This window comes from Triturus cristatus, chromosome 12, assembly GCF_964204655.1.
Source record: "Triturus cristatus chromosome 12, aTriCri1.1, whole genome shotgun sequence".
Classification (NCBI taxonomy): Eukaryota; Metazoa; Chordata; class Amphibia; order Caudata; family Salamandridae; genus Triturus; species Triturus cristatus.
Genome location: NC_140595.1, coordinates 717,137,839 through 717,426,196, shown reverse-complemented (window position 1 = coordinate 717,426,196; position 288,358 = coordinate 717,137,839). Strand labels below are relative to the sequence as shown.

Here is a 288,358-nt window from a genome sequence, read left to right as displayed (position 1 = left end):
TTGAGAGATGAGCTCAAGCGTTAGGTTGCCTGTGGTGAAATCTTTCTATTATTTCAGTTATTATTAATTATTTTATAAAAAATATTTGAGTGCATAGTCATTTTGGTTTATTTAAGAATTATTTTTCAATGTAGGAGCTATTATAGTTATATTATTGTTATATTAATTGATATTTATTACTTTGGCATATTTAATTTATTAACTTGAGTTATTATCTTAAATATTTTATAGTTTATCTAATTTATTTTAAGTTCCTGTATGTATTATAATAGTTTTTAAATTTCAAACATTATAAAGATTTTGTTATGTAATTGTGATTGTTATTATGTTTATTGTGTATCGACTAATTTCATTTAGTAAGTTTTATCATTTTTATAGTTGGATTTTATGTTTTTAAGAAGCCATATGTTTCAAAATCAAATTGTTTCATAATGTGTTCAAGTTTTAAACAGATTTATTTAATTAGAGTCCCCCAAAGTTTATATTTTTTATCAATGGGATGATTTTAAGGGGGGATAATAACTATTGACCCTTAAAAGTACAACATTTTCTCCACTCTGTCTAAATTGGGAGTAGGATTAGTTCAACTAATAGTCCTTGTCAAAGGCCAATATTTTTACCCATGTTGGTCAATTTGGTGTAGTAGTAGTAAACATGAAACACCTAGGTTCCTACACTTTCGCCAAGGTGTATACGCTTTAAGTGGGAATAGCAAATTAACTGTTTCAAAGTCCAAAACTTTCCTAATGTGCTAAGCTTTGGAGGGGGAATGCTAAATTACCCCCTTCCCTCTACCTCCAATCTCCAAAGTCTTACACATTCCCAATGAGACTAAGTTAAGAGTGAAAAAATAAATCTAAACCCCCACATTCCTGGACTTTCCCAATGATACTGCGGTTGGAGTGGGGATGGTAAATACGGCCCCTCCTCTGTCTAACACTTTCCCTGGTTTAATTTTGGAGTGGGAATAGTAAATCTAACACAGTTGCCCAATTCAACACTTTCTCCAATGTGGTTAAGTTCAAAGTTGAAATAGTAAATCTGACATGCCTAGAGTCTAACAGTTTCCCTAGTGTGGCTAAATTTGGAGTGGGAATAATAAATGTAACCCACTCACATTCCATCAGTTTCCCACATGTGACTATATTTTGGTATGGGAATAGTAAATCTAACTTTGCAAAGTCCAACACTTTCAACAATATGTCAGAGTTTACAGAGGGAATACAAAATGAAAACCCCACCAAAGTGTAACATTATCTGACATGTGGCTAGGTTTGAAGTGGCAATAGTAAATATGATGCCCCCATTGTCCAACACTTTCCCCAATGTGGCAAATTTGGAGGGCCAATAGTACTTGCAATTCAACCAAAGACTAACATGTTTCCCATTATGGTCGTGTTTGGGGATGGAATAGTAACTTGACACACCAGAGACCGAACCTTTCCCCAATGTGGATAAATTTCAAGTAGGAGTAGTAACTGTAACCCCATCTCCCATAGTCCAACACTTTACCCAAGGAAGTTAGCTTTGGACTGGGAATAATAAATAAAACCCTTTCAAAGTTTAATATTTACCTCAGTGCATTTAAATCTTGATTAAAAATAGTGAACATTTATTTCCTGTAAGTTAAAAAAGAATTCTATGACATCTTTAACAATGTTATTGTTGTTTGACATTTATGTTATCAATAATATGACACCTATGATTTTAACAATTTATATTTAAACATTATGTCTTTTATAATAACAACTTGTTGGACTTTGCACAAATAATAAAAACATGTAGGCCCAGATTAATGAACCACAAAAAGTCGCGAAATCAACCTATGCTTAACAGTCAGTCTTAAATTAGAGGCAATGTGCACAGTATGTATGCATCAATTAAACAGTAATAAAGTGAAAACACAACATAAGAAATTCCCATATTAATTTAGAAAAACAGAGTAAGTTTTAAGAGTTTTTTGACACCAAAATGGAGTTATGAATGTTTAGAGTTTAAAGTGAAATATATCATCTAAAACATCAAAGCACTAACCACCAACATCTAGTCGCACAAGTCCAGGGCAAAGTCAAAAGTTGTGGCCGACCATGATAGAGCAAGGTTCAGATAGATGAAGTGGATTGGGACTGTTCTCCACTTACCTTGGATTCAGAGGAATTTTTGAAGAAACATTTCTGAGAAGGTAAAGTTTAGCAGGGCAAGGCAAAATAATTTTGGCAGTGTTTATGGAGAAGGCTGCATCATCGAGAGTCATGATTCGATGCTGCTGTTAGGATTTCTTCGTTCGGACTTAGTCCCCTTTATGGAAGCTAAAAATCGACAAGGGCTTCACAAGCCCAGATTTGCTACTGGACAGAAGCGGCTAAACAGGATTTGCTGCTGCAGAGGAGAACATAGGAGAAGCTACTGCGAAATCAGGTGGACTGGCGATGCTCCTAAGGCAGATCAGCGCTCAAGTAGGTCACAATCTCCATTTGGTTCTCAAAGTACTTTTTGGCAGGAAATTTTCTAATTATCAAGTTTTGGATATGGGCTATCCAGATACCTTTAGCACAACTTTAACTGGTCCAGGACTGGAGGCGCACCATTTTGAGGGCCAGGACTTACTCAAGCTGGGTCCAGGTGCAGGAGAAAGATGATCAGAACCTTTTCTTTCCCTGAGGCTCTGATCAGGAATCCCTCTTGAAGTCTTGGGTTTAAGAAGAGAAGTAAGTCTCAAGCAGTAGGGTAGTCCTCTCAGGGCACCAGGAAGGCTTCAGGCAACAGGGAATTCCTCTTGGTGCAGCAGAGCAGTCTACTAAAGTAAGCAGCAGGCCACTGTCAGCAGGGTAGTCATCTGACAGTCCTCCCCATGTCCAGAAGTGTACTGAAGTGTGGGTCTGAGGGTGTTAATTTTGTATTTGGTGCCAACTTTGAAGTGGAAGAACGTGTCTAGAATTTCCGGCCTCCATGCCCTGGCCCTAAGGTTTCTGGAGTCACAAATGGCTAGTGTAAAATTCTTTGTGTGTGAGTTACCTAGTCATGTGACCCAGGAACAGGCAGCAGGCACAAAATGATTATAGCAAGAAAATACCAACTTTCTAAAAGTGGCATTTTAAGAATTGTGACTTAAAAATCTGACTTCAGTATTAAAGAGGATTTTAAATGACAGTTCCTTAGACACCAAAGACGATATTTCTATCTGCTCCCAAACAAATGCCATTACTTAATAAATGTAATATGGTAACTCAATGTTATCCTATGGGAAAGGCAGGCATCACAGGAGAGAAAATGTAATTTTTTAGATTTTCATACCATGTAAATCTTAAAAGTAAATGTCCAACTTTTTAAATACAATGTACTTTGCCCTGAGGGCTGTTTGGCGGTCAAACGATGGAAGTTCGAGCAGACGCAGAGCCCCATATGAGAGAAAATTGCCGCTAGCGCTACGCAGGGCATTCCTAGGAAGGAATTAGAAGCCGTAATAACGGAACAGACGACTATGAGGGCCTCTGTCCATACATAACCCTTGGAAATTTCATCACGATCAGCATCCAGTATCAGATCGTGACCTCTGAAGAATTACACTTCCTTGAGAGAACTCCAACGTCTCTTTATCATGAAAATAATTCTACAGTACCTTGGAACACCAAACAACTGCAGTTAAGGCCATTTCTAGTGCCCGTCATGAGGAGATCCCTAGAATAACTCAGGGTTGGAAACGCGTTGACTCTGAGCTGAAGCCAAGATATTTATGGGGCACTCCAGGGAGTTGTAAAAGAGATGTACCCCCCTATGGGGTAATGACCCCTTGTACACAGAGTAGCCTTCAGCTCAGTAAACAGGCAGAACGTTTGAATTAAGATACGTCTGCCTGTTTCTTCATGTGTTACACAAGGACTGGTGTCCTCCAAAGACTTTTAGGAGGCAATCAACATTTCACATGGTGTTTATGTTTTGTATATGTGTTTATTGAGTATTTTGTGTTTGGATTTATATGTATCTTTGGTGTTAAATGTGTAAAATTTGTGTCTCTTTTAAGGACATGATGAAATGTTCCTATGCATAAGAATTTGAAACTGAAAAATAATGTAAAATAAACTACGCATGCTTAGGATTTAATGGCTAGGTATTGCTAAATAATTGGTTAACAACCTTTCTGGCCAATTTCTTGTTTTCTAAATTACAGTGGTCCAGGCCAGTGAGTGATAGGACCCAAACCTTTTTTGTTTCACCTGAGGGCTGTTTATGGCATACCTTACGGGTGACTTGTATGTAATAAAAATTGAGTTTTAGACCTGGCAAGGGATTTATTTTGCCAAGTCGAATTGGCAGTTTAAACCTGCACACAGGCTGAAATGGCAGACCTGAGACATGTTTACAGGGCTACTTAAGAGAGTGGCACAAAAAGTGCTGCAAGTAAACTAGTAGCATTTAATTTACCTGCCCTCCGTATATGGTATACCACTTTACTATCAACTTATAAGTAAGTTAAATATGCAAATCAGGTGTAGGACAATTCTCCAATGTTTAAAGAAGAGAGCATAAGCATTTTAGCACTGAATAGCAGTAGTAAAGTGCACAGTCCTAAAGGGTAACAGTAACAGGTTCATAAAACAGGGAGGGTGAAGGAAAAACGTTTTGGGGTGACCCTGCAGAGAGGGTCAAGTCCAACAGCTTTTTTAGGGCCTCGTCCTATTTTTGTAATGTGCTGTTGGGAGGCTTTTTTTGTTTAAAAGAATGTATACTTTGGATATATATGTTATATTTTTATGGATATGTTTCTGTGTTTTTTTTTAAATATGATTCTATATTGTCATGTGAAACCTTCTCCCAGATGGTGGTCATGAGTTTTTCAATTTGTTTATAATTAAAATATATATATCTTTTTTTTACCAACTATTTGCTTAAGGTTTACTCTAGTGCATAATGAATTTTTAAATACGTTTTACGGTTTGCAGGGTTTTAATGGATTTGATATGGTGAAATTGGATGGATTACATTTTGGTTAAATGTATTTTTGAATTGTTTTGGGCTCAATTGATTTCAATATTTTGGTGGATAATCAATTTGAATTTGGATATAGAGGACTTCTGCAGCAAACCTGTGGCGGGATCTATTATTTTTTTTACCATTTAGTTGTTGGATAAAATAAATATATTGTAGTATATTTCATGTATGTGTTTGTTTAATTATCTGTTTTTAAATGGTTTTCTGCATTTCGATTGATTTGAATGGTGTATAGTAGCCTGTGTTTGTTGTTTTATGTGTTGTACAACATTTTTACAAATAATATGTTCATTTCGTTTTTTTTTTATTATTCTGAATATCGTAATGTTCCTCAGATATATAAATATGCTAATATTTTTTATCATTTTTGTAGGGACTAGTTACTAATTTAATGTCATTTTTTATTCAGAGAACCTGACATTCAATTTACAATCAAATTCATATTCTATGCAATACAAAATTAATGTTTCACTTATACATGATAGACTTGAATCGGATTGACAAACATTTACAACATTCCTAATAGTCGCATATTTCATTATATTCTCATTAATTCATTTACTTAGATATCAGCTTTTTTAACCTTGTATATCTATGTATTCAAAATTTATCGAGCAATTGAAACTATGATTGTGTGATACTCCCAAACAAATTTGAATTGTGAATTGTTTTTCTCCTTCCTTTTGTTTTCTAAATGGTTCTTTCCATTTCATATATTTTCAAGAGGTTAGTTTGTATTGTCCTACATTTGGTGTACTGCTTTCTGTCCATAGCTTAGCAATACTGTAAGAAAGCGGATTATTATTTGGGATGGATTACTGCCTGCCTACCTACATCTTTAATAATCCCGGTTTGCTTAAATGCAAACTGGCCCAAAATGCAATGTCTCAGGGAAATTCCAAGATGGCAAAAGCCTTCAACCACACTAAACTTGGCCTCTAACAGCTGGAGGGGGGCTGTAGAGGGGCATACTACAGATATTAATAGTGCCCAACCATATCTTAACACCAAAATCCAATTTGAAGCAGGTCCAGAACCCACAACAAAAATGAGACTGAATTCTGGTGAGAAAATTCAGGATCCTTCATCAATCAGAAAGGGGATACACATGAATTGTGTTCTTTTGGTCCTGTTTGGTGCCTTTCAAGGGAACAGAAGATGTACATGTGCCTCAGACAGGTCTCTCATACAGGATTCAACACTGTTGTGTCAACAAGAGAAGCAGCAGCCCCCACCCTGAATGTCTAGCTGAACTTAGAGGAGTCATCCCTGACTGTTCATGCTAACATCTATATAAAAGTGGTCTATTTTGTAGCTCCTGGAAGGATATTCACACCTCATTAAGGCTAGGCAACTGTTGAAGAGCTGCTGCAGATTAGCCTCCAGGAGCTTCAGCCTGGGTAAAGGTAACATCGGAGAAATTACTTTTCTAAATATTTATTAAAAGTCTAAATTCACCAATGAATTGGAGCTTTAATAATTATGAAAACTTGTGTTTGAATGACTTTTGTAGCATTTCCATGCAAAAGTTACAGATTAAAGTTTATAATTTGTACTTTGACATTTTCAAGGATTCAGCTAGAGCCCTGCTAGTGAAAATAGGATTTGGGGGCTAGCCACCGAAGAAACATGTTAAATTTAATTTGCACAGTCTCTACTTTGTAAATGTCAGGGCCCTACCTTGTAGGCAACAACGTGTACTTAGGAGTGACTTAATAATATAAAAAATCTTGGATTCCTGTCCGACAATAAGGCTTATTTTGACAGGTTTGACAGCAGGTTTTAAATTTGCCACAGTCCAGTTAAACATGGTAGGTCTGAAGTAAACTTTTACAGGCACACCATATGTGCTACTGTCCACAGATCACATTTAACTTCCGGGCAAGAGAAGTGTGTAAATTCGGGAAGAACCCAATTTAACCATGTTTGAAATGGGAAACACAGGTACTGTACTCCTGGTTAGAAAGGTTAAGTGCTCAAGGTTCTAAAGCCAGCAGAAATAGTGTCCAGAAACCAGCAAATGCTATCCATACAGAAAAGGCAGATTTCTTGCAAATACATCTACGTGAAACAATAACGGCAATAAAGAAAATGTATTGCAAATCCCCGGAGCTTTGCTCATTGAGTCGCATCATGATAATTTCAGACAGAAATTCAACCTCCTTGTCCGTAATTTGTGTCAGCTTATTAATGATCCCTTACCAGAATAACCGGAGCCATAGACACCTATAAAGATGTGTACATCATCGGCATCCCTTCTGGGACATTTTGAGTTATGTTGCTTTTATTTATACAATTTTAATGGTGTGTAGTAAAGTCTAAGGATTCTTTTTTAGTGATAAAACCTGAGGATGGCAGATCCAAATACTTGATGACCCTTCTGAATTGATCTCAGTAGCATTTTGCATGCAATCTCTAACCCTAAATTGAAGCTCCAAATATCTGATAAAGATTCTGAACCATTTCGACACATTTACATAAATACTGCACACAATGATCTGCTATTGATCCTTTTAATGTCTTCCTTATGAAGAACTTCCAATACCTGGTTAGCTCAGAGATCTATGTCATCCGATCCTTTTTGATACAGTATGATCTGGCTTGCAAGTACTTAAAAAAACTTCTCTTTGTTAGTAGGAACTCATCCTGAATTTCACTAAAAGGTTTCAATTTTCCTTGACATTATAATGCCTCAACCGTAGCTAGACCAAGTTTGACAATGTTGATCCCAAGAAAATCAGGAAGCGAGGCTTCTCACCATACCAGTATATATTGGATAACGATTGCAATCTTGAACACTTTTTCCAGCTATGCCAAGCCCATATGGCCAATCGAACTACTTTATATTTAGCCCTTTTGTAGGCGTTTAGATCAAAATTCCTAAACAAATACTGCGTTTTACATTTGATCCTAAACATTTAGGAGCTTATTTACAAGCCACTTGAGCCGCGCCTATGTCACTTTTTCCCATGTTAAAAGGATGTACCTGCGGCGCACAGGGCTGGTAAATAAGCCCCATAGAACCTCATTTATGAGGCCTTACTGGCACTTTTGCACCACCAGAACAACACTTTTTTGACGTTCCGTGGAAGCAATGTGCCACAAAATATTCATAAGGCCACGTAAAACAACTTCACATGGCTTCTCATGGCCTTATAAGAGTGCCTCTTTCACGCAGAATACTGAGTGAAAGGGGTGGTCCATGGGAGTTGCTGTGGGTGTTCCCACGCAAAACCCACGGAACCTGACACATTCCCAGATTTAGAAGAAATCGAAACCTGGGAATACGCCGGAACCTAACGCCACTCTAGGGGTGGCGTTAGAGGGGCGACGAGGAGAAATGTTTTTATTTCTCCTTGTGCTTTCTGCAACGCACATAGAAAAAGTAAATCACCTCTTTTGATTGATTTTGTGCAGGATGTTTGCAGAGGAAGGTGACTTTCCTGCACAAAATCAATCAGCCCCACAACGAGGCACCCTTGCACCATGGTTCAAGGGTGCCTGCATTGGCTTACGGCAGCCCATTGTACGCCAGCACAGGGGAAAAGGACAGGAATGCCCCGTATCACATAGATACAACACATTCCTGTCCTTTTGCTTTGACGTAGGGCAGCGGAGCAAGATTCCTTGCGGCGCTGCCCTACGTCAAAACCTCATAAATGAGGCCCATATTATATATAATAGACATTCTCCTCCCATAGAAGCTTAATACTACATTCGACAGTCTGGTAGTGCCATTCCACTTCGACATAAAGACATTCTTAAGTTTTTCATGCTATTCAGCTCTTTTTATACTAGCAAATGAAACAATTAGTTGCTGATTCTAGTTGTGTTAAATAAATATTAGGGACATATAGAGTTATGGATCGGAAAATATATAAAAGCTTAGGCAATATTTTCGTTCTTCAGTTTGATTAGATTGCAGTGCACAATGTGACCAATTGAAGGTAGGTGTAACTTTTCGTTTACATTTTTAGTATCGGTAATTCTTTCTAATAGTTCTTTTTTAAGACCATGCTAATGTTCCTGCAAATACATGCATCTTAATAAATGCAATCTTTAACAGTTTTGCCTTCAAATGTTATATTTATTTTAAGATATTTTACTATTTGAGTTTTAGACCTATTCCAAGGATATCCAGACAACTTTCCAAAGGTTTTAATTTCATGTTCGACTTTGCATTGGTTTTGCATTTATTTTTGCTTCATCATTAGTATATGCTGATTGTTTGATATGATAACCCTTAAATATCATAGTGCTTATGGCTGTGTTGCCAATTATCCGTCTTAAATATAGTTCAAGATACATATTGAGTAGTAGGGGAAATATAGAGCATCGATCATGAACACCCCATAGAATGTTAAATTCTTCCGAGGAGCGAGCATCGATAATAACTCTGACCCTAGGATTAGCATAAAGTACCTGTATCCAGCAAATGTTCCATCATCTCATACCTCTTTTACTATACCGATCCCCTAAAACAAGCCTTTCTAAACCCTTCCCTCTGACTCTTCCCCTCCACATCTCTTTTACTCATCCCAAGCCTCCTCCTATTGCTATGACCGCCAAAACAAAAAAGCAAACAAAACAAAAAAAGTCTAAATCTTTCCCTCTTCTATCCCTCCGCTATCCTTCTCAATCCAAATAACTGACTAACATCCACCACTCGAATTACTTTCATATTTCACTATACTAATTCACCACTAATATTTATGGGTTCCCGGAGTAGCGTGCTACTCGCCCAAAATGTGTTTTCACGCCTCGTCAGGGGTAGTAAGCGATATGTGTAATTACAATACAATACAATGACAGTTGTCAACATACCTACCCAAAATTACTGCCAAGACAGCCCAGCAACCCCTTCTGTGCATTCAATAAAATTATGTCTATAACATTGTTTAAAACTCTGGTGGCATCAAATGGTGTAATAGCCATATCAACGTCACCAATTGTGATTGGTGGGATGGACATTGGTGTAACTTTGACTTCTGCAACTTTCATCTGTTCCTTTAGTGATGAGCTGAGGCATATCTGTACCATTGTGAATAAATACTACACTGTTGCTGCTCTCTCACACTGGTTGAGTAAGAGCAGCTTGCACTTCTGCTGCCTTCACTAATCCTTTTTGGTGTGTGAAGGAAGCTTGTGCTATTGCTTCCCATACCTAACTTGATTGGGTGCTGAGAAGAAGACCAGGAAGAATGGAAAAAAGACTACTGAACAATTCAGACACTGGATGTTTTCCTAGTCTATCTAATCTGGGGATCAAATTCTGCAATCCCTGTGTGATAGACTCTGGGGATGAACAAACTTCCAGAGAAGCCGGTGTGTGAGCTGCATTTCTTTTATTGTAGTAAAAGTCAGAAAAATCAGTAGGAAAATGCACTTTCTTCAGAAATCTGCATGCATCTTTCAGTCTGAAGATACTCCTTCCATAGCTTTGTAGGTTAATGCACTAAGGGACCTCTGTATCAAGGCTTTGCATCGCGTTTGCACCACGCTGCATGGTACATGCTCGATAGATACCCAAAATGCGATTTATGGAGCCACACGAGGCCACTTTGCATGGCCCTGGCTTGCTTGATGAATTAGGAGTAACGCAGCAAAATCGCTGTGCTGCGTTACCCAGTAATGCATACCATGGGTGTTGCATGGGTGTTCCCCCGCAAATCCAATTGTCTTTTACACATTCCCAGATTTCCCAGTACTGGTAGACCTGGGAATGCGCCAAAATGATATGCCTCCCAGGGGAGGTGTAACGAGGAGAAATATATTTTTTTCCTCGTTCCTTCCTGTTTCTATGTGTGCTGATATCTGTACCACACATAAATTGAGGAATATGCCATAGGGGATTGTCTTTGTGCAGGAAGGTGCCCCTTCTTGCACAAAAACAATCTTGCATGCAATGGAGGCACACTTGCACCATGGTGCCAGGGTACCTGAGTTGGCTCTAGGCAGCCCATTGTGCGCCAGCTCTGTGGAAATGACATCAATGAGCTTTATGGGATCAATACAGTGCATTCTTGCCCTTTCCCTGTAACACAGTGCATTGCAGCAAGGCGACTTACTACGCTGCGTTATTTTCTCATAAATCAGCCCACTAATGCAGAGATATGGATTACATAATGGAAGGGCTACTGGAATTATGTGATTCTGCAGCTTTGGCATTCTTTGCATTATTATAGATTCGGCACATTTGCCACATAATCCATTATCTGCTGCATAACCAGCAGATCTTAACAAACAAAAATTGTTTCTAGCTCAAACAGAACAAAATTACTAAAAATGTGGCAACATCGGTTTGTGTGCAGTGGAAGCCCCCTGACAAAGGTTAACTGGTCATCCTTCAGTTGCATATGTCAGCATTTGGTTGTTAAACTGGTAGGAATGAGGTGAAATCTTTACCCAGAAATGTATTACCATGTGTAAAAATTTCAAAATAATGAAGTGATACTATCAAAAAATGTACCACATTATGCCCCATAATTTGCTTTTTATTGCTTCATAATTTCAGTGGCATCCGGCATGGCTCGCGGGGGGGCAGGCTGGGGGGTCGCGATTGTGGAAGGGAGCATCATTTAAAATAAATAAATAACATACCTTGCTGCCAGGTACCATGTCTCTGCTCCTGCCGAGTGACACGGTGCTCAGCCAGGAGCTAGAGTGGTGGGCATGTTCTCCATGCAGGCTGTAATGCAGCATGCAAGGAGAACGGGGAAAGTGCGCATGACTGGTTTGGACCGCCCGAGAGGGCCAACCAAATAGTCTGTGCGCGCTAAGGAGCGGCCAAACCACTACTCCCCTGCCCTGCTCCAAAGTAGAGCAGCCTCGTCTGCCCGCAAAATAGCACAAACTTATAATGATAATAACTGAAAGTGATAATTTTATGTTTTTGCTTCTCGCACTGCTTGAAAGCAGTGGGGCGACGCTCCTCCGCCATAGCGGAAGAGCCAGCACTGCATAGTTTACTCAACGCTGCTGCATAGTTTGATGCTCCCCTGCCACATAATTCCAGTGCCCCTGCATATCGGTTACAGGCTCCAATAATAGTGAGACAGATCAGAAGGGCTATGCACAAACAGCAGAGATATTTGTGTAACCAAAAATCACTATGTCACATATTCCTATCCTGCTAAGATATCTCTCTCACAGCAAAGCCCCGACTGCAGAACAAACTGTGACAGGTGAACCAAAATTACTACCTTCACACACATTGTGGATACCTTTCAACGTCAACAATCTATTCTTTAGCAGTCACCTAAAACACTCCCTTTGAATGTCAACAGAAATCACATAGCTAAGGGTGCAGTTGGACAAATATTGTATCTCCAGTTACCTGTAGATGAGAGGTCTACAAGATATTTCCAGGATGTTGTGGTGTTTTTAGCCATGGCTTTGACCCCGCCCCTTTACACTCGAGATCGCAGTTGAAATATTAACTTTTAAACACTGCAACCATTGATTGGCAGCCCTCGGGCACGTATTTCTACTGTCATATAGAAGGTGGCAATGTCCCTTGCAGGAGTTTGTGAATCCCAACAATCAAGCAAGTTGCAGGTTTTCAGCAACTTTCACGACATCTTGTCCTAGGTCACCCACTGCTCGCCAGTTGTAGGCAGATCAACTGGCACACAAAGTGCACATGTATATTCGAAACATGAATTTATAGATGTACTGAGATCTTGTATCCGCGTCTTAGAAAAGCTTTACGGGAAGAAAAAAAAATAACATTATTCGTAAATCATATCAAATACTGATCAACTGTACTGGGCTTGTTTTGAACACTGGGATTTGTTTGTCTGTTTTCATTGACCTGTGACATAAAAAACATAGACCCTCACAAGATATAATGTGCACCCATTTCTCTCCCTTATAAATGTCATAGAACCCGTAAATGAACAGCTGACCTCGTGGCGCAACGGTAGCGCGTCTGACTCCAGATCAGAAGGTTGCGTGTTCAAATCACGTCGGGGTCAATTATTTTTTTTTTGTGCTGTATAGCTTAGTATAATTTATGACTTTTCCTAAAATAGATATTCTTCAAATTGTGAAGTTTACTATTTCGAAACGTTTTCACAGTACGCATTTAACCCTCAAAATGTTATGTAGTACCAACATTTACCAGATGGGGGACCTTAGCTTGCTAAGCAAGGAAGGTACTGACTGAACTCATGGGCTGTTACTACAATGCAGTCCTATGAGCGCTGTTAAACGAATCAGTGATATGAAACCCGGAAATGTTACATCAGCGACTGGCATCATTTCAAGAGCTGAGAATCACTGGGCGATGCATTATGATACATTTTTAAAAAGTGCACCTACAAGCAGTCGACCTGCATGGGAGTCAGAGTTTTAGTGGCTGTGGGGGTGGAAATGTCAGTGTGCAGCAGAGAGGTTGTTTACAATTCTGGCTATAGCGTACTGTACCGAACAGAAGGCTGGCTTTATTTAGCGTAGGTGCCATCCACTAGAACAATCTTTGTTGACACACCCTCCCCCCACAAAGATATCCTTTACTAATTCCCTCACTAACAACCCCCAATGATGTTCCTCATCTCTCCTTAGCTCCTCTCTCATTCATTTATTTTATAGCGCCCCTCATACCAATGCAGACTGTCAGAGCGCTTTACATCTTAAGCATAATATTCATTTGATGTTTATTTAGGTTAATAAAACCATAAAAGGTTTTCAGAAAAATAAAACAATACAAAAATTTCCACAGTACATCATTTTGAACATAAAATCCAATACTACTAATTCCACTGGATTCTACATGGATTTGACCGACCAGTTTTGTGATGTTCTAGAGCAGAGGTCTTCAAACTTTTGTAGGTTGAGCCCCCCCAGATGAATTTTTTTAGATGTAGGGCCCCCCCACCACCTGACAGAAATTTCTGGAAGTGACCGCAACGCACATATTCCGGGCATATCCAGCAAATAATGTTCAATACAATAAGAGTGTCTAGTAAACTGCAGGTTTGTGAGTGGGTGTAGTGAAATGACAGGCTTATTGCACAGTTCAAAATACAATTTTCCAAGATAAAATGTGCGCAAATTGTTTTTACTAGGATGCTTTCTTTTACACATGACATAGATTGATAAGAACACCACCAACATAAATGTGAGAGGTGTGCCTGTTTTTTAGAGACGGTTAATCTGTGGATGGATTTTTGCTGCTGCCATCCTCAGGTTGTGCTCCACGTTCAGTCTTGAACGGCACTTAGTCTTTAATACCGCAAGTGCTGAGAACCCAATCTCACAAATGGGATGAGCTGAAAGGCAAGAGTCTTGATAGCAGTTTCTCCCAAAGCTGAATATTCTGCAGACATTTTCAGCCAAGACAGGGACTCTCTAGAAATCAGTAACAAACGTTTTAGAACTAATAATAAATTAATGATGTTGTCTATTTTACTTCAGAGTAATGTTGTCTGACAAACTTTGTGATGGCATGGACATGTTAGGGATTTTAGGTGCCCTGGGCCAAAACTAATTTGGGGGCCCCTGTTCAGTACTGCTTTGAGTTTAAATGATTTACTTTCAGCTCTGCCATACCCTATTTAGCCAGGCTACTAACGGTGCACAGGCACTGTAGTCAAAATTCTAAAAGCGTTTACAACTAATATTCAGAGATAGTGATGTGTTTTCACCGTTGTATCAAAGCAGCGCCCACTAATTTTTACAGTGAATAATAATATCTGTGATATCCTCCAATTTCTCATATGTGAGGACCCGCTTGGATCTAACTTTTTTATTGTTAACTTTTTTATGGTTGTTGAATGAAACAAACACATTTCTCTGCAAATAGTAGTAGACTCCCTCACATCAATCACATTAAACAGAAATTAAACAAAACAGTATTTGCAAGAATCTGTTTAGGAATTATTCCAGGCCTACAGGGTAAAACCAGAACTGTCTCTATCAAGGGGCCCCTGGAAGTCTAGATTGCAGTGCATTTAGATGTCTCCTTTTCTAATTTAGGACGAAAACATTGATGGGGTGTGCATTTTAGTGCAGAGTGGGACGAATGAATGTATGGTATGGGGTGGGCTTATTTGAGTGAGATTGCAGATTGAGCAGTGAGGGGCACAGGTGTTTGAAGTATCACATGAATGCAGGTTGAGTAGTGTGCTCGTGTGACTGCAGGGTGAACAGCACAGGTGCATTGTGAGTGCAGAGTAGTCACTGTGAGTGGAGGGTAAGTGGGTGAATGGTGTGAGTGCATCATATCAGTGTGAGTGCAGGGTGAGGGTGAAAGTGAAGGGCGAGAATGAGGAGCGAGTTGTCTGAATGCAAGGTGCAATCCCAGACACTTGAAGTAACTCAGCATGTTATTGACGGGAGAGTAGTGTTTCAAATGTGTTAAACTATTGCTATCATGGCAGTAACCAGGGATCAGGGTGGAGGAAAGAAATAATGTGCTGATCCCTCAACAAACTTCCAGTCTTATGATTGGGGTTGCCAGCTCATTATTTTGATGTCACAGACGGTTTTAAAAACAAGCAGTCACCTAAAGCTGTATTTTCAGCACTTGTCTGTGCATACTTGAACAGCAAATATAAATAGAAAGAACTTTTAATTGTTTTCTAGAACTGCTTGAATGATCCATGACTGATAATAAAAGCGAACAAAGACAGAAAAGTCGCATTACAAATAAATACATATTTCTTTATTTATAACCATATTTATTGTCAAGACAAGCAATTTGCAGGCTGTTTAAGCACATGGCTGGCTGACATTTTGCACGCCTGCCTGTGTAATTTTAAAAGAAACTTTCAGGGACGTTTTAAGGATTTTGGGGGCCCTGTGCCAAATGTATTTTGGGGGCCCCTGTTCGGACCAGCTTTGATTTTATGATCTAGTCTCAGCTTTTTCATGCCTTCTATGGTCAAATACTAAATGTGTGTACATTTGATATTCAGGTATAGTGATGTGTGTTTTCAGTATGTAACAACTGCAGTTAACTAATATTACTGCAAATAATCTGTCACACCCTCCCATTTCTAACCCTGGGCGTGACACTACGCTTCGCCCACGTAGTGTACGTAGTGCTGCCTGCTTTGCAGTTTTCGAAGTAGGCGAAGCAGGCTAGTGCTACGCACACCCAGGGCGAAACGTAGCTGGCTGCTGCCGCCACCCGCCTCCCGTCCGCCCTCCTTTTAAATCAAACCCCGCATGTAAATTAAATAAAAAGTAAAGAAACTTACCTGAAGCGCGGCATCTCCAGGGCTCCCTCTTCCTCATTTCCAACTTCTTCTGACAAATGCGCGGACCGCCGCGCATGCACATTTCTTACGAGAAATGCGCATGCGCGGGCGTCCGCGCATGCGCATTTGTCAGAAGAAGTTGGAAATGGAAGAGGGAGCCCCGGAGACGCCGCGCTTCAGGTAAGTTTCTTTACTTCTTATTTATTTTACATGCGGGGTTTGATTTAAAAGGAGGGTGGGCGAGAGGCGGGTGGCGCGTAGTGGGGCTACGCGTAGTGCGCGAGTGTGCGTAGATTTGGGCACACTACGCGCTGCTTCACGTAGCCCCACTGCGCCCACTACGCCCACCCTTACCCATTTCTCATATGCGAGGTCCTGTATTGATCTAAAATAAACGTTTTATATGGATGTTGCATGACGCATAAACACATTTTGTCTGCAAAATGTCTATAATAGACTTACACATTAAAAATGAATGATAGAAAAATGCTATTTACAACATTGTGTTAAAAAAAAATTCAAGGTCATGAGGGCAAGACTTTAGAACAGAGCTGGCTCTTTCAGCCCCCTACCCCCAACCCCTATGAAAGGCTGGGGCCCTGGGCCAGAGCCCACTTTGCCCATGCCTTAAAACGTCTCTAGAAACCTTGTCTCCTTTCTTGGAAGAGCTAACTCTCCCAGGTGGGGGTTAATTCATAGAGGTGAAATGGTTCAGCTGCAATGGAAGGCAAGGGGTCTCCTCTGCTATGATATCGAACTGGAATGAGCAGGACTGTCTGTCTGTTCATTTGCTTTCGGTTTTAGCAGAGGAGACTTCCTGCCTCCCACTGCAGCTGAAGCATTTCAGCTCTATGAATTAACCCCCTCCTGGGAGAGTTAGAAAGACAAAAGCATGGGTACGTCCCCTCCCTCCCCCTCCAACCATACCGGAGTTCTTAGAGTGGAGTGCTCGCCCCCCCTGAGATGGCGTCGTGCCCCCCCCCCAGGGGGGCGCGCCCCACAGATTGAAGAACTTCAGATATTTATGATATTTAGATATATATGAAGATATTTCAGATTTGTACAGATTTGTAAAAAAAAATGTAAACACAGGCTTGAGGAATAAACAATATACAGAGACAATGAGTCATACAAGTATGTAAATCAATCTATAGGAACTGTTACTTAGGACAATGTGGATGGACCACAAGATGTAGGAGTTCCATGCCATTAATACCAGTGGGGATCATATGTTAAGAGTGCTTGGTCTGGAAATATGAAGGGGCAGGTTTGTTTTTACAATGTGGATTAACCAAAGTTGTTGCGCTGCATTGCATGAAAATGAGCGCGCACACCAGCACCATGCATACCTACTAAGAAAGGGTGCTGTTGCTCTCTCTAGTGCTAGCGTACTCAGGCTGCCTCGTTTGCGTGTAGCCACGCTTAGATTTTATACTGTAAGGGTACCCTTCCAGTACAAAGTTCTATGTGTTGCCAACCAACGTTTAATACTTTACCACTTTAATTGTGGGCTGTACAGTGCAGAACACATGCAAAGTTTTGGAGAAAATAAATATTTTCTTTAATTTTACACCTGCCTTGAGGAGGTGAAATGTTTTATGCCAATCCCTTTTTACCAAATTTGGTAGACGGGGATTAGTGCTTAACTCCAGATATGAGTGCATGGGAACGTCCATGCACCATCCATGGTATGCCTCCTTGATGTAAGTTGGTGAATAGTGCTACTTTGAATTCATGTTTACTGTGCAACACAAGTCAGGATTTGTGCTGGGAAGTGAGCCCAAACCCACACTTTGTGGCCAGCTTGCATCAATTTTGTAATACAAATCAGGCGCAAAGTGTTAGGAAATCCGCCTCATAAATATAACACAGTGATGAGGGTATTATACACATAAAATGGTATTGCTACCAAAAGGAACCTTTCAAACTTATACCTTTCAATTTGAAGGCAGCACTTTGATGCCAGTTTATAGTTCATTGTGCTATATTTAAAGGATTGTTTTGTTTGAACTCCAATTAACAAAAGAATCTCTGGGACAAAAGCAATAACCCACTGAGCTATCCGTATAAAAGACAAATCTATGATCTGTATGTCACACATTGTGCTTTGCAGCATGAGAATGAACCCTGCTACTATATAATGGGTCAAAACTGTGACTAGACACATCACAGATCTCTTGCTGAAGTGCGTTAACCGCCAGAGGTATCATGCCATTGTTTTTATCCCCTGAAAATGTTGTGCCCACAAAGATCTGTGCAGGCTGCTTTTGACTCTGTTCAGCCTGTCATGCAGAAGGCACCCCCTTGACCTTGGCACCCGGTGCAATGGCACCGGTCGCACTGCCCTAAAGCAGGCAATGTTGAAATGCTTCTAAAGCCTCACCCAGTCTCTGGTCTTTCAGCAACATGACAAATGCTGCTTTTAGTATTTAGTACAAATAGGGGGGCATGATTAAGTGTGCACTCTTACAAAATGGGAGATACAGGCTTGAGTTAAAAGACGGAATCAGTCAGTGATCCATTTTATGCCAGCATTTCCATGTGTTGATCTTTGGTCCTACTGACTGGTGCAACACATAAACGTTTTCCCTGGTCAGCTGTTGCAAATGTCATGTATGTGCTTGTTAAGTGGTGCAAATATTGGTGCAAGATTGCAACATCACCAGAGCAATCAATGCTATACAGAAATGTCACTGCAAAATTGCAAAGGCCTTGGTGCAATCTAATCCTCAGATGACCTGCTACTGTTTTTATTTCAATTATGATTCCACATTTTAATACAGAAAATATCATACACTCACATATTACTTAAACATGCACATCAGTGGGTGACCTAAAAGCAGTGTCTTAGCATTATTGCTGATGTAAGGGGATATCAGGGGAAAGGTTAAAAACATTTCATAATAAGCTTCACCTCACAATGCAATACTGCAGTGGAAACCAACAAAGCGTTTAAGAAAGTTCAATAGGCAGAACAGGGAGTGACCACAAAGTTAGAAAATGGAAAGGACAGTCCCCTAAACCAAGGTGGGAATTCTTCTTCTGAGGAAGAAATACAGAGAGAGAGCAAAAGGAGCTGCTATGACGCAATTAGTGTATGATGTGTCTTTCATCCTCTTAATACACTCCTGACCAAGATGGGCAGGCACAGTGACAGCCTGGCTGATGAGGGTTATGAACCCGAAACCGCTCCCAGGATGCTTGTCTCCGGTCCAGGGAAGACATGGCTTGGCAGTTCGGGCCGGACTGTTCCCATGAGGCACAGGGTCAGACTGATTTGCATATGGCCATGTCTGACCTGGGGTGGCGGAGTGAGCTAAAAAATGATGATGGATTAAGCCCAGATCAGTTGACTGGGGGTAAGTGCTTGCAATGTTCAACACTCCATCCATCATCCCTTTTGGTTTTACAGTGAGACATGTCACAGATGATTTAAGTTGCTGCCAATGATATGTCAACCTTGCACGGATCTCCCCATTCATTTACAAACCCAGAGACATCAAAAGCATCTTTGACATGTAAAAATGTACATAGATGTGTAATATCTCACGCATTGTGTACGTTGCACTAGCAACTTGGAAGTCATCAGAAATAGGCAATAGTAAAAGTTTCAAATATTGTCGCGGTTCATGATAGTGAGGTTTAGAAGAAGAGAGTACAGTTTGTAAAGTCTCCAATGTATCTCTTGTCTCCATCGAATCAGTGCCTAGTTCTATCATAGCCAACTCCAATGAGACCTTCAGAATCAGGGGATCAGGAGTAGCTTTTGAAAATATTCAGTCCCCTGTAGACAAATATATATTCAAATGAGTGTTCATTTTATTTCCAGATATACATGCAAGGACGGACATTTTGTGTATCAATCTATTTGTATTAAGAATTGTGAATTTATATTTATAATTCCTTAAATCACACTGAAGCCTTAGTATTACTGCAAACATACACCTTTTTACATGCACTGCAACTTTGTTATCCTGTGTTGTAGAAGGCACATTTAATCTAACTGTTCTAGTAAGCGTAGTCTCGTTCTGAAATGGAACAATGAGGTGAGAACTGCAGATTTATTGATGTCAGACTTTTTCAGCTTACCTTAGTGTATCTCCTTCAAGGTCTTCTCACCTTCGTCTCAGAAGAAGAGCCTGGCACTTGCTTGTTAGCATTGATCTGTAGTTTCAGTTGTACACATGCTCTTTCCTCTGCTCAACGCATTGGGAAAAAGTGTATAAATGAATCACTGAAAGGTATAGAATTTAGCATTACATGCTATATTTGATCAGGGAGCGAAGCTCAGCTCTGTTGAAATGGTAATTTTCCCTTTTACAATAAACATGTGTTATGCATCTATGAACTCTCCTGGGTGTCTGTTTCTTTCGCACAATGTATGCATATTGTTCTACATTTTCTCAAAAACCCCTACGTTTTTGACTGTGCCGAGTCTCCCATGCAGTCCCCCGCAGCCCCAGGGACCGCCACCTCCTTGTGGCTATTTAGATAATTATGCATGGGGAGGCTTCTGCCCCCCACACAGGCTCGGCGACCGCCACCTCCCTGTGTCTAAGTTGAAATTAATGTGTGGGTGGGCGCAGCAGCCAGGGTACCTGACTCTGGACCACAGGGTTCACATTTCGATCCCCGGCTCCGGTGGCAGGTTAGCCCAACACCATGTGACTCTGGGCAATAGCTTGCTTAATCTTCCCGACAGCCCCCAGCGCCGGGACACCTCTAGGTAGCTGTGCGCTTAACAAATACTGGTATTTCATTTAATTTAATTTCACACAGCCCTGGGAACCACCACCTCCCCGGGGCTACTTTCAAAATTGGAGGGGGGCAAGCGGCCCCCCTCCTGGAGTCATAACTGGCACTGGGGACCGCCACCTCCCAGAGCCGGCTTCAGCAATGCCCTGGGGTGCCCACACCCAGGACATTGCAGTTTGCTATGGGTCGGAGGGAGCACTGCTCCCGCCATTCCATAGCAACAGTGTGCTTGCTTTGAATAAGGAAGAGCACTTTGCTCTCGCTTGTACAAAGCCAGTACACTTTGCTTTTTCCCCCCAGGGAGCTGCATGTCATGTTTCCTGGGGGTAAAAAGCCATGCTGGCTGAGAAAGGGGGTGTAGGCTGTGACCACCTCTCAGCAATCCTACTGTGTCGGCCTTACTGGAGGTAACATGCAGGTAACCTTGGGCGGACAACTACGCTACGCTCTCGAAGTTTGCGTAGTTTGTGCTACTTCGCGCTACACAAATTGCATGTGGCACAGTGCAAAATCACGTACCGTAGTGTAGTTGGCATTTTTTGCTCGCTCGCGGTCCTCAACGTCAAGTTGGCGACTGCGAGCGAGCAAAATGACATCCTGGCGAGACTTTTTCCTCGTTCGCGATCAGCAACATCAAGTTGCAGTTCGCGAGCGTGGAAAATAAACCTCCCGGCGAGATTCTCAACGCGGGAAGGTCAGGTTTCTCATTGTGAGTGGTCACGTATGCTCGCGACCGCTCGCGATGAGAAACTACTAGTCCGCGTTGAGAAAGCTGCCGCTCGAGTAAAAATCTACTTGAGTGGCAGAAAACGACAGCTCGCACTGTGCAAGATGCCGTTTTCAATGATTGCACAAGCATCTGGCACTGTGCAATCATCACGAACAGCGCACTACGCAGTTGGCGTAGTGCTACGCGTATCTCACGTCATGCGAAGTGCACTTTGCGTAGCTACGCGTAGCGCTACTATGCGAACTACACCCAGGGTAGGCTAGTTGGCCCCTAAGGAACCGCAACAGCAAAGAGGACTTAATCCCCCACCCAAAAGTGTGCCAGGAGGTGTGTTTGCAGACTGGTGGAGAAAGTGGGCATGGCTTGGTATTAGAACTCAGCAAACCTGCTGTGTGGGACTCACTGGAGGTTACATGAAGGTTAAATGGCCCACAAGGACGTCCTGGGGTAAATTATCTCTCTTGTTACCTCCAGTAAGTCCCACTCAGAGGGATTGCTAGGAGGTCTTCGGAGGCCACGCCACACCCTTTCTCCACCACTCTGAAAATACACCTCCAGGCACACTACTGGTTGGAGAATGAAGTCCACTTTACTCCCGAGGGACCTTGGGGGCCAAGAGGCCCTCCTGGTACCGCCTGTAAGTCCTACAATGCAGAATTACTGAGAGCTGGTTGGAGGCCTAGCTCCTTTTCTCCATCACTCTGCAAAAGTGACTGCTAGTTAAAAAACCTTACTCACTGAAAAAACTAAAGGTTTCAGGGACGTTATAGTTAGGAATTAGCATTTAAAAAAACCTTAGAAATTCACGGAAAAAAACACAGGTTAAAGGAATGTTATAGTTAGGCTGACATTTCACCTGTACAAAACCTGTGAAATTCAGCCGTCATAGTTAGTTGAGCTAACTATAACTCGCACCCCCGCAATGCACTGATGACGACGTCACATATTACATCACTCATGATATGGTTAGTGACATCACTCATGACATCTCAAATGTCATCACTGATGACATCATCCAGTGAGTTTGCGTGTTTCTAAAATGTTTCAGAATTATATATATACATATATACGGAGCTTCCAGTTGATTTAATGTGAGCAAATGCATTTCGGAGTGTCAGCCTTCTTCAGTGCTCGTTAGCCCTGACCCAAATATTGCACATGTTTAAATACCAGCAAGACAATCTCATTGGTTCAGCGCAGCTTCATGGCCAGCAACGAAGGACTACCAACATTGTAGATCTTAATATCAATGTCATGGCTGCCATATCTGCGTGTAATATATACACCAAGGTGTATTGAAGAATAAATGGGTGCATGAGTGTCTATATGGACGATTAAGTGGGTGTGTTACTGACTGTGTAAGTGAGTGATTATATGTGTCTCAGTGAATGTATGAGTGCGTGACTAATCTGTATGAATGCCTGTATCAGTCTGTTGGTGTGGCTGCTTGGGTTGGTGAGTAGCTACATGAGTGTCTATATGGGTTATTGATTGGTTGTCTGAGTATCTATATGGGTGCCTGAGTGTCTGTGTGGGTGAGTGGTGTGTGTGTGACTGCATGGATGTATGAGTGGGTGATTCACTGGGTGTATGGGTTCAAGAGTATGTCTGTGAGGGGCTCTATGGGTGGGTAAGTGTGTGTATGGCTATGTTGGTGAATGGATGGTTGTCTCAGTGGTACATGTGTGAGTAACTACATATGTGAAAGGCAGTATATGTGAGTGTTGGAGAATATAAATGACTACATGTGAGACTGAGTGATTATGAGAGTAGCTGTGTGGATGACTGTGTGCTTGTGTCAGTGATTCTATAAGAGAATAAGTATGTGTTAGTATCTGTGTGAATACGTGAGGTGATGTGTGTATAACTGTATAGGTGAGTAAATTAGAGTGTGATTGATTCTTTGCATGATCAACCAGCTGTGTAAGTAACTCTATGGGTGAGTAGCGATGTGTGAGTATCTGTATAAGTGTATGAGTGCATATGATAGTGGCGGTATTGATGAGTGACTGTATGTATGAGTGACTGTATGGGTGAGTGAGTGGATGTGTGTGTAGATTTAGGAATCAGTGAGTGGGTATGTAGTAACTGGTATTGGTGTGTCTATGGTTTCGAGGATGACAGTCTGTACTTAGAGTGGGTGTATCAAAGTTTTTATTAGGCTGTGAGGAGGTGCATCAGAGGATCACGCAGGTAATGTCATCAGTGATCTCATCAGTGATGTCATTTGAGATATCATCAGTGATGTCATCAGTTATGTCACTGATTGTTGGAAGCCGGAGTCCCAGTCCAGCACTACTGTCACCAAGTGCACGACCTGGGGCTTCCCACTCAACGTTAAGCCAAGTAAGGACACCGTTTGAGATAGCCCTACTCACCCCCTTAGTAGCTTGGCACAAGCAGCCAAGCCTATCTCCAAGGCACGAGTGTTCAGTATGTGCAACCACGCCCACAGCAGCCCTCTGGTGACACCACAAATGGACTCCACATGAGTTTGATAAATACGAGAATAAACTTTATACAAAAGATATACGCTCAGACCACACAATACATAAGCCAACATAGAATAAAGGGTAATATTCGTTCCGGCTGGCTGGTAGGTTCAAATGCCAACCACCGTTTTCAACATGCTATGCTGGTCACAATGCTAGAATCACACACGTTGCAATAGATAAACAATAGTGCACTGCGTAACTATATAATCCTGTGCTGGGCAAAGGAGATATAATACAATGGGTAACGATACACCCCGGTACCTGCAATTGTAGAAATAATGTAATGCGTACCGCTCCCTTTATGTACTGCGCAATGAAGGAATAATGCAATGCGTCACATCCCAATCAAGTACGTTGCAATGAAGAAACAATGCAACACGGGCCGCTACAATCATGTACTTTGCAAATAAGGAATAATGCAATGCGTAACGACAATCTTATACTTTGCAATGAAGAAATAATGCAATGCGGGCCGCTACAACCATGTACTTGGCGAGGGAGAATTAATGCAATGCGTAGCGCTACAATCGCGTACTTTGTTAGGCAATAATAATGTCAGGCGTCCTAAGACAGTCCTGCAATTCGTTAGCAGCAATATTGGCAATGTGTTTTGCGATAATCAGCCTCTTCGATAAGAGTTGCCGCCCACACGGTTCAACGATGACACAGAGAACAGCTTATTACTCTGGCCCCTGTATTGCCACTCCTTTCGTCAGTACGGGCCTCACTCTGAACCGAAGCAAAAGGCTCACGTCGTCTGAAGGACTGAGAGGCCGAGAGAGTGTCCCTCCGAGCCCGCACCCTTCCCAGGTAGTAATCCACGTTACCTGGGGGCACGACCCCACTCTCCTCTCCTCCTTCCTTGAACTAGGCCTGCCATGCAGAACTCCCTCAACGGGCCTTAGCGGCTCGGCCTGGCAGCTCAGCTCTTCCAGGGCTGCCGGGCCGCTACTGTTAGGAAGGTCTCAGGCGGCCGCAGGGCACCCCAACATTACTCCTGGCCTACTCACAGCCTTATCATGTGAGTGAAGCTTGCAACGCCGCTGCCTGTGCTTTAACCATCAGTACTATAAAGCTATATCTACACTGCTGCCTGTGCTGTGCCTGTTCTTTAGGCTCTGAAGCTCGAACCTCCTCTACCTGTTCAGGAACAGTGTTCAGCATTCAACCCTCAAATAAATGTTTAGATTGTAAACAGTCTTACCCAATATCTCTGGATAATTATAATAAAAGCAGCAGTAGGGTTTGCAGACAGTTCATCTCTGTGAATTTTAAGAGGGGGGGGAGGGGGTCTTCTTTAGTCTGTTCGGAATGTGTTTAAAAAGCTGAGGCACTGCTGAGAATCGAACTCAGGATCTCCTGTTTACTAGACAGGCGCTTTAACCAACTAAGCCACAGCGCCGCTCTATTTCCAGCTGCACCATGTCTCCTCTGTTTGGGCTATCCTGGTGTCACTGGAACGGGTACACATATCTTTGTATACAACTCTGATTTTTCCCACCGACTTTCCACAAGAACAAAACCTGATATAAGAATAGGAAAACTGCAAATAGGGTGATGAAAAACGTGTATCAATGAAGTGCTTTACATTCTGGAAACTAAACGAGAGTACACTGATTTAAAGGTCACCAATATATACAACATAATTTAATGATGCCTACATAACCCACGTGCTCTTTCCTTCACATCTGGTGACCTCTGGACACCCCACCGAGAAGCAGAGGAATCGTCACTCCTGGAGAGACAGGGTCATCTATAGCCGCGCGTCCCGGTTCAAAAGGGGCCTTTGAGTGAGTTATGGAAACATGGAGGAGGCTGGTGTGACAGAGAGAGGAGGGGACCCTGTCACGCCTTAGTGTCCCAACATGGCGTTAGCTGCATTGGTGCTGCTGGTACAAACATCAGACTCCAGAGCCCAGTTATTAACGACATCATACAAACAACCTTATGAGGTGTTATTTGAAACTCCTTCTAATATATGCATCTTTTTTTGTTTTCAACAAATATAAAAGGTCAAAAATGAATTGGCCAGTACGGGGATCGAACCCACGACCTTGGCGTTATTAGCACCACGCTCTAACCAACTGAGCTAACCGGCCACGATGATCTGTACTTCTTGATGTAGCTCCACCATCCAGTGTGGCATGGCAGTTTCAATGCCTACGATCTACAGTGCGTTTTCAACCAATATATCATATTTTGCATTATTATCCACATTCTGCCCAAGAAAGAAAACACATAGTGGAGATTCCACTTTTCAAGCTCAGCCTTTCACTGAATTCACAGCCCCTCTTACCACCCGCTGTGACATGCATGAGGTTATAATGTGACTCCAAGTCATGAGGGCTGCAGTGCTCCACTCCTGGAATCTCGGTTGCATTTTGGGAGTTGAAGTCCTGGTTCCCTCACTGCAGTTCTTCCAATTGAAATAGCACACCTGAAGCAAAAGTATATAAAGGAAAAACTTTGAACATGAGCGATGTTTCCGTCGTGACGTGGAGTTATGCGGTAGTTTTACAGGTGCGGCACAGAAAGAACCATCACTGAGTGAGTACATTGTGCGGTGCAGGTACATATGACATCATCTGCCGGTGCTGCATGAACATTTCTGGACCTCTGATGACGAGTTCCATCCCTGGGTAGTGGGTGAGGCCAGTGCTTTCAATGATGTCTGTGCTGCTTTACTTGTCTCCAGTGCTTTAAATGGACAAAAATAAGTGCAGGTACTCATCAAAAGGGGGTGGAGCTTCGGGTGGGCATAAGGGCGGTGCTATAGGCGGAACAAGGGGCGGAGCTACATTTTTTACCTTTTCAAGGTTTTTATGCAAGAAATCTGCATGCCTTGTTAGAATATCGGATGTATCTATACATTAGATTTTACACTAATAACCATTTATATAGCACTTCCTAATGAGTGTTTATTACAACCCAAAGTAACCCTTTTTTTAGCAACCTTAAAAAATTTAAGAAACAGTACGGTTCTATATATATGCCTTGTTGTTGCATGCAGGTCCTTGCTGCAGGGGCATAATTCACTAAGATATATGCCAACGATGTTAACTTGTGACCTACAGGGAAGACAATGATCTATGCAACAAATACAGTATCCAACTGAGCTATCTACATAAAAAACAAATCTCTGATCTACATGCTGCATGCTATGCGCTAGTGGGTGTTTCTGTATAAAATGGAAACCAGAGTTGCTTTCCAAGGGACATACTTTGTGTAACTTCAGTAAGCAGCATATTCTCTCTCTTGCTGCCACTGGAAAAGAAATGTTGACACAGAGACACCGGTGAAGTTGCTGCTGGTGGCTCAACCTTTCAACATTCCATTTTATGTGATTGAAAAGGAGTGGTGGTCAGAATAAACAGGTTGCACATGTGATTTTAGATGAATAAAGGTATCTAACTGGGTTCTCTGAATCCACTGTGTAATTAAAATATACACCCATATATGTAACACAGCACAGATGTTGAAAAACGTCTCTGTTGGGAAATTTGAATTGCTTTAAAATCTTTTGTTGACATTACTTTACAGTATTTATTGCAATCCCACGTATGTTAATTTAGATAATATATTATATACCTCATATACTTAATTTAGTAAATGACAAATGTATTCTTGCATTTCTAACTGTCAATGAAATAAATATTTAAAAAAGCAACAGACATTCACATCATGTTATAAATGGCAAGAGGGTCTGTCCGTATTGAAATATGGCTGCTGACATGCAGTCTCAGTCAGGAGATGAGACTTATTACAAATAAAATAAGTTTCCTGTGCTTGCACTCAAATAGCTTGTACCAATGACCACCTGGGGGTGCAAAAAAGATGAAGCTTTCAGTTTTCCAGCTTTTGCCGTCCGATCACAGTGTGCAATACATTGCAACCATAAGTGTTAGTTACATGCACTTACCTAGTCATGCATTACATGTATTGGCTTTTGATTCAAATACAGCCGTATACTTCCTTGTGACATGTAAGCCCAGATGGTTTAGCGCTGGCTGCAAACATCTCTTTTCAAAGAGCATATCGCATTTTTCACAGGATGAGTGAGTTTGATACCGAGATCCCATTATATTTACACATGCAAATAGGCAATTTAGTAGTGAAACGATGGTTGGAGATTGTGAAAGTAAGCGCAAACTTTTTGTTCTGTCCAGGCATATTGAAAATACCCACCACAGGCAACAGTAACTGGAAAAAATGCTTGTATGTGTTATGTAAATGCACTATATCAAGTATTTGACTTTTACATAGTGCTCAACATCTTGTCTTGTCATAGATGTACTAGCGAATTTGTGTTATAAGGTCTAATGGCAGCAGTTTACATAGAGCGATATCTGCTACAGAAGCGTCATTGCAGTCCTGTGTAACCCTGAACAATGCCTCTCACACCCTCGCCCATTAAGTTTAATAGCCGCGTCTCTGCCCCTGCTGTGTAAAAACAAAGGATAAACGAACCTCCCTGCAGCCACACCTCTGCTCTGATGGCTTCCAGAGCAGTACATGCAGATCCCTGCGCTGTGTACTGGTGGCAAGAGCAGCTGTTCTCTTGTACGATCCCAGCCCAGACTTCCACTGTGATTAAGAGTGGAAGGTGCTGGCGAGGTACGAGGTGATTGATGAACGGAGTGCCACCTGCATCAAAGCCAGGCCCTGGTGAGTACCGGTACTCTCTTTACACAAGAAAAAGTGCCGGTACTCGATGTGAGAAAATGAAAAAGTGCCGGTACTCAGTACCGGTGAGTACCGGCCCATTTAAAGCACTGCTTGTCTCTGGGCATTGGGGGACGCGTCTGGTTATTGGTGTGGGCTTCTGGCTCCGGTTGTGACCCATGGGTCTGGTTATGGTCAGGGTGAACCTATTAAGGTCGGGTGAAGGGCACCTAGGCTGTGTTTCCAATGTCTGCTCAGAGTGTGTATTTGTCTGTATCAATGCTTGTATTCTCGCTTCAGACCTATTTGCTCGTGAGAAGTGCCGGTACTCTTCCATTAAATGTATTGCAGCACAGCTGAAAAGTGCAGGCACTCTCCCTCTCCAATGAAAGAAGTGCAGTTACTCAGTACGGAGAGTAAAGCACTGATCCGTGTGCCTTATACTGAGGACAGAAACAGAGCTCTTAGGTTTCCCACTGCTGTGTGTCTGTACCGCATAAAGTGCAGGCTTTTTGTTTACAATTTGATATCTGCCGTCCTGTCGACCCCAAATATAAAACAATGACTATAAGTTACACAAATGCAATAAAGAAAACCGTGAATGGATAATATTCTAAACTGCATATTTGCATTTTACTTAATGACTTGTGATTTTCATAGTTTTCCAGAAATGTTCATAATCCCGCAAAAGCCAATTACCCAAATTTTGCAAACCCTTAGTCCTATCTTTGTTTCCATTCTTTCCATCCAACTGTGCTTCACCCTTATCCCTTGCATTATCTCTGTTAGAGAAAGCCTGCCTTTGTTGCAAATCCCCCAAGGGTCTGTGTCCCCCTCGATCACACCTGATCAGATCCATGGACTATGAGCTTGATCAGATGCTGATGACCCCAAATAATGACTAGACTAGAACGGATTGCCCCAAAGTCATCAATTAGACTGAAAGGCGATGAACTCACAATGCCCCAATGGATGAAGTCCAACTTGCTAAAAACCAATGCAGGTGAAACCAAACTTCTCCCAATGGGGAAAAATCCCATTTGAAGGAGTAACATTCTTTGACCCATGGAACAGCGGTCCCTCCACGACCCTACCCAAAGAAGAAATATTGGGTGTCACCATCGATAGTGACTCCCCCATGTCCACACAAGTTAAATCAGTTGCCTCCACCTGCTTAGAAAGCTTCTGCCTTTCAGACCCAAAGAAGAGCATTCCACAGTGGTATCCACCTTAATCTTGTCATGACTACATTACAACAGGAGCGCATATGTGAAGATTTCAAGTTTTCCATAGAAGAAACGGAAAATCGTTATGAATTTCACAATTCTGATTGTGTGCATGGTACTAGAGGTGGCCGAGTCTGCTGAAAGATTGACCCAGGCTTGAGCCCGAAGCCTGGCTCGGGCCCAGCTCGAGGTCTTGTTGGAACCTCGAGCCTATAATGAGCCGAGCTTTCATGTGGCTTCTGCCTGCCTCGCTTGATCTACCCTCCTGCACCAAGAGGGAAAAACAATGCATTGACATTTGAGGTAAAAAAAGAAAGAGACAAACAGATGCCCACTTAGTGGTTCATTTTTGCAAGTTAAAAACAAAACACCTGGATTAATATTAAGTTCCCTTGCGTAATCTTTTAGGTAAATATTTTATTTTACAGATCTTCTTTTTTCTTCACTGTCACATACGAAAGCACCTTCAAACACGTGAGTTGAGAATACCAACTGTACAAAAACCTATCGGGTTTAATTTAATGGACTATAACGTTGTTCATCTAAAGTGGGAATCTAGGACACATACAGGGTTCACATGACAGCTGTGTTGCGTTATAGGTCGCTAATGACACTGGTGCCAGGGTGGTGTGGGTGATGGGACCAGGAATTGTTCTAAGTTCATGTTTGAAAACTATCACTTTGAGAAGTACTTCTCAGCAGAGTGCTACAATGTGATGTATTAATGTCAAAGCATATTTATGTTAAATGAAGTAATTTTGTTTTACACCCAAGCAACGCCATCCAACAGGCCCTTCTTACCTGGACCCCACTCACGACAGAAGACACCCTAAAGACCATGAAAGGTATTCACTCCGGAGCACCTTCTGACTCCTGCCTGCTGCAAATCTTCCACAGGGCCGCCACTACCGTCGCACCTGAGCTACGTCGAACTATCAACTGCTCCCTCGAGACTGCCACATTCCCCGACAATGGGAAGCACACCAAAGTCAACCCCTCCTGAAGAAGCCCTCCGCCGACCAGACCCACTTCAAGAACTTCAGGGCCATCTCACTGTTCCCTTTTGCAGCCAAAGTCATTGAAAGGGCTGTCAACACCCAGCTAGCACACTTCATCGTAACCAACAACATCCTAGACACCTTTCAATCGGAATTCCGCTGCAACCACAGCACCAAGAACGTCCTCCTTGCCGCCACAGATGACATTTGTGCCCTCCTGGGCCAAGGCCACACAGCCGCCCTCAGGGACCTATCAGCAGCCTTCGACACCGTACTCCCAGAACACACTAGCCACCAGACTCCATGACGCTGGCATCCAAGGAAAGACCCTAGACTGGCTACAATCATTCCTCACAGGCAGAACACAGAATGTAAGACTCCTGCCCTTCCTCTCAGGACCGACAGAGATCAGATGTTGAGTACTCCAAGGATCCACCCTCAGCCCCACCCTCTTCAACATCTACATGGTCCCCATTTCAACCATCGTCAGAAACCATTGGCTCAACATCGTCTCCTACGCCAATGATACCCAGCTCATCCTCTCCCTTCCCAAGGAACCCAACATCATCAGGCACAGTTTCCAAGAAAGGATGAAAGCCGTCACAACCTGGATGAGGAACAGCTGCCTGAAACTCAGCTTGGAGAAAACCGAAGTCCTCATCCTTGGCTCAACTCTCTCAACATGGGACAACACCTGATGGAGCCCCACCCTCAGAAATCTACCATCCCCAACGGACCACACATGTAACCTCGGCATCATACTAGACTCATCACTCACCATTAATCACCAGATCAAGGCCTTTTCCTCTGCATGCTCCAACACCCTCCGCATACTACGGCTAGACAGACTATATTCCGGATATGAACAAAGATGATGCCAGCATGAATATAAGGCAATAATCCTCAAGAATTAAAGAACCTAACAGACGCTGTGGGAATACCGGCACATATGATTGTGTAATATTAGATTACTTTGGTGATCTTCATATGATAATCCCAACCCTGATGAAGTCCATTTTTTGGGACAAAACTCCTTGGCTGGGCTGATGCTTTTGATTGAAAATGAATATAAAGATTAATGGAAGAATTTGATTGAAAATAAATATTTATGGAAGAAAAGAGAATCCAAGACTCCTTGCACTATAATTTGGTGTGAACTGAGTGGATTGGAAGAGACTGTTTGCTCCTTTTCATTATTCTATTATTTGAAGAGAAGTTGTTTTCTCACACAGTGTAACTTCTATAGCAGTGGGGTAACGGAAAGTTGAGCATTTCAAACCTAACATGGATGAGAAATACTATACTGGTGCAGGCATTTAAGCCTACACTGCTGTCCTCCTTATTCATGTCCACATGGTCCCCCTCGCAACCATCGCTCAATATCGTCTCCTATGCCAATGACACCCAGCTCACCCTCTCCCTCACCAAGGAACCCGACATCATCAGGCACAATTTCCAAGAAAGGATGAAAGCAGTCACAACCAGGATAAATCAGGATAAATCAACTGAAGTGCAACCCTGAGAAGTCAGACATAATGTTCTTCGGCTCTCGGTCCTGTGATCTCTGGCATCATTGGTGGCCGCAAGACATGTCCCCTCCCACCACAGCCATCCATGCCGTAAAGAATTTGAGCGTCAAATTCGATGACTCGCTCTCAATGAAGGCCCAAATTCAAGCATTAGCTGGGACCTGTTTTGGGATGCTGAGGGTGATGAGGAACTTTCTGCCTCTTTGCCCGGTCTCCCACCGGAAGACGATAGTCCAAGCCCTGGTGGTGTCGAGATTGGATTATGCAAATGCTCTCTATCTAGGCCTTCCCGAATCTCTACTTGGTCGCCTCCAGGTGATCCAAAATGTGGCGGCCCGAGCTATTTTCCTGGCCGGGCCGAGAACCCATTCCACACCTCTTCTAGCCTCCTTGCACTGGCTACCTATTAGGAAACGGATCACCTTTAAATCATTGGTGCTGGTTTTTAAGGCTTTTCATAAAATTGGCGCCCCTTACCTTGGGGATAGACTGCAACACTATATTCCGTGTCGAACTCTGTCACTGATCATCACCCCACATATCCAGCTCTTTTGAGGAGGTGGCAGATTCTTCCAAGTGTTGGCTTCTCGCCACTGGAATGACCTGCCTCTTGCGTTGAGGAAATCCCAGGATCTCCTCACTTTCAGACAGAAATTAACAACTTGGTTATTCCAACAGCAGCCTTAAACTGGAGCACCTTGGGTTCTGTGTTGCGGGTCTTTGGTCATGAGCGCCGGGACACTCCCGGGAGTAGCCGTGCGCTTAATAAATACCTGTTAACATAACATAACAACCAGGATGAGGAACAGCTGCCTGAAACTCAACTTGTAGAAAACAGTAGTCCTCACCCTCGGCTCAACCCCCACCTGATGGCCCTCCACCCTCGGAAAACCACCCACCCCAATGGACCATGCATGTAACCACAGCATCATACTAGACTCATCACTCACCATTAATCGCCAGATCAACGCCATCTCCTCTGCATGCTTCAACACCCTCCGCATACTACACAAGACATTCAAGTGGATCCTCCCTGACCCCAGGAACCTGTCACTCACACACTCGTCACCAGCAGACTAGACTACGGCAACGCCCTCTATGCCAGAATCAACAAAAACTCCTCCGCAAACTTCAAACCATTCAGAACGCTGCAGCCAGAATGATCCTCGATAAAACACGGCAGAACCACATCACCCAAAACCTCTGTGACCCCCACTGGCTCCCCGGCGAGAGAAGAATAACGTTCAAGGTACTCATGCACACCTACAAGGCCCTCCACAACACCATACCCCAATACCTCAACGACTGCATCTCCTTCCATGCCTCCAAGATAAGCCTCTGCTCATCTGACCTTTCTATAGACACCGTCCCATGCTTCTACAGGACCAGAGCAGGTGGAAGGTCCTTCTCCTACCTCACAACCAAGACTTGGCATGATCTCCCCTTCACCTCCGGAGAAGCCCAACACTGCACCAATTCAGGTGGGACCTCAAGACCTGGCTCTTCGAATTACCCCAACGGAGCTGCTCACACCCACCCCCCAGTGCCGTGAGAGCCTAACGGGAGAGTAATGCACTTTACAAAACCCTTATTGAATGATTGAATATTAAAAAGACTATCTCATATTTATCGTAATCTTAGTTGAATTATTTACATGGCAAACATTTTCAGTGCTTACTTCGCGTGTGGGCTCTAAGAGACACGCCAGACCCTTGGCTTGGGTCTGGCTCGGCTTGCCTATTCTTTGCTTCCTGTCATGGTGCTTCAAGTTATTGGACGGCTAACATTAGATATCACTGTGCTTTGTATAAAAGAACTATAGGATTTCTTGTAAACTCTTGCATTATTTAAGGGTTGACTTAGAACAGGCGTTCAGGTGAAGACAGAGCTCCTGGCGCGCATTATAATGTCTTTCTGTAAATAGGACCCGCTTTTATATATCTGTTTGCATCACATTTGTGCTGTTTACTTTTACCCTATAGAATGGTACTCTGTTGGCAAAAAGGCACCGCAGCAAGTTGTTCATCTAAAAATGATTTGATTTGGTTAGGAAAAAATAAAAGCAATTGAAAGTTTACACAAAGAAAAAAAAAACAACTGAAGAGCTCAAATCCTTAAACGCCATTTAATTAAAATAACATGAAGTAAAAGAACATTAGCAGAGCATGGTTTCGATCCATCGACCTCTGGGTTATGGGCCCAGCACGCTTCCGCTGCGCCACTCTGCTACGTTTTTATTTGCCCCAGGTCTCCTTTTTGACTCTGTACGGCGGAAGAGGCGGGGCTTCTTGTAGAAATGAGCCAATGAGGAGCGTGAGTTTCACTGATGCTCGGAACAGATGAGGGCGGATTGTGCGTCTGGATCTCCTAGCCTGATTTACCTGCTGCTTCATCCTCTCAGGAAATATGGGGGATTCTGTGAGGGTGAAGATGGGAAGCCGACTCACACTCGCCCCCGTGTCTACACTTTAAGAAGCGGTCTGCGGGCTCACACCATCGCTCGCCGTGCGTCTGACACATTCAGGATACAGAGCTCCGTGATATTTCCTTCCTCTCTTTTCTGAACCCTTTTATCCTTTGTCAATCAGTGCTTTGGTTTGTACATAGGACTGTTTACGTCTCTGTACGAGGAAATCCAGATGGTTTGTCCAACAGAAAAACAAGGCAAGGAGTTAGGGTGACCAATCGCCCGCGTTGTGCTGGTTCTGCCGTCACCTCTCATCTCTCGCCCGCATTGAGACGCCGTGACATTGTGCCTCCTGCTTGTTCTAATCCTTTTAGAGAAGCAGCAACCCCCTCCTTCAGCCTTTCTGAGCTGTGAATGGGGTCGGTCAGTGCTGCAGGCCCCAGTGCTTAATTTGTAAATACATAAGTGCCGGGGCTCTCGCCAGGAGGCCACTTCAGCTCGCACCACACAATGCCCCTGCCATGCTGCCAGTGATAGTAGCAACACAACTACTAACCATCACACCCCTACAAGTGTGACAATTCCGATTATATCAGGCCCTGAAAGCTATAAGGATGGATTGGGAGGCAGGTAATAGTCATTTTTATTGAATAAATAATTATCTGTTGACAATTAATAACAATAAAAATAGGAAATACAGGATTCTATGAAATCATATGACCAATACTTTAGAAACAAGAATGCTGGACCAGCAAAGGCAACTTTTTTCTTTTTTGGGAAAGTGTGATTTTTCTGCCAGCAGAATCCTCGGAGAGCGCTGCCCTGGAATGTGAGGCTTCTAGGCGGGGAGGGAGGCTTTCAAAATCTGGATTGTGTTTTCAGCCTGCTCGATGCTGTCCTTTATGCTTCCTCAGTTGTCTCTTTATTTTTCTCATTACTGGTCTCAGATTTGTGACCACGAGCAGCATTGTACACATTGATGGAATTGATAGGGATGTAAGTTGTCTGTTGCACAGTGGCATGGTGGCCCTTCTCACCAGCACCCTGGGGAGACAGTCAATTGGTGGGAATAGAGTTTTTGTATTTGGGGAAATAAGCTTTTTTAAGAAGCATGCCAATCCACACGTGTACAGTCTGCACAGTATAAGTCATCTTCACATCCAGGCACACACGATTAATTCTGTGTGCATGTGTGCAAGCAAGTGTCAGAGCATGTATATGTGCTTGTGTCATAGTGTGTGTGTCTTTGGGTCCGAGCCTGTGTGTGCTTATGTCAGAGTGTTTGTGTCCTTGTGTCAGAGTGTGTGTGTGTGTGTGTGCTTATGTCAGAGCGTGTGTGTCCTTGTGTCAGAGTGTGTTTGTGCTTATGTCAGAGTGTGTATGTTTTTGTGTCAGAGCGTGTGTGTGCTTATGTCAGAGTGTGTATGTCCTTGTGTCATAGTTTGTGTGTCTTTGGGTCAGTGTGTGTGTGTGCTTATGTCAGAGCGTGTATGTTTTTGTGTCAGAGTGTGTGTGTCCTTGTGTCAGAGCATCTGTGTGCTCATGTCAGAATGTGTGTGTGTCTTTGGGTCAGAGCCTGTGTGTGCTTATGTCAGAGCATGTGTGTCCTCGTGTCAGTGTGTGTGTGTCCTTCTGTCAGAGCATGTCTGTGCTTATGTCAGAGTGTGTGTGTCTTTGGGTCAGAGCATGTGTGTGCTTATGTCAGAGCCAGTGTGTCCTTGTGTCATAGTGTGTGTATGTGTGTGTCCTTGTGTCAGAGCATGTGTGTGCTTATGTCAGAGCAAGTGTGTCCTTGTGTCAGAGTGTGTGCGTCCTTGTGTCAGAGTCTGTGTATCAAAGCATGTGTGTCACAGGCCGTGTGTGTGCTTATATCAGAACGTGTGTGAGCTTGTGTCAGTGTTTGTGTGTATGTCGGAGCAAATATGTCAGAGCGTGTGAGTGTGTGTGTTTCCTCTCTGTAGCTGCTGGCAACAGTGCATACAAACTGTTATTGCTTCACTCACCCACTAGCTGGAAGGAGAGAACAATGTTCCACTAAGTCTAAACCTCACCAGCCACTACTGCAAGAGGGCAGACCAACTCACCAATGCACGACCTCATTAGGGCCTCCAGGAAATTTGAAAGGAGCCCCGCTGATGAGTGGGCACTGGGCACCTGTTTTTTAAGTTGAATAAATACTTGACATGTGGGACTAGACCATCACGAAGCGCCTGACATGTGGGTCTGCTATGGGGCACTCAGGAGGATGCAGCACATTAGTTACTAATCTCTCTCACAGATGTGACCTCACTGGAGTAAATCTATGTCTAACCTCCTGCTGCCTGTCTGCTGTGGAACTACCTATATAAAACAGAAGAGCAATCCACTCCAAGCAAGACTCTAGAAAACTACCCTCACCGCTCCCCAGAGGCCAAGGACGCTGCTGAGGACCACAGACGGTCTACGGAGGAGAAGCAACACCAGGTGCTCAAACAAGAGCCGCTGCGATGACCAGAGTGCATGTGAGGCGGTCGTGAGCTGTGAGGACCAGCAGGTCTACTCATCTGCTCCCTGTAGCTTAGAGCTGGACCTTTCCCCAGAGGAACCACAGCCTCATTCCAGATCCCGACCACACACGGCTTCTCACATTAAATTGAGGCCCAAGGTCTGTACATGTCCTGTGGCCTTTAAAGGTTTCTAGTCAGTCAGAGGGGCTTCCTGGTCACCGAAAGCTCTAATACTCTCTGGTTCTGATGAGTTGCTACCAGTCCATGAGGACATTCTTGCCATCTGATATAGATGACCAAGATTGTAAGGATCCAGTGGTTAAAGGGGTCTTAGACTACGCTCCTGCAAAGAATCGCTAACCCGGGGGTGGGGCATCGAAAGAATTAATTACAACCAAGATCACACGGGTCAGGGATGCTGGTGCTTGAGTGTGCCCTGGTAGCCACGGTTACTGCCAAGAGCCAAAGAAAGCTCCGGGGCACTGAGAAGAGTCACAGAAACATTCATCAGCAGAGATTGCAAAAAAAAAAACACAGTCCCCATACTTTTAAGGGATTTCCCAGCCAACAAACCTAACTGGACTGTTAACTTGTGCTTGGTGGTAGGAGCTAAACCCATTGAGTTGTCTGACCTAAAGAACCACTCAGACTGTAGTACCAGTGTTTGCTCGCACCTTGCCTTATCTTCTGCTACTCATCAGCAGTAGTGGTGGAAATGCTCTAAGAGATTGCAGACACTACTGGCCCCTCTCACCTTTCTAGGAGAGCTGGTGTCAGAGAAGATTCTGAAGACACTTTTAAACAAGCCCCCATTACTTTTTAAGGATTCCACGAATCCTAAGTTTTCAAAGCGATATCTTTCACATTATCAGTACTTAATTATAGATCGCAAGTCTTTATCCTCTGCCCATAACTGTTCTGCAAAAAGCAGGAAAACTATACGTTAGACTAATGACCCTCTCAGCGCCCTTCAGAGTTCTCTGAGTGTTTATCTATTGCTCCTTGGCATGGTGCTTACCACTGTATCCCACACTGCTACCTTCCTGGAAGGCACTGTTTTCAAAGTCAGGGAAAATGCAAAACAGACACAGAAACATCAGAAAGATGCAGATTATTTCTCTGGGTGCAGCTTGTTTGAAACATTCTTGCAGTGTCCTCTTTTCTGCGGTGCCGCTGGAGTTTCCTGTTGTCTCTTGTGTGAGTGTGGTTGCCCGCGATCCACGCAGGGTAACCCCATAAGAGGGCGGCCGCCTTAGTGCCATATGAGGGCACACGGTGACAGCCTGGCGCTCAGGGACCCCTCTGGGTCTGCGCGCCCTGCATCATTTCCGGCGCACTGGTGGGCAGGGAGCTAGGTATAAGTACCTCTCCCACCCACTTGGTGACCTCTTTGGCTGCAATCCCTGTTCTTCACGCCATTTGAGGTCCCTTTTGCGCCGAGGTTCCACAGGGGGTGGCCCTCTCGTCTGGTATCGGCGGCGTGCTGGTTACATCCCCGTTCACGTGGTCGGCATCTTCTGTGTGCGGTGAGTCGTGCCCCCTATCTTCCCAGGGGTGCGGTCCGGATGGGCACCACATTCTAAAGTGGATGGGCCTTATTTGCTTGTGGGGATATCGAGCTGTAGCTCAGAGGTTGTGTTGTTGCAGTAAGCTGCCGTGCATGCCCTGCCCCTTCTGGTGATTTTGTCGGGGGGCGACAATCAAACACAGGCTGAGTAATCCCGATGCGGGTGTGTTTTTGCCCCTTTTGCGCAGAGCCTTCACGCCGTGTCGTTGTCCACGTGGTCTGCCGGTACCACATGTCAGGGTTTTGCGGTGAGTGCTGGGTGGGATAATGGCCCACCCCTTGACTCGACGGTGCTGGGGGTGCAGGGTTAAAGGGGCTCAACTAAGCTCTGCGTTTTCTCCCACCGGAGCCTCCACCGAACTCGAGATAGCTCCGTGGGTAGAGCTGAGAACGGGAGTGGTGTGCTTCGCAGCTTAGTGTTTGAGGTGGGTGCTAGGCCCCCTCGGGACCCATGGCTCCTACCTCCTTGCGGTGTCCCCTTGGAGGAAGGGCTGCCTCTGTTTCAAGGTTAGCGTTGCCGCGGCATGGAGAGGATGCGGCATTGAGGCCTTGCCTGTCCAGTGCGGTGTTCTGTTGTGGCTCCACAGCTTCAAGTGCCCTAGCATGGTTCAGCTGCTGTGCAGATGAGTGCTTGCAGATCACCACAGTCAAGTTAGCGGGGACTTTGCTGAGCAGAGACGAGTTTGCGTTGCATCTGTGTTTCCCTCCATGGCACTGGCTTCTTGGAGCTAGCCTCCAAGTAGGTCAAGATGGGCACGTACGATTGGTCAGCAGTCGGGCGTCATCTGTTTTGCTTGCTAAAATGGTTCTGCCTATGGTTAGGAAAGGGCTTCCGGTGGAGGTGCGGTGAATCCGGAACTGACTTTTGTTTGGCTTGTTGTTGCTGGCAGTGTTGTGCTTGTAGAATAGTCTGGTTGTCTTTGCTCCCCTTTACCCATTGAGCACCAAGTTCTGATGGAAAGCATGCCGGAACCCGCTGTGGAAAGGATGTTAGGGTCCTCTGGGTCATCTAGCGTGGTGGACCAATTTAATAGGTAAGGCCTGGCACATCCTGGCTCAGCGCGGATCCATGGCAGCCATCATTAGGACACCAGGGAGATAAGCCGGCAGGGCCCACTGCTGTACCCAGCATTTGAATTTAGGCAGGTTTAGGGAAGACATAAACATAAAATGAGACCTGCAGAATGACTCACTACCTCTAGGCTTGCTAGAGGGGTAAGGTTATGGGTGGATCATATATAGGGAGGCAATGACCGAAGAGATTGAACCATGCGGCACGCTATGCTAAACACAGACTTCAGCTGAAATGTTGTTAGCCAATGATAAAGACAGAGCAAGGGTTCAGGTCAGAACCATTAGGCCACAGAGTGGCATGACAAAATAACCTTTAAACCAGCAGTTGGCACATTTTATTCGGTGCAGGCTGATCATGCCATCTGACAAAGTGGTATCTGGTGTGTTATCCGTACGAGTTAGCCATAGCATTGCTCACCGGATAGGCTAATTGACAGGGATAATAGCAGAGGAGGCTGGACCATGCGTCAGGGAATACCAAGCTCAGACGCAGCTTATATGTTTTTTTCCAATGCCAAGAGCGTCTAGGTCGGGCCAGAACCAGTAGCACAGCGGGTGGCTTTAATAAGTACTTTTAAGTGTGCAATTGGCACATTGGATAATGGTGCAAGATAATTACACCTCAAGGTACACTTGCGCCAGCATGTGGGGACTCTTTCTGCATTAAGATGAGCAGGCTTGTTAACCAATACTATGTTTCGATCTGAAGGGAGGACTGGCCAACGTGACATGCCTCACCTCCGACATGCCCTTGACTAGTATCCTAACCTTGAAACTGGGTCATGTCCAGCTTTTTTAATCTGGGTGGGGCAAAAGGGGCACAACATCTGAGGGTTATCATCGACAGTTTAGATGGGTTGGGGAGCGATGAATGCTTGGTCTGCTCGCACAGGCAGGTGAGTTCTGCATGGGCTTAGCTTTGCATGCTACCCAGCAGTGTTTTACTGACTAGGGGGATACATTTGAAAGTGTGGCAAACATGGGCCGAGAGATGGGTCCTTCAATACCATCCATAATTTAACCTGGTTAGTATTCAGGCCATGGAGTTGCTGCATGAACCCCAAGTGCTGGAGTTGGTTTGTTGGGTGGCATGCTTTTCCAGATGTTTGGGCAAGCTCGCATATGTGGTTGTTTCTGCAGAGTTTGGAGCCGGGTAGCATGTCTCATCTTGTCTCTACTGGTTTCTTATGTCTGTCCGGCCATTAGGACCGAGTAGAGCCTTTATCGCTCTGTATATCCTGGCTTATAGAAAGGCCAGGCCAGAACCGAGGGGTCATAGAGCAAGTGTTCCTTTTCTGAGCCTAGTATATGCAGGCGGGAGTAACATTAGTAGCCGCCAGTTCTATTGGGCATCATCTCCTTCAAGAGAGTAGGCATTTCTTTAAGTGTGAAGTAGGCCCCACACGGGACTCAAGGGAGCAATCACCTTGGCTACCTTGACAGTGCAAACAATTATGGCTTGAGAGGGTTTGAGCTCTGCAAGTGTGGGCAGTCCTTGTTTTAGAAAGATGGAAGCTTTGGGACGATTGCACCCCCAGTAGGGGACGGCTTTTACACATGGTCACAGGTGCAGCTCCCTGCAGGTTCGCCTAGCCTTAGAGCCCCGAGGGCGATAATAGGACTCCAGGAAGTCAAGTATCAACAGAGTTTTAATGCATGGGCAAAGTGGGCTCTGGCCCAGGGCCCCAGCTTTTCAGGGGGCCCCCTGACAGAGTCAGCTCTTCTCCCGAGTTTTGCCCTAATGACCTTGATTATGCCTGAAATTGATTGTTTTAAATACTGTTTTCCTTCAATTTATGTTTTATGTGCCTGATGTGTGAGAGTCTAGTACAACCATTTTGCTGGGAAATGTTGTGTTTATGTTTCATGCAATATACAGAAAAAAAGTTTCTTTTAGATCAAAACAAGGCCTAACATATAAGAAATGGTAGGGCGTCACAGAGATTATTTGCAGTAATATTGGTGAGGTGCTTCTGTGTTACAATATTGAAAACACACATAACTATCCCTGAATATTAGATGTAAATACATTTAGGGCCTTATTTATGAGAAGTGATGCATCGCTGTGTGAAAACAGGGATGCGTCACTTCTTAGTGCACCCTCCTTGCGACATGACGGATGCGTCATATTTACAGTATGACGCATCATGTCGCAAGGAGTTACAGATGCATCAGTATTTCTGGCGTATCTGTAGGCGCAAAAGTGATGCATTGCTGAGGTGTGTCTGAAAATAGACGCAACTCCAGCAATGTGTCCTTTCACATGGGGCAAGCCCCACGTGAAAGTGAATGCATCAGTCTTACACCTGCCGTGAGGCAGGTGTAAGATATTGACGCAATGGCGTCCTAGAAGTGGTGCACTGAGTTCTCATAGATTTCAATGCACCAGTTCTATGAGGCTTTTTGCGGGGGAACACCCACCCTGCATACATTATACCTGGAACAGGTATAATGTGGTGCAGGGGTTTACAAAGTGACGCATCTGCCTAGATGCGTCACTTTGTAAATAGGGCGCAACATGGCAATTTTTTTTCGCTGCCGGTGCGTCACAAAAAGTGACGCACCGGCGGCATAAAAGTGAAACAAGGCCTCATAAATAAGGCCCTTAGAATTTGGACGAGTATTCCTTTGCACTGTCAGGGACCGAATGAAATTAAATGAAATAATGTATTTAATAAAGCGCGCAGCCACTCAGACTAGAGTGTCCTGGCACATGACAGCGGGAGGAAAACGTGCGTAAAAGACCCATCAGTTATTAAAAAGTCAGGTTTTTAAGTTCTTCCTGAAAGAGAGTAGGTCTGTGGTTAGTCTCAGAGACTCAGGGAGTCTATTCCACAATGTTGCGCCTAGAAAGCAAAGGGATCTGCCTCCAGTGCGGGCACGGCATATTTTAGGCACGATGACCAGGTAGGCATTGGAAGATCTTAGGGGTCCAGATGTTGTGCAGTGATTAACGCGCTTATTTAGGTAGCCAGCTCCTAAGCTGTGCAAAGCTTTAAAGAAGATGGTCATCGCTTTGAAGTTTGTCCGTTCTTTTATGCGGAGCCAGTGTAGAGACTTAAGAATAGGGTTCATACTAGATCTGGGTTTAGGTCTCAGGATGGCTCTGGCCGCCACATTTTGTATTACTTGTAGGCGCTGGATAAGGGCTTTGGGAAGACCGAGGTACAAGCTGTTGACATCGTCAAGCTTTGATGTCACCAGAGCCTGCACCACGATCTTTCTACTCTCATGCGGTAACAGTGGCAGGAATTTTTTTAGCATCCGCAGTATGCCAAAGCAAGCGCCAGTTAGATTTTGGATTGGAGAGCGCATGGAGACTGTCTGGTCTATGACAATTCCTACGTTTTTACTTTCTCCTTTTCCACGGGCAGGAGCAGCAGATCTTTTGGCCACCAAGCGCTCCAGTCAGGCGTTTCTGGATTCCCAAAGTAAATAACTTTAGTTTTGTCAGGATTGCACTTCAGGTGATTGATCTTAAGCCAGTTAAAAACCTTTGTGAGGCAAGACCTAATCATTGCACCATCAAAGTCGGTTCCTTTTTTACATGTAAAAATCAGCGGAGTGTCATCAGCATAGGAAACACTTTTGACGCTCTCTTCCTCTACCAGAAAGGCACGGGGATAGATATATAATAAAAAGGGTAGGACTGAGAATGGAGCCCTGAGGGACACCTACATTGATGGCCGGAACAGGGGATGAGAAAGAGGGGAGCCAGATGTTCTGAGATCTATTTGCCAAGAAGGATGACATCCATTGTAAAGGCGGTCCCCCCCCAGACCGATGTTAGCAAGTCTCTCCGGGAGCATATCGAAGGCCGCCGATGTATCGAGCAGTATCAGAACAGCCTTGCCTCCCTGGTCCAACTTACCCTTGAGAAATTCAGTCACTTCCAGCAGAGCAGACTCCGTACTGTAGTTAGCCCTAAAACCGGATTGGGACTCATGAAGGAGCTTCCCATCATCAATGTGTTTTTGGAGTGTCTTGTTTACATGCTTCTCTAATACTTTGAGAGGGCCAGAAGAAGGGAGATTGGCCTGTAGTTAGCAGGGTCCCTCAGTTTGGCGTTAGCTTTTTTTATCAGTGGATGAATCTTAGCATTCTTCCACAATTTCGGCATGTTGCCTGAGGAGAGGGAAGCATTAAAGAGCTGGTCTACCGTGGGGTTTATGGTGGGAGCTAATAGGTTCAGGATATTCGCTGAACATGGGTCGGTAGGAGAGCCAGACTTAATGCTTTGGAGAGGGGTCATTGACTCTTCAAGCTGAAACTCAGGGAAAGCTAGTAAAGATGGAGGATCCAAGACGTGAAATTTGCTATTAGAACTAAGGTAGACGGTCAGTCCTTCCTCTGAGATGTTAGTGAAGGCTTGTTGGATCACGAAGATTTTTTTGTGGAAGAATTGATCTATTTGCTTAGACCATTCTTCCGTACATGGCCCTTCCTTTGTGCCTGCTTTCGGGATGGTAAAGGATTTAACTATGCTAAAGATTTCCTTACTCTTATTTTGGGCATTTTCTATTTTGGTTTGAAAGAAGTTTTTCTTGGCTGCCTTCACAAGAATGTAATGAGCTTTTAAGGTGTCTTTATACACCTTCCTGTCCTCCGGTAGATAGAATTTACGCCTCTTGAGTTCCATTTTTCTACAATTTCTTTTGCTAGATCTGAGGGAATCGTTAAACCATGGAGCTGGTGAGGCCGACCTCTTTGAGGAGCGGGAAACAACCGGTACCACTGTACCAATGTTGGTACGGAGCCATGAATCTATTGAGAGGGTGTCCGAGTCGGAGCAGCCAGACAGCTCCGGTGAGGAACAACCGAGGGCATCTGCTAACATCGGGTGGATATTTTATGGAACGTCCTTTAATTAGGGACCCTCTGCACTGTGTTAGCCCGAGGGGCTGTGGCAGAGCTGGGAATGACACATTTTAATAGGAGGTGGTCAGACCAGGCATTGGGAAGAGATAGGCTTTCTTATATGTCAAAGTTGTGAAAGCTATGGTCTAGAGTATGGCCCTACTCATGGGTGGCCGAAGAAATAGATGGAAACATGTTGCAGGCCTGCAGCGTCCCCAACAAGGAAATTGTTTGAGGGTCTTTTCCATTGTCCATATACAAATTGAAATCTCCCAGAATAAGGCAGTTGTTGCATTTTAAGGCCAGGGAGGTGGTGGCTGTATTAAGCGTAGTAATAACATTCCCAATTGCACCGAGAGGTCTGTAAATCAGAAAAAACAGCTATTCTATGATGGGGGGATAAGGTACAGCAGAAGCCTAAGGACTCTGCACCCTCTATGTTTTCCATTGGTATGGTAGAGCAGTCTAGTTGTTAATTGTAAATTATGGTGACACCGCCCCCCCATCCCACTTTGCCGGTCTCTCCTAAAGATTTTATAACCCGTAAGGATGGCCGAGGTGATAGTAGGGTTGGAGGCTTCAGACAGCCAGGTCTCAGTGAGAAGTAAAAGATCAGGCTGTTCGTCTAAAAGTAGGTCATAAATGTGTGGTTCATGCTTTTGCATAGAGCGACAATTTAAAAGGGTGGCCTTTAAGTCGTCTGTTTTCTTATTGTTTTTACACTTATTGTTGCGTGGGAGGATCTTGGGTGCGAGTTTCCTAGGCTGGAGGAGAGACCAGTTGCACTTATTGCATCGAAAGTCTACCTCCAAGCTCGGGTCAGAGGCTGTACACTGACATAATGGTAGCCGCCTAAGGCTAAGCAGTTTTTCCCTATTGTAATATAGTGGAAGAAACTCACCGGAGGGGAACTGGGCAGCATGGCCATAGCCAAACGCCTCCGGGATGCTGACGGGCGTAGAGGGCCTTGCCTTTGGCACACCAGCGGTGCGCAGAAGGCGCGCGTCCCTTTGCATCGGGAATATATAGGCTAATGCCTTTGATGAAACTGGACAGCTAACGCAGCTGAGGAAGCGGAAACTACGTGGGCGGAAGTGAGGGGCCCGATAGTAGCCCCAGCCCTCCGCACAATCTGCGTATCAGCCACGGTGGGCCAGGACTGGAGGAAAAGCGAGATGCAAATCGGAGCAGCTAAGGAGGTGCAGGCAAGCAGAATCAAGTAAAGTGCAGGTAGAAGGTAGAAGAAATTGTTAAAAAGCACAGAGTAATTCAGCCACAATATACAATTTAAAAAGTATTAATATAGCAGGGCAGGAAACACTAAATCCTACCGCTGTCAGCTGCACGCGTCTGTTTGCATCAGGAATATATAGGCTAATGCCTATGATGCAAACTGGATCGCTAATGCAGCCGAGGATGCGGAAACTGCGTGGGAAACAGGGGCTCAAATTGGAGCATAAATTCAAAGCTGTTCTCAACAGGGGCCCCCAAAATATGTTTGGCCCAGGGCCCCCAAAATCCTTAAGATGTCCCTGAATACGCATCTTGTTTGGCACATACATACAGTTTTCTTAGGCAAAGTCACAGGTTTATGCTGCAATGACGTAGAGTCAGAGATCTGAAGGACCAGTTTCAGCACCAGGTGTACCAAAATTTGTTTAAGACAATAAGGCCGGTACTGCAAGGGAAGATATTAGTCCCCCCTCCCACCTCAAGTTCACCCCAACTCCGAATAAAGGAATACAGTTTTACTTTCAACATGCCTGGGCAAACAAATATAACGCATTGAGTCACAGCTTCAGCCAGCTGATTCATTGAGAGTTTCAGGGGCGGAGGGGTGGTCCCCCCAGGTAACAGGCTCCCACTTCAGGAGTGGGGAGAAGCAGATGTTGTGGCAAGTTAACATACCTCCAAGGTGTATCTTTTGATTTTCTGCATGTGCATCTCTGGGCTTATGGCTGGGTAGAGACATTCTCTATGGTGAGTTGTCCATGTAAGTTGGTGCTTATGATGGTTCTCATCACCAATGTGGTGTTATTATATCTTCCCAAGGTGAAATGACGTAAGAGGTACTTCAGCACTTACAACGTAGCACATTAGGCGGCGGTGTATACGTCAAGGGGCAATGGGGAGATTGCCATCTCTAACGTTAGCAGCTGCTCACATGGTTTAGCAGTAAGCAGGCTTGGAAGCCTGGGGGGAAACACCACAGATAAACTAAACAGGCCTAATTCCTGTAGGAAAGGAGTGATTCTCGGTGAGTACGTGAGGACTCCCTTGCATAAAGGCACAAATTTCTAAGCCCATCGATTAGTTGAACCTGTACACATCATAAATGGATAGTCACCAAGGTTGAACAGACTATTGGTTATGCCTTGCCAGGACACTGAAACACTCCTAATGAACGGGGGCCTCCATAAAGATAAAATGCTGAACATACAGACCGGGGTACATTCGGCTTAAACATCCCCTTCACTAAGCTGCAGGGCAGCTTGTTTTGCCAGTTGTCCTTGAGTCAGGCAAGCACAGTAAGGGAGCTGTATTAAGTGACAAGGTTACTTGCAGGGAGGCAGAGGGGACCCAGCGAACCCACATAAGGTTGGCTGCGCCAAAACATTATAATAGGAATCTAGGAAACTAGGGCTTTTGCAGTTTTAGGCACCAATGGTCACGGTTGGTCAGCAGGTAGGGGTACCTGGGATCGGGCTACTGTAAGTAACCCTGGTGGGCTGTGTAAGGGTCACTCAGAAAAGGGCGTAGTGACTGCAATGCTGGGCACAGTACAAATATTCCCTCTAACCAGATTTGACACCAGGCAAGTGTTCGCCATGGTTTAGCAATCAAATTGGGCTGTGCAAATGTCTGGCCCAACTCAGCAAAGCAGTTGCACACTCAACCCAGGGCCATGTTACAGGTTGCTTCAGTTACAAACACCCCCTGCCCGGATACCCAGTCCAGCTAGGCCGGTTTAGGAAGGTGACATCTAATAGGGTGCGGCTGTTCCACATTTGGGAAACAAGGTATTAAAGCACTAATAGGCAACAATGTATTAAGAAAGGTTGGCTTATCCATTATTCAAGCGAAGGCAGGTAGCTCTACTTAGGTACTTACATATATGGGTGTGTTGCGGCTCCAAGGAGGCCTGGCCCTTCACTCTTCAGGAGAGGGTTATTTACTGATTCATGCTGGCAGCTCGCCCCTTACCAAATTTCAGGTTGAGCAGCGAATGTAGGCATGCTTTACAATGTCATGCAATGCGGGTCCTGGCAAGCCCCTTTGCAGTCACTCTTTCAGGATAGGGGCAGCAACTGCAGCTTTCAGGGCAGGCATGTAAGCGGAGCACCTCATGTAGGTGCGACGATGGGAATCCCACTGTTTCAACTGTACTTCCGTCCGTAAGCCACCCAGGGGAGTGGCTGGAGGACATGTTAAATGAATTATGTACAGTGTGAATTTTGAGTATACTGAAAGCAACCCTGTGATGCATCAGATGTTTGGTGGGGTGCAGTGTTATTGTGTGAAATTATGTGCACTCTTGAGTAGTGGTATCGAATGGTGTGCAGTGCTTCAATAAATGTGTCTGGCAACCTAGCATTTCCGTATTTTGACAGGATCAGAGGTCTGGGTGAATGCCTCTTGTGCATCTTGAGAGTGGCACGGGAATGGAGGCATGGGTATTTCCACCACTGACTTAATTTGGTTGGGGGTCCCAGGCATGTGCAGGAACAGCTTGCTGTAGAAGCTGTGGCACATGCTGGGGGGGATGTCTCCCCTCCCAACATTTTGTTCCTACATCTGGGAGGTGATGATGTGACTTTCCTGGGTAGGGGGGCACTGCTGTAAGGAATGATTCCCTCCATGTGTAAGTTGAGTGGTGTATGGGTTGGTTTGCAAGGATTCCATAAATGTGTTTGGCAACCTTACATTTCTTTATTTTGCCAGGATCGAAGAGCTGGGTGATTGGCCATTCGGGCGTCTTGTGAGTGGCATGGTGGGTGGAAAGCAGCAAATGGAGGCATGAGTTTTCCTCCACCGAGATAATTGGGTTGGGGTACCCAGGCTTGTGCTGGAACAGCTTGCTGAAGAAGCTGCAGCACAGACTGGGGGGGGGGGCCTCCCCTCCCAACTCCTGGTTATACACCTGGGGGGCAATGATATGACTCTTGGGTAGGAGGGTACTGCTGCAAGAAATTAAGTCCTCCATGTGAAAGTTAAGCAACCAGTTGGGGGCATGGGAGTTATGGTGGTCAGAGATAACCCCACGTTTAATGTGACGGGGCCCGGTCAGGGGATGCTGTGGATACCTTGCGCAGGAGAGTTAACAGTGCTATTCGCAAAGTCACTGAACAGTGGGGGTTTGGCTTTATCAGGTATGGTTTGCTGCATGCCAAGTCCACAGGGTGTTTGAAGAAGATGGGGTTCACCTGTCTAGAGTGAGCATGGACTTGTTTTTGCTGGACCGGGAGAGACCCTGGAATCAGCAGGATGTAAGTAAGAATGCCGTCCTTGGTGGGGGGCCCTGGTTGTGATGGTGGCCACACCCAGAGGTGTGGTAGAGCCACAGGGCGATCCATAGGCTGAAAGGTACATGAGGTACTCTCTTCAGGAGCACAGCAAGGGTGCAAATGCCAAATATCACCAGGAAGTCCTTGCGGTGGACCCTGGAGGAGCGACAGCGCCCTGCTAGTCTTACGGGCAGTTGAAAACCTGAGCAACCGGGGGCTGCCTGGAATGCTCCGCCCCTCATTGGGTGGGAGTAGAAGAGTGGACCGGTGGTCCACAGGCGGGAAGGGGTAAACCCTCCCCCAAAATTGATAAGCACTGATTGGTTAGTGCCACGGTGCAATTTGGCTCTTCAGGTGGGTAGGCGGCAGAGGGGCTGCCTGCCCTTGGATTGCCCGTAAGTTGACCCACCATGTTGGCACATTTTGGTATGCAAATAAACCTGCCGCAATTTTCTCCACAAAAAAGGTGTCTTGTCTGTTTATTTCATCAGGAGACTGCTGTGTGTGGATGGGGAGCGTGTTGCCGATATTGGCACTATGTGGCTGCCTGCGGTCCACGCATGGGACCCCCATAACAGTTCGGCTGGCTTAGTGCCACATGAGGGCACACAGTGACAGCCTACTGCTCAGGGACCCCCTCTGGGTCCACGCGGGCCGCATCATATCTGACGCACTGGTGGGTGGGGAGCTAGGTATAAGTACCTCTCCCGCCCACCTGGCGACCTCTTTTGCTGCAATCCTTCACGCCTTTCCCCTCCCTAAAGCTTACCCAACGTATATACAGGGGGTGGGGTGGAAGAGGCTGTTAACTTGTTATTTTGTGTTGCAGACGGAGTTACAGGGTGAACCAGAGGCTGAAATGTACATGGGGTACCCTCTCCAGGAGCACAACAAAGGTGCAAATGCCAAACATCCCCAGGAAGTCCTCACGGTGGAGCCTGGACGAGCGATGGCACCCCGCTAGTCCTACGGGTGGTTGTAAACCTGAGCAACCGGGTGCTGCCTGGAATGCTCCACTAGCTCATGGGGCGTGAGTAGATGGGTGGACTGGCGGTCCACAGATGGAAAGGGGTAAACCCTCCCCCAAAATTGATAAGCACCGATTGGTTAGTGCCACGGTGCAATTTGGCTCTTCAGGTGGGCAGGTGGCAGAGGGGCTGCCTGCCCTTGGATCGCCTGTAAGTTAACCCCCCATGTTGGCATATTTTGGTATGCAAATAAACCTGCAGCAATTTTCTCCACGAAAAAGTTGTCTTGGCTGTTTATTTCATCAGGAGATTGCTGTGTGTGGATGGGGAGTGTTTTACCGATATTGGCACTATGTCTGTTACACTTTCATCTTCTCTGAGATGCTGTTGCAGTTTCCTGTTGTGTGAGTATTTGTTACACTTCCCTCCTGTCTGAGATGTTTCTCGTTGTGTGAGACTTTGCTGCCGTTTCCTCTTGTCTGAGATGTTTCTTGTTTTGGAAAACTTTGTTATAGTTTCCTCTTGTTTGAGATGGTGTTGCAGGTTCCTGTTGTGTGAGATGTTGTTTCTTGTCATGTGAGCCTTTGTTACAGTTTCCTTTAGCTGAAACGCTGTTGCAGTTTCCCACTCTCTGACTCTTTGTTGCATTTTCCTCTTGTCTGAGATGTGGTTGCAGTCCCCCCTACCCTGACAAGTTGTTGAGTTTCTCTTAAGTGTGACACTGTTGCAGGGCTCCTTGTCCACGACTGGTCCTTGAACGACCAATAGACTTTGGCAGAAAACTAAGCCCGAATTCAAGCCCTGTACTGCTGAAAAAAAAGTGAATGCAGTGACGTCACCAGTGTGTCATTACTTCTAGTGCAAGGAAGGAAATGGTCCCGAGGGCTGTTTGAACTGTGAAATGCAGCAATATGCAGGCTACAGTGGGTCACTCAGGCCTCTGCCCCCAGTGCCACTGCACCTGCTGCACCAGTGGGAGCCACGCCCCTGAGCGAATCAAAGGTGCGCCGAGAAGCTCGAGAGGGAGCTAATGAATGCGAGGCAACGGAGGGAGGGGGGGAGCGATGGCGGGGAATGGAAGAAAAATGTGACTTCTGGGCTTGTCTCACAGTATTCAGAACTCCACGTATATATGTACTCAGATCATTGATATGGGAAAGAAACTGGAGGCGTACCTAAAGGCGAGACAGAAAGCACCGGTCTCTGGGTTAAGCTATCAGTCTCTGAGGCGCAATCGGTTAGCGCGTTCGGCTGTTAACCGAAAGGTTGGTGGTTCGAGCCCACCCAGGGACGAAGTTTTCTTTACTAACCTCACCTGGTAAATTCATGTTCAAATAGTGTTGCTAAACTACATCCATTACGCCTTCCCACAATTCAACATGAGATCAAAAGAGCTAATAAAATTATCGCTACACTTATAATGACGTGACAGCGCTCTAAAACATCAGACACGCATCATCTTTTCCAGCCTTTACAAAACAATATACAATTAATTTGTGTGTATGATAACCATATATAGCACGGCCGATCGAAGGCCCTGTACGAGTAAATTAATTCGCCCCTCTCTGTGCAAAATCTTCATTCCTCTCACTGTGTGCAAAACCTTTAATGCGGCCGCGCTGGCTGCGCCGTCTCTTGGGGGCGGTAGTGTCCTGTGTCCGACCGTGGGCTGTTCTCTATTTTCGGTCACAAGTAGGAGGGAGGGTGTCGAGTAACCGGCCACACCACGTACTTTATCTTTGGATTCGCTGTCTCAGGTGTTTGGAGTTCACTCTCTGCCCCTTGTGGGCCTTTGCTCTGGCTTGGAATATAGTTAGAGACGTCCCCGTCCTTGCATGTAATAGGGTGCTCTGGACTGAGTGCCTCTCTACATTGTCGTGACTCGTGACACTGCTTGATTGAAACCCCCTCTCCAACCCCTCCCCCCCCCCCCCCCCCCACACACACACAGCGCCCGCAGCATCTTTCCTACTTCAGGTAACATAGCTGGGCAGGCCCAGTGGACATGTGTCATGGTCTTTCCAAAGTCTACAGCCCACTGCTCCCGCCATTTTTGGCGAAGGGGGCATCGGGTCGAATGGTGGTTGAACACCTGCCCAGAGTCGCATGGACTCAAGTTTTGACTGATATGCATACCCCTGAACACTGTAGGGCTGGGGGGTGTTAGGGCCCTATAGATGTTGATGACTTTCCAAGCACGGGCCCTCTTCGCCAGGGTCGCTTTGTCATCTTGCATCCTGGGCATTTAGCCATGATTCTGAGTTGTGTTTTTTCAATGGGCTGGATATTATCAGTCTGATCTCCAAGTGCAGTTTTGCCTGTGAAGTTATGGTAAACGCACTGTACTATGTTTCTCTTGTATTCCATGTGCGCATATGTATGTGTATTATTATTTTATTTTAATTTATTAACGTTTTATAACATGGTATAAAAACATCTCCAGTATCATCATTACTGTATCATAGAAAAAACCAAAACTTAAGAGTTAATAGGAGCAAAACAGAAAAAAAGAAAAAAGAAAACATAAAAGAACCACTTCAATGACTGTAAAATCTTACATTAAACACGACCGAGAGTTGTACATTCATTGGCTTCCATACATTACCATTGACGTAGACAGCGTCTAGTATGAGGACCGTACTCATAAGCCCATACCCTCATCTCCAATTATATCTTTGCTGAAAGCCCAGTTCAAACCCCCACCTGGGATCAGCAAGGTGTAAATATATTGTTAGACGGACCGGGAGGGTCGGCCGAGGACAAGGGGAGAGGTCTCCGGGGAGAGCCGTCTCCAGCGATCGTACAGATGAATAACTTCCCCCCCACAGATATACACCACACAAGGATAGGATTTAACGTTCTTTATAGGTGATTTCTTAAGGTACGATGAAATGGTACAAGGAGGTCTGGACTCAGGGGTCCCCTCGATTCTAGTCTCTTGGTTTGGGAAAAGGGGGTAGCGGGACAGTCTGGTTACCAATCTGGTAGCTGAGATGGTATGGTGGATAGCTCACAATCCTCGAGCTCGGTGTTCTAGCTTGGACGGGCCGCTGCAGCGCCAGCAGGTCCCGGTGAGGGTGGTCGTTACACGGTCCGCGGCAGCGCCAGCAGGTCCCGATGAAGGTGGTCGTTACACGGTCCGCGGCAGCGCCAGCAGGTCCCGATGAAGGTGGTCGTTACAACGGTCCGCGGCAGCGCCAGCAGGTCCCGACGAGGATGGATGATGCAGAAGGCCGCGGCAGCGCCAGCAGGCAGGACGATATTTCACAAGGCAGGGCTACGGCAGCGCCAGTAGTCCGTCAAGGCTGAGTTCTTCTCGGTGTCTCTCGACTCCAGGATACAACTGCCTTCCTGCTCTGGAGCTGCCCTAGTTATAGGTCTGGCGCCCTTTGATGTCCGGACCCTCGCACTTGGAGGTCGGGGGGTCCGGGATGAGGGAGTCCAGACACCCAGCAGGGGGTGGAGCCAGCGCCCGGGGGAGCTGGAGGGCGATCGGCACCTGGCGGGGGAGAGCCATCGACAGTTCTTTCTCCCCTTGACCTGCCAAGTGGTCCGTTCACCTCCTGGGTGGATGGTGGTGCCGGGATGTCGGGGCCGGGCCAGGCCCAGGGTTAGGGTCGAGCTGAGGCCACGCATCCTCGTGGCGCAGTGTCCAAGATGGCGGCTGATCCGGCCGGGGGAGCCGGTAGTGGTTCGGCCCCATGATACATGGCTGTCCGGGGGCAGGAGTTCCGTTGGGAGACGGGGTGCGGGTTGCCCTTGTGGGTAACACCTGGGAGTCCGGGGCTTGGGCCTTGTCATGCGGGGAGGGAGCAAGCCCTTCATGTGGCCTGTCCAACATATATCAAAAAAAGGAGACGAAAAGGAGACACAGCAATGAACAATCTACATTTCTGAGATACTCATGCACATTACCAGTGGCCCGCTAACCAGCCTAATCACTGTATCCTCCATCAGTTTTCCCCAACCCATGGTTCTCAAATTTGTGACAGTTGGTGACCTCTGACACCTTCCCTGCTAAGTAGTTTTGATATAATCCCCCAAATTATTAGGACGATTCTGGGGAGGGAGTAATTCACTGTACAGCTCCGTTTGTGTGTTGCAATAGAGTATATCCCTTGACCATTCTGCTAGAGGAGGAGGCGGACCTTGCGCCCAGTGCACAGCTATTCTGCGCTTTGCGATCAATAACCCCATTTCTATCAATCAATGAATATCTTTCTTTATCTGTTTCAAGTAATCTAGTAGGGCAAGTAGAGGATCCGGTGAGATTGGTGTTTCTACGATATCGCTCAATTCCTGGAACATCAGGCTCCAGTGATTTGCTACATCTGGGCACAGCCAGGCTACGTGTAAAAAATCCCCTGGACTGGCTCTGCATCTATCAAATCAAATCAAAAATTAGCTTTATTCGGTTTTTATTTTAAAAAACGGAAAGACCATAAAGTATATCACATTATCATACAATATATACAAATTTAATTGAAAAGTTGACACAGCGTTTAAAAAAAACTAAAAATAATTAAAACCTAAGGCCTAGCAGCATACTTTTGAGTAGGTCAAAATTCATAGATGTTTGCTACATTTGATCGTACACTTCAAAAATAGGGCAATATATCTTGCGAAGCAATCATTATCTAAAAGCTGCAAAGCAAGGTAGGCTGACCCTCGTGCCCCATAGTTTCAGAATGGGTTTGATCCACCTCCTCTTCTGTTTTAGATAGAATTTACAGAACAGGACTACGTGGATTGATGTTTGCGGGAAAACTTCGTCGCAGGGGCAGTTTGATAAGGTTTTGGACCAGTCATTTATGGTCGGAAAACTTACCAAGCAGTGGAATACATCAAGTCTGAGATGTGTAAGAACAAATCTATCGTACCCGCTTAATGTATAGGCTAAATATGGTTGCATGCCAATGGTAGACCGCATCATTTGGTTAGTTTGAACCGATGGCCGCGATGCTTTAATGGCAAATCTATCACACTCTGCTGTTTCCCGCAAACCATATCTGTGCAGGCGGGCAGGTGTATAATAGACTCTTTGTAAAAATTTAAAGTAGATTAGCCGATGACATCTGTTCAAGGAGATCCGCTGCGTCACCTCACAGCAGTAGCTCCAGGTGTCATCATCTATAGTCATATGTAAGTCAGTTTGCCACTCTAACCGCGATTTAGTGTAAAAGGTTTTGCGGTAGCCTTGAACTGCACTGTATATGCTTGACACCAGCCTACAAGGAGATTTCAATCTTAGCATTGATGAGAAGGGAGCGACTTCTGCTGGCTCTGCCATCTTCTCCCAGGAGCTCTCGCAGGGCGTGTTGCACTCAATAGAAGTGGAATCGCACAAGCGGTGTGACCTCCTGATTTTCGGCCCCAGCCTTAGTCCATCTCCGCACACTTCCGTCAAGGAAGAGGTCACCAACTTTAGTTATGTTAATAGTCTTCAATGCCTTAACCACCCTCCGGTCTCCGCTGATGGGCGACCAGCCGCACCACTCTATTGTGGTTATCGGAGAATATAATATAGCGCTCGCCTGTCTCTTCACCAGGTGGTGCCACGCATGCACCATGGCATTAATCGAATCGAAGATACCAGTTCTGCTGTCGGGAGCATGAAATAAACAGGAGGGGAGAGTGGCCGGGGCAACAGTCATCCTCTCTAGGTGTAAGTGAGGGGATCCAACTGTTGATGTATCCAATGGTAAGCGTGCAAACTTTGTGCTACTCTATAATAAAGTTCCAAACCTGGGGCCCCTAGGCCTCCCAGCGTGTAGGGAAGGGTAAGTAATTTCCACTGGACACGCGGCTGCTTCCCCGTCCAAGCCAATTTCGTCAGTAGTGATGTAATAGTTTTAAAGAAATGTGCCGAAAGGACCATAGGTATGTTTAAGAACAGAAACAGAAACCTGGGGAGTACCACCTTTTTCATCAGTGAAATGCGCCCAAGCAAAGACAGAGGCAGGCAAGGCCAGCGTTCCACATCCTCCTCAAGTTTGGTGACTGCCCTGACATAGTTCTCCCTGAATACTATCTCCGGGTCTGTATGGATCTGAATACCCAGATAGTGTACCGGGTCATTTGACCAAGTGAGAGGGAAATCCATATCAAAGGGAGAAGTTAGCTCAGTCAATGGGAATATTATGGACTTATTCCAATTAATTTTGAATCCAGAAAGTTCCCCAAAGCGGACAACCTCTCTAAACACAGGAGATAAATTAGTCTCAGGATTTCTAATATATAGGAGAGTGTCATCTGCGTATGATGATATTATTACATTATAATTAGGGAATCAAATTCCTCGCTGCCCATGGTATTCTGTGAGTGCGTAGGTAAGGGGTTCTGCAACAATTGCATATAGGAGTGGGGATAGCGGGCAACCTTGTCTAGTGCCTCTAGATATTGTGACGGGAGCAGTGACCAGTGCCTCAATCCTTATTCTTGCAGAAGGAGAGGTATACAGGACAGCCACAAATTAAATAAATATTTTGCCAACCCCATTCTTCTAAACATCGTGCTCATGAATGCCCATTCTACGGAGTCAAAAGCTTTTTCCGCGCCTAGGAAAACTGTGGCAGCCTTGATTTCAGGATTAATGTGTTGTACTACTCTGAAGAAAGTACGCAGACTATATATTAAATTGCGCCTTGGGACAAAACTCGCCTGCTCCGTAATGGCTAGTTTCGGTACCAGCGGAGCGAGTCGGTTGGTGAGTATCTTGGTGCATATTTTGGTATCAACATTCAACAGGGACAATGGGCGGAAAGAGGAGCACTCATCAGGAGGCTTACCAGGTTTCAATATTGTGACCATCAAAGCTTCTCTCATTGATGGGGGCATCTCAGCAGATTCTCTGATTTCTTCAAATAATGTCACCAAGTGGGGAACTAGGAGATCTCTATGGGGCATATCAGCAACACCCGGGGATAATTATCGCTCAGCGCTCCAAGCGTGAGGATAATTATCGCCGGGTAACGTGGATTTTTATCACTGAGATAGCGTGCTATTAGCAACGCTCATCTCCTCAGCGATAAAAATCCTCACGCTAATTGCCCAACGTGAGATTATCGCTGGAAACCCAGCGATAATCTCACGCAATGTGTCGTTAGCTTGCTGATAGGGACTCACAAACTTAGCCATGATATCCACCCTCCATAGGATATCATGGCTAAGTCAGTCCTGAAGCAGGAATAAGGAAAGTAGCGATAACAGGGGTTATCGCTACTTTTCTTGCCGCTATGCTTCATAGCGTGGGGCTTGATGATAGGAGAAATGTCGCTTAGCGACATTTCTCCTGTCATGCTAGGTCAGGAACGCCCACTTTGCATCTTATTAGAGATGCAAAGCTGGGCGTAAAGAATCCCCATGCTAAAGCAAGGTTTCACGCGTTAGGGTGGCCTTGCTAATTAGGCGAAAAAATTATCGCCGCTTTTTGGACGAAAACGGCGCAAAAGCGGCGATAATTTTTTATCGCCTGCTTGTAAATATGCCCCTAAATTCCTTGAAAAAGGCCACTTGTAAGGCCATCCGGCCCAGGGACACTTCACGAGCGCATACCTATTAAGGCCTCGTGAATCTCCCAGGCCTCCAGGGGTCTCATCAGATATTCACGGTGCTCATTGGTTAGCCAAGGCAGCTTAATGTGTTCAAGGTAGTCTAGAATGTTGCTCTCATCTGCAGTCGTGCAAGAGCGATAAAGTTCATAATAATACTAGCCAAATTGAATTGCAATACTTTCAGGATCAGTCAGTGACACACCCGCATCCGTACGGATTGCCGAAGCCCTTCTCCAATATCACAGCAGCGCTGCCAATGTTTCCCCTGGGCGCTCTCCCTTTCTATATACTCTAGCCACTGCACATTTATCCATATGTTTGATTTTACATTCAGCCACTTCATGATACTCCTCCAATGTCTTTTTTAGTTCTTCTGCGCTATTAGCTTACTCTCGGCGTCACAAACCCAGCTCTAGGTCAGTCTGGTGTTTTTCTAAGCTATCCAGGCAGCCTCTGAAAGAGCAGAGCACTCCCAGTGCTTGGAAATTGCAATGACCCTAATATAGACTTTAAATGTTTCCCAGACAGTGGAGAACCTGGGTACAGAACCAATATTCTTTGTAAAAAATTCTTCTATAGCTTCGGATATGGCAGCTTTAAAGGCACTATCCAGCAGTGAGTAGGGGGGGGGGAATCTCCATGTGAATGGGGCTGGTCTCTTCAGCAGACTTAGCAACTCAAGTAACATAGGTGAATGATCTGATATGGTACGTCGGTGTATCGTGCATTCCCTAACCATTGGGTATAGTGCTCTCGCTAGGAGCCAATAATCTATCCATGTGTGTAGTTCATGTGGGGCTGAATAATGAGTGTAACCTGGGGAACGGGTGCTCCAAACGTCTACCAAATCCAAGCGCACCAGAGCATCCACAATGAGTTTCGCAGAAGCCAAAGTGCATTGAGACGGACCCATTGAACGGTCTAGTGCCGAGTCAAGGACACAGTTGAAATCGCCTCCCACAATGAGCTGCAATGTGGTATTTATGTATGGACATGTTAATAGGGTTTGGTAAAACTGTGGGCTGTCGTAGTATGGCCCATAGACGTTAATCACTGGCAAATCTAGACCTTTTCCGCTGCACCTAGGAATAGTGTATCGTCCCTCAGCGTCTGCCACAACCGGATCTAATATAATTCCTGATTTCGGGTTGACCCATGTGAGCACCCCCTAGCATGTGTCGAGCAGCCAGCCGTATGAAAGGGTCCTTGCAGTACTCTCTGCATGAGGATCTCACCATCTGCAGGTGGGTGGATTTCCTGTGGAAGAGCAAAATCTATGACATGCTGTTTGAGGTATGCAATAACGTTTCACACTTTGCGGTAATTATTAAGACCTCTGACATTCCATGTAAGGTATCTCACCTTCTTACATTCTCCTTGCGCCATCTTTAAAGAATCCGGGTGACTAAGTTGAGCATGTCTATCTGGCAACAGCCTATCGTGCTTATTACAGATTTTATGGTCCATACACTCACTGTGGTTCAAAAAATAAACAAATGTTAACTTCCTCCCCCACACACGCCGCGTCATCCCCAACTTGACGTGGACGAAATATCCCCCCCTCCCAACACCCAAACAAAAATGGCATAGTGCCATAAAGTGGAGCACACGCTGGGGCGGATGTTATCTCTCCACCAACCCCCACTCCACCGAAGCAGAGTGAAAATTACAGCCATCAAGAACCACATGAATCATCGTGCCCCCTTCAACATTGCAGCATACCTTAGTCACAAGGCGGGGTTCAGACTCCTTTCTCCCTAAAAAAAATCACATATCAGCCACTAGGTTACGAGCACACAATTTTCTCAACAAAATATAACCAGCTCCCCCATGAACTTTTGTATACATTGAGAAGCAAGTTCAAAGCATCAAGGTGTTGTGACCTTTCAGGGGCCGCTGATTGGCGCGCTCACAATCATGCCATTAATTAGCATTTGTCAATAATATATTGCATCATGAATCGCTCTCCAATACCTGTGTGACCTTGTAGTCATTCTGCTTGCTAGGATGTGGCTATCTAGATGGCCCACACACAACTGCAGGGCAAAGACCTTAACGCCTTCTCAAGCCTTCATGGTAAATGCACATCTCCACACACAGTATAACATTTGGCGAATAACGCAGTTGACAATTTGAAAGACCTCCCCCTCCCTCATTTATATGGGCACTAATGGCATGTTGTCTGACCAAGCCACTAATCCTATTCATCCAGGTTGCCCCCTACAGCTCCCATCAATTGCTCAGCGTCACTCTGACACGGCTGTATTTTTTAGTAGTCCTTTAGGGCTTCCTGTAGGGATTTAGGGTCTAAGAAAATCTTTGATAATCCATTTATCGTGACCCTGAGTCTGGCAGGATAGAGCATGGCATACTCAAGATTGTGAGCTCATAATGTGCATTTCAAAGGTGGAAATTGCCTCCGTGCCTCCTGAACCTTGATGCTAAAGTCAGAGAAAAGCGAGATGGATGAGCCCTCATACTGCATGTCCCCTATTTCCTTTGCTCTTTAAAGGGCGGCATCCCTGTCCCTGTAATTCAGGCGTTTGGCGATGATCGGGTGCAGCGGCGCATCTGGGGGAGGCCTAGGACCGAGAGAGCGGTGGGCGCACTTAATCACAAACATGGAGGAGAAAATTTCCCAGACCAGTAGAGTCACTAAGAGGTTTTCCGTGAATAACTCCATGTTCCCTGTAGCGGTAGATTCTGGAAGGCCAGTGATTCGAATATTGCTTCTTCTAGACCTGGCTTCCAAGTCTTCCGTCTTGTCCTGCAGCTGTTCAAGGGCCTTATTGAGTTGTTTATGAGCTACGTCAGTTTCCATATGAGCTTCCTCAACCTCTGACACACGCCGCTCAACCATATCAAGCCTTTGAGCATGCTTATCTAAGCGCTTGGACATACGGTCCATACAAATGGCTAAGAAGTCAATTTTGCCATCAATTGTGCTTAGGCTTAATTGCATGTTGGCTAGGATTTGACGCAAGTCAGCAGGCGCTTCCACAGACATGTCACACTATTCAGGGGAGGGCTGAGAGTCACCCACTTCACGGGCCCTTATTTTCCACTGGTCAAATTGAAGCTTGGATTGGACCTTGTCTACTTTTCCCATCGTGGAAGGGACCATGTCGCCCGTTGCCCCACAAGCCGTCTCCGTAGGAGGCACTCACACTATAATTAGCTGGCACTGACTGAGTCCAGGGTAAGCCAGACAGATTTAGACTACACCTTTCCCACACTTTATTAGAATGTGCAGCACTTTAAGCGATGGGGGAAGGGCAAAACAGTGTTTCCTTGCCACATGTCCAGTACCCCAAGTAACTCCAGCTCAATCAGTGCTATCCACAGAGGTAGCAGCCAACTAGCACCGCCTGGCTCGGGAGACCACTGAGGGGCGAAAGTCCAAGTACACAGCAAAAGGGCACTTATGTTGGGTATTCAGTAATTGTAGAAGGGGTGCCTTATCTAACTGTGGTTGGTGTTCAAGAGGAGGAGTCTCATGCATCAGAAAGGTACATGCAGGCTTAACTCAGTTTGGTGCTTCAGGAGAGAACGGTGCCCTCATGGTGCAGCCCGTCTCGTGCTGTCAGTCTCCAGGGCTCACTCCCTCAGGCACCCAGCAGCATTCCCCACTTACCGATCATAGTAGCCTTGCCTCTGTGCAGGACCCAGGCAGGAGCAAGTGACTCTCCTCCCCCGCCACTCGTAAAAAACCATTGAAATTCCCCCGTTATAGTTAGTTCAGATAACTATAACTCGCGCGCCCGCAATCCACTGCTCATGACGTCACATATTACATCACTCATGACATGGTCAGTGGCATCACTCATGACATCACTGATGACATCATCCTTGTGATAGAGTGGCGGTCGCGCAAGTTATAGTTATCTGAACTAACTATAACGGGGGAATTTCAATGGTTTTTTACGAGTGAAATGTCCAGCTAACTATAACATGTGTGAAACCTATGGTTTTTTAAGTGAATTTGCAAGATTTTTTAAATGCTAATTCCTAACTATAACGTGTGTGAAACCTATGGTTTATTAAGTGAATTTGTAAGGTTTTTTAAATGCTAAGTTATGTATGTATTATTATATTTTTTATATATTTATTTTACAATAAGTTACCTCTGGATATAGTTATAGATTGACTGTATCCTGTAATATGGAATGGCTCGTTTAAAATGTTTTTTTGGTTTTTTTAAGGTTTTTCACCGTGCGCGCAATGTTTACTGACAAAGGCTAGGGGGTCAGGAACTCTCTACCCTGCCCCCTTTTCACGTTCTCCACCTTTCTTTTTCACTGTCAAACACAAAACACACAAAATGGCGGCCGACACTTCCTGATTTCGACCAATTCGAATGTTGACTGACATGTAACCACCAATCAGAATTACGCTTGCGCACGTTATGGTGCGCGCACCGTGCGTGCTTATAGATATTTATGTACTTTTAACTGCAATTTTCTCAGGATGTACTGAACAGATTGACACCATATATGCAAAAGGCACATGCCTGACCTGAGGACTACCTCTTTGCCAAATTTCAAGTAATTCTGTTCAGCCGTTCGGGCTGTACCTTCGACTAAAGGTCCTATGGGAAAATGCATAGGGAAAACGCATTTTGGGACCCCCTTTTTTCTCAGCCCCCGCTTGACGAATCACCCCGAGACTTTCAGGGTAGGAGCTGAGCGGAGCGCACCATTAGTTTTGAAAATTTCGCGAGGATTCGTCAACCGGCGCCAAAGTTATTCAAAATAGAATTTTCAAATTTCCTATGGAAACTCGGTCCTAACTATAACTATCTACTGGCGACCGCCAGTAGATAATATATATGTTCACAGAAAAAAACATAGGTTTCAGGGATGTTATAGTTAGTTGTACATTTCACTCATACAAAACCATAGAAATTCGGCCGTTATAGTTAGTTGAGCTAACTATAACTCACGCCCCCGCAATGCACTGCTGATGACATCACATATTACATCATTCATGACATGGTCAGTGACATCACGGATGACATCACTGATGACATCTCAAATGACATAATTGATGACATTATCCAGTGAATGTGTGTTTCTGTAAAGTTCAAATATGTTTTATAAATATATTGGCCAAGGTATATTGAAGAATGAGTGGGTGTATAAGTGTGTGGATGGAGGATTTAGTAGGTGTGTGATTGACTGCATAAGTGAGTGATTAAATGTGTCTTACTGAATTCATGGGTTAGTGACTAAACTGTGTGAATGTCTGTATCAGTCTGTCTATTGCTGTGTAAACTGCTGCATTGGTTGATGAGTAGCTACATGAGTGTCTATATGGGTTATTAATTGGTGGTCTGATTATTTGTATGGGTGCCAGAGTGCGTGTGTGGGTGGGTGGGAGGTGTGTCACTTTGTGCATAGATGTGTGAGTTCTTTATTCACTGGGTGTATGGGTTCAAGACTGCATGTGGAAACAGCTGTATGGGTGAGTGAGTGTGTGTATGGGTGCATTGGTGAGTGAATGGATATCTCAGTGCTACATGTCCAAGTAACTACATATGTAAAACGCAGTGCATGAGAGAGTTGGAGTATATAAATGACTATACGTGAGAGTCAGTGATTGTGAGAGTGCTGTATGGATGAGTGTGTACTTGTATCAGTGATTGTATAACAGGGTAAGTATAGGTTAGTATCACTATGAATAAGTGAGGTTGTGTGTGTAAACTGTATAGCTGAGTAAATTGAAGTGTGGTTGATTCTTTGCATGACTGACTAGATGTGTGAGTAACTCTGGATGAGTGACGGTGTGTAAGTGTTTGTATACGTGTATGTGTAGTGCTCAAGTCACGCAGGTAGTTGTCGTTCAGAGAAGTTTTATTCAGGATAGTTACAAGATGATAAAGAGCCCCCACCAGGAGCAGCCATCAAGCTGCTCAGCCCACTCAACTGTGTCTTCTCAGACTGAAACATAACATTCTATACAGCATCATCAAAGTAACATTCCATTGGTGGTAAATAGCATTGCATTTACTAAAGCCAGGATATTACATATCCCCCTTTCTTATACGGAAAAGCAAAATGAAAAGAAAACAAAAGAGGAGAAGTGGAGATCAAGAGAGAATTGAACATACCAAAGTAAAGAAAAGAATGAAGAGAAGAAACAAGAAGATAAGAAAAGAAAACTGATAGAAGTTCAAGAGAACAAGAAAGATGGAAAAACAACTGGAAAAACAACTGATAGGCACAACCCATCCTCCCTTCTGCAAAGAAAAAGGAAGGACAAGGAAACAAGTGACTATAACAAAGAGCAAGTTAGTCAATGTCAAGACAGTATATGGGTCAGGACCCATAGAATCTTCGAACAGCATATGGAGATTATAGAACGTTAACCAGATAATATGGGTGTGAACCCATGACTAAACCCTAGGAAACAAATGGTTAACAAATGCAAACATATTCTAATTTATGCATAAATGTGCTAAACAGACTAAAACCCATAGCAAATGTACAATGTAGAACAACTGAACTAATCGTACAATCCTATGAAGGAAAATAAAATGGAGAAAACAGACTGTAATGTGAATATAACAAATCAAACAATGGACTCCAAAAGTGAGAACTTCGGGTCCTTGAATGCACAATGTAAATCCAAGAAAATCACTGTACAACTGAAACCCATTGCAGTCCCAGAGTAGGAAGCAAAAAGCATGCAAAAAGGGACTCTTGACGGCGAACCTTTGCATAGATCCTCTGTGAGAGGGAAAACAGAATAATGAAATGGACTCTTGGCGGCGTTTACCAACTTGGCGCATACCTAGGGTCCATGGACAATAGCGTTGAAGGCAGAACTGAGATCCATGCCATTACAGTATGTTTGTCTATACTAGTGTTGTATTGATGAGTCACTGCATGTATGAGTGACTGTATGGGTGAATGAGTGGATGTGTGTGTAGACCTAGGAATCAGTGCGTGCATACGTAGTAACTGGTATTTGTGTCTCTATTGTTTCGAAAATAGTAGTCTGTATTTTAGAGTGGGTGTCTCAAAGGTTTTATTAAGGTATGAGGAGGATCATCGGATTTTCACATGGATGATGTCATCAGTGATGGCATCAGAGACGTCACTGACCATGTCATGAATGATGTAATATGTGACATCATCAGTAGTGCATTGCGGGGGCATGAGTTATAGTTAGCTCAACTAACTATAACGGCCGAATTCCTATGGTTTTGTACGAGTGAAATGTACAACTAACTATAACATCCCTGAAACCTATGGTTTTTTCAGTGAATTTCAAAGGTTTTTTAAATGCTAATTTGTAACTATCACGTCCCTAAAACCTATGGTTTCTTCAGTGAATTTCAAAGGTTTTTTTAAATGCTAATTTCGAATTATAAAGTTCATTAAACCTATGGTTTTTTCAGGGATTTTAAAGTATCATTCCATTCTCAACCTTGTGAAAACAGCGATATCACCAGTTTTCCAGCAATAGCTTCCGCAAAAAAAAAATCACCACAAATGATTGCAACAACTAACACTAATAATAATAACAAAACAGGTGATAAGCTGCGTAAGCAGTAGGAATGTAACATCTGCCTTTTACTGGTGTAAAGTAGGAAGACTACCAACAGTGTGAAAAGGAGCCCAACCCAGAATCACATCTGAAGACCAACTCATGTCATAGAGCTACTGATCATGCACCTCCCACACCCAATAAGGCCACAAAACCCACTGCCACCACCCTCAGGACCTCCCACCCAGACTCCCCCCTACTACCACCGAAGTAGCGTACAACAGGACTGCAGACCTTCCAAAAACGGCATGGCCCCTCAGGCACATAATAGCTGAAATTTGCGGGATGTGGCAACCAAACATGTTTGAAGGATGCAAGTCACCCACCAATAATAATGCACACAATACCAAGTGTAGCGGTGATGTGCTGGACAGACCTCACTATGCAGAGCACAATCCTCTCCATGTGTACATATACTACTGATGCTTGTAGTGTTGTGGACAGTGGACGCAACCATGTTACCTCAGGCAGTGGTGAAGATCTCGGTAATGTACCTGTGTCGTCTTACCCTGTAAGCAAAAGTGCAGTGAGCTGGTCCAACGTACACCACTCCAGTGTAAAAGTGTGAATAAATAGGCCGGGACTCTGGGCGTGGTTCACTTGTATGAAGGTCAACGCGTCTGCCAGAGCGGCCGCCCTCACCCTGCCACGTGGCTTCCGCCAAGACTGCGGGCCTCCTCGACACAGGCCCCCTGCGAACACAGCGGCACAGCACCACAGAGTTACATCTGTACACACTACTGCCTTCGATCTACACTGCAGACAGCAGGGCTCACAATCCAGATGGAGTCGCGATTACACATGACGCAGTCCAGTAGGCAAGACACATTGCTCCCAGTGTGACACGTATGGACCACGCATCATCGCAGTCTGCGCTCATGCTAAGCGTCAGAGGTACCACTAACTCAGTACACCACAAGTCACTGCCACGTGGCCTTACTGAGGCAAAATTCATTAGACAAAAGACAATGCTCCCAGTGTGGCCCGCCCGGACCACGCATCAACGCAGGGTGCGCACACGCTGAGTGCTTAAGGTATCACTAACTCACTGCGCCACAAGTCATCGCCATGTTGCCTTATTAAGGCAGAACTCAGTAGGCAAAAGACATTGCTACCAGTGCAGCCCCCCCGGACCACGCATCATCGCAGGGTGTGCACACGCTGAGTTCTTCAGGTGCCACTAACTCACTGCACGACAAGTCATCACCACGTAGCCTTATTAAGGCAGAAATCATTAGACAAAAGACATTGCTACCAGTGCGGCCCACCCGGACAACGCATCATCGCAGGTTCCGCACATGCTGATTGTTTCAGGTGCCACTAAGTGTGCAGCTCAACTCAACGCCACGTGGCTGTGGGCCCTTGCTGACCACTGCCTCCGATCGACACTGCAGTCAGCAGGTCTCACAATTAAAATTGAGTCTTGATTCATTAATTACAGAGTTCAGTAGGCAACTAACTACAACGTCTTCGAAACTTAAATAATATCCTTTCAGTATCCTTGCTTCAAGAACTTTTTTGATATCAATTATAGCTTTAGTAAAATGACCAAATTCATCTTGCAAGTCCAAAGGAACACTGAATGGCAGTCTACACTGCGGACAGCAGAGCTCACAGTTCGAATTCAGTTTTGATTTATTTATTGCAGAGTGAACTGTACTCTATGTCATTGGATTTTCTCAAGAGGAAGTCCCAAAAAGCATTCCTCGATGTCTGTGCTGACTACTGCCTTCGATCTACACTGCGGACAGTAGGGCTCACAATTCAGATGGAGTCGCGATTGCAGACGACGCAGTCCAGTAGGCAAGAGACATTGCTCCCAGTGTGGCCCACCCACACCATGCATCATCGCTGGCTGCGCACACGCTGCACACCACACCTACCACTAACTCTGTACAGCTCAAGTCAACGCCACGTGGCTGTGGGCCCTTCATGACCACTGCCTCCGGTCTACACTGTGGTCAGCAGGGCTCACAATTCAAGATTAGTACCGTTGCAAATTGTGTAAGAGACTATAATCGGTTAAGAAATCCAAATGCTCCCAATCTGTGCAGCTAAAGTCAATGCCACGTGGCTGTGGACCTTTGCTGACCGCTGCCTCCGGCCTACACTGTGGTCAGTAGGGCTCACAATTCAAATTCAGTCTGGATTCATTAATTTCAGAGTCCAGTAGGCAACTAACTATAACGTCCCCGAAACCTACACATTTCGACAATGTATTCCATACATATTTCATGTTTTGTTACCTACAATGCTGCCAGCAGAGCTCACAATTTACATTGAGGCATGATTTATTAATTGCAGACAGAATTGTACTCTATGTCCTCGGATGTTCTCAGGAGGAAGTGACAAAAAGCATTCCTCGATGTCTGTGCTGACTACTGCCTTCCATCTACATTGCAGATTGCAGGGCTCACAATTCAGATCGAGTTGAGATTGCAGATGACGCAGTCCAGTAGGCAACAGACATTGCTACCAGTGTGGCCATCCCGGACCACGCATCATCGCTAGCTGTGCACACGCGGAATGCTTCTGATGCCCCTACCTCAGTACACCACAACTCATGATCCCTTTATGACAGAATCTTTTGTGTATGATTTCAGATCTGATGCCCCCTACCTCAGTGTACCACAAGTCATGAACACTTTACGATAGAATCTTTTGTGTATTATTTCACCTCCCCTAACTTAGTGCAGCACAAATCATTGACCCTGCATGATTGATTCTCTGTGTGTGATCCGATGATTAGTATTGTAATTGTTGCCAGCACCAACCATTCCCAGAGGGCTGGCTTAAACTCAACCCACACACATCTAGCACAGACGTCACTGGACATGTGACCCTGGTAATAAAAAAGGAGTCGAGCGCAGGTGCCCGTACCCAATTCCACTATCCATCTGTGTCCGTGTGTTCATTATGTATGCAACATGCTGCTCCTGGGCCCTACCACATTACATTGTGCTCTGGACAGTGTATGCAACCAACTTACCTTTGACAGTGGGACAAAACTTTGATTATGTAACTTTGTCTCGGTCATTGTACAAGTATGTACGTAGAGACTGGATGATTAGAGTACTGCAAGGAGAGTGTATAGGGAATTTATAAGTGCGTGAGGATTGGCGGAGTGATTGTATATGTTGGCACAGCCTAACTCTGACAACGAGCTTGTCTCTAATTTGCTGCCCTCCATGTCCCAAAAACTGAAATTTGGACTTTGCATGGCCCTGTATTGCTACAGATGCAATACTCCACTGAATGTGCAATAAACATTCCCATCCACACAGATGTGTCATGTCCACCATTATTCCTGTGTGGAACTATGGATGAATGTAGGGTCAGTGATTCCCCATACCTTCCATGTTGGCCATGTTGTGGGACTTGGCTCACAGAGTGACACATTGATGCTTGTGACCCGGGTGACGGCAGCACTACAACAAGAACACCCGCATGCCAGTGTTGCAAGATGTTTTAAGCATTCTCTAGCCCAAAGTCTGGCAACAGTGCCGCATCAGTTGATTCTTCATACAGCTCACAATGGAGCCACGCCCATAGCTCCGGAGACATTCTTTACAACCTCAAGCAGGACTGGCATACGCCAGGCCAGCCCACTCTGCTTAAGCTTACAGGGAAGGACAACAATGCTACATGGCCCAGATTTTCATTGTAGTGATCTGCTGGTCTAGTTGTCAGTATGCCACAGCCACTCCCTCACGGTTGGTATACACCCACACCATACTCATCCAGCACAGGCGTCACAGGACACATGACCCTACCAATAAAAAAAGATTGGGCGCACGTGCTCTACGCCATTTTAGAGTTGCTCCCACCACATGCACTGTGATGGCCCGTCCCAGTGGTGCGGACACCTCATGGAGGCCTGAGCCATCGAACAGGGGGGTCTACCACCATGTGCGTGGCCTCACTGGTCACTGAGTTAGTGGCACCGCAAGGACTGAGCGGGTGTGCAACCTGCGATGATGATAGGTGCACTAATATGTCCTCTGCCATGAAAAAATCAAAATGCAGCACCAAATGTAAGACTTGTAGGCTTGATGAGGAGGGTGCCCTGTCCGCGAAAAGTTGAGCAGTGAGGCCTGGGTGCACAGCGGTGGGCAAATAAGTCTGGGCGTTGGGAGTGGATAGGGTGCAGCAGCCTTGATGCACAAAGGCAGCACAGCAATTTAGGCGTACGCAGTCGTATATACTCTGCCATTATTAATTCTGTACTATGTTTCAGATGTGGGAGCTTGAGGGCTCCACTAGGTCCCGGCACGTGGTTGGAGACACAGCGGTGGAGTAAAGGTGAGCTGTAAGGGTTTTGTCCACAGTATGGGCACTCACTGTCCTTCATCTCATCCTTTCTCTCCTTCACACTCTTTCTCTCTCTCTTCCTCTCACACTGTTTCTCTCTTTCTCTCTCTCTTCCTCTCTCACACTCTTGCTCTCTCTCTCTTCCTCTCTCTCACTGTTTCTCCCACACTCTTCGTTTCTCTCACTCTTTCTCTTTTTATCTCTGTCTTCCTCTCACTCACTCTCTTTCTTTTTCTCTCTCTCTTCCTCTCACTCTCAGCGTTTCTATCTTTCTCTCTGTCTTCCTCTCACTCTCTTTCTTTTTCTCTCTCTCTTCCTCTCACTCTCAGCGTTTCTATCTTTCTCTCTGTATTCCTCTCACTCTTTCTTTCTTTTTCTCTCTGTCTTCCTCTCACTCTTTCGTTCTCTCTCTATATCTCTTTCTCTCTCCTTTGATGGACACATGACGCACAATCTTATCTTGCTTTTTGTCTAGAAGGCCTGCGATGATGCGTGGCCATCCTGCAATGAACACTCAACCTAAATTGATTTTGTCTTCGCCGTGTGTACACAATGGGTGAGGAGGTTGCTTCGGCATGTGGTGGACCCTCTTCGACACATGCCGGTGGCGGAAGGTGAGCAGAGAGGTTTGTTTGCGCAGCGGTAGGCAGTCACCTCCGGGCAGTGGGAGTGGATGGGGTGCAGCAGCCTGTTTGCGCAGCGGCAGGCAGTCACCTCTGGGCAGAGGGAGTGCATGGGGTGCAGCAGCCTGCATGCACAGCAGCTGTCATACACATCTTGGCAGTGGGAGTGGATGGGGTGCAGCAGCCTGGGTGCGCATCGGCGGGTAAACACCTGTCGACAGTGGGAGTGGATGGGGTGCAGGAGCCAGGGTGTACAGCAGTGGGTAGACACCTCTGGGGAGGGGAACTGGATGGGGTACACTAGCCTGGATACACAAAGGTGGCACAGCAATTTAGGCATGCTCAGTTGTATGTACTCTGCCATTACTGATTCCATACTATGTTTCAGATGACTAAGCTTGAGGACTGCCCTATATCCCGGCACGTGGTTGGAGACACACCGGTGGCAGAAAGGTGAGCTGTGAGGATTTTCTCCATAGTGTCAACACTCCCTCTCCATCTCTTCCTTTCTGTCACTCACACTCTTTCTCTGCTCTCACTCTCTATCTCTTCCTTTCTCTCTCTCACACTCTTTCTCTCTTTCTCTGTCTCTTCCCCTCTCTCTCATTCTTTATTTCTCTCTCTTCCTCTCTCTCACTCTTTCTCTCTCTCTCTTCTTCTTCTTCTCACACTGTATCTATCTCTTCCTCTATTACACTGTTTCTCTCTTCCTTGTATGTCACTCTTTCTCTCTTTCTGTGTCTTCCTCTCTCTCATTCTTTCTCTCTTCATCACTCTCATTCTTTCTCTCTCTCTTCGTCTCTCTCACTCTTTCTCTCTTTCTTCCTCTCACTCTTTCTTACTTTTTCTCTCTCTCTTCCTCTCACTCCCACTGTTTCTCTCTCTCTCTCTGTCTTCCTCTCACTCTTTCTTACTTTTTCTCTCTGTCTTCTTCTCACTCTTTCTTTCTCTCTCTCTCTCTCTCTCTCTCTCTTGCTATCACCTTCGATGGACGCATGAAGCACAATCTTATCTTGCTTTTTATCTAACAGGCTGTGATTCACGAATCCATGTTCCCTCCCCCCAAAACCACCACAGCTGAACGCGTGTAGAACTTGCGATGATGCGTGGCCATCATGACAACGCCAGAGAAAGTTGCTTCGGCATGTGGTGGACCCTATTACACACATGCCAGTGGCGGAAGGTGAGCAGAGAGGCTTCTTTCCACTGCAGCGGGCAGTCACCTCTGGGCGGTGGGAGTGGATAGTGTGCAGCAGCCTGGGTGCACTACAGAGCACAGACACCTCCGAGCAGTGGGAGTGGATGGGTTGTAGCAGCCTGAGTGCACATTGGCGAAATAGAGAATCAGACATGTGCAGTTGTATGTACTCTGCAATTACTACCTCTAAACTATCTTTCAGATGACTAAACTTGAGGCTGCACTATGTCCTGGCACGTGGTTGGAGACGCAACAGTGGCACAAAGGTGAGCTGCGAAGATTTTCTCCAGTGTCAACACTCCCTCTCCATCTTTTCCTTTCTCTCACACTTTCTCTCTTTCTCTGTCTCTTCCTCCCTCTCATTCTTTCTCTCTTTCTCTTCCACTCTCTTCCTCTCTCTCACTCTTTCTCTCTCTCTCTCTTCTTCTCTCTCACACACTATTTCTCTCCCTCTCTCTTTTCCTTGTATCTTACTCTTTCTCTCTCTCACTCTTTCTCTCTTTCTCTGTCGTCCTCTCTCTCTCACTCTTTCATGGATGAAATATTGCGAATGAGATGTAGAGTAGGCGTTCCCATGCAAAAAGCAGCGAACACATCACTTCGCAAGTTTCTCAACCACCAGCAAGATCATTGAAGAGAGTACAAAACAGCTGATATGGTGCGTTAGTAGAAGGAAGTTTACACTTGCTCTGAGCTGGTGTAAAGTCGGACTATAACTTGCCAATCAACAACAGAAGAGGAAGGGTAATAACACGACTAGTCCCCTCAAGGGAAAAGTTACAAAACAACAAAGTCAGTGTAGTGTCTACAAGGCACTTACCATCCAAAAGGCACGGATCTCCAGAGTCGGAACCTACCCAATACGTTATAGGGAGGAACACAGACCTAGGGAGGTAATACAAGTTATGTCTGAAAGCCCTCACTCACCAACCTGGTTGGTGACATGCTTCATCATCGGGCTCCACTGGGTATGGCCGAGTGCCATCCCAGTGTGCTGCAACGCCAGGTTACTGCGGAGCGGGATTTTGTGAGGTGACAGTGAATTTAAAATTCCCAATTAAGTCAAAAAAATATAATTTAATAGTTTTGCTAATTGGAAGAAATTAAAAAGGAGTGAGGGTCAAAAAAATAACAGACCGGATTCACTCCATGGCGGTCAACATGTTTCTGCCTTCATGTGTGTTTAACAGGCTTTCATTAGGACCAGAGTGGGAGTGTGGGAGCCCCGGTGGTATGAACGCGCTAAGGTTCACCCTACCGTGGGCTGTTGTGTGAAAAAATATAAATAAACAATTCAAAATCCGCCAAGTGGTATCGAGGTGGAGAGAAACGAGTTTACTCTATAATGAAGAAAGACATACAAACACAAGACAAAACATAAAAGAATTGTAAATGTGCGTGGTCAGTTCATTATAAGGCGCCGCAGCTACAGGCTCAAACATAGTGCATGGATGGGACTGTGCCAGTAATAAGTACCTCAGGTGCAAAAAGTTGTGCTGTCCGTCCTCCTAGGATTATCCAGGTACTAGTGTCAGGGAAGTACACCGGACTTCACCTGAATAACGTGACTAGTACTGTATATCGAAACATACGTGGAGCCTAAATGCTACGTGAGAATCTAAAACAAAAGAGGGCCGGGAACTCATTGAACGTGGCCCGTGCATCATTCTTAGGAAGCAAAAATACAGGAGGGTGGAAAAAGGTTCTTACTGTGAGGCAAGACCGTTCGTCGCCTCAGGGATCCCGGGTTGGGGGTGCGAACAATATGGCACACCCTAGAGAGGGAAGGAAAAGAAATGGCCACGAGCGGCTGGGTAACAAGCACTGTGGCCGTAAAGAACGGAAAACAAAACAATAAAGAGACGAGGTGCGGGAAGTTCACTTACGCCCTCACTGCTCGGCACCCGTTAGGAACCTGCAAAGCCTCAAGCCACCGGGTCCAGGAAGTGAAGAGACCTGGAGCGAGGCACATATAAACAAAAGGAATGGGTAGGAGAGCAGAAGTAAGCCCGTCAGTGATAGGGCAAAACATCCAAAGCTGTGCGGTGGTTGGCTGGGCCCCAGCCAATGGGATGTGTGGAGAAAAAGTTCGCCAGGGAGTCTCGACCGCTGATTCCCTTGACACAGTCATCAAGAAAAACTTTATGCAGTGTTGAGAGAACGAACATTTTACCTGCAGGCGTCATTATGAATGTGTGCCTGCGTGGATAGAAATTAAATGCAGAGTAAACAAGCGCAGACGGGGAAGGAATGGAGCATGAGCTAAGTGCTCCAATGTTACAAAGATGTCAGTGCCAATGTGGGAGACAGAATGTACAGGAAACGCTGCATGTAATGCAGGGAACCCAAAATAGTAAGGTTTAGCTGCTCGTGTGAAGGGGTCCAACACGGTTAAGCACATAGAAGAACTATGTACTTGAGAGATATGTTGTGGGACCACCAAAAAGTGACCGACTAAGGTCAAGCCAAATTCGTAAAAAGGTCATACGGACTATCAATACACTGTAAGTGATGTAATCATGAGTCCACGCTTAGAGTATGTTGACCCACGGTATATTATCATTAAGACCCACGAGGTTGGTGCCCAGACGATACACCCATCTTTGTTCCTTCTCAAAAAGGATTTTCTGAGTGTTTCTGCGTGTTGTGATCTCTTCAATTATCGTCCAGTGTAGGTCATTAGTGGTATGGTTGGCAGACAGAAAATGTTCACTTAGTTTAGTAGTGACTCGTTTACATCTAATGTTGCTCCGATGTTCGCAAATACGGAGTTTCACTTTTCTAGTGGTCATCCCTACATAGCGTAGACCACAGGGACAAGTGATTAGGTAGATGACATTAGGCGTGTTGCAATTGGTATGTCTTTTTTGGGTCCAGACCTTGCCTGGTTCCAGATTCAGACAGGTAGTATGAGAAGTCAGGTGACATATACTGCAGTCCGAGCACGGGAAATGGCCAGTAATCTTAGGAAGACCCCAAGCTTCTGTAATGGATCTTTGAGCAGTGTTAGTTTGAGTGATAGGGCGTGTCTGTACCAGGCTGTTCCGCAGGCTCTGTGCTCGTTTGAAAGAGAATAAAGGTTTTTCCCATCTCCGGTTGTTGCTGTTGATAATTCGCCGGTGTTTCATGACGACTTTCTTCATGGCATTGGACAAGGTACTGTAAGTAGTGACGCATGTGAGTGGTATGGACATGGCGTCTTTGACAGAGTCCTCTAGAAGAACTTCTCTAGGTTGATTTCTGGCCCGTTTATAACTTTTGGAGAGAAGAGGGAGAGGATACCCTCTGGCTGTCATTTTAGAAGTTAGGTCACTGGATTGAGCCTTAAAATCTACCAAAGAGGTGCAGTTCCGCCGGAGGCGGAGGAATTGCCCGTAGGGCAGATTCTCCCTCAATGCACGAGGATGGAAGCTCGTAAACTCGAGAAGGTTATTTCTGGACGTAGGTTTATAGTGTGTCTTCGTGTGAAGAGATCCAAGTTTCTTAGTGATCAGAACATCAAGAAATACGACTTCATGTAGGTCGATGCAGTTCCACTACCCATTCAACCCACAAATGGGCTGGAACCCCGCGTACACGGCCCCGATGTATCCACAAAACCATTTTACACAGCCTCCTTTTTTAGAGAGAGGCCAAAGAGGCAAGGGGCGGCGGAGAGGGCCCAACCAAAGGGTCCATTGGATACAAGACGACCCGGTGGGCAATCACACCAGGAGCAAACAACCACAGGATCTAACGATCGCAGGCCCGAGCACCTCCACAGCTTAATAGTAAACCTATCTGATAAGACACTAACTACCCATGAGACGGCAATACTGGAAAAGGGATTGGGTTTTGTTCCATCAGCCCGTCCCGACAAATTCCGCCTCCATTGTGAACTCTCGGCTTTCTTTAGAAAATTGAAATTGAAAGCCTTTTTTGAGGAACACACCTCAGAGTCAGTAGATTCTGATGTAGGTGACACACCACTGCGACCTAAATCAACGTTTACACCTCCCCCACACACTATACCAGTGGAAATTGTAACCTTTGAACGTGCTGTTTTTACTGAGATTGAGAATATGGATATCCCCCCCATTTTCAAGAATCTCAGAGCCGATGAATTCAGGGCCATCAACTCTTTACGCCAGGATCCGAATCTCACCATCAAACCGGCTGACAAGGGTGGAGCAGTGGTCCTGATGAATACTGCTGATTACGATCATGAGTGCCGTAGACTCCTCAGTGATCGCAAGAATTACACACCTCTTCCTAGCGACCCCTCTAATTATCTTAAAAACCAGATCGAGAGGATAGTCGAAGAAGCACTCACAGAAGACATCATCACCAGACCAGAAGCACTATTCCTTACCGAGAGCCAGGGTACTATTCCATATTTCTATACACTCCCCAAAATCCACAAGGGCAGACTCCCTCCCCCTGGACGCCCTATTGTGTCAGGGATTGGCTCTCTCCTGGAACCATTATCACGGTTCTGCGACCATTTCCTCAAGCCTCTGGTCCAACAATCATCCACGTATCTCAAAGATACCAAGGACCTGCTCAAACTATTGAACAATTTTCAATGTTCTGAGGACACGATCTTGGTCACATTGGACATTGAGAGGTTGTACACCAGTATCCCCCAGGATGAGACCATCCGGGTTCTGGGGGAATCTCTCAATTCCCATCCTTGGGAGCACAGGACATCTAAGAACTTCATTATCCAATGTGCAACTCTGGCCTTGAAAAGGAACTTTTTTGAATATCAGGGACACCTGTATCTGCAATCCACGGGTACTTCCATGGGGAGTACCTTTGCTCCTAGTGTAGCGGGATTGTATGTGTACGATTTCGAACGGAAATTCATTCTCCCTGATTCCAATCCTCATCTATCCTCCATAGGCCTATGGAGACGCTATATAGATGACGTGCTTCTCATCTGGCACGGCGATATCAACGCCCTCAAAACCTTCTTCCAGTGGGTTAACACCTTGGATCCCAACTTAAGATTCACGTACCCCTATGACCTACATGAAGTCGTATTTCTTGATGTTCTGATCACTAAGAAACTTGGATCTCTTCACACGAAGACACACTATAAACCTACGTCTAGAAATAACCTTCTCGAGTTTACGAGCTTCCATCCTCGTGCATTGAGGGAGAATCTGCCCTACGGGCAATTCCTCCGCCTCCGGCGGAACTGCACCTCTTTGGTAGATTTTAAGGCTCAATCCAGTGACCTAACTTCTAAAATGACAGCCAGAGGGTATCCTCTCCCTCTTCTCTCCAAAAGTTATAAACGGGCCAGAAATCAACCTAGAGAAGTTCTTCTAGAGGACTCTGTCAAAGACGCCATGTCCATACCACTCACATGCGTCACTACTTACAGTACCTTGTCCAATGCCATGAAGAAAGTCGTCATGAAACACTGGCGAATTATCAACAGCAACAACCGGAGATGGGAAAAACCTTTATTCTCTTTCAAACGAGCACAGAGCCTGCGGAACAGCCTGGTACAGACACGCCCTATCACTCAAACTAACACTGCTCAAAGATCCATTACAGAAGCTTGGGGTCTTCCTAAGATTACTGGCCATTTCCCGTGCTCGGACTGCAGTATGTCACCTGACTTCTCATACTACCTGTCTGAATCTGGAACCAGGCAAGGTCTGGACCCAAAAAAGACATACCAATTGCAACACGCCTAATGTCATCTACCTAATCACTTGTCCCTGTGTTCTACGCTATGTAGGGATGACCACTAGAAAAGTGAAACTCCGTATTTGCGAACATCGGAGCAACACTAGATGTAAACGAGTCACTACTAAACTAAGTGAACATTTTCTGTCTGCCAACCATACCACTAATGACCTACACTGGACGATAATTGAAGAGATCACAACACGCAGAAACACTCAGAAAATCCTTTTTGAGAAGGAACAAAGATGGGTGTATCGTCTGGGCACCAACCTCGTGGGTCTTAATGATAATATACCCTGGGTCAACATACTCTAAGCGTGGACTCATGATTACATCACTTACAGTGTATTGATAGTCCGCTTAGACCTTTTTACGAACTTGGCTTGACCTTAGTCGGTCACTTTTTGGTGGTCCCACAACATATCTATCAAGTACATTGTTCTTCTATGTGCTTAACCGTGTTGGACCCCTTCACACGAGCAGCTAAACCTTACTATTTTGGGTTCCCTGCATTACATGCAGCGTTTCCTGTACATTCTGTCTCCCACATTGGCACTGACATCTTTGTAACATTGGAGCACTTAGCTCATGCTCCATTCCTTCCCCGTCTGCGCTTGTTTACTCTGCATTTAATTTCTATCCACGCAGGCACACATTCATAATGACGCCTGCAGGTAAAATGTTCGTTCTCTCAACACCGCATAAAGTTTTTCTTGATGACTGTGTCAAGGGAATCAGCGGTCGAGCCTCCCTGGCGAACTTTTTCTCCACACATCCCATTGGCTGGGGCCCAGCCAACCACCGCACAGCTTTGGATGTTTTGCCCTATCACTGTCGGGCTTACTTCTGCTCTCCTACCCATTCCTTTTGTTTATATGTGCCTCGCTCCAGGTCTCTTCACTTCCTGGACCCGGTGGCTTGAGGCTTTGCAGGTTCCTAACGGGTGGCGAGCAGCGAGGGCGTAAGTGAACTTCCCGCACCCCGTCTCTTTATTGTTTTGTTTTCTGTTCTTTACGGCCACAGTGCTTGTTACCCAGCCGCTCGTGGCCATTTCTTTTCCTTCCCTCTCTAGGGTGTGCCATATTGTTCGCACCCCCACCCCGGGATCCCTGAGGCGACGAACGGTCTTGCCTCACAGTAAGAACCTTTTTCCACCCACCTGTATTTTTGCTTCCTAAGAATGATGCACGGGCCACGTTCAATGAGTTCCCGGCCCTCTTTTGTTTTAGATTCTCACGTAGCATTTAGGCTCCACGTATGTTTCGATATACAGTACTAGTCACGTTATTCAGGTGAAGTCCGGTGTACTTCCCTGACACTAGTACCTGGATAATCCTAGGAACACGGACAGCCCAACTTTTTGCACCTGAGGTACTTATTACTGGCACAGTCCCATCCATGCACTATGTTTGAGCCTGTAGCTGCGGCGCCTTATAATGAACTGACCACGCACATTTACAATTCTTTTATGTTTTGTCTTGTGTTTGTATGTCTTTCTTCATTATAGAGTAAACTCGTTTCTCTCCACCTCGATACCACTTGGCGGATTTTGAATTGTTTATTTATATTTTTTCACACAACAGCCCACGGTAGGGTGAACCTTAGCGCGTTCATACCACCGGGGCTCCCACACTCCCACTCTGGTCCTGATGAAAGCCTGTTAAACACACATGAAGGCAGAAACATGTTGACCGCCATGGAGTGAATCCGGTCTGTTATTTTTTTGACCCTCACTCCTTTTTAATTTCTTCCAATTAGCAAAACTATTAAATTATATTTTTTTGACTTAATTGGGAATTTTAAATTCACTGTCACCTCACAAAATCCCGCTCCGCAGTAACCTGGCGTTGCAGCACACTGGGATGGCACTCGGCCATACCCAGTGGAGCCCGATGATGAAGCATGTCACCAACCAGGTTGGTGAGTAAGGGCTTTCATACATAACTTGTATTACCTCCCTAGGTCTGTGTTCCTCCCTATAACGTATTGGGTAGGTTCCGACTCTGGAGATCCGTGCCTTTTGGACTATAACTTGCAACATGAAAGGGAGCCCAGCCCAGAGCCACACCTGAACGACAACAGATGCAATGGAGCCAACGATCATGCAGCTCGTACACCCAACACTGCTCCGACACCCCCCGCCACCAGCCCCTTGTCTGCCATCCCCCCTCACCCCCCCACAAACAAATGTGACAACAACCTTAGGAAACCTGGAACGTAATAAATTGGCTGATGTCGCAGAATTATAATTAAGAAGATGCATGTGAGGTTGGAAAAATAAGAATCACAGTCATGTATGAATTTACAAATAAAACATTTTATTCATACAAAACAACAACAAATAAAACTAGGTACAGCCATGGCGTGTAATCTCTGGACCATTTGTGGATCACAGCCTGCAAGACAAAAAGCAAAATAAGATTGTGCGTCATGCGTCCATCAAAGGAGATCGCGCGCGGTGTCGACTTACCGGGATCCCTGCGTTCGCTGGCGAGGTTTCCGATTCATTCCCGTGCGCCACGAGATGTTGGTAGCCAGTCGCACTATCCCGCAAGAGTTTGCGATCGCAAACACGTCATTCGCAGCGCCATCGTACACCGGGAGATGTCTGCGATCGCGAACACGTCATTCACCACCGCAAGAGTGAGCATACAATCGCGAACATGTCATTTGGATGCGCCATCCAACATCCAGCAGAAGTGTGGTGAAGCTTGCGATCCCGAACACGCAAAATTTTCAATCTGGAGAAGAATACTATCTTGAGCAGCATAAAACCTTCTGTAAATGATGATTTGGATGAAAAAAACTCCTCAGATTGACATTTGGCTGTCCTTTTTAAAACAAAAACATTTTGGGGGGAGAGGGAGGAAGGGCCACAGAGTCTCCAACTTCCTGTTCCTGTCCAACAGGCTCCTCCCAGTGCTTTGTCCATCTCCTGTTCATTCTGCCTTTGGATTTTGAGCTGGAAGGATCACTCTTTGTGTCTGCTGCATCAGTATCATTGGATTTGAGGACTTTTGAATTTAATGTTTTACAAGTAAGTTGGTGTGGTTGTTGTTTTGTTACAATTTTGGTACTTATCATTATTTTATTTGTTTAATTGTTGTGGGTAGCCAGTAGGCCTAGATCTAGTCATGGGTGGGTGAACGATGAAGCAACTGTTCCTTTGGTGTGTGTTGAATTTATTTCAAACATCATTTAGGGCATGGATGGCATTGGATTGATGTGCAAAATGTGTATTTTGGGGGGTATTTCTGTTCTTCTTTGGTGTGTGTTAAATACATGCCTTTGTTGTGTGTGGTGTGTTGTTGTGTACCTTGCAGACCTTGTTTAGCCCTGTGGATTTTCGTTTTTGCATTTTATTGCATTAAAAGGCAAAGCAGTGTGTTTTGGCAGCATGTATCCTTTGCCTGGCTATTATAGGCCTTTTGTCAGTACATTGTTTTCCAGGCCTCCTGCTTGTTGCTTGTGATTTTGTGAGTGTCCATGTGACTGGTGGCCATTTCTGGTGGGAGTTATTAGTGTGCTGCTTTTGCCATATAGGCCTGAATGTTATTCCTTTGTGGCCTAGGCTTCTTGTTGTTGGGGGTATTTCTGTCCTTTTTGGGTGTGTGTTAAATTAATGCCTGTGTGGTGTGTACCTTGCAGACCTTGTTTACCCCTGTGGATTTTCGTTTTTGCATTTTATTGCATTAGGCAAAGCTGTGTGGTTTAGCAGCATGTATCCTTTGCCTGGCTATTATAGGCCTTTTGTCAGTACATTGTTTTCCAGGCCTCCTGCTTGTGGCTGGTGGCCATTTCTGGTGGGAGTTATTATTAGTTTGCTGATTTTGCCATATAGGCCTGAATGTTATTCCTTTGTGGCCTAGGCTTCTTGTTGTTGTGGGCCTGGCCATGAGGCTGGTGGCCATTTTGAAGCCAGGCCGTGTGCTTTTTGCTATAGGCCTGCATTGTCTGTCTTCAGTTTCTTATAGTGTGTGGGCCTGGCCATGTGGCTGGTAGCCATTTTGAAGGCCGGTAGTGTGCTTTGCCATAGGCCTGCAAGCTTGTGGCCTAGTCTGCCAACAGGCCTTTCATCCAGTAGGCTCCGAGGTAGTCACGGGTGCATGATACAGCTGTTTCTGTGTGTTCTGTTGAATTTAAACACCATTTAGGGCATGGATGGCATTGATTTGAATTGCAAAATGTGTATTTTGGGGGTATTTCTGTTCTTTTTGGGTGTGTGTTAAATAAATGCCTGTGTGATGTGTACCTTGCAGACCTTGTTTAGCCCTGTGGATTTTCGTTTTTGCATTTTATTGCATTAAAGGCAAAGCAATGTGGTTTAGCATGCATTGTTTGCCTGGCTCTTCTAGGCCTTTTGTCAGTACATTGTTTTCCAGGCCTCCTGCTTGGTGATTGTGATTTTTTGTGAGTGGCCATTTCTGGTGGGAGTTATATAAGTGTGCTGCTTTTGCCATATAAGCCTGCATGGCTTTCCTCTTGGCTTACTGTTTCCATCCAGCTCCTTTGCCAGCAGTAGCTCCCTGAATGATGTGATGGGATGACGAGCAAATAATTTAATGTCAAACTGGGTCAACTTCTATTACATTTTTATTTTTGTTGTTCTTCTTCTTCCTTGCTATCCTTCCTGAGAGTATACACAGTATACCATGAAAGCCCTTGTTGACAAAGTCTCACAAATGGCTACACTAAGTTATATCTTTTATTTGTTTGTTTGTACTAGTAGTAATGGAACCACAAGAACAAATGCAACATTTCACTGATGTTCTTCTCATGGCTTCTTTGCTTTTAGGTGCACAAAAAAACAGAGGAGGAGGTGTCATCATCATCACCCGTTGTACTGCCAGACAGAAGTCCTGCTGCACACCACGTCACATCCACGTGTGACCACAGACATCTCTGCAATTTGTGCACCTGCGTCCTGCCGACATCTGAAGAAGATGGCCCCAAAGAAAGGTAGCAGGTCCTCCAGTACCAAGAAAGTTTTCGGTGAGAAGAAGGAACTTAAAAAGGAAGTGGCACTTACCAAGACTGGAGTGCCTCCCCAGATGTTTTTTGGGAAACAAGAAAATATGCCTGCAGCAGCGTTGTCCGGGGACCAAGCTGGGAGCAGCACCTCCGCATCAGCGGGCCAGACCCACCAACCTAGGCCCAAGCCCATGAGTGTCGCAGAGGTAGCCAGTCTACTAACGAGCAGCGATGTTGAAATGTCATTAACGCAAAGTAGTACACAATCAACGCAGGCGGAAACTCAGCAGATAAATGGGCAGCAGCAGGCGCCACAGCAGACTCAGCAGCAGCCGCAAGAACAGCAGCAGCCACGAGAACAGCAGGAGCCACAGCCCACAATAGTAGTTGTTCCTCCTGAAGTCGGGACATTTCAGGAGATTGAGCTTCCTGCAGACAAAGAGGGGAAAGCCACTGTTTCAGAAGATCCATTGTCTTCCAGACCCCTATCAGGAAAAGGAGGGTTAGTCCATCATCTTCTTCAAGCCCCACTTCTGATGATCTTGATGCCACTTGGAAGCCACCAGCTCAGTCTGAGAGTGATGCACGCCACAAGACAAGGCTAGTGAAAAGGAAGGTTCCAGAAAGCCTTACAGTTATGGAGGTAGATGTACAAGAGGGGGATGATGATGACAAACCAGTTATCACGAGCATCACTCCCGGCCCCGAGGAGATGGAGACCAACATTATTACCCTATCCAAAATCGCTGCGAGGGATGTAGCACGGATACCTCCAACACAGATAACAACAACACGACCTCCAGCTTCCATATTTGCAAAGGCCCGGCAAGGACCTACATCCAGCTCAACCACCACCTCAGTAGGTAGTGGTAGTGTAACTGCACAGAGTAAAATTCCAGGCACACCCTCCAGTTCATCTGGTATTGAAAGTAGCACATCCAGCAGCACCAGAAAGTTCTCCTCCCCAGTATGGGACTTCTATTCTAGCCCTGTCCCCAGCAGTGTAGTGGTACCGCCCATATCCTCAGCAACATCTCAGTGGCACCGCAGTAAGAGTCATACTCAGAGTCCGACTGAGACACCAAGGCGACCGAGTACTGCAATAAAAAAAAGTGCGTCGTTGAGCCTAACTGGGTTCAAGAAAACAGCTGCCCCACAAAGTAAAAAAATCCAGACTACCATTCTCAGCATGTTTAGGTCAGAGGGGCAGTACAAACGCAACCACCCAACGGCACTGTTGTACAATGTGAAGCTGGCTAAAATGTTAGCGCTGGACCTTCTCCCTTTTTCATTTGTGGTAGGGGTGGGTTTCCTTGAATTTGTGTCAGCCATCTGCCCTAAATGGAAGGTTCCCAGCCGGTCCTATTTCGCAAGAGTTGCTGTTCCAGCACTACATCATGATGTGCTGGAATAGGTTGGACAAGCTTTGCAGCAGAGTGCTGTTCACAATACCCACCTGACAACAGACATGTGGACCAGTTGCCAAGCCACTGATTACATGTGCATCACTGCACACTGGGTCACTTTTGTTGGGGTTTGAGATAAGCTATTTGAAGTAGGTGCTGTTGATACAGCTGAGATCTTTAATGCTACTCGGAAACATGCAACTTTAGCCATGTTCGCCATGGAGAAATCTCATACTGCTTTAAACATTTTGGAAGAGTTTCACAGCAAGGTCTTTGAATGGCTGCGCCCAAGAGGGCTTAAGATTGGTTTTGTTTCCACAGATAATGGCAGTAATGTACTTAAGGTCATGCAGCTTGGTTCCTATTTCAGAGTGCTGTGTTTGGCGCACTGCATTAACATTATAGTTCAAGACTTTCTGAAAAAAGAAGCCATAGTCAGCAACTTACTGACCACCTGCCGAATAATATGCACTCATTTCAGCCATTCTTTTAAAGCTCGGAAGCAGCGGAGTATCATTCAACATAACTATAGAATGCCAGTCAAAGCACTCATCCAGGAGGTGGCAACACATTGGAACTCAACTTATTACATGCTTGACTGTCTGTTTGAGCAGTACAGACCAATCAATGAATATGTCATGTGAAGAGGGGATGCTACTGTGAAAGGCATGAGCCTTCAGATCGACCAATGGTGCCTAGTTAAATGCCTGACTGAGATGCTTCTTCCTTTCGAGGTCTTCACATGTGAAGTCAGCAAGGAGGACTGTACTATGGGCTAAGCTATCCCATTGTTGCAAATGCTAGAGCAACAGCTGAAGGAGGTGTCTGAAGTGTACAAAGGTGTAAATGAAAAAGAAGAAGCATATGAGTTGGTGGAGAGCTTATCCCGTTGATTAGCTAGGGTGCAAAATAAGATTTTGACACAAAAACATTACATTTGTGCCACAATTCTGGATCCACGGTCCAAATTGGCAATGAAAAGTAAGACATTAATTCCTTTTTCTGAAGTGGATGTTGCCCAGTACAAAACTTGGACAGCTGAGGCAGCCAGTTAGTTGGAAAATGAACGGCTGGTAATTAAAAGCCTGCTCCATACACCCACAACCACAACAAGTACTGCAGCAGTTCATCCGGCGTCAAGTTCAACTTCCGAGCCTGAGGGCAGTGCGTTTGGCTCAGAACACTCACCAACACTATCGACAACAGCAAGAACCGAATCATCAGACCCAGTAAAATCGTTAAAGGATTGGTATTTACAGCAAGGACTTGCTAGGTCCAGTGCTGATGGTAAGACAAAAGAGGCCGAACAAAGTGTAGCACCCCTGAACATTGAGCTGATGGTCCAGGCCTATCTGGATGACCTGACAGAGGTGTACATTGATCATAACCCATTGCGGTATTGGTACGGGAGAAGTGGCCAATGGCCACTGCTCAGCTAGCTGGAGATAAACTATCTGGCTTGCCCTGTCACAAGTGTGTCTTCTGAACATGTTTTGAGTTCTGCTGGTTCCATTGTAACAGTGAGAAGGACCAGTCTCTTGCCCAAAAATGTGGAGAGGTTAACCATGATCAAAATGAATCAGCACTTTATACCACCGAATTACACAATACATGAATCAACGCAGGAAGATGAGGACATCGGCTCAGGTGACGGGTGTAGCGTCTTAGATGATGATCACCTACTTCTGGTTGAACCGCCAGAGTTTTTCAGACGAGCTATACTTCCCTGAAAACTAGACTTCCACTTCTTAATGTCTTTCTCCCTTATTGACTTTTATTTGTGTGTCTGTCTTTTTGGTTGGAAACTTCGAATCACAACAAATCTATCACCACCGTATTCTGGTCTTTTATTGCCATATAGGAGTTTCAGCTTTCTGCATTTCAGTCCACTCCTCCGAGTCCTGCTCCTCCATCCTCCTGAATCACCCTAAATCAATTGCCCTCAAGCCCGATGATTAGCATAACAGAAGAAAATCTTGCCTCATTGAGTCCCTCCAAAAGAAGTGGAACATGATGATGACTACTATAGCTATCCTTCTTTCCGAGCAGAGAGAGACTGACCATTAACTGAAGATGAGAATGAACAGGTCATAAACCTAATGATGACATGCATTGGACGCTGACTGAGTGATTTGTGTAGTTGCTGTTTATAGTGCATGAAGTTATTCATTGTGTACAATTATCTAATCTACACACTAAAAGTAACTCAAGGCAATGTTTGTTTCCCTTCTCGTTTTTTAATAACAAATTTTTACTTCTACTGCAGGCCGATCCATTGCATTTTGAATATGGAAAGGGGACTCAATCTGTACAATGCACACTGAGTTGGACAACACCATGATGATGACCACAGTGACATAATATCTTCGCAGTCACTCAGTAGGAACCAAGATGATTGATGGAATAACTCAGGGTGTTTCATGAGTGGAATAAAAGGTAAACAAGTCAACAACAACCACTGCAGACCTACATGTCTGTGTAGTGGTGGAGTCGAGTGTGGTGGTATGACTGAGAGTGGTGCATTGATTTAGTCACTTAATTTGTAAAATGCTATGTTGCTGTATATTATGTGCTTTCTCTGCCTCTGTCCCCCCAAAAAAGTATGCTAAATGGAGGAGGGGTCATGGCGGGTGCCATGGGCCTGCTCTGTCCTGTTGTTGTTGGAGGTTAATGCTGGAAGCAGACTAGAGAAGACATGATGTATCCATGCCACCACTGAAAGTGTTCTTGTTGCACTCCACCATAATTTATGCATGTTTTGTTTTCTACTTGATCTTCAATATGCCTTTTCTTTTTCCATCTACATTTACAGGCCGGCCCTTACCCTGTGCTATACTGGTAAAAACAACTCACAATTACCTGACCAATAAATCTACATCTGCCAGGCAGGCAGTGGCGTCACCCAAGATTGATGGCCGGAGCGTCCATGCAAGGGAGGACCAAGAGGAATGCCGAGATGCAACTCCCCATTTTGACCAGGATAACATACAGTAACCGTATCAACTTTCATCATCTTTTAAATAATTTGCTTCATTTGTTGTCTTCAATCATTAGTACTGTGTGTTGTTGTTATTAGTATGTTTGCTCTCTGCTTATAATTCAAATCATTCCTACAGCTATTCTTGAATTTCCTTTGCTATCTTTAATAGTAAGCCCGGGCAGGTACAACAAAACAGAAACTGTATGTAATTCAGGTCGCTGAGGGCAGACAGGCAAGGCAAATTGCATAATATACTGCTGCCCTGTACTGTCTCATTGTAGTTAGTAACTACTTCATTAACCATCAAGTTATCATTATCAACATGCATGCATTTCCTTTTTCTCCCTTAACAGATTTATGGATATGGTTGTCTGCCAAGATTGTTTTTTCTTTTGTTGTTGTCCATCCGTACTGTTTTTCTTTGTCAAACCTTTCCCTAAACCCACCTTTCCAACCATTCATCAAACCGTAACCCTCTTCCCCCGACCCCCGGGCTGTGAAACTTATTGAGGTGTAACTAAATTAAATGGACACCAATCATTTATCACACGCTTGCTGGGGCGGATGTGGCAAAAGTAACACTAATTCAATTTCAAAGCAGGGCGAGGATCTTCTTCAGCTTGCCCAACCATGAGCAGTATATATTCACAAGGTAATTTTTTTACCAAAGGAACCTAATCCATCAGCATTAATTGCCGGCATCGATTGGATTTGTTGTCATACTCCTACACAGCAACAGCACTAACGGTTACGCTTGTATTGAGTGTACTGTAGGTAGGCCTAGTCGCAGAGACGTTTTAATGCATGGGCAAAGTGGGCTCTGGCCCAGGGCCCCAGCTTTTCAGGGGGCCCCCTGACAGAGTCAGCTCTTCTCCCGAGTTTTGCCCTAATGACCTTGATTATTTCTGAAATTGATTGTTTTAAATACTGTTTTCCTTCAATTTATGTTTTATGTGCCTGATGTGTGAGAGTCTAGTACGACCATTTTGCTGGGAAATGTTGTGTTTATGTTTCCTGCAATATACAGAAAAAAAGTTTCTTTTAGATCAAAACAAGGCCTAACATATAAGAAATGGTAGGGCGTCACAGAGATTATTTGCAGTAATATTGGTGAGGTGCTTCTGTGTTACAATATTGAAAACACACATAACGATCCCTGAATATTAGATGTAAATACATTTAGGGCCTTATTTATGAGAAGTGATGCATCGCTGTGTGAAAACAGGGATGCGTCACTTCTTAGTGCACCCTCCTTGCGACATGACGGATGCGTCATATTTACAGTATGACGCATCATGTCGCAAGGAGTTACAGATGCATCAGTATTTCTGGCGTATCTGTAGGCGCAAAAGTGATGCATTGCTGAGGTGTGTCTGAAAATAGACGCAACTCCAGCAATGTGTCCTTTCACATGGGGCAAGCCCCACGTGAAAGTGAATGCATCAATCTTACACCTGCCGTGAGGCAGGTGTAAGATATTGACGCAATGGCGTCCTAGAAGTGGTGCACTGAGTTCTCATAGATTTCAATGCACCAGTTCTATGAGGCTTTTTGCGGGGGAACACCCACCCTGCATACATTATACCTGGCACAGGTATAATGTGGTGCAGGGGTTTACAAAGTGACGCATCTGCCTAGATGCGTCACTTTGTAAATAGGGCGCAACATGGCAATTTTTTTTCGCTGCCGGTGCGTCACAAAAAGTGACGCACCGGCGGCATAAAAGTGAAACAAGGCCTCATAAATAAGGCCCTTAGAATTTGGACGAGTGTTCCTTTGCACTGTCAGGGACCTAATGAAATTAAATGAAATAATGTATTTAATAAAGCGCGCAGCCACTCAGACTAGAGTGTCCTGGCACATGACAGCGGGAGGAAAACGTGCGTAAAAGACCCATCAGTTATTAAAAAGTCAGGTTTTTAAGTTCTTCCTGAAAGAGAGTAGGTCTGTGGTTAGTCTCAGAGACTCAGGGAGTCTATTCCACAATGTTGCGCCTAGAAAGCAAAGGGATCTGCCTCCAGTGCGGGCACGGCATATTTTAGGCACGATGACCAGGTAGGCATTGGAAGATCTTAGGGGTCCAGATGTTGTGCAGTGATTAACGCGCTTATTTAGGTAGCCAGCTCCTAAGCTGTGGAAAGCTTTAAAGAAGATGGTCATCGCTTTGAAGTTTGTCCGTTCTTTTATGCGGAGCCAGTGTAGAGACTTAAGAATAGGGTTCATACTAGATCTGGGTTTAGGTCTCAGGATGGCTCTGGCCGCCACATTTTGTATTACTTGTAGGCGCTGGATAAGGGCTTTGGGAAGACCGAGGTACAAGCTGTTGACATCGTCAAGCTTTGATGTCACCAGAGCCTGCACCACGATCTTTCTACTCTCATGCGGTAACAGTGGCAGGAATTTTTTGAGCATCCGCAGTATGCCAAAGCAAGCGCCAGTTAGATTTTGGATTGGAGAGCGCATGGAGACTGTCTGGTCTATCACAATTCCTACGTTTTTACTTTCTCCTTTTCCACAGGGACATCTTAAGGATTTTGGGGGCCCTGGGCCAAACATATTTTGGGGGCCCCTGTTGAGAACAGCTTTGAATTTATGCTCCAATTTGAGCCCCTGTTTCCCACGCAGTTTCCGCGTCCTCGGCTGCATTAGCGATCCAGTTTGCATCATAGGCATTAGCCTATATATTCCTGATGCAAACAGACCCGTGCAGCTGACAGCGGTAGGATTTAGGGCCATATGTAGAAAGCAAAATTGCGATCGCAAACGCCGAAATTCGCCGAATTTCGGCGTTTGCGATCGCAATTTTGCTAAGTGGGATGTAGGAAGGAAAATCTGCATGCAAAATAAGGAATCGCAAAATTTGCGATTCCTTATTTTGCAAATGCATTTAAGGAATCCCAAATAGCGATTCCTTAAATGCAATGTAGAAAGCACCCAAGTTGTGCTATTTTGGCTTAAGGAATCGCAAATTACCACCAACTTCAGGTTGATGGTAATTTGCGATTTCTTTCAATAATGCAGTTTTTTGCATTATTCAAAGTGCCATGTGGCACACATACATGCCCTTAGGGCATGTATGTGCGCCACATGTGCACCCATGCTCATTACAGGGGTGCAAAAGGGTGTCATGTTGACACCCTTGCACCCTTGAAATTGCATTCTCAATTTGCGATTCTCTAATTGAGAATCGCAAATTGAAAATGTCTTCCTATTCATTCCTATGGGCCTTTTAGCCCATAGGAATGAATGGCAAGGTATTCCTTATTTGCGATTCTCAATTAGAGAATCGCAAATAAGGAATAGGTGGGATTCGCAAACAAAATTGCTAATCCTACCTACATTGCATTTTGCTATTCTCTAATTGCGATTCCCTAAAAATTGCAATTAGAGAATCGCAAAACACAGCCTACCTACATATGGCCCTTAGTGTTTCCTGCCCTGTTATATTAATACTTTTTAAATTGTATATTGTGGCTGAATTACTCTGTGCTTTTTAACAATTTCTTCTACCTTCTACCTGCACTTTACTTGATTCTGCTTACCTGCACCTCCTTAGCTGCTCCGATTTGCATCTCGCTTTTCCTCCAGTCCTGGTCCACCGTGGCTGATACGCAGATTGTGCGGAGGGCTGGGGCTACTATCGGGCCCCTCACTTCCGCCCACGTAGTTTCCGCTTCCTCAGCTGCGTTAGCTGTCCAGTTTCATCAAAGGCATTAGCCTATATATTCCCGATGCAAAGGGACGCGCGCCTTCTGCGCACCGCTGGTGTGCCAAAGGCAAGGCCCTCTACGCCCGTCAGCATCCCGGAGGCGTTTGGCTATGGCCATGCTGCCCAGTTCCCCTCCGGTGAGTTTCTTCCACTATATTACAATAGGGAAAAACTGCTTAGCCTTAGGCGGCTACCATTATGTCAGTGTACAGCCTCTGACCCGAGCTTGGAGGTAGACTTTCGATGCAATAAGTGCAACTGGTCTCTCCTCCAGCCTAGGAAACTCGCACCCAAGATCCTCCCACGCAACAATAAGTGTAAAAACAATAAGAAAACAGACGACTTAAAGGCCACCCTTTTAAATTGTCGCTCTATGCAAAAGCATGAACCACACATTTATGACCTACTTTTAGACGAACAGCCTGATCTTTTACTTCTCACTGAGACCTGGCTGTCTGAAGCCTCCAACCCTACTATCACCTCGGCCATCCTTACGGGTTATAAAATCTTTAAGAGAGACCGACAAAGTGGGATGGGGGGCGGTGTCACCATAATTTACAATTAACAACTAGACTGCTCTACCATACCAATGGAAAACATAGAGGGTGCAGAGTCCTTAGGCTTCTGCTGTACCTTATCCCCCCATCATAGAATAGCTGTTTTTTCTGCTTTACAGACCTCTCGGTGCAATTGGAAATGTTATTACTACGCTTAATACAGCCACCACCTCCCTGGCCTTAAAATGCAACAACTGCCTTATTCTGGGAGATTTCAATTTGTATATGGACAATGGAAAAGACCCTCAAACAATTTCCTTGTTGGGGACGCTGCAGGCCTGCAACATGTTTCCATCTATTTCTTCGGCCACCCATGAGTAGGGCCATACTCTAGACCATAGCTTTCACAACTTTGACATATAAGAAAGCCTATCTCTTCCCATTACCTGGTCTGACCACCTCCTATTAAAATGTGTCATTCCCAACTCTGCCACAGCCCCTCGGGCTAACACAGTGCAGAGGGTCCCTAATTAAAGGACGTTCCATAAAATATCCACCCGATGTTAGCAGATGCCCTCGGTTGTTCCTCACCGGAGCTGTCTGGCTGCTCCGACTCGGACACCCTCTCAATAGATTCATGGCTCCGTACCAACATTGGTACAGTGCTACCAGTTGTTTCCCGCTCCTCAAAGAGGTCGGCCTCACCAGCTCCATGGTTTAACGATTCCCTCAGATCTAGCAAAATAAATTGTAGAAAAATGGAACTCAAGAGGCGTAAATTCTATCTACCAGAGGACAGGAAGGTGTATAAAGACACCTTAAAAGCTCATTACATTCTTGTGAAGGCAGCCAAGAAAAACTTCTTTCAAACCAAAATAGAAAATGCCCAAAATAAGAGTAAGGAAATCTTTAGCATAGTTAAATCCTTTACCATCCCGAAAGCAGGCACAAAGGAAGGGCCATGTACGGAAGAATGGTCTAAGCAAATAGCTCAATTCTTCCACAAAAAAATCTTCGTGATCCAACAAGCCTTCATTAACATCTCAGAGGAAGGACTGACCGTCTACCTTAGTTCTAATAGCAAATTTCACCTCTTGGATCCTCCATCTTTACTAGCTTTCCCTGAGTTTCAGCTTGAAGAGTCAATGACCCCTCTCCAAAGCATTAAGTCTGGCTCTCCTACCGACCCATGTTCAGCGAATATCCCGAACCTATTAGCTCCCACCATAAACCCCACGGTAGACCAGCTCTTTAATGCTTCCCTCTCCTCAGGCAACATGCCGAAATTGTGGAAGAATGCTAAGATTCTTCCACTGATAAAAAAAGCTAACGCCAAACTGAGGGACCCCGCTAACTACAGGCCAATCTCCCTTCTTCTGGCCCTCCCAAAGTATTAGAGAAGCATGTAAACAAGACACTCCAAAAACACATTGATGATGGGAAGCTCCTTCATGAGTCCCAATCCGGTTTTAGGGCTAACTACAGTACGGAGTCTGCTCTGCTGGAAGTGACTGAATTTCTCAAGGGTAAGCTGGACCAGGGAGGCAAGGCTGTTCTGATACTGCTCGATACATCGGCGGCCTTCGATATGCTCCCAGAGAGACTTGCTAACATCGGTCTGGGGGGGGACCGCCTTTACAATGGATGTCATCCTTCTTGGCAAATAGATCTCAGAACATCTGGCTCCCCCCTTTCTCATCCCCTGTTCCGGCCATCAATGTAGGTGTCCCTCAGGGCTCCATTCTCAGTCCTACCCTTTTTATTATATATCTATCCCCGTGCCTTTCTGGTAGAGGAAGAGAGCGTCAAAAGTGTTTCCTATGCTGATGACACTCCGCTGATTTTTACATGTGAAAAAGGAACCAACTTTGATGGTGCAATGATTAGGTCTTGCTTCACAAAGGTTTTTAACTGGCTTAAGATCAATCACCTGAAGTGCAATCCTGACAAAACTGAAGTTATTTACTTTGGGAATCCAGAAACGCCTGACTGGAGCGCTTGGTGGCCAAAAGATCTGCTGCTCCTGCCTGTGGAAAAGCAGAGACGTTTTAATGCATGGGCAAAGTGGGCTCTGGCCCAGGGCCCCAGCTTTTCAGGGGGCCCCCTGACAGAGTCAGCTCTTCTCCCGAGTTTTGCCCTAATGACCTTGATTATGCCTGAAATTGATTGTTTTAAATACTGTTTTCCTTCAATTTATGTTTTATGTGCCTGATGTGTGAGAGTCTAGTACAACCATTTTGCTGGGAAATGTTGTGTTTATGTTTCATGCAATATACAGAAAAAAAGTTTCTTTTAGATCAAAACAAGGCCTAACATATAAGAAATGGTAGGGCGTCACAGAGATTATTTGCAGTAATATTGGTGAGGTGCTTCTGTGTTACAATATTGAAAACACACATAACTATCCCTGAATATTAGATGTAAATACATTTAGGGCCTTATTTATGAGAAGTGATGCATCGCTGTGTGAAAACAGGGATGCGTCACTTCTTAGTGCACCCTCCTTGCGACATGACGGATGCGTCATATTTACAGTATGACGCATCATGTCGCAAGGAGTTACAGATGCATCAGTATTTCTGGCGTATCTGTAGGCGCAAAAGTGATGCATTGCTGAGGTGTGTCTGAAAATAGACGCAACTCCAGCAATGTGTCCTTTCACATGGGGCAAGCCCCACGTGAAAGTGAATGCATCAATCTTACACCTGCCGTGAGGCAGGTGTAAGATATTGACGCAATGGCGTCCTAGAAGTGGTGCACTGAGTTCTCATAGATTTCAATGCACCAGTTCTATGAGGCTTTTTGCGGGGGAACACCCACCCTGCATACATTATACCTGGCACAGGTATAATGTGGTGCAGGGGTTTACAAAGTGACGCATCTGCCTAGATGCGTCACTTTGTAAATAGGGCGCAACATGGCAATTTTTTTTCGCTGCCGGTGCCTCACAAAAAGTGACGCACCGGCGGCATAAAAGTGAAACAAGGCCTCATAAATAAGGCCCTTAGAATTTGGACGAGTGTTCCTTTGCACTGTCAGGGACCTAATGAAATTAAATGAAATAATGTATTTAATAAAGCGCGCAGCCACTCAGACTAGAGTGTCCTGGCACATGACAGCGGGAGGAAAACGTGCGTAAAAGACCCATCAGTTATTAAAAAGTCAGGTTTTTAAGTTCTTCCTGAAAGAGAGTAGGTCTGTGGTTAGTCTCAGAGACTCAGGGAGTCTATTCCACAATGTTGCGCCTAGAAAGCAAAGGGATCTGCCTCCAGTGCGGGCACGGCATATTTTAGGCACGATGACCAGGTAGGCATTGGAAGATCTTAGGGGTCCAGATGTTGTGCAGTGATTAACGCGCTTATTTAGGTAGCCAGCTCCTAAGCTGTGGAAAGCTTTAAAGAAGATGGTCATCGCTTTGAAGTTTGTCCGTTCTTTTATGCGGAGCCAGTGTAGAGACTTAAGAATAGGGTTCATACTAGATCTGGGTTTAGGTCTCAGGATGGCTCTGGCCGCCACATTTTGTATTACTTGTAGGCGCTGGATAAGGGCTTTGGGAAGACCGAGGTACAAGCTGTTGACATCGTCAAGCTTTGATGTCACCAGAGCCTGCACCACGATCTTTCTACTCTCATGCGGTAACAGTGGCAGGAATTTTTTTAGCATCCGCAGTATGCCAAAGCAAGCGCCAGTTAGATTTTGGATTGGAGAGCGCATGGAGACTGTCTGGTCTATGACAATTCCTACGTTTTTACTTTCTCCTTTTCCACAGGGACATCTTAAGGATTTTGGGGGCCCTGGGCCAAACATATTTTGGGGGCCCCTGTTGAGAACAGCTTTGAATTTATGCTCCAATTTGAGCCCCTGTTTCCCACGCAGTTTCCGCGTCCTCGGCTGCATTAGCGATCCAGTTTGCATCATAGGCATTAGCCTATATATTCCTGATGCAAACAGACCCGTGCAGCTGACAGCGGTAGGATTTAGTGTTTCCTGCCCTGTTATATTAATACTTTTTAAATTGTATATTGTGGCTGAATTACTCTGTGCTTTTTAACAATTTCTTCTACCTTCTACCTGCACTTTACTTGATTCTGCTTACCTGCACCTCCTTAGCTGCTCCGATTTGCATCTCGCTTTTCCTCCAGTCCTGGTCCACCGTGGCTGATACGCAGATTGTGCGGAGGGCTGGGGCTACTATCGGGCCCCTCACTTCCGCCCACGTAGTTTCCGCTTCCTCAGCTGCGTTAGCTGTCCAGTTTCATCAAAGGCATTAGCCTATATATTCCCGATGCAAAGGGACGCGCGCCTTCTGCGCACCGCTGGTGTGCCAAAGGCAAGGCCCTCTACGCCCGTCAGCATCCCGGAGGCGTTTGGCTATGGCCATGCTGCCCAGTTCCCCTCCGGTGAGTTTCTTCCACTATATTACAATAGGGAAAAACTGCTTAGCCTTAGGCGGCTACCATTATGTCAGTGTACAGCCTCTGACCCGAGCTTGGAGGTAGACTTTCGATGCAATAAGTGCAACTGGTCTCTCCTCCAGCCTAGGAAACTCGCACCCAAGATCCTCCCACGCAACAATAAGTGTAAAAACAATAAGAAAACAGACGACTTAAAGGCCACCCTTTTAAATTGTCGCTCTATGCAAAAGCATGAACCACACATTTATGACCTACTTTTAGACGAACAGCCTGATCTTTTACTTCTCACTGAGACCTGGCTGTCTGAAGCCTCCAACCCTACTATCACCTCGGCCATCCTTACGGGTTATAAAATCTTTAAGAGAGACCGACAAAGTGGGATGGGGGGCGGTGTCACCATAATTTACAATTAACAACTAGACTGCTCTACCATACCAATGGAAAACATAGAGGGTGCAGAGTCCTTAGGCTTCTGCTGTACCTTATCCCCCCATCATAGAATAGCTGTTTTTTCTGCTTTACAGACCTCTCGGTGCAATTGGAAATGTTATTACTACGCTTAATACAGCCACCACCTCCCTGGCCTTAAAATGCAACAACTGCCTTATTCTGGGAGATTTCAATTTGTATATGGACAATGGAAAAGACCCTCAAACAATTTCCTTGTTGGGGACGCTGCAGGCCTGCAACATGTTTCCATCTATTTCTTCGGCCACCCATGAGTAGGGCCATACTCTAGACCATAGCTTTCACAACTTTGACATATAAGAAAGCCTATCTCTTCCCATTACCTGGTCTGACCACCTCCTATTAAAATGTGTCATTCCCAACTCTGCCACAGCCCCTCGGGCTAACACAGTGCAGAGGGTCCCTAATTAAAGGACGTTCCATAAAATATCCACCCGATGTTAGCAGATGCCCTCGGTTGTTCCTCACCGGAGCTGTCTGGCTGCTCCGACTCGGACACCCTCTCAATAGATTCATGGCTCCGTACCAACATTGGTACAGTGCTACCAGTTGTTTCCCGCTCCTCAAAGAGGTCGGCCTCACCAGCTCCATGGTTTAACGATTCCCTCAGATCTAGCAAAATAAATTGTAGAAAAATGGAACTCAAGAGGCGTAAATTCTATCTACCAGAGGACAGGAAGGTGTATAAAGACACCTTAAAAGCTCATTACATTCTTGTGAAGGCAGCCAAGAAAAACTTCTTTCAAACCAAAATAGAAAATGCCCAAAATAAGAGTAAGGAAATCTTTAGCATAGTTAAATCCTTTACCATCCCGAAAGCAGGCACAAAGGAAGGGCCATGTACGGAAGAATGGTCTAAGCAAATAGCTCAATTCTTCCACAAAAAAATCTTCGTGATCCAACAAGCCTTCACTAACATCTCAGAGGAAGGACTGACCGTCTACCTTAGTTCTAATAGCAAATTTCACCTCTTGGATCCTCCATCTTTACTAGCTTTCCCTGAGTTTCAGCTTGAAGAGTCAATGACCCCTCTCCAAAGCATTAAGTCTGGCTCTCCTACCGACCCATGTTCAGCGAATATCCCGAACCTATTAGCTCCCACCATAAACCCCACGGTAGACCAGCTCTTTAATGCTTCCCTCTCCTCAGGCAACATGCCGAAATTGTGGAAGAATGCTAAGATTCTTCCACTGATAAAAAAAGCTAACGCCAAACTGAGGGACCCTGCTAACTACAGGCCAATCTCCCTTCTTCTGGCCCTCCCAAAGTATTAGAGAAGCATGTAAACAAGACACTCCAAAAACACATTGATGATGGGAAGCTCCTTCATGAGTCCCAATCCGGTTTTAGGGCTAACTACAGTACGGAGTCTGCTCTGCTGGAAGTGACTGAATTTCTCAAGGGTAAGCTGGACCAGGGAGGCAAGGCTGTTCTGATACTGCTCGATACATCGGCGGCCTTCGATATGCTCCCAGAGAGACTTGCTAACATCGGTCTGGGGGGGGACCGCCTTTACAATGGATGTCATCCTTCTTGGCAAATAGATCTCAGAACATCTGGCTCCCCCCTTTCTCATCCCCTGTTCCGGCCATCAATGTAGATGTCCCTCAGGGCTCCATTCTCAGTCCTACCCTTTTTATTATATATCTATCCCCGTGCCTTTCTGGTAGAGGAAGAGAGCGTCAAAAGTGTTTCCTATGCTGATGACACTCCGCTGATTTTTACATGTGAAAAAGGAACCGACTTTGATGGTGCAATGATTAGGTCTTGCTTCACAAAGGTTTTTAACTGGCTTAAGATCAATCACCTGAAGTGCAATCCTGACAAAACTGAAGTTATTTACTTTGGGAATCCAGAAACGCCTGACTGGAGCGCTTGGTGGCCAAAAGATCTGCTGCTCCTGCCCGTGGAAAAGCAGAGACGTTGTAATGCATGGGCAAAGTGGGCTCTGGCCCAGGGCCCCAGCTTTTCAGGGGGCCCCCTGACAGAGTCAGCTCTTCTCCCGAGTTTTGCCCTAATGACCTTGATTATTTCTGAAATTGATTGTTTTAAATACTGTTTTCCTTCAATTTATGTTTTATGTGCCTGATGTGTGAGAGTCTAGTACAACCATTTTGCTGGGAAATGTTGTGTTTATGTTTCATGCAATATACAGAAAAAAAGTTTCTTTTAGATCAAAACAAGGCCTAACATATAAGAAATGGTAGGGCGTCACAGAGATTATTTGCAGTAATATTGGTGAGGTGCTTCTGTGTTACAATATTGAAAACACACATAACTATCCCTGAATATTAGATGTAAATACATTTAGGGCCTTATTTATGAGAAGTGATGCATCGCTGTGTGAAAACAGGGATGCGTCACTTCTTAGTGCACCCTCCTTGCGACATGACGGATGCGTCATATTTACAGTATGACGCATCATGTCGCAAGGAGTTACAGATACATCAGTATTTCTGGCGTATCTGTAGGCGCAAAAGTGATGCATTGCTGAGGTGTGTCTGAAAATAGACGCAACTCCAGCAATGTGTCCTTTCACATGGGGCAAGCCCCACGTGAAAGTGAATGCATCAATCTTACACCTGCTGTGAGGCAGGTGTAAGATATTGACGCAATGGCGTCCTAGAAGTGGTGCACTGAGTTCTCATAGATTTCAATGCACCAGTTCTATGAGGCTTTTTGCGGGGGAACACCCACCCTGCATACATTATACCTGGCACAGGTATAATGTGGTGCAGGGGTTTACAAAGTGACGCATCTGCCTAGATGCGTCACTTTGTAAATAGGGTGCAACATGGCAATTTTTTTTCGCTGCCGGTGCATCACAAAAAGTGACGCACCGGCGGCATAAAAGTGAAACAAGGCCTCATAAATAAGGCCCTTAGAATTTGGACGAGTGTTCCTTTGCACTGTCAGGGACCTAATGAAATTAAATGAAATAATGTATTTAATAAAGCGCGCAGCCACTCAGACTAGAGTGTCCTGGCACATGACAGCGGGAGGAAAACGTGCGTAAAAGACCCATCAGTTATTAAAAAGTCAGGTTTTTAAGTTCTTCCTGAAAGAGAGTAGGTCTGTGGTTAGTCTCAGAGACTCAGGGAGTCTATTCCACAATGTTGCGCCTAGAAAGCAAAGGGATCTGCCTCCAGTGCGGGCACGGCATATTTTAGGCACGATGACCAGGTAGGCATTGGAAGATCTTAGGGGTCCAGATGTTGTGCAGTGATTAACGCGCTTATTTAGGTAGCCAGCTCCTAAGCTGTGGAAAGCTTTAAAGAAGATGGTCATCGCTTTGAAGTTTGTCCGTTCTTTTATGCGGAGCCAGTGTAGAGACTTAAGAATAGGGTTCATACTAGATCTGGGTTTAGGTCTCAGGATGGCTCTGGCCGCCACATTTTGTATTACTTGTAGGCGCTGGATAAGGGCTTTGGGAAGACCGAGGTACAAGCTGTTGACATCGTCAAGCTTTGATGTCACCAGAGCCTGCACCACGATCTTTCTACTCTCATGCGGTAACAGTGGCAGGAATTTTTTTAGCATCCGCAGTATGCCAAAGCAAGCGCCAGTTAGATTTTGGATTGGAGAGCGCATGGAGACTGTCTGGTCTATGACAATTCCTACGTTTTTACTTTCTCCTTTTCCACGGGCAGGAGCAGCAGATCTTTTGGCCACCAAGCGCATCAGTCAGGCGTTTCTGGATTCCCAAAGTAAATAACTTCAGTTTTGTCAGGATTGCACTTCAGGTGATTGATCTTAAGCCAGTTAAAAACCTTTGTGAGGCAAGACCTAATCATTGCACCATCAAAGTCGGTTCCTTTTTCACATGTAAAAATCAACGGAGTGTCATCAGCATAGGAAACACTTTTGACGCTCTCTTCCTCTACCAGAAAGGCACGGGGATAGATATATAATAAAAAGGGTAGGACTGAGAATGGAGCCCTGAGGGACACCTACATTGATGGCCAGAACAGGGGATGAGAAAGGGGGGAGCCAGATGTCCTGAGATCTATTTGCCAAGAAGGATGACATCCATTGTAAAGGCGGTCCCCCCCCAGACCGATGTTAGCAAGTCTCTCCGGGAGCATATCGAAGGCCGCCGATGTATCGAGCAGTATCAGAACAGCCTTGCCTCCCTGGTCCAGCTTACCCTTGAGAAATTCAGTCACTTCCAGCAGAGCAGACTCCGTACTGTAGTTAGCCCTAAAACCGGATTGGGACTCATGAAGGAGCTTCACATCATCAATGTGTTTTTGGAGTGTCTTGTTTACATGCTTCTCTAATACTTTGGGAGGGCCAGAAGAAGGGAGATTGGCCTGTAGTTAGCAGGGTCCCTCAGTTTGGCGTTAGCTTTTTTTATCAGTGGAAGAATCTTAGCATTCTTCCACAATTTCGGCATGTTGCCTGAGGAGAGGGAAGCATTAAAGAGCTGGTCTACCGTGGGGTTTATGGTGGGAGCTAATAGGTTCAGGATATTCGCTGAACATGGGTCGGTAGGAGAGCCAGACTTAATGCTTTGGAGAGGGGTCATTGACTCTTCAAGCTGAAACTCAGGGAAAGCTAGTAAAGATGGAGGATCCAAGAGGTGAAATTTGCTATTAGAACTAAGGTAGACGGTCAGTCCTTCCTCTGAGATGTTAGTGAAGGCTTGTTGGATCACGCAGATTTTTTTGTGGACGAATTGAGCTATTTGCTTAGACCATTCTTCCGTACATGGCCCTTCCTTTGTGCCTGCTTTCGGGATGGTAAAGGATTTAACTATGCTAAAGATTTCCTTACTCTTATTTTGGGCATTTTCTATTTTGGTTTGAAAGAAGTGTTTCTTGGCTGCCTTCACAAGAATGTAATGAGCTTTTAGGGTGTCTTTATACACCTTCCTGTCCTCTGGTAGATAGAATTTACGCCTCTTGAGTTCCATTTTTCTACAATTTTTTTTGCTAGATCTGAGGGAATCGTTAAACCATGGAGCTGGTGAGGCCGACCTCTTTGAGGAGCGGGAAACAACCGGTACCACTGTACCAATGTTGGTACGGAGCCATGAATCTATTGAGAGGGTGTCCGAGTCGGAGCAGCCAGACAGCTCCGGTGAGGAACAACCGAGGGCATCTGCTAACATCGGGTGGATATTTTATGGAACGTCCTTTAATTAGGGACCCTCTGCACTGTGTTAGCCCGAGGGGCTGTGGCAGAGTTGGGAATGACACATTTTAATAGGAGGTGGTCAGACCAGGTAATGGGAAGAGATAGGCTTTCTTATATGTCAAAGTTGTGAAAGCTATGGTCTAGAGTATGGCCCTACTCATGGGTGGCCGAAGAAATAGATGGAAACATGTTGCAGGCCTGCAGCGTCCCCAACAAGGAAATTGTTTGAGGGTCTTTTCCATTGTCCATATACAAATTGAAATCTCCCAGAATAAGGCAGTTGTTGCATTTTAAGGCCAGGGAGGTGGTGGCTGTATTAAGCGTAGTAATAACATTTCCAATTGCACCGAGAGGTCTGTAAAGCAGAAAAAACAGCTATTCTATGATGGGGGGATAAGGTACAGCAGAAGCCTAAGGACTCTGCACCCTCTATGTTTTCCATTGGTATGGTAGAGCAGTCTAGTTGTTAATTGTAAATTATGGTGACACCGCCCCCCATCCCACTTTGTCGGTCTCTCCTAAAGATTTTATAACCCGTAAGGATGGCCGAGGTGATAGTAGGGTTGGAGGCTTCAGACAGCCAGGTCTCAGTGAGAAGTAAAAGATCAGGCTGTTCGTCTAAAAGTAGGTCATAAATGTGTGGTTCATGCTTTTGCATAGAGCGACAATTTAAAAGGGTGGCCTTTAAGTCGTCTGTTTTCTTATTGTTTTTACACTTATTGTTGCGTGGGAGGATCTTGGGTGCGAGTTTCCTAGGCTGGAGGAGAGACCAGTTGCACTTATTGCATCGAAAGTCTACCTCCAAGCTCGGGTCAGAGGCTGTACACTGACATAATGGTAGCCGCCTAAGGCTAAGCAGTTTTTCCCTATTGTAATATAGTGGAAGAAACTCACCGGAGGGGAACTGGGCAGCATGGCCATAGCCAAACGCCTCCGGGATGCTGACGGGCGTAGAGGGCCTTGCCTTTGGCACACCAGCGGTGCGCAGAAGGCGCGCGTCCCTTTGCATCGGGAATATATAGGCTAATGCCTTTGATGAAACTGGACAGCTAACGCAGCTGAGGAAGCGGAAACTACGTGGGCGGAAGTGAGGGGCCCGATAGTAGCCCCAGCCCTCCGCACAATCTGCGTATCAGCCACGGTGGACCAGGACTGGAGGAAAAGCGAGATGCAAATCGGAGCAGCTAAGGAGGTGCAGGTAAGCAGAATCAAGTAAAGTGCAGGTAGAAGGTAGAAGAAATTGTTAAAAAGCACAGAGTAAATCAGCCACAATATACAATTTAAAAAGTATTAATATAGCAGGGCAGGAAACACTAAATCCTACCGCTGTCAGCTGCACGCGTCTGTTTGCATCAGGAATATATAGGCTAATGCCTATGATGCAAACTGGATCGCTAATGCAGCCGAGGACGCGGAAACTGCGTTGGAAACAGGGGCTCAAATTGGAGCATAAATTCAAAGCTGTTCTCAACAGGGGCCCCCAAAATATGTTTGGCCCAGGGCCCCCAAAATCCTTAAGATGTCCCTGCCTAGTCGAGTGACTCAACACAACTAGAGTTTGTAACTCTATGTACTAGGCTATCCCCACCACCATTATTTTTTATTGGATTTTTGCACATTATTGTTTGGCAGTAAGTTTTGTACTATACTTCGTTCTACTGCTCCTCCAACAGTCTCTCTCAGGTGACTGACTGTCTCATTTTCTTTTTTTGCAAATGCTACTGCCAGTGTCTACTACTACTACCACCACAACCAATGGCATGTTGGGAAATAAATTCATCATCACCATGCAGCCATCACTGTGCTTAAGTTAAACATCAAGCACAGGTAAGAGAGGAAGTTTGGGGGAGGCATAATTAATAATGGGAATTATTTCATTAATTCAATTTCACACACCCCTTTGAGTTCAGTTGCAGAATGCATAGACTAGGAGGAGAGACGAAAAAGACCAATTGTCCAACGAAAGTTAACCCCAACACCCGATTCCCACCCACCAAAAGAAGAAATAAAAAAGGGGCAATTAACTGGGTCTTATCAGCGGGCGCGCCTCTCTAGGAGGACATGGACTTGCTCCTCTTGCCGAGCGACGCAGCACTTCAACGCACGGCAATTGCATCCACAGGGGGCAGCATTGATGTAAGATGAGTAGTGGCAGGCGGCTGCCAGACGGTGGCACCGTAACGCTGGAGGGGGGTGGCTGGAGCCCGGGGCATTGGAGTAAGCTGCAGCTGCTGCTGCCTCCTTCTCCTCCTCCTCCGCCAAAACCACCAGCCACTGGTATTCCCTTAGTATGGCCTCAAGCTTCCGGCGCCGGGCCTTGGCTGCCAACTCCTTCCTGTCAGGTTTCCCTTTGGAAGGAGTAGCTATATCAAGAAAAAATACTATTGTGAAATAAACTCTTAGCAAAGCACTGCAGTAAGACAAATTAATTCTACACATAGTGGCACAGTAACACTAGCAAGCACAGTACATAACATTTGTGGTATGTATCTATCCTCCCACTTCCTCAGCCTCTAACATTTGTGGGAGTTTCAGGCATTCAACCAACCATGCATCTGATTCCTATCAGCCACCTATGTATGCATGCATCCCACGTATCCTTCTCTGCCAGTCATAAATATTAACTCTCGCCCGTCCTTCTTCCTTCCACCCTTCTTTCCCTTTTTTGTTCAACCCGTCCATCAAGGTCATCTGATCTGACTTTTAGTCTTCTCCATAAAACATTCACAGCTGAGTTGAAGTCAAATAGAAGAGGTCATTGGTTACTCAACACTCCTGCCGCTAATGCTTTTACTAATGCTAAGCAAAGGGTGTCTTCAATAACCCTGGGCGTAGTTCGTGAAGTAGCGCTACGCGTAGCTATGCAGAGTGCACTTCGCACTACGCGAGCTACGCGTAGCACTTTGCGAACTGCGTAGTACCCTGTTCTCACTGTGCAAGATGTTGTTTTCAATGATTGCACAGTGCAGACAAGCATCCGGCACTGTGCAATCATGGAAAACGGCATCTTGCACAGTGCGAGCTGTAGTTTTCTGCCGCTCAAGTAGATTTTTACTCGAGCGGCAACTTTCTCAACGCAGACTGGTAGTTTCTCATCGTGAGCGGTCGTGAGCACACGCGACCACTCGCAATGAGAAACCTGACCTCCCCGCTTTGAGAATCTTACCGGGAGGTTTATTTCCCACGCTCGCAATCGCTAACTTGATGGTGCTGATCGTGAACGAGGAAAAAGTCTTGCCAGGATGTCATTTTGCTTGCTCGCGGTCGCCAACTTGACGCTGAGGACCGCGAGCAAGAAAAAATGACCGCTGCACTACGTTACGCGTGTTTGCACTGTGCTACGTGCAATTCACGTAGTGCAAAGTAGCGCAAACTACGCAAGCGTAGTGCTTTGCCCAGGCTTAGTCTTCAACCGTTCACAACAACATCTTACTTAATATGTCTCAACAGAACAGTATACAGTACACCCTTGCAGTGAGTGTAATGCATTGTCAATATGTAAGGATTAGGAATATATCTTACCACTGCCTGCCACTGCTGCTGGCTCCCCCCTGCAGCTCCTCCTGCAACGGACGCCTCTTCTCCTCCCTCAGAAGCCGTGCTGCCTTCACCGCTGGCCCCGGCACTGGTGGACGGTAGTACACCTAGAGGAAACATAACACATTTTTTAGATGCCATATACACCTCCCCCTATTTTTCACTAGCAAGATTGAAAAAAAAGTTAATACATAAATATACAACAGACATCTATAGTACTAATCAGGTAGTAGAGTAGACACTAGTAGTGTTATATGGTCCCTAGGTTCATTCTAGTCTTTGCTTAGCTAGCCCGAGCCATGCAACCCTTTTACCTTTGTGTCTTTTATTTTTGCGCACGTTACCTCGCAGCTTGGTGCGTAAGATGCCTTTGAGCCCACATGAGCTCATTCTGCTACTGTATGAGTGCTGTGTACATGGTCGAAAAACAAGCCACTTTGGTATAGAGTTGTGGTGTTAGTCCATATTGTTTATCCATAAAAATGCAACACTTTTTGGCACGACTGAGAAATGCTTGCAATATAGTACTAACGCGCACCATTTTTCTCATAACAGACGGAAGATTCCCTTGTACGAACCATAGCTTTGCAGGGCTTCTGATGTAACCAGTACTAGGTTCTACTAAGGTGAGGGGTCCCTAGAATTCGCTGAGAGATCTTCATTTATACTTTTATATAAACTAATATTCCTAGCAAGGGGAGGGTGGTGCTTCCACCACTGTTCAGTTATCATGATTTCGCCTTTTGTCTTCTACTTGTAGTTGTTGTAACTAAGTGTAACAAACTGTAACAATGTTTATTGTTTTAATCTTATGCATTTTGCTGTTGGTGCTGCATTATAGAACAACGTACAGAGCTTGTCAGTTGAAAATTAACCTTTTGAACTTACATAGACTCGGTGGTATTTGGTGTGGTCTTACACGAGTGAGTGAGCGAAAGTGTATGCAATGTGCATGTGCATTGCTTCCGTGACTGAGAGGTCGGGAGTGTTCTAATCTGGGTTGTCTACTCATTGGGTATGGGGGTTCTGAGAGCAAATAGTAATGAGACACTGTCTATAACTAGTTGGTCAGGGGATTTGTGTGGGTTCTCTGATTGAGGTGTGAGGAAGGTCTAACCTCCCATCACCAATGTCGTATTTTCTTGTGCAAAGTTCTGTATGTGCAGAATCCCTACAACAGTAGTAGTATGTCCTATCCTATCAAAAATAGTGAAATCTGGTTGGGCATTTTGTTGGTGGGAATTGTCAAAGCCTCAAGGTTAAGAAAGCCTCAAGATTCAGAAGACTTGAAGTAGTAGAAGAGGACAACCCAAAGGACTGGACTCAATGGCTAGAGCTATTGGTGAACCTGAGTTTTATTTAAAACCTTTCAGATAAAGAGTGGCCAACTGGGCAAGCTTAGCTACAGACAGAATAGTAGTAGTACAGAGATTCATAGCAGAGGCAGTTAGAGGCAGGGATAAGAAGAATTTTGAAACAGATAGTCTAGATCGAAGAAGAATTGGTAAAAAAATAGAATTAGGAAATGGAAACAATAGTTCAGAAAAAATAAGGTGCAGTAAAAGTTAGGGAATAATAATTATTAATTACAACAGGAAGACTTACTGGGGCCAGCAGCAGAACCCTCGATAGAGGAGCGGTCCTGGTCCTGTTCCTCCTGTGCCTGGTGTTCTTGGCCAGCTGCTCCCGCCGACTCCAACCCAGTCTTGTGGCTCCTGGATGCTGATCATGAAAGATATCAGAAAGAAAGAGACAAACCTTGATGATTGGTGTGAAAGAAATAAAATATTTATTAAAACGGTCAAAAAAACATTTATGGAAACAACAATTGCAATAAAATTGAGCTATCTAATCTGGTCTACTAGTAGTATAGGGGGATTTGCGGACCGACTAGTTATTATTTATCAACACTAATCCAACACTAATCCAGTGTTCCATTTTAATTCCAGAATACCAACTAAGCCTAAGTACCACCTGACCTAGCCCACCTCTTCCAGGCGGCACAATTTTCCACTAAGTCTGCATTTCCAGTTATTTTAGTCCTCAAAAATGCATAAATGGAGGACAAATTGTTGGTAGGTTGCTGCTGATGTTCCGCTAGTGCTAAGTCTGAAGAATCAGAACCTTTTGGACCTGGCGGCGCAGGGTACGCCTTAATCTCCTGGGTTCTCCTGCTTAGCTACACAGAGACACGGGGACACTCTGTCGGCGTAAAAGATCAGATTTATTAGCTGCAGCTCGTACAGTTGTCCCAGAAGTACACGAGGTAGGTTCTCAGGAGACTGCCACTTCACTCCGTGGCGTACAACCTTTTATAGCATATATGAAAAATATACATTAACCAAATACACACCCAGAATACATAAGAAAGAGCCAATAAGGAAAGTTGGAAAACAGGACAGAACCAATAGGAAAGGTTTAAAAACAAAGTATCAGATGACTCGAAGAAGCCTTTCCTTCAACTGTGTTTGTCATCCCTCCTTCAAACTAATTCATTAAAAGATCTACAACTAACTTGCAGGTGGCGAGATACGTTTGTGTGTATTGGAGGACAGTTGTGAAACGAGAGAATGCTAGCAGAGGACAGCGAAGGCCAGACGATAAGATAAAGTCAAAGGAGAATAGTGTGAACCAACAGATAGTTAAGACGTGGATTCGAAAAACCAGACAGGGATTAGTGTACTCGGCCAAACCTAACACCAGCTTTGCAAATAGAGGCAGAAGGTTAATTTTGACACAAAGCTGCAGAAAAAGCAGAAAAAGACTTCGATCGTCGTGCTGCCTAAGTGAGGGCAACACAAGATGGCGGCGGAGCACAAAATGGCGGGTCGATACGATCACAATCGAAAATCGAAGTTCCTCAGACCCTCCTTTTGCCAGAGCTCAGGCAAGATACACAGACTTACATTAATCTGAGTCAATGTCGATGGCCATGAGGTCATCGAGCTGTTGCTGTAGCATCATTCTTATATTCTCTGCTCATTGTGACTTGGGTTTAGGAATGCACATAGCAGCACAGAGGTCGCAGATGGCGGGACCACAGTGCATACAAAGGCAACAAGAGAATATGATGGCTAAAACTACTCCAAGAAACGTCAATATTTGCCTCCACCCTATGCACAAGGTACTAATGCACCCCAGTTGTTACAGCCTGTTCAACTGCCAGTGGTACTTCCGCCTGTTCCAGCTCTTCCGCATTTGCCACCTCCAGCATTACCGCCTCTGCCAGTTTTGCCTTTAACTTCAACTTCTTTGCCCTCATCTCCCGATCTTCGATCTCCTTTGCCTTCTGCTCCCCCTGCAATTATCGGTTCTCCTTCCACTAATTCGCCTAATACCTTGTCCCCTATTCTTATGTCTAATTCTCCGTCTGTGCGTAAGCGTCTTACGGATACCGTCACTGGTATTCTATCTCCTTTCTTTGAAGCTTTAAATGTGTCTCCGGCTTTTGCTCGAAGACAATCTCGCAGTCAGTTCCCAGATTTTGAAGAACGAGAAAGGTTGGACTCTCTTGCACGTAAATGGATCAAGAAGGGTCCTCAGTATAGTGTACCTGACATTATGCCTACTTTCTCACAGTGGAATGCGCCTACGCAAAGATATGTTTTTACAGCAATGTGTGATACTCTCATTAAAGAATGGGAAGATGTGAATTCGAGTCCGATCCCACAAGATCTGTTAGATGTTCAGGCTGATTTTGATAAAGGACTTGTTGTGGGTTCTAAGGTTGAGAAAGCTGTAAGGACACTTATTTCTTATAGATCCTTATTGTCCTCTCAGGCTTTCCTTGATTCCGATCCGTCGATTAGAATGACATTGAAAAAATATCCCATGAGAGAGGTTCCTCCAGTATGGAAGGAAGAGGTTGCAGCAGTAGGTAATAATCCAGTTATTCCTGCTCACTTCCAACGTATATGGGTACATGTTCCATGGAAACGATCTGAAGTTTTGGCTCGGGAGATGAGGGCAAAGAAGTTGAAGTTAAAGGCAAAACTGGCAGAGGCGGTAATGCTGGAGGTGGCAAATGCGGAAGAGCTGGAACAGGCGGAAGTACCACTGGCAGTTGAACAGGCTGTAACAACTGGGGTGCATTAGTACCTTGTGCATAGGGCGGAGGCAACCTCAATAAATGGGACATTAGGGGATCTTCTTCTAAATCTTTCTTGTTATCGGAAGGGGAAACGGGCAATACCGGATAACATTTATTTATCGCCATACGATGCTGTCTTTCTGAAATTTCCATCGCATTATCAATTTCATTATCTTTGAATTGTTGGGCAGCCTGTATAATTGTCATACCCTGTGCTTTCCTATCTCGTTTTGCTTGCTTAATTTCTCTCTGTTTGGCTTCCTTACGCCAAAGGCGGAAAGAGTCAAACATTGCCGGCCGGGCTTTTCTTTTGAATAGAACTGCTTCCAAATTATCTAGCACATCAGAATCGAAACTACCATTTTCTGGCCATTTTAAAACACCATCTTTCTTCGTGTATAGGGTCCATGCCTCGTTAAAGGCAATGGGGCCAACACCATGTTTTGAATAGAGCTCATATGTGGGAGTTCCAACCGAAGGAATCGGACAAGAGTCCTCAAGTCGGGAATCCCTATTACAACCTAAGCAAAAAAGTTTTCCAAACTTAGTCAGACCAGGCATCTCGTGATTTCACCTGACTGTTCACAAACTTCAAGGGGGTAAAACTCAGTTTACGCAGCACAAATGCACTTACCCTCGGCTTCGGCTATTGCAATAGTCGAATCTAAGGACCAGAAGTACTAAGAAACAAAGGACAAAAATTGTGGGCGCGTCCCACGAAATACTTAACTAAGGACGTCTTCTTACACCAACAGAGGCCCGTCTATCGTCTCGCCTTACCATACATCATCAAAGGAAGGGCCAAGGCAGGGCGGCAGTCAGGGCAGCAGTCGTTAGTAGCCGTCAGGAAGGAGTAACCGTGCTGCAAAAGACCTTCGGACCACTTTCGACATACAGGGGTCGCTTGATGTGGCTCGCGATTCCTCCAGAATTTTCTTGCGGGGTTCCTCACGACCTTCGGGCAGAACCGGTACCACTGAAGCCGCCCCACGTTGGGCGCCAGTTGAAGAACCAGAACCTTTTGGACCTGGCGGCGCAGGGTACGCCTTAATCTCCTGGGTTCTCCTGCTTAGCTACACAGAGACACGGGGACACTCTGTCGGCGTAAAAGATCAGATTTATTAGCTGCAGCTCGTACAGTTGTCCCAGAAGTATACGAGGTAGGTTCTCAGGAGACTGCCACTTCACTCCGTGGCGTACAACCTTTTATAGCATATATGAAAAATATACATTAACCAAATACACACCCAGAATACATAAGAAAGAGCCAATAAGGAAAGTTGGAAAACAGGACAGAACCAATAGGAAAGGTTTAAAAACAAAGTATCAGATGACTCGAAGAAGCCTTTCCTTCAACTGTGCTTGTCACCCCTCCTTCAAACGAATTCATTAACAGATCTACAACTAACTTGCAGGTGGCGAGTTACGTTTGTGTGTATTGGAGGACAGTTGTGAAACGAGAGAATGCTAGCAGAGGACAGCGAAGGCCAGACGATAAGATAAAGTCAAAGGAGAATAGTGTTAACCAACAGATAGTTAAGACGGGGATTCGAAAAACCAGACAGGGATTAGTGTACTCGGCCAAACCTAACACCAGCTTTGCAAATAGAGGCAGAAGGTTAATTTTGACACAAAGCTGCAGAAAAAGCAGAAAAAGACTTCGATCGTCGTGCTGCCTGAGTGAGGGCAACACAAGATGGCGGCGGAGCACAAAATAGCGGGTCGATACGATCACAATCGAAAATCGAAGTTCCTCAAGTCTCTATTACCACTCACTAAACAAACTACAAAAGGTTCTACTAAGGACTGGGGTAAGCAGCACATGACGTAACAGAGGGTGTGTCACGAAGACCAGTAAAAAATTACTAACTCATACTAATAAGTAACTAAACCTAAGTATCAATCCACTACTATCTCTTAGCAATAGGAGGACAAAGGAAGGACTCGTCTCTCTAGCATTACCTAACTTAAGTTCTCTAAAAGAAACTCTTACATAATCACACTAAGCGATCGCAAAGTTGCAAACAAGTAAGATTAGTAGCGCCGAGCACCTGTGTCATAACAATCACAGAAGATTTTTAAACATAATTTACCTGCAATGTAAGCAGCTTCATTGTTGCTGGTCGGTAAAAAAATATATTCACAATTTATAACACAGAGCAGAAGAACAGACACAAAGAAGTAATATTAAATAGCTACTCACCAAGCCCCGGGACCTCCACTCCTAGCAGGTCTAGCAGGTCCTGCTCCCGGTCCAGGATATCGGACCATTGGTGCATCAACTGGTTTTGGGTGCGCCGGACACCAGAGCAGCAAAACACTGCCAGGCGCACCTTTCCCCAATGCTGCCGATGCTCCCGGAGCCTGCACCTGGACCCAGGACTGCCACCTGCTGCCAGGGTTAAGGGGAGGTGGCGCTGCACAAAAAAAACCAGTACGGCCACCTCGGCCTCACCGAATATGGCCCGTCGCTGCACCCCGGGTTGGTTCCGCCTTCTGCAAGGAAGGCGGTCGCTGCTGTGGCTACGGCTACGAGCCCTGCAGCCCTTTGCCATGGTTCTGGGTAGTAGGACGGGGTGGAAAAGAAAAGGTAGGAATAAAAATAGTAAGTAAAAAAAATGAATAAAGCAGATAATAGAAAAAGAGTGAAAAAGTATTGAAAAATACACAAAAAGTTGGAAAAAACTCAAAATATAGAATCAGGAAAATAGAGAGATAGATAATAAATAAAAAAAGTTCAAAAAAAAGTTTCCACTAACAAAGGATTGAAAAGATACAGGGAGGATTGAAAAGCAGGCCCAGAACCATAGCAATAGAGTGAAAAACAAGATGGCTGCGCCCATTGCGACCGTGTGGGCAAGTTCGCGCGATATTTCCCCCGCGAGCATGCACAAAGCGTCGCTAACACATAATACGCATTCCTGAACAGGAAATACTTATCGCGAACGGGCGGGAGCATGCGGTGTGAGACCCGGAACAGGAAATAGGGCACTGTGAGCATGCATTACGCGACCCGGAACAGGAAATAATCATCGCGAGCAGGCGGGACAAGTGAAAAACAAGTTGACCGCGCCCATTAGCGAACTCATGGGCAAGTTGGCGATCATGAGCACGCAAACCACATCGCAAACGGGCGGGCAAAGTAATCTCCACGTCTTCACGAAACTTCTGCATGCTCGCGGAGATTTAGAGCAATTTTGCGATAATTTGCGTAGGACAACTACGTAAATTCCACCCACCCCTACTCACACACCTAGTCAGTCATGCAAAGAATCAATCACACTCCCATTTCCTCACCTATACAGTTATACACACACTACCTCACTTATTCAAACATATACTAACACATACTGTCTCTCTTATACAATCACTGATACAAGTACACAGTCACCCATACAGCCACTCTCATAATTACTGACTCTCACATATAGTCATTTATATACTCCAAGTCTCACACACACTGCCTTTTACATATGCAGTTACTTGGACATGTACCAGTGAGACATTCAATCTCTCACCAACATACCCATACACACACTCACCCGCCCATACAGCTGTTTCCACATGCACTCTTGAGCCCATACATCCAGTGAATAAACCACACATCTATGCACAGTCACAGTCACACACCTTCCACCCACCCAAACACACACTCATTCTCCCATACAAATACTCAGGCAACTAATCAATAACCCATATAGACACTCATGTAGCTACTGACCAACACATGCAGCATCTTACACAACAACAGATATACTGATACACGCATTCAGACAGTTTAGTCACTAACCCATACATTCAGTAAGACACATTTAATCACTCACTTATACAGTCAGTCACGCACCTACTAAATCCTCCATCCAGACACTTATACACCCACTCATTCTTCAATACAGCTTGGCATATATATAAAACATATTTAAACTTTGAAGATACACATAGTCACTGGATGATGTCATCAGTGATGCCATCAGTTATGTAATTTGAGATGTTATCATTGATGTCATCAGTGATGTCACTGACCATGTCATGAATGATATAATATGTGACGTCATCATCAGTGCATTGCGGGGGCACGAGTTATAGTTAGCTGAACTAACTATAACGGGGAATTTCACTCGCTTTGTACGAGTGAAATGTCCAACTAACTATAACATACCTGAAACCTATGTTTTTTTCAGTGAATAATATATATATATATATATATATATATATATATATATATATATATATATATATATATAGCTACTGGCGGTCGCCAGTAGATCGATATAGTTAGGACCTAGTTTCCAAATGATCCTCGCTTTTTTCCCCAATAACTTTGGCGCCGGTTGACGAATCTTCACGAAATTTTCAAAACTTATGGCCTGCTCCGGTCAGCTCCTATCCTGAATGTTTCGAGGTGATTTGCCAAGCGGGGCCAAGAAAAACGGGGATCCGCAAACATGTTTTCTCCATGTTATTTCCCATAGGAAACTTTAGACACGACTACAGCCCGAACTGCTGAACGGAATTACACCAAATTTGGCAAAAAGGTAGCCCTTGGTTCAGAAAGAGACCTTTTTTTTACATGCTGTAAATCCATTCAGTAGTTGCTGAAAAAATAAAAAAATAAAAGTTTCGATATCTATGGCCGCTGTGGATCCGCAGACTCTCCCGACCAGGAGCTTTAATCTAATTGGCTGTCAACACTCCAAACCAGGAAGTGTTGGCAGCCATCAGAATCGAGTCACAAGTAAAAAGAAAAACAAACGCGTGAAACAAGAAAAGGGGGAAGGGTAGAAACACCCTGAACCCCTACGCTTGCTTAGGGGGTCCCACAAGGACCCCAGGGTCAAAAAAAGCATTTTTTTTTTTAAATCGTCAAAAGTCGAAGACGATCCACGGATCCGGCCGTGAAAATTAAAAAAAACGAAGCGCGGGCTCCCATGCTTCGTTATTATTTACACCCCCGGGTGGGCCAAGTCCCGGGGGCATGTTATATTATGATTGCAGGGGCCTAGGGGGCCCCCGCAGCCCCGGGGACCGCCACCCCCCGGGCCTTGTTCTTAAAATGTGTGGGGGGCCTTGGCCCCCCTAAGCCCCTTGGACAACCCCCCCGGGGCATTTCTTAATTATTTGCGGGGGAGGCACATGGCCCCCCCGCTGCCCCGGGGACCGCCACCTCCCCGGGGCACAAACTATGTAAATTTGGGGGTCCTATATGCGTCACAGGGCTGCCTTGCAGAGAGGTGGTTCAGGCCACGCCCCTTTTTACACCTCTCTGCAATACAGCTCTGTGGCGCTTACTGGATGTTTCTGGTGGGCTAGTTGGACCCCAGGGACCCTCAGGATTCAAGGGAACTTAATCCCCCAACTTAAAACGCGCCACGGGGCGCGTTTGCACAGTGGTGAAGAGAGGTGGCGGGGTCTAAGGCAACATGTGTCCAAACACGCCCTGTGGTGACTTTTAAGTTGGGGAATTAATTCCTTTTCAATTCTGAGGGCCCTTGGGGGCCAACTAGCCCACCAGGTGCTTCCAGTAAGCACCACTGTGCTGCTTTGCAGAGAGGTGATCCAGGCCATGCCCCTTTTTACACCTCTCTGCAATGCAGCTCTGTGGCGCTTACTGGAGATACCTAGTGGGCTAGTTGGACCCCAGGGACCCTCAGGATTCAAGGGGACATAATCTCCCAAGTTAAAATGCACCACGGGGTGCATTTGCACAGTGGTGAAGGGAGCAGGTGGGGCCTGAGGTGACATGTGTGCAAACACGCCCTGTGGCGCCTTTTAAGTTGGGGAATTAATTCCTCTTCAATCCTGAGGGCCCCTGGGGGCCAACTAGCCACAAGGTGCTTCCAGTAAGCGCCACTGCGCTGCGTTGCAGAGAGGTGGTCCAGGCCATGCCCCTTTTCACACCTCTCTGCAACGCAGGTCTGTGGCGCTTACTGGAGGTACCTGGTGGGCTAGTTGGACCCCAGGGACCCTCAGGATTTAAGGGGACCTAATCCCCCAAATTAAAACGCGCCACAGGACGCGTTTGCATAGTGGTGAAGGGAGGGGACGGGGCCTGAGGTGACATGTGTGCAAACACGCCCTGTGGCGCGCGTTTTAAGTGGGGGAATTAATTCCTCTTCAATCCTGAGTAGCCCACCAGGTACCTCCAGTAAGCACCACTGCGCTGCATTGCGGAGAGGTGGTCCAGGCCACACACCTTTTTACACCTCTCTGCAACGCAGCTCTGTGGCGCTTACTGGAGGTACCTGGTGGGCTAGTTGGAGCCCAGGGACCCTCGGGATTCAAGGGGACTTAATCCCCCAACATAAAACGTGCCAGGGGCACGCTTGCACAGTGGTGAAGGGAGGGGGCGGGGCATGAAGTGACATGTGTCCAAACACGCACTGTGGTGCGTTTTAAGGTTGGGAATTAATTCCTCTTTAATCCTGAGGGTCCCTGGGGGCCAACTAGCACACTATGTACCTCCAGTAAGCATCACTGCGCTTCATTGCAGACAGTTGGTCCAGGCCATGCCCCTTTTTACACCTCTGCAGTGCAGCTCTGTGGTGCTTACTGGAGGTACCTGGTGGGCTAGTTGAACCCCAGGGAGCCTCAGGATTCAAGGGGACTTAATCTTCCAAATTACAACACACCAGGGGACGCTTTTGCAGAGTGGTGGAGAAAGGGGGCATGGCCTTTGTCTACCTCTCACCAATCCCACCCACTGTGTGGGGCTTGCTGGAGGTAAAAGGTAGGCTAGTTGACCCCTAAAGGACCCCCAACAGTGAAGGAAACTTCAATCCCCATCCAAGAGCACGCCAGGGAGCGCATTTGTAGAATGGTGGGCAAAGTGGGCGTGGCCTGGTATGAGTACTTACCAGTGCTGCTGTGTGGGAGTGACTGGAGGTAATAGTTCAAAAAGTTGGCCCCCAAGGATGTCCTTGGGGCCCATCTACCCCTCTTGGTACTTCCAGTAAGTCCCACACAGTGGGATTGCTAAGACCTCTTCGGAGGCCATGGCCCCCTTTCTCTACCACTCTGCAAATGTGCCTCGTGGCAGACTACGGGATGGGGGATGAAGTCTAATTTAGTACTGGGGGAGTTTGGGGGCCAAGAATCCCACCTGGTACCTCTTGTAAGTGCTACGCAGCGGAATTCCTGAGCGTTGGTTGGACGCCCAGCACCATTTCTCGACCACTCTGCAAACGCGACTACTAGTTAAAGTAGCATATTTCTGCACCTCTGACTTAGAGGTAGTTTTAATCCCCCTGCCCTATTATGGACTAGAGCCTTACTGAGGAGGTCATGCTAATCACAGGGGTACTCTAACGCATAGTGTTTCCTAGTGTATGTTGGTGTTTTCACTGTATTCTAAGTGTCTTTTAGCATAGCACTGACTCTAGGCCTGGTTAGTCAGAGTCAGTTACCACCAGTACCCATGTGAAAAAGTTGTGTGCACAGGATGATTTTGAAACAAGACCTGTTTCTGCTCCTCTGTTGGTTCTTTCTGCACATGCCTTGCTTCTTCCTGCACTTTTCTTCCTCATTGTGGACTTCTGTTGCTTCTTTCTGCATTTCTTTTGCTTCTTTCTGTGCGTTTTTTCTTCTTTCTTCACATGTCCTACCTCTGTAGGCATAGTTAGCAACTAACATTTAAAAAAACCTTTGAAATTCACTTAAAAAACAAAAGGTTTCAGGCACGTTATAGTTAGAAATTAGCATTTAAAAAACCTTTGAAATTCACTGAAAAACCCATAGGTTTCAGGCACGTTATAGTTAGAAATTAGCATTTTAAAAAAACCTTAGAAATTCACTGAAAAAACCATAGGTTGTCAGGAAAGTTATAGTTAGTTGGACATTTCACTCGTACAAAACCGAAGAAATTCCCCCGTTAAAGTTAGTTCAGCTAACTATAACTCGTGACCCGGCAATGCACTGCTTATGACGTCACATATTACATCACTCATGACATGGTAAGTGGTATCACTGATGACATCACTGATGACATCTCAAATGACATCACTGATGACATCATCTAGTGACTGTGTGTTTCTGTAAAGTTTAAATATGTTTAATATATAGGGAAAGGCGTATTGAAGAATGAGTGTCTGAATGGATGATTTAGTAGGTGCGTGACTGACTCTATAAGTGAGTGATTAAATATATCTTACTGAATGCATGGGTTAGTGACTAAACTGAGTGAATGTCTGTATCCATCTGTCTGTTGGTGTGTAAGCGGCTGCATGTGTTTGTGAATAGCTACATGAGTGTCTATCTGGGTTATTGATGGGTTCTCTGAGTATCTGTATGGGTGCCTGAGTGTTTGTGTGGGTGGGGTGGGTTTGACTCTGTGTATAGATGTGTGAGTGGGTGATTCACTGGGTGCATGGTTTCTGTTAGACCTGGCACCTTGGCGTGAGTCTCCCTTCCACTTTTTGTCGCTGTGCCTCATGTGTTTTGCTGGTGTTAGCTGCTCAGAGCACTGTGCCACTGCCAACCCGTGCCACAGTGCAAGTGCTCCCTATTTAAAATGTATATGTTGGTTGGATTCCATGATTGGCTTATTTGGTTTACTGTCAGACCCCAGTAAAGTGCACCAGCAGTGCCCAGGGCTTGTAAATACAAATGCTGCTGGTGGGCTTGCAGCACTGGTTGTGCCACCCACAGAAGCGGGCTGGTAAAATGTATCTAAGGTCTGCCATTGCAGAACCTGCATGCAGTCTGGTACTGTCATGCTGACTGGGCAAGTGCACCCACTTGCCAGTCGCTAAACCTTCCTTTAACTTCATATTAGTCACCCCTATGGTAGGCCCAAGGGCAGGGTGCATTATAAGCATAAGGTAGGACAAGCCCTGATGTGTGTGGCATGTCCCAATAGGGAATTACAGCCATTTTCGTTTTTCACTATTGTAAGGCTACCTGTTCTCCATAGGCCAGAATGGGCTGTTAGAATTGTTACATTCTATGATCCTAACAGACCCAGGGAACATGGTAGAAATTTGAGTTTAGTATGCCTGAACTCAGAATAATAAAATACATCTTTTAGTAAAGTTTATTTAAATATTGTGTGTTTGCGAATACCACTTTTAGAAAGTTTGTATTTGCTTGCCTAACAATTTCAGCCCACCTTTGCTATGATGTGTTTCTGCCTGTCTGGTTTGTGTGAGTGACAGGGCTGGGGAAACCCAGAGGAGCAAGGCTAGGTAGCCTGGTGGTGAATAGAGAGATTGACATCCAGATCGGTAGGAGGAGTGCACCTGGACTCTGAATAGGGCTGTGCTCTGCCACCACAATGCTGGCTCCACCTCCTGTGGAGCGGCTGATGTCTCTGCCCTGCACACTGAATAGAAAGTCAGTCATGTCAACAAAGTGCTCAGGAACTGGTTTGGACTGGGCAAAGGCCCCTCTACCCCAGAGGAACAAAGGAATTAGGGGTATAAGTATTGGAACCCTGCTCCCAAGAAATTAGATCCTGCTTGACAAGAAGAACCTCTGCCTGAGGAGAAGGAACTGGGAAAGCTGTAAGGAGGAGTACTGTCCCAGACCAGGGGGATTGGCCTGCAGTGGTTGCCTTGCTGCTGAAGGAGAGGAGAAAGACTACAAAAGACTTTATTTCAACTTGTGCTTAAAAAGATCTCCAAGGGCTTGGAATAGAGCTTGCCTTCTGCTGAAAACTCAGGAACAACAGACTTCACCCCCCAGCTCCTCAGAGTTCTTTGGAAGTGCCTGCTGCAGTTGTTGGGCCTTCTGAGGGACTGCGTGTCGCAAGGAGCTGGAAGCGCGACTCAAGGAGGAGAAGCGTGCCGCCGTCGGAGCTGTTGTCGTCGCATCTCGTAAAGTGCGTCGCCGCTGCAGCATCGCATCGAGCGGAAGCGTCTCGCATCATCCAAGAAGTGTCTCACAACGCCGAAGAAGCGTGTCACCATCGCAGCCATCGTAGCTGTCACAATGCACCGCATCAAGAAAAGCGCCTCGCATCCACGGAGAAGCGTGCCGCCGTCGGAGCTGCTGTCGTCGCATCGCGTAAAGGGTGTCGCCACTGCAGCATCGCATTGTGCGGAAGCGTCTCGCAAACGTCGGAGAAGAGTGTCACTGCCAAGGCCGCTGTTGTCGCATCGCGTAAAGGGTGACGCCGCTGCAGCTGACACATCGAGTCGAGTCTTCTCGCAACATCGGAGTAGCGTAACGCATCTGGAAGATCTTCACGTCTTTATTTCTTTGCACCAAAAACTTCATCGCATCAACATCGTTGCAACACTTTCGTTGCCCTGCGTGTCGCATCTAAAAGGTACATTGACTTAAAGTGTTGCATTTAAGAACTTAAGAGAACTAAGCAAAATTCTACCATCTAAAGCAACAGTATTGTGTATTTTTGTCGTTTAATGCTCTTGTGGTAACTCTAAATAAAGAATCCTTAATTTTTAATATAAAACCTGTGTGGTGTCCATTTGTAGTGTTGTCACTTGGTTACTGTATGTGTTCACAAATGCTTTACACACTGCCTCTGATATAAGCCTGTCTGCTCGTGCCAAGCTACCAAGGGGGTGAGCAGGGGTTATTTTAGGAGTGTACCCCCTTACCCTGACTAGAGGAAAGGTTCCCTGCTTGACACAAGTACCCACCTGTGCCAACCAGAGAACCCGGATTCTAACAGTTTCAAGAGTGCATCTGTGATGGAGTGTATGGGTGGGTGAGTGTGTGTATGGGTGTGTTAGTGAGTGAATGTATATCTCAGTGGTACATGTGTGAGTAACTACATATGTGAAAGGCAGTATATATGTGTGTTAGAGTATATAAATATCTATAAGTGAGAGTGTGTGATTGTGAGAGCAGCTGTAAGGATGAGTGTGTGCTTGTATCAGTGATTGTATAAGATCGTAAGAATGTGCTAGTATTTGTATGAGTAAGTGATCTGGTGTGTGTATAACTGTATAGGTGAGTAAATGGCAGCGTGATTAATTATTTGCATGACTGACTAGGTGTGTGAGTACCTCTATGGATGAGTGGCAGTGTTTGAGTGTCTATATAGCTGTATGAGTGCATAGATAGTCCTGTACTCAATGACCATAAGTATGAGTGACTGTACGGGTGAGTGAGTGGATGTGTGTGTAAACCTAAGAATCAGTGACTGGGTACGTAGTTCTTGGTGTTGGAGTGTCTATGGTTTTGAGAATATCAGTCTGTAATTTAGAGTGGGTGTATCAAAGGTTCTATTAGGGTGTGAGAAGATGCATCAATTCATCACAAGAATGATGTCATCAGGGATGTCACTGACCATGTCATGAATGATGTAATATGTGACGTCATCAGCAATGCATTGCGGGGGCGCGAGTTATAGTTAGCTGAACTAACTATAATGCCAGTTTTGTACGAGTTAAATGTCCAACTAACTATAATGTTCCTGAAACCTATGTTTTTTCAGTTAATTTCTATGGTTTTTTAAATGCTAATTTCTAACTATAACGTGCCCTGAAACCTATGGTTTTTTCAGTGAAAAAAAAAATAATAAAATTATATATATATATATATATATATATATATATATATATATATATATATATATATATATCTTCATCACTTTAAGATTGTTCGTTAACAATTCCATCCAATTAACTAAATTGTAACATGTACTTGACTGAGCTTTAAGGCAAGAAACGTCAACATTGCGAAAGGTACTTGCCGAAACATGTCTGCTTTTCCACACGTTCTAATGGACAAACAATTTCCATATCCTGTGAGTGCTGGAAATGTTCTTTTGCTGGAGCATTGATTTGTGACTGTGAGTCTACCGTCACATGGCTGAGGATGAGCATCCTCCCCTGCGAGTGGCCTTGGTAGCTTATATATAAACAATTTGGTTAACAGAATGTTTGCCTGCCGCTAAGTATCCCAGTTACTGGTCCCCACCAGTATATTTTTAACAATCATATAAAAACAACAACAAAACTAAGATATCCATGGAAGCAACAATTCCCAACAATTCTTCTTGTTTGGTTTCTTAAGTTGTTTTTATTCTTTCTTCAAGTTTTATTTTCCATGTAAATGAATCCAAAACAGCCTCAAATACTGTGAGCAGTTAGACAAATGCCAAAACGTGCTTTGCGCTCCACTGCGCTTCTTCAGGGCTGTCACAAACACAGAATGATACAAATTAAAATCTAGACATGATCTGAAATCATAATCAAAAACATAATAATTCTATTTCACAACAAACTTATTAGAAATGAAAACACAGTTATTACTCAATTCGTGTCAAGGCTACAAAGAGTACAGAAACGCCATGATCTTCATTAACACCTTTACACATTTTCTGTATACCATCTCATAATATTAGATAGATGATTTCATCACAACAGTAACCCACAATTCACCCTGCCCCAATATAAAAACTCTTGCAAACACAATTCCTGAATTTCTCTAAAAAAAACTCCAAATATATATATATATATATATATCCTCAAAAGGCGTTGTACACTCCTACCAGAAAACAACACACCGCAGCTCCAAACTGCTTACAAGCATGTTTTTAATGATATTGGCAAGTCAACTCTATGTGTTTGGGAGGGCGAAGCTCCTTTCTCACAAGTAAATTGCTGTTCGTACAGTCATTGGTTAAATGTGTTTCCATTTTACATCACCTTAACAATAGACAACAACAACAGACTTCCCATTACAATTATTGCATATTTTAACCAAAAGTTGCTGGCCGTGTAGAAAGGTAATAAATGCAGTCCTTGTTTATATTTCTAATGTGTTTCTTCACCTTGCATTCCTTAGGAGGATTTAATCTTTACAGATGTGTTTCTTTTAATTTTTTTCTCACAACGCAAGCCTCTTGTATACTGTATATCGTGCATACAGTGAACTGAGAAGCTTCTAGGTGTCACGGCTGTTGAAATATGGACAGTGCCAAAGGAAAAGAAAATGTGATGGTTGTAGGTGCAGGGGAAGGTTGTGTGTATGGAGAATGTTGTAGTGGAGGAAATGTACAGGATTCCAGCAGAAAGACAAAGTGAAAAGAGGGTGCTAAGGAGGAAAGAGATGAGAGAGCTATTCAGATTCAGGAGTTCAGAAAGATGTGAGGCAAACAGGGGCATAAGGTCAGATCAGATTTCAAGACTGCAGAGGAAAGTGGTGTGAAGAGGAGAACAGGAAGACACTTGGAAGAGCACTGTCCTTTTCAAGAACTTTACTAATGTTTACTTTAAAGCCCCATATATACAGAATTGAAAAATGATCAGATCTATTTATTCATAACAAATTAATTTTTGTTCCGCATTTATTTGAAACTGCTTGCAAGAATTGCAAAGCTAATAGGTCTGGCTTGTGTTAAGTTCTGGTCTGTTGTTGTACATGTCTGGATGCAAAAAAAAAAAACCAGGGCCAGATATATTAAGGTAAGTGTTTGCAATTACCAAATAGCAAATTTGTGCGATTAGCTATTTGGTATTCGCAAACAGCAATGTATAAATGTGTGGTTTAAACATTTTGCAATTCCCAGTGGGTCGCAAATAGACCTACCTTATGAATATTAATGAGGTAGGTCTCAATTTGGGACCCATTGGGAATCACAAAAATCACAGGGATGGTGGCCTGCTGGGTTCAGCAGATCACCATGTCTATGCTTGCTTTTAAATAAATCAACCTTTTTTTCTTTAAATGCAGTTCATTTTCCTTAAAGATAAATGGGAGCATTTAAAAAAAAGAAAAAATGAAAAGTTTTCTTTTAATTTTTTAGGAGTAGACAGTGGTCCAAGGAACCACAGCCTGCTCTTAAACAATGTTCAAAACAAACATTCGCAAAGGGGAAAATGCTCCTTGTGGACCCAATCCCAATTGCGATGGGTTACTGCCTACTTTAAGCAGGTGGTAAAATGTGAATGTTTACCAACTGCATTTCAGGATGCCCTAAACACGCCCCTAAACACGCCCCTTCCTAATACCGAATAGCAAACCCAATTTGTGATTCGGTAATAGGTTACCAAATTACAAATAGGGATTTGTATATTTCAAAAAGCCTTTCAAACAGATTTTCTATTCTGCGAATCGGCCCTTTTGCAAACACAAAAATGCTTTGTAGATCTGGCCCCAAGTGAGGGAACAAAATGCAATCTGTCTGAGGGACAGGATTTATGATTCCACATTTACCACCTTACGTTTGCATTCATTATAAAGCAGTCTCTGTAACAAAAGAAAACTGGATATGCAGCTGGAAATTGGCTTAAGTGGAAAGTGGTACACAATAACAAAATGCCATTATTCACAGCAAAGGCTTAAATGCAGTTTCCCCCCAACCTCAGAAAACAAGAATTGACAAACCTAATAGATCTGGCCAGTAAGATGTATTAACAAAACCAATAGCTTAGATATGCTTAAAAAATCAGGAGCGGATTGTGGGTGATAGAGGAAGCAATAAGAAGTCAGGGTGAGTGGGGAAAAACAAAAGAAATAAAGGGTGGGTGAGGAAATAGCATCTGGGAAGGTGGGGGAGCAAAGGGCAAAAGGGGGGAAAGTAACAAGCAATGGGGCCGGAGGTTGGGTGGGGAAAAACAACAGGAATGGAAGTTGGGTGGGAAAAGCCAAGGGAATGAGGGGTGGGTGGGGAGAAACTTGGGAGCATGGGGGGACAGCACGCCAAGGATAGAGATGGGCAGATATAAAAGTGCGCGGTAGGGATGAAGCAATATGGAGGGGAAGTGCGAGGGGAGAAGGACAGGGCAAGAGAGTGTGGAGCATCTGTGGGGAGAGTAGAACATGCGAGAGAAAACATTGAGGAGCACTGAGGGTGGGCAATGAAGCAGACTAGGGTGACAGCTGGAAAACACGAGCACTCTCATGGAGTGCTCCACAAAACAGAAATTCATAGTTCCTGGAAAGCAGACACTGATGGAAGCATAGAAGGAGCCAATCAGAAAACATAGAGGTGGAAAAGTTATGCGCCACTGAATACACAAGCAAACTGGACTGGCCAAAGCAATTAAAGCCAACAAATAGAAAGCTAGGAAATGTTATGGCTAAACAGAAAGCCAATGGTGAGTAATCGGCAGAGTAGAGTTTCAGGTCAGACCCTATATGTCCCCAAGAGTTCTTTGCGACCAGGCAGCTATGCTGTGTGGTACAGTTTGACCCAAACATCTACAACACATTAGATATAATTGTAAAGTTTAAAAATTGTTTGACCTTTTTAGTATTGCAGATACTGGGAGGTGCAGCTGGTTTTCCTGATAGGTTTGGAGTGTTCATTTCAGACTAGGAAAAGCATTATAGACATGAAGAGCCACCATCTTCAAGAAGATTGCAATGCTCTGCTAACTGTAGGCATATAGTTTCAAAAATGTTACTTGTATATGGGTGGTCCTGTGTTAAAACTTGCGACCGTTCAAGAGTCCGGTAGAAAATACTGACTGTTAACTAAAGGTCAACGGTCATATATCCCCATACATGCAGAAGAAAAGTAGAAAAGAACACTTTTCATATCAGTGGCACTTCCTGAAAGGTAATTATAAAAACCTGTCATTTGTCTATGGAAACTGCGATCGAGTCATGTATAACTGTTGACCTCAAAATGCTAGGAGCTGCTGTGCACTTGAAGTACAAGCCACACACTGTGTTGATGTAGGTGATGATGAGATGCTGTGCAGTGCACACTACAGGGGGGGGAAGAAAGAGAAAGACAAAAAATCACGCATGAAAAAGAACCTGCTAGCTAGAGTAAGATAAAGGGACCGTCCACGTTTAGTGGTGAATAAAAGAAGATATACTGCCTTAGTATTTGGTGCTGCAGGCATTCCACATCACCTGCAGCAGACCTAAGAGCCATCTCATCCAATTCTGTCTTTTACTTTGCAAACTTGCACTCTTCCTTTTATGATGTGGTGGAAAGTCTCTCTGGTATGAAATGGAAAGAAACAAACATGGCTGAAGTAGCTACTCATACCTGATGTGAGAGAACTGTGGAGCTCTCTCTACTGAATGCTTTGCCACACTATTTAATTAAGTTTACATTACAGTACCAATATGTGAGTTGTGTAAATGCTGCATCTGTTGGGTGAAGATACTACTGGAATACATAATCCATTCTTTCAGGTTGCTGTTCCAACTATTCTATGATACAGCTATATTAGAACATCTACCTTAAATATGAGTTTTAAATTCAACTAAGAGTCAACCTTTTACATTTATACTGATATATATTTGAAGTGACAAACTTTACTGACTACGGTAGCTCAAACACTGCACTTACTTGTACAGGGAGCAGTTGCTTGCCTCCACTGCACACAGCTTTGGTTTTAGTGCACAGGAACCCTTTACTGCCACACACAGACTAAAGAAATTAGAGGGAACATTGAACATGACAAATAAAATATATGCTGTTTGCTGCACTACAGTGCAACATTTATATTCCATGCGCTGACTACTGTAATACGGCAAATGGGATAGCCGTTACCTGCCACATGTGTGACAGAGTATTCCATCTGCCAGACTCTGTCAGCCCCCAACTTTGGACTCAGGGTAGAATTGAAGAGGGAGGAGAAGAGCAGGGCCATTGGAATTAATAATAATAAGTTCATAATAACTAGGGCTCCTGGTTTTATGGTATATATTTTTTTAACATATCCGTCTCTATTTATCAATGTTTTGGGCTAACTTATTAGTACTTATCCATATTTCTTTTGTGGTTTGCTAATAAGTGAAGTCAAAATTGGTACATTTCCACATTAATTTAACTGATTAACATGCACTCATACTTTGATTCTTGTCATGTTTTAGCAAATTCAGTTGCAAATTAAAGCAGAACACTACGCCCACAGGTAAATATTAGCAATATACTACAAATATATTGTGATATATGCCTGCATTTAAAGATAACCTAACCTGTTTAACTCCTCATGCTATCTATCTACTCCTCTGTTGTCTTGGAATTCACAACAGGCAGCATGGAAAATCACACATTAGAAGCACAATTTTCAGTGTTTTTCCACTTTTAAAAATAAATACAGACAGGAAACAAGTGGGTTTCTGTCTGTATTTATCAGTAAAAATCAGGGAGGCCCGGAAAACTGGGAACCTTAATAATAACGTGCCAGTACATCTCCCCCAAAACATGCTGCAGACCCACCAGCAATGCTCCATTATTGCTGGACATATTGTCAAGTAATTGTGCAGCGTATATCCTCACCGTGCAAAATTGCGGTTGTTGGTTGATTGGGATGTGAATCCTGGTTAAGCAGCAACCACAATCCTTGTCAGGGTGAGGCACAAGCCAACTCTAAATTAACCTGTGCTCAACTCTCTGGTAGCTTGGCACAGAGCAGTCAAACTTAATCTGGAGGTGATGTGTGAAGTATTTGTGCAAAAGTAATAAAGTGAAAAACACTACACAAAAAGGATCCCACATCAAGTTAGCAAAATAGGGTTATTTTTAATAAATAAAACAAGTCCAAAATGACAGACATCCAACCAGTAGAATCAAGGGTATGCAAGTTTAAAATGTCAGGCTGACAGCAATGGAGTGGGGGCCAGCTACAGGAACCCAGTCAGGCCCACTGTACAAAGTACCTTAATTCCGGGTTTGTGGAGCATCACGCAGGTCCGCGTCGAAGAGGTGTCGCACAGTCGAAGTGTTGCGGCAGTTCCGAGTTGCGGCGAGGCTGCAATGCAAGATCCTGTTTCATCATAGAGGATCCGGTCTGCATGGGTTTGCAATGCAAAGTCCGGTGTCGAGGAAGAGTCATGCCGTTGGGGTGATGCATCCATTTTGAAGAGCTGCGTGGCTGCCTTGTCATCAAGGGTGTCATCTATGAGGGATGCAAGGGCGTGCACTAAGGATGCGTTGTGCAGCAGCAGTTCTGAAGAGGTGCCTGGCTGTAATACAGGTCTTTGTGAAAACAGGTTGGTTCTCCACAGGATTGCGCCATACACCGGAGGAGGTGCATCGGTTCTGCTGGTTCCACAGAAGCTGGCAGAGCACTTTAAACCCACTTCCAAAGATCCAAGGCTGGGGTGGCACCACTTGCAGGGTAGACTTACAGTTGGCAGAGTCCAGATGCTGGAGTTGAGGTTTTTGGAGCCTTCTGTCCCTGAGGATCAAGTCAGAAGACCAGCCAACTAGTCCTTGGAGTCACCCTGGGGTCCTTGGTTTAACATATGAAGATACTGTCCTTCTCACCCAGGCAAGAGGACAGTGGAAAGTAGGTCAGCTCAGCAGGGCAGAAGCACTTAAGAACAGCAGTAATCTTGGAGAGTGGCAACCTTTCATCAAAACAACAGCCCTTCTTCCAGGGAGAGAATCCACAGGTCCAGAAGTGTACTGAAGAGTTGGTGTTTGAGGTCCAATATTTATACTCACTTCTACTTTTGAAGTGGGAGAAGCTTCTAGAGGCATGTCTTTGAAGTGCACAGGTACTGAGCATTCCTTGCCTTGGTTCCAGACTAACTATTTGTTTGGGGGCAGGACACATCCTAGTCAAGTGTAAGTGGGGCTGTGCTCAGCTCATCCCTACTATCCTCCCTGGTGAAAAGTGTATTATGCCGGCTCGAAATGACAGGTTAATCTGTGCATACAGGCTGCAATGCAGACAGGCCTGAGACATGTTTAAAGTGCTATTTCAGTGGATAGCACAAACAGGGCTGCAGGCCCACTGGTAGCATTTAATTTACAGGCCCTGTGCACAGGCAGTGCCACCGTGCTAGGGACTTACATGTAAAGTAAATATGCCGATAGGTATAAGCCAAACTTACCATGTTTTAAGGAGAGAACATAAGCACTTATCACTGGTTGGCAGTGGTAAAGCGTGCAGAGTCCTAAGGCCAGCAAAAATGAAGTCAGCAAAACAGGACGTCTGAAGGCAAACGTTAGGAAAAAAACACACCGAAGATGCCTGGTCTAACACATGCCTACCCCTTCCCCAGCTGAAATGGGGAGAAATACTCAACTCCTTGGAAGTTCTCTTCACTAAGGTGGAAAAACCTGGAGAGACAATCAGCATTCCATTGTAAAGTCCTTTCCCGGTAGGGAGATGGAACACCTCAACAGTTTGGGATTCTCACCCCTCATCTTCATTAGCCATCTGAGGGGTCTATGGTCTGTCTGAACCCAGAAGGAAGCACCAAACAGGTATGATCTCAACTGTCTTAGTCCCTAGACCACTGCTAAAGTTTCCCTTTTTATTAAATTCCACCTCTGTTGCCGGGGATGTAAATTCCTATTGATGAAGGCTACATATTGATCCAAGCCCTCTTCGTTCAGCTGCGAGAGCACATTCCATGCCAAGGTCTGAGGTGTCTGTCTGGATAACAAATTCTTTGGATAAATCAGGGTCCTTCAGCACATGTGCTGTGCACATAGTCTCCTTCAGGGTATCAAAAGCGTCTTGGTGTGCCTCCATCCAGATCACATGTCTAGGAGGCTACTTAGAAAGCAGCTCTGTCAAGGGTGCAACAATGGTGCCATACCCTTTGGAAGATCTTCTGTAATAATCAGTGAGGAATAAGAAGAATCCCACCTCTGTCTGGGTCTTGGGGGTTCCCAAGCTAGGATAGTTAGGATTTTGGGCTGGAGGGGCTGCACCTTGGCTCCTGACACTTAGTGACCCATGTAGACTGTTCAACGCTGCCATATCTAGCACATACTGACCACTTGCACTTTTTCCCCTCACAGTGCCCAGACCAGCGGTCTTGCAGATCTCAGGGCTCTACAGGCTTCAAAACCCACACTTTTTGGCCATGCTGAAACTCGACCTTCTGGTAATACCACTATTTCATGACTTCCTCTATGGCTTCTAGATTCTCTTTGGCTTTCTTCCAGAAGCGCGTCATCTGGGTATGGAGTGACAGCATTTAGATGATACTATTCATAAAGAAGTACGTCTGGCTATGTCAGGAGAAGAGAAAAATGAAGACTGAGTGGCAGGAACATTTTGACCTTATGAACTAGGGCATATCTGTTGTATCCCTAATCTTCTTGCTTTATAGCTATGTCACTGTGACCATCCAACAAACTTTCAGTGGACTCAGCTAGACATTTTTAAACCACATCTTATCACCCTTTTCTGCGCTCTGCCCCTCATTCACCTGTACGTCTTATGCTCATATACTGAGAAAACACCTCTGCTCCTCCACTTGGTGAGTTGTAGCCCACACCGCGATGTGCGGAAGGAACCCATATGATGAAGTATGTCGCCTAACGGTGAGTGAGGGTTCATGTCCTGAGGGAATTCTCCCCTCTTTTTCTACAAAGTACTTGGTCTTAATTTTTCTCTTCTCCTGACACAAAGCCAGATGTACTTTGTTGTATTTCCTTTCTTAATTGGTTCCTTCCACCCACCCCTCCTCTGTGTTTGGTCTTCCCTATAATGCTGTGAATGTTCTATGCTGCACTCTTGGGGACCGAAAGAGTTTCTGTCACTGGGTTATGGATGTCGTGTTATCACCCATGTTAATAAAGACTCTGATAGTATATCGGCGTGATGGTGATTATTTCACTGGTGACGAGTGTTGTGAGGAGGACAATGCCATGACACACCCTCCACATGTTACCCAGAAGAGGTGAAGAATATGGATAAAAGGAATTAAGAGAGAAAGCAGTGAAAACAAAGACTCTGAGGCAAAGAAGCTCGTAGAGTTTGGACAAACTATAAGTAGACTCATTTAAAAGAATTTCGGCATATCAGCTGAAGATACATTGTGAGAAAAGTTTAAACTGGCTTACGTAGAAGCTGAATGTTATCAATTGCCGCTTTGTAATGATGAGTATTCAGTGAGGAAGTTGCTGTGTTTTGTCTTTGCGAGCTGGTACATCGTGGGAGCTAGACCGAGTGTTGCAGACCGTGCAGTCAGGACTTGAGAAGTTTAGTGGCAGGAGGAAATCGCAGTTAGTCCACAGCTGTGAGAGGAAGCCCCTATCAAAACATGCTCTGAAGTAAGCGCGCTGCACCGTTGAGTGGAAGATGTCAGAAGGAAGAGTGAAGTACCGGCCCTCAGCTAATCCGGATGAGAGCTGAAGCGGAACGACGCAAGAACAAGGAAGTACACGGATTTGACAAGGAAATCCCCTCAGCAAGAAGAAATCCAGTCAGTCATCACGAACAGAGAATGGAATGCAGCAGTGAGGAAATAGCCTCAGGAGAAGAACTCCTGTCATCAGTCATTTGACATCAGCTGCAACGCGGCGCTGGAGCCTAGTCAGGGAAATTCTGTCAGTGAGTGATTTCACAGCTGGAATGCAGAGATTTACGACAGTTGTGTGGAATACTCACAGTAAGTGGGAGGACTTGGACCAACGCAGGAGAGGGGATTAATTCTAGAAGGTTTCAGGAGGGAATGAATTGTTGTGACTGACAGTGGCACTTTCATTACAAAACTCTAGCATGTGTAAAATTTAGAAATGTGTATAGGTCTTATGCATATTCATACCTAACAAGCACAATTTGGCAGTGAACTGCAGTTGGATAAGTGCACAGTTATTGAGAATAGTACATTCTTTTTTCTCTTTACATTAATTCACATGTGAAACTTAAATCAAGTTATCCTTATCTTATTAACAAAGAGTGTATAACTCTCCTTATCAAAATGGCTGCGGCTAGCATGAGTCAACCTGCGCCTTTCCTTTCAGATGTAGGAGAGCCTGTTGTGCCATGGAAGGATTGGAGGAAGGAGTTTGAATCATATCTTATAGCCATAGGTGCCAGCGGATTCTCAGCCATAAGGAGGCAACACATACTCCTAATTAATTTAGGTACGGAAGGTAGAAAAGTGACAGTCTTCCTGAATTAGAGGAGGAACAGGTTGGTCTTTAGGAAAGAGACCTTTATGATTACAGTATCACGAAGTTGCAATTACAATTTGCAGATAAAATAAATGTTGTTTTAGAGAGACATAAGTTTTTTGGAAGGGTACAAGGGAAAAATGAGAAAGTAGGAAATTATATAGCCAGCCTAATGGGGCTAGCAAATACTTGTGAATTCAATGAATTAACAGTGTCGTTGATTCGTGATCAATTGGTGTGTTGCACCAATAACAAGAAAATACAAGAGAAATTATTGGTTGGAAATGCGGATTTGAAAAACGCTGTTGATATCGCCTAAAGTGTGGATCATACAGCAGAATGCATTAAGGAAATGGGTGTGAATGGTGAAGGAAATGTCATTGCGGTCAGTGAAGATTTCAAAAGTGTGTGTGCCATCAAGAATGTAAAGAAAAAAGAAATGTGGAAGGAACTTAATAAAGATAGAGAAAATGTAGAGAACAGACTTAAATGTTTCCGTTGTGAGAGTAAGGGCATCTGGCCAATAATGTGCATTGCCTTGCTAGAACAGCCACGTGTAGAAATTGTAACCGCAAGGGATATTTTGCGCGGGCTTGTAAGGATGTGTCCAACAGAATTGTAAATATGGTTAACACCAATGAAGAACTTGGAAACGTACATGTATTACAAGTAGGTGTGATGGAAGATGGCAAGGTAGATAATGTTAATTTACCTAAATGCGAAATTGGGTTAGATGGTCATAAAGTAGAAGTATTTGCAGATTAATGCTCACCATTCACGTTTATTAACAGAGAAACTCTCTATGATAAATGTAGTGTAAGTGAGTTGACTGTAGATGAACCTGATGTACGCCCAGTAGGCTACAACAAAGACTCTATTCCTTTAAAAGGAGTGGTTACCATTAGGGGTGGGCGGAATTTGCGTAATCGCGTTACGCAAATCTCCGCGAAACGGTAAAAAATCTCCGCGAACATGCAGAAATTCCGCGAACACGTGGAATTGCTTGTTTGCGATACTTTTTTCCTGTTCGCGATCGCCGTTTGCGTGCTCGGGGTGAAATATCTCGCGAACACGCATTTGAGAACGCGAACAAGCAAAATATTTCGCGAAGTTGCAGAACGTAGATTTTTTGCAATTTCGCGTTCTCCGCGGAACGCATAATTACCCAAATTTCGCAAATTCCGCGAACGGAACGGAATTTACCGCCCAGGCCTAGTTACCATGAGAATTACATTCAAGGGTAGAAGCACAGTAGGAAAAGTGTATGTAGCGAGTAATGGACCTAATCTCCTATGTTGGGCACACCAGAAGGATCTGGGAATAAAGCTTGATCCCACAGCTGAAATACCGGTCATGCTAGTAGAGAGAACAGTATGTGGTTTGGAACTTGTTGACGAATTCACAGACGCTTTCACGGACAAGCTTGCTTTTTTGAGAAATTATCAACACAACATTAAGTTGAATGAAAATGCCAAACCTGTAGCACATAAATGCAGAAATATACCTTTAATGATGAAGGAACCTCTTAAACAGGAATTGGACAAATTGTTGAATCAAGAAGTGATTGAACCTGTAGAATGTGCAGAATGGGTTGCACCCATAGTTATCACATCCGAAGCTAATACAATGAGCATCAGGTTATGTATTGACCAGAGAGAGTTAAACAACAATATATGGGTTGATTGGCATCCTTTGTCTAATATAAATGAAATGTTTAATCTGGTGAACAAGGCAGAGTTTTTCACAGTAATTGATTTATCTCAAGCGTACAATCAAATTAGACTTAACACATCGAGTAAAGACCTCACCACTTTCATTACACCTTTTGGTGCCTTTAGGTTCTGTAGAATGCCTTTTGGTTAAGCCTCCGCTGCAGTGAATTTCCAAAGAGCTATGCAAAACATTCTGGAAGGTATAGAACACGTGTTGTGTTTCCAGGATGATCTGTTAGTTTTTGGGAGAACTGAAGAGGAACACAACAAAACTTTCCGTAGAGTATTAACCAAATTGAGAGATGCTGGACTTACATTAAAAAAGGAAAAGTGTCAAATTGGTGTGCATTCTGTAACATGTCTGGGGCATGTAGTTTCCAGAGAAGGTATTAAGCCACAGGTAGAGCTAGTTAATGCCATTAAATATGCACCAGAACCAAATACAAAGGAGGCGGTTAAATCCTTCCTCGTGCTTTCCGAATATTATTCAAAGTTCATTAAAAACGTTGCGGAAATTACATATCCTGCGAGGAACTTGTTAAAAAAGGTCACCAGGTTTGACTGGAACAAAGAGTATATAGAGGCTTTTGGGAAACTGAAGTTCCACATTGTAAATGCACCTTATTTAGGTCAGTTCGACACTAGCAAGAGTACCATAATCACCACAGATGCGAGCACTAGAGGTATTGGAGCCACGCTCAGTCAAATTGTAGAGGGAGAGGAAAGAGTTGTGGCTTTCGTATCTAGATCCTTGACTGAAGCAGAATCACACTACTCTGTAGTTGAAAGAGAAGCACTTGCATACTTATGGGCGGTGAAATACTTTCGAATATTTATTTGGGGTATACCTTTTACCATAATGACTGATCACAAACCTTTAGTAAGTGCATTCTCAGTAAAGAACATTGAAAGAAAAACACCAAAGATTGCTTGGTGGTTCTTAGACCTTGAAGGGTTCAACTTCAAGATCACTTACATACCAGGTAAACAAAACCGAGCAACTGACTATGGGGCAGATTTATGTTCCCTGGCGCATCCCTGCAAATCAGCATGGATGCGCCAGGGAAGATGCGTCATGCAAGTTTGCCCTTGCGCCACCGCAGATGCGCCGCATTTACAATGCGGTGCATCGTGGCGCAAGGACAAGCAGATACGTGACGCATCTGCCGGCGTAATGTTGGCGCAGTGCTGAAGTTGGGTCGCAAGCGCGACGCAACTCCAGCACTGTTCCAACCTACCCTATCCCTAACATGGTGCATCAAGCCTTACGCCTGCTTCAAGCAGGAGAAGGGTTTTGACGCATCAGCGTTGGGAAAGTGACTCAGTGAAATCTTATAGATTTTACTGAGTCACTTTTCAGGGGCGTTCCTGCGACGGAATGCCCCCCCCTGTGTCAAAACGCCCACGTGAAACCTGACGCAGGTTTCACGTGGCGCAGGGCTCTACACCGTGACGCATCTCCATAGATGCGTCACGATGTAAATGAGGCGCAACGTGGCGCAGGGTTTATGCCGCCGCTGCGTCACAAAAGTGATGCAACGGCGGCGTAAAAGGGGCGCAAGTCCCTCATAAATCTGCCCCTATCTTTCTAGAATACCCTTAGAGAACAAGGAAAATGAAAATGAGAATTCAGATGAATTTGTAGTGGCAACAGTTACCGAAGGTATGAACAAGCAAGAATCGAATGAAAGTATCAAGAATGACTCAGTATTCCATAAGGTAAAGGAAAGGGTGTTAACTGGGTGGCCTAATAAGAGCTCAGACCTTATGAGTGATGAAAGTGGATACTAGGAAGTAAGAAATTAATTGTATGTTTGTGATGAAAACCTCTACAGAGGAAACAAACTAGTAGCTCCTGAAAGCTTAATAGAGAAGATTGTCATTTTGGCACACAAAGGTCATCTAGGGTGTAGCCTTACCAAAAGCAAAATCCGTCTTCACTTTTGGTGGCCTAGTATGGACACTATGACTGAGAGGAAAATAAGACAATGCTCTCAATGTGCCATGAGCGATAAAAGTAAACAAGTAAGTAAAGGTCCAATTTCCGCGGCGGAGGTACCTTCCTTTCCATGGAATAAATTAGCTATGGACATCATTGGCCCTGTGAATGTGAAGGGGTTAAGTGGTAGATTCATACTAACATTAGTGGATTATCATTCCAAATGGGTAATCACCAAAACAGTAAACTATGTAACAACAAGCACAGTCATTTCGTTCTTGCACAAAGTATTCCACAATGAAGGAGTACCTCAGACTATAGTCACGGACAATTTGGTTCAATTTGTATCTACACTCATGAAGGAGTTCTTAAATGAATTTGCTGTGACTCACCTTCAAACTGCATTATATTGTCCGAGAGCTAATGGTCTTGTCGAACAAATAAATCGGATGATTAAGGATTGCATCCAACTCAATGTAAATAATGGCACCAATGTTCAAGAAGGCTTGGATGAGATAATAAGGTCTTACCTCGTATCCCCTCATTCTGTTACTGGTGTATCACCATTTAGGTCCTTAAAAGGAAGGAAACCAGGAACAAAACTAAGTCCTATGTGGCTAGTGGGTAACAAGATGTAAGAGGTTGATAGGGGAAGAATTATGGAAAGAATACATGATCACCAAAAGAAATATGTTGACAGGTACAATTGTAAAATACAAAGACAGGTAAGATGTTGGAAGGAAGGAGATGTAATAAGAGTGAAATTACCTAGAACTGTACATTCAGGTTCTTCTAAGTTTTCGGACAAAAAAGTTATATGCAATGTTTTCAAGAATGTTGTGTTACTTGATGATGGTCAAACATGGAGCACTGACAGAATTGTCAAAGACAACAGAATGAGTACTACTACCACCGCTAACATCCTTATGAATAACATCCGGTCCATTCCTTTCCGGACTGCAGTGACAGCGGGCACATCGATGCGCGGTGCTCACACTGCTCAAGTCTCCCTAGTGGAGGAGGGGAACATGGCGGCTGGCTGACGCTGGTCGCGAGAGCTCCGGACCAACAGGGAGGAAAACCCATGGACGATTAACCCCAAGATGCCGTTTCTTTAGCTAAAGGTGCGAGAACGATAAAATGATTTTTTCACCTGTATTGCTGGTACTAAACACTCCTGTTGTTTTTTTCCGGACTGGCGGTATGGCGTTCTCCTGAGTGGTAGGCGGTAGGACCGTGAAGACCCAGCTGCGGATGGGGGCAGAAGCGTTTGCAGAGCCGAACGTCGGACCGCGCTGTGCGAGGGAAGCTGGCGGTAGACACCGGGCAGGTTTGTGGCGGCGGACCAGAGCAGCTGTTGCCAGGATTGATTCCTGGCCACTCCGAAGCAGAAGAGCAACACGGTCAGTGACGGGGGAGGTTGATGGAGCATATATGAATTGTAACCCACCAGATTCTCTATATCTGCGGTGTGTCGCTGCAGTTAAAAATTGGGAAAGCTGCGAGCTTCCTGACTCTGGGACTCTTGTGGGATGCACTTTGTCTATGCTATCGACCCATGTAGGCATGGACGCTCTACCAGAATAGGGATTAAGTGTACCTTGCGGTGAAGGCTTGTTTGGTGGTAAGAGGGACCAGAGGCTGAGGGAGAGTCAAGCAGGAGTGGTGGGAGAGGCCGGGGGAGCGCTCCATACCACGCTTTACAAATCGTGGTATGGAGCGTTTTCCCCATACAACTCGTACTTGTAAGGATTCCCCTACAACCTAGGAAGTACGATCCGTACAAATAGACGCTCTCCATACAAATTGTAAAAAAGACCATACAACTCATTTTTACAAGCGATTCCGATTCGAATTGCCCTGTATGCGACGTTCACATGTATTCCCGGCAACAGTTTACAATCCGTCCAGTACGATTCGTACAAACGGCACTCCGTACGGCTCTTTTTTTCAGGAGCCAAAAAGTGCCGGTAATACATTGTGGGGCCGATTCTGATCCTGGATTTTTATTTTCCATACAAATCGGATCCGTATTTTTTTCCATACAAATCATACAAGTCCCTTACAACCCGTGTAGTACGATTCATACGTGAAAAATACATACAAATCGGCCCGATCCTTACAAATCGGATCGGGAAAAGCTGTACGACACGGACTTGTAAAAAAAGACCATACAAATTGTAAAAAGGCTGTCCAAACCATCAAGTACGATTCGTAACGGGTTGTCAGCATACGATTTGTATGGAAAATGGCCTGTATACGGGGAACGACTCGTACCGGGCAACGAAGTGAACCCCTATACGCCTCGTAACCTGGTATGACTCGTTCTGGGGGTACGACTCGTACCGGAGTACGGGTCGTATAGGGGTATGAGGCAAACAGGGGTCCCCCCACATGCGAGGCGTGTGTATGGTGCGTACCCCAACATTGTGCATGTACGCACCGTACATACGCACCGTACCCCTGTATTCATGGTGTGTACTACGCGTACATGTAGGGTCCGTCTAGTACTGTTTTCGGGGCATACAATGTTTTCCCGGCACTTTTCTGCTCCTGTAAAAAACGAGCGTACTGAGTGCCGTTTGTACGAATCGTACTTGACGGGTTGTAAACTGCTGCCGGGAATACATGTGAATGTCGCGTACAGGGCAATCCGAATCGGAATCGCTTGTAAAAACGAGTTGTATGGTCTTTTTTACAATTTGTATGGAGAGCGTCTATTTGTACGGATCGTACTTCCTAGGTTGTAGGAGAATCCTTACAAGTACAAGTTGTATGGGAAAACGCTCCATACCACGATTTGTAAAGCGTTTTTCCAGGATCGGAATCGGCCCCTCTATGCCCCGAAAACAGTACGAGTCGTTCCCCGTATACAGGCCATTTTCCATACAAATCGTATGCTGACAACCCAGTACGAATCGTACTTGACGGTTTGGACAGCCTTTTTACAGTTTGTATGGTCTTTTTTACAAGTCCGTGTCGTACAGCTTTTCCCGATCCGAATTGTAAGGTTTGGGCCGATTTGTATGTATTTTTCACGCACGAATCGTACTACACGGGTTGTAAGGGACTTGTACGATTTGTATGGAAAAATATACGGATCCGATTTGTATGGAAAATAAAAATCCAGGATCAGAATCGGCCCATTAATGTCTGAACCTGATGGGTCGGTCCAAACAACCTCTCTCGCTGAAATTATCTCTGAGCCTCAAAACCCCCTAGAACCAGGCGGTTTGTTATTACCAAGTCCACAAAATGAAATCATTGAGTCGGATATGATGGATACTGAGAGGTGCTGCTCAGGGGGTTCAGATGGCGGAAGCAGCCGGCTCGTGCAACTCTTCCAATCTCTCCGTGGAGATATATTGTCTAAATTAGAAATTTCTGAGTTTAATCAGAAAGAGATAAACAAGAAATGTACAAGTCTGGAGCAGAAGCTGGACGACATTAGTAATAGGACAGAGGTGCTGGAGGCTGAGGTCGCTACCTTATCTCAAGTTACTCAAGACCACACTAAAGATATAGTGGATTTAAAGGCTCAGAATAGACTGCTGCAAATGGATATTGAGCGATTAGAGTTGCATGCCAGAAGAAACAATCTTAAATTTTTTAACGTACCTGAAGGGGCGGAAAATGGCGACGTCAAGACTCTGATCTGTAAGCTCCTTAGAGAGGGAATATTAAGAGAGAAACCCGAGATTGACCTGGAAAAAGAAATTCAGAGAGCGCATAGGGATCCTTTTAGGCAGCATCCCAATAGGAAAGCCCCAAGGAAAATCCTGGTTAACTTTCAAACATATGCAGTTAAGGAGTTGATATTGGGTCGAGCGTTAATTGATAAATCCCTTCAGATAGATACCACTAAATATCTAATTCGCTCAGGGGTGGGCCGGGCAACGGCACAGAGGCAGTGGGAGCTAGGCTCTAGAATGCCAGATTTGAGAAGTCTGGGGGCGCAGGTACAAATGAAGTTTCCAGCAGCCCTATGAGAAGCAAGAGATGTGACTGCTTCCTTTTTCCCATCCTCTCTTCTCTTTACTTTTCTATTAGGTTTACCCGTACTCTGAGATCCCCCTATAATATCTCCAAAAAAAAAAAAACATTTTAGAGAGGGGTGTAGTATAAAGGAGAGAAATCAGAGGAAAAAAAAAAAGGAAAAAAATAATAAAGAGTAAAGGGAAAACGGCATGCCACTCGATTATGATCTTACTATCCATGGGGGGTTCTATCCCGAGTTGGGTTCGTTGACTCTCGATAGGCGACAGGAACGCCAAAGAGAAATTATCAACACAACATTAAGTTGAATGAAAATGCCAAACCTGTAGCACATAAATGCAGAAATATACCTTTAATGATGAAGGAACCTCTTAAACAGGAATTGGACAAATTGTTGAATCAAGAAGTGATTGAACCTGTAGAATGTGCAGAATGGGTTGCACCCATAGTTATCACATCCGAAGCTAATACAATGAGCATCAGGTTATGTATTGACCAGAGAGAGTTAAACAACAATATATGGGTTGATTGGCATCCTTTGTCTAATATAAATGAAATGTTAAATCTGGTGAACAAGGCAGAGTTTTTCACAGTAATTGATTTATCTCAAGCGTACAATCAAATTAGACTTAACACATTGAGTAAAGACCTCACCACTTTCATTACACCTTTTGGTGCCTTTAGGTTCTGTAGAATGCCTTTTGGTTAAGCCTCCGCTGCAGTGAATTTCCAAAGAGCTATGCAAAACATTCTGGAAGGTATAGAACACGTGTTGTGTTTCCAGGATGATCTGTTAGTTTTTGGGAGAACTGAAGAGGAACACAACAAAACTTTCCGTAGAGTATTAACCAAATTGAGAGATGCTGGACTTACATTAAAAAAGGAAAAGTGTCAAATTGGTGTGCATTCTGTAACATGTCTGGGGCATGTAGTTTCCAGAGAAGGTATTAAGCCACAGGTAGAGCTAGTTAATGCCATTAAATATGCACCAGAACCAAATACAAAGGAGGCGGTTAAATCCTTCCTCGTGCTTTCCGAATATTATTCAAAGTTCATTAAAAACGTTGCGGAAATTACATATCCTGCGAGGAACTTGTTAAAAAAGGTCACCAGGTTTGACTGGAACAAAGAGTGTATAGAGGCTTTTGGGAAACTGAAGTTCCACATTGTAAATGCACCTTATTTAGGTCAGTTCGACACTAGCAAGAGTACCATAATCACCACAGATGCGAGCACTAGAGGTATTGGAGCCACGCTCAGTCAAATTGTAGAGGGAGAGGAAAGAGTTGTGGCTTTCGTATCTAGATCCTTGACTGAAGCAGAATCACACTACTCTGTAGTTGAAAGAGAAGCACTTGCATACTTATGGGCGGTGAAATACTTTCGAATATTTATTTGGGGTATACCTTTTACCATAATGACTGATCACAAACCTTTAGTAAGTGCATTCTCAGTAAAGAACATTGAAAGAAAAACACCAAAGATTGCTTGGTGGTTCTTAGACCTTGAAGGGTTCAACTTCAAGATCACTTACATACCAGGTAAACAAAACCGAGCAACTGACTATGGGGCAGATTTATGTTCCCTGGCGCATCCCTGCAAATCAGCATGGATGCGCCAGGGAAGATGCGTCATGCAAGTTTGCCCTTGCGCCACCGCAGATGCGCCGCATTTACAATGCGGTGCATCGTGGCGCAAGGACAAGCAGATACGTGACGCATCTGCCGGCGTAATGTTGGCGCAGTGCTGAAGTTGGGTCGCAAGCGCGACGCAACTCCAGCACTGTTCCAACCTACCCTATCCCTAACATGGTGCGTCAAGCCTTACGCCTGCTTCAAGCAGGAGAAGGGTTTTGACGCATCAGCGTTGGGAAAGTGACTCAGTGAAATCTTATAGATTTCACTGAGTCACTTTTCAGGGGCGTTCCTGCGACGGAATGCCCCCCCCTGTGTCAAAACGCCCACGTGAAACCTGACGCAGGTTTCACGTGGCGCAGGGCTCTACACCGTGACGCATCTCCATAGATGCGTCACGATGTAAATGAGGCGCAACGTGGCGCAGGGTTTATGCCGCCGCTGCGTCACAAAAGTGATGCAACGGCGGCGTAAAAGGGGCGCAAGTCCCTCATAAATCTGCCCCTATCTTTCTAGAATACCCTTAGAGAACAAGGAAAATGAAAATGAGAATTCAGATGAATTTGTAGTGGCAACAGTTACCGAAGGTATGAACAAGCAAGAATCGAATGAAAGTATCAAGAATGACTCAGTATTCCATAAGGTAAAGGAAAGGGTGTTAACTGGGTGGCCTAATAAGAGCTCAGACCTTATGAGTGATGAAAGTGGATACTAGGAAGTAAGAAATTAATTGAATGTTTGTGATGAAAACCTCTACAGAGGAAACAAACTAGTAGCTCCTGAAAGCTTAATAGAGAAGATTGTCATTTTGGCACACAAAGGTCATCTAGGGTGTAGCCTTACCAAAAGCAAAATCCGTCTTCACTTTTGGTGGCCTAGTATGGACACTATGACTGAGAGGAAAATAAGACAATGCTCTCAATGTGCCATGAGCGATAAAAGTAAACAAGTAAGTAAAGGTCCAATTTCCGCGGCGGAGGTACCTTCCTTTCCATGGAATAAATTAGCTATGGACATCATTGGCCCTGTGAATGTGAAGGGGTTAAGTGGTAGATTCATACTAACATTAGTGGATTATCATTCCAAATGGGTAATCACCAAAACAGTAAACTATGTAACAACAAGCACAGTCATTTCGTTCTTGCACAAAGTATTCCACAATGAAGGAGTACCTCAGACTATAGTCACGGACAATTTGGTTCAATTTGTATCTACACTCATGAAGGAGTTCTTAAATGAATTTGCTGTGACTCACCTTCAAACTGCATTATATTGTCCGAGAGCTAATGGTCTTGTCGAACAAATAAATCGGATGATTAAGGATTGCATCCAACTCAATGTAAATAATGGCACCAATGTTCAAGAAGGCTTGGATGAGATAATAAGGTCTTACCTCGTATCCCCTCATTCTGTTACTGGTGTATCACCATTTAGGTCCTTAAAAGGAAGGAAACCAGGAACAAAACTAAGTCCTATGTGGCTAGTGGGTAACAAGATGTAAGAGGTTGATAGGGGAAGAATTATGGAAAGAATACATGATCACCAAAAGAAATATGTTGACAGGTACAATTGTAAAATACAAAGACAGGTAAGATGTTGGAAGGAAGGAGATGTAATAAGAGTGAAATTACCTAGAACTGTACATTCAGGTTCTTCTAAGTTTTCGGACAAAAAAGTTATATGCAATGTTTTCAAGAATGTTGTGTTACTTGATGATGGTCAAACATGGAGCACTGACAGAATTGTCAAAGACAACAGAATGAGTACTACTACCACCGCTAACATCCTTATGAATAACATCCGGTCCATTCCTTTCCGGACTGCAGTGACAGCGGGCACATCGATGCGCGGTGCTCACACTGCTCAAGTCTCCCTAGTGGAGGAGGGGAACATGGCGGCTGGCTGACGCTGGTCGCGAGAGCTCCGGACCAACAGGGAGGAAAACCCATGGACGATTAACCCCAAGATGCCGTTTCTTTAGCTAAAGGTGCGAGAACGATAAAATGATTTTTTCACCTGTATTGCTGGTACTAAACACTCCTGTTGTTTTTTTCCGGACTGGCGGTATGGCGTTCTCCTGAGTGGTAGGCGGTAGGACCGTGAAGACCCAGCTGCGGATGGGGGCAGAAGCGTTTGCAGAGCCGAACGTCGGACCGCGCTGTGCGAGGGAAGCTGGCGGTAGACACCGGGCAGGTTTGTGGCGGCGGACCAGAGCAGCTGTTGCCAGGATTGATTCCTGGCCACTCCGAAGCAGAAGAGCAACACGGTCAGTGACGGGGGAGGTTGATGGAGCATATATGAATTGTAACCCACCAGATTCTCTATATCTGCGGTGTGTCGCTGCAGTTAAAAATTGGGAAAGCTGCGAGCTTCCTGACTCTGGGACTCTTGTGGGATGCACTTTGTCTATGCTATCGACCCATGTAGGCATGGACGCTCTACCAGAATAGGGATTAAGTGTACCTTGCGGTGAAGGCTTGTTTGGTGGTAAGAGGGACCAGAGGCTGAGGGAGAGTCAAGCAGGAGTGGTGGGAGAGGCCGGGGGAGCGCTCCATACCACGCTTTACAAATCGTGGTATGGAGCGTTTTCCCCATACAACTCGTACTTGTAAGGATTCCCCTACAACCTAGGAAGTACGATCCGTACAAATAGACGCTCTCCATACAAATTGTAAAAAAGACCATACAACTCGTTTTTACAAGCGATTCCGATTCGAATTGCCCTGTATGCGACGTTCACATGTATTCCCGGCAACAGTTTACAATCCGTCCAGTACGATTCGTACAAACGGCACTCCGTACGGCTCTTTTTTTTCAGGAGCCAAAAAGTGCCGGTAATACATTGTGGGGCCGATTCTGATCCTGGATTTTTATTTTCCATACAAATCGGATCCGTATTTTTTTCCATACAAATCATACAAGTCCCTTACAACCCGTGTAGTACGATTCATACGTGAAAAATACATACAAATCGGCCCGATCCTTACAAATCGGATCGGGAAAAGCTGTACGACACGGACTTGTAAAAAAAGACCATACAAATTGTAAAAAGGCTGTCCAAACCATCAAGTACGATTCGTAACGGGTTGTCAGCATACGATTTGTATGGAAAATGGCCTGTATACGGGGAACGACTCGTACCGGGCAACGAAGTGAACCCCTATACGCCTCGTAACCTGGTATGACTCGTTCTGGGGGTACGACTCGTACCGGAGTACGGGTCGTATAGGGGTATGAGGCAAACAGGGGTCCCCCCACATGCGAGGCGTGTGTATGGTGCGTACCCCAACATTGTGCATGTACGCACCGTACATACGCACCGTACCCCTGTATTCATGGTGTGTACTACGCGTACATGTAGGGTCCGTCTAGTATTGTTTTCGGGGCATACAATGTTTTCCCGGCACTTTTCTGCTCCTGTAAAAAACGAGCGTACTGAGTGCCGTTTGTACGAATCGTACTTGACGGGTTGTAAACTGCTGCCGGGAATACATGTGAATGTCGCGTACAGGGCAATCCGAATCGGAATCGCTTGTAAAAACGAGTTGTATGGTCTTTTTTACAATTTGTATGGAGAGCGTCTATTTGTACGGATCGTACTTCCTAGGTTGTAGGAGAATCCTTACAAGTACAAGTTGTATGGGAAAACGCTCCATACCACGATTTGTAAAGCGTTTTTCCAGGATCGGAATCGGCCCCTCTATGCCCCGAAAACAGTACGAGTCGTTCCCCGTATACAGGCCATTTTCCATACAAATCGTATGCTGACAACCCAGTACGAATCGTACTTGACGGTTTGGACAGCCTTTTTACAGTTTGTATGGTCTTTTTTACAAGTCCGTGTCGTACAGCTTTTCCCGATCCGAATTGTAAGGTTTGGGCCGATTTGTATGTATTTTTCACGCACAAATCGTACTACACGGGTTGTAAGGGACTTGTACGATTTGTATGGAAAAATATACGGATCCGATTTGTATGGAAAATAAAAATCCAGGATCAGAATCGGCCCATTAATGTCTGAACCTGATGGGTCGGTCCAAAGAACCTCTCTCGCTGAAATTATCTCTGAGCCTCAAAACCCCCTAGAACCAGGCGGTTTGTTATTACCAAGTCCACAAAATGAAATCATTGAGTCGGATATGATGGATACTGAGAGGTGCTGCTCAGGGGGTTCAGATGGCGGAAGCAGCCGGCTCGTGCAACTCTTCCAATCTCTCCGTGGAGATATATTGTCTAAATTAGAAATTTCTGAGTTTAATCAGAAAGAGATAAACAAGAAATGTACAAGTCTGGAGCAGAAGCTGGACGACATTAGTAATAGGACAGAGGTGCTGGAGGCTGAGGTCGCTACCTTATCTCAAGTTACTCAAGACCACACTAAAGATATAGTGGATTTAAAGGCTCAGAATAGACTGCTGCAAATGGATATTGAGCGATTAGAGTTGCATGCCAGAAGAAACAATCTTAAATTTTTTAATGTACCTGAAGGGGCGGAAAATGGCGACGTCAAGACTCTGATCTGTAAGCTCCTTAGGGAGGGAATATTAAGAGAGAAACCCGAGATTGACCTGGAAAAAGAAATTCAGAGAGCGCATAGGGATCCTTTTAGGCAGCATCCCAATAGGAAAGCCCCAAGGAAAATCCTGGTTAACTTTCAAACATATGCAGTGAAGGAGTTGATATTGGGTCGAGCGTTAATTGATAAATCCCTTCAGATAGATACCACTAAATATCTAATTCGCTCAGGGGTGGGCCGGGCAACGGCACAGAGGCAGTGGGAGCTAGGCTCTAGAATGCCAGATTTGAGAAGTCTGGGGGCGCAGGTACAAATGAAGTTTCCAGCAGCCCTATGAGAAGCAAGAGATGTGACTGCTTCCTTTTTCCCATCCTCTCTTCTCTTTACTTTTCTATTAGGTTTACCCGTACTCTGAGATCCCCCTATAATATCTCCAAAAAAATAAAAACATTTTAGAGAGGGGTGTAGTATAAAGGAGAGAAATCAGAGGAAAAAAAAAAAGGAAAAAAATAATAAAGAGTAAAGGGAAAACGGCATGCCACTCGATTATGATCTTACTATCCATGGGAGGTTCTATCCCGAGTTGGGTTCGTTGACTCTCGATAGGCGACAGGAACGCCAAAGACCATAAGGGGGGGTTCCTCAAGGGGTGAGGGGGAATGTAGGGGGGAGGGGGAGTAGAGGGAGTAAAAAAGAAAAATGTGTTCCTCATATAATCTTGGAAATGAAAGTAAGGATTTAAATTGGGGCGAGAATAGATTTAGAAGAAAAAATTATCCACCTTAGGAGAAACTTAGAAAAAACCCCTGATGAATAATATTCCCAATAGAATTAAAATGATTAGCTGGAATGTCACTGGACTGAGAGATAATAGGAAAATGGCTAGAGTCTGTGAATTTTTAAATAAATCAGAGGCCCAGATCTGTTTATTGGAAGAGACCCACCTGGAGGCATATGAATGTGAGGCAGCGTTTGGTAAGCATAGGTGGATTCAAGAGCTTTGCTGTTCCGAACAGATAGGAAACACAAGGGGAGTGGCAAGTATAATTTGATCTAATAAGGGGATTAGAGTAGAAAAGTTTGAGACGGACCATTCAGGGAGATGGCTAGTTGCATCTCTTCTAATTGAAAGCTCTCCATTAGCATGTGCAGTATATTATGGACCCAATCAGGATACACCTGGAGTTCTATCATGTTTAAAAACTAGCCTCTCAGATTTGACAATACCAGTTGTAATGGGAGGAGATTTTAATCTGGTTTTGAATGAGAATCTAGATCGTACATCTAGGGTTAAATATACCCCCCCCGTAAGTCGTTAGTAGAGCTGAAAAATATTATTAAAGACTTCAACCTAATAGACATCTGGAGGGTGGAAAACGGCAACAGGAGGGATTTTTCCTACTATAGCCGTAAGTATAGGCACCACTCGAGGATTGATTACTTCCTGTTGGACCAAGTCTTCTACCCTGAGGTAGACTCCATAGCATATATTCCACCTATATTCTCCAATCACTCTATGGTGGAATTGACCATAAACCTGAAGAAAGAAAATCAACAGAGAAGGTGAACATTAGATAGGTCTATACTATCGCAGGAGGAGGTTATAGGAAATTTAAAATCGGATATAGAGGAATATTTCAGGCTCAACTCTGGAACAGCAAACAATCAGACTATATGGGAAGCATTTAAGGCGTACATTAGAGGGACCATAAGCGCATGGACGATCAGGAGAAATAAGGTTAGGAGGCGGATTGAAAAAGAGAGCCTTGTTAAGATCAAGAAAAAAGAAGAGCAGCTCCAGCAGGCCTCTGTAGATCCTCAAAAAAACATACTATCTATCCAAAGTGAATTAGATGATTTGCGGGCAGAATACCAGGCAAGTCTAGATAAAATTTTAAAAGATAGGTGGGATTCAAGTAAGCTTCAGAATTTCTCCTATGGGGAAAAATGTGTCCGACTTCTTGCCTGGAAAGCCAGAACGGATAGAGTTCGAAACCAGAATAAATGTATTCTGCTTCAAGATATAGGAGTCATCACTCATGATGACGTCCTAATTCGAGAGGAAGCCAGATCATTCATGCAAAACTTATACAAAGAAGATATATGTCCTTCTACCCGGAATATAGAAGAGTGGTTAAACCAGATAGAGATCCCTCGGCTAACGGAAACAGAATGCATCTTTATGGCTTCGCATATAAGGGAAGAGGAAGTCCTCGCCCAGATAAAAAAAATGGCTAGGGGCAAGGCAGCTGGCCCAGATGTGCTCCCAATTGAACTATATCAGATAGAGTCAGGGGAAGTTGTCTCCGCCTTGACGATTTTGTTCAACAGAATATACCTATTGGGTGATATTACTCCAGATACTTGGTCTGAAGCCACAGTCACTCTGATCCTGAAGCCTAATAAAGATCCCCAAAAATTGAGTATTACAGACCAATTTCATTGTTGAACACTGATTATAAAATCTTCGCAGGGGTCTTAGCAACAAGGTTGGCCAAAGTCATTAAAACGATTGTGCATCAGGATCAGAGAGGTTTTATTCCTGATAGACAGTTAAATGAGCTAACCTTTCAAGCTATTGCAGCAGTAGATGTTGCAGTGGCTAAGAAGCTTCCGCTGACCCTTCTGGCCATCGACGCCGCTAAGACTTTTGATCAAGTAAACTGGTCCTATTTGTAGTCGGCTCTGTCCAGGTTTGGACTTCCTCATAACTTTGTTTCAGCTGTTCAGTCCTTATATAAGAGCCCTCGAGCAAAAGTCTTGGTAAACGGAGTCCTCTCAGACTGGTTCATAATCTCTCGCGGAACCAGGCAGGGGTGTCCTTTATCACCTCTGTTGTTTAATCTCTATATTGAACCTTTTGTCTGTCAGATTAGGTCTGATCCTATGATTCATCCTTTTAGAATTGCAGACCTAGAGCTAAAATGTGCTCTATTTGCCGACGATCTCCTTATGTTTACCTCCAATCCAGCTGAGGCTACCACAAGATTGTTTGAGCAAGCAGAATTGTTTGGAGTAATCTCTGGGTATAAGGTAAATAAGGAAAAAACTGAGACTATGGACTGGAACCAAGCAGGAGGGGCAGTTGGAGCTAAGACACATATGAGGTATTTGGGTATAATTTTGGCCCAACATATTTCGGAAATAGCTAAAATATACCTGATGAGAGTTTATAAGGACGTTTGTGGCCTATTGCAACGATGGTCTGGCCTCTCCTTGAGTATTTTTGGCAGAGTAAATTTAATTAAAATGATTATTCTGCCGAAGATTACTTTTTTATTTGGCTCTATTCCATTGCCATTTCCAGCATCTGACATTGCTAAAATACAGGGGAAAATAGGCTCCTTTATCTGGAACACTAAGACATCAAGGATCTCCTGGAAAAAATTAAGGAGAAGCCTTAAAATGGGAGGGTGGACTCTACCAGACTTATTTGTCTACTGTCACTCGTTTCGTTTTAAAAATTTCAGAATGTTAGCTGGAAAGACAGATGCCTCTTCTCTGGGTTTATTGGTTCAAGCCTTATTACATGGTATACCTCAGGGGCAAGAATACTTTTTATTTAAGTATGGTGACCCAAGGTTTTTTAAGAGGGTCAGACTAAAGATTCTGGATACTGCTCTTAAGAACTGGCTGTACGTTAGAAAGAGTCTAAAAATCCCATATTATGCGCCTCAGGCTCCAATTTGGGACTCTTCTGGTATACCAGACTGCCTTAATGACCAACTATCTCGTCCTCTTAAAGTGGCAGGCTTGTTCAACTGGCAGGATCTGCAGAAAGACTCGCAGCTTTTGAATTGGGAGTCCCTATCCTGCCTGTCAGGTGGAACCCTATCAAGATATAAGTACTCTCAGCTGTTACGATGGTGGGCAACTAAATCTTGGGAATTTGATTCATTGAACCCTAAGTTTGACTATGTATCAAGGAGGGGTAGATGGAAGCAAGAGGTATCTTTTTGGTACTGGAGCATCCTAGATGCAGAAGCTATAACAGAACCTGAACTTCACAAACTTTGGGGCAATGTTATTAGCTCAGATTCCAATAACCTCATGGAATTATGGGGAGATTCTTTTACCATGATACATGCTGTGGTTAAATCATCTCCACTCTAAAGAAACCATCTATATACCGCAAACAGAGCATATATATCTCCTAAAAAGCTAACAAAGATAACAGGCTTAGATCATCATTGCCCAAGATGTAAGCTGCCTGCAGCCGATGATTATCATATGTTTATAGACTGTCCCAAGATAGTAAGTTATTGGGTCACGGTGCGAGACTTTTTAGTTGAGGTATTACATAAACAAATCGAAGTCACTCCAAGAATGATTATGTTTGGATTGCATACAGACTATCATCTTAATGAACCGGCATCCAAATTTATTTCTTATGTGATTATTCTGGCAAGACGAGAGATATGTAGAGCCTGGAAAAACATAAATGCTCCAACTTTTATAGAGTGCCTGAAATATATAATTTATACTAGTGAATCCGATATGGCATGTGACAGTAACAGCTATGGAAAAGTCTTGGCAGGCCTGGTTGCATGGCGGAATAGATAAAGTATATTCCAATGATTTCACCTGGGCACTGCTTGTTCGGTCCCTTCAAAATAGCGCCGGGTTATCTGGTAGCGCGAAAAGGAGTGGACATTGAAGGCAGTGGTTGCTTGAGGGTTTGAGCCTCTCTCTCTCCGCACTGGTCTTGAATATCAGGGCTGGGTTAGGTCGATCGGTGAGGAGAGGTTGTGGCCTCCCATCAGAAATGCCCATCTCGGTATATGAGGAACAAACAAAAAAAATAAAAAAGAATAACATCATGACCAACAAATGTGCTCCGCAATTGAGAAAATCTTCTAGAAATACTCAATGTAAGCCACTATGGCACAATGACTATGATATGCATTACTATCTTCCCTGTTTTCTCATCCCTAGGGATGCTCCACAAAACAGAAATTCATAGTTCCTGGAAAGCAGACACTGGTGGAAGCATAAAAGGAGCCAATCAGAAAACATAGAGGTGGAAACGTTATGCTCCACTGAATACACAAGCAAACTGGACTGGCTAAAGCAATTAAAGCCAACAAATAGAAAGCAGGGATATTTCAGTGGCTAAACAGAAAGCCAATGGTGAGCAATCGGCAGAGTAGAGTTTCAGGTCAGACCCTGCATGTCTCCAAGAGTCCTTTGCGACCAGGCTGCTATGCTGTGTGGTACAGTTTGACCCAAACGTCTACATGACATTAGATATAATTGCAAAGTTTAAAAATTGTTTGACCTTCTTAGTATTGCAGATGCTGGGAGGTGCAGCTGGTTTTCATAATAGGTTTGGATTGTTCATTTCAGACTAAGAAAATCATTATAGACATGAAGAGCCACCATCTTTAAGAAGATTGCAATGCTCTGCCAGCAGTAGGCATATCGCTCCAAAAAAGATGCTTGTATATGGGTGGTCCTGTGTTTAAACTTGCCACCGTTCAAGCGTCCAATAGAAAAGACTGACTGTTAATTAAAGGTAAATGGTCATATATCCCCATACATGCAAAAGAAAAGTAGAAAAGAACACGGAGTAATGAAGAATACTAATTAGTCATGTATTCAGCTCCTTATAGGCGTAAGCACATAAATCTTGCATATGTTTACACCACTATAAACTGAGATGTAGTGACAAATAAAACAATAAAAGCAGAAGTCTGATCAGCACAGAAACATCGCCCACATCGGTCACTCTATGAGTGAACACATTCACAACCAAGCGGGTGCAATAGAGTGATACCCGTGCCATCTTTACACATAGCACAAGACACCTCAACAGTGATATGAAGTACTCGGGGCCACTGGCACTATGCAGCATGGGAGGGCCAAGTTATTAGGCAAGGTTCAGTAAATTATGTGGCAAGAAAAGGCAATTTATGCGGGGTCATGTGGCAAATTTTTAATAGTATTACTTAAATATTATTTCATTTTCACACTCATTAACAAGGTCTGGCCATTGGTTGCACCTCATTCGTACCAGTTTAAGCCCCCAATATAGTAATAAGCAACAGAAATTTGACCTGTCAACCTTTGCAAAGGTCATTCCATTATGTGGCAGCACGTTTCGCTGAATTTTTAGTAACTTTTGAACTGTTTGAGCTAAAAACACATGTTTGTTAAAATCAGTAGATTATGCGCCAGGTGATACATTATGCGGCAAATGCTGAAAATCTTCAATTATGCGAACAACGCCGTGGCTGCACAGTTGCATTAGTGCAGTGGCCCTGAAAATACAAGAACTGTGACGGATTATAGGAGGACTCGTTGTACTGATAATAATCAGGAAGCAATTAAGGTATTCCACATCAAAATAACAAGTGTGCGGTCTGACTTCCATGCTCTCAGAATGGAGATAACTGGGCGCGCAGGACGAGCAAGAACCAGGTCCAACAGTAGAACAATCATCTATGTTACAGGTTTCGTTTCCCATGTACCTGTTCTGCTTAGTTTCTTCAGAATGGCGTTCTCTCCTCTTTCCTGTCCGTGTCTTGCCTGCAATGTGAACAGCTCTCAGAGCTTCCACGTGGACCATACGTCATCTGAGGCACCACCCAATAGTGCTGGGGATTTAACCAGTACCATGTCGCATATTGAAACTTTCAGTGTCGCTTCTACCTTTTCAATGTGAGCTCAAAGACCGGAGAATGTAAAGAAATGTTGGATAAAGACATAAACAGTAGACTGTGAAGATGCCACACAAGACGTGACGTCACCTGAAAGCTAAGGGTGTGCTAGGGAGGCTGGGTGGGTCATTAGGGCTGATGTCATGAAAACATGCAGCTCCTCTGTTATCTTTTTGAATGAATTTAGATCACGTGCTAATACATTACCCCATCAGTATGAACAATTGTTTCATTAGAAAATTATGGAGTCACGTTGCCATATTTAGAGCAGATGTTTCCAGGTTGGTTTGAAAGTCATTTCTCGGATAGTCGCGTCTTTTACAGTGATTGTTGTAGACTCGACCTGCTGCCGGGAGAGGACGTGCGGTGAGTGGTTGACAGAGATAACCTCCATTACTCGCACTCACCCGCCCTTCCGCCCTCCAGCGATTCAGCTTTATTTCCACCCCCCCTTCCCGAACTTGTTGTTGACCATGGTTGCTTGACTGGGTATTCCATGCCTGGAGTTGTAGTTTAGAGTTTTGAAATATCATAAAATGCATGTATCTCATATGGTAGCGTGGCCGAGCGGTCTAAGGCGCTGGATTAAGGCTCCAGTCTCTCCGGAGGCGTGGGTTCGAATCCCACCGCTGCCAATGTTTTATTTTTTTAAAAAACAGCCTTTTACAGAGGAGTCTCCCATCTTTCTCTCCCCTTTGCTCGCTCCTCCATACATGCCCCACCTACACGTCCCTAATTTTTAAAAGTTACACGTCACTCTTTTATACTCTCTAAATAAATTGCTAATCTGTGGACTTTAGGAAATTGCCTGATATGTGCTTCTCTTAATGCGGTGTTTTGCTTCAGTCTGCTCAGACTGTCGTCAAACACAGTGTTTAATAAATATTAATATGTTTCCTCCGCGTGGCCACCCTGCCCTTTTCTCTGCGATACACTCTAAGTAAATTATGAAGGAAGGTTTAGCTCCACGAGTTACATTTATGTTAGTAAATGTGTTTTTCAGCGTTATTTTAAAACTAATGCAAAATCAACGCGTAGTCGGCAGGATTCGAACCTGCGCGGGGAGACCCCAATGGATTTCTAGTCCATCGCCTTAACCACTCGGCCACGACTACCTACTGAATCAGCCGTCCACAGAACCCTTTCTGTACCTAAGAAAAGTCCGGTGTACAGCTCTGGATTCCTAATGTAAAGTCCTCCACATAGGAATACAAGGTGTATAAATGACACCTTTTATGTGTTATTGTGCAAGAAGCAAATTCACCTCTGCCTGAGCCCCTCTAAGCCAAATGTTTTGAAGTTGGGGCCCCCTCCCAAACTTTTTTGGCAACGATTTCAGGAGAGGTAGGGTCAGGGCTGACCACAGTGGGCTGGGTTTGTGAGATCATTTCAGGGTTAATATTGCTGTACCTAATCAACACTAAATATAGACCTATAAAAGTGTAAATACATCAAACCAAAACAGAAATTCATCAGCAAACACGGCTCCATAGAATTGGGCCGGTATACCCAAGTACTCCATGCACTAATGTTAGCTGCGGCTCTGAGTAGCAATCCGTCTCGTGTGCCTCTCCCACCCCACCCCATCCCAACCATGCCTGGTCCTCTCTCCAAGCTTAAGAGAGGCTTTCAGTCTTTTTCAGACCAAAACTAGCTCCCACATGTATGTTGCCCCCTCCCCTCTGCTGACAGAGAGCCCTCAACTCTAACCCTAGCAAGAAATATAAGCGTAATGTTTCTTTTATAAAGTAAGACAGCAATAATTGTAATGCAATGGGCTCCTCACACTCCTGGGCCCCTGCGACTCTGCACCTGCTTCACTAATGATAGCTACTTCCAGGGCTTTAAGTGGGCCGGGTCTCACCGGGTCTGAGCACCGGCAGTTTTTTTAAGGGGGCCTCGAAACGGGTCTCTATCGGGCTCTGTTTTGGACCCTGGTACAGGCGGTCCGTTTTTCCCCGGACAGCAGTGACAGCAGGGACATCGATGTGCGCGTGGTGAGCGTTGTAGAGGAAGGGAAATCCTTTAAAGAGAGTCATTCTCTCTCTGGATTTCCCTTCTTCTTTTGAAACCCAGGAGCAGAAACATTGTTGTAGTGTCACTAGGGCTTTGAGTGGAAGTGTTTTTCAATATTATATACAAGTCATAGTTGCTGCTAATTTATCTTCTGCAACCAGCAACCATTGATAAAGCCAATAGTCCTGACTTGTAGGTATGATGTGACTTGTTGTATCATATATCAATGGCCTCCTTTCACTCCTGGACCCCAGCGGCACTGCACCCGCTTCACTAATGATAGCTACTGCCTTCCAAGCGGACCGTCTCCTCTGCCCTTTGTTAAAGACATGCGTCCTGTCTTGTCCCATCCAACTTCCTGCTATGACTCTGAAGCCCAAGCTAAGGTATCTCCTCTCCATCAATATTTCCCTCCCAGGTGCCACGGCTCCGAGGCCCAAAGGAACAGTGACACTGCACTGAGCACTGGGCTCTACTGAAAGCAAAGAACAATAGTAAAAAAAGTCATAATTTGAGTTTACCTGGCTCTTCACACCACTGGGCTCCAGGGCCACTGCATCTGCAGGAGGCCTGGGCTGTAAACTCGACTCCGCTTGCGGAGTTGGAGAGTTTTCCCTACTCCATGCTCCGTGTAGAGCCCGGAGTTCTGAAAAGCGTAGTGTTGCGGAGTGGAGTTTTTCATCTCTCGCAGTTTGCCAATGCTGAGTTGGCGAGCGCGAGTGAGGAAAATCCAATGCTAGTTCACCTCCCGGTGAGATTTCTCAAAGCAGGAGCTCGCTACAGCTCACATTGAGGAAGCTGCTGCTCGAGTAGAGCATCTACTTGAGCGGAATAAAGAAGCTGCGCCCTCTTGTGCTGCGCGTGGTGCTGTTTGAACGGATTTTACATTGCGATGCAAACACCGAGCACTAAACATCAGCGTGACTTTCCTCACTCCACCGCTTGCGGAACTCCACGGAGCACGGCTGTGTTTTTTTGTAACTTCGCAGAGTTCTGCCCAGGCCTAATCTGCGGTACCAATGATGCTAAAAGCTGTCTCCTCTGCCCATTCCACTGGACCATCACCGAAGGCCGAAGACTCAAAGCAGGCTGCTTGCCCCTTATGTAAGCAAAACAAAAAAAAACATATTGCTCCCCTCTTTTTCTTGTGCCCTGCACAGTAAGTGTGGCATGAGCCTTAATGTTAGCAAGGAAAACATGCATGTAAACAGAAGTGGAAGCAAGCAGTATCTATTTGCACCCACATGGCCATATTTTTCTTTTAAACTAACAAAACATTTTCCCATACCTTTAATTAACAAGCATTGGCATAGCCAATATGTCTCGCCTTTGGGACCTTATGAGATTAGCCATGCAGCACATTATCCCCACTCACATGATCACCCACTCCAACACATAGCACACTGGGACCAGTAGGGCCTGCTAAAACAAAAACAAGCATTTGCAATGCAAGAGGTCTCGCATTTATAAGAGTTTGAGCTATAGGCATTGTAAAATTGCAATGCCTTTTATTTATGTTTTGGTTTAAAAACAAATAAAAGGCATTGTCATTTACAATGTCAGTAGCATAAACTCGCATAAAAGCAGTGTGCGGAGTGCAGCAGTGTGCGGCGTGCAGCAGTGTGCGGCGTGCAGCAGTGTGCGGCATGCAGCAGTGTGTGGCATGCAGCAGTGTGTGGCATGCAGCAGTGTGCGGCGTGCAGCAGTGTGTGGCATGCAGTAGTGTTTCATGTAGCAGTGTGAGGCATGCAGCACTGTGTGGCGTGCAGAGGCGTGCAGCAGTGTGCGGCGTGCAGCAGTGTGTGGCGTGCAGCAGTGTGCTGCATGCAGCAGTGTCATGCAGCATGCAGCAGTGAGTAATGAAGCAGTGTACAGCAGTGTGTGGCGTGCAGCAGTGTGCGGCGTGCAGCAGTGTGTGGCATGCAGCAGTGTGTGGCGTGCAGCAGTGTTTCGTGTAGCATTATGCGGCGTGCAGCAGTGAGTGGCATGCAGCAGTGTGTGGCGTGCAGCAGTGTGTGGCGTGCAGCAGTGTTTCGTGTAGCAGTGTGAAGCGTGCAGCAGTGTGCGGCGTGCAGCAGTGTGCTGCGTGCAGCAGTGTGTGGCATGCAGCAGTGTGTGGTGTGCAGCAGTGTGTGGCCTGCAGCGGCATGCAGCAGTGTGTGGTGTGCAGCAGTGTGTGGCATGCAGCAGTGTGTGGCATGTAGCAGTGTGCAGCGTGCAGCAGTGTGCGGTGTGCAGCAGTGTGCGGCGTGCAGCAGTGTGTGGCGTGCAGCAGTGTCAGGCGTGCAGCAGTGTGAGGCGTGCAGCAGTGTTTTGTGTAGCAGCGTGAGGTGTGCAGCAGTGTGTGGCGTTCAGCAGTGTGCGGCGTGCAGCAGTGTGTGGCATGCAGCAGTGTTTCGTGTAGCAGTGTGAGGCATGCAGCACTGTGTGGCGTGCAGCGGCGTGCAGCAGTGTGCGGCGTGCAGCAGTGTGCTGCGTGCAGCAGTGTGCTGCATGCAGCAGTGTCGTGCAGCATGCAGCAGTGAGTAATGCAGCAGTTTGCAGCAGTGTGTGGCGTGCAGCAGTGTGCGGCGTGCAGCAGTGTGTGGCGTGCAGCAGTGTGTGGCGTGCAGCAGTGTTTCGTGTAGCATTGTGCGGCGTGCAGCAGTGTGTGGCGTGCAGCAGTGTGTGGCATGCAGCAGTGTGTGGCGTGCAGCAGTGTGTGGCGTGCAGCATTGTGTGGCGTGCAGTAGTGTTTCCTGTAGCAGTGTGCGGCGTGCAGCAGTGTGCTGCGTGCAGCAGTGTGTGGCATGCAGCGGTGTGTAGCAGTGTGTGGCGTGCAGCAGTGTGTGGCGTGCAGCAGTATGTGGTGTGCAGCAGCATGCAGCAGTGTGTGGCGTGCAGCAGTGTGTGGCGTGCAGCAGTGTGTGGCGTGTAGCAGTGTGCTGTGTGCAGCAGTGTGTGGCATGCAGCAGTGTGATGCGTGCAGCAGTGTGAGGTGTGCAGCAGTGTGAGGCATGCAGTAGTGTGTGGCGTGCAGCAGTGTGTGGCGTGCAGCAGTGTGAGGTGTGCAGCAGTGTGCGGCGTGCAGCAGTGTGTGGCGTGCAGCAGTGTGTGGCGTGCAGCAGTGTGTGGCATGCAGCAGTGTGTGGCGTGCAGCAGTGTGTGGCGTGCAGCAGTGTGAGGCGTGCAGCAGTGTGTGGCGTGCAGCAGTGTGTGGTGTGCAGCAGTGTGAGGCGTGCAGCAGTGTGTGGTGTGCAGCAGTGTGAGGCATGCAGCAGTGTGTGGTGTGCAGGAGTGTGTGGCATGCAGGAGTGTGTGGCATGCAGCAGTGTGTGGCGTGCAGGAGTGTGAGGCGTGCAGCAGTGTGTGGCGTGCAGCAGTGCGTGGCGTGCAGCAGTGTGTGCTGTGCAGCAGTGTGGGGCATGCAGCAGTGTTTCGTGTAGCAGTGTGCGGCGTGCAGGAGTGTGAGGCGTGCAGCAGTGTGTGGCGTGCAGCAGTGTGTGGCGTGCAGCAGTGTGTGGCATGCAGCAGTGTGTGGCGCGCAGCAGTGTGTGGCGTGCAGCAGTGTGTGGCGTGCAGCAGTGTGTGGTGTGCAGCAGTGTTTTGTGTAGCAGTGTGCGGCGTGCAGCAGTGTGAGGCATGCAGCGGTGTGAGGCGTGCAGCAGTGTTTCGTGTGGCATTGTGAGGCATGCAGTAGTTTGTGGCGTGCAGCAGTGTGTGGCGTGCAGCAGTGTGTGGCGTGCAGCAGTGTGTGGAGTGCAGCAGTGTGTGGCGTGCAGCAGTGTGTGGCGTGCAGCAGTGTTTCGTGTAGCATTTTGCGGCGTGCAGGAGTGTGAGGTGTGCAGCAGTGTGTGGCATGCAGCAGTGTGTGGTGTGCAGCAGTGTGTGGCGTGCAGCAGTGTGTGGCGTGCAGTTGTGTGAGGCATGCAGCAGTGTTTCGTGTAGCAGTGTGAGGCATGCAGTAGTGTGTGGTGTGCAGCAGTGTTTCGTGTAGCATTGTGCGGTGTGCAGGAGTGTGAGGTGTGCAGCAGTGTGAGGCGTGCAGCAGTGTTTCGTGTAGCAGTGTGAGGCATGCAGTAGTGTGTGGCGTGCAGCAGTGTTTCGTGTAGCATTGTGCGGCGTGCAGGAGTGTGAGGCATGCAGCAGTGTGTGGTGTGCAGCAGTGTGTGGCATGCAGTAGTGTGTGGCGTGCAGCAGTGTGTGGCGTGCAGCAGTGTGAGGTGTGCAGCAGTGTGCGGCGTGCAGCAGTGTGTGGCGTGCAGCAGTGTGTGGCGTGCAGCAGTGTGTGGCGTGCAGCAGTGTGAGGCGTGCAGCAGTGTGTGGCGTGCAGCAGTGTGTGGCGTGCAGCAGTGTGAGGCGTGCAGCAGTGTGTGGTGTGCAGCAGTGTGAGGCATGCAGCAGTGTGTGGTGTGCAGGAGTGTGTGGCATGCAGGAGTGTGTGGCATGCAGCAGTGTGTGGCGTGCAGGAGTGTGAGGCGTGCAGCAGTGTGTGGCGTGCAGCAGTGCGTGGCGTGCAGCAGTGTGTGCTGTGCAGCAGTGTGGGGCATGCAGCAGTGTTTCGTGTAGCAGTGTGCGGCGTGCAGGAGTGTGAGGCGTGCAGCAGTGTGTGGCGTGCAGCAGTGTGTGGCGTGCAGCAGTGTGTGGCATGCAGCAGTGTGTGGCGTGCAGCAGTGTGTGGCGTGCAGCAGTGTGAGGCGTGCAGCATATTTCCCCGACCTCTCTGATGTGGAACCCCCGCCGCTGGAGGTCGGCTGTCCCGGCTTCTGTGCCGGGTCCCACCGTGGAGTGACGCGGCCGAGGTGCACTTCTAGCCCAACTATGGAGAGCGCATCTACAGCTGTAAGGACGCAGGGCGCAAACTCATCCGGGGGCTGAGCAGGTGAGTGTGTATGTGGGGGGAGCTGGTGCGGGATGTAAACGACCCATTGTTAGACTTGCAGAACACCTGCATTACGGCAGTGACATCAGGTGCAGTGACACCTGGCAAAACGTACACATTTGAGGTGTTTTTAATGCCAAACTAGGAGCGGGGTTTCCAGTTTCCTTGCATTGGTGCCCCTGGCACCCTTGTAATGACACCGATTCCTAAATTCTGAGCCGGGCACAGCCATAAACAGTGCATCAGGTGCAGTGGCACCGGGGACAAGTGATATAAACGGCACTGTTGGCCCCAGTATGGTTGTCTTTAGCACCCGAAGTGCATACAAGCGGGGCACATTGTGTTTACTCGCATTAGAGAGCTTGAACCATTGCTACACTGCTGATCTCAGTAAACATTAAGGTGCCTGCATAGCCCTTGTGCTGACAGCCTTCTGCCATTGCTCAACACAATAAATACCCCGGGCAACTATTATCCAATACAATATTACGCCCTGTGGACTTCAGAAACATGGAGGACACGGGCGGCAGCTCTTGGATTCTAACTGTGTCCTGTTCCCCGGCAGAAGGCACTGCCATTCAATTGGAATCCAATGATTTATTGTGCGCGTTTTCACAACATGCCTTTGACACATGGTGCCTGCTTCACTTCAATTTCACTTGCAAGTTTGCGTCTGGCTCCCATTTAATGAGCCAGTAAAGCCTCTCAGTGGAGTTACCACCCGTCACACTTTCAGTGGTCCACTCACCTTTCACCTTGTAAAGGTTGATAAACTCTGCTCCACTGCATAAAATGATAGTAATACCGGCTCCTGGTGGGGCTACAAAGCATCAAGCCCATGACCGCACTACATACATATTTGTTCATGTTAAGATTGCTGATAGAATTCATTCGGGTGGTTGGAGTAAGTTATGCGGCTCAGGGCTATAGGGGATACTGGGTGAAGCCAGGTCTATTAAACATCTGAAGCTGTCACACTAGACCTAAAATCGGGCTTCTGACCATTCCAACCACGTGTGCCCCTGTGGATGCTCCATTGGAGCGGGCACAGCAGCCTGGATGTGCTCCTTGGAAACTGTGATTTCCGCAGATTTCTGACTTCTAAAGGGTTTGGTAAATCACCGAGCTGCAGGCATCTTGGTGTTCATTGAGGCTCGGAGTGGAAGGGTCATCTGTGTCACCTCAAAAAGGCAGGGGGTAGAGAACCGGAAATAGAGCATGGGAGATAGCAGAAGAAGGAAGAAAAGAGAGAGAGTGAGAGAGCGAGAGAGATAGAGAGATAGAGAGGAAGAGGGAGAGAGAGAGAGAGATAGAGAGGAAGAGGGAGAGAGAGAGAGATAAAGAGAGAGAGAGGAAGAGAGAGAGAGAAAGAGAGAGAGAGAGGAAGAGAGAGAGAGGGAGAGAGAGAAAGAGAGAGAGAGAGAGAGGAAGAGAGAGAGAGAAAGAGAGAGAGAGAGAGAGAAAGAGATAGAGAGGGAGAGAGAGAAAGAGAGAGAGCGAGAGAGAGAGTGGGAGAGAGAGTGGGAGAAAGAGAGAGAGAGAGAGAGAGCGAGAGAGAGAGAGCGAGAATAAAAACTTGTTGAAAGAAAGGGGGAGAGGCAGAGAGAAACAGGATGAGAGAGACAGATGGGTCCCCTCGGGACTCAAGGGGCTTTTATGGTTGGTTCCCTCCTACCTCTGGGCCCGGTGCACTGCATCCGCTGCACCACCGGTAGCCACGCTGGCACACAGAGGGTCGTTTAGAGATTCTCCGTTATACATTAGTCAGGACGACCGTCTCCCTCATAAAAGTCTTAGAAGATGCGGGCAGAACTAAGACAACAACTGAGTGGTGAAGAAAGAGATTAAGCGAACGCGGAGACAAACACGGAAATACAGACGACGACAGGTGGAAAGTTAAAGCAACCAAATCTCAGACCCAGGTGTCACTCGCTAAAGACCCAGGGGTCACTCAGTAAGTGGCCTTTAGTGCTCTATTTGGGTCAATGGGAAGTGGAGAAAAGGTAAATCTGACGACCAAGGGAAAGAAACAGTAGCAAGAGAATGCCACACAAATCAAGCACATATACACTGAAAGTCACCTTCAGAACAGGGAAAGAACAGATAGGCGTAGTTCCGTATTCGAGTCGTCAGCCCGGCTAGCTCAGTCGGTAGAGCATGAGACTCTTAATCTCAGGGTCGTGGGTTCGAGCCCCACGTTGGGCGTGCATATTTTAAAATTCATTTCTTTTATTTTGATAATTCTTGCTTTTGATCGTAAATGCTTTTTATTGATTTCTTTTTTTATATTTTTTCATTTTCCTATATTTTAATAATATGCCTACAAGTCCTAGCATTAATATGCCGAGGCATCACAAAACGGACAATCTTAAATGTGGGGATTGAGAAAAGTAAGATCGCCGGGCGGATGGAAGGTTCGGGGGAAAAGCAGAAGGGATTCCAAGTGACTCCTTGAACCCTCGTCACATCTGCTTACTGACTCGCTGAAATGTACTTAATGTAACTCTTCGTATTTAGGGCACCGAAGCAAAATATGTATTTTTTAAATGCCTGAAACGAAAAATAAAAAACATAGCTTTCACGCTTCTAGGAGAGTGGAGGGGGAAAAGTCGATAAAAGGAACATAAAAACATTCAGTAGGAATCAAATTGCTCTTTTAATTGGATAGTGCCTGCACTTCTCATCCCTGCTCCAGTAATTTTAATGGGAGAGTACAGCACTTCTCAGCACCGCTCCAGTGCTTTCAATTGGATAGTACTAGCACTTCGCAGCACTGCTCTAGCGCTTATGATGAGAGAGGGCAGCACGTCTCAGCACTGCTCCAGTGACTTTAATTGGATAGTACCAGCACTTCCCAGCACTGCGCCAGTGACTTTAATTGGATAGTACCAGCACTTCCCAGCACTGCGCCAGTGAATTTAATGGGAGAGTACCAGCAGTCCTCGGCCCCACTCCGGTGCTTTTAATGGGAGAGTACAGCACTTCTCAGCACTGCTCCAGGGCGTTTAATTTGATAGTACCAGCACTTCTCAGCACTGCTCCAGTGACTTTAGCGGGAGAGTACCAGCACTTCCCAGCACTGCTCCAGTGACTTTAATGGGAGAGTAGGGAGAGTACCAGCACTTCCCAGCACTGCTCCAGTGCTTTCAATTGCATAGTACTAGCACTTCGCAGCACTGCTCTAGCGCTTATGATGAAAGAGTGCAGCACTTCTCAGAACTGCTCCAGTGACTTTAGTGGGAGAGTAGGGAGAGTACCAGCACTTCCCAGCACTGATCCAGAGCTTTTAATTGGATAGTACCAGCACTTCCCAGCACTGCGCCAGTGAATTTAATGGGAGAGTACCAGCAGTTCTCGGCCCCACTCCAGTGCTTTTAATGGGAGAGTACAGCACTTCTCAGCACTGCTCCAGGGCGTTTAATTTGATAGTACCAGCACTTCTCAGCACTGTTCCAGAGCTTTTAATTGGATAGTACCAGCACTTCCCAGCACTGCTCCAGTGCTTTTACTGGGAGAGTACCAACACTTGCCTGCACTGCTGTAGTGGTTTAAATGGGAGAGTTCCAGCACTCCTTCGTAGCAGACAGCTACTCTGGGAGAAAGAGTGCTTATCTGCGCGTCTTTATTTTCATTTAAAGCTCGAGTGAGATCTCTCGCAGGTTCAGTGTCTTGGGATCTCTATACGTCTAAGCACGTTTGCGGAGTCATCCCCCATTTACACAAACCTTCGTGATTTTGTTACTTTTCTTAAAAAAATGAGTTTAGTCATTTCAGTAAGAGACGGGGTGCAGGGAAACAAAAATCAGCGAGGTTGCTGCACTGTGCTTCAGTGGCGTAACGCAAATTCCTCAGAGGGGCCCCCGCTTCGGACTTAATCCGGAGCTCTCCGGTGTGAGTAGTTGAGTACAGTGCTGAGGGGGCCCCTTGCAGCTCGGGGCCCCCGCACTGCGGGGAATGCGGGTGCCTGTGTTACGCCCCTGCTGTGCTTTACACACATTAAAACCAGACACGTGGCTTGGAGCTTGAATTTTCGAAACAGTTTAGAAAGCTGCTTTGAGGGGATTATTCCACACAACTAACAACCCTTTCAATGAAACAGGAACCTAGATACAACATTTCACAATCTATAGCCAACTTTATATTAAAGTTCTAAGACAATTCCCAATATTTCAGAATTTAGTAAATAAAGAATCACTTCAAATGCACTAAAATGCTTAGCTGCATTGGCCGGGAATCGAACCCTCCCGCGTGGCAGGCGAGAATTCTACCACTGAACCACCAATGCCTTGCTAGTCACACTGTGCCAGGATGATGTACTAAACAATATGACAGTACGTCGAACTGACATTGTGTTTGTATTGAACTCCAGTCTGTGCTTGAGGCTGACAGGAGCACAGGCAGTTCTTATACAGTACCCATGCTTCCACAAAGAGAGCAGCTATGAGCTCACATGTAGTATGACGGGTTCTGTCTGTAAACCACCAATGCTTCAATAGTACATGTGACACACAGAAGATGATCAAACTTGACCATTGCAGGTGCTGAATCATTAGCTGTAGTCAACGCTAAACCACCCGGGCTGTACCTGAACCTGACAGAGACAACGATGCTGCACAGTACAACCCATGCCGGAAATGATGAGAAGTCACAGAACTGACATCCGCAGGTGATGAAAAGACAATGCTTTCTGCACTGAACAGAGACAACAATGAACCCAGCCACGGCCCGTATAGGGCGTGCTACTGGGGCGGTGACGTGGGGCGGAGGAGGGGCATTGTGGGTGGTTGTAAAATGCGGCATACGGCCGATTTCAGGTAAGTAACGAAAGAAAGAAATAAAACAAATTTTGCAGCGCGCGCAACGAAATTCATTTTTGTTTCCCGCTACTTACCTGAAATCGGTCGAATGCCGCATTTTACAACCCCCCACCCTGCCTCGCCCCAGCCCCACGTCACAGCCCCGGTAGCACGCCCTATACGGGCTTTGGCTGAATGAACCATTGGCCCTTCATGCATGGCCGGCGCTAGGCATGGGCAGCGTGGGCATCTGCCCAGGGCTGCGCCTCTGCTCGCAGCCGTGGGGCCTCGCACCTTTAAAGACTCCAGAGTTTCGAGGCCCAGGGGGCCCCCTACGAGTTTACATATTTCTGTTTTTATCAATCTCCCCTGCTGACCCCTATCTGTGGGCCTAATGGCTGCATCTGCATGTTGATGAAAGCAATTTGACAGTTAAAGTGCCCTTGCGTGTGAATGGTGCCCAGTCCCTGTATCAATGAAAAGTAGAGCATTCTGCTGGGCGCAGAGCAAAAGATAGAATGACGGCGCATCACAATGGAAACTGCTCACCTAGGACAAGTGGAAATGGAGCTGAGAGTGGGATTAAAGGGGTAAGACAAACGGAATAATGTGTGGGGGAGATAGGTGTGAGTACGGCAGTGAGACAAGAGGTGCACGCAGAGGAGCAGAATCAGCATATAGAAGTGGACGTAGCAGGGTTTCAAATGTGCTGGGTCACTCAAGCCTCATACCCGGTAGTGAATTAAAATGGACATTGAAAAGGGGCCCTATATTCATTTCCTTAACTTTGCTGTAAAAACATTGATCCAGTGTCTGCACAATGAATGAAAGTTCCAAAAAGCAGGCGGTGAGACGGGCCCACTCTCCATTTTCACCCTCAGAGTGAATTTTGTTTTTAACTGTGCAGCAGTGCCGCCCTTTGCTGCCTTTAATGTAACTTCAAGGAGACTCTTTATAGTTCTTTCAGTCTTATCATTTCAGAACCAAAGCATTTTCAATATCATATACAGCAAAGCTTTAGATGTTGCTTATTCATCTTATGCAACTAATAACCACTGACAAAGCCAATAGTCCTGGCTTGTCGTAGGTGTAATGTTATTTGTTGTATTATTCATCTTGAGGCAATGAATGAAGCAGCAAAATACCAGTCGGGCGGCGCACTATGCTATGCACAGATTCATAGCTTCCATGTTTTTAAGCAACACTATTAATTACAACAGACATGCCCCTTTGAAAGACCCCCACACACAATTGTTTCATCCCACTTAAAGCCCTGCTGTCAGGTCAGTATGAAGGCTGTTTTTTGGCTAGTTGTTATCCTGCTTTATTGTCAGGTGAGCTGATTTTAACTGTTGATTTTTATGATAACAAAGCAAACATTGCCTACAGCAAACTCAAATCAATGCAGTATTCCATACCTTATAAATAACTTATACCGCATGTCTTTACAAGTTGAAAACTGCCCTAGTTTTCAAACATGGGACACTTTTCTAGCTAACTATCTCACTAATGGGGGCCCCTTTTATTTTGGTGCTGGGGGCCTATGCTCTGTCCCAGTCTGATGCTGCATGTTAAGCAGGGCCACTGGAATTATGTGATTGTGCTGTGGCAGCGACTTTTGCATAATTATGCATTTGCCACAAAATTCATCATCTGCTGCATAATCTACAGATTTTAACAACAAAATTGCTTTCTATCTCAAATGGTTCAAAAGTTACTAAAAATGCAGCGACACATCTTACCGCATGTGGAAAAGCCCTTTGAAAAGCTGGGATAGTCAACTTTCTGTACCCACTTCTACATGTGGGTGTTAAATTGGTACTAGGGGGTACAACCAATGCCCAAACAGCGTTACCAAGTTTAAAAATGGAAAAAAATGAGTCAAAACCATTTCAAAATTTGCCACATTATGCCGCATAATTTTCCTTTTGCTTTTTCGCATAATTTACTCACCCTGCCACATAATTTAGTCCTCTCCTGCCGCTTAATTCCTGATGTTAGGGTAATCCATTGAAGTGATTTTGTTCCTGTTTATATTTCCCATGCTTTACTTAATCTTGCATTCCCCAAGAGTGCTAGCTATCTACAACATGTGTGTTTCTGTATTTTATTTCACAGCATATTACTCTAGGGTGATGCACACTTTGTACGGAGTCGCCGCCAGGTGTTTATAACAGGCTACAGTTGAGCACTTTGGAGTTGAGGCTGCAGGCAGTACACATTTCACATTGTGCCTGACTGTGGGTCAAAAGGGTGTTCAGATTACACGATCATTCAAAATACGGCTTCTCTGCAGAGCAGAAAGAGCAATGGCCCTGCATTCCAGTTGTGATTCTATGCAAATGTGTGTGAAGGAGCTTCTTATTGGTCAAAACAACAATGTGAATGTAAAATAATTTATTGTTGTTACTCATTTAGCTTAAACAGCTAACAACCACTGACAAAACCAATACTCCTGGCTGCTTTTAGGTGTATGTCAGTTATTGTGTTATATTTCTGGTTTCTTGCTGATATCTTGCACATATTGATACCCAAACATGATTCCCATCAGTGGCAATTAGGTCTCTGCTGAAGAAAATGTTTGTATGTGCTTGCTAGCAGTTGATTTCTGAATGAAGACAAATTCATTCAAACCTTATAGTGACAAATCAAGGGTTCTCATTTTTAAAGGATCTCATACCATATGGTGTTCTCTTTGGTGGCTGGTGGAAGTAAGTCAATCGCCCACATGGCAGAGCCAGCAAAACAATCTTGGATTCATTTTCCAGCATCTTCTCTTGTTTTCAGAATATAATAACCATTTTTCATTCACTTGCCTTTACTACACCCATAAGCAACAGAAAATCATTCCATTCAATTATCTTCTCACTAGATTAAGCAAATGCTTCCTGCCCTCTTGCATTCAGTACCCTTCAAATCATTCATAACCGTGCTAGGCTCCTCATCTGAGATGGCTGCATCGCTATGCCATTTTGTGTCACCTTTATGCTGTCTGCTGGGTTTTTGGCCCAAACCCCTCTATCGACAAGGCAATATCTATTTTTCACTGTGCACTGCATTAAAAAGGATCTATCTTTCGACAGCACTCCTTACGTTCAGTCCAGAACCCCACACTCTGTGCCAACCAAACTCCTGTGCCATCCTAAAATGTAGATGGCCCTGATTGGAGGCAGAACCTTCTCCTTTCTAGTTGTGCAGGACTAGAACTATCACCCTCCTGAGCTATGGCATAACTCCAGTCTTTCGGAAATACACTCAAAACTAACTTTTCTCCACATTAGTAAAGTTTGCACACCTCTTTTGGACATCTCTTCATCCCATTCAATAGAACAAAATACAAGTTTAATTCATTTAAACTACATTTAAACTTCATTTAATCTACTTAATAGCAATCAAATATTTATGTACGTATTTTATCAGGATTATTAATGCTATTTTAACCATGTTACTGATATCCAAACTAGGTAAGTAGCTTCTTGCAAAGCCACTTCATCAATGCCATATAAATAATGGGCAATTGATATTACTTCCTATGATGTCACTTCCTGGGAGGTTAAATCTTATGAAAATTATAGGGGCCTCGCATGTTACTATTCTGGCCGGTGCCCCACATATCCTAGGACCCGCCCTGCCTTCATGTATGGTGAGAGGAGACCAGGGCTTTAAGTGGGATGAAAAAACTGGGGCGTCTCTCAAAGGGGCGTGGTCAATGTAATTAAGGGCGTGGCTTAAAAACACGTAAGCTAAAAATCTGTGCTTAGCATAGTGTGCCGCCCGACTTGTGTTTTGCTGTTTGTGTTCTTGCATCCAGATATATGATACTAAAATTAACATCATACCTACAAGGCAGGACTATTGACTCTGTCAGTGGCTGTTAGTTGCATAAGATAAATAAGCAGCAACTATGGCTTGTATATAATATTGAAAAAGCTTCCACTTAAAACCTTTGTGACCCCACAACAATGTTGCTGCTCCTGAGTTTCAAAAAGAGAAAGGAAATCACTCTCTTTAAAGGATTTCCCTTCCCCTAAAACACTCACCTGGCATGACATCATGCTGTAACTTCTCTACTAGTGAGAAGTGAGCAGTGTGAGCACACACACATCAACGGTACTCCAGTATGGGAAAAAATGGACCTCCTTTGCCAGGGCACAAAACAGAGCCCGATAGATACCCGTTTTGAGGCCCCCTTTAAAAATCTGCCGGTGCTCAGCACCGGTGAGACATGGCCCACTTAAAGCCCAGGAGGAGACATAGATCACACGCAGCAGACCGGGGGACATTAATACCCAAAATGGCGCTTATAATTTTATTTATTTATTTAATTCTTTTTTATATAGCACGGACTTTACCCAAAGGTGTCAGAACGATTCACAATAGAACAAAGTACGTTACATGAGGAGAGTGTTGCAAAATTTACATGTTACAAAAAAAACAGAGAAACAAGAAGAGATAAAATAAAGCAATAGATGGAAGTCACTCAAAGACACACAAAGCAAAAACACACTAGAATGAAGATTCTCCAGGCATAGATTTCAAATTTACAATAAAGAAAATAACTTCCATTAGGGACTTGCAGAGGGGTGTATTAGTTCTGGAAGTGTCTTTGGAAGAGAAGAGATTTGAGGTCAGTTTTGAAGGTCTGACTAGACGTGGTGGTACGGAGTAACGGAGGAAGCGAGTTCCAAATTCTCACCTCGTTGCCAGAGAAGGATTGACCCATCGATCTTTCCTCTTGAAGGTGGGGGGCTCAAGCAGTAACTTTTCTGCATTACGAGATGGTCTAGAGCCTCCAGAAACTTTCAGTTTATTTGCCAGGTATCAAGGGGAGGAAGTGTGCAAGGCTTTGTGGGTGATACAGGCAGTCTTGTAGATTGCTGAGGCACTGCTGAGATTCGAACTCAGGATCTCCTGTTTACTAGACAGGCGCTTAAACGAACTAAGCCACAGCGCCTGCACTGTTTGGCTCTGCACTATGCCTGTTGTGTACTGACTATCCAGGAGTCACTAGTACGAAGTACACATTTCTTGGTACAAAACCTTGCTATTTCCCTCCAACTCTCCACAAGAAGAAAACCTGATATGAGAATAGAAAAATTGCAAAAGGGGTGATGGGAAACGTGTATCATTATACCTATATATTTGCATTGATGTTCCAAGTATGAAGACCACAGACTGGTGGACGAAGGGCTTCACATACGTTAAACCCAACGAGAGAGCAATGATATGAAGGGCACCAGCAGATACAAGATCATTTAATGATGTCTACATGACCCATGTGTCGCTTTCCTTCACCTCTGTGAACTCTGGACGAGGAACCGCCACTCTCCGAGAAGAAATGGGATCTTTACTCGCGCGTCCCCGGTTCAAAAAGACCCCTTTGAGAACCCCTGAGAAGGCTGGTATCACGGCGAGAGAGGGGGGCTCTGTTAGAAGCTGGAGAATGGGTTTTTCAAGAGGATCGCTTCACTTCCTCTTTCATTTTCAAACCATGTCACTCACTTAGAGCTGGATATGCCCTATGCCGGCTACCTGGGGTCCACGAAGGAGACCCGCTAAGAGGGCGGCCGCCTTAGTGCCACAAGAGGCACAGGAGGCAGCCTCCCAGTGTTTGGGACACTTAGGGGTCCGGTGTGCCGCATCACTTCCGGGTAGAGGGGGTGGAGGGCGAGGTACATATACCTCTCTCCGCCCACTGAGCGCTCTCTTTGCCCACTACCCCGACGCTGTTTCTGACGTGTCCCCGGGATCCACGCTTAATTGCGGTGAGTGCTGTTCTCCCTCCCCCTCCCCCGATGTTTGGTGGCTCTCCCGGCCCCTGCCGTTGTGCGGTCTGCTTTGGGGGGGAATCAGCTCCTGGGGGGGAAAGGGTAGCGGCACCCCTCCCCTGGCAGTGCGCTGTGACCGGGGAGTGGGTTTTTACTTTAATTCAGAACAGAGCAGGTGGTAGGCGCCGGCCGGGACCCTGCCTGACTTGGGCCCATGGTCCCCGCTGCTACTGGCGAGGGGGCTTTTGCGGACCATCCCTTCACCCTCCGTGTAATTTCAGGACCCCAGCTTCCGCAACACGGTGGGATGTGGTCCCCACCAGCAGGCCCCCTTCTGGGCCCTTAGCCCATGCCTGCTTTCGCCTACTTCTGCCCCACCTCGGGGTCCCGCTACATGGGCTAGGCCTGGGCGGGACCCCATCCCACGTACTAGTGCTCCCGGCCCCCGCACGGCCTCCGATGCGGGGGTAAATCTTTCCCCAGCATGGCCACCTCACTCGTTGGCGTGGGGCAGTGAGGTAGCAGGCCAAGGGCCACCACGTGGCGTCTGTCAATAAGGCCTGACTAGCAGACGAATGGGATTCCCCGGCAGTTTTCCCAATGGGGGAGAGAGCAGCCAGGCCCGGGTCGGGTCTCCAGGGCCTAGGGACACCCGATGCATTGTGGGGGGGGGGGGGCAGGGAAACCCCGCCCCCCTCCCCAGGTCAGCTATGGGAGCCTGTCTGTGCTGAGGCAGCGTTGCCCCCCCACAATGTCTCGCACGCGGACCTTGGGAGCCTTGCCCTCCCCAGCGTGGTGGAGCTGCTGGCTTGGGCTGAGCGGAGGGAGATTCATCTTTACCTCAGCGGTTCTCCTTGCAGTGCAATTTGAACTCTACTGTTAACGTGCAAGCCTGCCAGGATTGGCTTGGGATTTTCCTACGATGCAGTGCTTTCGGCTGCGGGGCTGGGGCCCGGTTGGGAAGGGGCATCGGGGACTGAAGGCACTAGGGCAGAGGTAGTCCCGAGGCTGCCCGCTACGTGCGACACAGCCGGTTGGCAGGGCTGCAGTAGTGGGGGTCACGGGTACTCATGCTGTTCTGGTCCCCGCTTTACCCGCGGGCGACTGGGTTTGCCCTGCGGGGCTAGTGTCAGGATACGCGGCCCGCGGGGGCCTTCTGGGGGCGTGGGTCGGCCACGGGCTCCACCCGCGGGACACAGTAACGCATGTGCCCTCCCGTGCAGCATCTCCAGCCCATTTATGCAATTCTGTGGTTTGCAGTGTTCACTTCACCTTTGTTGATTTGCCGCAGTCGCCCCATCGCAATGGTGCTCTGTGAGATGCTCGGGCTCCTGTTTATGCGCTGCCAGGTCCTCTAAGCTTGGTCGGCGACTTTCTCAGAATCGGTGCTGCATGTTGGTCTTGGTAACATCGTCAGCTTCTTCTTCCTTCTTGAATATATGCCAAGCAGGGTCCTTGCCGCGGGGCCGGCGCTGCTCTTGGGTGGTCCGAGTCCGTTTGCTAACTGGTTATCGTGTGAGGGTTTTTTTGGTTAGCGGGCACACCGTCAGCAGGGTGAGACCGGCCTGTATGTGTCACAAGAGGACCATACCTGTCCTGCTTATGCCCTTTCACCAAGGATTGATTACCAAGTATGTTGCCTAATTTATATATCTACTGCTGGTAGTGTTCAAGCATATACTATGATTGCCCGGCTTGTAGGGGTGGTTGTAAGAGGCCGGTGTTTTGGGTTTCGGTAATTAGACAGTGGTGGCTTTGGGGTTCCGGATCCCTCGGGTCTGCTCACTTTAGGATGTATAACGGTGGTGCTGGGGTTTGCCCAACATAGATCCACACCTTCTATGTACTTAGCCTACTTGCACCTGTACAAATGCTACCTACAGGAGTGGTGTATGCCCAGAGCCAGGGCTCTGGTTGCTAGTTTTTGGGAGCCAATCTGCCAAAGGGCACGCTGAGCCGGGTGCGTTGGAGGGGTGCGCGGCTCAAGCCGCATGCGTGTGGCCGGGCCCTCAATTAGAATGGATCGAATTGTACAGTGCAGGTAACTCACTACAGGTGGGGCTGCTTCGCACAGTGTGCCGTGGGCCCCACGCTCACAGACTGATTTGGACCCAGGGGTGTGCCGATATGCGGGCCCAGCCCTGGGGGGCCGGCCACCTGAGGCGGCAGCCTCCTTTTCTGCCGGGCACGACGCGAATCGTGGGCTGAGGGCCTGGAATGGGGTCGTGGCTATGAGGCGAGGTTAGCAGTGTGGGTGCTCCATTCTACTTCGGAGCAACCTTGCCCCGGGGGTTTCATGTGAGGGGGTACTGGTGGCTGGTTGCACACTCTGTTTTATTTGCTCTGGCTTTGTTAGAAATGGGGGTCTCTAGTTGGCAATGCCCAACCCTGTGGTAACGTAGCACGAGCAGCTAGGCTTATCTCAGAGGCAGTGTGTGAAGCATTTATGACCATACACAGTAACACAGTGAAAAACACTACAGAGGGACACCACACAAGTAGTTATAAAAAATAAGTATCTTTATATATAGACTTAACACACAACCAATAACAGTAAAAAGCCACAGTACTAGAAAATAGGGTTACTCTTAAAATGCTGCAAAAATAGTTCAAAGTGTGCAAAGAGGAGTTCAGTTCAAGGCAGTGGTCTCTGCGACCCTTTTACTCACAAGATACCTGGATTCTGTAGCGATGATTTTCCTTAAGCTAACCAGCGCTGCGTTGAATCCTTGCTGCAAGGGAGGATGATGCGCTGATTTGTGTGCAGGACAAAGCGACATACTCCTACACGCTCAGCCGGCGATGCGATGGAATCATTGCCGCGAAGGGAAGATGATGCGGCAAGCCTGTTGCGTGTGTGATCTTGTTGTGATGAAAAGAAATGGCGCTCCGCGAGGGAGCGACGATCCTGATGCGATGAAAATGGCAAACGCTCGACGTCCGCGCTGCGATGTCGGGAAGCGATGAACTCGATGCGATGATCTTTGGTTAGCGAGCGCTTTGAGGCCCGCAAACATGCAATGCGATAATCTTCTGGTTAGCGAGCATTTGGCAGCCCGCACATAGGTGATGCGATAATCGTGAAGTCGGTGAGCCTTTGGCAGCCCGCAGACAGGCGATGCGATGATCTCCGGTAGCGAGCACTCAGCGGCAGCAGCGCGATGATTTTCCTTACGCTCTTCAGCTAACGGGCGTTAGCGACGATTTTCAGCACTCTCTTCTCCACAGTAGAACCAGAGGCCCTGGAACTCACAGGAGCCTCACCTGCAGATAGAAATCCTCGCTGGGAGGAAAATAAATAGGAGGCTGGTGATGGAGTCTGATGTGCCTGAGACTCCAGCAGGAGGCTAGCTCTCTTCTAGCCCTTGGGTGATTGCTGTAGCAAGAATAAAAGTTCCTTCAAAGTCCTTTTCCTCTTCTTCCAAGTCCAGTAGTAACCACTGCAGGCCAGTCCAAGAAACAGCACACAAGCACAAGGACAGTCCTCTCCTGCAGATTCCTTCAGTTACACGGATAGAGGTTCTTCTTGTTGTCCAGGAGCAATACAAATTGTAGGGGTTTCAGCACAGACATTTATACCCCAAAAGTCTTTGTTCTAAAGAGTCACAAGTCACTGAACCCAGCCAGAACCAGTTCTGCCCAGCCCTGGAGCACTTTGTTTACCAGGCTGCATCCTTCCTTTCAGAAAGAGGGGGTCTGCCATCAGACGCACAGTGGGAGGTGGAGCCAGCATTCACCTTGCCAGGCACAGCCCTATTCAGGTCATGGAGCTACCCCTCCCCATACTCCAATGCAGATCTCTCTATTCAACCCAGGTCTGACTCAGCCTGCCCTGTCTCTCCAAAACCAGACAGCCAATACACATAACAGCAGAGCACACTGGAAGGCTTAGGCAAGAAAATACCTACTTTCTAAAAGTGGTATTTTCAAACACAGAATATAAAAAAAACTTCACTAAACGATGTATTTTAATATTCTGAGCTCAAGCATACTAAATTCGTTTTTCTACCATGTTCTGGGGGTCAGTTAGGACTATAGAATGTAATAGCAAAACATCCCATTCTGGCCTATGGAGAACAGGTAGCCTTACAGTAGTGAAAAACGAAATTGGGTGTAATTCAATACCAGGACATGCTACACACATCAGAGCATGTCCTACCTTACACATACAATGCACCCTACCATAGGGGTGGCTTACATAATGCCAAGGGAAGGTTCAGGGGCTGGGAAGTGGGTGCACTTCACAGCCAAGATGGCAGTTCTAGACTGCACACAGACACTGCAGTGGCAGGTCTGAGACACACTTTACAAGCTGCTTCTGTGGGTGGCGCAAACCAGCGCTGCAGGCCCACCAGCAGCATTTGGCTCACCAGCCCTGGGCACACACAGGCCACGCTACTAGGGACTAACAGGTAAACCAAATAAGCCAATCATGGATGTACCAATTCACATGTCATCTTTACACAGGGAGCATTTGCGCTGTGGCACTGAATGGCAGTGGCACAGCGCCCAGAGCATCTATTACCAGCAAAAACAGAGGAGACAACAGCGAAAAATGGAAGGGAGACCCACGTCAATGGTGCCAGGTCTAACAGGCTTGGAATGTCTTACTGCCTCGTGGAGACCGTCTCTCAGTCTGTTCCCTTTCTGAATCTAGGCCTGTACCTTGAACTCGTGTCAAAGGGGCTTTGTTCCACGGCGTGCTCTGTTTCCAGCGGGGATACGTTAGGCCTGTTTTGAGTCCATCACTTTTAAATAAAATAATTATGAAGCGCTTAGTTACAAGAGCAGAGGGGGTGTACTTGGCGTCCCCTCTGCTGGTACTGCCCTCAGGTTTGCGAACGGCATGATTCCGTGCCGTCCGGTGGCTTCGCCAGGCACAGGTGTCTTTCTTCAGGATTGCCTCGCCTTTCTCGCGTTTCACAGAGCAAGGGATGAGAAGAACAGTGACGTGAGATGTGCTGGTGTTAGGATTGCTGATCCTGGTAGTGCGTGTCTCATGTGTAATGTAGCACTGGTGAATGCTCATTTTAATTTTGCGCAAAATTGGGCGTTTTAAGGTAGGTGTCGCCGTGAACTGCTCCAGGTCAGAACTTGTGTTTTACACTGCCTTCAGTTTGCGTGGCGGTGCGTCCACCTTAACTGGAACTGGACAGGGTGCCCTGGCTGGGGCAAAACAGTATATTACTTTGTGAGAGTATGGGTGCACTAAATTAATTTGTACTGCCAGGGTGCCATAAAGTGTGAAGGCCACCTGGGGGCAGTGTTTCTCACTTTGGCTGAACATGAATGAATATTGTTTTTCATTCACTAATACCGATCAGGGGATCTGCTCTATCGTTTTCAGCGAGATAGATCATAGTGGCTTGATATGTCCTTTGATTCAATAGTTTTAGAAGGGCGCCTATGTCTCAAGTCCATCACTATTTCATTGGCGACTCTGGTGACTCGTGTCAAGGACAGGACGCATGGGGGCATTCACAGTGCAAAGATTGGAAACTCCTTTTCGCATTGATGTGGTTTAGTGATACTTTGTGGGGAAACGTGGGAATGGAGGCAGTTTGAGGTGCGGCACCATTGGTAGTACAGCGGCCTCTTTCGCGGACTTTCGTTGTTTTATGGAGATTAGCAACAGAAGGCTTGGGGCTGTCAGCTAGGTGTCGACGGTGGCTTGCGTTGGGGTGTGCATTGGAGCAATGCGGAGATACCTGACACGCCGGACAAATAGGCCACCAGGTGGCGCGGGGAGCCGGGGTTAGGAGTTGCCCATGGCCAAACTGTCAGCAACGATGTTATTGTTATAGCTATTAGAAGAGCCTTATTGGGGGAGAAGGAGCACAATGAGGGAAGGCCAGGGACAGAGGTTGATATTGTTTGGGCCACAATCTCAGTGAACAGCTTCATATCTATCTAATCTGCCGCTTCACCTGGTCTGGGGCCTAAAGGTCAGCGAACAATTTGGCTCATTGTAAGTTTCTGTGGCGGAGGGTTGCTCTCACATTTAACCTCATGCGGTTGTTCCAGTTCAGGACCAGTGGGAAGCAGGGTTAGGGGTCAACTGGGTTATCTCCTAGGTGCTGTTTTCAGATCTGCTGGTTCTGTCTAACCTTGATGGCTGTCACAGCATCCGAAGTCTCGTGAATTTGCCTGTCTGGTGGCCTTCGCAGGAGTGGGCGTTTTCTTTGGGGGCTTCGCCTTGCAGGCTACCCTGCGCCCTGATTTTTACAGACTAGGATACATGTTGAAAGTTATGGCAGGCATGCGCCAAGAGATGGGTCTTACGATACATCTGAACTGGGATTAGTATCCTGGCTACGGAGTAGCTGCGTGAAAGTCGGGTGTTTAAGGTGGTCAGCCGGCTGGCAGGCCTTCTAGATGTGGGTTTCTAGCTCAGGCATGCCCAAGTAAGGGTTCAGGTGCCAGAAGTCTGCCCTGAGATACTCTTGGTCACATTTCACCCTGCTGAGGCATAAAATGAGTACCATTGAGTGGAGGAACAATAAACATGTTATACAGCGCCAAGATACCATGGGGTGAACGTATTCAAGCCAGTTGCTGGGGTCAGGTGGGATACCAGGACATTACACTGGCTATACAGGTGCAGGAGGATACAGTGCCAGGAGCATTTCCTCTGCTCGCAATGGGCTATCAGGGGTTGTCTTTCTAGATATGGGTGTACTGCGTCTCCCAGGAGGCCTGGCCCTCGCACTCCAAGAGAGTATATTGTCAGTTGCATGCTGACAGCTCGCCTCTCACCTTGGTTCAGGTAGAGCAGATATTGAGGCATCTTTACATTGTCAGGCATTGTGGGTTATGGAAAACTTTCTGTAGTCAATCTTCCTGGACTGGCAGCGTCAGCAGCTTGCAGGGCGGAGGGCATCATGCAAGTGGGACTGGGTATCCCAAAGTTTAACGGTACTTCCGTCCATAAGTCACCCAGGGAGTGAATCATGTTCAGTGTGAATCCTGAGTTACAGAGGGCAACCCTGGGAGGCAAAGATAAATATATGATTGTGCAATGCACACTCAGCAGTAAAGCAAGCTAAATTCCAGCATAATCCTGGTATACCGTCAGTGAAAAACGTAAGGTTAGGGGCTACACACGAATAGGCACTTTCAGTCAGCTGGGGCGTGAGGATGCCATTCCCAAGAGGGTGCGGTTTGCTTTGATAGTGCTGAGATGGAGAGGGTGGAGCACTAATAGAGACAACTACCAGAGCACATTTGCAGTCATAGTTAAGAGAGTGCAGGTACATTACTCATAGGTTTACTCGATGTCCCTTGATCAAAATGGATTGCATGTGACCAGTTGCTTCAGTTAAGCGAATTTTCCTTCGGAGTTGTCAGCTAACATTGGGACTGCAATTTTGGTAGCTCAGCCGGTTGGCAGGCCTTTTAGATGTGGGTGTCTAGCTCAGGCATGTCCAAGTAAGGGTTAAGGTCCTGAAGTCTGCCCTGGGACACAAGTTCACAGGCATGTGGAGTGGCAGAACTGAAAGGTGCTTGCGTTCGACTTCTGGTCACAGGTTCAGATCCTGGTAGGTACACTTAGCAGTTCATCCTTCTGAGGTCGATAAAACGAGTACCATTGAGTTGAGTAACAATAAACATGCAAATTCTCCCGCCCTATAGCCTTGGCTGGCAGCCATGCAGGTTTTGGAAGTTGTCATCCAACGAGTGTGCTACGGTCCAAAAATTGGGGGCACTTTGGGTTCAAGCACAAATGGGCTACGAAGTATTAACCTCTTCAGTGCCCCACCCCGTTGCATTAGCGGGCGGGGTTCATGACGAGATAGTCTCGTCATGGGCACAGCGCAATCGCGCTCCATGACGAGACTATCTCGTCATGGGCACTGAAGGGGTTAAAGAACACTTGGCATTCCCAGTATTAGAAAAAGGGCAGGTATTTATACATATGGTTCCCCTCCAGTTCACACTGTCTTTTCTGCTCCCAGGTATACTAGCAGAAGTTTGGGAGAGCAAGGCGTCACCTAGGATGGTGACTGGCTGAATTTAACGGACATACTCCGACAAGCGCTATGCACAGATAACTGGGTGAGAGGAAGTAAGGCGGGCATGATAACTTTTACTTCTACCTGCATTGGCACATCTTGTCAGGAGTGGCTTGTCAAAGGTATTGCTCTTCAGCCAGGCAATGTTAACATCGAACCTCACCAAACTATTTGCATTAGGTCATCCTGGGCGCATATACACTCGCTAGGGTAGGGACACCAGGGTGGAAACACAGCACCGATTGGCAGTTGCCATTCTACTAAATGGGGAGGCCAGGTCGATCCTCTATGTCTCTCCTTTGCAGGGCAGCACTGAAAGGCTGGGCGAGGTGAGTGCGCCGTATACTAGGTCCCCCTTCGAGTTTCAGACTTGGCAGGACATGCTTACAGGTTGGGCGAGGGGAATCCCAAGGCTTCAAAGGGTACAGCAGGTCGTAAGCCACCCTGGGGAGGGGTAGTGTTATTGTGCAGGCACTGGAACAGCTTCTGGAGAGGCAGCTGCATGGGCGGGGGTGTCTCCCCTCCCATCACTGTGTGACACCTGGATAGGCAATTATTTGACTTTCCAGGGTAGGAGGGTCCTGCTACCAGAATTGAATTCCTCCGGGAGTAAGTTACGCAACCGTTGGTGGGCATGTGAGTTTGGTGATCAGAGCCTGGGACAGGCTCTGGAATCATCAGGATGTAGGTAAGAATGCCTCCCTTGGAGGGGGGCCCTGGTTGTGCAAACTTAGGGACATTTTCGGCACCAGATGCCGGTGGCTTGCAGCGAAGTGTAATATGTGCATTTGATTTATTGTAGATGTGCAGTGAGTCAATAAAAACTTTGCAAACTTTCATCTCTTTAATTACCAAGAACTATGGTCTGGGTAATTGGCCATTCAGGCATCTTGCGAGTATCAAGGGGGGCAGAGAACAGGAAATGGAGGCACGGCCTCACGGCCACAGACATTATCTGACTAGGGTACCCAGGCATGCGCTGGACCTGCTTGCTGAATAAGCTGCAGCAGATATGGGGGGGGGGTTCCTCCTCCTAATGTGATGGTCATACACCGGGGAGGGAATGACCTGGTAGCTCTGGGGAGAAGGGTCCTGCTTCAAGAAATGACTGTCACCATGTGTAAATTGAGCAACCAGCTGGGGACCTGTGAAATATGGTTGTCTGAGATATTGCCCCAGCGGGTGTGGTAGGGCGCACGATCTAAGGAAGCCATGGAGGTCTCTCGCAGGAAGGTTAACAGCGCCATGAGGAAATTCACTGAGCAAAGGGGTTTTGCCTTCATCTGTCATGGGTTACTGCACACTAGGCCACAGGGTACTTGGATGAAGATGGGGAACACCTGTCCAGAGTGGGTATGGACCTGTTCTTACTTGAGCTAGGTGAGGCCTTGGAGACAGCAGGGTGTATGTAATGAAGGTTATCTTGGTGGGGGGCTCTGGGGTGACGGTGGCCACACCCAGAGCTGTGGCAGAGTTACAGGGCGATCCAGAGGCTGTAAGGTACAGAAGGGTACCCTCTGCACGAGCACAGTTAGGGTGCTAAAGCCAAATATCCTCAGGGAGGTCCTCGCGCTGGACCCTGGAGGAGCGATGGCGCCCAGTTAGTCCTACGGGCGGATGTGGACCTGAGCCACCGGGGGTTGCCTGGAAGGCTCCACCCACCTCTGGGGCGTGAGCAAGGGAGCGGACTGGCGGTCCACCAGTGGGAGGGTCACCCCTCCCCCAAATCTGACTAACACCGATTGGGATTGGCCACGGTGTAATTTGGCTCATCAGGTGGCAAGCGGCGAGGGGCTGCCTGCCTTGGGATCGCCCGTAAGCTAACCCACCAATCTTGGCATTGTTGTTATGCTAATAAACCTGCAGCAATTTTCTCCACAAAGAAGGTGTCTTGTCTGGTTATTTCGCTAAGAGATTGCTGTATGGGGGATGGTGAGTATTGCCGATATTGGCACTATGTGTCTGACATGGTGAGAGCAGCCCGATCATGCTGTGGCACTCAATATGTAGTAGGGACACAGTCAATCTTAACCAGACTATTATACTAAACTGCCTTTCATTGGATAAGACTTATAAGATCCCCTGGTTGGAGTATGTTAAAACAACTCTGTATTCTCTAGTCCCTGAGCTGTATGTAAATCCCACCTCATGCTCCAGGTTCCCTAAGAAGTGGCTGAAGGCACTCATTTAGGAGAAGCTAGCCTATGAAAGAGAGGAATTTCAGAAGCCTTAAACTCATTTGTCTCCTCGAGCATACTACGTAATCTCCTTGCAACAGTCTCGCAGAGATAAAGGATCTCCAATCTCCATAACATATGTAATATTTTTAAAGGGCTTTTATAATTAAGAACGACGGTAACATCTTATTTAAATTTATTGTTTTTTAAACCTATGTAATTATGTCGCAACCGGGAACCTGCAGTTCAGCATCTATTCTTTTATTATGTTCACTGCACAAATAATAGACTTCGAATTGCGTAATTTGCACAGCTCAATTTTGGTTGAATGTGTCGAGATCATCCTTAAGAATAATATATTGATTAATGAGGATTTTCACTGTAAGCTCAAAGGGACTAACATGGGGGCACTTGTGCCCCAAGCCTAGCCTTTTCTATACATGGCTGCTTTTGAGGAGCATCATATTTATAACAAGTTGGCTCCTTTGTTTGAAAATGTCAGCCAGTGGTCAAGATACACTGACAATATTTTTTTCATATGACATGATGAGAGAGACTACCTTGATATGTTTATTGATTGGCTGAACATGGATGATCCTAACCTTAGTTTTACCTCGTCAATAAGCAACAAGGATAGTACTTTTTTGGATATTAGTATTAAAAATAATCAAGGTTTCTGTAAAGTGGATCTATACACCAAGCCCACCAATCGTGATACCATGCTGCATTATCAAAGTAATCATCCCCAAAGTCAGAAAGACAATATACCTTTAGGATAATTTCTGCGAGTACGTCAAGATAAAGAATTTTTAAATCCACGCTAAAGTCCTTACGAAAAAATTTGTGATGACAAAAGCTTACAAAAGAGCTAAATATTTCAACAGGTGCAGTTTATTTGAGGCGAAATTGAAGGGTGGCGAACTTAAACAAAAAATTACACGTGTAACAAATGTTACCAACATTAGCAATAAAATTTAAAAATCGAATCAATAGGAATTGGCATTTATTAAATGAAGATAACAATATACTTGAAAAACCCATATTCGCCTACAGACGAAATAATATGATTTGAAACTGCCTAGTTCACACCTACAAAGAGAATCGAGAAAATAAACAACTCAGTATACGAAATGGAGCTTACCTTACAGGTAACTTTCCATGTGGATCATGTATCAATTGTGTGAATATTATTAAAGGTGATATTATTGAATATGATGGTATCATACATCGCCTTAACAAGATGGTCAACTGTCACACAAATTTTTTTGTTTATCTTATGAAGTTTCCTTGTAACAAATGTTACGTGGGCGAAACAGGAAGGGAAATTTGTCTCAGATTTAATGATCATAAGTCAGCGATATCCACTACATGTAAAAATGCCCCATTAGTAGACCATTGGGTCGAAAAGAAACACACCATAAAAAATATTAGATGGTGCATTTGAGAACATATTCAAACCTCCACTAGGGGAGGAAATATGGATAAAAAGAAAGATTAGAGAACAATTCTATATGTCCAAATTTGGGACTCATAAAAATGGGTTAAATAATAGAGATGATTGGGAAAGGCTGATTTAAAAGATTTCCAGTGGACTTTGGGGCACACATATTCATCTTTTCTCCACATACATACTCAGTAACTCTCAAACTTATATAGTGATTCCCTTGATCTTTAGATAAGGCTCTTTAGTTAGCGCTATTATTTTTGAAAAACTGGGTACAGAGTTGCTTGGTGTCATTATTACTTTTGAAAATCTTTATATTCTCGATAATTTATTATTTCCAACCTTTTTTTACCATCAGCAGTAAAAACAGAACATTGGTTTATACATGCACCAATGCTGGATTTATGAGTTGTCATCCATTTTTATGAGCTCTCCACTTCTGAAATGTCTTGTCAGACATCGCTGGTCATTTGGACGATTTTGTCTATAGTTACTAATTATGATATTGCTATCGCAATTACAAAATATAACAACTTCATTTTGTTATCTCAACAAGATTTTGCGCGTCAGTTCTTGTGCAATCAACAATAGAATTGCACAATGTAAAGCCAATTCAAATTTAGATATATAAGTAAATATCTTAAATTTTATTATATAGAATAGATATTTTTCGATTCTAGTTCCTTGACGAACAGTATCATGAACATTGAATACCGAAAGGGTTAATGGTAAGTTTATTCAAATATAAGCCATACAGACGTAGAACATACTTTATCCATGCTGTCATGTCATGACAACATATCAATGCATAATAAATGGACGCAGTAAGAAACAATGCGGTTTAGACGATTCCAGACGCCAAATGGAACTGACACGGACCATCGGTAAGACGCTACCGATCTGTTGTTAATAATACACTGTGATCCCTTAATATTCTAGGTATCTATAGACCGAGAGCCAATAGCATCATAAAAACCATACGGAGATTCTCTTTTGAAGTTTTCCTTGGCTAGTTAATACATTTTCTTGCAGACTTGCGGACCCCTTCTAAATGGAGTCTAAACATCTTCTTAAGGTCTTATTTTCTTTTTCCATGTAGAGCCGATTAATGAGCCCTTTGACATCCTGCCATATCCAAGTACCCAGACCTGAATTTACTTTTGGGTTTAATAATTTCAAATTTTGAGAAAATACATTTTGGGTGAGATTCACATTCCACACTTATGAGTAATAATATATTTAGAAGTGGCGTATTTAACAGTTTGGTTATATCGTTTGGGTTTTGATTCCTTTTCCCGCTCTACTTTTTTCGCTATATAAGGTCTCTACATATCGGCTATCATGCAATTTCGAATGAATTTTTAATAGCTATCTTCTGAACTTTGACCTGACAACTAGCAATTGACTAGCCCCTAAGTGGATTGACACTGCACAGACTAACTTTTAAAGTAAGTTGGAGACTGTACACTGGATCTGCATTTACACATAGGGAATTCATCAACCTAGATCGCAATATCATTCTTGTATTTTGCGGTTCCTTTTGTAGATACATCAGAGCTCTATTAATACTATTAACAGATTTATCCATGGCTATTCACCTAGAACTCCAACTGATGACATTTTGGTTTTCTTGAATTCCCTATATTTTAGGTAAGGTGACGTGATATCTCATCAAACACTAGGAGTCCTCTAATCTCTTAGATTAATACCACAATATTTGTCACTCAAGGTCCTTGACTAAGGACCAGATGTACAATCGTATTTTGGGTTCGCATTTGGGTTTAATGGCCGTTTTGCGACCACAAAAAACATGTGTCCTATGTACCAACCCTATTTTGCGAGTCACAAACATTCAGAGACTCGCAAAATAGGGTTAGCGACTCGCTATTAGGAAGGGGCGTTCCAAGGGCATCCTTCATATTAGCGACTCCAAAAGCTACATATGAATGTTTTGGGACCACAATTGTGGTCGCAAAACAGTCGCAGTTTACCACGCTTCTCTGAAGGGTGGTAAAGCACATGCAAATGGGGAAGGGGTCCCTAAGGGACCCCTTCCCCTTTAGGCATGCATGCACAAACATTTTATAAGGGGACAGAGGGGGTCTGGGTGCAAGATACAAGTAATGATATACCAATCCAGGAAAAAGAAGGGTCCCTCGCAAGTAATTTTCAGGTGGGGGGGAATGAAAAAAGCCAATATGAATCATCGAAGGCAAGAGAAAAAAACACAAAAGCTCAAAGGTCAACTTTAGATCTTTTACAGGCATTAACTGAAGAGATGAGAAACAGGTTTCAGGTCTCAGAAAAAAAACAAGCTGAAATAAAGGTTTTTTGTGAGAAAATGGAAGATAAACTGGACTCACTAACACGTAGGGCTGCATTACTAGAGACAAAAGTAGCAGAATTAGCAGCAAAGGTGGACGAAAATAAAAGAACAGGAAGCCAGTCTCCAGGATAAGATGGAATCTATTGAGAATGCTCAACCAAGGAATAATCTTCGCTTACTCAAGGTCCCCGAGGGAGTCGAGGGGGCTAATATAAAAGAATTTGTGGTGAAACTAATTAAGCAGACAACCAATATTGAATGTTCAGAACAAGCTCTCTCTGCTGATATTCAAAGGGTGCACAGAGACCCTTTTAGACTGAGCCCGAATAAGACTAGACCTAGAAAAATCTTGATCCATTTTTTGACATACAGCCTAAAGGATGAAATATTAAACAAGGCCCTAAAAATAAATACACTGAGTGCAGAAGGGTTCACTTTTCAAATTCGATCTGATATATCCTCCATTACTGCGTCCAAACAGTGGGAGCTGGGAAAACTATTAGAATCATTCAGACAGCTGGGTGCTACGGCACAACTCAAGTTTCCAGCCACACTAAAAATAATGTATAAAAATAAAATGCATACATTTAGACGGGTAGAGATGGCAGAAACCTTTTTGCATCATATCCAGGGAGAAACAATGAATAGCGAATAGTGAATGGATAAATGGATAAAGTAATGGCTCTTTTTATAAGAATCTTATTAGAGCTTCACCTCAAAGCAATTGTTTGATCAAATCAAGATAGTAGCAACCGCCCCGACCAAAGAGAGGGTAGCCTCAAAGGCCAGGGTAGGGCCATGAGAGAAATAGAGGGGGTTCTCCAGGGGAGCACAGGTGGGGGGAGTTGGGTGGAGTAGGTGGATCACCGGGTGAAATGTAAATGTAAATTGATAATTGTATAGCGCACTACTCACCCACAAGGGTCTCAAGGCGCTTGTATGAATACTGCTGTGGAACCCATCCTGGCTTTCCCTGTGAGGCATCCACTCCTGGTCACCCCCAAGGTGGAGGCCAGGCATCCATAGCATTGTGGGGGCCGTTGTGGAGATTAAGCAAGCTATTGCCCAGAGTTGCAGAGTGGGACTCCATGATTGGAATAGGCACTGAGGCAAGAATTATCAGGTCCGTGGAATTTTTGAGCCCAAGACCCGCCGAGACAGGGAATTGAACCCTGGTCCCGGGCTAGACCTCTGCATCAGGGTCTGCCGCTCTAATCATTGAGCCACACTTCTCCACAAGTGGGGTGGGGAGCATTGGGAAAAAAAAAAAATCAGTCCAACTCTCCATATAAGTTCTTTAAGAAATGTTTCGTGAAGGTGATGACATGGAACCTAAATGGGTTAAGGGTAAAACGGAGGATGGAAAGGATATTTCAGTACTTAAAAGATGCTCCAGAACAAATTTTAATTCTTCAAGAAACGCATTTAGTAGAGACAGAGATGAGGAGTTTATGTAAAAGTAAAAGCTGGATTAAGGAGGCTATCTGTACCACACAGCAAACAACAACAAAGGGCGTAGCAATAATTGTAAAAAAAACATCCTGCGTTATCAGTGGAGGGGGCTAAAGTGGATAAGATGGGGAGATGGGCCATAGTAAATTTGAGGTTTTACTCACATAAATTTAAGGTGGCAAGCTACTATGGTCCGAATCAGGATGATACAGCCCCATTAAAAAGTTTGGGGGCCGAGCTATTACCATTTTTAGACCCCTTAATACTGGCAGGAACCTTCAATTTAGTTTTAGATCCTGTGCTGGATAGATCTCTAAAAAACAAAGCTCCACAAAATTGCAAAATGAGATCCTTACTGAAAAACATGATGAAGCATTTAGGATGGATGGATGTATGGAGAGAAAGAGAGGGAGGAAGGAGAGGTTATACGTTTCAGAATAAAAAATATGGTCACAGGTCTAGGTTAGATTATTTCTTAACCAGTACGACATTGAGGCCTTTGGTAACAGAAGTGAAACATCTCGGGTGGCATCATGCGGCTGTGACACTAACGCTGAAGCTTCCCAACAGTCTAACAAATACAAGATGGACATTAGATCGAGCTATCTTGACAGAGGAAGAAACAATAGAAAGACTGGCTCAAGAAACGGAGGCCTATTTCTCAACAAATACGGGTAGTGCTCCCATGGAAATAGTATGGGATTCTTATAAAGCTTTTTTAAGAGGCTGTATAACCTTGATTCAAATTGCCAGACAGAATAAATATAAAATGGAGATAAATAGAGGATAAAATTCAGGAATTAGAATATAATCTCATCATGCAAGAAGGGGAAACGGAAGAGAACATTACTGATAGATTATTATCTCTTAGAATAGATTTGGCAGCGATACTAGATGTAAGGCTGCAAAAGAGGTGGGATGCGAGTAAGATGGCGCACTTTGAATATGGGGAAGGCTCGGGCAAACTTCTTGCTTGGAAAACCAAACAAGAATTAGTAAGGAGTAACATAAAGGAAGTAGTATGTAACCTTACCGGAAAAATGTGTCTGACTTCTGAAGACATAGAGCAAGCTTTTCGAAACCATTTTGAAGCAGTCTATAGAGAAGATCTTAACCCACAGGAAAGCACGATAGAATCCTGGTTTCAGCGCTATCCCCCAAAAAAAGTCCAGTGATGAGGCCTCTAGTAATTTTAATAAATCTATATCTCAATTTGAAATTAGGAAGGCAATAGAATCTGGCAAGAAAGGGAAAGCAATAGGACCAGACGGTCTTCCGGGCGAGCTATATAAATCCTTAGCCGAAGTTCTAATCCCAGTAATGCATCAATTGTTCTCTTACATTTTTGAGGAGGGTGGGCCTATGCCTCCCTCCTGGAGTCAGGCCACGGTTGCCCTGATTTTAAAACCAGCCAAGCCTGCAAATCAGTGCGACTCGTATAGACCAATCTCTCTGTTTAACCTTGATTATAAAATCTTTGTTAAGGTTTTAGCAGAAAGGCTGAATGGTATTATGAGCGGGCTGTTGCATCAGGGTCAAAAGGGGTTTGTTGGAGGGAGGGGTATCCAAGATCTAACGTATAATCTGATTGGTGCTATTGATATTGCAACTATACACAAACTACCCTTAGCCATCATCACGCTGGATGCCATGAAAGCCTTCGATCAGGTAAATTTGGCATATTTAATGAAGGTATTAGAGAAATACAATTTGGGGGAAACATTTTCTAGAGTCATTTCAGCCATTTACAAAACTCCAACTGTCAGAATATTAATAAACGGAAACCTTTCCTCTCCCATAGAAGTGCAAAGAGGTACAAGGCAGGGATGCCCCCTGTCGCCAATGCCCTTTAATTTATATATAGAGTCTTTTGCAGATAGTATTAGGACACATGAGGACATACTTCCTTTTAGATATGGTAGCTGGGAAAAAAAGTCTCATTATATACCGATGACATCATGGTATATACATCTGATCTCGAAAAAACCATTCCTGTTGTATACAGCTTAGCCCAACAATTTGGTAACATCTCAGAATATGAGATTAATCAGTCTAAAACTGAATGTATGGCTTGGAATTCCACAGCTTGCCCCCCTCAACTGAAAAGAGAAATAAGATACTTAAGAATAAAAATCACTCATGACATCAATGATATAGCTGACTCAAACTTACGCAAAATTGATAAAGAAATATCCGATTCTCTAAAAAGTTGGGGTTATTTAACCTTAACACTAATAGGAAGGACCAACTTGGTAAAAATGATGCTCTTACCTAAATTAATTTTCATATTTCAGAATATACCATTAGCTTTTAAAGAAGAAACTTTTAAAAAAATCCAGTCAAAATTGAATTAATTTATATGGGCTTCCAAGGGCATTAGAATTTCTTGGAATAAACTTCGGAGAAAGAAGAACAAGGGAGGCCTATGCGCGCCTGATATAATTTTTTATGCATGGGTCTCTTTAATGAAGGCAGGAAAAATGCTCATGAATGAACCCAGTTTCTCAGATATAGGAAAAATGTTCAGGGAAATGTTGCAAGATCTAAAAGGAGCTGAACATGCTTATCTATACAAGTTTGGAGACCCACGCTACTTCAGAAAAGTTTGACTGAAAATGTTAAAGGATTTAGCAGTTACTTGGACTAAAATTAGGAAGGTCTAAAAAATCAGCTATTATAGCGCCATGGCGCCCATATGGGACACACCCGGGTCACCTGAATGGACCAAAGATATACTAGTAACACCTTTAAAATCTGCTGGCATAAATTGTTGGGTCCAGCTTATGCCAGAGGGATGCTTGATAGCCTGGGAAGATTTGAAGCTCATCACGGACAATCAGCTATCTAAATTTAAGTACCTACAAATAAAAAGCTGGTCTCAAAGGATTGGTATACCAGTTGGTTTCACAAATGATGTAGAGGCTGCCCTGAGAGCCGGACGACGGAACAAGAAAGAAGTAGCGAATCTTTATTGGCTTCTGATAGAGTTGGCAGATGAGGACTTTATACTTCCAACACAACTGTGGGGCGAGTACTTGCCGGATGTCAATACAGAAACATTATGGCAAGTATCTTTTGATTTATTATATGTCACAGTCCAAGCTGCCAATTTAAGAAGGAATCATCTCTTTTCTCTTCATAGAGTATATTGGTCTCCATTAAAACTATCCAAATTTGCAAAGGGCACTATTCCATGCTGCCCGAAGTGTCGGAAAGAAAAAGCTAATGATGAGCGTATGTTTGTAAGCTGCCCTATAATACAGCAATTCTGGGAATTGGTACTAGAAGGTATGGAAGGAATCTTTGGGTTCGATATACAGGTGAGCATTTCGTTATTCATTTTTGGTCTTTTTCCGAATTATGAATTTCTCCCTTTGGATATTAATAAGTTGTGTTTTTATCTTATATTACTAGCTCGTAGAGAAATCTGTAAATCTTGGATAAAATGTACCCCCCCCCCGACTTTTCTAGATTGGGTAAATGCTATTAAATATAAAATGAAATTCGACATAGCCACAAGGAAAGATAATAGAAAGATCAGGGTTTTTTGGGAACCATGCATAAGTTGGTTGAATAGCCTTTAAATTACTCTAAAATGGGGGTATACATGTCCGATGATTATGCCTCTACATGGAATTACTTTACCACTCGGGTCAGTTCCTGGGTCTCACAGATGGAAAAAATGGAACAGACAAATTTCAAGAGGTTCTGTGTAAAGCGCAAACGACTTAGATCAGATCTCTCTTGCTGATGCCTTCCAGATGGGGGACAGCAGAGAAAATCAATTTACTCTTGGAAAGATCTAATGGCGTATGAGGAACCACTACATGCCCTTCAAAAATTTAAACTGGAAAGAGTCATTTTTATATTTGAAATATATCCAGTTTTTCTTTAAGGTAAAAGGACTGCATTAAAAAAAATAACTGCTTTATTTAAAAGCTGTCCCAGACATGGTTAGCCACATTTTAATCACAGTGATTTGTCTTTCTTTCTTGCTTTTAGTGAAAGTTTTAATAAAATTTGTCCTGAAGAATGTGATGAATATTTTCTGTTACACCGAAACTCCACGCTGACACATGTTTCGAGTCAGCCATTTCCAACAGAGCTGGCTGTTTTCTGTATATTCGGTTTGTTAAAAAAATATTTTCTGTATTGTTGATGGATCACATGATAAATGATCGGTGATTATGATTGCTACAAAATAACAGATCTGATCTGTAAAGTATGATTATTATGTAAGAGCTTTCTCTCTCTCTTTTCTTCTCTTTTTCTCTTTTTTTAAAATTAAATATGATGACAGTTTTATCAAATATTAGTAATAAACGTTTTTTATTGGGGACTGAAAGTTTAATTATGATTTTGGTTTATAACTGTGTTATTTGATTTATCGATTTTATAGACTGGTCTTATGAAATAAACGATACAGGGATATATTCCCATCTCTTTTACATGAATTTAAATGGATTCTTGTGACATTTGAAATGAGTAAAGTATGACCTTTTGTTCACCCATTGATGCATTTGGTTTAAGAATCTAAGGGTTGTATGACCTCCAGAGATAGTGGTCTTTTCTCTTGAGGGGTCATTTATAATAGCCATTTCTCCCTCATATTATTGATTTATAGTAAAGCAATTTCGTTTTGCATCTTTACAATATTATCCAGTGAAAAGGGAGTCCCTTTTTGTTCTCGGTTCATATACCATGTCCCTTTTTTCTTCAAAAGGGTATCTCTCTTGAGATTTCATATTCTCTGAGTACAGCTTGTTAGCTGGGGAGTAATTTTGAGAAAAGTTACTCCATCTGATTTGTCCTACATCATGGACTGTTCAAAAACCTTTGGTTTTTCAGAAGACCAATAAAATAAGATCATAATGGTTCTTCGAAAAACATTAGTACAATTACAATGTGCAAAAGTGGTGAAGAAAAATGGAAACATTTATGGAACCAGAAGAAAAAAGTTATCCGGACAGAACTCACTGCTGATTTTCTAATTGAATATTGCAAAAAGGGTATAATCCCAAAAGGTCTACAGGTGACTTATGAGCCTGCTCTTTTTATAAAACATGAAAAATGTATTGAGAATTGGGCATTCATCGCAAATAGATGCAGCCGCGATTGGATGCTTCTCATAATTGATGCAGCTCATGAAGTATTAATTATAGAAAAACGTGAAATAGGTATTCTTGAGTCACAAATTAAAGAAAATACAGCTGTAGAAGATGCTAAACACAAATTAGATGAGATTCAGGAAGAGCTAAAAGGTTATCTAATGAATAAAAAAAACAATAAATTCAGAAAGGATGTTACCATGTACAACGTAGAGCTTGTCTATCCATATTTACAAAAGGATTATTATGATAGATCAATAATTGAGACTGGCAACAAAAAAGGTAATATGCTCCTAAAAAACATGTCAAATGTTCTCTGACACATCATACACGAGATCTGATTCCGAAATCGAAATCGGCCAGGTCTCACACTCAGATAGAGATAGAGAGCCAAACTCCGGAGCAAATAGAGAAAAGTTAACTTTTTTAGAACAGCATCAGTCAAAATTTGTTCACAACACCAGATGGAGAGGAAGGGCAAATTTTCATTATCAGAACCAGGTACAACGAAAACCATATATGAGAACAAGGGGCCAAAAGTATTAGGATTAAATTGCCAAAAAGTTCCAATCATTTATCTTTCTAGTAGAATACTAACTGAAGAAGAAGAAACATTATTAGGCAAAGGAATAGGGGTTGCGATTTGTTCTCCCATCAATATTTTTGATATGAAACAGATATCAGCGATCTCTTTAGAAAAATTGGGCTCAACAAATTCTTTCAACATAAAAACAAAATTCTCTCTGAAAACAAACCACGCCTGAAACCAAAGTCCACATGGACACCTTCAAGGCATATGGTAGGTAAAGAAATTGAAACATTTGAGAAAGTTATTGAAAAGGGTTTAGTTGAGTTGGATAGATAGCAACTTATCATGCCAACAATGCAGTGCATTACATGACATAGAACATAGTAACGAGATCGCTATTAAACCTGGAGATAAGGGAGGAAGTGTAGTAATTTTAGATACAGTTGATTATAATAACAGAATGCATATATTACTCGATAATGTTTCCCACTATAGAAAATTGACCAAAGAAGAATGGAGAAAAGATAGTACCAAGATAGACAGTATTCTGAGAGAAGATGAGCGTATTTACCAAGCAGAATATGAATATCTTAATAAAGAAAATCCAATTATACCAGCGATGTACGGACTGCCTAAGGTACACAAGAATATTGTCGACCGTCCAATGTGTCCTGTTATATCCAGTATTAATTCATTGACAGAACCACTAAGTCAATATGTTGATTATTTTCTTCAATCTTTGGTTTGCAAACAAATGTCGTATTTTAGGACACAACTGATATGATTACAATATTATCCAGTGAAAAGGGAGTTCCTTTTTGTTCTCGGTTCGAGGAGGGTGAACCTGTAAAGGGTGGGTGAAGTTCACCTAGGCTGTATTTCCACTCTCTTCTCCAACTGTGTCTTTGTCTGTATCAAAGACACAGCTAATACTGGTATTCTCGATTCAGACCTATTTACTTGTGAGAAGTGCCAGTGCCCTTCCATTATGCATTAAATGCATTGCAGCACAGCTGAAAAGTGCAGGTACTCTCCCACTCAAATTAAATAAGTACAGTTACTCAGTACCGGAGAGTAAGTAAAGTACTGGTTCGTATGCTTTATACTGAGAACAGAAACAGACCTCTCAGGTTTCCCCCTTCTATGTGTGTCCGCACCTCATACAGTGCAGGTTTATTGTTTACAATCTGATGTCTGCCGTCATGTCGACCTCAAACATAAAAATATTATTATAAGTCAAAAATGTAATCACGAAAACCTTGAATGGATAGGCTTCTACCACATCTAGAACGAAATTGCAGATTTGCATTTTACATAATTACTTGTATTTTTCCAGAAATTAAGCAATTGCAAATTACTCAAACTGTGCACACCCTATACCTAGCTTTATATCCATTCTTTCTATCTAACTATGCTCAAGAGAGGCCCTTCTTTGCAGCAAGTTTCCCAAGGGTCTTCACTGTCTCCACCCCATTTTAACATCTATGCTCCCTTCGATCACACCTGATCACATCAATTGGACTATAAGCTTGCTCATATGCTGATGACACCCAAATCATTACTAGACCTGACCAGATTGCCCCAAGGTCATTTGATTAATAGGCTGAAGTAATTGTAATGTGCATTCATTTGCTTATGGTCAAGTAGTAAGTATGTTTTCCTATCCTGAAACCCTAAAAGTCACTAACATCTTTGTTTTCTGAAAGACAGCAGATCTCTCTCTGTAAATAGAAAAGGCTAATCTCACATCCAAATAATGCAACTGCTTCTCCAACTCCGAAGATGGTGTGGGATAAAAGGAACTAAGGACAAGATCTTGAGAGCAATTAAATACTGATGGAACTTGGGAGGAAAAAGAGAGTATGTACAAAGGACTATTCTATCTTGAAAATCCCCTCAAAGGAGCACTCAGTTCACTAACTCTGACCTAAACAGATAGCAGCTAAACAAATAGCATTTTCTGAAAGTAATTTGAGGTTTAAAGGTGCTGAAGAGGTTCAAAGGGAGGTTCCTGTAAAGCCTAAAAGACTAGTGTTTGGTTTCAAGAAGGAATAAGGCATTGAACCAATGGATGTTGAGGAAATTCGATTTTCGATCACGATCGAATTGAACCTCCATTTTGTGCTCCGCCGCCATTTTGTATTGCCCTCACTCAGGCAGCACGACGAACGAAGTCTTTTCTGCTTTTCCTGCAATATTGTGCCAAAATAGCCTTGTGCCGCTGTTTACAAAGCTGGTGTTAGAAACTGGCCTAGTACAGTAATCCCTGTCTGGTTTTTCTAATCCCTGTCTTAACTATCTGTTGGTTCACACTATTCTCTTCTGACTTTATCTTATCTTCTGGCCTTCGCTGTCCTCTGCTCGAATTCTCTTGTTTCACAACTGTCCTCCAAAACACACAAACGTATCTCGCCACCTGCAAGTCAGTTGCGGACACGTTAATACCTTAACCTGTGGGAGGGATGGCAAACACAGTTGGAGGAGAGGCTTCTTCGGGTTGCTCGATACTTTTGTTTTCGACTTCTTTCTATTGGCTCTGACTTACTTTCAAACTATTCTTATTGGTTTTTCATGTATGTTTTAGGTGTGTCCTTCGTTAATGTATATGTCACCTATGTACTATAAAAGATTGTGCGCCACGGAGTGAAGTGGCAGTCTCCTGAGAACATACCGTGTGTACTTCTAGGACAACTGTACTAGCTGCAGCTAATAAAATCTGATCTTTTACGCCGACAGAGTGTCCCCGTGTCTCTGTTAGCTGAAGCAGGTGAACCCAGGATATTAAGGCATACCCTGCGCCGCCAGACCCATAAGGTTTCTGGTTCTTCAATGTTTTAAAAAGAATCTTTTCAAAACTCTAGTAGTCAAATCAACCATGGGAGAAACCTGATCACGCTTGAAAGCCTTAATCGTGCTATTTTGGCTCTTCAATGTTGAGACTGCAAACCCTATAAGACCTACATGAAGCAGAAAATCAACCGTTAACATTGGATGGCAAAAAGAAGCTTGCTTTCTTTTGTTCACACACCATTTGTCAAAATATTTCCAATGCCTTCCGTAAGCTTTCACTTAAGCATTTTCAGAACTGATGGATGGAATGCTTGAATTAATCTCAGCCACTGTTAACTACTCGGGCCACATCCCAATCGTTCATTATTTCGTTCACCATGTACAATGTGCTTAATCTCCTAATCTCTATGTTGCACTGTCACATGGTTGCTACAGTCATTGTCAACATCTTAAAGTTAGCATGAGTCCGGTTGTCATGATACTGCTTTTGCACTTTGAAGAACCAGGCTGAATTAGGCCTGGCGGCGCAGGGTACGCCTTAATCTCCTGAGTTCACCTGCTTTGTTGAACAGAGACACAGGACACTCTGTTGAGCGTAGAAGATCAGGTTTATTAGCTGCAGCTAAGTACAGTTGTCCCAGAAGTACACCTGGTATGTTCTTAGGAGACTGCTACTTTACTCCATGGCGCACAATCTTTAATAGCACATAGATTCACCAAGAACACACCCAATGCATACATGTTTAGCCAATGGGAAGAGTTTGAAAACAAGATATAACCAATGAGAAAAGTTTGAAAACAAGATATCAAGTAACCCAAATAAACCTCTCTTACAACTGTTTTTGTCACTCCTCCCCGCAAAGTTAATCAGTGGTTGGGCCTACAACTCAACTTGCAAGTGGCAGGACATTTGTATGCTTTGGAGGACAGTTGTGAAATGAGAGAATACAAGTAGAGAATAGCAAAGGCCAGAAGATAAGACACGGCATGAGAAAAATACTAAAGGCTAACAGATAGTTGATATAGAGATTAGGTAGTCCAGACAAGGATTAGTTTAGGCTGGCTGGTGTTTGAGATGGGTTTCAAGACAAAGACGGAGGGGGTTTTTGACACGTTGCAGTCCAAGGGGCAGAGACACTTTGTGAATCGAGCAGCCTGTGTAAAGGCAACACAAAATGGTGGTGAATGTAAAATGGAGTCGAAATTAAAGAACCTCAGACCCTCCTTTTGCCATTACGCAGGCAAATCCTAATTGATTGCTAGGTGAGCATTTTCCATTCTACACATTTCATTTAAGCAGGTATATGTAAGCTATCAACAGGGATACAAAGAGAACAAAGCATCGGGTCATAATTAACATTCAGATAGCAGAAGAAAGTAATGACCAATATTACAAACAGGATTATCATTTTTTCACAACCCTAGGTAAAAGCAAATCCTAAAATTATTTAGCGAACCTTTTCAGGGCTCTTATGCATTTCAGTGACTATTGTATACTCAGGTGAAACAGTGGCGATCCTTATCAATGCTCTCAGGTGAAATGGGGATACTCTTTAACAGAGGATAGACTTCATTCTGCTTTTCCTAAACAGAATACTACTCTAAAACAATGCCAGCAAAACAATAAGAATCAGTCTCCTAACACCCATTCTATGCAATTGCACGGGAACCGCTTGTGCATCCATAACTATGCCCAAAGTCCGTTCTAAGCCTCTCTGGTAGGCTTCTATTGTCCATCAAATCTGCTTCTGTTGTTTTCTTTTGCATTGGGCCTCTTCATTCAGGCCTTCCATGAAAATAGTGCTTCTCAGTATCCGTTGGAGTGCCCTCCTGGCAAACACTCACAGCTCACTCGAAAGTCTCAATGTCTCAAGGGAGTGCACCAATATATTTCCTCCGCGGCAGGCACTACAGATATTGTGCTCTTCATTGGTCATGGGCACAGATAATCCCGTGCAGACCCAAGTACTATTAATCGGAAAGAGCAACAGACTTTCACGCTCAGCAACACTTTCAGGCTCCAACACTCGCTATTCAGTGTCAGAGGATGCTCGGGCTGCTCTTTCATTTAATTTTTCCTTTCATTATGGGTACTACAATGTAGTGCCTTTTGCCAATTTTGGATCCTCCGGTGCACTGTTCTTCCGTTGGAGCAAAGAAAAGAGGGTGTGTGGCCAAAACTCAGGCCAAGCGGCTCAAGGGACTGCACACTGTCAGAGGTTACCAGCACATGACAGGTAGAAAACTGAAGCCTCAAACCAGCCCTGCCATCAACAAAAGGGATGCTTCTTTTTCGCTCTTTTACACTGAAACTCTGGTTTTGTGATGTCCAACGCCGTCTGATGGAGCAAGTACGATGCTTTGGAGATACCATTGATGGCGCGCTGGCGATCGCTGTCCAGCCTTGCTACTTTCTGGGTGCTGGGACTGTAGGGCCAAGATGTCTGCCTTTCATCTGTAGCTGTCACTGATGGGAATTAGGCTTAAATCAGTGTTCTGCAGGTTATTATGACTTAATTCCCGCAGAATCTAGTGACGTAGGAAATGTGGCACAGTTGTTAGTTTCCTTCAATTTAGTACAAAAACAGTTCATTGTATTTAACAATGTGACTGCAAGCAGGTGGCCTGCAATCTGCGAGGGAGTGACCATATGCCATGGGACAACTCTGATCTAGAATACACTGTCATTCTCAAAGGCAGTACTTCTAGTCTCTTCAATTGGGTACCCTTCATTATCCTCTGCCATCTAAGGGTAGATAGTTACATGGGAATTCTATCATATTCAAAAAAATAAATGTAAGGTATCTGCTATTGAGGTGGAAAACTTGTCTTACTATAGTATTGAATCAGTTATCCAGTCCATCACTACCCTGACAGTCAGACTGGAAAACATCGAAGTAGGCCTAAAGAAAATTCTTGAAAAACAGTCTGGTCATACAAAAAGGGAATTATTCATAATATGGGGGTCCCTGGTACATTACTGCAGTCTGGAAGTGTAAACCTGAACAATACTCCAACAATAATAAAAGGGCTGACTTGTGAAAGGAATACGGAAAAGGGAAATGGGACTAGGACACAGCTAAAATCCCCAATAACTAGGCACACGCGACATCAATCAGGGGAGAAGTGGCAAAAGAAAAATCTATAGGAAGAACAAGAAATTACTCGGGTGATAGTAAAGTTTGTGACACAATACCAAGAGTATGGGCGATACACAAAAGTCAAAATAGTACACAAATTTTAACTCTACCGCTGGCCGCTACACCATATACGGTAATCTCAGCTAATGTTCCAGTTCCTTCTTCAGGGAAAAATGAAACCTGGTTTCCTTTAAGGAACAAAGCCATACACTACTTAGGAAGCAGAACAAAACTGACTAATGTAATATAGAAATTAGGTCACCATGTACAAGAGTCACAGATCTATAATTTATCCTTACGTCCAATCAGGATACATAAATCTAGGGCTGCCTGTTCTAGGGGGCAGTAACGTGACTAACTGTAGGTGACACACTTTGATCCTGTATATCTTTTTTTATTTTCCTTCAATACCATTATAGCCAAATAGACATGCACTGGTGAAGTGTTGTCTGTCATATTCACAGCATGAAATATCATACCTGTGAAATTTAGTAACCAGAACAAGTCCAACCAACTGTTGCGTAGCGATGGGCATCGTCATGACCATCTCCTCACAACACAGGGGAGCTTGTAACAGTATTAACAGCAAAAGCGTAAATACAACGCAAAAACAAAAAAAAACGTGCATAAAATAAAAACAGACATGCCAAGCCATCAGGTATACTTGCTGTATACCAAGCACAGAAAGCATAGACAAATTTCAATATCATATGTAAATGAACGGTGACGCACAACTCTATGTCATGCACTTTATGCACCATGAACCTGCAACCCAGCAACTAATATTCTGCCCTGCTTAATTTGTCAGGCTCAAAAATAATATTCCATTTCCTTACTCCCCTCTTTTGACAGCTGGTGACCGGCTGTCAAAACAACTGACTGTGTCACTTCTGACACACAGGACCAGCAGGAACAATTCATAGAAAAACAAAATGCACAAAAATAAACACAAACATTTCTTTCCAAAGAAGTTATGCAAAAACGCATCTGTTTCAATACACAGCTGACAGCACCCTCCTTTTTGCAATTTGCTCATTGATTAGGTCCCACAGGGACATATGGAACACTCGTTCCACCACCTCATGATATGGACCATCGCTGTTTCGTTGGCTGTTAACCCCTGCTTTTTCACTACTCCTCTTCACCTACTGTAACATTCTCAGTCCTTTCTAGTCTTCTCTCACCCTGATTTCCTGCCTATAGCCATTCAGGGCGCTCATTTCACCATTATTACTTCATAACTGACATCTTCGTCAAACCAACTCACATGTCCAACTGTAGTCTTGTCAGCCCTCGAGCCACCCAGAACATTTCAGGAATGATCTGTGGACAGAAGCAAAAAAAATACACAACACACAAAAGAAAAACACTTCACATACCACACAAAAATATCAACTATAACTTTTAATCAGGAGACAAAACATAACACACATTAACAAAACACAAAAAAATAAAAAATACAAACCAAGTGGTACTTAACTGTAACCATCTTGTCAACTTTGCAATGACTAAAACATGTAAGCATGTTAAGCCACCTTAATATTAACTGTCTAAAAGGGAAACATTTTCACAGACACTCTGTGTTCCCTTGCGCCACAATTCCTCCTGTGAAAAATGAATCTTAATTTGCAGATGGTTTTTACCTAGGCATGTAGCCCACAAAATTCTAAGAAAGAGCTTCATCTTATTTTTTGTCTACGGCTAATGCCACATTTGTTAAATGAAGGCAACTACGTGGACATTATTTTTCAAAAGCAGAAATACCAATGTATCATTTTCTTCTCAGCACCTCTTTTTTTTTTAACAATATGGGAACAGACAGGGCTCCATAACGATTCTCGGCTGTCCTATCTTATCAGAAAAGCTAAAAATAGCACCTCAGAGCGGAACCAGCCACTGCGAGCACTCCTGGCCCCCACAACTTTTCAAGGTTCCTATAGTGTGCAAGCATTAATGTCTTCTTGTCAGAAAAGCTTTTCCAAGCAATGGTTTCTCCATCTGTTTACACTCACTTCTAACTCCTACCTTACTGACCTCGAGGTCAAAATCTGCCTCGCGCTCTGCGCTCCTCAGCCCTGAAGCTTGTCACAGACAAAAAAACCTTCCTAACTCTTCCTAACCTGCAATAATTTAATCCTTTTTAAAAACACATGTTATATATATTACTTCTTTTAGGGGCTACAATTTATTTCTATTCTTAAATTATTAAAACATTTACTGTGAATAACTCACAGAACATAATAACACAACATACTAGTTTTAGAACAAATGTTTGTTACTACCCTATGCAACGGTACTCAGTTCATCAACCTTAAATGAATGAACATCTCAGTAGGTCCAGCTAGAGTTAGAACCTTCAATCTTGATATTAAACTCAAACCTCTGCACTGGGCACATTGGCTCACTGAGACATTAAAAGCAACCCCAAATGGGAACAACCTGCAAATTTGTATTATACCTAAATATATGCATTTACTGAAGCCTAAGGCACTTTAAAGCTATTGTAAAGGGCAAGAATGCTGTTAAAATAGTCTATTTTACCCAATTTCGACTTTGATATTTGGGGCACTTAAAAATAAATATCCTATAATTGTGCTACATATTAATCATCCTCAGAATGTTCTTTACAGATTGCAGATATTTGATATTAGACATATCTCTTGCAAATCCTTTAGAAATATGAGTTTTTTAAGCCTGCGCCAAGTGAAATTCCATATACAAATGTCCTCACTATGCAGTACAACACAACTTAAATTAAATTATAACGCTAGGAGGTCACAGTATGAGCATTAAGCTTTATAAATAGTAAAAAACCAATTTAGAAGCACTTATTTTTAATAATTCTTTTTCATAATTAATAATTATTTTTGATAAACCCAATCATTTTTGATAATTTCACATATAAAAGCAAGCTGCATCCTTTGCCTATCATTTTAGATGCATTCATTAAGCACAGAAACCTAATTTAAAACATGACAAATTTTTGCGCCACTTCTTTTTTTTTTTTTTTAACAGAAAAAATATTTTAATATTAGAACCAAGAATATTTTTATAAAAATGCTTAAAGAGAGGAAACCCTTAATTGAAATGTCTTCCTGTAATACAAAATAATGAACCTTAGTTTTGGAACCTTTTTAAAACAACATTTTGAAATGCAAAGTTTCACCCGTGTTCAACTGAGGGCGAAGTCCTGGCTGAGTAAACATTCCTGTCTATTAGAGCTGCTTGCTTAGCGACAATAAAAGCTTGTCTCTCAGTGTTGTAACATGAGCACGCAATGCGTGTTGCGTTTGAGTTTCAGCAAAAAATTTACTTCAGCTGAAGTGTTTGCCTGTTAATATCTAATACAATGTATGTATGTAAAAAATACTATGGGCCTCATTTATGAGGCCCGTTGCGCCATCGGAACGTCACTTTTTGTGACGTTCCGAGGCGCAGCAGCCTGCGTGATATTTATCAGGCAGCACTAAGCCACTTATTTTGGCTTAATGCTGCCTCATAAATATCAGTCCCTTTAACGCAGTGTTATGCGTTAAAGGGGCGTGCAATGGGTGTTGCTGGGGGCGTTCCCAGCAACATCCATGGCCTTTTGACACTGCCCCAGATTTACGAGAAATCGTAAATCTGAGGCAGCGCCAAAAGCTTTCGCCTCCCCAGGGGAGGCGTAAGGGAGGCGCAACGGGGAGAAATATCTTTATTTCTCCTCGTTTTTCCTTTTTCTATGTGTGCTGCATTCTGCAGCACCCATACAAAGAAGAAAAACCTCTTGTGATTATTTTTGTACAGAAAGGTTTCCCTTCCTGTACAAAAATATTCATCCCCGCAACGCAGGCACCCTTGCACCATGGTGCAGAGGTGCCTGCGTTGGCGCAGGCAGCCCATTGTGCGCCATTGTGCGCCGGCGCAGGGGAAAAGGACAGGAATGCGCCACATTTTATAGAAACGGCGCATCCCTGCCCTTTTCTTTTGCCGTACGGAAGCACAGCAGGAGGATGTATGACGTTACAACGCACACTTTTACAACGCATGCACTTACAACACATTTTTTACAACGCATAATCCATTACAACGCATGACATTACAACGCATGACACTACAACGCATTTTTTAAAAATACCTTTACAACGCATTACCATTACAACGCATACTACCTTTACAACGCATACCATTACAACGCATAATATTAAATTACATTTAAGGTAAGTATTAGATAGTATAGGAGTAAAAATTACTATTCTAACTCCAGGGGGTGCAACAGTAGGGTAAGTGTTGGATAGTGTAGGGGTAAAAATTACTATTCTAACTCCAGGGGGTGCAACAGTAGGGTAAGTGTTGGATAGTGTAGGGGTAAAAATTACTAATCTAACTCCAGGGGGTGCAACATTAGGGTAAGTGTTGGATAGTATAGGGGTAAAAATTACTATTCTAACTCCAGGGGGTGCAACAGTAGGGTAAGTGTTGGATAGTATAGGGGTAAAAATTACTATTCTAACTCCAGGGGGTGCAACAGTAGGGTAAGTGTTGGATAGTATAGGGGTAAAAATTACTATTCTAACTCCAGGGGGTGCATCAGTAGGGTAAGTGTTGGATAGTATAGGGGTAAAAATTACTATTCTAACTCCAGGGGGTGCATCAGTAGGGTAAGTGTTGGATAGTATAGGGGTAAAAATTACTATTCTAACTCCAGGGGGTGCATCAGTAGGGTAAGTGTTGGATAGTATAGGGGTAAAAATTACTATTCTAACTCCAGGGGGTGCATCAGTAGGGTAAGTGTTGGATAGTATAGGGGTAAAAATTACTATTCTAACTCCAGGGGGTGCATCAGTAGGGTAAGTGTTGGATAGTATAGGGGTAAAAATTACTATTCTAACTCCAGGGGGTGCATCAGTAGGGTAAGTGTTGGATAGTATAGGGGTAAAAATTACTATTCTAACTCCAGGGGGTGCATCAGTAGGGTAAGTGTTGGATAGTGTAGGGGTAAAAATTACTATTCTAACTCCAGGGGGTGCAACAGTAGGGTAAGTGTTGGATAGTGTAGGGGTAGAAATTACTATTCTAACTCCAGGGGGTGCAACAGTAGGGTAAGTGTTGGATAGTATAGGGGTAAAAATTACTATTCTAACTCCAGGGGGTGCATCAGTAGGGTAAGTGTTGGATAGTATAAGGGTAAAAATTACTATTCTAACTCCAGGGGGTGCATCAGTAGGGTAAGTGTTGGATAGTATAGTGTAATATTATGCGTTGTAATGGTATGCGTTGTAATGGTAGTATGCATTGTAATGGAATGCGTTGTAAAGGTAGTTTTTAAAAATGCGTTGTAGTGTCATGCGTTGTAATGTCATGCGTTGTAATGGATTATGCGTTGTAAAAAATGCGTTGTAATGGTAGTGCGTTGTAAAAGTTGCGTTGTAAAGGTTGTTCCCCACAGCAGGAAGGCCTGCTGCGCTTCCCTATGGCAAAACCTCATAAATCTGCCCCTATAAGTTTATTTTTCTACAAAACACACAATTTCGTTTTTGAGGCCATTGTATTCCTAGTGAATGTGAATTTTAATTTTATTTTTTAAGCATTTAACAGTTTGTACATGTGCATAATTGCTTACTCTATAAATTATATAGCAACATATAGCTATTTAGCATATCACATGGTTCATTTTCGGATTTTTATTTAATTTCTACTTAATATTAGTTAACTGACATTTTGCTTAACAGACTGAAACATCAAGAAAAACCACAAACACACATTGAGCTCATTTCAGACATAAACAGAAAGGGGTCAAACACTCAGGACACATACATTTAACCCACAGAAACACACATTTTAACCCATAGATCAACACTTAAGACAGAAACAAAGGACAGCCCACAGACTGTACTTAAACCAAACCATTTGTAAATACTAGTTGCAAGTCATATTTACAAGAAACGCTTCTTAATAGTGTTCCAAAAGACTGCAAAAAAAACAGCCCAATAGACTGCTATATGTCCTGCCATACGATGTTGTCTATCTAAAACCTCAATTGTATAATCATTCTCATTCTCTTTAAACTGCTGGGCAGCCTGTATAACAGTCATGCCCTTTTCCTTCCTATCTCTTTTTGCTTGTCTTATTTCTTTCTGTTTGGCTTCCTTGCGCCAAAGGCGGAAAGAGTCAAACATTGCCGGCCGGGCTTTTCTTTTAAACAAAATTTCTTCCAAATTATCTAATATGTCAGGCTCAAAGCTTCGTGTATCGGATCCATGCCTCATTAAAGGCAATGGGGCCAACACCATGTTTAGAATAAAGATCATAAGTGGGAGTTCCAACCGGAGGAATTGGACAAGAGTCCTCCAGCCGGGAATCCCTTTCACAACCAAAACAACAACATTTTCTAAACTTAGTCAGACCAGGCATCGTTATTTCACTGGACTGTTCACAAACATCAAGGGGTTAAATCAAATAATATAGCACAAACTGTACTCACTCCTCGGCTTCGGCTTTTGCAATAGCCGAATCAAAGACCCAAATCAAACGAAATAGTGCACATGCATCAAGCAAAAATCCAGTCGTTAAAATACCGAATCGCAAAAATCACCCGTTAGCGAGTATCAAAACCCGATTCCCAATGCATCAACCCGAATTGTGAGCAAATAACGAATCGCTAAATAAATACCGGAAAAATACCGATTCGCAAATAACAAATATGCAAAAATACAGAATCGCTAAATACCGAATTAGCAATCACCGAAATCACTAATGGCTCCCGGCAAGTGCCAATGGCTAATAACGAATCGCTATCCAATGCAACAACAGTCGCAAATACCGAAAATCCCAAAAATCGCTATTTAGCATGAGCAAAATAAGGGGAATCAGAACCTGGAGGTAAAGTTAAAAAAAAAGTTTTGTGAACAAAAAAAAATTCTCAAACATGTGCAACTGATTGTGGTAATCAGCAAACCCTTAAATGTGGCCAAGGAGACCCTGTTGGCTAGCACAAAATGGCAGCCCTCTACGTGCTTGCAAGGAGGATGCGTATCAATGCGGCAGGACAGCGCAGGAGAAGGGTCCAGGAGAGAGTATTCAGACTGCGCATCACCTTGCTCGGACAGAATGAGGACGAGGTGTACGAGAAGTATCGACTGAATCGTGCCATGATCATGCGCCTCATTGCAGACCTGGAACCACTACTGCAGCACCAGACACACCGGACCAATGCAATCCCTGCGCACGTCCAGGTCCTATGCAGCCTGCACCTACTGGCCTCAGGAAGTTTCCAGGGGGTAATCGCCGTAGCCGGAGGCGTATCGCAAAGCGCACTCTCACGCTTCTTCCAGAAATTCTTAGATGCCATGCTGACAATGATACACACCCACATCAGCTTCCCCTCAACCCCACAGCAGTTGGACCACAACAAACAGGCATTCTACCAGGTGGCACAATTCCCCCATGTAATTGGATGCATCGACTGTACGCATATCCCCATCTGTCCACCCTCAGCAAATGAGTACATATTCCGTAACCGCAAGTCATACCACTCAATCAACGTGCAGGTTGTGTGCAATGCCAATCACATCATAACGGACCTAGTGGCACAATTTCCGGGGAGCACACACGACTCCTACATATTCCGCCACAGTGGCATCCACAGGCGTCTACTCAACGGAGAATTTGGAGAGGGACACATACCTCTTCCCCAAATGAACACCACACATGTATGAACATCACCATTGCTAAGTGTTTGCTTCTATCTTCTAGGTGACAGTGCTTACGCCCTGCGTGAATATATACTCACCCCATACATCAATCCAGCAACCCCACAGGAACAACGATACAACGCGGCACACATAAGCACTAGGAATGTCATAGAGAGGACATTTGGGATTCTGAAGAGTCGCTTTAGAATCCTACATAAGACTGGCGGCGCCTTGCTATACAAACCTGACACCTGCTGCCAGATTGTTGCTGTATGTGCAATGCTGCACAACATTGCGACCAGAAGGGGGATACCCATAGAGGTGGACAGGAATGACGACCACCGGGATGACCAACCACCCACCCAACACCGACAGGCACACATCCCTAACACAGCAGAGGGCCATAGGAGGCGGACATACATCATGCAACATCATTTCTGGAGCAGGTAAGAATGATACATTACTATTTCATTGGTGGTGCAACTGTTTAATGCACAGTAGCACTGCGGTATGTGCAACCAAACAAGCAATGAAACTAATGCTCCCCATGAAAACTGTAAGAACAAATGTGCGTTTAAGTCACAGCTGTGCAGCGTCAGGAAGGGGAGGACCATGGTTGCCCCACCACGGTCAGGTATGGATGTAAATCAGTCTAGTGGCGCTTGCCACGTACGCCAAGCCTCCTCTTTGGTGTCTCCGACGCCTCACCACGGCCTGTCCCCGTGGAGCCCCGTGAACTGCGGTGCCTGGTGCTGGCCTCTGCCACAGACACACTGCTTACACTCGAGGCAGCCTCACTGCCGTCTTCCCCTCCCAATGCACCAGCACTGAATGTGCCGCTCTGCAGGTGTTCTACTGCAGCGGTCATCTGCCCTAGAGCCTTGGCAACATCCCCGCAGAAGTGTCCAAGGTCCACCTGCAAGGACACCGAGCGGCGTTCCAACACTGCGGTGCTATTGCTCATCCTTGTGATGGCCTTTGTAGAGGCCGCAGACCGCACCAAGTTCTGACGGTGCCTCCTCCTCTCGCACTCATGGCCTTCCCTCATGGCACGGGTGAGCTCATGGATGTCCTCCCTCAGGTGCCCATTCCCTCTGCCACCACAGTGGTCATGTCCCTCACCGCCGTAGTCATGGCACGCATTTCCCTTGCAAGGCGCACGATGTTTGAGCTGATTGTCGCCATGTGTCGTCCCTGCAGGCGCTGGACACGCAGCATCCTTTCTTCGATTGCAGCATTTTGGGTGACATCAACGTCGCCTGAGGAGAGTGAACTTGGCCGAGACCTGCGCCGCTGTGGGAGTCTGGAACATGCAGGTGGTGCAGCAGGTGGTGTGATGCTGTGCAGACTTTGTCCCGATGGTGTAGAGGGTGTTCCCATCACCTGCATGGCAGCGACTTGGGAACTGCGCCTCGGCGCTTTAGTGGATGTTGTAGGTGGAGCTGGTGTAGCTGGTGCAGGTGCTGGTGGTGCTGGTGGTGCTGGTGGTGGTGGTGGTGGGGTTGCAGGTGGAGGTGATGTATGCGCATCCTGCGCTGTGTCCATGTCGGAATCCGCAGGAGTCTCCGAAATAATCAGCCGCCCGCTGTCGTCCGAATCCCCAGGAGATGCATCTGTGTGTGAAACAGTGCATGGTTAGTGGGATAGTTACACCTACATAGTGTTGTAAACATACATGTCCCTCTGTGATCCACTAAATAAACAGTCTCTATCCATGTTCAACTGATGTGGTGATTTGTAATTGTATTTCATCCTGTACATGCACACTGGGCTGACTAGACTACAACTCCCATGATGCATCAGTGTTAAGAGTAAAGGTGTGTGGGCCAAAGCTGCATGCACACTGTGATCCTGCTGGGGGCATGGGAATGGATTTACGCTATGCTGGGTATGGGCACAGGCATGCATCTTACCTTGGGCACTTGTGGCTGCGCTGGAGGTATCTATCTGGGTTACTCCCACGACGGCCTCATGCTCGATCGTCCCTTCCACCAGCTCCTCCAGGGCAGTGTTGGCTTGAACTGTAGAAGGCCCGCCTCCCGTTCTGGATGCCTCCCGGAGCCTCTCCGCAATCCTCTCCTTAGCCCGCTTGCTCAGGTCGTACCATCTTTTTTTCAGGTCGTCAATGCTGCGGGGCGTCACACCAACAGCATTTACCCTCTCCCGGATGCGCTGCCATATGAGCCGCTTCTCGGGCTCCGGCACCTTGAGGGACAGCTTACCAAAAAGGCGATCGTGCTTCCTGCTGACTCCCTCTATCAGGTGCTCCAGCTCCCGGTCAGAAAACTTGTGTTTCCGCTTGCGTGCAGCCTCAGCGCTGGATGGTACTTCCTTCTCCATCTGGGTAGTGTTTGAGGGTAGCTCAGTTGGTGTGGCTTCAATCTGCACAGCCAGTCTCCAGTCCCAGCTCCTGTTTGCTCCTCTGTCAAGGAAATGAGGGTGGGGCAGCAGTATTTCCTGGTTGGTGATGTCATAAACACGTTCCCGGAGCGACCCAATCATTGCCGAATTCGCTAATACCGAATTCGCTATTAGCTAATTCGGTATTACCGAAATCGCTAATAGCTCTTCGGTGTTTGCATGCCCCGCTATTGATTATTCGGTAAAAATAGCGATTTATAGGGAATCGCTATTATTTACTGAATCTGTTGATGCATTCACAAAAGCGATTCCTTAATAACGTTTCCTTATTTTTCGCTAATAAGGAATCGCTTTTTGTTTTGTTGATGCATGTGCACCTAAGAGTCTTCTTACGTCAACAGAGGCCCATCTAAAGTCTCGCATTACCATACATCACCAAAAAGGGCCAAAGCAAGACGGCAGTCAGGGCAGCAGTCAGCAGCCGTCAGGAAGGAGAAACCTCGTTGAAAAAGACCTTCAGACCACTTTGACATGCAGGGGTCGCTTGACGTGGTTCGCGATTCCTCCAGAATTTTCTTGCGGGGTTCCTCACGACCTTCAGGCAATACCGCTTCTTCTGAAGCCGCCTCACAGAGGGCACCATTTGAAGAACCAGGCTGAATTAGGCCTGGCGGCGCAGGGTACGCCTTAATCTCCTGAGTTCACCTGCTTTGTTGAACAGAGACACAGGACACTCTGTTGAGCGTAGAAGATCAGGTTTATTAGCTGCAGCTAAGTACAGTTGTCCCAGAAGTACACCTGGTATGTTCTTAGGAGACTGCCACTTTACTCCATGGCGCACAATCTTTTATAGCACATAGATTCACCAAGAACATACCCAATGCATACATGTTTAGCCAATGGGAAGAGTTTGAAAACAAGATATCAAGTAACCCAAATAAACCTCTCTTACAACTGTTTTTGTCACCCCTCCCCACAAAGTTAATCAGTGGTTGGGCCTACAACTCAACTTGCAGGTGGCAGGACATTTGTATGCTTTGGAGGACAGTTGTGAAATGAGAGAATACAAGTAGAGAATAGCGAAGGCCAGAAGATAAGATACGGCATGAGAAAAATACTAAAGGCTAACAGATAGTTGATATAGAGATTAGGTAGTCCAGACAAGGATTAGTTTAGGCCGGCTGGTGTCTGAGATGGGTTTCAAGACAAGGACGGAGGGGGTTTTGACACGTTGCAGTCCAAGGGGCAGAGACACTTTGTGAATCGAGCAGCCTGTGTTAAGGCAACACAAAATGGCGGTGAATGTAAAATGGAGTCGAAATTAAAGAACCTCAACACGACACTACGTCTTTATTTATGCAAAGCACTGTTTATGCCTCCCACATGAGAACTCTCTGCTGTGCTCATTCTCTGCCTGTTCCTGGAGTTTAGTCTGAACATTGTGAGCAAGATGGATAAACACTGACTCTTGTTATTCCTTTCTGGTCAGGCCCTAGCACTTACACAAAATATACTCATACTTTGATATTATGGGGATGCATGTTTACGTAACAGACACATGGAGATGTACTTTTCCAGGGAGAAGAGCAGCACGCACCTGTGATGTAGAAATACGATCTATGGCCTGAGGTATGGGGTCTGCTGACAAAACCCAGAGATCTTCTATGATATAATAATATTTTGGCTTACCAAGGGGAGGGTGGTTAGGCCTTATAGTCCTTTATCCATTGTCTTTATAAAATGACATCTATGTTTATGATGTATGACCTTTCTGCAATGCTAACTGTATTGATATTATGCATTTTGCTGCTGTTTTTGGGAAGTGTACTGCATTTTAGAGCACCTTAGTTGAAATAAATATTTTAAACTATCTTCGTGTCTCTGTCATATCTCATTGTGGACGAGTACGAGATTGTAAGCGAAAAGGTGTGTCTTGTTAATGCGATTCCTGAGAGATTCGGGACTATTGTGTTCTGGGTTGTCTAATCTTAGGTTTCTCTGTTTGTGAGTAGGAGAGTGAGTGAGATACTATAGGTAGTTGGTCCTGGACCCTTGGGCATTAAGGCAGTAGGAAGGCTTAGCCCGTATACACCTAGGTTTACATAATCCTGCGCATAGTTCTGTGCATGTGCAGAATCCTTGCAATATGGCACCACCAACATTTGGTCTGGTAATTATTCGCGAGACCACTGAGTAAAGCACATACTTGTCTGCAGTACCCTTCACCAATTACCGGAGACATCCGTGCTGTAAGGGATTGACTTCTTATAAAGGAGATTGTAGGTTTTTCAAGCTTGGATTTTAAAAGGTTTTGTTTTCTTCTTTGAGACCCAGTGTTGCGCTACCGTTTTCCTTCTTTTCCTCTCTGTTCCGATACTGGCTATTGATATCGCTGCTCATAATCACGGGGCGTTAACTGCTCATTTGACTCAACATGGAGTCCTGGCTGTGGGGGCAAACTTTATCTTTCTGGTTGAAGCGAACACTGCTTTTCGCTTCAAGTTTTTTTATTCTTGGGTTAAGTTTCCAGTGGTGGATAGGAACGATCATTTCTTTATTGTTATGAACATGCCGCGGTTCTCAGCGATTATAGACCTTAGTGGACACTTGGGGTTCTTCTGTCAGCTTGGGAGCACACCGTCTGATTTAATGACGCCCTTCCTCACCCTGTTAAAATGGTCCGTTTAGACCCTTTATCGGTCAACGGAGCCACATGGCACATGTTGGTGGATACAATATGTGTCTCGCATGGTCCAGGCAGCTCCGGCTGGAGCCCCTACTCAGTAGCCAGGACATGGAGGAATGGTAATTAGCCCAATCATGATTAATTCAGTGATGGGAAAGCATCCTCAAAATAGAGATTATTTGCCATTCTGGTTAGCCGATTGATTTGAGCAGCTCGAAGCTGTATTTCCTAATACTACTCCTTTGGATAAACATAGGATACTTACAATGAGTTTACCAAAAGGTATTAATCCCAATTTAGCTGACTGCACCACCTGGGGAAAGGTGTTTGCGGTGCTGTATTCTCTATGCTTTAGAACCCCCTCCATGACAGTGCTTCCGACAGTTCTAAAGAAGGTTCAGGAGGAGCACGGGGCAGAGGACACCCTGGAGTTGGGAATGAGACTGGTTGGGGTATTCTCATGGTCTCTGATATGATATTAGCCAATATTAAAGGGGAAGCAGTTAGTTTGCAAGTGAATTAGCGCCTTAAGGCAATAGCAGATGTTGATAAACAACGCAAATTGCCTACGATTATCGCTAAAGTGAATAAAGAATTAGGGCGTAATAATTTGGGAAATAAACCTTTTACTCAACCGCAGATTAAATCACCTGCATGAAAGCAGAAGCAGGGTTCGCATGCTATTTCACCGACACCTGATGCTTCTGAGCGAAGCTATGATTTGCATGATCGCTCTAAGATTAAGACACCAGAGAGGTTTAAAGTTCTTGATCCTCATTTCCCTCATTCCTTGCTGGACTCACCGGATCAACGTTCCGGTGGAGGGGAGCATCAAGATTTTAGACAAGGTGAGACCAAGCAACAACAACGTGATCCGCCACACCAGTTTGACGTAAAAGCCAAACCGGAGGGACAATTGCCATTTTGTGCCCCATTTCAAAAGAAAATGTTGCCGCTTTATCAGTGAAGTGTGCCTCAGATGGACAGAAACCTGCTCCTCGATTGGAGATGGGCTGTGACACTTCTCAATGTCACGTCGGAAGTTACCACAGTATGGGAGGATCTCTGTCCTTGTCTGGAGTCAAGAGCAACTGACACATTTATTCCAGTGAAAACAGCTGATACAAGAGTTTCACCCCCTGATAGACTTTATGAAATAGTCCTCCAAACGTAAGGTGATATACAACGTACAATTAAGGGTATCTTTTGGGATAACCTTACCTCGTCACACAACATTTTGTTGGCGGAGGAGGATTGGCCTCCCCCATTTGTTTTGCATTCTTCTTGAGGTGAAGACGTGATACTTCTTAGTTTTTCGCTGTACATTCTGTGTATCGCAATGAGGTGGGTTGGGATATAGATTCACCAGCACATGAGATACCTTTGCGATCAATGCCACAGCTTCAGGCACAATATTTGATCAAACAGGAAGCAAGAGCGTCCGTTAGTGACATTTTGGCCCAGTTGGAATATCAAGGTGTAACTGAGCCCTGTGTTTCATCCATAAATAATCCACCTTTTCTGATATCAAAACTGGATGGTTCATATCGCATTGCTTTGGATTATAGAAATTTGAACAGTCATGTTCGTACGTTTTCAGTACAAAACACCACAGCTCTGCGTTTATAAATAATATCGTCTGAAAGAAATATAAAACAACGTTAGACATTTCCAATAGGTTTTTAAACTGTGTTATCTGTATTTTATTATGTTGCACTTTAAAACCGCTATTTGCACTGAAGGAGCTATGTTATAGCTCTGGGGGGTTGTTAATTCAATATACGGGACTTTAGATACAGGTCAGCGCTCTAGGCTCGGGACACTGACACGCACGCTCAGCCTCAAAAGGGGCTGATGACACGACCGTGCAGCTGCGCTTAATGTAGATACGAGCAGTGTTAGACTTAAGACTTGTTTTTATGCTTTTAAACTGTGTTGTCTGTATTTTACTACGTTGCACTTTAAAACTGCTATTTGCACTGAAGGGAGCTGTGTTATAGCTCCAGGGCATTGTTAATTCAATATAAAGGACTTTAGATACAGGTCAGCGCTCTAGGCTCTGGATCCTGGCAGGTATGCTTGGCCGCAAAGGGGGTCGATGACGCGACCATGCAGTGGACATGCTCAGCAGGTACGCCTAAGGCAAACCCGTCCGCGCCGGACCACGCCCGACCGGGACAGGGGCCAGAATCCCTGCCCGTTCGACAAGCGAAAAGCATATTTACACCGCTGATCAGCTTAGCCACTATAGAGGAGCAATGAGAAGTAAGTGCCGTCACTCTGACAGCACTATCAGTCCCTGCTCTCGAAACCCCAGTATTTATACCACTCAAGAAGGCTCTCGAAATGTTTTTACTTAATGGTCGATCAATCCCTAAGCACTCAACATAAATCCACCTACTATTGGAAGAAGAGAGCCCTGACGTGCTATTACTAACAGAAACGTGGCTGAATAGAGAGGCTGATCCTGCCATTGTCCAAGCATTTTTTATCTCCATGCAGGCCTGATGGCAATTCTATAGTGGAGCGAATGAACCGTGACTTAAAGCAATCTTCGACAGCTAGTGTCTTAGGTACTGGCAGGGGTTGGCTGACTTATTTATATGGAGTTTAACGTGCATTAAATAATCTCCCAAGAAGATCTCTGGGTTGGAGGACCCCAAACGAAATGCTCTTTGGCATCAAAATGTTTGTGCCAGACCCTGATGGTCTAGACATTGTGGTGGCTGCCGCAACATTTGATGTAGATAACCATTGTGCTATGTTACAGGATCTACAAAAGACTTGAGACACTCTTGCGAAAGCTGAGTTGCACTCGTCTGAAGACCCAGCGGTGCTGATCCCAGTCACAGGATGGCTTACTGAAGTTGGAGATCTGGTCTGGGAGAAGATAGAGAACAAAAAAGTCTGTGGTCTTTCCTACTGGGCACCAGTCCCTGTTCTTGGATTAAAGGGCATCCGAACTGTGATTTTGCCTCCACTACCTGGACGCAAGGAAAATTGCTACATTTTCATTAAACATGTCAAACTGCACCATTTGGTGGATACCGAATAGTATGTCTAAACCCTTCCCGCTGAGAGATGTTCCACTTCCTGTGAGGTCTTCGACGATGACTAAACCTCAATTGATGGGCTGCCTGTTTTGTCAACAGCTTCAATGACTACACTGCGAAATCAAGTCTCGCTGCCAATAGAGCTTTCGGTGGCCATTCCCATACATGCACTCCAATCATCTTTTAATGCTGATCGACCCCCTGTGTATCGACTGGGAACTGTTGGTTATTACATGGATAGAGACAATGTTTCTTCATCATCCTCTTCATCAAATTTTACTACGGAGAAACCCCCCAGTAAATTTTCTATATTCTTTTCCTGGTTTCGCAGAACAAATCTGGGGGCATATTATCAAGAATGGCGTCAAAAATTATCGCCGGTTTAGCGGCAGAAAACTGCCGCAAAAGCAGAGATAATGGGCTTGATAATATGCCCTTGAGAATTCCAATAGAAGTACATGTTCTGGTGTGAACATGGGCTTCTATTGGAATTCTCCAAGGCATATTATCAAGCCCATTATCGCCGCTTTAGTGGCAGTTTTCTGCCACTAAACCGACGATAATTTTAACGCCATCCTTGATAATATGCCCCCTGGTTCCTCCTTGGACCTACATTTGGTTGGTAATAACATTGGTCTCTCTCTTCATGTGGATTGGATTTGTGACTGTCTTTTTCCTTTTGATTAATGGTCATTACTTACCTCAATCCTCTGGTGTACTTTTGGTTGATGGTGTTTTGGCCCCACTCACCTCATCTCATGTGATGAAAAGGGATCAATCCCACTTTAACATTTCTGCTGTGCCAGTAATGTATGGCATTGTTTGGGGTATACGACCCAACAGAGACGATTCGAATGCCATACGTATTTCGTGTCTCATTAGGTGACATCATCCCACCTGGACTGCACTCCGACCATTGGGATGTTAATGCCGTACATTTGTTATTAATTTAATTTAATTTAATTTAATTTTAATTTAATTTAATTTAATTTAAAACATTTATAAAGCGCAGCGTGCACCGAACGGTTTCTTGGCGCTAATAGAGGGTAATGGCTACAGAGACAAAAGCGAGAACCGGTGGTAGAGCCGGGAAGGGAAGATTACGCATGGAAAGCCTGTTTAAAAAGAAACGTTTTTAGATCCTTACGGAAGGATACATAATGGGTAGCCGCACGGAGGTGGTCTGGGAGGGAGTTCCAAAAAGTGGGGGCCAAGGTGGAAAAGTTGGACCCACCCCACTTTTTGCATCTGAAGCGTGGGATTTGAAGGAGGGACTTGGTGGAGGAACGAAGTTCTCTGAGGGGAACATATTCTTTTAATAATGAGGAAATGAAGGCGGGGGCGGTGCCTTGACGGGCCTGGAATACCATGCAGGCGGTTTTAAACAGAGAACGTTCCTTAACAGGGAGCCAGTGGAGCTCCCTGAGGAGGGGTGTGGAGTGATGATAGCGAGGGAGACCAAAGACCAGCCGGGCGGCTTGGTTTTGAACCAACTGTAGCCTCCTAAGACTGTATGCTGGTATGCCATTGTAGAGAGCGTTGGCATAATCCAGCCGTGATATCACTAAAGCGGCCATGATCATTTTGAGTGCCTGAGGGGAAAAGAAACGGGCGACAGTGCGAATAGTACGGAGGGTGAGGAAGCAGGAAGAAACTACAGAACTAATTTGAGAGTGAAGGGTGAGCTGATTATTCATTTTGACCCCCAGTGTTTTGACCGTGGTAGAAGGGGTGGGGGCGGGACCAAGGGTTGAGGGCCAGAAGAGAGATTTTCAGATTTAAAATATTACACTGCTTTTGAAACTGAGAATTTGTATTTGAATTCTGCCAATTATGCTGATTTATTCTATTTTCAACATTAGGGGCATCACTTTGTACATAAGTCGAACACAGTCCGTAATCAGGTTAATTATACGCAATGGAAACATTGTCCTGCCCCAGTTCAAGGTAGTTCTCAAACACAGAAAAATATGTTTGTCTACTTTTCTGGCTATGATCTATCTGACTCGAGATCCTATTAGTATAAACTGAGTGCACAAACACACAAAAAATGTATGCTGACACATACAAAATTGGTATATTCTTCGACTTTGATAACCGATTTATCCTTAAAAGGTTATGATTATTGGAAAGACAGAATTGATTTGAAATCAATATGGGGTACCAAAAATTGGCAGGTACAGGGGACTGAATCATTGCATTGTGCATGCTTGATACCCTCACAGCTGTTGTTCCTGAATCAGATTGTGCAGCAAACTACATGTTTTGGTTTGGCTACTTCACATTTTTTTAATTCTCTTTCATTCCCATCATTAGCGACTTATAACGACATGCAGAAATATACAAATTATTCTCTGGAGGACTTACACATTATTCTACGCAATGGTAACTTTAATTCTTCCATTGTTACTCCCTTGGGATGGTTAGTATGTCCGCTCAATACTAATGCTTGCCAGTTGCGTTTTTGAAAATTCTATAGGGGTTTTATGGTTAGTAGACCTGACCCTCACTTTCAACAAACACATACAGTTACTACATATTCTATGGGTAAATTGTGTCAACAGTGGTTGGGACAGTCATCGTTATCATCTGTGAAACAACATCTCTCACGTTTAAATAAAAACATTGATCTGGCAGATTTCCTCTTAGGTCCCAGGTCTCCTCGTCTGAAACGTTTTGCTTATGCAGCATATAATTAAATCTGGAAACTGTCCCAAATGGACGTAGCTTTCAGGTTGCGTCAAGTAGATCAAGACAATATGCGTAAAGTTTTGGATGTGTTAGACAACATCATTAATACTTTGTCTTCTCGTATTTACACTTTGGACAATATTGTTTCATCTGGTTTTGCCATTGTGCAGAATGATGTGTCTGTTTTGTATCATGGTCAAAATCATTTGCTTTCTGTAATGCAATTTGGCTGGACTTTACAAACAATGAAAAATGGGAAGTACCTTGGGATTATTTGAACACAACTGCCCTGCTTTTGCCTTTTAATTTGACAGATAAACAAATGCTTATGTCAATGAAAGATTCTACATTCACCTTGCTAAATATTGAGAAGTTACAACAACTGCCATTCTTAATAGCAGAGACCGATTCCTCTGTATGGTTAATACATGGGGTTATTTCTTCGCCCATTTCACTCCTTCATTTTAGTGCATGTATGAAACATTACCTTATCGGAAGATTTGAATCCCTGGGTAGTATCTTTCTGCATGAAATTTGTTCTTTACTATTTTGCTGTTTACAGGGGAGGACTGTGATTCTACTGTGGGATTTGCATTAGTCTATACACAAGTTCAGCTTTGTGCCGTTTGCAATGTATCAGTGCCCAATTTGGCCTGTTTTCTAAAAGGAACACTAGGCCTGTCAATAATTCCCATGCTTACATTGCTTTCTAATGGTAGTTATCTTATCCAAAACAACCACAACCACAACTGCTGCAGGTTATGGGCAGGGATTCAGTATATAGTAACGTTTTCCGAAAGAGTAACTTATTGCAGCAATGTTCTTTTTCCGCCCCCGCATGGGATGGCAGATAGCTCGCTGTGGCCTTCAATTCCCACTTTGAATACAGACTTCAAAAAACTAAGCAGACTCAAAGTGCTATTGTTTCAACAAGAAGTCACTCTCACTTCGGCTTGAGAGACCTTCGAATTGCAGGTGGCTAGAACATCTAGTGAGATTCGGTCACTTCTGAATACGAATCTCCCACTACATTTTGGGGAACTGATTCACCAAATGTTTAATGCATCTGATACCGAAGGCCTTGCACATTTTTTTAAGCTTGTGGGCCCTGGCCTTGTTTAATCTTTTCAGATGATTTTTAGAGTAATACTGGCCTTTATTCATTCTATTTTTTTCAGCGCCTTTGGTGGTTTTCCACGTATTCTCTTGCTGGCGTGTGGAGTGCTGGTACTTCTGCTCCTGTTACACAATGGATGCACATCCTGTGGTTTTGCACAGACCAGGAGCATGGTGACTATACTGTGAACAAATGCAACAACTTTTGGATGCTTGCCCCTGGCTATGCTGAGTGTAAGCTATGGGCTTACCTTTCTCTTCGCTTACTTCACTTGCGTGCAACCTTTGTTCCACTGCTAACGGTGCCCTTTCTATTGGGCCTTGGATATATGCCTCTCCACAACATCAAGCGCTGACCCATGACCAGATCTGTTCTGATGGTGCCTGTATGGTGTGAGCGACTGCACTTGGAGTGTTAACATGCTGGTATACCTGTGAGGCTGCCCAGCGCCTCTTGCAGGAGAGTTTAATTGAATATCACGCAAGTTGCCCTGTTCTGCTGCTTGATGCACTGGATTACGAAGAACATGAATGTGCATTCGCTCTGCTGAATTGGATGGCATCTCTCTTTTCTCTTACCGACAATGATGTCCTTTTGGATCACCTTGCATTCCGTGGTGCACGCAATCTTTTGGATTTTTCTCACTAGACTACATATATATATATTTCTTTTTAATGTTTTTTATTTGTCCTTTCTGATTGACTCTATTTGGATGGAATATACGGCAATGTGGCGCTGCTTATCTTTGAGACCTGTTTGTCTATGCACTACAACCTGGCCAAGGGGTGGGTGTCATGTGGTTGCTAGAGTCATTGTCGACATCTTTATGTTAGCATGAGCCCAGTAGCCATGATGCTGCTTTTGCGCTTGACACTCCATGTCTTATTTTTTACAAAGCTCAGTTTATGCCTGCCACATGGGAACTCTCTGCTCTGCACGTTCTCTGCCTGTTCCTGGAGTTTAGTCTGAACATTGTGAGCAAGGTCGATAAACACTGACTCTTGTTATTCAGTTCTGGTCAGGCCCTAGCACTCACTCAAAACATACCAATGCAGCTGTTTTTGCTGGAAGCTCGTACTTTGATATTATGGGGATTCATGTTTAGGTAACAGACACTTGGAGAGGGACTTTTCCCAGAAGAAGAGCAAGACACAACCGTGATGTAGAAATGCAATCTATGGCCTGATTTATGGGGTCTGCTGACAAAGCCCGGAGATCTTCTGTTATATCATAATACTTCTGCTTACCAAGGCGAGGGTGGGTAAGCCTTAGAGACCTTTACCCACTGTCTTTGTAAAATGACATCTCCCTTTATGATATATGGCCTTGCTGCAATGCAAACTGTATTGATATTATGCATTTTGCTGCTGGTTGGGGCACGCATACTGCATTTTAGAGCACATTAGTTAAAATAAATATTTAACTATCCTCGTGTCTGTCAGATCTCACTGTGGACAAGCACGAGTGTGTGAGCGAAAAGGTGTGTCTTGTTACCGCGATTCTGGAGAGATCCAGGAGTGTTGTGTTCTGGGTTGTCTAATCATTGGTTTCTCAGTTTGTGAGTAGGAGATCGAGTTAGACACTATAGCTAGTCGGTCGTGGGCTCTTGGATTTAGTGATGAAGAACTTCACACTGGGAACGATTGGCTCTTCAATCCTACGCTTGCCTGAGGAAACTTCAGCACCTGGTAACTTGTTTGTGAGTAATTTGGTTCTCAACGTCATCATTCTGTGACTTTCAAATATTTCCCATACTCTTATGTGCCTTATGAAAATTTTTAGCTACATTTCTCAATTTTTGAACTCTATATTGACTGCTTGTTTTATATTTTGTGCCTACACTCAACCCAAAGCGGGGTGGCTGACTCCTATATTAAGTTATTCTGCTGAGCAGTACTTAGAATTTGGTGATTTTCACCCGTCTTTTCTTTTCGCCCTGGTAATTGCTACTTTTTTTTATATTACAAGCTGCTTATCTCGAGCTCCTCGAGCTGTTTTCCTCGAGCCTACTGTTCATGAGCACGAGCGCTCCACTGCACAGGCTCATCCTGCTCGTTAGCACGAGTGCGGTGCAGCACGAACACAAGTCCTTACACATTCAACAATGCTTGTGTCCCTGCTGCATTATGTTTCCACCTTCTCTCGTCCAATGGACATAGGACTAATGTCCTAACTCTGAATCAGCTCTCAACTATTCTTTGGATCTTTTTAATCTTGTTCCCCCCCAAAAATATTTGTGTTTTCACTATTTGCTGCTCTTGTTCTTATTATTATTTTCTTGCCCTTTAATTTTCTCCCTTTCTTTTTAACATTTTGTTCTTTTCCTCATCCTTGTTCCTCTTTTTCCATACTATCTCTTGTTTTCCTTGCAGGAGGATTCGGACGCCAGCTCGGGTGTTGTTTTTGGTTTCTGTACAATTTAAGTATTACCATGCAACACATTTCACCTCCTCCTTTCTTTCTCTCCTCTTCTGGCGATCCACTATTATTGTGGTCAAAGTGGAAAGAAGTGGGCCTGGGCGGTGAACTCTGCTCCGTTCACGGAATTTGTGGAATTTTCTGCACTCCATGCTCCGCGGAGCTCGAGAAGTGCAGAAAACTGTGCTCCGGGTAGTGCAGAGGACTTTTTTCCCCGATCACGCTCGCGAGCTGCTGCTTGGCTAGAATTTCTACCCGAGCAGCAGAAAAAACACAGTGAATGGCAGTTCACACTGCACTCCACCACTAGCCAAACTCCGCAGAGTTTATTTGTCAGTTTGGGGAGTTTCGCAAACCGAAACTCTGCGAACAATGCCCAGGCCTGGAAAAAAGTGTTTCTCAAATATGTAAAGGTTACTGGACCTAATTTGTCTTCCGAGATGAAAACATCTTTTCTAGTTCAATGTTTGGGTGCTGAGGGTCAAGGGGTCTATGAGAACTTACCTGAATTGGTTGGAAATGGGGATGGTGATGGTTTGAGTGAATTTGAATCAGCTTTAAAAAAAAATCGACAAACATTACCTACTAAGAGTTTCTATAATTTTACAAAGATTCTATTTCGGCAAAAAAAAGCAAAATGATAGAGAGTCTGTTGAAGACTTTGCGACAGCACTCAGAAAACTTGCCCCACTTTTCAACTTTCGTGAAAACATGGAGGAAATGATTTGTGATCAGTTCCTGTTGGAGGTTAAGAGTGATAAAGTTAGAGAGGAATTGTGGGGTAAAAATGATCCCAATCTTACCGAGGTGCTCACCATTGCTGAACAGGTTGAACATTCCATGGAGTGCATACAGGAGTTGCAGAAGTATAAGAATGAGGCTAAAGGGCAAGTGTCTGGTGTTAATGTTGTTGCATCCGCCAAAGGTCGTCCTAGTGTTATTTCCAGGCCAAAAGCGTGTTGCAACAGGTGTGGCAACCCGAATCACTATGCAAATTCAAAAAATTGTCCTGCTGTGCAAGTGATGTGCTGCGTGTGTGGGAAAAAAGGGCATTGCGCTAAGTGTTGCAAGTCCCCGTATATCATTAAAGAGAAAGTGAATGTCGTAAGTTAGTTGGAGCAAGAGATTTTGTTCCAAATTTCAGATGTCAATTTAAATGATTTGCACGGGATAGCATGCTCGCATCCCTCGGATGTGGTTATTGTGAATGGGATGGATGTCATGATGATGATGGATTCAAGCGCAAGACTGTCCCTCATATCTGATGGGGATTTTGAGAGGATTTTCAAGGATAAAGACTCACTGATGGCACTGAATGTCACGTCATGCAGTTATGGTGGAAAGCCTATTGAGTTGGTCGGGTACTTTGAGGCTGGTTTTGAGTTTCAGGGTTACCGAACAAAGGGGAAGTTGTATGTGCCTGTGAAAGGAGATTCTATTTTGAGCTGGCAGCAACTGAAGATGTTGGAGATCTTTCTAGATCCCAATCTTGATCCTCCGGTTCAAGTCAGAAAGGTGGATTGTTTGGCTAAGAGGCTCCAGAGTGAATTTCCTGCGGTGTTCTCTAATAAAGTTGGCTGTGGGAAAGTTTATATCAATCATATAGAAATCAAGGATGGGGCGACCCCTATGTGTGCAAGGTCAGAAGAGTACCTTTGAGTCTCCAGAGTGCGGTAAAGGAGGAATTGAAAAGACTGGAGAGTAAGGGAATTATTGATCCAGTTAAGGCCTCAGAACAGGTGGCTCCCATTGTAGTGGTGACCAAAAGCTCATGCAAGATCCGTCTTTGTGTGGATTTGAGTCATCTCAACAAAGCTGTTATTGAAGATAAATTCCCTCTGCCAAACATTCAGGAGATAGTTACTTTGGTGGGAAATGCAAAGAATTTCACCACCCTGAGCTTGACGTCTGCTTACCACCGGGTCAGGTTGAGTGATTACACAAAAAATCTTACCTCTTTTAATACACCTTTCAGTGTTTTTTGATTTAATCGCATGCCTTTTGGACTGAGCTTGGCTGCGTCAGTCTTTTCAGAGACTGATGTTGTGTTTGCTTAGAGATTTGGATGGAGTTAAGTTCTTCCAAGATGACGTGTTAATATTTGGTGACAGTTCATTAGATCACGTTAACAAAGTTAAGGATGTGTTACATATCTTTGAGCATAGAGGCATTACCTTGAAACTGGGTAAGTGTAAGTTTGGATTGCCACAGATCACCTATTTGGGTCTTGTCATTTCTGGCAAGGGGGTTAAACCCAAACCTGAACTAGTTTGTGTCATTGCTGAGTTGTCCACACCATCCAAGACAGAGGAACTTCAAACTTTTTTGGGTATGGTTGAATTTTATGCTTGCTTTATTCCTAATATGGCAAGTTGGACAACAGGGTTGAGAGAGTCGCTCAAGAAAGACGTACCTTTTGAGTGATCAGAGGAATGTAATAAAGAGTTTGTTGACCTCAAGGTCACTTTAGGGTCAAGCCAATGCTTTAAGAGTTTTATACCAGGAATGCCTTGTGTTCTATGCACAGATACTAGTGAGAAGGGTTTGGAGCTGTCATGAAGCAGAGGCAGTGTAAGCAGGAAGTTACCTTTCTGTTTGCACCCAGATCATTGAGGGGTGCTGAGACGTGATATTCACAATCGAGAGAGAGGCTCTTGTGGTTTTTTGGGTCATTCGAAAATTTAGACAGTTCTTGTGGGGTTTGATGTTCACAGTGTGTCCTGATCACAAGCCCTTACAAGATGCTTTTGTGACAAGCATTTGCAACGCAATAGGTCTCGCATTTATGCAGTATGAGCTATTGGCATTGTACATGACAATGCCCTTTATTTATGTTTTGGTTTTCAAAACATAAATAAAAGGCATTGTCATATACAATGCCAATAGCTTAAACCCGCGTAAATGCGAGACCTATTGCATTGCAAATGCTTGTTTAAGTACCTGCTTGTCACACAGGCATTATATTGAACGTGAGGAGTATTCTGCTGAGGCAGGAACATAATGCTCTATAACCAAGATAAACTGAAGGGCACTCCACTCCCACAGGGGTGTGGATAGCACGGGCACCTGAAGAGTCAATTCAAGCTGCCACCCAAAGGAATAGATTTGAAGACTGTGGCGCTGCGTCAATAGGACGAGGAGTGAACATCTGGATATGCAAGTGTCATTTTTTTCTCTCCACATCTAACTTGTGAGCATATTATCGAGGAAGAGCGATAAACATCGCTAAGCGCACTTAGCGCTTTTCTGTTTATCGCCGTCTATTGCAGAATCACATCGCTGTGTCAGCTGCGTATTATCAACGCCTTGCGAACAGGCGATGTAATTCCAGCGATAGACTAGAAACATCGCCTGAAATCCAGCGATGATAAAGGAGATGCTTGCTGATAGGGAGTGTGGTCCAGACGTTAACTTCATGCAATAACCGCGGGTTTTTTACATCGTTGGGGCTGCATTGTTAATAGTGGGAAGTTCTGTTTGCCACGTAAATGAAGCAGGCCTTGTGGGGAACGCCCATTTTGCATGTCATTAGCGATAATCATCGCTGACATGCAAAATGGTGAAAAAACGGCGACTGCATCAAGGAAACACGCGTCAGCGTGTCCTTGAAAATAGTGAGATAAGTATTTTGCCGCTTTTCGGCCAAATTCTGCCGCTAAAGCAGCGAAAATGGGCTTGAAGATATACCCCCTTGGTTTGTAATCCATGTTTGTTGTGGAGTATTCCTTGGCGGGTTTCAGAAACCTCTGAACGTTGTGCTATTGAGGATTGGCGGGGGTGTCAAAGTTGGCATAAGGGTCTGTAGAGCAGAGACCTTCAAACTGGGGGCTGGCCTTAACTGATCCGGGGGGGCATGGCAGGCTCTGGTTAAAAGAAGCATCATCCTGATAAGAGTGCCTCGGCTAATCACACTGGATTTAGTAAGGCATACCTAACCAGAACAGTAGGTACTCCGAGTGCTATTCTCATGAGCCCATGAGCGTAGCCCTGCAGCTTCTAATACATGTACTGGTACTCAGGGAGCGTTGTTGTAGCATTACAGATATACCAAAGAGCACCCCGACAGAGTCGGAGACTTTTTTTTTTTTTGAGAACATATTTATTGAGCATCAGACAACAATATGAAACAGTTACATCTCGTATGCATGCGTCATCTGTGCATTTTTCTAAGAAGAAGCCACTATCTGGTATCCCACTTACAAAGATCCGCCCCTCCAACGATGAGGTACGACCTTTTACCTGTCCCACATAATTGGTGTAGCCAGGACAATGATTGACAGCGAGACTAGAAGGCGGATGCAGGTTTGAGTATCACAAACAAAATAGTTTAAATAAATCGATTAACAAACTCGAAACACACTTACTAAAGAGTACTGGTGGCTTTGTGTTTTTCTTCCACTGAGTTGAATGGACTAACCGCGTGTATCCCCATGTCAGACTCATTTCAAACAGCCGATGGCAGTTAAGTTGGGCACCTGTGCGTTGCTCATTAAGCGGGAACAGCTAACTGTTTAAACATAACAGTCTAGAAGTCGCCAGGTCACAAAGCCCCACTTGCTCATGAGAAAAGCAGAAGCGTCTTTATAGTTTTCACAAACCACCTCCAAGTATCATCGTTCGAGTCCTCCCGTGAGCAGATGTTACCCTGACTCGCTTCTGACAAGTAAAGTCCCTGAGGTCAGTTTGTGTGAAAATTGCCATTTATGAGCTTGGCGATACAACGTATACATACACATAAGGGGACCATAAAAAGTGATTGTTTGGTGGGGGGGATACGTGTGCGGTATACATTTGTTCTGTCTGTTGTATACATTTGTTTTGCTTGATGTAACACTAACTGAATTGTTCGATGTGATTGATGCAACACTATCTCCGCACGACTCCTCTCCACAGCGAGCTCCATCAGAAGTACGGCTTTACATATTACTCGGGCTATGTTCCAGTTGTACAAGTTCAATTAATTCGGAAAAGAACTGCACCAGATTCTTCTAACCATACAAAAACATTTCGGTTTTCACACCCCCAACGCACACGCTCACTCTTCGGCAACTACTGTCACTTCCACAAAACAAATACACAGAAATGTACACGCCTATAACTGCAAAGTTTTGGGGCAGAATGAGTATGCCACTTTGCGTAGCACTGAAGGACCGCAAGTCTGCCCTATGTCGGTCTACTAACCATCCCCTTTCTACAGAACTTGAAAAAACAAAAAGGGCAGTCCTCGCCGACACTGGAGGCCCTTTCACACAAGCCGCCATTTTGTGACTTGCGCCACGTGAACTGTCCCACCAGATTGCCACACATTCCATAGATTTGAAACCCTGTCGTAGACACCAAGGTACAGGTAAACAACCGTTCCTGTACACTGCTATGTCAAGCAACATTTAAACCCAACCAACAGGTCATCCATGGACACGTATCACAACAGCGGCAGCATTAGAGCGCTCACACCGATATGATGCACGAAAGCTATTAAAGTGTAACCAAGACAAACACCCATCATACGAGAGGCATACCACCACACTAACTATGCATGCGCCGTCCATTTTGTTTTCCGACCACAACATGGCAGCCATCGGGGAGGGATTTTTTTTTGATATAGCCAGAACAAAGATGGCGGCTACTGCTCATGCGCAATGCAGCTGCAATAGAACCACTCCACGGCCCGATCAAACCATTAGAGGGGGGAATTCTGCGCCGTGCAACGATGGTAAGCGCCATTATAGCATACAAACGTAACTGTAAATCTTGACGACTCAACTTACTCAGTGCGTACTGTAAATTTACGACATGTACATCAAAAAACTGTTTGAGAAGTCTCTCGTCCTGGCACGCAACGTGCCACCCACAACTCAGCTTATCGCCGATGAAATATGTCCAAATGAGAGCTTTAAAACCCAAAGGCTGGCGCGAGGATCGTTTTATGGGGATATACAATAAAACGAAGAGGTAGCAAATCTGTGATTGGGTCTCCTTTCATTACCCTCAATGTACCCGTTCTTCATGTCTACCTCCAGGAGCCTGCCATAGCCGCCGAAGAAGCGCTGGATGTCCTTCTCCCGAACCTGGTAGCTTAATCTGCCAATGTAGACACGCGGCATCCTGGATTCAAGAAAAGCTACGAGCTGTACGAATAACCTAGCACGTCCAGGCAGCTCGTCAGCTTCCCAGCCTCCGCAGCCCGTAAGAAGACGACACAATAGCCTTGCAGCGCGTTTTACTGCGACGTCTGACGTCACACTTAGACTGAAGTAACGTATCACGCAGTGAGCCCTAACTAGAGACGTGAAAATAGGACATTCTTCATGATTAAGGCGCGTACACATTCCAACCTACATATTAAATATGTATCGTGTTTTGTTCGTTTCCACGTAGCTGTTTGCAGAATCAACAAGCATTGGACGCACGCGCGCCTCGCGCATGAAGTTTAAAAAAAAAAAAGAAAAACAAGCCCGGCGGAGCATGGCGCGCGCGCGCGCTTGGGGGCAGGGGAGCGGACCCTTTGAAGTGCTCCCAAAAGGCGGATTGCATGGCGGCACGATGCGCGTGATTGTGCGCGTGCTAGCCATGCAATCCGCTTTTTGGGAGCACTTTTGAAAACCGTATTCTATAGTCTCGCTTTGCGGTCGCTTACGCGATAGCAAGGCGAGACCTAAAAAAGGGCCTAGACTGTATTTCCACCAGAATTTGCAAATAGCTTGAAGTGTTGCAAGATTATTGGTTCATGGTTTCCTATTTGCCTGGTGTTGAAAATAAAATGGCTGATTATCTATCCAGATTGACTTCCGATTTGAGCGATTGTGAAGTTCTGTATGATTGGTGGAAGAAGGCGTGCAGCATGACAGGGGGTGTGTGTCGGAGCTGGAGTGGAGTTGAGAAGTGGAGAAGGATGAAATAGTGATAGACATGCTCAAGAATGTTATGTCAGGTGATAGTGCCTGGAGAAAAACTGAGAGGTTTTCTAAAGTTTGCGATGAGTTGTCAGTCTAGAATGGATTGTTGATGAGAGGTGGAAGATCGATTACCCCAGTTGGTGTCAGAGAGCATTTGATTTGCCTAGCTCATGAGGGTCACCAAGGTATTAGTAAAACTAAGGAGCACCTCAGGTGTGCGTACTGGTGGCCTGGGATGGATATCTCCATTGAAAGGATAGTTTGTGATTGTTGTGAATGCAGTTTGAGTGATAAGAGTTCGAAGGAAGTGACCCGATTAGGGCCACCCTGGTCACTTGCGACCACCTCTAGGCCTTCCACACAAAGGAAGAGTGGGTCAGACAGTAGCGAATACAAACCAAATTATTTATTAGTAGTGCGCTGCAGCGGAGCCCAGTCTGACCAGCCTCCTAAGATGACTGCCGAGGGACTCACTCTCACAAGCTTACAGGTAACAATTATAAATTCCGCAACTAGACAGGAACATGCCCACCTAGTAACTTTCCACAGGTAGACAGCTTAAACAAAGGGGGCACACACTATCTCTCTGGCAAGGTCATTCTGCCTGTACCCGCAGCTGGAATACTGGGAACAAACCTCTATCTAGAGGGAAAGTTATATTCTAATGAGCAACTTTCTCATGCTTTCAGCGAGGCCTAACCTTGGAGACACAAATGCATTGGCACAGCTTTTCCAAACGAAAGCAGCAACAAGTTTTGATCATGATATAAAATGGCGGCTGAAAAAGAAATGGTTCCATGAATGCTAACTTAACACAGAACAAAGCATAGGCAATATGGCAGCAATATTTCAATTCTAACAGACCATCCTTTTGCAATTTGTTGCTACATATTATTATTGCCATCAGGTAAGGGTATTAGAGTTCTAAAAAAAGGAAAAAAATGCTCAGACATAGACAGTAATACAATTTGTCCGTATTCAGGATTACCTATTATTTGATATGCATATGGACATTAACACTCAGTATTTCCCATGCCTTCAGTATCAGGAATAAACGTTGCAAGGGAGAAGGCGGAACCAAAAATGCCCTCATCTATCTGCATCGTCTTGTGAACATCTTTCTGCAGCATAGTTGCAGCAGTGTCATGGATTGTCTTCTGCAGCTTTGGGGAGAGGAGTGTTGTACAATAAGAGCAGCATAATTGAAGACACTTCACCAGAAGGAAACAGAAAATCACAACTACAATAAAGTATATTACCCTTTCCAGAATCCAACCCCATCCACCAAAGAAGGACAAACTCCAATTTCCGCTCTCCATTCATTTGACATTTTCCAAAATATCTAACATGTGTTGGGTGATATTTCATTACAAGACCGGAGGCTACCATTATGCATATTCTTGAATTTGCTGCCCAAACATGCATCCCTTTAAAGAACTTTAATACATCATAAACTTATAGAATGTTTGTGAACAAGTATAACTATCCAATGCACAGGGCTGCCTTCCTCTTTTGTTAGTTGCTCACAACAAGATAAGTATAGCCACTCTGATTCTCTCATATTGTTTTTGATTACAACTGTTATTTATGTTGTTAATTATTATACAGCTCTTAAGTATGACATGTAATATGTGACTTATCTATTTCTGACTATAATCCTTTGACCCCACCGAACTCACCCTACCGAACTCAAAAACTTCCGGCCCATCTCTCTCCTGCCGTTCCCCGCCAAAGTGATTGAGAAAATCATCAACGCTCAACTCACCAACGCCCTGGAAACCAACGACTCCCTCGACCCCACACAGTTCGGTTTCAGGGCCAACCACAGCACCGAAACCACCCTGATCGCAGCAACGGACGACATCAGAGCCCTGACCGACAAGGGAGAGACCGTGGCCCTCATACTCCTGGACCTCTCTGCAGCCTTCGACACGGTCTGCCACCGCACCCTGATACGCCGCCTCAGCAACGCCGGCATCAGAAGCAAGGCCCTGGAATGGATCGTCTCCTTCCTCTCCGGAAGGACTCAGAGAGTCCGCCTTCCCCCCTTCAGATCCACAGCCACGGAGATCATCTGCGGCGTACCTCAAGGATCCTCCCTCAGCCCCACTCTCTTCAACGTCTACATGACCTCCCTGGTGAACATCGCACGCAAACACGGACTCGACCTTATATCATACGCCGACGACACCCAGCTCATCTTATCCCTCACTAACAACCCCACATGAGCTAGGACCAGACTACATGAAGGAATGAAGGAAGTGGCGAACTGGATGACAGACAGCCGTCTGAAACTGAACACAGACAAAACGGAGGTCCTCATCCTCGGCCCAACTCCCACCGCATGGGATGACTCCTGGTGGCCCCCCGCCCTAGGCAGCACTCCCCAACCCACCGACCACGCGCGCAACCTCGGCTTCATCCTGGACTCTTCCCTCACCATGACCAGACAGGTGAACTCGGTGACCTCGGCATGTTTCAACACCCTCCGCATGCTCCGCAAGATCTTCCGCTGGATCCCCACCGACACCAGGAAGACCGTCACCCACGCCCTCGTCACCAGCCGCTTGTACTACGGGAACACCCTGTACGCCGGCATCACCACCAAGCTGCAGAGGAAACTCCAACGGATCCAGAACGCTGCCGCAAGACTCATCCTGAACATCCCTCGCCACCACCACATCTCGGGACACCTGAAAAAACTCCATTGGCTACCCGTCAACAAGCGGATCACCTTCTGACTACTCACCCACGCACACAAAGCCCTTCACAACCTCAGACCCAAACTCATCAACAACCGCGTCTCCTTCTACACTCCCCCGCGCACTCTGCGTTCCACCGGACAGGCCCTGGCAGCCGTACCCCGCATCCGCAAAGCCACCGCCGGAGGAAGATCCTTCTCTTTTCTAGCAGCGAAGACCTGGAACTCTCTGCCCAGCCACCTTCGCGCCATACCTGACCACCTCTCCTTCAGAAGGCAGCTCAAGACCTGGCTCTTTGAGCACTGACCCTCCCCCCCTCCCAGCGCCTTGAGACCCTTGATGGGTGAGTAGCGCGCTTTATAAATGCGATTGATTGATTGATTGATTTGATTCATATGTTAATCGCATTTTTAGAGAAATGTTAAATGCCCTCACGTTATGCTGTCTTAATGTGACCGCTTGGATTAACAGGTTTGGTTTTTCCTCATATCTCTTCTCAGCCTTCTAATGTATGGTTGGCATATTTACCCTTGTTTTTCACCTTATGTACTCACAAAGGCTTCTTACTATTCTTCTCCATATTTGTGATCCTGACTACACACTGATCACCTACTACCACGCACACACCACCACTTTTAGCTAAGATGAAATAGACCGCATATCTCATTTGCTCAAAGTAGACTTGCATACTTTCCAATTGGGTGGTGATGTCACGTAAGGCCGCTACTGCAACTTACATCTAAAATATTCCCTAGCCCTTTCACCTCTAGTCATAGCGGTACCACCAGACGTAATAATGGAGGAAAGTATATACCCAAAGGTGATAGCAATACTGTTATTATTGACCTCCAGATCTGTCACTCCGTCCCAATTGTTTTGTCAGTGTTCTTTTCATCCAAAGGACATTAGGCTTGGGATTAACATTGTTTGCAGGGAACACCTAAAGGCAACACTATTCTTAGGGCTACATCGTCTGTACTATCATGGACATTAGAGTAAGTACCATTAGACAAAAAATAAAACCCCAGGTATGCAATAATCGGCCTATCATAATCCATAGCAGAATATCTGGAATTCATTCCAAAGGTATTAGGGTCTTTATCATTGACTAGTGGAATCGTACTTTTATGCAGCACTGTGCCAGAGCAGTTCACATACAAATCGGTATCTGTGCTGGGACAACAAGCGGGATAATAGACGCTCTCTCGGGTAACCACTACATCTTTATAATGCCAGCCTACTAGAGTAATATTCTTATCCTTCATGTAGTAGTTATCGCAATAGGTGTCATTAGCACATCCTGGATAGCTCATTCCCTGTGGTTTTCTGTAATATAGGCAAGGACCCTGATAGGAAAAACCAAAGGCTCCAGAAACTTCTCTAAAATCAGGAGGTTTAGTGTAAATATAGTTCACAAGAGACAATGGATAAGCAGTCCAAAGGTTAGTGACTGAGTCAGTAGGGGAACTAGCTGTTCCTTGTCCAAAACACTTCAAATGTGTATCTAAAAATATGTTGTTTGGGACTGACCTCTTATTTCTAGGCAAAGAAAAAACCTTTACTTTTTCTGACAATATTGCATTTTGTTCATTCTCCAATATCCATATCATGCCCACATAATATCAAAAGAAACAGAACTAAGGAAACAACACAAAATATTTTCCTTTTAAGTGACCACCATATTAGATTGAGCAACAAAAAACAAGGGCTGCTCCTCGTCAGCCATGGGTTGATCAAATGGGTACATAATAATCAGAAAAGGGGGAATGTAATGAAGCTAAAACAAGCAAAAGTCAAAAGAGAGCAGTTTTTCCAGCATCCTTCTGAGCCTCACTGGTAGACTCCTATTGTTCCATTTTGGTGGGCCGTTGAGCCGCACTTGCAGTAGAGTTGCGCGATCACAGCTCTGTCCTCAGGAATCCCACGTTGCTCAGGGTAATGCCAGCACGTTGTACTGCCCTGTCCAATGTCTGAACAATGCATTAATCTCCTTTTCTCTAAGCTATCGTTGGTACCATGGACAGGGTACATACACCCTATTCTTCATCCTCGCAGTCTATCCTTGCTAATCTAACTTCTCCCTTGGAGCACTGTTACTCCGTCGGGAACGCACATTGTACCTAGCCGCTCCAGACACAGATGGGTCAACAAAAAGGTGTTCAAACTCAGATGAACCAGCGGAAGGGGGCTCAAACTCAGAAGCAACAGTTGATGGAGGCTCCTGGATGGCCCTTATTTCAGGGGGCACCGCCTCATTCAGCATGGCACTGTTCTCCTCCTCCGATTGTGGCCATGTCAGTCGAGCATCGGAAAAGGGGATGAAGCGGGGTACTTTGTCTGTTTCACTGTCTCCCACTCCTTTCAGCACCCATTGGTCATACAGCAGAGGCAGAGGTACCTGTTTACAGTGGCTGGCGTTAATCCAGTTCTTCCAGCCAGCCTCTTCCACTGCATTTCTGGTGGTGAGTAGGACCTGGACAGGCCCCGCCCAGTGGGGCTCCAAGCTGCCGTTCTGCTGGAAGTTCCTGGTTAGAACATAGTCGAGAGACTAGATCACATGTCCTGGCTTCTCGGGTGCTGGCGGCAGAGTCTCTGAGATCTGTTGGTGAATAGAATGCAAACTTTTCCTCAATCCATAAAGGTAATCCATTGACAAAGGGTATTCTATTTCGGAGAAATGTCTTGGTCGCAGGATGCCCCAGACGTTTGCTGGGCGGCTAAACACAACCTCATATGGGGACAATCCTGTCCTAGTGTGGGCCATAACTCTAGTTGACAGAAGAGCTAACGGTAAAGCATCTGGCCACTTCAATCCTGTACTTTCCTGAATTTTTGCCAGTTTCAATTTGAGAGTACCATTATACTTCTCAACCAAGCCTGCTGACTGGGGGTGGTTTGCAGCATGGAACTTCTGCCTAATGTGCAACGCATCACAGACTAACTGCATCACTTTTGAATTGAAGGGATTGCTGTTGTCACTCCAAATCAAACGGGGCAACAGAAGCAAGGGAAGAAAACCTTTAGGAGGGATTTTGCCGTCACCAAGGCTGTATTCTCTTTAGTGGCGTATGCCTCGACCCATTTACTGAATGTGCAAACAACCACTAACACATATTTCAAATTGTTGACCTGTTCCATTTCGATATAGTCAATCTGAAGAACCTCGAATGTAAAAGAAGGTGGAGCAAAATTGCCAGGGGGTGTAGGAGTGGCCTTCCGAGGATTGAACATCATGTGTACCATACAATATTTTAGCAAGTGAGCGGCAGCATTGGGGATGTTATCATTCTGCCACACAGGGTCTAGTAGTTTGTAAATGCCCTTAGCGCTAATGTGTGCTGGCCCGTGCGCCATAGTGACTACAGGGAGGACATAGGAATCCGGTAAGATCCGTCTTTGCTATCCTGACTTATCCGTCCAACACCCATCTTCGTTGAAACGTGCTGTACTTTCTTGCCATATTGCTAGCTCCTTAATTGGTGCCTCACTCTGTACCTCCTTGACACTTCTCAGTGTATCCTCAAACATAGAAGCTTTGGGTACCCATCTAGTAGGAACTGTCACAAATATCTTTTTCATTCTGGTTCCAGCCGTCTCCTTAGCTATCTGATCTGAAAATACGTTTCCCCTTCCCACATCATTTGTAATTGCCTTGTGGGAGCTGCACTTCACTATCACAAGCTTCTTGGGGAATTTCAGAGCTGACAAAAGCCTGTGTATCAATGGGTTGTTCTTGATCTTTAACCCATGTGAAGTCAGAAATCCTCTCTCTGCCCAGAGCCGCCTAAAATTGTGGGCGACTCCAAAGGCATACTCGCTGTCAATATATATATTGACAGTCAGTCCCTCACTTAACTCACAAGCTCGAAGGAGGGCAACTAGCTCTGCAGCTTGGGCCGACTGATAGGGAACTTGTGATGTCTCGACTACCGTGTGTAAAGTGGTTATTGCATAAGCAGCAGTTGTTGTGCCATCCAGTAATTTTAAACAAGAGCCATCAACATATAGTTCCCCTTGTGGTTCAGATAGGGGAACATCAGTCAGGTCTACCCGTCCCTTCGTCTCTTCCTCCGTCCTAAACAGACAATCATTTATGTCTACTTCCTCACTCTCAGAACAGAGGGGTTGTAATGTGGCTGTGTTCAGAATGGCACATCTCTTTATCATACTGTGTGGGGCGAAAAGAGTTCGCTGATAAACGGTCAGACATGCACTGGTAAGGTGCTGTATCCTTGTTTTGTTCAAAAGTGTATCCAAAGCTTGATGTACCATGACTGTGAGGTCGGTATCAAGGATGAGCCCTGCAGATTGTCGGATAGAGACAGCCACTGCTGCGACCGCTCTTAGACAGCTCGGGAGGGCCTTTGCGACGTTATCAAGCAAGGTGGAGAAATAAGCACAGGGCCTCTGTTTACCTCCAAAGGCCTGTGTTAAGACAGAGAGCGCGCAGCCAGCCTCCTCGTGTACATACAACACGAACAGCTGAGCATAATTGGGTGTGCCAAGCACAGGTGCAGAGCAAAGCGCGAGCTTTAGTTGCTCAAAAGCTTGGTGACATTCAGACATCCAGAGCAAGGGTTCATGCACATCTTTAGTAGTTAGCTGCAACAGCAGCTTTGTTAGTAGAGAAAAGTTAAGTATCCAGTGGCGACAATACAAAGTAATACTGATGAAAGCTCGCACATCCCTTTGAGTCTTGGGGATGGGCATTTTGACAATAGCATTAATGTTGTGTGGTGTTAGTCTCCTTCCCTCATTCGACAGTAGATGACCTATATAGGTGACCTCCTGTCGACAATATTGGAATTTCGAAAGGGACACTTTATGTCCATGAGGAGACAAATGTAACAACAATTTAACCATTGCGTCTTTGCAACCGTTTTATGTGTCTGAAGTGTTCAAGAGATCGTCCACGTACTGCAATAATACATTACCTGGGGGAAGTGTGAGGGAATCCAACTGGTTTTTTATAGCTTGATTATATATACTAGGTCTTTCAGTATAGCCTTGGGGAACCCGGCAGAATCTAAAGCTTCTGCCGGCAAAACCAAACAAATACCTACTATCTGGATGGATTGGAATGCTAAAGAATGCATTTTTCAAATCGATGACAGGAACGAATTTAGCAGAGGGAGGAATCATAGTCAAAAGGGCAGTGATATCGGGGACAACTGGGAATTGAGGGATCACAATCTTATTAACCTCACGCAGATCGATTACAAAATCATAGACATCAGGTTGGTCATCAGAGGAGCCCGTGGGCGCCCTCTTAAGAATAGGAAGAATAGGGCTCTTACACACATTTGCAGTTGTCTCTTCAACAACCTCTGACTTAATCAAATCCTGTATAATCTGCAAGAGGGCGCATTACCCTGCTTTTGGTATTTTGTACTGAGGAATACGGAGCAGAACAGCATTGCGTTTGACCCGAAAGGAAAGTGGTGGTATCTGCAGCAGACCTACATCTATATCACCCGTAGCCCATAAAGTAGGTGGCCCATCTTTGAACTCAGTGGGAAGGGGTTCATCTTTGGACAAGCACTGCTTTGAACTCACTACTTTTGGTCCTAACTTCATATAAACACCGTCCGGAGTACAAGAATTTGTTGCATGCAGCCTCTCCAACAAATCCACACTCATAACATTTTCTCCATTATCAGATGTCAACAAAAATGGCAAATCCACAGTAAAGGGACCAATAGTCAAGGCAAGTCGCTTGGAAAGGGGGCTCACAACCGGTATACCTGAAAAGCCTACCAAAAAAATATTTTGGCCAGACAGAGCTGCCCTGGGGACCAACTAATGGGAAACAGAGCTATTTGTTGCCCCTGTGTCTACTAAGAATCGTTTAGCTGAGCCTTGGAAATCTGCAGTGACATAAGGACCACAATGATCTACAGGTATCTGAACTGGTCCCTCGCCCTGTCCTTGGCTGCCCTAGCAATGAGACATCGCCATCACTTCATCCAGATCATAATCATCATGATAATACTGTCTCCCTCGAGGATCATCAAAATAGTTCTGATAAGAGCGGTGCTGAGACAACTCATCTGCCTGAACCCAGTCATGACCACCTGCTCCACAACCCCGTCCACGAAAGCCCCATCCCCTAGGGGCCATAACTTTCTGCAACCACGCCTGGTACTCACTACACCAGTGCCCCTCCTCTTTGCAGTACGCGCACTGGTGCGGCCCTACAGGTGCAGCTGTCCTACGAGTACGAGGTAGCTGCCGAGTCAGGCCAATGCCACGTCCCCTACCATTTCTCCAAGACACCTGCTGCAACAACACCTTTGTCTTCAACTCCTTGTTTTTCTTCTCCACCTTTTCTTTCTCCTCATTCTCTCTATGCTCATAATACTGTGCCATACTCAATATTACTGAATTTCCTTCAGGATACATTGTTTGCAAAAACAAAGTAGGCAGTTGATGTTTTATTATCTTCAGGTATGACCGATGGAAGCTAAGCAGAGACAAATGAAAACAGAAAACTAGGCCCGAAGAGGAAAGATGCAGACAGTGACCCAGAAAGCAGTAGCGTACAATAGACAAAATATAGAGAAGAAAATAGAGTGTGCTGACAGAAAGTTTAGGTTGCAATGTGATAAATCCTATGTTGCTTGAGAGGAAGCCGCTACATTTGTGGAGGATCTGTTAGACGTCCAACCTCCGCCTCCATATGCTCCGCAGGGAATATATCCTACTGTCCCACAGCCCCAGTCTTCTGCCTCTCTTGCTCCTGCCTCTGGTTCTCCTGCTATTGATCTGGCTGCCTTGTTCAAAATGAGAGGAAAATGGTGTATGATGATTGTCATGCTGTGAAGCCGTTTCTGGTAAAGGTTGGCGAACAGGTGAAAGTCAAATTAACTGAAAGAATTCAAGGTACTCTCAAGTTCAGCAGAACACTTGGGGTGACCAAAGTGTTTCAGGGGGGCTGCTAAATTAGAAGATGGTTGCATTTGGAAATGCAATCGCTTGGTAAATGTAAAGAAAGAGTAGTGTTCCTTTGGGGTGGTGAAATATGGGGGGAAGATCTGTGATATGCTTAAACTCCCAATCTCTATGTTGCACCTCTCTTCTTCTCTATCTCTGTGAGCAGTTTTTCCCTTTGCCTATTTCTACTTTGTTCTCTGCTGCTGCTTGCTCTCTGTACTGGTGGCTGGAGTTTCCTTGGTGAATTAAACTTGTTTCTTATCTACTTCACCTCGTCTCTTGGATTTTCTGATGAAGAACTTCACACCATGCCACATGGGTTTGGTCCCAGCCATATACAAATTAGTATTGATCATGTGAAAGATTATATAAATGATTCCATCCCTATTCTCTCTAAAGTTTTCTTTCTCTTATTCACTCTGCACATGAGCACTCTTCTATGTACCCTTTCAGGCAACATTCGATTGTAATGTTGTTTGTCTTTATATGTAATATTGATTTATTACTCAAAAAGAAAAGATAAAGGTGATTGCTTCCCCCCCCAAAAAGTGTTTTGTTTTCTCTCTGGTGTATATGAAAATATATTTTTACTCTCGCGTATAAGAATAAATTTTTCTAAATTGAGTAGTAACAGACCCAATACATTTTCAGTCCACAGCATTTGTTGTTAATTAAGAAGTGCCATTTGGACCACTCTATTTTCTGTATCACGTTGTACCCAGGTCCTTTGGCCTATCGTGGGTTACCCCATTAGTTTGTTTTGGATAGTTAGAACATAAGCATACTTGACAATCAACATATTCCTATGTGACCCACAATGAACCTCTCAAGCAGGTTTGCTGTGAGTGCATGAAAATACTTAGGGGTATAAGCGCTGGCTGAAGCATAGCCACTAATTCCCTCTAACAAGTCAAAAACCATAGAGGCAAGTCTCCAAAGGGTGCTGAAGCAGGCCTTTTGTTGCCTGTTTCTGAAAACAGCAGCAAACCTTCATACAGATGACAGAATAGAAAACAGCAAGTGCTTTGGACTGATATGGTTTTACTTCCTGCCTCCCAGTATTGCTGGAACAATTTTCAAAGTGAGGGTGCTGCCATCACTGATACATCACCCAAGTCATAGAGTTTGTGAAGAATCTAAGGGGCATATTCACAAGAACCTATCGCCGAACTAACGTCACTTTATCGCAGCCAAAGTCATGTTAAAAATACCTCCCCATTCACAAGCCTGTGTAAACAGCCTGCAGCACCAGTTTACCCGCAATAGCAGCCTAAAAAAACATCGCCAGAGAGGCCCACCACAACTAACGCTAATGAGATGCAGAGTGGGCATTCCCGTGCCAAAAGCTGGGACAACATTTTCAACGACCAGACAGAAGTGCGATAAAAACACAAAACAGGCGATAAGGCGTGTTAGCACCAGGAAATCTACACCTGCTCTGACCTGGTGTAAAGTCAGACGACAGCCTACACCACAAAAGGGAGACCAGCCCAGGGTCACATCTGAAGGGCAACAGATGCCATGGAGCCGCCCGTCATGCGACCCGGACACCGAAGCGGGCCACAACACCCACCCACACCATCTCAGGACCACAAGCCACACCCAGAACACCTCCCCCCCCCCGGTCCACCACAGACACAGCGCAGACAAAGACAGCAGACCCCCATCCGCACAGACCGAACCCCTGAAAATGTCACCATCCACCACAGGCTGAAAGGGACAACCATCCCACGCATCTCGGCCATCATCGCCCAACAGGCCTACGTCACCAACACAGCAGACAACCAACATCCCACCCCACACCAGGCTGCTAGCTTGGCTGCACCTGTTGGCCCCAGGCACCCCCCAACAAACACCCGCCAGAGTCGGAGGAGTCTCACTGCCAGCCTCATCCAAGTCCCTCATACCTGTCCTGGACATCACCATCACCCTGGTACCCCAGTGCCCATACGTCCAACACAATGCGCAGGTCACACTGGAGACCAAGCAAGGATCATTCGCCATAGCAGGATGCACACACGTTTTGGGGGCAATCCACAGCACACATGTCCCACCTGTGCTCCCTGGTTACACAGCACACAATCACCACAAAAGAAAGCACACGTCCCACCCAAATGTGCAGGCAACAACCGAACACCATGGAATCTCCAACAATGCCGCGTTCAAATATACAGCCAGTGTGCATGATTCCTTCATCCTCCAACCGTCCATCACCAACCAGCGTACCCAGGATGGCAACAAGGGACATGCACAGCCCCTTGGCAAGTTCCAAATGAACACCCCCCTCACCTCAACTCCACAACCATGCAAATCACAACTCTGGCAATGCACACGTCACAAAATCACAACCAACATGCACAACAACATGCCCACCCACCAGACATGACAGAACAACTCACAATGGTTACCTGGCCCAGCCGTAAACATACGGCATGGCACCTCAGCCACACAACAGCCGAATGTGGGAAGAGGTGGCAAACAGGCATGTGTGAAGGATGAAGAAGTACCATGATTCGGAAAGTACACAATGCCAAAAGTGGCGGAGATGTGCTGGACAGACCGCAGTATGCAGCACACACCCATATCCATGGCGACGTACACCTCTGGTGTATGAAGTGTAGTGGACAGTGGACGCAACCATGTCACCACAACCAGTGGGGGACCTCGTGGAAATCTTGCCTGTTACGCCCCCCCTAAGCGTGATCGGAGTGGGATGGCCCGGCAAACGCCACGCCAGCGTAGGGGTGTGAATAAGAAGCACGTAGCCCTGGGCGTGGTGCTCTCCCAGAAAGCCCGTCTCTGCTAGGGCGGTGCCTCTCACCTAGCCACAAGGCCAATGCCGTCCTCTAGATCAGAGTTGCCTGCGACGCTGTGTGCCTGCATGACCACAAACCCGTCAGGCCTGCCGCAGCGCAGCCAGGCCTCACTGATCACCTCCCGACACCGGCGTGTGTCAAGGAGGGCCCACAACGTTCCGGCGCAAGTTCCAGGCCCAAGTCCCGCGACCTTGGCAGCCTCCTCAGACCATCACGGCCTCCACGACACAGGCCAGTTTTAGTCCTTTTTCATTGACGTACTCTACTGCTGCCTCAGGCCTACTCCTCGGCACAGTAGGTCCCATGTGTGAAACTGTGTCCTGAGTCATTAATGGCAGTGACCCTAAATCCGGCCCACTGGCAACAGCACCAGACTCCCTTTGATCAGTGAGACATATTTCCATATGGCCTTCTTGCGACACATGGTGCCACTAACCCTGTTCAACGCCAGCCGGCCACACGTGGTGCCACTAACCCTGTTCAACCCCAGCCAGCCACACGTGATGCCACTAACCCTGTTCAAAGCCACCCGGCAATACGTGGTGCCAATAATCCTGTTCAATGCCAGCCGGCGACACGTGGTGCCAATATCTCTGTTCAGCGCCAGCCAGCGCTACATGGATGAGGGACCAGGACTACCCTGCGGACCAGTAGGTCTCACATCCAGCGTCTAGGAGCAAAGCACGAATGGCCACACCAGTGGTCGCACAGAGAGGAGTAAGAGGAGGATGCGGCTCAGTTCAGACAAAACCGGGGTCACACACACGGAGGTGTCCCATCACATGGTGCCACTGAACCTGAACTACGCAGGCCGGTGGGGCCGTCCAACCTATGCAGGGGATACTCAGTGAATGGGCCGTGCTGACCGCTACCTCAGGCCTACACCACGGGCAGGTAGGTCACAGATTTGGAAATGAACATTGGTTATTCAAAAGGCAGAATACATGTCAGCGCATGCACAGAAAGGCGTAAGAGGATGACGCGTTGCAGTCCAGACAGAATAGGATCATCGTTATGGAGGTTATCGAACACTACCAACAAATGCCCTTGTGTCACTAACTCTGTGCCTCGCAAGCCAACGACACATGGCTGTGGGCCACTGCTGACCGCTGCCTCTGGCCTACACTGCGGTCCAGTAGGTCACAGACTCTTCATTTTGCAATGGCTGAGTTTGTTTCAGCGTACCGGCATCATCGCAGACAGCATCCCCCCCTCAGCCCCAGTGCCACTAAGTCTGTTCCCCGACAATCATGGACACTCTCTGGTCGAACTTTGGTGGCGTCTGAGTCTATGGCCTAGGGGGCAGTTGTCATCCTCTTGTAGCTGATACCTAATTCGTGGTGGCAACGAGGCTGTCATATTCCACTCCTCCATTTGCTGCTTCCGGCTAAAATCAAATCTTTCGGCGTCGTGCCCTGGATGACACCTTCCACTGTCCCCCGATACCCTCCGCAACATACACCTCAGACATTGATGGTGACCCGCTCAGGTCGCATGGCCCATCTGACTGCACCGCAAGTCACCGTCCCGTGGCTGGGTGCCTGTGCCGGCTGCTGTGCATCCGGGGCCACTAACTCTGTGCTGGTCAGTTCCGGGACCCCTTCTTCTGAGATATTGGATGGCCCCTTAAGCATTGGCCTTGGGGTCATCAATGCCATGTGTCTGTGGCCCTGCGCTGCCCGCAGCCTCCGGCCTCAACTGCGGGCCACCGGGGCCCACACATTGATTCGGGTCCTGACCGGCCCAGACATCGCATCACCACAGGAGGCACATGCCACCACTGCAGGGACCACCTCCAACCGCCATCTGCCAGAGTTGATACGGTGGTCCCGACAGACCTACGGAGTTGCTCGGACCTGTCGCGGATGCCATCATCGGCCTGATACCCTGCTCAGCACTCCAGGTGCCAGTGACTCAGTGCACCGCAAACCATTGTCTGTTAGTGATTGTGTCTTGTGCTGTGGAGATGTAGCGCAGCTATGTCACCTCATGCAGTGTGGAAGATCTGGGAATATGATGGGGAAGATGTGTCAAGTGTGCGTATGGGAGATGGCACAGACAATGGGAGGGCAGGAGGCAACATACCCAAGGCAGGAATGCAGATTGGATGTGGTAGGCGAGCCACACACCCGGAACCATTACCGGGTATTGCGCTGTGGACTGCGAATGCAACAGTCACCTCAGGCAGTGTGGGAGACCTGGGACGTTGATGAGGAAGTTGATGCAGGTGTAACACACCCCACTGCATCTGCATCAGCACTAACCCGAAGGGACACAATCCTAGCAATTCCTTCACATGAATGCGCTCATCTCTAGTGCCCCTACCTCAGTGCACTGCAACTCACGGAACCTCCTGACTGAATATTGGGTGACCTCTGTCCTTACTCCGGCTCCCACCATGTTGCTGTGCAGTTGACTCTGTTATGCATGTGTTTTCTGTTTCTGTTGCACTGGTGTCCAATCTTCAAGTTGTTGCCAGCACCAAGCATTCTTGGCGGACCGGCTTACACACCCCCCACACACATACAGCAGAGGCGTCACTGTACATGTGGCCCTGCCAATAAAGTGGCCGGGCGCACGTGCCCGTAGCCAGTTCGACATGATATCTATGTGTGTCACTGTGGTTTTGTTGTATGCATGAGGTCCCTGGGCCCTAGGACATTACTCTGTGCTGTGTAAATTGGATGCAGACATGTCACCGCAGGCAGCGGGTTGGAGCTTGGACAAGTAGCTTTGTCGTCACCCACTCAATTCGTAAGGAGAGTGGCCAAGGCTGTCGTACGCAGAGTCAGCATGGGTGTGTGACTGTAATTTGAGCGCTCCTGCCCATGGTTCTGTACTGTGAATGTGCAACTGCATGTGACTCTATGGCAGTGTGAGTCTCCTTAGTGGGGTGTTGGTGACCCCTGAAGGGTGATAGACACCTACGTATGTGTCCTGGTTCACATTCCATGGGTTCAGCCCCCACCCACAACTGTTGGGCCACCTCCTTTCTGGCATGCAGGAATATGGCATTAGGGTGCGATGTGTGGGTGGGTGAAGTGTCGTGGGCCAGCTGTGCTTGCGGGAGCTTCCTGCTGTGTGGTCTGTTGCAGGCTGGATGTTCTCCTCTGAGTAGCTTGGCTGTCCGGGTCCTGGTGGGGGGTTGCGTGGGATATCCATGTGCTGTTGTAGGGCGTTGGTGTCGACGGTGTGGTGGTCCTCTCCGGCATCACTGATGTGTTGTATTCTGTGCTCTGCTGAAGGTGTTGTGTGCCCCTCTGCGATGTGAAGGGGAGATGCATAATGACTTTGCGTTGACATGTATGTTGGCGCATTGTGTAGGTTTGCATGCAGACTGTATGGCAATGTACATTGTGACTGTTTGGGGGGTGCTGGATTCTTGTGCGGGGAAGTGTACATTTGGTCTACATGACAGATGTGATGTCGTACGCATACATTTCCATTTCACAGTTTCCGGTTCCGTCAGATGTAGGAGGCATGTTTCTGTGTATATGTGGAGACAGTTGTGTCCTCTGTTCTCCAGTGCCGGCTATGAGCGTTGTTCCTCGTTGTCGTCAATGTGGGTGTGCTGTTCGTGATATGTGCGTGTGCTGCAGTGTGCCAAAGGGATCGGGCTCATGGACCTGGGTGATTGTGGGTGTGCAGTGTGCTACACCTTGTTGTGCATGTTTGCCATTGTGCCCATCTCCCCCATCCCCCCAGTCCCTGTTCTTGGCACTCCCTGTTGATGTTGTGTGAGGTCCTCTCGAGCTGTGTCCGTACTCCCTACTCCTTGCACCGTCTCCTCACTGATGAGTGTGGCCTGGGTTTCCTTCAGCTCCTCCGGTGCCACTGGACTTCCACCTCCTGTCGCCGTTGCTGCCTTCCTGTTGGCAGCGGGTTTGTGCCTGGTTTAGGTAGTCACGTCATGCCAGCACCTATTGGCCTCCTGGATTGGCCTCCCCGGCACTCCGACTGCAATCCAGGTGGTCTGCTAGTGGGTCACCTGCTGGTAGTGTTCTGTCACCTCCGTGACGGTGGTCTGTACCATGTACAACCTGTAGTATGTTTTGGAGCATACTGTCACAAATATATTACTAAAGCATTGTGTGATATTTAACTGCCATTTCCAGGCAGCATATTTTCCATTGCAATAGACACCAAATTTGCACAGACATGCCACTTTACTGATTAAGACTGTGTAAGTCACAAACAATAGATAATGTAAAGAATTTCAGTATTTATCATTGTGCATCAAGGAGTAAAGTGCCTTGATTTGCACTAATCTTGTTAAAACCTTTGTTTCCATCACACTTCGGAATTACCAAAAATGTGCCTCATTTGTGCTTTCTTATTTAGTGATATTTTCTGATATATTTGCACTATTCATTTACAGATATTTAACATTTGTTGCGTTAGAAAAACATGTCCATCCTTAAGCATTTCATACTCCCTGTATGTCAGGCAAGATGTTCATATAATCCATATTTCACTTTACAATATCTTACAAGATTGCAATCAGAGAAAGAAAGTAAACACCAACCTTGATTGTAAAAGAATAAGCAGCAATTTGTCAGAAGACATAGCCTGACATTGGACTTTCGTCTTTGAATGCATCACAAATGTAACAAGATTAAAACAAAATTAAAGTCATCTTCATTGATCATTTGCATTCTGTATACCAACATGGATATTTTGAGGTTTTATATATGCTGCATGAAAGTCATGTTGCTCCGCTACTTTCAGACCCTATGGACGGAAAGAGATTAAGCCTGGGCGGAGTTCCACTATGCGGATGTCCGCGAAGTGACAAAAAAACTCCACCAAGCTACTTGGAGTTCCGCGAGCTGTGGAGTGAGTCACCTTGCGCCGTTTGCACTAATTTTTAGTGCCGGGTGTTAGTCCTGTGCTGTAGAATTAACACAAATGGCATCTCGCACAGTGCAAGAGGGCGCTGCTACTTTCTGCCGCTCTAGTAGAAATTCTACTAAGGCAGCAGCTTCCTCAACGCATACGGATGGTTTCTAAACTCGAGCAGTAGTGATCATCCGTGACCGCCTGTGTTGAGAAATCTCGCAGGGATGTGGTCTAGCATTGGATTTTCCACACTCAAGCTCGCCAACTTACTGTTGGCGAGCAAGGAAAAGACTCCACTCTGCAGAGCGTAGCTTTTTGGAACTCCGCGAGCTCTGTGGAGCTGGGAGTGTGAAAAACTCTGCAAACTCTGAACAGAGAGGAGTTCACTGCCCAGGCTTAATAGTGATGTGGAAAAAGCAACTGATGAAATGGCGGGCAGAGAGCTAGAGAAATGGACGACAATCAGCGAGATGCGGGGGAAGGTAGACAGATAGGTAAAAAGATTGAAGCTAGATGGATGGATAGAGAAGTATGTGTTATCACGCCTCAACTTGAGGGGGGAGCCGTAAATCTTGACAGTGCGATCCAGTGCTTTAAGTGGGCAGGTATTATTGGGTACTCAGTACCAGCACTTTTTTAATTTGAAAGTGATAGTATCAGCACTCCTCAGTATGGCTCTAGTGTTTTTAAATGGAAAAGTACACGTACTTCTCAGCACTACTCTAGTGCTTTTAATGGGAGAGTACCAGCACTTCTCAGCACTACGCCACGGATTTTAATGGGAGAGTACCAGCATTCCTCAGCACAGCTCTGGTGTTTTTAATGGGAGAGTACAGAACTTCTCAGCACCGCCCCAGTGCTTTTAATTGGATAGTACTAGCACTTCTCAGCACTGCACCAGTAATTTTTAATGGGAGTGTACCAGCACTTCTCAGCACTGCTCCAGTGCTTTTAAACAGAGAGTACATCAATTATTAGCACCACTACAGTGCTTTTAATAGGAGAGTACAGCACTTCTTTGCACTGCTCCAGTGCTTTTAATTGGATAGTACCAGCACTTCTCAGCACAGCTCATGTGATTTTAATGGGAGAGTACCAGCACTTCTGCTCTATTGCTTTCAATTGGACAGTACTAACACTTCTCAGCACTCCTCCAGTGCTTTTAATGGGAGAGTACCAGCATTAGTCCCATTATTGGCAACACACCCCACCCACACCACAACAGAGTAGGCATGCATAAATAAATACGCAGCAAAACATTTGTTTGGAGAAAATATTGCTGCAGGTTTATTCCATACAAAAGTATGCAAATATGGTGGGGTATCTTACGGGTGATCCAAGGGCAGGCAGCTGTACCAACCTATGCTGCCCTGCCTGCCTGATGAGCCAAGCAAAGTGGAGAACCCAATCAGCACTATCCTTATGGGGGTGATCCCCTTACTGGATCACGTGACCCATTGGTCCCTTAGTACTCACGCCCCTTTCAGAGCGGAGCGTAGCAAGGCAAGCCCCCGGTTGTTCAGGCCCACAACCGCCCGAAGGACTAACGGGGCACCGACTTAATTGTTTCAGAACCCTCCCACAAGGCTCCTGGGATTTGGCTCTATTATGCTCTTGCAGAGGTACCCTTCTGTACCCATAATGCTTCCAGATCGCCCTTTAACTCCGCCACAACTCTGGAGGCGGACCCTGTCACCTAAAGAGCCACCCCCACCAAAACAGCAATTTCTCACTTGCATCCTGCTAGTTCCAGGGCCTCTTGCATGTCAAAGAGGAACAGATCCATGCCAACCTGTGACAAGTGAACCCAATCAGCATCAAAATAGCCCTTCACCTTAATTTGGATCAGCTCATGTCTGCTAAACCCAAAGCACTGTGAACTTGTGCATTGCACTATTCACCCTTTTGTGGGAATGTTCCACCGCCTCATTTGACTTGGCCCTGTGCCAAGCCAGGCGCGTCACTATTTCAGGCCAGAGAGCTCACATTTCCGAAAGTACTTGCTGATCTCCCCCAAGTCAGTCTTCATTGCCTGTAGGAGAGCACCCCTGCCCATGGCAATGAGCTCGTTGCCTCCCAAGTAGATTATTAAGATGTTGAGGAAACCTCTCTGCCCAGCCAGACCCTGCTCTAACCTGTTCAGAAGACTGTTCCATCTCATGCCGCGGAAACCCCACCAGACAAACTTAGTTTGTGAAAACCCTTGCATCCACTTCCTGCGTGTGGCCCACTAAGCTAGTCTGGCAACGAACGAGTGGCCGATCACCCACACTTGAAATCGTAGCAAAATAAACGGATGCCATTTTCACACACTTATTTTAATATTCTTGGTGTTCACACAAGGCACTACACGTTATGCTACTGAACTTCACAGCACACATAATATACAATTGCAACCTCGTTATGTTACTGAAATTCACTGCACACATAATATACTATTGCCACCTTGTCACTTAACAGGGGGATGTAGGTTCAACTTACATTTACCTGTCCCACTCAAGGACGAATGTAGCGGTCAAAGCAACGGGACTCCCAGTGTCCCACTTTCTTTATGCTTTCCTGACCCATGCCTACCTTAAACGCTGCAGTGGCCGCCCGATCCGAAACTAGTGACTAGTATACTTCCTGTCAGGACGGGCGAGGCCAGCCCGCTCGAGGCAAGCACACATGACCTTATCTATTTGGAATTTCGAGAGTGGCACCTGGTCTGCGTATATCAGAAAGTAACCAGGGACATTGGGGCGAACTACCAAGTACTCCTTGACTCTAGAAACTGGGCAGTACCTCTGATCCCCCAGCGGCATCAGTACTATGTCAGCCCCCTGCCCTGCTTGGTCCGTTTTGGACCTCCTGATATGGATCACCAACCTATCTGTTACTCTTACATCCTGGCTGCATAAGGCATCTCCTGACTGGACGGTTTTGGCCCTAGCCACTAGTTCGCTAATTCGGAATGCCCCAAAAAATGCAAGGCAGAATGCAGCCGCAAAGAGTCGGGCCTCAAAATGTGAAAGGGTGACCTGGTCTACTACTTCTAGCATGCCCTGGAGTGTGTGGAAGTCAAGGGTGCCCTGTTATCTGGAACTCTGACTTCCTCCCTGGCCCACCCTTTTAGAGCCGCCCTAATCAAGATAGCCTTGGTCGATCTTGCTCCCCTCTCAGCTTAGCGTCATGGCTTACTGCCGCCAAATGACCACGAACCCAGGAATGACTCTTCTCCTGCCCTTTTGCCCATAGTACAAAGCCTTGCACCCTCTGATCTAAGGGATGTGATGCTTGGTCCAGCTCCTTTGAAATGTTCTGGAAGGTGGTGAGCTGAGTTTTGTATCTTTTCCTGGTCCCCGGTCCCAGAGAATGTTCACCCATCGCTCACAGTTGCTGTTCCATTGCAGAAGTCGCCATAGATGTGCTGGGAAAGGGGTCATCACCTCTCTTGCTCGTGGCCAGGCCTCCTGGAAACAGAGCCACTGAAATCGCGAGTGAGCGTCAGCAGCTACATTCTTGACCCCCTCAATGTGTCTCGCCCTAAACTCTACATTGCAGCGCAGGCACGCACTGATTAGCTCCCTCCACAGACACAGCACCAGGGGGCATTTGGCTGTCTGCCCGTTGATGGTTTGCACCACTGCCATATTGTCAGACCAGAATACCACCCTTGTGGCTGACAGCGCATCAGGCCACAAATGAAGGGCAACCAACATGGGGAACAGCTCTGGTACCGTTGGTTTAGCTGTTATGTTCTTTTTACGCCAAGCATTCTGCCACTTTTGCGCACACCATTCTCAGTCCATTATAGCGCCAAAGCCCTCCCTGCTCGATGCATCTGTGAAGAGACAGATTTCTGGGCTACCAGCCCAGGAGGATCTCCAAATGACTGTTCCATTCAAACTCAGCAGAAACTCATGCCACATCAGGAGGTCCTCCTTCAAATCAGTCCCTCTTTTGACCATGTGATACTTTTTCTGTACATTGGCTGCGGCCTTTGCTAGTCTCCTTGCGAAGACTCTGATCACTGGTATTACCCTGGCTGCAAAATTCAGCTTCCCCAAGTGGCTCTGAATGACACCCAGGGTACCTTGTCCTTGCCCAGGATTGCCTGGATATCCAGCCGCAATGACTGCACCTTCACAGCCGGGAGCCTGGACACGCCCTTGACAGTGTCCATCTCAATGCCTAGAAAAGTGAGGACCTGCGCCGGACCCTCGGTCTTCCCAGGTGCCAACGGAAGCCCCAAGTGTCCTGCAAGTTCCTGGAAGTGACGCAGTGCTCTGCTGCAGTCCTGTGTCCCTGCCTCCCCTATGAAGAGGAAATCGTCCAGGTAATGCATTACTCCCGCTGTGTTGTATGACCAGGTGAGTGACCACTGTAAAAAGCTGCTGAACGTCTCAAAGTAAATGCAGGACACCACGCAACCCATCAGCATGCATTTGTTAAAGAAAAATTTGGTCTGCGACTTAAAGCCTAGCAGGTGGTGACTCTCTGGGTGGACTGGGAGCAGGCAGAAGGCTGACTCGATGTCCGCCTTGGCCAGCCAGGCCCCTCTCCCTGCTCTCCTGACCATATCCACAGCCATGTCAAATGAACAGTACGCGACGGAGCACGTTCCATCCTCCAACCAGTGGTTGACTGAATTGCCCTCTGGGTAAGGCTAGTGGTGTATCAAGCGAAAGGACCCAGGTTCTTTTTTGGGGACCACTCCCAGGGGAGATACCAGAAAATTTTCCGGGGGTGGTGGGCAAATGACCCTGCTACCCTCCCTAGAACCGTCTCCTTCATCAGTTTATCATCCACCACGTCTGGGAGCTCTCTAGCTGACCTCAGGTAGTCTGCGTCCCTGCAAACGAGTGGGCCTTGGTATGGGATCTTGAAGCCCTCTATGAAACCCTCTGCCAGAATCTTGCTGTCCTTTGTGTTGGGGTACGCCCTGAGCAGGGGGAGGAGGTTATCAATAATGATCGGTGAGGGGCCCTTTACTGAGGAAACCTTGACTTGTGTAGTGGCCGATGAGGGGACGGGAATTGGGTCACCGGTACGGGGGGTGGCTGGAGGCGGGCAGGTGGGAGGGAGGGGTTCCGTTCTCTAACTCATGTTAGCTGTCTTGCCTGCTGGCAGCTGTGGGAGGGCCCTCCCGCTTGGTGCTGCATGACACTGCCGGGTGACCGGCCCCACACTTTCTGCAAATGTGTCCAAACTTGCAAGCCTTTCCCCATGAGCAGGACTCCGCGTTGTACAATCTGCACGAGCCAGAGTTAAATCGCTTGCCTCATCTTCCCTGATTGCCGCCTCCCTGGCCTCCCCGAAAGGACTGCTTAAAAGCACGCTTTCCTGATTGCTTCTGTCCTTCGGAATTGCCCTGCCCCTTCTGACTTTTCGTAGTCCCCTTGGTGTCTCCAGTAAACTTCCCCATGTGCTCTACCCAGAGATGGATTTCCTTTTGGTCCCAACCCAGGTCTGGACACATTGCCATTTTCTTGCGGAATTCACGGTCATAGTTACACCACCCTATGCCCCCTGTCTTTTCAGCCTCATTATGGATTAAACGAGAGTACTGCCACATTGCGGGACCCTGTTCTTGGTATTTCTCCATCACCACCGCTGCTAATATAGTGAAAGCATCACCCCAGTTCTTGATAGTCTTTTCTGTCCAGGTCTGGAATTTTACCTTTTTCTCATCGTCCTTCCCTCCCATCTTTCTAGTGTCTTGTCCGTCAGTCCCATGCATTAGCAAGGTAAAGATGTCCCCAAATTCCCCTCTCCAAATCCTTTCCTTAGCCACCAACGGTACTTTCCAAGCCAGAGAGCAGTGTCCTGATGCTACCGGAGCCACTGTGACAAGTGGCGGCAGTGTTGCTGCCACTGCACCTGCCTTGGCTGCCTCTGCTGGTGTGGCAGGTTTGTGGGCATCTAGGGAGCTGCACGATGGGGGCAGCCTTGTGTGCCGCACTGGGACTGGGGGGGGGGGGGCTGCTGCAATTACCTGTGTGATGGGTGCAGCCAGCGATTGCCCGCTGGCAGCTATATGGCCGCTTCCGGCCTGAGCGCCCCTGATGTCGAGTTCTATTGCAGTTTGTGCTGGGAGTCCTTGCTGTGCCCCTGCCATACCTCGGTGGCTGCTGATCCCGGGAGTTTCTGTACACTAGCGCTGCCAGCCAGTTCCCCCCAAACTTGCACAATGGCTGGTGGCCCTCCTCCCTAAGTGCAGCGGCCACAGGCGTGGGTGTTTGTACAGTATTACAAAAACATGACTTAAAGTCAACCAAGATGCTCAGCATGGAGTCCATCATCTTACCCATTTTATCAGAGTTCATGTCGCTAACCGTGATAGGGGGTTGGGGGCCAGCTGGGATGACTGCAGGCACCGCTGCTCGTGGAGGGGAAGTCACCCTGACCTTCTGCACTGGAGGCTCCGCTGGAAACTCCTTGTTTGTCAGCCGGAGAGCCCGTTTTGACCTTCCGAGTGCTGCCTCAGCTGGCCCTGCTGCAGCCTACGTCCTCTACTACTCCAGAGTCTGCTTGCTCACGGGCGTCAAGTACCCCTTTGGCCCAGGACACTCCTCTGACTTTCGCCATTTCCTTAAACTCTGCCCAGATTGCCTCCTGCGACGTGCCGGGCTGGGACTCTTCCACTGTGGTGATTTGGGAGAACAGGAGGGGAGCGGATCCTGGGCTATCCATGCCTCTGGATTGTAGTGCAGAAACCTCTACGCAGGTCCTGCAGAGATGAAGGATCGTGAGTATATGAGCCCTGGGCCATTCTGCCGACCTGCGGGCTCCCCTCCCACCGTTCTGCCTGGCCAGAGTCCATACCCCCTGCGTTGCCGGTACTTAATTCTGTCTTTGCTTCCCGCCTCACCCTAGTCTGCTTATGTGTTTTCGTTGATTTCTGAAGAGAGATAAGCACTTGTTACGGTATTTCTGGATGGCGAGCGTTGCCCAGGCACTGGACCTGGCTCCTCGTTCCCCGAACTGCCCCCCCTTTCCTTTACCCACAGCCTTGCTTTCCCGACGTCTGTTAAAAGGTTGTCCTTGTGGGGGCGGGTGTCTGTGTTTGCAGGCAAGGGGGGCCACTCTTTGCTGTAAATAAAAAACCAGGGTTAAGCACTTCGCTGCCCTTGCGTAGTCCATTGCCCGAGGTAACGGGGGCCGGGGAGGGGCTTGGTGACCGGGAGGGGGGTTTCGGGGGAGGGGATGTTAGCGTGTTCATGTTTACCTCAAACCGAATCCGCCGTGACTTGCTCCTGCCTGAAGTGACCATCTAACTAGCGTCCGTTCCACTTCCCTGGAAAGAACAATGGTTATCACGGATATTCCAAAGCAGCTTGGTACCACACCAACCCCAACCCTACCCCCCCAGCCTCAACAACTCACTGATTCTGATGCTTGCGAGGCCCGGTGGCCTTCGTCCATCCTTCTGATCGGGGCGTGGGCGATTTATCCGTAAACCTTAGTGATAAAAATTGACAACGGTTATGTCCCTCTTCAAGGCGTCGCCCCAAGATTCCCCACCTTTTGTCTCATCCTTGCATGAATCTCTGCGCCGTATCTCCCATCAACCTGTGGTGGCCCACCCCCTCGGGCGCTCCCACCTTGTTTGTCACCCCCAAATACCTCTGTTCATCTGCCACCCTGTACCGCTTTCTGCCTTGCCTTTGGCTGAGAGCCGGCTCCTGGAGCCTCCAATCGACCGCACTTGACGATAATCTCTGGGGGTGGCAAAGACAGCATATATTGTTAAGCATTGCAGCATCATGGACTCCAGAGTCACTTAAAACATGGCGGCAGCACTAGGCGCTTGATCATATTTTATTCAGAAGCGAAAATAATGCAAAACATGTTTTGAACACATACTTTGGGGGGTAAGAGCAAGAGACCTCAACCATTAGGCCACCATGGGCAAGCACCTTATTATGGGGGGAGGGGGGGGGCACATCATACTTAAAGCCCAACAGACGAAACAGAAGGTATTGCACCGCTGCCCCCCGCATGTTCCGTCACTATGCCACGCGTATCCCAGAACGGTGCTGCCACACTGCAACAAACCAGTGTGCCACATGCCGTGACTCAAATGAGAAGACTTTTATGTCTGCCCCTCACCTGATAAGAGGCCATGCGTCCTGACAGGCCCCTTTTCAGTCCCAGCACGGTGAGCTCTCCTACCGGTTGCGCAGAGATCTGTAACCTTTGGCATGCAGGGTCAGGCGGCAAGCATCAACAATCCCTGCTCCCGTTCCCCAGAGCACCAGGTATCCACAACAGTAAGCCCCAGATGCAACCCCTGGGTCCCCACAATGCTCAGCATGAGGGGGAGAAAAGTGCGCAAAGCAGAAGACAAACAGTGCCAAACCCAGGATTGAACCAGGAACCTGTAGCTCTTTAGTTTAGCACTCTCCCAACTGAGCTACCGTGGCTTGCTGATCACAGCCCAGACAGCGAAACCCTCACTCTCCTCGCATTACTCCCAGACACGCCTGGTTGCCTGGCCTACTACTTGCGAGCCAAGGCACCCCCAACCCGGGCCCGGGCCCAGCCGTGCCAGGTATTTGCCCCCTCCCCCACCAATGGGACCCGGTCCACTAAAAAACGGTTGGCAGAGGCAAAGCACCCGGAATTAACACAAGGGTCTGCCAGCCCGCCTCCGCGCTCCCCCCCGCATGTGAGTGACTGGACCCAGGGGGGTGGGAAGCTCTGCCATGCCGAAGGAGGGGGCCCACTGCAGCTGTACGGCCTCCCCTTGGAGGGCCAAACTCCCCGCCTGTCTGGGGGAGAGCCGTGGGCATCCATGTTGCCCCATCATGCCATGGGCCCGTGTCTGCTGCACCCTGCAGCCGGTAAAGACCGAACCGGCAGCGACCGCCCCCTTGCAACTTGCGCCCCCCCGTGACCGCGACACGTGCCCCCCGTGGGTCCCCACCCAAGAGCCTCATCCCATCCCTCCTCTGCAAGCCCCACCAGGCTGTGGCCTGTTGGCGGCCGCACGGAAGACGGAGGGGGGAAGGAAAAGACTCGCCGCCTCGACGACGCTGCATCAGGGGACTACACGAGGCGCGGCGACAAAGACTAGCTGCCGTAGCAATCTTCCAGGCGCTCGTTCTCCGGGGCCTAGGATAGAATCTATTCTAGCTCGGGCTGCTAGATACCAATCGGGACGCCCGTGCGATGAGGGGCTGGGATGACCAAATCCCCTATACCCTGCCCCCCACCCTGCTGCCCCACTTGCACCACCGAGCCTACTGCTGGGGCTGGACCGGCCTATACCGCAGGGAAGGGTTCCCCACAGGGGTAACAAGATGTGGGACCGGGGGGTTTGTGGCATTGCTTGCACTCACTTTGTACAATGCTACCCTGGGATCTGGGATTGGTATCCTACGGACCAGCAGTACGACCAGACGGCACAACCAGATGGCGTGCCAGGCACTAAAGATGACCCAAAATGGAGGGGGAAGGCCTAAATACCCTCCCCACCCCACGGCGCGCAGGAAATGATGGGCTTGGTGCGCCAGATAAAGGGACTCCTCCTGGAGTCCCGCATTAGGAGGGGGTGGGGAAGTGCCAAATGGCACTAAAGTGGCCACCCTTTTAGGGTGGCCCCCTGCGGGGGCTGCGAGCAGCCGCATTCTCAGCACTCCTTCAGTGCTTTTAATTAATCCCGGGCGTAGTACTCCGCTCCGCCCACGGAGTGTACGTAGCGCTCCGGTGACTTTAATGGGAGAGTACCAGCACTCCTCGGTAGCAGACAGGTACTCTGGGAGAATGAGTACTTATCTGCGCGTCTATATTTCCATTTAAAGCTCGAGTGAGATCTCTCGCAGGGTCAGTCCCTTGGGTCCTCTCTAAATCTAAGCACGTTGGCGGAGTCATCCCGCGTTCACACAAACCTTCCTGGTTTTGTTGCTTTTCTTACACAAATGAGTTTAGTCACCTCAGTCAGAGACGGGGTGCAGGGAAAGAAAAACCAGCGAGGTTGCTGCACTGTGCTTTACACACATTAAAACCAGACACGTGGCAGGGAGCTTGGAATTTTCAAGACAGTTCCTAAAGCTGCTTTGAGGGGATTATTCCACGCAGCTAAAAACCCTTTCAAAGAAACTGCAAACCTAGATAAAATATTTCAAAATCTTAGAGCCCAACTTTATATTAAAAATACTAAGACAATTCTCAATACTTCAGAAATGAGTAAATAAATAAATAATCAATCCTAATTAAAAAAACACATGCTGCATTGGCCGGGAATCGAACCCGGGCCTCCCGCGTGGCAGGCGAGAATTCTACCACTGAACCACCAATGCCTCACTGTCTAAGCTGCCGTGAACTGCATACATATATAAAACACTGTGAAAGTGGACACTGTCTCTTCTACACTCAATCCTAGTCTATGCATGAGGCTGACAAGAGCACAGGCGGTTACCATAGAGCACCCATACTTCACATGAAGACAGCAGCTATGAAGCTCACATGTAGTATGGCAGGTTCTATCAGTCAATCACTGATGCCTCGATAGTACATATGAACATCAGAAACACTGAAGATGATAAACCTCGACCATTGCAGGTGCTAAATCATTAGTTGTAGTCCACGCTAAACCACCCAGGCTGTACCTGGCAGAAACAAAGATGCTGCACAGTGCAGCCGATGCCGGAAATGCTGAGAAGTCACAGAACTGACATCCGCAGGGACGATGCTTTCTGTACTGAACAGAGACAAGCGCCAAAACCAATAAATATATCCAAATGGGCAAAGCAGAGTACAGGTACTCGGAAGAAGAGGTAGCCCAGAGGACTAGCTGAGGGTCAAAGATCACGAGAGGGGCACCAGTGATGAAATCTGGAACAGTAAAGTCACCATTGAGGGAGGGAGAGGCGGGGCCTGTGGTCAGGGCGGGCAGTAAATCATGAGCTCCTCATATCACCAGCAGAGCAGGACTGACGCTTCCCAGCAGGACTGACGCTTCCCAGCAGGAATGACGCTTCCCAGCAGGACTGACGCTTCCCAGCAGGACTGACACTTCATAGTAGGACTGACACTTCATAGCAGGATTGACGCTTTCCAGCAGGACTGACGCTTCCCAGCAGGACTGACGCTTCCCAGCAGGACTGACGCTTCCCAGTAGGACTGACGCTTCATAGCAGGACTGACGCTTCCCAGTAGGACTGACGCTTCATAGCAGGATTGATGCTTTCCAGCAGGACTGACGCTTCCCAGCAGGACTGACGCTTCATAGCAGGATTGATGCTTTCCAGCAGGACTGACGCTTCCCAGCAGGACTGACGCTTCCCAGCAGGACTGACGCTTCCCAGCAGGACTGACGCTTCATAGCAGGATTGACGCTTTCCAGCAGGACTGACGCTTCCCAGCAGGACTGACGCTTCCCAGCAGGACTGACGCTTCCCAGTAGGACTGACGCTTCATAGCAGGACTGCTCCACTGTTAGCTAGACGTTACTAGCACTTCTTCTGGGCGTGGGATGCACTTAATGGGACGACCATCTCTGTCCAGGCTATTAAGAACGGGAAGCATGTTTGAGAGATGAATGTTTGCCTTTCAATGGGGTCGTGACTCGTGTCATTAATTACAGGTTCGCCTGAGCGCATAATAAGGCAAACTCACAGAAAAATAAAACATTCTTACAGAAAATGCATCTGAGAACCAACTATTTTTTCTGCATTCCATCGAAAAAGGTTTCTGTGCATATACACAGCACTTGATCTACAGTATGAAACAGGATACAAAAAGCAAGATATTAAATGTAAAAAATAATCTTCCCACTTCGTACCACATTAGGATGCAATGACTTTGCTTGATGAAAGCTGGCAGGTTCATCGGTTGGATAATGCAGAAGTTCCGTATGGGCTCTATAAAAAAAAATACTGTATATGTATTCAAAATCTATGTTTAGCCAAAAAGAGCTCACCCAACTGCCGTGACATTGCCACCCGCAATGCCGTGACTCGGATTCGAACCGAGGTTGCTGCGGCCACAACGCAGAGTACTAACCACTATACGATCACGGCGAGCTACTTGGGCGCTGTGTCTGTCTCTGTACCTCGCTCTCATAGGCTGGATCCAGCAAGCCCGGGTGTTTGTGGATGAGGTTCTATGTATATCAAAAAAACTTTACATCTCTTCTCTCGCCCAGCGCTCCTAATAAGCCCTACAGAGGATGACTGAGTAAAATTAAGTTTGATTCTACAACTAGTTACAATATTCCAGGTGGGAATTCAAGAAGTGTGTTCAGCGCTTTAGATGTGGCTTCCAGAAATTGTTGCATTAATCCACAGCAGGCCTCCAAAACGGGGCGCAGACCCCAGGAAGGGGCCCCCAGAGATGCGCACAACAAAATGTGGCCACCATAATTGAGCACAATGCCCCAGGGAGGCCTAGAGACCTGGCTCAGTGTGCAAGATATGGTATGCCAACATTCAAAGAGTTGGATCAAAACTCTAAGGCAGGCATCGAGAACTGGACACAATATTGCAGACGGGGTGTGAGGCACTTGACACAATACTACAGCTGAGGCTCCCAAGGTTGACACAAAACTTCGAAAGAGGGCTACGGAACTTGATACAAAACTTCAGGTGAAGCCTAAATATCTGAACAGAAGCATCACATACACTAAAGCTATATCTACACCGCTGCCTGTGCTGCAACCATCTGTACTCTAAAGCTCAGTTTACACATCGCTGCTGCCTGTGCTGTGCCTGTTCTTTAGGCTCTGAAGCTCGAACCTCCTCTGCCTGTTCAGGAACAGTGTTCAGCATTCAACCCTCAAATACATGTTTAGATTCTAAACAGCCTTACCCAATATCTCTGGATAATTATAATAAACGCAGCAGTAGGGTTTGCAGACAGTTCATCTCTGTGAATTTTAAGACAGTGGGGTGGGGTCTTCTTTAGTCACTTCGGAATATGTTTAAATAGCTGAGGCACTGCTGAGATTCGTACTCAGGATCTCCTGTTTACAAGACAGGCGCTTTAACCAACTAAGCCACAGCGCCTCTCTATTTCCAGCTGCACAGTGTCCCCTCTGTTTCGGCTGTCCTGGTGTCACTGGACCGGGTACACATTTCTTTGTATACAACTCTGATTTTTTTCCACCAACTTTCCACAAGGAGGACAAAACCTGATATAAGAATAGGAAAACTGCAAATAGGGTGATGAAAAACGTGTATCCACGAAGTGCTTTACATTCCTTAAACTAAACGAGAGTACACTGATTTAAAGGTCACCAATATATACAACATAATTTAATGATGCCTACATAACCCACGTGCTCTTTCCTTCACCTCTCGTGACCTCTGGACACCCCACCGAGAAGCAGAGGAATCGTCACTCCTGGAGAGACAGGGTCATCTATAGTCGCGCGTCCCGGTTCAAAAGAGGCCTTTGAGAGACTTATGGAAACATAGAGGAGGCTGGTGTGACAGAAAGAGGGGGGGACCCTGCCACCCCTTAGTGTCCCAACATGGCGTTAGCTGCATTGGTGCTGCTGGTACAAACACCAGACTCCAGAGCTCAGTTATTAACGACATCATACAAACAACCTTATGAGGTGTTATTTGAAACTCCTAAACAAATAGGTTAATAAGGTTACAAAACGGAATTGGCCAGTACGGGGATCGAACCCGCGACCTTGGCGTTATTAGCACCACGCTCTAACCAACTGAGCTAACCGGCCACGATGATCGCTGTGTGTTGCTGTAGCTCAACATTCCAGTGTGGCATGGCAGTTTCAATTCATACGATCTTCAGTGCGATTTAGAACCAAAATATCATATTTTGCATTATTATCCACATTCTGCCCAAGAAAGAAAACCCATAGTGGAGTTTCCACTTTTCAAGCTCAGCCTTTCAATGAATTCACAGCCCCCTCTTACCACCCGCCGTGACATGCATGAGGTTATAATGTGACTCCAAGTCAAGAGGGCTGCAGTGCTCCACTCCTGGAATTATGGTTGCATTTTGGGAGTTGAAGTCCTGGTTCCCTCGCTGCAGTTCTTCCAATTGAAATAGCACACCTGAAGCAAAAATATATAAAGGAAAAACTTTGAACATGAGCGATGTGTCCGTCGTGACGTGGAGTTATGCGGTAGTTTTACAGGTGCGGCACAGAAAGAACCATCACTGAGTGAGTACATTGTGCGGTGCAGGTACATATGACATCATCTGCCGGTGCTGCATGAACATTTCTGGACGTCTGATGACGAGTTCCATCGCTGGGTAGTGGGTGAGGCCAGTGCATTCAATGATGTCTGTGCTGCTTTACTTGTCTCTAGGCATTGGGGGACGCGTCTGGTTATTGGTGTAGGCTTCTGGCTCCGGTTGTGACCCATGGATCTGGTTATGGTCAGGGTGAACCTATTAAGGTCGGGTGAAGGGCACCTAGGCTTTGTTTCCAATGTCTGCTCACAGTGTGTCTTTGTCTGTATCAATGCTTGCATTCTCGCTTCAGACCTATTTGCTCGTGAGAAGTGCCGGTACTCTTCCATTAAATGTATTGCAGCACAGCTGAAAAGTGCAGGCACTCTCCCTCTCCAATGAAAGAAGTGCAGTTACTCAGTACGGAGAGTAAAGCACTGATCCGTGTGCCTTATACTGAGGACAGAAACAGAGCTCTCAGGTTTCCCACTGCTGTGTGTCTGTACCGCATGCAGTGCAGGTTTATTGTTTACAATTTGGTATCTGCCGTCATGTCGACCCCAAATATAAAACAATGACTATAAGTTACACAAATGCAATAAAGAAAACCGCGAATGGATAATATTCTAAACTGCAGATTTGCATTTTACGTAATGACTTGTGATTTTCATAGTTTTCCAGAAATGTTCATAATCCCGCAAAAGCCAATTACCCAAATTTCACAAACCCTTAGTCCTATCTTTGTTTCCATCCTTTCCATCTAACTGTGCTCCCCCTTTATCCCTTGCATTATCTCTGTTAGAGAAAGCCTGCCTTTGTTGCAAATCCCCTAAGGGTCTGTGTCCCCCTCGATCACACCTGATCAGATCCGTGGACTATGAGCTTGATCAGATGCTGATGACCCCCAAATCATGACTAGACTAGAACGGATCGCCCCAAAGTCATCAATTAGACTGAAAGGCCATGAACTCACTATACTTCAATGGATGGAGTCCAACTTGCTAAAAACCAATGCAGGTGAAACCCAACTTCTCCCAGTGGGGAAAAATCCCATTTGATGGAGTAACATTCTTTAACCCATGGAACAGCGGTCCGTCTACGGCCCTACCCGAAGAAGAAATATTGGGTGTCACCATCGATAGTGACTCCCCCATGTCCACACAAGTTAAATCAGTTGCCTCCACCTGCTGAGAAAGCTTCTGCCTTTCAGACCCAAAGAAGTGCATTCCACAGTGGTATCCGCCTTAATCTTGCCATGACTACATTACTACAGAAGCGTTCAAGTTTCCCATTGAAGAAACTGAAAATCGTTATGAATTTCACAATTCTGATTGTGTGCATGGTACTAGAGGTGGCCGAGTCTGCTGAAAGATTGACCCAGGCTTGAGCCCGAAGCCTGGCTCGGGCCCAGCTCGAGGTCCTGTTGGAACCTCGAGCCTATAATGAGCCGAGCTTTCATGTGGCTTCTGCCTGCCACGCTTGATCTACCCTCCTGCACCAAGAGGGAAAAACAATGCATTGACATTTTAGGTAAAAGAGAGAGACAAACAGATGCCCACTTAGTGGTTCATTTTTGCAAGTTAAAAACAAAACACCTGGATTCATTTTAAGTTCCCTTGCGTAATCTTTTAGGCAAATATTTTATTTTACAGATCTTTTTTCTTCACTGTCGCATACGAAAGCACCTTCAAACACGTGAGTTGACAATAACAACTGTACAAAAACCTATTGGGTTTAATGTAATGGACTACAATGTTGTTCATTTACAGTGGGAATATAGGACACATACAGGGTTCGCATGACAGCTGTGTTGCGTTATAGGTCACTAATGACACTGGTGCCAGAGTGGGGTGCGCAATGGGGACAGGAATTGTTCTAAATTCATGTTTAAAAACTATCACTTTGAGAAGTACTTCTCAGCAGAGTTCTACAAAGTGACGTATTAATGTCAAAGCATATTTATGTTAAATGAAGTAAGTTTTTTTCTTTACACCCAAGCAATGCCATCCAACAGGCCCTTCTTACCTGGACCCCACTCTCGACAGAAGACACCCTAAAGACCATGAAAAGTATTCACTCCGGAGCACCTTCTGACTCCTGCCTGCTGCAAATCTTCCACAGGGCCGCCACTACCGTCGCACCTGAGCTACGTCGAACCATCAACTGCTCCCTCGAGACTGCCACATTCCCCAAAAATGGGAAGCACACCAAAGTCAACCCCTCCTGAAGAAGCCCTCCGCCGACCAGACCCACTTCAAGGACTTCCAGGCCATCTCACTGCTCCCTTTTGCAGCCAAAGTCATTGAAAGGGCTGTCAACACCCAGCTAGCACACTTCATCGTAACCAACAACATCCTAGACACCTTTCAATCTGAATTCCGCTGCAACCACAGCACCAAGAATGTCCTCCTTGCCGCCACAAATGACATTTGTACCCTCCTGGGCCAAGGCCACACAGCCGCCCTCAGGGACCTATCAGCAGCCTTCGACACCGTACTCCCAGCACACACTAGCCACCAGACTCCATGACGCTGGCATCCAAGGAAAGGCCCTAGACTGGCTACAATCATTCCTCACAGGCAGAACACAGAATGTAAGACTCCTGCTCTTCCTCTCAGGACTGACAGAGATCAGATGTTGAGTACTCCAAGGATCCTCCCTCAGCCCCAACCTCTTAAACATCTACATGGTCCCCATTTCAACCATCGTCAGAAACCATTGGCTCAACATCGTCTCCTACGCCAATGATACCAAGCTCATCCTCTCCCTTCCCAAGGAACACGACATCATCAGGCACAATTTCCAAGAAAGGATGATAGTCGTCATAACCTGGATGAGGAACAGCAGCCTGTAACTCAGCTTGGAGAAAACCGAAGTCCTCATCCTTGGCTCAACCCTCTCAACATGGGACAACACCTGATGGAACCCCTCCCTCGGAAATCTACCCACCCCAACGGACCACACATGTAACCTCGGCATCATACTAGACTCATCACTCACCATTAATCGCCAGATCAAGGCCTTTTCCTCTGCATGCTTCAACACCCTCCACATACTACGGCTAGACAGACGATATTCCAGATATGAACAAAGATGATGCCAGCATGAATATAAGGCAATAATCCTCAAGAATTAAAGAACCTAACAGACGCTGCGGGAATACCGGCACATATTATTGTGTAATATTAGATTGCTTTGGTGATCTTCATATGATAATCTCAACCCTGATGAAGTCCATTTTTGGGGACAAAACGCATTGGCTGGGCTGATGCATTTGATTGAAAATGAATGTAAAGATTAATGGAAGAATTTTATTGAAAATAAATATTTATGGAAGAAAAGAGAATCCAAGACTCCTTGCACTATAATTTGGTGTGAACTGTGTGGATTGGAAGAGACTGTTTGCTCCTTTTCATTATTCTATTATTTGAAGAGAAGTTTTTTTCTCACACAGTGTCACTTCTATAGCAGTGGGGTAACGGAAAGTTGAGCATTTCAAACCTAATATAGATGAGAAATACTATACTGGTGCAGCCATTTAAGCCTACACTGCTGTCCTCCTCATTCATGTCCACATGGTCCCCCTCGCAACCATCGTCAGAAACCCTGGGCTCAAAATCGTCTCCTATGCCAATGACACCCAGCTCATCCTCTCCCTCACCAAGGAACCCGACATCATCAGGCACAATTTCCAAGAAAGGATGAAAGCCGTCACAACCAGGATAAATCAGGATAAATCAACTGAAGTGCAACCCTGAGAAGTCAGACATAATGTTCTTCGGCTCTCGGTCCTGTGATCTCTGGCATCATTGGTGGCCGCAAGACATGTCCCCTCCCACCGCAGCCATCCAGACCGTAAAGAATTTGAGCGTCAAATTCAATGACTCGCTCTCAATGAAGGTCCAAATTCAAGCGTTGGCTGGGACCTCTTTTGGGATGATGAGGAACTTTCTGCCTCTTCGCCCGGTCTCCCACCGGAAGACGATAGTCCAAGCCCTGGTGGTGTCGAGATTGGATTATGCAAATGCTCGTTATCTAGGCCTTCCCGAATTTCTACTTGGTCGCCTCCAGGTGATCCAAAATGTGGCAGCCCGAGCTATTTTCCTGGCCGGACCGAGAACCCATTCCACACCTCTTCTAGCCTCCTTGCACTGGCTATCTATTTGGAAATGGATCACCTTTAAATCATTGGTGCTGGTTTTTAAGGCTTTTCATAAAATTGGCGCCCCTTACCTTGGGGATAGACTGCAACACTATATTCCGTGTCGAACTCTGTCATTGATTATCACCCCACATCTCCAGCTCTCTCGAAGGGGTGGCAGATCCTTCCAAGTGTTGGCTTCTCGCCTCTGGAATGACCTGCCTCTTGCGTTGAGGAAATCCCAGTATCTCCTCACTTTCAGACGGAAATTAACAACTTGGTTATTCCAACAGCAGCCTTAAACTGGAGCACCTTGGGTTCTGTGTTGCGGGCCTTTGGTCATGAGCACCGGGACACTCCCGGGAGTAGCCGTGCGCTTAATAAATACCTGTTAACATAACATAACAACCAGGATGAGGAACAGCTGCCTGAAACTCAACTTGTAGAAAACAGTAGTCCTCATCCTCGGCTCAACCCCCTCCGCATGGGACGACACCTGATGGCCCTCCACCCTCGGAAAACCACCCACCCCAATGGACCACGCATGTAACCACAGCATCATACTAGACTCATCACTCACCATGAATCGCCAGATCAATGCCGTTTCCTCTGCATGCTTCAACACCCTCCGCATACTACACAAGACATTCAAGTGGATCCTCCCTGACCCCAGGAACCTGTCACTCACACACTCGTCACCAGCAGACTAGACTACGGCAATGCCCTCTATGCCAGAATCAACAAAAACTCCTCCGCAAACTTCAAACCATCCAGAACGCTGCAGCCAGAATGATCCTCGATAAAACACGGCAGAACCACATCACCCAAAACCTCTGTGACCCCCACTGGCTCCCCGGCGAGAGAAGAATAACGTTCAAGGTAATCATGCACACCTACAAGGCCCTCCACAACACCATACCCCAATACCTCAACGACTGCATCTCCTTCCATGCCTCCAAGATACGCCTCTGCTCATCTGACCTTTCTATAGACACCGTCCCATGCTTCTACAGGAGCAGAGCAGGTGGAAGGTCCTTCTCCTACCTCACAACCAAGACTTGGCATGATCTCCCCTTCACCTCTGGAGAAGCCCAACACTGCACCAATTCAGGTGGGACCTCAAGACCTGGCTCTTCGAATGACCCCAACGGAGCAGCTCACACCCACCCTCCAGTGCCATGAGAGCCTAACGGGAGAGTAATGCACTTTACAAAACCCTTATTGAATGATTGAATATTAAAAAGACTATCTCATATTTTTCGTAATCTTAGTTGAATTATTTACATGGCAAACATTATCAGTGCTTACTTCGCGTGTGGGCTCTAAGAGACACGCCAGACCCTTGGCTTGGGTCTGGCTCGGCTCGCCTATTCTTTGCTTCCTGTCATGGTGCTTCAAGTTATTGGACGGCTAACATTAGATATCACTGTGCTTTGTATAAAAGAACTATAGGATTTCTTATAAACTCTTGCAATATTTAAAGGTTGACATACAACAGGCGTTCAGGTGAAGACAGAGCTCCTGGCGCGCATTATAATGTCTTTCTGTAAATAGGACCCGCTTTTATATATCTGTTTGCATCACATTTGTGCTGTTTCTAAGCATTGTAAATACAATGCTTTACTTTTACCCTATAGAATGGTACTCTGTTGGCAAACAGGCACCGCAGCAAGTTGTTCATCTAAAAATGATTTGATTTGGTTAGGAAAAAATAAAAGCAATTGAAAGATTACACAAAGAAAAAAAAACTGAAGAGATCAAATCCTTAAATGCCATTTAATTAAAATAAAATAACATGAAGTAAGACATTAGCAGAGGATGGTTTCGATCCAGCGACCTCTGGGTTATGGGCCCAGCACGCTCCCGCTGCGCCACTCTGCTACGTTCTCATGTGCCCCAGGTTTCCTTTGTGACTCTGTACGTCGGAAGAGGCGGGGCTTCTTGTAGAAATGAGCCAATGAGGAGCGTGAGTTTCACTGATGCTAGGAACAGATGAGGGCGAATTGTGCGTCTGGATCTCCTAGCCTGACTTACCTGCTGCTTCATCCTCTCAGGAAATATGGGGGATTCTGTGAGGGTGAAGATGGGAAGCCGACTCGCACTCGCCTCCATGTCTACACTTTAAGAAGCGGTCCGCCGGCTCACACCATCGCTCGCCGGGCGTCTGACACATTCAGGATACAGAGCTCCGTGATATTTCCTTCCTCTCTTTTCTGAACCCTTTTATCCTTTGTCAATTAGTGCTTTGGTTTGTAAATAGGGCTGTTTGCGTCTCTGTACGAGGAAATCCAGATGGTTTGTTCAATAGAAAAACAAGGCAAGGAGTTAGGGTGACCAATTGCCCGCCTTGTGCTGGTTCTGCCGTCACCTCTCATCTCTCGCCCGCATTGAGGCACCGTGACATTGTGCCTCATTGTGCCTCCTGCTTGTTCTAATCCTTTTAGAGAAGCAGCAACCCCCCTCCTTCAGCCTTTCTGATCTGTGAATGGGTTGCCGATCAGTGCTGCAGGTGTCCCAGTGCTTAATTTGTAAATACATAAGTGCCGGGGCTCTCGCCAGGAGGCCACTTCAGCTCGCACCACACAATGCTACTGCCATGCTGCCAGTGATAGTAGCAACACAACTACTAACCATCACACCCCTACAAGTGTGACAATTCCGATTATATCAGGCCCTGAAAGCTATAAGGATGGATTGGGAGGCAGGTAATAGTCATTTTTGTTGAATACATAATTATCTGTTGACAATTAATAACAATAAAAATAGGAAATACAGGATTCTATGAAATCAAATGACCAATACTTTAGAAACAAGAATGCTGGACCAGCAAAGGCAACTTTTTTCTTTTTTGGGAAAGTGTCATTTTTCTGCCAGCAGAATCCTCGGAGAGCGCTGCCCTGGAATGTGAGGCTTCTAGGCGGGGAGGGAGGCTTTCAAACGCTGGATTGTGTTTTCAGCCTGCTCAATGCTGTCCTTTACGCTTCCTCACTTGTCTCTTTATTTTTCTCATTACTGGTCTCAGATTTGTGACCACGAGCAGCATTGTACACAATGATGGAATTGATAGGGATGTAAGTTGTCTGTTGCACAGTGGCATGGTGGCCCTTCTCACCAGCACCCTGGGGAGACAGTCAATTGGTGGGAATAGAGTTTTTGTATTTGGGGAAAAAAGCTTTTTTAAGAAGCATGCCAAACCACACGTGTACAGTCTGCACAGTATAAGTCATCTTCACATCCAGGCACACACGATTAATTCTGTGTGCAAGCAAGTGTCAGAGCATGTATATGTCCTTGTGTTATAGTGTGTGTGTCTTTGGGTCAGAGCCTGTGTGTGCTTATGTCAGAGTGTGTGTGTCCTTGTGTCAGTGTGTGTGTGTGTGTGCTTATGTCAGAGCGTGTGTGTCCTTGTGTCAGAGCGTTTATATGTCCTTGTGTCATAGTGTGTTTCTTTGGGTCAGAGTGTGTGTGTGCTTATGTCAGAGCATGTGTATCCTTGTGTCAGAGTGTGTTTGTGCTTATGTCAGAGTGTGTATGTTTTTGTGTCAGAGTGTGTGTGTGCTTATGTCAGAGTGTGTATGTCCTTATGTCATAGTGTGTGTGTCCTTGTGTCAGAGCATCTGTGTGCTCATGTCAGAATGTGTGTGTGTCTTTGGGTCAGAGCATGTCTGTGCTTATGTCAGAGCATGCGTGTCCTTGTGTCATAGTGTGTGTATGTGTGTGTCCTTGTGTCAGAGCATGTGTGTGCTTATGTCAGAGCCAGTGTGTCCTTGTGTCATAGTGTGTGTATGTGTGTGTCCTTGTGTCAGAGCATGTGTGTGCTTATGTCAGAGCCAGTGTGTCCTTGTGTCAGAGTGTGTGTGTCCTTGTGTCAGAGTCTGTGTATCAAAGCATGTGTGTCACAGGCCGTGTGTGTGCTTATATCAGAACGTGTGTGAGCTTGTGTCAGTGTGTGTGTGTGTTTGTCGGAGCAAATATGTCAGAGCGTGTGAGTGTGTGTGTTTCCTCTCTGTAGATGCTGGCAACAGTGCATACAAACTGTTATTGCTTCACTCACTCACTAGCTGGAAGGAGAGAACAATGTTTTTAATGCTCCACTAAGTCTAAACCTCACCAGCCACTGCTCCCCAGAGGCCAAGGACGCTGCTGAGGACCACAGACGGTCTACGGAGGAGAAGCAACACCAGGTGCTCAAACTAGAGACGCTGCGATGACCAGAGTGCATGTGAGGCGGTCGTGAGCTGTGAGGACCAGCAGGTCTGCTCATCTGCTCCCTGTAGCTTAGAGCTGGACCTTTCCCCAGAGGAACCACAGCCTCATTCCAGATCCCGACCACACACGGCTTCTCACATTAAATTGAGGCCCAAGGTCTGTACATGTCCTGTGGCCTTTAAAGGTTTCTAGTCAGTCAGAGGGGCTTCCTGGTCACCGAAAGATCTAATACTCTCTGGTTCTGATGAGTTGCTACCAGTCCATGAGGACATTCTTGCCATCTGATATAGATGACCAAGATTGTAAGGATCCAGTGGATAAAGGGGTCTTAGACTACGCTCCTGCAAAGAATCGCTAACCCGGGGGTGGGGCATTGAAATAATTAATTACAACCAAGATCACACGGGTCAGGGATGCTGGTGCTTGAGTGTGCCCTGGTAGCCCACTGTTACTGCCAAGAGCCAAAGAAAGCTCCGCGTCACTGAGAAGAGTCATAGAAACATTCATCAGCAGAGATTGCAACAAAAAAAACGCAGTCCCCATACTTTTAAGGGATTTCCCAGCCAACAAACCTAACTGGACTGTTAACTTGTGCTTGGTGGTAGGAGCTAAACCCATTGAGTTGTCTGACCTAAAGAACCACTCAGACTGTAGTACCAGTGTTTGCTCACACCTTGTGTTATCTTCTGCTACTCATCAGCAGTAGTGGTGGAAATGCTCTAAGAGATTGCAGACACTACTGGCCCCTCTCACCTTTCTAGGAGAGCTGGTGTCGGGGAAGATTCTGAAGACACTTTTCAACAAGCCGCCATTACTTTTTAAGGATTCCATGAATCCTACGTTTTCAAAGCGATATCTTTCTCATTATCAGTACTTACTTATAGATCGCAAGTCTTTATCCTCTGCCCATAACTGTTCTGCAAAAAGCAGGAAAATTATTCCTTAAACTAATGACCCTCTCAGCGCCCTTCAGAGTTCTCTGAGTGTTTATCTATTGCTCCTTGGCATGGTGCTTACCACTGTATCCCACACTGCTACCCTCCTGGAAGGCACTGTTTTCAAAATCAGGGAAAATGCAAAACAGACACAGAGACATCAGAAAGATGCAGATTATTTCTCTGGGTGCACCTTGTTTGAAACATTCTTGCAGTGTCCTCTTAGTGCCAATATCGTCCACACTCACCAGCCCTCTCGCCGCAACATACAGATAGCATAAATAAGCAGACAAGACAACTTTTGGTGGAGAAAATTGCTGCAGGTATATTAGCATACCAAATAATGCCAACATGGTGGGTTATCTTACAGGCGATCCAAAGGCAAGCTGCTCCTCGCGGCCTACCACCTGATGGGCCAACTTGCATCGTGGTCTTAGCCAATCGGTGCTTAGCGGTTGTGGTGAGGGGATAGCCCCTCCCACTTCCGGTGAAACATTGGTCCACCATATAACTCACGCCCCCCCCCTACGAGGGGTGGAGTGTTCAAGCGACCCCCGGTTGTACAGGTTTACAACCGCCTGTAGGACAGATGGGGCGCTGTCGCACCCCAGGGTCCACCGCACAGACTTCCTGGGGATATTCGGCCTCAGCACCCCTTGTGCTCCTGAGGAAGGTACCCCTGAGTACCTTTCCGCCTCTGGATCGCCTTGTAACTCTGCCTGCAACACAAATAGAAAGATTAGAACATCCTTCCTCCCCTCACCCTGATATGCCGGGTAAGCGGTAGGGAGTCGGCGTCAGGGCGAGGGGACAAAGAGGCCACCAGGGGGGCGAGGGAGGACTATATACCTCTCCCTGACCCCCACCGGCCGGAAGTGATGCGCAGGACCCCAGAGGGGTCTCTGGCCAAAACACTAGGCTGCCCAGTGTGCCATCTTGTGGCACTAAAGGGGCCGCCCTCTTATGAGGGTCCCCTGCAGGGACTGTGTCGGTCAGCCCGCATACTGCCAATATCGGCCACACTCACCAGCCCTCCCGCAGCAACATACAGATAGCATAAATAAGCAGACAAGACAACTTTTGGTGGAGAAAATTGTTGCAGGTTTATTAGCATACCAAATAATGCCAACATGGTGGGTTATCATACAGGTGATCCAAAGGCTAGCCGCCCCTCGCGGCCCACCACCTATGGGCCAACTTGCATCGTGGTCTTAGCCAAGTCAAGTCAAGTCAAAACCACTTTATTCGATTAATTAAAATCATAAAAGTATGCTACACAGTTAAATATATAAAATCTTGCAATTCACAGATATACAGATTAAAAACAATTCCTATTAAAAATTCATAATAGACCATAGTCAACGTAATTTCTTAGAACAGGTTCGGTTTCCAAATGTCAGATAGGATCCACATCTTGTATCAGTTTTAGTCTAACCCTCCTTTCTCTGACAGCTGCCACTAAAAAGCTAGCAACACTGAACATAGTTAATGGACATTCAAGCATGCTTAAGAACAATAGAGCTGGCTTATACTGTGTAAAATTCCTACTTTTTAACAAAGGAATAATAAACTTCTTCCTGGCATATTTAAAAAAAGTACAAAAGAGCATAAAGTGCGTAGTGTCTTGTGGAGAAATGTCATCGCACTTGCAAGGGGCAACATCTTCTAGCCTGTTCCAGCCAACCACATCCCAAAGAACTATATGTACTTGGTTGAACCGGAATTTGGTCAACAGCCATCTATGAAAAGGGTTGGTTACTATTGTAAGATATAATGACAACCCTGAAGGCTGGGATACCAGGACATGTCCCCTAACAGAGGGTTTACGAAGTTCGTCTTCTTCCCGCTCGGCCTCCCTTAATTTCATAAAGTTAGATTTTACCCACTCAAGATCTGCCTTACAAAGAATCTCAGGGTTAGAAAAGATTTCAGGTCTCCCAATGTAGGCAGATAACAACTCGATATTTGACAGCCATTGAATTTTATTCATGTTGTCAAGTCGAGTACAGTCCTTTAGGATTTTATGATTTAAAGTAAGATTCGGGTTTAGCCATATTTTAATCCATAGCAGCAGAGGGGCTAGTTTAATCATATCTGCTATGTAACCAATCCCGAGTTCCAAATGGACTGAATAAGAAGCGGTTGATTGGGGGAGGCCAAGGAGGGAGCGCAAGAATTTATTTTCCTCCGTTTGGATCACATCGTGTTTAATGTAAACGTGGTCTTAGCCAATCGGTGCTTAGCGGTTGTGGTGAGGGTATAGCCCCTCCCACTTCCGGTGAAACATTGGTCCACCATATAACTCACGCCCCCCTACGAGGGCCATATGAGGGCACACGGTGACAGCCTAGCGCTCAGGGACCCCCTCTGGGTCTGCGCGCCCTGCATCATTTCCGGCGCACTGGTGGGCAGGGAGCTAGGTATAAGTACCTCTCCCACCCACTTGGTGACCTCTTTGGCTGCAATCCCTGTTCTTCACGCCATTTGAGGTCCCTTTTGTGCTGAGGTTCCACAGTGGGTGGCCCTCTTGTCTGGCATCGGCGGCGTGCTGGTTACATCCCCATTCGCGTGCTCGGCATCTTCTGTGTGCGGTGAGTCGTGCCCCCTATCTTCCCAGGGGTGCGGTCCGGATGGGCACCGCATTCTAAAGTGGATGGGCCTCGTTTGCTTGTGGGGATATCGAGCTGTAGCTCAGAGGTTGTGTTGTTGCAGTAAGCTGGCGCGCATGCCCTGCCCCTTCTGGGGATTTTGACGGGGGGCGGCAATCAAACACAGGCTGAGTAATCCCGATGCAGGTGTGTTTTTGCCCCTTTTGCGCAGAGCCTTCACGCCGTGTCGTTGCTCACGTGGTCTGCCGGTACCACATGTGTCAGGGTTTTTGCGGTGAGTGCTGGGTGGGATAATGGTCCGCCCCCCCCACCTCTTGACTCAACGGTGCTGGGGGTACAGGGTTAAAGGGGCTCAACTAAGCTCTGCGTTTTCTCCCACCGGAGCCTCCACCGAAATCGAGATAGCTCCGCGGGTAGAGCTGAGGATGGAAGTGGTGTGCTTCTCCGGACTCTTGGTGGGGTGGTGGGGCAGTTCCGGCAGCGGGGGTCAATCAAGCAGAAAGCAGCTCAGTGTTTGAGGTGGGTGCTAGGCCCCCTGGGAACCCATGGCTCGTACCTCCTTGCGGTGTCCCCTTGGAGGAAGGGCTGCCTCTGTTTCAAGGTTAGCGTTGCCCCGGCATGGAGAGGATGCGGCATTGATGCCTTGGCTGCCCAGTGCGGTGTCCTGTTGTGGCTCCACAGCTTCAAGCGCCCTAGCATGGTTCAGCTGCTGTGCAGGTGAGTGTTTGCAGCTCGCCACAGTCGAGTTAGTGGAGACTTTGCTGAGCAGAGACGAGTTTGCGTTGCGTGTGTGTTTCCCTCCATGGCAGTGGCTTCTTGGAGTTAGCCTCCAAGTAGGTCAAGGTGGGCACGTACAATTGGTCAGCAGTCGGGCATCATCTGTTTTGCTTGCTAAAATGGTTCCGCCCATGGTTAGGAAAGGGCTTCCAGTGGAGGTGCGGTGAATCCGGAACTGACTTTTGTTTGGCTTGTTGTTGCTGGCTGTGTGGTGCTTGTAGAATAGTCTGGTTGTCTTTGCTCCCCTTTACCCATTTAGCGCCTAGTTCTGTGGAAAGCATGCCTGAACCCGCTGTGGAAAGGATTTTAGGGTCCTCTGGGTCATCTAACGTGGTGGACCAATTTAACAGGTGAGGCCTGGCACATCCTGGCTCAGCGCGGATCCATGGCAGCCATCATTAGGAAACCAGGGTGATAAGCCGGCAGGGCCCACTGCTGTACCCAGCATTTGAATTTAGGCAGGTTTAGGGAAGACATAAACATAAAATGAGACCTGCAGAATGACTCACTACCTCTAGGCTTGCTGGAGGGGTAAGGTTATGGGTGGATCATCTATGGGGAGACAATGACCGAAGAGGGTGAACCATGCGGCACGCTATGCTAAACACAGACTTCAGCTGAAATGTTGTAAGCCAATGAAAAAGACAGAGCAAGGGTTCAGGTCAGAACCATTAGGCCACAGAGTGGCATGACAAAATAATCTTTACACCAGCAGGTGGCACATTTTATTCGGTGCAGGCTGATCATGCCATCTCACAAAGTGGTATCTGGTGTGTTATCCGTACGAGTTAGCCATAGCATTGCTCACTGGATAAGTTAATTGACAGGGATAATAGCAGAGGAGGCTGGACCATGCGTCAGGGAATACCAAGCTCAGACGCAGCTTATATATTTTTATCCAATGCCATAGCGTCTAGGTCGGGCCAGAACCAGTAGCACAGCGGGTGGCTTTAATAAGTACTTTTAAGCGTGCAATTGGCACATTGGATAACGGTGCAAGATAATTACACCTCAAGGTACACCTGGGCCAGCATGTGGGGACTCTTTCTGCAATAAGATGAGCAGGCTTGTTAACCAATACTATGTTTCGATCTGAAGGGAGGACAGGCCACCCTGACATGCCTCACCTCCAACATGCCCTTGACTAGTATCCTAACCTTGAAACTGGGTCATGTCCAGCTGTTTTAATCTGGGTGGGGCAAAAGAGGCACAACAGCCGAGGGTTATCATCGACAGTTTGGATGGGTTGGAGAGCAATGAATGCTTGGTCTGCTCACACAGGCAGGCGAGTTCTGCATGGGCTTAGCTTTGCATGCTACCCAGCATTGTTTTACTGACTAGGGTGATACATTTGAAAGTGTGGCAAGCATGGGCCGAGAGATGGGTCCTTCGATACCATCCATAATTTAACCTGGTTAGAATTCAGGCCATGGAGTGGCTGCATGAACCCCAAGTGCTGGAGTTGGTTTGTTGGGTGGCATGCTTTTTCAGATGTTTGGGCAAGCTCGCACATTTGGTTGTTTCTGCAGAGTTTGGAGCAGGGTAGCATGCCTCATCTTGTCTCTACGGGTTTCTTATGTCTGTCCGGCCATTAGGACTGAGTAGAGCCTTTATCGCTCTGTATATCCTGGCTTATAGAAAGGCCAAGCCAGTACTCAGGGGTCATAGAGCAAGGGTTCCTTTTCTGAGCCTAGTATATGCAGGCGGGAGTAACATTAGTAGCCGCCAGTTCTATTGGGCATCATCTCCTTCAAGAGAGTAGGCATTTCTTTAAGTGTGAAGTAGGCCCCATACGGGAATCAAGGGAGCAATCACCTTGGCTACCTTGACAGTGCAAACAATTATGGCTTGAGAGGGTTTGAGCTCCGCAAGTGGGGGCAGTCCTTGTTTTAGAAAGATGGAAGCTTTGGGACGATTGCACCCCCGGTAGGGGACGGCTTTTACACATGGTCACAGGTGCAGCTCCCAGCAGGTTCACCTAGCCTTAGAGCCCACGAGGGCGATAATAGGACTCCAGGAAGTCAAGTATCAACAGAGTTTTGTGATTTAGAGCCAGCAGACCTTTCAGGGATATGGAGCGACCAAATACGCGTCTTGTTTGGCACATACATACAGTTTTCTTAGGCAAAGTCACAGGTTCATGCTGCAATGACGTAGAGTCAGAGATCTGAAGGGCCAGTTTCAGCGCCAGGTGTACCAAAATTTGTTTAAGACAATGAGGCCGGTACTGCAAGGGAAGATATTAGTCCCCACTCCCACCTCAAGTTCACCCCGACTCTGAATAAAGGAATACAATTTTACTTTCAACATGCCTGGGCAAACAAATATAACACATTGAGTCACAGCTTCAGCCAGCTGATTTATTGAGAGTTTCAGGGGCGGAGGGGTGGTACCCCCAGGCAACAGGCTCCCACTTCAGGAGCAGGGAGAAGTTGTGGCAAGTTGACATACCTCCGAGGTGTATCTGTTGGTTTACTGCATGTGTATCTCTGGGCTTATGGCTGGGTAGAGACATTCTCTATGGTGGGTTGTCCATGTAAGTTGGTGCTTATGATGGTTCTCATCACCAATGTGGTGTTATTATATCTTCCCAAGGTGAAATGACATAAGAGGTACTTCAGCACTTACAACATAGCACTTTTTAGGCGGCGGTGTATAAGTCAAGGGGCAATGGGGATATTGCCATCTCTAACGTTAGCAGCTGCTCACATGGTTTAGCAGTAAGCAGGCTTGGAAGCCTGTCGGGGAAACAACACAGATAAACTAAACAGGCATAATTCCTGTAGGAAAGGAGTGAAACACAGTGAGTATGTGAGGACTCCCTTGCATAAAGGCACATATCTCTAAGCCCATCGATTAGTTGAACCTGTACACATCATAAAGGGATAGTCACCAAGGTTGAACAGACTATTGGTTATGCCTTGCCAGGACCCTGAAACACTCCTAATGAACGGGGGCCTCCATAAGGATAAAATGCTGAACATACAGACCGGGGTACATTCGGCTTAAACATCCCCTTCACTAAGCTGCAGGGCAGCTTGTTTTGCCAGTTGTCCTTGAGTCAGGTAAGCACAGTAAGGGAGCTGTATTAAGTGACAAGGTTACTTGCAGGGAGGCAGAGGGGACCCAGCGGACCCACATAAGGTTGGCTGCGCCAAAACATTATAATAGGAATCTAGGAAACTAGGGCTTTTGCAGTTTTAGGCACCAAGGGTCACGGTTGGTCAGCAGGTAGGGGTACCTGGGATCGGGCTACTGTAAGTAACCCTGGTGGGCTGTGTAAGGGTCACTCAGAAAAGGGCGTAGTGACTGCAATGCTGGGCACAGTTCAAATATTCCCTCTAACCAGATTTGACACCAGGCAAGTGTTCACCATGGTTTAGCAATCAAATTGGGCTGTGCAAATGTCTGGCCCAACTCAGCAAAGCAGTTGCACACTCGACCCGGGGCCATGTTACAGGTTGCTTTAGTTACAAACACCCCCTGCCCGGATACCCAGTCCAGCTAGGCCGGTTGAGGAAGGTGACATCTAATAGGGTGCGGCTGTCCCACATTTGGGAAACAAGGTATTAAAGCACTAAAAGGCTACAATGTGTTAAGAAAAGTTGGCTTGTCCATTATTCAAGCGAAGGCAGGTACCCTACTTAGGTACTTACATATATGGGTGTGCTGCGGCTCCAAGGAGACCTGGCCCTCGCTCTTCAGGAGAGGGTTATTTACTGATTCATGCTGAGAGCTCGCCCCTTACCACATTTCAGGTTGAGCAGCGAATGTAGGCATGCTTTACAATGTCATGCAATGTGGGTCCTGGCAAGCCCCTTTGCAGTCACTCTTTTAGGATAGGGGCAGCAACTGCAGCTTTCAGGGCAGGCATGTAAGCGGAGCACCTCATGTAGGTGGGACGATTGGAATCCCACTGTTTCAACTGTACTTCCGTCCGTAAGCCACCCAGGGGAGTGGCTGGAGGACATGTTAAATGAATTATGTACAGTGTGAATTTTGAGTATACTGAAAGCAACCCTGTGATGCATCAGATGTTTGGTGGGGTGCAGTGTTATTGTGTGAAATTATGTGCAATCTTGAGTAATGGTATAGAATGGTGTGCAGTGCTTCAATAAATGTGTCTGGCAACCTAGCATTTCAGTATTTTGACAGGATCAGAGGTCTGGGTGAATGCCTCTTGTGCATCTTGAGAGTGGCCTGGAAATGGAGGCATGGGTATTTCCACCACTGACTTAATGTGGTTGGGGGTCCCAGGCATGTGCTGGAACAGCTTGCTGTAGAAGCTGCAGCACATGCTGGGGAGGATGTCTCCCCTCCCAACATTTTGTTCCTACAACTGGGAGGCGATGATTTGACTTTCCTGGGTAGGGGGGCACTGCTGTAGGGAATGATCTCCTCCATGTGTAAGTTGAGTGGTGTATGGGTTGGTTTGCAAGGATTCAATAAATGTGTTTGGCAACCTTACATTTCTTTATTTTGCCAGGATCGAAGATCTGGGTGATTGGCCATTCAGGCGTCTTGTGAGTGGCATGGTGGGTGGAAAGCAGCAAATGGAGGCATGTGTTTTCCTCCACCGAGATAATTGGGTTGGGTTACCCAGGCTTGCGCTGGAACAGCTTGCTGAAGAAGCTGCAGCACAGACTGGGGGATGGTCTCCCCTCCCAACTCCTGGTTATACACCTGGGGGGCAATGATATGACTCTCTTGGGTAGGAGGGAACTGCTGAAAGAAATGAAGTCCTCCATGTGAAAGTTAAGCAACCAGTTGGGGGCATGGGAGTTATGGTGGTCAGAGATAACCCCACGTTTAATGTGACGGGGGCCCGGTCAGGGGATGCTGTGGATACCTTGCACAGGAGAATGTGAACAGTGCTATGTGCAAATTCACTGAACAGTGGGGGTTTGGCTTTATCAGGCATGGTTTGCTGCATGCCAAGTCCACAGGGTGTTTTGAAGAAGATGGGGTTCACCTGTCTAGAGTGAGCATGGACTTGTTTTTGCTGGACCGGGAGAGGCCCTGGAATCAGCAGGATGTAAGTAAGAATGCCGTCCTTGGTGGGGGGCCCTGGTTGTGACGGTGGCCACACCCGGAGGTGTGGTAGAGCCACAGGGCGATCCAGAGGCTGAAAGGTACATGGGGTACTCTCTTCAGGAGCACAGCAAGGGTGCAAATGCCAAATATCACCAGGAAGTCCTTGCGGTGGACCCTGGAGGAGCGACAGCGACCCGCTAGTCCTACGGGCAGTTGAAAACCTGAGCAACCGGGGGCTGCCTGGAATGCTCCGCCCCTCATGGGGCGTGAGTAGAAGAGTGGACTGGTGGTCCACAGGCGGGAAGGGGTAAACCCTCCCCCAAAATTGGTAAGCACTGATTGGTTAGTGCCACGGTGCAATTTGGCTCTTCAGGTGGGCAGGCGGCAGAGGGGCTGCCTGCCCTTGGATCGCCTGTAAGTTAACCCGCCATATTGGCATATTTTGGTATGCAAATAAACCTGCAGCAATTTTCTCCACGAAAAAGGTGTCTTGTCTGTTTATTTAATCAGGAGATTGCTGTGTGTGGATGGGGAGTGTGTTACCGATATTGGCATTATGTCTTTTACACTTTCATCTTCTCTGAGATGCTGTTGCAGTTTCCTGTTGTGTGAGTATTTGTTACACTTCCCTCCTGTCTGAGATGTTTCTCGTTTTGTGGGACTTTGCTGCAGTTTCCTCTTGTCTGAGATGTTTCTTGTTTTGGAAAACTTTGTTACAGTTTCCTCTTGTTTGAGATGGTGTTGCAGGTTCCTGTTGTGTGAGATGTTGTTTCTTGTCCTGTGAGCCTTTGTTACAGTTTCCTTTAGCTGAAACGCTGTTGCAGTTTCCCACTCTCTGACTCTTTGTTGCATTTTCCTCTTGTCTGAGATGAGGTTGCAGTCCCCCCTACCCTGACAAGTTGTTGAGTTTCTCTTAAGTGTGACACTGTTGCACGGCTGCTTGTCCACGACTGGTCCCTGAACGACCAATAGACTTTAGCAGAAAACTAAGCCCGAATTCAAGCCCTGTACTGCTGAAAAAATAGTGAATGCAGTGACGTCACCAGTGTGTCAATACTTCTAGTGCAAGGAAGGAAATGGTCCCGAGGGCTGTTTGAACTGTGAAATGCAGCAATATGCAGGCTACAGTGGGCCACTCAGGCCTTTGCCCCCAGTGCCACTGCACCTGCTGCACCAGTGGGAGCCACGCCCCTGAGCGAATGAAAGGTGCGCCGAGAAGCGCGAGAGGGAGCTAATGAATGCGAGGCAACGGAGGGAGGGGGGGAGCGATGGCGGGGAATGGAAGAAAAATGTGACTTCTGGGCTTGTCTCACAGTATTCAGAACTCCACGTGTATATGTACTCAGATCATTGATATGGGAAAGAAACTGGAGGCGTACCTAAAGGCGGGACAGAAAGCACCGGTCTCCGGGTGAAGCTATCAGTCTCTGTGGCGCAATCGGTTAGCGCGTTCGGCTGTTAACCGAAAGGTTGGTGGTTCGAGCCCACCCAGGGACGAAGGTTTTATTTACTAACGTCACCTGGTAAATTCATGTTCAAATAGTGTTGCTAAACTACATCCATTACGCCTTCCCACAATTCAACATGAGATCAAAAGAGCTAATAAAATTATCGCTACACTTATAATGACGTGACAGCGCTCTAAAACATCAGACACGCATCATCTTTTCCAGCCTTTACAAAACAATATACAATTAATTTGTGTGTATGATAACCATATATAGCACGGGCGATCGAAGGCCCTGTACGAGTAAATTAATTCGCCCCTCTCTGTGCAAAATCTTCATTCCTCTCACTGTGTGCAAAACCTTTAATGCGGCCGTGCTGGCTGCGCCGTCTCTTGGGGGCGGTAGTGTCCTGTGTCCGACCGTGGGCTGTTCTCTATTTTCGGTCACAAGTAGGAGGGAAGGGTGTCGAGTAACCGGCCACACCACGTACTTTATCTTTGGATTCGCTGTCACAGGTGTTTGGAGTTTACTCTCTGCCCCTTGTGGGCCTTTGCTCTGGCTTGGAATATAGTTAGAGACGTCCCCGTCCTTGCATGTAATAGGGAGCTCTGGGCTGAGTGCCTGTCTACAGGGTCGTGACACTGCTTGATTGAAAGCCCCCCCCCCCCCCCCAACACACACACACACCGCCCGCAGCATCTTTCCTACTTGAGGTAACATAGCTGGGCAGGTACATTGGACATGTGTCATGGTCTTTCCAAAGTCTACAGCCTACTGCTCCCGCCATTTTTGGCGAAGGGGGCATCGGGTCGAATGTTGGTTGAACACCTGCCCAGAGTCGCATGAACTCAAGTTTTGACTGATATGCATACCCCTGAACACTGTAGGGCTGGGGGGTGTTGTTAGGGCCCTATAGATGTTGATGAGTTTCCAAGCACGGGCCCTCTTCGCCAGGGTCGCTTTGTCATCTTGCATCCTGGGCATTTAGCCATGATTCTGAGTGGTGTTTTTTCAAAGGGCTGGATATTATCAGTCTGATCTCCAAGTGCAGTTTTGCCTGTGAAGTTATGGTAAACGCACTGTACTATGTTTCTCTTGTATTCCATGTACGCATATGTACGTGTATTATTGTTTTATTTTAATTTACTAACGTTTTATAACATGGTATAAAAACATCTCCAGTATCATCATTACTGGATCATAGGAAAAACCAAAACTTAAGAATTAATAGGAGCAAAACAGAAAAAAAGAAAAAAGAAAACATAAAAGAACCACTTCAGCGACTGTAAAATCTTACATTAAACATGACGGAGAGTTGTACATTCATTGGCTTCCATACATTACCATTGACGTAGACAGCGTCTAGTATGAGGACCGTACTCATAAGCCCATACCCTCATCTCCAATTATATCTTTGTTGAAAGCCCAGTTCAAACCCCCACCTGGGATCAGCAAGGTGTAAATATACCAAAAAAAGGAGACGAAAAGGAGACACAGCAATGAACAATCTACATTTCTGAGAGACTCATGCACATTACAATAACCAGTGGCCCGCTAACCAGCCTAATCACTGTATCCTCCGTCAGTTTTCCCCAAACCATGGTTCTCAAATTTGTGACAGTTGGTGACCTCTGACACCATCCCTGCTAAGCAGTTTTGATATAATCCCCCCAAAAAGTTTAGGACGATTCTGGGGAGGGAGTAATTCCCTGTACAGCTCCGTTTGTGTGTTGCAATAGAGCATATCCTTTGACCATTCTGCTAGAGGAGGAGGCGGACCTTGCGCCCAGTGCACAGCTATTCTGCGCTTTGCGATCAATAACCCCATTTCTATCAATCAATGTATATCTTTCTTTATCTGTTTCGAGTAACCTACTAGGGCAAGTAGAGGATCCGGTGAGATTGGTGTTTCTACGATATCGCTCAATTCCTGGAATATCAGGCTCCAGTGATTTGCTACATCTGGGCACAGCCAGGCTACGTGTAAAAACCCCCCTGGACTGGCTCTGCATCTATCAAATCAAATCAAAAATTAGTTTTATTTGGTTTTTATTTTAAAAAACAGGAAAACCATAAAAGCACAGTTTTACAGTTGTATATCACATTATCATACAATATATACAAATTTAATTTAAAAGTTGACACAGCGTTTACAAAAACTAAAAATAGTTCAATACTAAGGCCTAGCAGCATATTTTTGAGTAGGTCAAAATTCATAGATGTTTGCTACATTTGATCGTACACTTCAAAAATAGGGCAATATATCTTGCGAAGCAATCATTATCTAAAAGCTGCAAAGCAAGGTAGGCTGGACGACATTGCCTCGTGCCCCATAGTTTCAGAATGGGTTTGATCCACCTCCTCTTCTGTTTCAGTTAGAATTTACAGAACAGGACTACGTGGATTGATGTTTGCGGGGAAACTCCGTCGCAGGGGCAGTTTGGTAAGGTTTTGGACCAGTCATTTATGGTCGGAAAACTTACCAAGCAGTGGAATACATCAAGTCTGAGACGTGTAAGAACAAATCTATCGTACACGCTTAATGTATAGGCTAAATATGGTTGCATGCCAATGGTGGACCGCATCATTTGGTTAGTTTGAACCGATGACCGCGATGCTTCAATGGCAAATCTATCATGCGCTGCTGTTTCCCGCAAACCATATCAATGCAGGCGGGCAGGTGCATAATAGACTCTTTGTAAAAATTTAAAGTAGATTAGCCGATGCCATCCGTTCAAGGAGATCCGCTGGGTCACCTCACAGCAGTAGCTCCAGGTGTCATCATCTATAGTCATATCTAAGTCAGTTTGCCACTCTAACCGCGATTTAGTGTAAAAGGTTTTGCGGTAGCCTCAAACTGCACTGTATATGCTAGACACCAGCCTACAAGGAAATTTCAATCTTAGCATTGATGAGAAGGGAGCGACCTCTGCTGGCTCTGCCATCTTCTCCCAGAAGCTCTCGCAGGGCGTGTCGCACTAAATAGAAGTGGAATCGCACAAGCGGTGTGACCTCCTGATTTTCGGCCCCAGTCTTAGTCCATCTCCGCACACTTCCTTCAAGGAAGTGGTCACCAACTTTAGTTATGTTAATAGTCTTCAATGCCTTAACCACCCTCCGGTCTCCGCTGATGGGCGACCAGCTGCACCACTCTACTGTGGTTATCGGAGAATATAATATAGTGCTCGCCTGTCTCTTCACCAGGTGGTGCCACGCATGCACCGTGGCATTAATCGAATCGAAGATACCAGTTCTGCGGTCGGGAGCATGAAATAAACAGGAGGGGAGAGTGGCCGGGGCCACAGTCATCCTCTCTCTGTGTAAGTGAGGGGATCCAACTGTTGATGTATCCAATGGTAAGCGTGCAAACCTAGTGCTACTCTATAATAAAGTTCCAAACCTGGGGCCCCTAGGCCTCCCAGCATGTAGGGAAGGGTAAGTAATTTCCACTGGACACGCGGCTGCTTCCCCGTCCAAGCCAATTTCGTCAGTAGTGCTGTAATAGTTTTAAAGAAATGTGCCGAAAGGACCATAGGTATGTTTAAGAACAGAAACAGAAACCTGGGGAGTACCACCTTTTTCATCAGTGAAATGCGCCCAAGCAAAGACAGAGGCAGGCAAGGCCAGCGTGCCACATCCTCCTCAAGTTTGGTGACTGCCCTGACATAGTTCTCCCTGAATACTATCTCCGGGTCTGTATGGATCTGAATACCCAGATAGTGTACCGGGTCATTTGACCAAGTGAGAGGGAAATCCATATCAAAGGGAGAAGTTAGCTCAGTCAATGGGAATATTATGGACTTATTCCAATTAATTTTGAATCCAGAAAGTTCCCCAAAGCGGAAAACCTCTCTAAACACTGGAGATAAATTAGTTTTAGGATTTCTAATATATAGGAGAGTGTCATCTGCGTATGATGATATTATTACATTATAATTAAGGAATCAAATTCCTCGCTGCCCATAGTATTCTCTGAGTGCGTAGGCAAGGGGTTCTGCAACAATTGCCTATAGGAGTGGGGATAGCGGGCAACCTTGTCTAGTGCCTCTAGATATTGTGACGGGAGCAGTGACCAGTGCCCCAATCCTTATTCTTGCAGAAGGAGAGGTATACAGGACAGCCACCAATTAAATAAATATTTTGCCAACCCCATTCTTCTAAACACCGTGCTCATGAATGCCCATTCTACGGAGTCAAAAGCTTTTTCCGCGCCTAGGAAAACTGTTGCAGCCTCGGTTTCAGGATTAATGTGTTGTACTACTCTGAAGAAAGTACGCAGACTATATATTAAATTGCGCCTTGGGACAAAACTCGCCTGCTCCGTAATGGCTAGTTTCGGTACCAGCGGAGCGAGTCGGTTGTTGAGTATCTTGGTGCATATTTTGGTATCAACATTCAACAGGGACAATGGGCGGAAAGAGGAGCAATCATCAGGAGGCTTACCAGGTTTCAATATTGTGGCTATCAAAGTTTCTCTCATTGATGGGGGCATCTCAGCAAATTCTCTGATTTCTTCAAATAATGTCACCAAGTGGGGAACTAGGATATCTCTATGGGGCATATCAGCAACACCCGGCGATAATTATCGCTCAGCGCTCTTAGCGTGAGGATAATTATCGCCGGGTAACATGGATTTTTATCGCTGAGATAGCGTGCTATTAGCAACGCTTATCTCCTCAGCGATAAAAATCCTCACGCTAACTGCCTAACGTGAGATTATCACTGGAAACCCAGCGATAATCTCACGCAATATGTCGTTAGCATGCTGATAGGGACTCACAAACTTAGCCATGATATCCACCCTCCATAGGATATCATGGCTAAGTCAGTCCTGAAGCAGGCGTAAGGAAAGTAGCGATAACAGGGGTTATCGCTACTTTTCTTGCCGCTATGCTTAATAGCGTGGGGCTTAGCGACATTTCTCCTGTCATGCTAGGTCATGCTAGGTCAGGAACGCCCACTTTGCATCTCATTAGAGATGGAAAGCTGGGCGTAAAGAATCCCCCCGCCGCTTTTTGGCCGAATACGGCGATAAATATACCCCTAAGTTCCTTGAAAAAGGCCACTGTAAGGCCATCGGGCCCAGGGACACTTCCCGAGCGCATACCTATTAAGGCCTCGTGAATTTCCCAGACCTCCAGGGGTCTCATCAGATATTCACGGTGCTCATTGGTTAGCCAAGGCATCTTAATATGTTCAAGGTAGTCTAGAATATTGCTCTCATCTGCAGTCGTGCAAGAGCGATAAAATTCATAATAATACTAGCCAAATTGAATTGCAATACTTTCAGGATCAGTCAGTGACACACCCGCATCCGTACGGATTGCCGAAGCCCTTCTCCAATATCACAGCAGCGCTGCCAATGTTTCCCCTGGGTGCTCTCCCTTTCTATATACTCTAGCCACTGCATATTTACCCATATGTGTGATTTTACATTCAGCCACTTCATGATACTCCTCCAATGTCTTTTTTAGTTCTTCTGCGCTATTAGCTTTCTCTCAGCGTCACAAACCCAGCACTAGGTCAGTCTGGTGTTTTTCTAAGCTATCCAGGCAGCTACTGAAAGAGCGTAGCACCCCGAGTGCTTGGAAATTGCAATGCCCCTAATATAGACTTTAAATGTTTCCCAGACAGTGGAGAACCTGGGTACAGAACCAATATTCTTTGTAAAAAATTATTCTATAGCTTTGGATATGGCAGCTTTAAAGGCACTATCCAGCAGTGAGTATGGGGGGGATCTCCATGTGAATGGGGCTGGTCTCTTCAGCAGACTTAGCAACTCAAGTAACATAGGTGAATGATCTGATATGGTACGTCGGTGTATCGTGCATTCCCTTACCGTTGAGAATAATGCTCTCGCTAGGAGCCAATGATCTATCCTCGTGTGTAGTTCATGTGGGGCTGAATAATGAGTGTAACCACCCTCTCCTGGGGAACAGGTGCTCCAAACGTCTGCCAAATCCAAGCGCAACAGAGCATCCACAATGAGTTTCACAGAAGCCAAAGTGCATCGAGATGGACCCACTGAACGGTCTAGTGCCGAGTCAAGGACACAGTTGAAATCGCCTCCCACAATGAGCTGCAATGTGGCATTTATGTATGGACATGTTAATAGGGTTTGGTAAAACTGTGGGTTGTCGTAGTTTGGCCCATAGATGTTAATCACTGGCAAATCTAGACCTTTTCCGCTGCACCTAGGAATAGTGTATCGTCCCTCAGCGTCTGCTACAACCGGATCTAATGTAATTCCTGATTTCGGGTTGATACATGTGAGCACCCCCTAGCATGTGTCGAGCAGCCAGCCGTATGAAAGGGTCCTTGCAGTTCTCTCTGCATGAGGATCCCACCATCTGCAGGTGGGTGGATTTCCTGTGGAAGAGCAAAATCTATGACATGCTGTTTGAGGTACGCAATAACGTTTCACACTTTGCGGTAATTAAGACCTCTGACATTCCATGTAAGGTGTCTCACCTTCTTACATTCTCCTTGCGCCATCTTTAAAGAATCCGAGTGACTAAGTTGAGCGTGTCTATCTCAACCGCACCTAGATTGGGCAACAGCCTATCGTGCTTACTACAGATTTTATGGTCCATACACTCACTGTGGTTCAAAAAATAAACAAATGTGAACTTCCTCCCCCACACACGCCGCGTCATCCCCAACTTGACGTGGACGAAATATCCCCCCCTCCCAACACTCAAACAAAATTGGCACGGTGCCATAAAGTGGAGCACACACAGGGGCGGATGTTGTCTCTCCACCAACCCCCACTCCACCGAAGCAGAGTGAAAATTACAGCCATCAAGAACCATATGAAGCATCGTGCCCCCTCCAACATTGTAGCATACCTTAGTCGCTAGGCGGGGTTCAGACTCCTTTCTCCCTCAAAAAATTCACATATCAGCCACTAGGTTACGAGCACACAATTTTCTCAACAAAATATAACCAGCTCCCCCATGAACTTTTGTATACATTGAGAAGCAAGATCAAAGCATCAAGGTGTTGTGACCTTTCAGGGGCCGCTGATTGGCGCGCTCACAATCATGCCAGTAATTAGCATTTGTCAATAATACATTGCATCATGAATCGCTCTCCAATACCTGTGTGACCTTGTAGTCATTCTGCTTGCTACGATGTGGCTATCCAGATGGCCCATACACAACTGCAGGGCAAAGACCTTAACGCCCCCTCAAGCCTTCATGGTAAATGCACATCTCCACACACAGTATAACATTTGGCGAATAACGCAGTTGACAATTTGAAAGACCTCCCCCTCCCTCATTTATATGGGCACTAATGGCATGTTGTCTGACCAAGCCACTAATCCTATTCATCCAGGTTGCCCCGTGCAGCTCCCATCAATTGCTCAGCGTCACTCTGACATGGCTGTTTTTTGAGTAGTCCTTTAGGGATTCCTGTAGGGATTTAGGGTCTAAAAAAATCTTTGATAATCTATTTATCGTGACCCTGAGTCTGGCAGGATAGAGCATGGCATACTCAAGATTGTGAGCTCATAATGTGCATTTCAAAGGTGGAAATTGCCTCCTTGCCTCCTGAACCTTGATGCTAAAGTCAGGGAAAAGCGAGATGGATGAGCCCTCATACTGCATGCCCCCTATTTCCCTTGCTCTTTAAAGGGCGGCATCCCTGTCCCTGTAATTCAGGAGTTTGGCGATGATCGGGTGCGGCGGCGCATCCGGGGGAGGCCTAGGACCGAGAGAGCAGTGGGCGCACTTAATCACAAACATGGAGGAGAACATTTCCCAGACCAGTAGAGTCACTAAGAGGTTTTCCGTGAATAACTCCATGTTCCCTGTAGCGGTAGATTCTGGAAGGCCAGTGATTCGAATATTGCTTCTTCTAGACCTGGCTTCCAAGTCTTCCGTCTTGTCCTGCAGCTGTTCAAGGGCCTTTATGAGTTGTTTATGAGCTACGTCAGTTTCCATATGGGCTTCCTCAACCTCTGACACACGCCGCTCAACCATATCAAGCTTTTGAGCATGCTTCTCTAAGCGCTCGGACATACGGTCCATACAAAAGACCAAGGAGTCAATTTTGCCATCAATTGTGCTTAGGCTTAATTGCATGTTGGCTAGGATTTGACGCAAGTCAGCAGGCACTTCCACAGACATGTCACACTATTCAGGGGAGGGCTGAGAGTCACCCACTTCGCGGGCCCTTATTTTCCACTGGTCAAATTGAAGCTTGGATTGGACCTTGTCTACTTTTCCCATCGTGGAAGGGACCATGTCGCCCGTTGCCCCACAAGCCATCTCAGTGGGAGGCACTCACACTATAATTAGCTGGCACTGACTGAGTCCAGGGTAAGCCAGACAGATTTAGACTGCACCTTCCCCACACTTTATTAGAATGCACAGCACTTTAAGCGATGGGGGAAGGGCAAAACAGTGTTTCCTTGCCACATGTCCAGTACCCCAAGTAACTCCAGCCCAATCAGTGCTATCCACAGAGGCAGCAGCCAACTAGCACCGCCTGGCTCGGGAGACCACTGAGGGGCGAAAGTCCAAGTACACAGCAAAAGGGCACTTATGTTGGGTATTCAGTAATTGTAGAAGGGGTGCCTTATCTAACTGTGGTTGGTGTTCAAGAGGAGGAGTTTCATGCATCAGAAAGGTACATTGCAGGCTTAACTCAGTTTGGTGCTTCAGGAGAGAATGGTGCCCTCATGGTGCAGCCCGTCTCGTGCTGGCAGTCTCCAGGGCTCACTCCCTCAGGCACGCAGCAGCATTCCCCACTTACCGATCGTAGTAGCCGTGCCTCTGTGCAGGACCCAGGCAGACGTCTCCACTCACCACCAGGGAAGCCGCTGCAGCATCCGGCAGGCAATTCCTGTCACCACTGCAGCCCGCAACCACACCCGATCCAGGCGGCGAGGAGACCAGCACAGGCACACACTGGCAACAGGAGCACCAGGGAGTACCAGCGCTCCCCCCAGAAGCATCGCTCGCCCCACGTCTGACAAAGGCTGGGAGTCAGAGGGCACCCTCACCAAGGAGTCGATTCCAGGCAACTCACTTGACACAGCAGCAGGTCTCGAGCGCGGGCAGGGCAACCTTCTCCTCTCTTCACATGTTATGGCGCCTTCACTCAGTCGTCTAGGGGAGTAGAGGTACGTGCCCCCTCAGCAGCATTTCCCCAACACAAACAGCTCTGCTAGGGGCTTAAAACACAGCAGGATGCTCGGATAACTGTAGGATTGTGACAATGGCTTACAGGAGCTCCGTTACTGCATGGCCATCTTGCGAGCCGGCAAGCACCGCCCCGTACGTGTGTATTATCGTTATTTAAATTGCCCACCATGCTACACAAAAAGTCAGTTGGGATTCCAGCCAGCGTTCAGAGGAATGTATAATGTTACACTGCATACATTTACTACACATGCCTTTATAACACAGTTTTTACATCACAACATCCTTTACAACCCATACATTTACATCGCATGCCACAACAACAAATGTTTTAAAACTACATTTACAACACATTCCATTACATCGCATTATACCTTTACGATGCATACCATTATAACGCATACCATTACATTGCATTTAAGGTAGGTGATGGATAGTGTAGGGGTAAAAATGACTATTCTAACTCCAAGGGGTGCAACAGTTATGTCATGTTACTAAGGTTTATAAAGCGCGCGATTACCTTGCGGTGTCCTGGCGCTGAGCACATGATAGCCTGCACTAAAGAGAGAAACTAAAACTGGGAGAAGAACCAGGTCTTAAGATCTTTCCTAAAGGAGTCAAGATCTGATGCCAATCTCAGCTTCAGAGGCAGCTCATTCCAGATTTTAGAGGCCCCATAAACAAAGCTCCTACCTTCCCAGTTAACCTTTTTGATAGAAGGAGTGTTCACTAGCTTAGCTCCAGTAGATCTGAGCATTCTGCAAGGAGTGTACCAGGAAAACTTGTCTTTGAGGAACTCCGGACCTGTCCCGTTCAAGGCTCTGAACACTATACACGAAGCCTTGAACCTGGCTCGCAGATGGATCGGGAGCCAATGCAGTGTCTTAAGATCTCTTTTAGCTGACACACATCTGGGGGTCAGGGTCAGAAGTCTAACGGCTGCATTTTGAATAACCTGCAGTCTGTGTAGATGTGACTGCATGTTAACATAAAGACTATTGCAATAGTCAAGACGGGATAAAATGAGTGCGGTCACCACTGTGCGGAGACACCCCTCAGAAAGATATGGCCTGATTTTTTTGATCATTCTGAGTACCATAGCGCAACCAGAGGTGACCCTGCTCACCTGGTCCCCCATACAGAGTTTGTCATCGATTACCACTCCCAGGTTTTTGGCTTTCTTACACGGCACAGGGCAGTGACCTAGTGAGTCAGGCCACCAATCAGGTGTCCACATGCGAGGATTATTGCCAAACCTGACCACCTCTGTCTTAGCTGAGTTAAGCTTAAGGCAATTAGCCGACATCCAGCTGGAGATGGAAAGCATACATTGTGAGAAGCGAAATCCGGTTTCCTTTTCAGCTCCCTCCCTCACAGACAGCACAATTTGCGTGTCGTCTGCGTAGGAGGTAAGTTGGAACCCAAACGATCTGATGATGCCAGCCAGGGGTGCCACGTAGATATTAAAAAGAGTGGGGCTCAAGGAGGAGCCCTGCGGCACCCCGCAAGGCAGAGAGAATGGTTCAGATGTGGCTCCATTTATTTCGACTGTTTGATGTCTGTCCTTTAAAAAGGAATCAAGCAACTTCCAGGCTTGTCCTGATATCCCGATCTCTGACAACCGATTGAGCAGTACTTTATGATGCACGGTGTCAAAGGCCGCGGATAGGTCCAAAAGGACGAGCAGTGCGCTACCGCCTTTGTCCAGAGCTTCTCTGATCTCCTCAGTAGATTTAATAAGGGCAAGCTCGGTACTGTGGTGAGATCTAAAGCCATATTGCGAGTGATCCAAAGAATCGTTCAATAGGAGGAAATCGCTGAGTTGTTTATTCATGGCTTTTTCAAGCATTTTGGCTGGTAGGGGCAGTCTGGAGATAGGGCGATAGTTAGCTGGATCATTAGGGTCTAGAGATTGTTTCTTAAGGAGAGGGAGCACAGAGGCCTTTTTCCAGGGGCTAGGAAAAGTAGCGGTACAGAATATGTTGTTAAAAAGGGGGGTTATAACGCTACAGGTTATATCTGCGATCTGTTTAATAATCCCTATAGGACAGGGGTCATTGGGGGAGCCTGATTTTATATTATTCATGAGATTCATTGTTTCTTCTGAATTAAGTAGGGTAAGTGTTGGATAGTATAGGGGTACTGGTAAGCAGTCAAAATATCGAAAATAAAATTTCGACCTACACTAATATCGAGTTTTAAATATCGAAGGGACAGAATATCGATGTCAATAATATCTATGGACAGAATATTGACCCTAAGGTAAGTATTTTTATATCGATGTTAGTAATATCGAAGTTAGTAATATCCATATCAAATATATCGATGTTACTAATATTGATGTTACTAATATCGATATTTATATTATTGTTATGTATTTTATTATGTATTTAATAAGCATGCGTTACACGTTTTTTGTTAAGTGTTTTACTGGTTTGAAAATATATGTATAAAATTTTTATATGTTAATAATGGTTTTTTAAGTCAATTTTGTGTTTTAGTACTGTAGCGGGTTGTGGGTTTATAGGGGAATAGTGAGAAAATTTGATTTTCGATTGTGATCGAATCGACCCGCCATTTTGTGCTCCGCCACCATTTTGTGTTGCCCTCACTCAGGCAGCACGGCGTGCAAAGTCTTTTCTGCTTTTCCTGTAGCTTCGTGTCAAAATAAGCCTTCTGCCTCTATTTACAAAGCTGGTGTTCACACTGGCCGAGTACACTAATCCCCATCTGGTTTTTCTAATCCCTGTCTCAACTATCTGTTGGTTCACACTATTCTCTTCTGACTTTATCTTATCGTCTGGCCTTCGCTGTCTTCTGCTCGTATTCTCTCGTTTCACAATTGTCCTCCAAAACACACACACGTATCTCGTCACCTGCGAGTCGGTCACAAACCTGTTAATGAATTAGTTCTTGGAGAGGGGTGACAAACACAGTTGGAGGAGAGGCTCTTCGAGTTACTTGATACTTTGTTTTCAAACCTTTCCTATTGGTTCTGTTCTGTTTTCCAACCTTTCTTATTGGCTCTTTCTATATGTTTTAGGTGTGTCTTTGGTTAATGTATATTTCACGTATGTACTATATAAGGTTGTGCGCCACGGAGTGAAGTGGCAGTCTCCTGAGAACATACCGTGTGTACTTCTAGGACAACTGTACTAGCTGCAGCTAATAAAATCTGATCTATTACGCCGACGGAGTGTCCCCGTGTCTCTGTCTCTGTTAGCTGAAGCAGGAGAGCCCAGGAGATTAAGGCGTACCCCGCGCCGCCAGACCCAAAAGGTTCTGGTTCTTCAACTGGCGCCCAACATAGGGTGGCTTCAGAGGTAGTGGTTCTGCCTGAAGGTCGTGAGGAACCCCTCAAGAAAATTCTGGAGGAATCGCGAGCCACGTTAAGCGACCCCTGTATGTCGAAAATGGTCCGAAGGTCTTTTGCAGCGTGGTTACTCCTTCCTGACGGCTACTGACGACTGCTGCCCTGACTGCCGCCCTGCCTTGGCCCTCTTTCGATGATGTATGGTAAAGCGAGACGATAGACGGGGCCTCTGTTGGCGTAAGAAGACATCCTTAGTTAAGTATTTGGTGGGTCGCGCCCACAATTTTGGTCCTTTGTTTCCTTAGTTCCTTTGGTCCTTAGATTTGACTATTGCAATAGCCAAAGCCGAGGGGTAAGTGCATTTGTGCTGCGTAAACTGAGTTTGCCCCTTGATGTTTGTGAACAGTCCGGTGAAATCACGAGATGCCTGGTCTGACTCAGTTTGGAAAGCTTTGTTGCTTTGGTTGTAATAGGGATTCCCGGCTTGAGGACTCTTGTCCGATTCCTTCGGTTGGAACTCCCACTTATGAGCTCTATTCTAAACATGGTGTTGGCCCCATCGCCTTTAATGAGGCATGGATCCGATACACGAAGAATGATGGTGTTTTAAAATGGCCAGAAAATGGTAGTTTTGAGCCTGACATACTAGATAATTTGGAAGCAGTTTTATTCAAAAGAAAAGCCCGGCCAGCAATGTTTGACTCTTTCCGCTTTTGGCATAAGGAAGCCAAACAGAGGAAAATTAAGCAAGAAAAATGAGATAAGAAAGCACAGGGTATGACCATTATACAGGCTGCTCAACAGTTTAAAGATGATGAAGTCGATAATGCGATGAAAATTTCAGAGAGACAGCATCGTATGGCGATAGATAAATGCTATCCGATGTTGCCAGCTTCCCCCTCTGATAAAAGAAAGGATTTAGAAGAAGATTCCTTGATGTCTCACCTATTGAGATTGCCTCCGCCCTATGCACAAGGTGCCAATGCACCCCATTTGTTACAGCCTGTTCAGCCGCCAGTTGCGCCTCCGCCTGCTCCGGCTCTTCCACATTTGCCCCCTCAGGTATTGCCGCATCTGCCGGCTTTGCCTTTGACTCCTTTGCCTTCGTCTTCTTTGCCCTCTGCTCCTCTGGTAATTACCGACTCTTTTTCCGTTAGTTCGCCTAATACGTTGTCCCCTATTCTTATGTCCAATTCATCGTCTATGCGTAAACGACTCACAGATAC

General features: G+C 45.6%; 1 long non-coding RNA gene and 9 other non-coding genes across 10 annotated transcripts; 5 read left to right on the top strand and 5 right to left on the bottom strand.

Moving 5' to 3' along the window:
• The first annotated feature begins 12,893 nt into the window (after nt 1–12,893).
• Nucleotides 12,894–12,965, top strand: TRNAW-CCA (transfer RNA tryptophan (anticodon CCA)). The gene has a single exon. It is a non-coding gene; the product is annotated as a tRNA-Trp (tRNA).
• A 12,536-nt stretch (nt 12,966–25,501) lies between these two features.
• Nucleotides 25,502–25,575, bottom strand: TRNAT-AGU (transfer RNA threonine (anticodon AGU)). Its single transcript has one exon. It is a non-coding gene; the product is annotated as a tRNA-Thr (tRNA).
• Nucleotides 25,576–51,671: 26,096 nt separating this feature from the next.
• On the top strand, nt 51,672–51,745 carry TRNAN-GUU (transfer RNA asparagine (anticodon GUU)). Its single transcript has one exon. It is a non-coding gene; the product is annotated as a tRNA-Asn (tRNA).
• A 2,934-nt stretch (nt 51,746–54,679) lies between these two features.
• Nucleotides 54,680–129,500, bottom strand: LOC146780468 (uncharacterized). The gene is made up of 5 exons (XR_014972152.1): nt 129,269–129,500; nt 106,098–106,214; nt 104,478–104,599; nt 59,728–59,762; nt 54,680–54,833 (listed from the first exon to the last, which is right to left on the bottom strand). It is a non-coding gene; the product is annotated as an uncharacterized LOC146780468 (long non-coding RNA).
• A 21,833-nt stretch (nt 129,501–151,333) lies between these two features.
• On the top strand, nt 151,334–151,415 carry TRNAL-AAG (transfer RNA leucine (anticodon AAG)). The gene has a single exon. It is a non-coding gene; the product is annotated as a tRNA-Leu (tRNA).
• Nucleotides 151,416–151,813: 398 nt separating this feature from the next.
• TRNAS-AGA (transfer RNA serine (anticodon AGA)) lies at nt 151,814–151,895 on the bottom strand. Its single transcript has one exon. It is a non-coding gene; the product is annotated as a tRNA-Ser (tRNA).
• Nucleotides 151,896–159,789: 7,894 nt separating this feature from the next.
• TRNAK-CUU (transfer RNA lysine (anticodon CUU)) lies at nt 159,790–159,862 on the top strand. The gene has a single exon. It is a non-coding gene; the product is annotated as a tRNA-Lys (tRNA).
• Nucleotides 159,863–251,599: 91,737 nt separating this feature from the next.
• On the bottom strand, nt 251,600–251,670 carry TRNAG-GCC (transfer RNA glycine (anticodon GCC)). The gene has a single exon. It is a non-coding gene; the product is annotated as a tRNA-Gly (tRNA).
• A 1,650-nt stretch (nt 251,671–253,320) lies between these two features.
• TRNAH-GUG (transfer RNA histidin (anticodon GUG)) lies at nt 253,321–253,392 on the bottom strand. The gene has a single exon. It is a non-coding gene; the product is annotated as a tRNA-His (tRNA).
• Nucleotides 253,393–274,645: 21,253 nt separating this feature from the next.
• Nucleotides 274,646–274,719, top strand: TRNAN-GUU (transfer RNA asparagine (anticodon GUU)). The gene has a single exon. It is a non-coding gene; the product is annotated as a tRNA-Asn (tRNA).
• The last annotated feature ends 13,639 nt before the right edge of the window (nt 274,720–288,358 follow it).